The sequence below is a fragment of the Natrix helvetica genome (assembly GCF_964273705.1).
Source record: "Natrix helvetica genome assembly, chromosome: 1".
Classification (NCBI taxonomy): Eukaryota; Metazoa; Chordata; class Lepidosauria; order Squamata; family Natricidae; genus Natrix; species Natrix helvetica.
The window spans coordinates 349,250,853-349,539,210 of NC_138548.1; the positions used below are offsets into that span (position 1 = coordinate 349,250,853).

Consider the following 288,358-nt stretch of genomic DNA (forward strand, 5'->3'; position numbering starts at 1 on the left):
ATATTTTTATAAGAATTATGAAATATTTGTGAAATCTGTTGATGAGCGTTACTGACATCTACCTTGTTTCAAAATAACCGTGGGTGAGCGAAGTCCCCTAGGTTTTAGTGGAAGATGAAATAAGCATTGTGATTTTTGATAATTATACAGGGATTTGGGAATCACAATTGATTTTCTGTATGACTTCATTTACTGGTCTGCAGAAAGGGGGAAACGTTTGCCTGACTTAAGGATGTAGTTCCAGTGTAATCATCAAAACCATTCAGGATACTTTTTAATCCTGTTATTCAAGAAACCTATTGTGCAATGAATATATTTGGGTTTCATGATGAATCATAGCTCAGACAAAGCACTGATTGTGCTAGTGAATTAACTCTGATGGACTCATATCAGCTCCAGCGAGCCCAGAGGCCTGGAGCTGCCATTTGGCGGGGGGGGGGGGGTGGAGGCACTGGATCAACTGCCAAGACTCATGCTTACCAGATGGAGATTTCCCTCCTCCACAAGCAGTCCAGCTGAGAATTCTACAAACCTCTTCATGATTGACTGCTGGGAGGTTTCCACTGAGAACATTCCAGAACTGATAACTGACTGAGAACAATCCATGATTGATTGATGGGTGGTTTTCACACTGGGTCACTAGGTGATGGGTGTGTGCATGCAGGGGGTGGGGGTTTAGCCTAATTACCAAGTAACTATAAAAGGTGGTGGGGAGCACCGGGTGTCAGCTCTGTCAATTTATTCATTGCTTTAGTGCTTTGTTTGTCAGTTCATGCCGTGGGAAGAAGATAAACTGCATTTTCAAACTGTCTCCGTGTTTGGCTGTTTTCATTAATCCTTCAGAACCTGATACTCTGGATCTCTTATGGGATATTCATCTTGCCTCTGCTTGATCTCTCAGCCGCTTTCCATGTTCAGTCACGATATACCTCTAGGTCAGAGGTGTCAAACTCAATTTCTTTAAGGGCCGCATTAGGCTTGTGTTTGACCTCGGGGTGTGTGTGTGTGACCATCTCAACATCATTTGTGTTGGGGGCACCTGTGCTGGCTCGAATCCTCTGCCAGTGAAAACTTTATTCAATTTCTATTCAATTTCTAGATTGACTCCTGAGCTCCATTTTCAGCTGCCACAGCCTCCTGTAACCCTCATCCAGCAGAAATGGAGTGCGGGGGGGGGGGGATGTGAGGTCTTCCCGAAGTCCATTTTCATTGGCAGAGGCACCATGGGCCAGTCCTTCACTGTTTCCAGGGCAGTTCCTCTGTCCAGACCTAAGCACCCCACAAGCAGGATCTGGCACCCCACAAGCAGGATCTGGCCCCCGGGCCTTGAGTTTGACACCCCTGTTCTAGGCCAATTGAGAGAGTGGGAATGAATTTTCCCCACCCTCAAACTCTATCAGGTTCCTCTACTGAGTCAACTTTCTTGTGATTTGCGAGTACAGACCACCCTGTGTGAAGTCCCATATAACTCATTCAAGGAAACTGAGAACATAAAATAATAGAGTTGGAAGAGACCTTGGAGGTCTTCTCATCCACCCCCCTGCTGAAACAGAGACCCAACACCATTTAAGATAAATGTCCAGTCTCTTTTTGAATATCTAAAGTGATAGATCACCTATAACTTCTTTTTTTAAAAAAATAATTTTTATTGAATGTTTTAATCTTTAAAAACAGTAAAGAAGACACAACAAGAAAAAAAAACACAGAACATACATAACAATGTACAGTAATTTTACAGCTTTCTATATTGGCTTTCCTGCTTAGCTTTTATAATTCTCCCTTCTGCATTGCCTTCCTATTGCTTTAATCTTGTCCTATAATGTAGCAAACGTAGTATTAACACGTATAATAATATTCATTATTTGTAGCACCATATATTTATATTCTCTATTTTCTGTTTTGGCTTCTGATTTCTAGTCACTTATATATTTTATTCCATACTTTATAGAAGTCTGATTCTTCTCTTTCTTTTACCTCTATTGTCATTTTGTCCATTTCTGTGCATTTGAGTATTTTCCTGATTGTAGTTTTATCTGAGGATGTATTCATTTTTTTCCAGTTTTGTGTGAAAGCAAGCCTGGCTGCAGTGAATATGTGTATGATTATGTATTGAGATTGTTTATCCATTTTTTGGTCTAATAGTCCTAATAACAATGCTTCTGGTTTCAGTTCTATTTTTCGCTCAGTAATTTCTTCCAACCATTTCCGAATTTTGCACCAGCACTTCCTTGTGATGGGGCACGTCCACCACATGTGATAGAATGTTCCAGGCTTGTGGCTGCATCTCCAACATTTGGCGGATAAATTTGGGTACATTTTGGCCAATCTCGCTGGAGGCAAATGCCATCTATAAAACATTTTACAGAGATTTTCTTTGTAAGGTACTACCGTCGTAAATTTATAATTTCTTTCCCACAGTTCATCCCATTTTTCTAACTCTACATTATGCCCAAAATTTCTTCCCCAGTTAATCATTGTCTCCTTTACCGTCTCTTCCGCCATTTTATAGTTTAAAAGAAAATTATATAATCTAGTGATCATTTTTCCTCCCATTCCTAGTAATATTTTATCTAATGCCATTTCTTTCTCGTGTATTCCGTATTGCTCCCGGGTTTTTTTAAATCTTGTTTTAATTTGTAGATAGGGCCACCATTCCCTATTTATTCCTTGTGTTTTCAGATCTTGTACTGATTTTAGTTCTCCTTTTTCATCTAAGAGGTCTGCATATCTTACCATTTTACTGAGATCTATAGTATTTTGATATGTCATTGCCTCCATCATTGATAACCAGATTAGGATTTTCAGGTAGTGGATTTTTTTATTTTTTCCCAGACCCTAAACAGGGCATCCCTTACTATATGTCTCTGGAAGTAGGAATGAGATTTATTCTTTCCCTCCCAGAGGAAGCTGTGCCAGCCTAGATGGAGATTGTGGCATTCTAGCATAAGGATTATTTTTATTTTTTAGTTGAATCCAGTCCTTTAGCCATATTAGGGCTGCCACCTGATAATAAAGCTCCCAATCTGGAAGGCCAAAGCCCCCTTTGTTTCTACTATTTTGTAGACATTTGCATTTAATATGCAGTTTTTTCCCTGACCAGATAAATTTGAATACCATTTTATTTAGTTGTTCGAAAAAAAATTTCTCTAATTTAATCGGTATTGTTTGAAAAAGATAAAGTAGTTTGGGTAGTACATTCATTTTAATTGTTGAGATTCTGCCAATTAGTGATATCTGTAGTTTAGTCCAGTTATCCAAATATTTTTGTATCTGTCATAGCAATTTATTGTAGTTATCTTCTTTTATTGTAATACATTTTGCCGATAGACATATTTCCAAATATTTAATTTTCTTGGCCCTCGAAATTCCCAGTTTCTCCTCCAGTTCTTTGTTTTGTCTTTTGGTTAAATTCTTAGTTAATGTTTTAGTTTTCTCTTTATTTATTTTAAGCCCTGCCACTTTACCGAATTGGTTTATATCTTGTAATAGTTTTAGTCCCGTTTAAGAATGGTTCCTCTATGATAAATGCTAGATTGCAAAGACCTGCACTTTGTATTCCTGTGTTCTAATTTTCAATCCCTTTATGTCCTTGTTTTGCCTAATTTGTAACATCAATGTCTCTATGGAGCGGATAAATAACAGTGGGGATAGAGGGCATCCCTGTCTTACCCCTTTGGTTTTGCTGACATCTTCTGTTGCTTCCCCGTTTAGTATTATTTTTGCCCTCTGACTCAAATATATTGCTCTAATCATCCCAATAAATTTCTCTCTGAAGTTCATTACTGCTAATTGATTTATAAGAAAATCCCAATTCAGGTTATCGAATGCTTTTTGTGCATCAATAAATATCAATGCTGCTTGTTTTCCTGAGTGTATCTCGTAGTATTCTAATATGTCCATTATCGTTCATATATTGTTTTTTATGTGTCTGTTGGGTAAAAATCCATTTTGGTCTGGGTGTATGATTCCATTTAATATATTTTTTATTCTTTCTGCCATTATTGTCATAAATATTTTATAATCAGCATTTAGCAGCGAGATTGGCCTATAATTTTGGATCTTTTATTTTTCAGTGATGTCTTTGGGAATTAGTGTTAATAGTGCTGTTAAATCCAGGATTTTGGTGTCTTAGCTCGTTCTAGTACTTCATTATACATTTCTAATAATATGTTCTCTAATGGTTTTTGCAATTCTTATAAAATTCTGCTGGAATTCCATCTGGGCCCGGAGTTTTGTTATTTTTTTTGTTTTTGGATTGCCCTTTTTAATTCTAGCCTCGTTATTCTCTCATTTAATGTTTCTTTTGTTGTTTCCAGTAGGGTTCGAATTTTCCTCCTCTGAAGATATTGTTTAATATCCTCCTTTTCTATTTCCTCTCGGCAATACAGTGCTTGAAAGTATCTTACTGCTATACTTTTTTTTCTTCCTTTTGGTGGTGCATCACCCCTTCTTCATCTTCTAGTTGCTGTATTAATTTCTTTTCTTTCTTTTTTTAGTTTATAGGCTAGCCATCTCTCTGGTTTATTGGCATTCTGAAAGCAAGCTGTTCCATTGGTTGATTGCTTTCATCATTAGGAAATTTATCCTTACTTTTAGGTTGCTTCTCTCCTTGGTTACTTTCCAACCATTGTTTCTTGACTTGTCTTTTGGTGCTTTGAAAAATAATTTGAAACATCCCCTTGTCTGTGTAGGAGCCCCTCAAATATTGGAACACTGGTATCATGTCTCCCCTAATCTTTCTTTTCATTAGACATACCAAATTCCTGAATTAGGAACATGAATTTTTGCTCATGTGTCTTCAGCCCCCTCATCATTCTTGTTGCTCTTCTCTGCACTCTTTCCAGAGTCTCAACATCTGTTTTATATTGTGGTGACCAGAATTGGATGTAGTATTCCAAGTGTGGACTTACTAAGGTTTGTAAAGCAGTACTAGAACTTCACATGGTTTTGATTTCATTCCTCTATTAATGCACCCTAGAATTGCATTGGATTTGTGTTTGCTGCTACACACTATCAGCTCCTATTTAAGTGACTGTCCACTAGGACTTCAATATATCTCTCAGTTACTAGCATTTAGTCAAGTTTCACCTAGCCTGTAGCTATACAGTTGGTTTTTCTTGCCTAAGTGGAAAACCTTACTTTTATCTACATTGAATTTCATTTTGTTAGATAGGGGCAGGAATAATGTTTAGAAAGGCCCCACAATAATGTTGCTTCTCATAGTCTAAACACTAATTAAATTACTTACAATTGATTCTGAAATACCTATCTTTGAGAAAGAAATTTTGAGATGATGACTTAATAAATTGAGTAGAATTTTTCAGACCAAAAAATGTTTTATTGATACAAAAGTGTGCCACAGTTTCCTGATGGAAATGACCTGGTCTCCTTTTTCTCCTAATGCAAAAGGCAATTCTTCCAAAAGCTCTTCTTAATTAAAAACAATGTGTATTTGGAATAGTGCCTTTCATATCAACATTCAGTATTTTCACATTAACAATCAGAAGAGACTAGATCAGGGCTATCAAACTCCCGGCAAGTGGGCTGGATGCATCAGCCACTGGCCACGGCCATACCTGGTTTAGTGAGGGGGCAAAGTCTCAATACATCACATGACGCCACCATAACAACATCAGTTTGAAACTCCTGGTCTAGATTGTTTGCAGAAAAAAGCAAATTGAAAAAAAATTATTTGCATGAGCAAATAATTAAATCAAAGTTTATAACTGTCTAATTAGAAAAGCACAACCAACAATAAGAAATGAAAAATAACAAAATAACACACAACCACTGCTCAGCATTATTGGCAACTGATTTTCATCTCATCTAAAAACTATATTGAGCAAAGCTCCTTGATAACGCCATCTTTAAATTGATTTCAGAAACTAAAGTTGTAGTTGAAACTGTTGAATGGGCTTCAAAGAAACTCTCGTGAACAAAGCATTGAAACAGTCCGTTCAATGGAGAAAAGTGCTTGACTTACTCTGGAAAGTTCCTCTCAATACAGAGAAGGATGAAAAAGATCTGTTATCCAGACCTGAGCAAAGGTAGAAGGAAAGAGAAGTTAGTGGGTGACAAGCAGCAACACAGATGGGCTTAATTCCTGTGTCAAAGTGTATGTCTTTGAGATACATGGAAGTCCAGTTGCAGAGAGGTCATCCTGAAGAAAGTCTAGCTATGATGTCCCATAGATGCTTTTTCAAGAGGCAACTGGACTTTCTGGTTTTTCTTTGAAGATGTTTTCCTTCTCATCCAAGAAGTTTCTTCAGCTCTCATCCAAGAGTCCTCAAGTAAAAGCCAGAAAGTCCACTTGCCTCTTGAAAAAGCACCTTTGGGACAACCATGATCTGGAAGACTGAGAATCTCCATAGACATCTAATCTATAATGGCCTTAGATGTTGATAACCATACATCAACCCATAATAAATAAATCCATTTCTGTTTATTCTCTATACCTGCCCAGGGAGGAAAGTATTCAGAAAAGTTTTCATTAAAAAAAACAGTTGATGTTAGCAGTACAGAGACCGTGGTGGTGCAGTGGTTAGAATGCAGTATTGAAGGTTAACTCTGCTGACTACCAGCAGTTCGATCCTGACCAGCTCAAGGAAGACTAATCCTTCCCAGATTGTGAGAGGCAATATGCTGACTCTGTAAACTGCTTAGAGATGGTTGTGAAGCACTGTGAAGCAGTATATAAGTCTAAATTCTATTGCTATATCATGTTCTGGAATAGCTGACCTTCATTGAAATAAACACCAGACAGAATAAGAATAAATTATAACTGGGATGGCAAACCTATGGCACGCGTGCCACAGGTGGCACACGGAGCCATTTGTCAGGGTACATGAGGCGCTGCCCTGTCAGCTGGCCAGCACGTATGCGTGCGCTGGCCAGCTGAGTTCACCCTTTTTAAAGCCATTTTTCACCCTCCCCAGGCTCCAGAGGTTTTATAGGAGCCTGGGGAGGGTGAAAAGAGCCTCCCCCTCCCCGGAGGCCCTCCGGAGGCTTCATGAGCTTCCCTGGAGCCTCTGGAGCACAAAAACCCAGCCATATGGGCAAACCGGAAGTTCGGGAACAGACTTCTGGTTTGCTCAGAGGGTCGTTTTAAGTGCTCTGAAGCCTTCAGGGAAGCCTCCTGAAAGTCCCTAAAGCCTCCGGAGGGCCTCCGGGGGGATAGGGGAGGCTTTTTTCACCCTCCTCGGGCTCCTATAAAAACTCTGGAGCCTGGGGAAGGCGAAAAAAGCATGCAAAAAATGGAGGGTTGCGCCTGTAGTGCATTATGGATGCGGGACACCTGCCCACGACCCCCCTGCACTCCCCCCACTTATGGCACGTGAGCTAAAAAAGGTTCGGCATCGCTGAATCATAATATCCCCACTAGCTAATTAAAACGTATTCCATTGTTTTATCACAGGACAATCTTTAACATTTTGCAAATATTGCTCTAAAGTAAAAGGCAGTTAAACTTTTCTGAATTTTTCCCCTTCTGATTCTAAAATTAGGTCGATGTCTCTGAGTCAAGTAAAAATTGTTTTCTCCAACTGCACACCTCTGTTGCAACAGTTATTCCCAATTCCCCATCTAATTATTAAAATCATAGTTATTTATTCTTTTTTTTAAAAAAAAAAAAGAGTTCTGAGATTTCCATCACCTTTAATTGTAAAGCAGTTAGGCAGGGACTCGGCCAGACTTGAAATTGCAAGTTTCTCTTCCAGATGTAGGGAAAACTCCAACATCTTCACTGCTGATGAGCTATTTTGTGAGCACTGGGATCAACCATATTTCAGAGGGAAAAATATAGGAAGGGTCTCAATCAATGCATGCAAAATGCTGCTGCTAGGAATCTGGCTCTTTCTGATTCTGATTCTGTCCTACGTTCCCTGTGCCACGATGCACATCAAATGTCCACTAAAGGTGATAACGGAAGAATTGAAAGGGTTTAATTACTACAAGCCAGGAGACTACCTGATTAGTGGAATAACATCTAAAATATTTTCTCGACGTTTCCCCTATGTTTTCTCTGAGGCTCCAACCCACAGATTGAGAAGGTATTTGTGGACAAGTACAGGCTTCTAGTGGTAGATTTTACCCATTTCAATTTGATATGTTACTTATCAACAGACTTTAAAGATAGATGGATGCCTTGGATTCTTATTCTGGGGACATATTACTTGGGAGTTTGATAGTTCTCAATGTCTTCCTTCTTTCTTTCCTTCCTACCTTCCTACCAACATTTATTTTAATCCTTTAATTATTTTGTAAGATGTTGTGGCTTCCTTCCTTCCTTCCTTCCTTCCTTCCTTCCTTCCTTCCTTCCTTCTTTCCCAACATTTATTTTCATCCTTTAACTATTTTGTAAGATGTTGTGGCTTCCTTCTTTCCTTCTTTTCTTCCTTCCTTCCTTCCTTCCTTCCTTCCTTCCTTCCTTCCTTCTTTCCTTCCCAACATTTATTTCCATCCTTTAACTATTTTGTAAGATGTTGTGGCTTCCTTCTTTCCTTCCTTTTTTCTTCCTTCTTTCCTTCCTTCCTTCTTCTTTCCTTCCCAACATTTATTTTCATCCTTTAACTATTTTGTAAGATGTTGTGGCTTCCTTCTTTCTTTCCTTCCTTCCTTCCTTCCTTCCTTCCTTCCTTCCTTCCTTCCTTCCTTCCCAACATTTATTTCCATCCTTTAACTATTTTGTAAGATATTGTGCGTTCCGTCCTTCTTTCCTTCCTTCCTTCCTTCCTTCCTTCCTTCCCAACATTTATTTCCATCCTTTAACCATTTTGTAAGATGTTGTGGCTTCCATTTTACTTTTGCTTCAAATAAAAGGAATACATTGCAAAAACAAACTTAAGGAGGACAGAGAACCTATATGATGAGTTATTGATTTAGCTACAGTGGATCACATTAAAGAATTTTGGATATAGGGCAGTAACTCCAGAGCCATTGATATTCTGCAAAGGGATTTTACAGGAGCAAACCACCTTGAGGCAGATAATGCCACTCGCTCAGTGAATCCAGTACTTGAATCTGGCTCTTAGACACCTCCTGGGTGATCTAGCAGGAAGAAATCATATAATATTATGAGTCAAATATGTACATTTGATAACGCTCCATTTTCAGCAATCCAGAGGGTTGTGAATTCTTGGTTCTTCATCCAAGGATAGAGCTAGGCTGAGGGATTGAGCTGAGATTCTGTTTGATCTGCACCTTGGAGGAGTGATATGTTTTTAATTGGTGTCTTTTATCTATTTATGGATGGATGTGAGCTACCTAATGACATTGTACAAGTAGGCTATTATTTTGCAGTAAGACGATGATGTTCCACCTCATCCTGCTCTTCTTCTTGGCTGTTCATAAAATCAACCAGAGCCCAAGGGTGTTGCCCAACATCACCCTGGGCTACAACATCTATGATAACTTCCTCAATGCAAGGATCACATATGAGGTCATGTTGGACCTGCTGTCTACAGGGCAGGAGAACGTCCCAAACTACAGATGTGGAAGACAAAAGAACTTGCTGGCAGTTCTAGAAGAGATGGATACTGAATTCTTTGATCACATTTCTACTTTCTCGGGCATCTACAAAATTCCACAGGTATGAAGCTAAAATGAACTTAATTCCATGTTGTATGATCTTCAGATTAGCCCACACTGCAGACCTTATATTCTCTCCCAAAAGTAGTTAGATATTAAAATACCTGAAATAATTTTATTTTTTTAAAAATGCACAGATATGACTTCAGTCTCCCTGCCACAACATGGCTTGGAAACAATGTCTTTAGTTTGTGATTTCTCCTTTTCTGCCACTAAAGAGCCTTTCTTCAAAGAAAATTTTAAAAGCATATAAATGAACTCGGGTCCCATAGTGGAATGTCTACTAATGTTGGGGAAAGGATGGAGAAATATTGTGGCACACATATGCTTGGAGAAAGGGAATAGTAAAATGTGGCCTGTTGCAAGATTTTTTGTGTGTGTTTTTTTAAAAACCCACAATAGTTGTTTTGTGAAATGAAAGCATGGGTTTTTCAAAAGTGATAATAAAATGAGTTGGAGACGGTGGTCATTGTGTATTTGAAAAATAGGCATGACAAAGAAAGACAAAGGGGAATCAGGAATGTATAAGTGCTGAATGAGTGAGGTATAAATTGAAAAGTTAATGACCAGTAAGAAATAGATGGGGTTTTTTTCATAAAATCATAGAATGAAAAAGTTAAAAGGGACTATAAAGATCCCCTACCCAACCCTCAGATCTGACCAGCAATCATCTAACCACTGCAGAAAAATACCAACCTATTACTTCTATTAGTTAGGCCAAGCAATATCCTTGATATGAATTCCTTCATCTGTCCAACTCTGTTTTGTACCTCTATACTAGTGGTTATTGGGGATTCCCAAAATGTTCTTTAATCCATCCTTGGAATAATTGCATTCTCTTTCAACTTCCTTTTTGAAACTGTAGCTGCTAGTGTAAAAGAAAAAAACAGTCCTGATACTCTGTAATGAGAGGAAGGAAATATTCAACTGGGTTTTTAAGAAGAAATTTATAAATTGTTACCCTTGGATTCTGCGGATGCTGCCCGTCGTAAGATAGAAGGGGTAGTTCAGAGATAGATAAGAGATTCTCATGATTGAGAAAGGTTGCACTTTATGTATGTACATGACATCATGCTGTGTAACAGAATGTCCTTTGCATGGTCAGTAACTAACCTGACAATGTCTATGTGCTGAAAATGCACATAAACAAGGAGAGTAAACCTGTGCAACTGCATCCCATCAATGGGAGTCCCATGTGCATAGCCCTCTTTTTCGATTAAAAACAAATGAAAGTTCATTCTATATTGCAGAAGTCCCAAAGCCAAGTATTTTATACGATCAGACTTCAATTGCTCAAATGCCTGTTGATGCATAGAGCCCTAAGCAAAAGGATCCATTGTTGTACTTTCATACAGTAGCTGTAGTTTGGCACTAGTGTCGGATTTAACAATCACTCCGAATCTGAACCTGATTATCTCTTTGTGTATCCCTGTTAAATCAGGAGAGTTCTCTATTCTAAAATATTAAGATGCTCTCTTCTGATCTGAACCACTTGCAGAACCTGATATACTATGTAGCTGACCCACAGAGTGTGTAGTGTTCATGTGAGCCTCAATTGTTGACAACAGTAGTGCCTCATGGCATCCATTGCATCACCCAGGCATAGCTGTATGGATGGGGTTTGGCCAGAAGTGTAAAGAAGCAAAGAGAAACAGAGAACATTAAGGGACCCAGCTAATTTCAACTTTTTGGGGTACTGTTTTTCTATACATTTCTTTCAGCATTGGAGAAAGGCCCTTATATTTAAGCACCTGTCTTTTAGAATTAAAAGTGATACTAACTAACAATATCTTCTCTTTCATCTTAGATCAGTTTCGGTATTTTCAGCCACATACCTGAGCCAAAGCATCATTTTCCTTTCTTCTACCAGATGATCCCAAAACAAGAACCTCCAAACTCAGCCATTGTCCAGCTGCTCCTGCATTTCCAATGGACGTGGATCAGCCTCCTTTCTCAGGACAACGAAAGAGGAGAAAACTTTAAGAGAAGCTTGGAAACACTAGCTGTAAAAAATGGGGTTTGCATTGTCCTCTCAGAGGCCATCCCAGCGACAAATGTGGATATTCGTACCGGAAACATGTTTGAGCAAGAAAAGGAGAAAATAGTCAACCTTCTTATCAACAATGAAGTAAAAATTATAGTTTTTCAACTAGATTTTCAGGCCACAGCAATGCTAATGTCAATAATACGTGCTAGCGAAAGGGAGAATACATTCATTGCGGCAAAAGTGTGGATTGCAACAACGTTGTCATATTTAAACCTAAAAATGTTTTCCAACAAACTTGATCTCCAACGTAAGGATGTTTTGTTTTCCTTCCTCAGCCAGACAAACGGGGCTCAATATTATAACTTTAATTCATATTCCTCTACCGAGAAACAGTTTGTAGAGGAAGCGTTCCAGTGTTCCTTTTCAAAGTCTGGGTTGTCTAAGAAAGTTTGGGAAAGATGCACAGAAAAAGAGAGCAGGCTATTACCACTCAGGGATGTCCTTGCAGGAAGGGTAACTGTGGATGGCTCCGGCATTTCCAAAGCAATCCAAGCTGTGGCTTTGGTCCTCAATGCTGCCTCTTCCTCCCAACTGAGTAAGAGGAGAATGCAGGTTGGAGACCATCAGTCACTCCAGGTTATACAGCCATGGCAGGTAAGTCTTCACCTTTGAGGTTTAATTGATTCTCCAATTCGTCAATATTAAATTAGATGTAGAAAGTTGTGAGATATTCCAAAGAGCAGTTGCCCAGTTTGTGGTATTTGAGAGTGTCAACCCTGAAGCTGACCTGACTGAGGCCAGTGTGAAGGTTCAGTGTTGCCACACGGGAGTCGAGGGATAAGGAGGGGGGAATAAAGATAGCCTGGGTTTTGTAGCCAAAACAAAATATTTTCTCCTGGGAACCAAGGACATTCTCGCCGATGGAGGGAGGATGAGTGCAGTTACTCGGCAATCAGATGCCACCTTGATTCTACCATGTAACTGATTATTTGGAAAGGGGATTAAAACTTTACCTTTAATTATGTGAAAACTGCGGGAACATTTATACTCAGTTTTCACCAGCCTGATGCTTTCACTGTATGAAATTGGATGCAGAGAAGAGCGAGATACCCCAAACAGCAATTGTCCTGTTTATCATAATTGAGAGTGGCAGAGGCAATATGGGAATAACTCTTATAAACTTGAAATTACCTCTACTAGTTTAGGATGCTGTAATGACAGCGACACCACAATAGTGACACAGCAATTTTTCTCATTTGCAAACTAAATCAACTTCAGGATATTCTAGCAATCCTCAAATCAGGTTATTTTTTATATATAAAGTTTTTTTTCATTGTCATAACATATAACCACATGTATACTAGTATTGGTATACTAGCCAACATCGTATTGTGTAATTAAATGTTTACATCAATTAATCTTACCATCAACTCCCCAAAACAATTATTGGCTCTTCTGCTCTCCATACATCATATTTGTACCTTATCTATCATTTTCTTCTCCCTTTCTCCTCCCCCTCACTACCTCCTTTCTTCCCTCTGTCACACTTCTCTTCTCTACCTCCCCTTCCTCTCTCTTTCTCCTCTCTCCCCTTTCCACTCCTCCTTTTTCTCCTCCTCTTCCCCCTCCCCACTGTCCTCTCTCCTATCCCTCTTTTCTTCCCTTACCTCTCTCCTCTACTTCCCACTCTTCATCCTCTTTACTTGGTGTATCTCAGCTTCTGAGCGAGCTCCATTTTATGTTGATGGTATTTAGAATTCCTTTTCAATATACATATTTAATTTTGACATATATCTTCCTCCTTTTTTAAAAAAGAGAGAAAAATAAATGTATACATAGATACTCATTGTGCTTTTAACCCACCCCACCCCGCTGTCTAATTTTGGCCGAGATGTAGACCTGGTTATAATTCCCAGCTATTCTCATCATTATATTTATATAATTATGCATCCTTACACGCCCCCACTTTGTGATTCCGTCTTTAAATCTCAATAGTTTCCCAGAGTAAGTATATTTCATGTTCCCTCTTCATTTTTCCATATCTTGGTTTAGGTTACCCTTAATTGTCTATAAATGGCAATCCTTGCTGTTCAATGTTCATTGAAATTCCCTTAATCTACTATATAGAATAACAAGCGGTACACATCTCACTTTGTTCTTCATCTTAGAAGTTCTATATATGTCCATGTTTCTTATTTTTTAACCCATTCTTAATTGTCCTTCTATTGTCATATTCAATCAATTAGCAACTCAGTTTAATTATCATGTATAAAAGTGAATCACAAACCTCTGCTTTACAATCTCCCCATATCACTTTCATAGTTGTCCATATTCCATATATTTTAACCTTTATTTAATTATCTTTCCATTTATCATAAATGGATAAATGATCCCTCAAATCAGGTTCTTATGGGTAACTAAAATGCAAATCTAGACCTGTCACCACTGTCTATATCTTGCCTTCTAAAGCAGATTAACAGAGTTAGAAGAGACCTTGGAGGTCATCTAATCCAACCTCCTGCCCTACATCTGTGTCTACCTAGGATCGAACCCACAACCTCCTAATTGTGAGGCAAGAGCTCCACCTCTAGGCCACAGAGGTCTTGTTCAATCGAATCAGAATAGAGTTGGAAGTGACCTTGGAGGTCTTCTAGTCCAACCCCCTGCTCAAGCAGGAGACCCTATAGCATTTCAGACATGTGGCTGTCCAGTCTCTTCTTAAAAACCTCCAGTGATGGAGCGCCCACAATTTCTGGAGGCAAGCTGTTCCACTGGTTAATTGTCCTCACTGTTAGGAAATTTCTCCTTAATTCCAAGTTGCTTCTCTCCTTGCTTAGTTTCCTTGCATTATTTCTTTTCCTGCACTCTGGTACTTTGGAAAATAAGCTGACCTCCTCATTCAGTTTACTTATTATTGGTTACATGTTAGAAGAATTTTCAGCCCAAACCTGAGCTGGGTCACCAAATGAAGGACGCAGGACAATTGCTCAAAGTAGAAGTGAATTTAATTTCAAAAAACCAGATAGTGAAACAGGCTGTCAGAGTTCCAAATATCATCCAGAATTAAATCAGAGTCCAAGGCAGATCTTTCCTCAAACTTCCAATTTATTAAGAGAGACATGTTGGCACATCTGTGGAAAACCCAAATCTGAAAGCTTCCTGGGGTTTCCACCCAGTTGAAAGTTCATGATCTTGCCCCCACACCCACAAGTCCATCACATGGTCCAATCTTCCACTGTTACGCTGGCATTTCCACCCATCTAGTTCCGGTCAGGTGCAGAGACAAAAGATGACCTTGGGCTTCTAGAGAGGAATGTTTTGTTTTGACAACAACACATTCTACTCCTTACTGTTCCCCCTCCCAATTACCCCACTAATGAAACAGCATAGTAAAATAATAGAGAGTGTGGCAGGCCAAAGATCCTTAAAGGAATATGACTGCAGGCCTGACACAGGCATTCAGTGGTTTGAAAGTGGCTGGCCTTTGATATATAAGGCAGCAATATGATAGGGAAGTACATCCCTTATTTGTTATTTTTGTGGATGTGCCAGATGATGTGTTGCTCCAAGAAACATCTGGAGATTCAAGGAGGAAATATGTATGGTGATCCTGTCATTCGTTTTGTGTTGTCAATTGTTGGAATGTTTGGTTGTTGGGGAAACTGTGAAGGATTTCCATATCTAAAGGGGATTTCTTTAGTTATGATTATGTTGTTGGTGTTTGGCAATTTCATAGTGGGAGAAGCACTAAGCTGGTTTCAGATGATGTGCCAATCATGTAATTTTTCTATGTCTTTGCAGCTTCATTGGTTTCTGAGACACTTTCAGCTTCACAACACTTCCAGAGATGGTGTTTATTTGGATGAAAACGGAATTCCTACTGCTGACTTTGACATAATGAACTGGAAAACATCTTCCAAAAATTCTGTTCCTTGGGTGAAAGTTGGGAGTGTAGAAAGAGTAGCCTCCTCTGAAATCAAGGTCTCCATCAATCAGAGTGCCATCCTTTGGCCTATATCATTTGGTCAGGTAGGTGGAGCTACTTGGTTTGAGATCTCCTATTTATCTCCCCACATTTTCTGCTCCAAAATAATTTTTGTTGAAGATAGTCCACATGCCCTCCAAATAAGGAAACATAAAACCCCTATAATTCATAAGATATGTATCTTTAGAGGTTTTTCACTAGTTTCCTACAAATTGAAAACTGCTACATCACCAGTTCTGTTGAGGCCTTTACAATATACATTACTAAGTCAAAATATGATTTCATAATGAATAAACTATGAAACAATCTTACTTTCAATAAGACAATAACCAAAGGTTCAAGAGAATATTCCACTGAATTGCACAAGAGAAACATACCAAATTAAAAATGTGGTGGAAATGAAGTCAGTTGAAAAAAAACAATTTATACAATTTATACATAATGAAACTGTCAGCTATGAAGCCATTTTGGGAGCATCTTCAGGGCTGACACAGCAAGGCTGCTTGGAGCTGTGGAAGCGTGAGTCAAGGTCTCCATCAATCAAAGTGCCATCCTATGGCCAATATCATTTGGGCGGATAGGTGAAGCTGCTTGGTTCAAGATCTCCTATTTATCTCCCCACATTTTCTGCTCCAAAATAATTTTTGTTGCCGATAGTCCACATTCCCTCCAAATAAAAAACCAAAAGCCAATCCAGGCCGAACTGGGACCAACCCCGCTCTGCACCAATTGTGTTGGGGGCTTTACAGTCTACATCAGGGGTGTCAAACTCAAGGCCTATGGGCCGGATTCGGCCCGCAATGTGGTCAAATGTAGTCAAATTGGCCTGAAAAATGTAAGGAGCCAGCCCACATCACTTCAGACCAGCCTACCCAATGCGAAGAGGAAAGATCAGGCCTGCATCGCCTGTTTCATGGCTGAGTTTGCTCCAGATGTTTCTTGGCGTCATTAAATAAATCCATATAATTCATATGTTGCTTTGACTGATCTTTATTTTTATGTTTAGGCACTGCCTTCTTCTAGATGTACAGAAAGTTGTTACCCTGCCAAGGTTATGATTGAGGGAACACTAGTTTGTTGCTATGACTGTTCTCTGTGTATGGAAGGAACATTCTCCGTGCAAGAAGGTAGGTGGGATTTGGCAAAAAGAGACAAATTCAGGATGCAATCAAAATTCACTCTTTTTGGTAAAGGTGGTTCCCCCCCACCCCTGCTATTTGTACACGTAATTACTAACATAGTATATTTTTAATTCCACAAAGATTAAAAAATTGAATTTCTGAAGGTTCCACGAACTTTTTAAGTATTGGTTACTGTCACCCAATTTTGCATGATGATTTGGCTACTAAATAAATAATGGAAATGGCTGAAATCTCTCAGATTATTACCTTCTTATTTGGTGTCAGGAAAGAAGGAAAGTCTGCTTGTATTTCTTGGACATGTACTCCTGATTGTGGTGTGGGCCTCCCTGGAGAGGTACTGAGCTCCAACATGAGTTGTTTTCTAGTCCCAGGTCAGACTTGGTGTCCTATGAGCCACATTACATAATGAACATGAAGTGGAGATAATAATTGTTTCTATTAATACCATTTCAATCAATATACAATAACTTCTATTTAATGGAACAAGCAAATGAGCAAACATAATATAGGATTCCAGAGGGCATCCTTTGCCATTATGAAATATATTTCAGAGGGCATCATAACAAGACAACAATTGCATTCCAACAATAATTTAGTTAATTAAAGCCAAAATTCTAAATTTTGTATCCATATGATGTAACTCATAGGAGTAGGTTATAGTCAGCTCCATTTTCATAGATCATTTAGAATAGAATAGAATAGAATAGAATAGAATAGAATAGAATAGAATAGAATAGAATAGAATAGAATAGAATAGAATAGAATATTTGGCCAGATATGATTGTACAAGAAATTTGTTTCTGGTGCAGAAGCTCTCAATGTATATGCAAAGCAACACAATAATAATAATATAATATCAATAAAAGTGAGTGTAGAGAAGATGAAAAGGATTAATATATTATAATACATTAATATATTTTCTCATACTTTCTACTTAGATTTGACTATGATGGATAAGTATTTTCTAATACGTTCTCCACTCATGTCAATATGTTCTCTCATCCCCATCATTTTTACAAACATGTTTGATGTATTGCGGCATTAATTGATTTCATTTGTATTTGTTGTAATCCTATAGTTGCAGAAACAGACATGTTTTTCTGTTTTTCAGATGCAGCCCACTGTGAAAAGTGTCCAGGTGATCAGTATTCCAATAAGAAGAGAGATCAATGTATCCCCAAGGTTATAACTTTCCTGTCCTATAAAGAAAATGTGGGTCTCATCCTGGCTCTCTTTGCCATTGCCTTATCCATAACTACCGCCTTTGTTCTGGGAATCTTCATTAAGTACCGAGAAACTCCCATAGTCAAAGCCAATAATCGGGACCTCACCTACATTCTCCTGATCTCCCTCCTGCTTTCCTTCTTGACCTCCCTTTTATTTATGGGTCGACCTAAGAAAGTTACCTGCCTTCTTCGACAAACCACCTTCAGTATTATTTTTTCACTAGCCGTCTCTTCATTGATGGCCAAGACTATCATGGTGGTGGTGGCGTTTCTGGCCACAAAGCCAGGCAGCAGGATGAGGAAATGGCTGGGAAAGAGTTTGGCTATTTCTATTGTCTTGTCCCGTTCTGGGGTTCAGGTGGGCATCTGTCTTGTATGGCTGGGAAATTCCCCCCCATTTGCTGACTCTGACCTGCATTCCCAACCAGGACAGATCGTCCTGCAGTGTAATGAAGGTTCGGTTCCCATGTTCTGTTCTGCCCTTGGCTACATGGGCTTTCTGGCTACCATCTGCTTCATAGTGGCTTTCTTAGCCAGAAAACTCCCAGGGCCATTCAACGAAGCCAAGTGGATCACCTTCAGCATGCTGGTTTTCTGCAGTGTTTGGATCTCCTTTGTCCCCACTTACCTGAGCACCAAAGGGAAATACATGGTGGCTGTGCAGATCTTCTCCATTCTGGCCTCCAGCCTGGGTTTACTGGGCTGTATTTTTGTCCCAAAGTGTTACATCATTGTTCTGAGATCTGATATGAACACCAAGGAGCATCTAATGATGAAAAGCTATACAGGCTCCTGATTTTAATAGCTATTTTTGTACAGCTTACATTTCAGGGCGTTTGCAGCATGACTACTATTAGGAGACAACCCAGGAGCACAACACAACACACAGAGACTTAGACCTTTAATAGTGGCTTATATGCAACATATACAGAAATACCGTATTTTTCAGAATATAAGATGCACCAGAGTATAAGATGCACTAAGATTTTGAAGAGGCAAATTAAAAAAAAGTTTTTGCACTCTGCAGACTTTTTTCATGAAAACGGGCCCATTTTTTCTCCAAAAAAGTACACGAATAGCCTTTAGGAGGCTTGTAGAGTACTGCTGGGTTCTAGGGGGGCAAAAATGAGCAGAAAATGGCCCGTTTTTCACCATAACGGGCCTGTTTTTGTCAAAAAAAAAGGCATGCATAGGAGTGATACATGAATACAAAAGAGCATTATCTTGAGACATGAATACAAAAGAGCAACTAATGATAAAATTTAATCCAAACTCCTAGTTGTGATCCTAGTTTTTCTATTAGTTTATTTTAAATATAAGATAAGATAGCATACAAGTAAAATCTATGTGTGTAATCTATGGAATTGTTAGGTCTGTCATCTTTGTCTTGGTGCCTCGTTGGCATCCTGACATCAAAGTCTAAGGAGGGAGGAAGCATTGGCAGGATAAATACGTATGCGATGGGAAATAGGACAGGGGAAAGTGACAGGTTGACGAAGAACAAAGAACCTCAGAACCAGTTTATGTCAGCACTCAAGGCCATGTGCCCTGAGAAGGAATGTGGGTTAACTCAAACACCTCAGCATTCTCAAAACACCAAGGTGAATCTTCATTGGCTGAAGACAAACTGGTCATGGGGTGAGGGCTGAGATGAGGGAAAACCTTCTATATCTTTTTAGTGTGGGAAATTCAGTTCTAGCCTGAACTTCAAGCAGCATCTTTTAATAAAAGAAACTAGCACTTCAACCAAATGGAGATGAGGGTCTTTCTTTCCACGGGATTGGACTGGGGCACATCTGACAGGAATCTTTCTTCCTTTTTTCTGAACTTTGAACTATGTTCCTCAATAAGGGGTAAATGCCAACCTAGGCCAGTCCTTGCCTTCTTTGGAAATCTGACTGAATCTTTGCCTAGCTGATTTTACAGAACAGGACTCAGGACTCTAGCTGGGGACCAGGAAATGAAACCATGAAGCTCAGTAAGGAGATGGGTCCTTGAAGTCTGACTCTGACAGTGTGTCTGGTAACGTTTGATAAGGCAACATGAACTCTCTTTAACTAAGTAGTGTTTATATGGGACATCATTATCTGCCTAAGCTTTGACATCACTATAAAAAATTGCATCCCTTGCTAAATAAGAAATATTTTGTATCCCAATTAGTGCAAGAAGTTTTGCACAGGGGCAAAGATTATGTTCTACTTTATAGGCATTTAAACCTTTGTTTGAACCAAATTTACAGAGGCAGCCTATTGCCCCCAACAATCTGAGTCCTCATTTTACCAACCTCAGAAGTATGGAAAGCTGAGTCAACCTTGAACCAGTTAGAATAGAGCTGCTGGCAGTCAGCAGAGTTCGCCTGCAATACTGCATTCTGACCAAGGTTCCTCATAATATAAAAATAATTATAAACATAAAAACAGATTGAAATTCTAAAAGATATAATAATAGGGCTTCACCCACAGTTTGGATTTTACCCTCTTTCAAACCAGCAGTTCTCTCTGTCCAGAATGGACTTCTGGACAGAGAGGACTATTGGTTCGAAAGAGGGACTCAAAGCACTCGTCGACATTAAGATTGAACAGCCCTCTCTCAAGAGAGGGGGAGGGATACAATACCGCCTGTCTCCTGTTCACCACACAGTCCTTTCAGCAGTTCAAAGAAAGTTCCACACCCATTAGCACTATTCAGGTGACCCTGAGGACACAGGGCCTCCATGACTCTCAGAATGAGTCCTAATGACCAGACTTCAAGAAATATAAATCCTTCCATCTGCCACCATTCAGTCAGAACTGAAGAAGCTTCTTGGATGAGACGCAAAAAGTCTTCAAAGAAAAGCAAAGTCCAGTTACCTTTTTAAGAAGCACCTTTGGGACAACCATGATCTGGATGACTGAAAATCTCCACAGACTGATGGGAGGAGCCGAAGACGCGACGCGACGAAGTGCGATCTCAATGCTCTGAGATCGCAGTCGATACTTTTGCCACTGGGTGGTCCAAACGGACCTAAACCGTCCCACAGAGACAGTGAACAGGAAGAATATGTCTTGCTGATCTGAGTGACATTGCAGAGTCTCTGATTGATCCAAGAGAAATTCTTCAAGCCAGTGACAAAAAATCCAGCCATTTGGCTGATGAAGTCGGGGCGGCTCCAAAACAGAAGGATATGGAAAGAGAAAGTGTTTCCAGCTGTTGAGGAATTTTTACTGTTTTAAAAGTGACTGCCTATAAAAAAAACTTAAAATTAATTTAAATTGGAGAACAGAAGAAATAAGTGGCAGAATTAAATTTGGAATGGTTTTGGACAGTGGTTATCTTATTTTTTAAATGCTATCTTCATGGATGGAATTTATGCAAGCCTTTTAAAACGAATGGATTAAGTTTTCTTCTTCTATTTTTTTCCCTATTCTCTGTAAGCTATGGACTAAAATTCTCCTCTTTCACTACTGTGGGTGTTTTTCTAACTCATTTAAGAATTGGACTTTTTTTAACTTGAAATACAAAAAAGATACAAAAGGAAACAAAGAAAATTGCAACATTGCAACAATAACACTACTACTCGGAGGCTAGAGGTTTGTGTATTGGAAATGAAACACTTTTTTTCACTCATTATCCTGGCTTGGCACTTCAAGGTTTCACTGCTTGTTTATAGAGAGTGATAAGAAGAAAAACACAGAGATGTTCCTTTGAAGTATATTTCTAATCAGAGAAAGGTGAAAATGAAATGCTATTGTGAATTTATGCTTAATCCTGTTAAAACCTTCTAAGCTAGAGCAGCAGTGTTTGTTAGCTGGAGATAATGGCACAATTTCAACTGCAGAAAGAAGTTTTAAGTCTGCAAAAGATATTCTCAGAAATACAGAAATTATCAGATACAGTACACATGAGAGGATAGAGAAGAAGTTGGAAGACTTAGAGTATCTAACAGCAAAATATGATGAAGAAGTTGAAAATGCTTATCAAATGGAAAAAGTGGTGGTTAAAATCCTAAAAATCAAAGAGAAAAATGAATATAAAGAAATTAAAATTGCTGATATTTATGGTGATTGGTTTGTCTCTGAAAATGGAAAGGGTGGAATACTGAAAGTGGAATTAAATGGAGGGGAAATTTACCCCAGATGGTAAGATACAGAAGAATTGAAAACAAAGGAATTTATGGATTTAAAGAGAGAAATTTTATTAGCAATATCATTGATAACACTACCGACAATCAAAGATAAGCTGATTAAGGAAACAGAAGAAGGGCATTGAAATCACATGAGAGATTTTATAAGCAAAGAGTTGCTAAGAGGAGTCCATACAAAGTTGTTAAGGAGATGATTAGAGGACTAATACCACAAATGGCAGAAGACATGAGACTGTTTTGCTACTGGAAAGATACAGGCCGATAGATGGAAGAGTATAATTTAAAACTAGTTAAACTTAGTGAAATTTAGTGACAATAAATATAGTTAAATAAATAATTGATAATGATAATAATGTATACAATGTGTAGTGCTATGATAAGTAATAATTGGATATGAATATTGAATGGTACCCATGAACGGAAGATTAGAAATTCTTTTGGATTATATAAAAAGGTTAATAAAAAAAGAATTAAGTTACAGTATGTAGATTCAGTTAAGTCTTGATTATTAGGGGGGGGGGGAAATGATATGATACAGGATATAGTCAAATAAAGAAGGGATAATGATAACAACGTATATATCAGGGGCGTGCAGTCAGGGGAGGCAGGGGAGGCAGAGCCTCACCGCTCTCATCATGAAAAGAAAAAAAAGGGAAAAGGGAAAAGGCACATGTGGCCTCATTCCCCGCCTTCCTGAGTCAACATGAAGGGGACCGCGGAGCGCGCTCTGCCAGCTCGCGCTCCACGGTCCCCTTCATGTTGACTCAGGAAGGCGGGAAATGGGACCACGTGTGCAGGAGGCTGAGGCTGCCTCAGCCTCCTGCACACGTCCCATTCCCCGCCTTCCTGATGACGTCACCAGCCTCACCAGCCATAAACCTCACCGCACATCACTGGTATATATATGTATGGGTACAACATAAGGAAATGGGATGTAAATTGTAAAGAGTGATTTGGAAAGAAGGATTAGAAAACTTTGTTATTAAATATTATGGAGGTTTAGCTAGAATAGGACATAAGGATCCAATGTTATTGGGGGATTTTAGAAATAGTAAATGAAATGCCAATATGTGGTTATCTTGGTATATTTTATGATGAAGGACGTTTAAACAATTATAGTCAAATGAAAATGGAGGTATGATGATGGTAATATGTATAAATATCTGAGTTAAAATACTTGAGTTAATATGAATTATGTTTGTTGACTGTGGAAGAGATGCACGTAGGCCTTTTTGTAACCAACTGATACACTTTCTACAGTATGTAAAGAAGGATGTGTTGTATTTGTTTTGAAAAATAAAAATAAAAATAAACTTTTATTTAAAAAAATCTCCACAGACAGCTGGTGAAAAGTATTTAATTGTTTTAATACATGACAATGTTTAGAATCTCAACAACATGTTCCAAGAGTAAAAAGGCAATCAAACATCCATAAATTGTTCCCTTCCAGACTCTTGAACTAAAACCATGCCCTTGAGTGATGCAAAACCTGCCTCCAGAAGTTGTGAATGCTCCAACACTGGAAGTTTTTAAGAAGAGATTGGACAACCATTGTCTGAAGTGATGTAGGGTTTCCTGCCTAAGCAGGGGGTTAGACTAGTACACCTCCAAAGTCCCTTCCCACACTGTTAATCTATTCTAAAACTGTTGTTTTTCAATAATGCACCTCTGTTGCAACAGTTATTCCCAATTCCCCTTCTAATCATTAAAATCATGGTTATTTATTCTATTTGTGGGGGGGGGGAATCTTATATGAGATTTCTGCTACCACCATGACTTTTAAAGTAATGTGACAAAAACAGGATATCCTAGATATCCTATAGAAATCCTAGACATATGATCTGAAACTACTACTGCTCTTTCTGAGAGCAGAGGGCATAGTTAGTAGAATTAGGCTGGAGTTGTGCAAGTGTAAGATTCCAGGTTCCTCTTCCACATCTGGAGCCAAACTGGACCATCTTCATTACAGTTGTGCTCTTTTGAGAGAGGAACTAAGAAGGATCTCCATCTGTACATGTCAAATGTTGCTGCTGGAAAAGCAGCTATTTTTGCTTCTTCTCCTGTCCCAATTTCCTTGTTTCACGATGCTGATGAAATGTCCTTTGAAGCTGACAAAAGAAGAAAATAAGGGCTTTCACTACTACAAGCCCGGAGACTACCTGATCTCTGGAATAACATCTAAAATATTTTCTCTATATTACCCTTATGATTTCTCCAAGTCGCCAACCCACAGATTGAAAAGGTCAATATGCATTTACACAAAATTCATTACTAAATAGTAATATATAGTCAGCATATGAGTTCAATTAATAATTTCGATCAATTTATGTCAAGCAGATTTTCTTATTCATTTTTGTGATCTGAGTTTTCTCGGTATTGCCCCATCTCCCCCCGCCAGCAGAGCTCCGGCCCCTCCCGTGTCCTGTGTGTCTGTTGTAAGATCATCTGGTTTATCTGGTTTTTTGTGTAAATGTATATTATGAGTATGGAGGGAGGGGGCACCTACCACACATTGCAACTGCCAAAATGTGTAACCTTTCCACTACCTTTTTCCTTGTTATTTTTTTAAAAAAACCAATAAAACTTTGTTTTTTTAAAAAAAAAGTCAATATGTACAGGATTTGAGGGGGGGGAGTGATTTTACCCACTGCAATCTTTTTTTGCAGTGAAAAATGAAAAAAATGAATTTCATTCTAAAATGAAAAAAAAAATCATTTTAGAAATGATTCCCTTTTCCAAGCTCCTTACGTTGAGAAAGGCAGGTCATTACAGATACTCCTCGACTTACAAGTGTTTGTTTAATGACCGCTGGAAGTTACAACGGCACTGAAAAAAGTGACATAGCACCATTTTTCACAGTTATGACCTTTGCAGCATCCCCATGACCTTGTGATCAAAATTCAGATGCTTGGCAGCTGTTTCGTATTGATGGCCATTGCAGTGTCCTGGGGTTGTGTGATTCCCTTTTGCAAACTTCTGACAAGTAAAGTCAAGGAGGAAGCCAGGTTGACATAACAATGGTGTTACTAACAGATTAATAAAGCTGGAAAGGACCTTGTAGGTCATCTAGTCCAACCCCCCCCCCCCTTTCACCCAAGCAGGAGACCCTCCACCATTTCTGATAGATGGCAGTCCAATCTCTTCTTGAAATCTTCCAGTGATGAAGCCCCCACAACTTCTGAAGGCAAAGCTGTTCCATTGGTTGATTGTTCTCACTGTCAGAAAATTTCTCCTTATTTCTAGGTTGAATCTCTCCTTGATCAGTTCCCATCCTTTATTCCTTCACTGTCCTTCAGGTGCCTTGGAAAATAGCTTGACCCCCTCCTCTCTGTGGCAGTCCCTCAAATACTGGAACACTGCTATCATGTCTCCCCTTGTCCTTCTCTTTACTAGACTAGCTATGCCCAGTTCCTGTAACTGTTCTTCATATGTTTTAGTCTCCAGTCCCCTCATCATCCTGGTTGCTCTTTTTTTAATTTATCCTTTAAAACCAATAAAAGGATCAATTAAAAAAATTAGCTATGTGTCTGATAATATTTCCTACATTACGATATAGAAATATAAAGCTACATTAAGACAGATTTCCATAAACTGAAGAAGCAAGTCCAGGTGGAAGTTGATGAACTTTTTGATTTCTATTGTGTTGCAGTATGAAGACGAGCTTCTTCCAGATCCTGTCCTTCTTCTTTGCTGTTCATGAGATCAACCGGAATCCTTGGCTCTTACCCAACATCACCCTGGGCTACAGCATCTATCAGACTTTTTTCAATGCAAGGATAACCTATGAGGCCATGATGGATCTGCTGTCTACAGGGCAGGAGAACGTCCCAAACTACAGTTGTGGAAGACAAAAGAACCTGCTGGCAGTTCTTGAAGAGACGGATTCCGAACTCTTTGATCATGTTTCTATTTTCTTGGGACTCTACAAAATTCCACAGGTATGAAGCTAAATTGAATTTAAATTCCATGCTGTAAATTTTTCAGGCTAGCTAGACTGTGCTTATATTGAAGCATTTGACTTTAATAATTCAAAGTAGAACAAACTACCAATATCTTCTCTTTCATCTTAGATCAACTATGGTGTTATCAGCCACATGCCTGAGCAAAATCACCATTTTCCTTTTTTCTACCGGATGACCCCAAAACAAGAACCTCCTAACTCAGCCATTGTCCAGCTGCTCCTGCATTTCCGATGGACGTGGATCGGCCTCCTTTCTCAGGGCAATGAAAGAGGGGAAAAGTTTAAAAGAAGCTTGGAGACTCTAGCTGTAAAAAATGGGGTTTGCGTCGTCCTCTCAGAAACTATCCCAACAATGAATGCTGATTTACTTTTCGGGAAAATATTTGTGCAAGAAAGAAGAAAAATGCTCTTTCTTCTTATAAACAGTCACGTCAAAATTATTCTTTGCCAATTGGATTTTCAGGCCACAGCACTGATCTCAGGACTAATAGAACATACTGAAAGAACTAATAACTTTGTTGGGGGGAAAGTGTGGTTTGCAACAGCTTTGTCAGATACAAGTGTAGGAATGTTTTACTACGGGGTTGATCTCCAACACAAACATGCTTTGTTTTCCTTCCTCACCCAGACAAAGAGAAGGACACAATATTACAACTACAATTCATATGCCCGCACTGTTGAACAGTTTGGAAAGAAAGTGTTCCAATGTTCCTATGCAAAGCCTGTGTTTTCTAAGAAAGTTTGGGAAAGATGCACAGAAAAAGTAAGCCAGAAACTTCCACCCCATGATGTGGTTGCAAGAGTCCTGTCTGAGGATGGCTCCGGTATTTCCAAAGCAACACAAGCTGTGGCCTGGGTCCTCAATGCTGTCTCTTCTTCCCAAATGAGCAAGAGGAGTATGCATGTTGGAAACAATCAGTCACCCCAGATTGTACAGCCATGGCAGGTAAGACTTCTCTTTCAAAGTTCCATGAAATTGGATGTAAGGAGGGTTGAGATATTCCAAACATCAGTTGCTGACTTTGAAAGAGAGAGAAAGGGACAGAGATAAACAGAGATAGAGACAGCAGACACAGACAGCAACACAGACAGACAGATAGATAGACAGACAAAGACAGACACAGATGGACAGAGACAGAGATAGACAGAGATAGACAGACACAGCAGACACAGCAGAGACAGAGACAGACAGACAGACAGACACAGACACTGACGGACAGAGGCAGAGATAGACAGACATAGCAGACACAGCAGAGACAGAGACAGATAGATAGAGACAGAGATATCTCCAAATTTGGTCCCCAAACAGGTACCCTATTAAAAAGTATGATTTCACAGCAAAATTTTGGGTGATTAAATAAATTCTTTAATTTTCCAGGTTATGTCATTTTGGATTTTGTTAAAATGAAGATGATAAATTATGGCTGGGTTGGAGAACGTAGTGGTCCCTTTAAGAAACTGTAAGACACTTTGTATCTGAAAAAGATCTGTGTTCCCTGGAAATAAAGGGAGAGTAACTTCCCATGAAATCCTAAATCGACCTCTTTCAACCCAAGTTATGAGCTGAGGATTTTAAATTATTCAGAGCGCTTGAAATCCAGAATAATAGCCATAAAACATTGAATAAAGGCTGAAATAAAAATCTGCAAGCTGCATGTGTGATTTTCTTTGATTTGCAGCTTCATCAATTCATGAGAAACTTCCAACTTCACAATGTTTCCAGAGATGGGGTTTATTTGGATGAAAATGGAGTTCCTGCTGCTGACTTTGATATCATGCACTGGACAGTTTTTCCCAACAAGTCGACTGCTGGGGTGAAAGTTGGGAGTGTAGAAAGAGAAGCCTCCTCAGAAGTCAAGGTCTCCATCAATCAGGGTGCCATCCAATGGCCAACATCATTTAACTAGGTAGCTGATGTTTCTTCATTTTTGCTCACCTGTTTAACTCCACATAATGCAGTCTTTTCTATTCAGAAATCATTCCCGTCCAAACCAATGAAGATAAAGGAATCTAAAGCCCTATTAATTCATTAGTTAAGATAAAGGTCAAGGTTCCCCTTGCACAGATGTGCTAGTCATTCCTGACTCTAGGGGGCGGTGCTCATCTCAGTTTCAAAGCCGAAGAGCCAGCACTGTCCGAAGATGACTCCATGATCATGTGGCCGGCATGACTAAATGCCGAAGGCGCATGGAACACTGTTACTTTCCCACCAAAGGTGGTCCCTATTTTTCTACTTGCATTTTTATATGCTTTCGAACTGCTGGGTTGGCAGAAGCTGGGACAAGTAACGGGAGCTCACTCCATTACATGTCACTAGGGATTCGAACCGCCGAACTGCTGACCTTTCTGATTGACAAGCTCAGCATCTTAGCCACTGAGCCACCATGTCCCTTCAATTCATTAGTTATCACATATCTTTTAGGATTTTTCAGAAGTTTATCACAAGCTGAAACCTGTTGCACCATCGATAGTGTCACGTCCTCTACATTCTGCATTATTAAATTGGAAGATAATATCATAATTCATAGCCCATGAGATAATTTGAATTTTTAAAAAAGCCCAAGGTTTCAAAGGCGTAATCCACTGGATTGCGTGAGAGAAAATGTCAAGTGGAGAATCTGTTTGGGAAAATGTGAGCAGTTGAAAAAAAGTAATTTGCATGCAGTCTCTGACAGAAAGCACTTGAAGAGACTAGAAGCATTTGAAATATGGATTTAGTGGTGGCTGTTACATATAAACTGGGTTGAAAAAAATCAGAAATGTGGGGGTGAATAAGCCGCCTGGGAAAGCCAAGGGTTATCATCAAAACCATTAAAAAGTGAAAGAATATTTCGGACATGTGATGTGACACAGAAAAATATGGCATACTTCACTTAATCCTCCAGGGAAAGTAAACAAGGTCCAAGCAGAACATCATGACTTCAAAATGTATGGGACGGGTTTGGACAAAACTCAGCAGCCCTTTTTCATGCTGCTGTTGATAAAAAATATGATCTCCAACATGATCGCCAATGTCCGATGACAGATATGACTAGCAGCCCTGAAGATCCAAAGTTAAAGATGGCCCTGGCTTGTTGGGGTTGTTACTTGGGGGTGTTACTTGGAACCTTGACAATGGCAGAAGAAGAAGAAGAAGAAGAAGAAGAAGAAGAAGAAGAAGAAGAAGAAGAAGAAGAAGAAGAAGAAGAAGAAGAAGAAGAAGAAGAAGAAGAAGAAGAGGAGGAGGAGGAGGAGGAGGAGGAGGAGGAGGAGGAGGAGGAGGAGGAGGAGGAGGAGGAGGAGGAGGAGGAGGAGGGGGGGGGAGGAGGAGGAGGAGGAGGAGGAGGAAGAAGAAGAAGAAGAAGAAGAAGAAGAAGAAGAAGAAGAAGAGGAGGAGGAGGAGGAGGAGGAGGAGGAGGAGGGGGGGAGGAGGAGGAGGAAGAAGAAGAAGAGGAGGAGGAAGAAGAAGAAGAAGAAGAAGAAGAGGAGGAGGAGGAGGAGGAGGAGGAGGAGGGGAGGAGGAGGAGGAGGGGGGAGGAGGAGGAGGAGGAAGAAGAAGAAGAAGAAGAAGAAGAAGAAGAAGAAGAAGAAGAAGAAGAAGAAGAAGAAGAAGAAGAGGAGGAGGAGGGGGAGGAGGGGGAGGAGGAGGAGGAAGAAGAAGAAGAGGAGGAGGAGGAGGGGGAGGAGGAGGGAGAGGAGGAGGAAGAAGAAGAAGAAGAAGAAGAAGAAGAAGAAGAAGAAGAAGAAGAAGAAGAAGAAGAAGAAGAAGAAGAGGAGGAGAAGGAGGGGAGGAGGGGGGAGGAGGAGGAGGAAGAAGAGGAGGAGGAGGAGGAAGAAGAAGAAGAAGAAGAAGAAGAAGAAGAAGAAGAAGAAGAAGAAGAAGAAGAAGAAGAAGAAGAATTTGTATGTAATGATACAATGTTCAGCTTTAGAAGAGAAACCCAGAGACATTGGCAGCCAGATTCAGCGGGGTGGGGGAGAGTCATGCCAAAGAAAGGAGGGGGAGCCTCCCCTAAGGAGAAACATCTTTTGCAATGCAGCCACTTTCCTTTGGAATGAAGAATAAAGCAAAGTATCTCTGAAGATTCTCAGTCATCCCAGTCATGGTTGTCCCAAAGGTGCTTTTTCAAGAGGCAACTGGAAGTTCTGGTTTTTCTTTTGAAGATGTTTTGCTTCTCATCCGAGAAGCTTCTCCAGCGTTCCCCGCCATCTCATCCAAGAATTTCCTTGGATGAGAAGCAAAACATGTTTAAAGAAAAATCAGAAAGTCCAGTTGTCTCTTTTGGACAATAAAAGCAAAGTGTATGCTTCAGGAAAGGCTCAGCCCCGGTTTGAGCAATGGCCAAAATTGTGGAAACCTTTTAGGAAAAGTGAGGTTTAATAACACCACTTTTGGGGGAGTTTCAAGCTAATCATATTCCACTGCTGGAATGGCTTGGGAATAGCCCAGACCTTAACCCAATTGAAAATCTATGGAGCCCACTAAAGAAACTTGTTAGTCAGAAGCGACCCAGCAATAAAACCCAGTTAATAGAAGCAATCATTCAATTTTGGTTTCACGTTATAACAGCTGCAGAACTAAAAGTCTTGGTTCACCCCGTGGGAAGACGTTGTAAGGCCGTAATTCATGTTAAAGGTTCCCCAACTAAGTATCAACTGGCATGGGGATATTTTTTTGTATATCTTGTTTTTTCTATGGTGACAATTTCTGTATATCTCGTTTCACTTTTCTTCTTTATAACTGCTATTTGAATAGCAAATCCTTCATAAAAGTTATTGCTTTACATTTTTGATTAAATTATCTTTCCGTTGATATATATATTTTATGGTACTACTTCCCCAAAAAGTGGTGTTATTAGCTAGTTTTAGAAAATACACTTTTCTCAAAAGGTTTCCACAATTTTGGCCACTACTGTACAGTTACTGGCCTCAACTCCTGCACACTTAGCTGTTTGAAAGCATGCAAATATGAGTAGATAAATAGGTACCAGTGGGAATGTAACACCGTTCTGTGCACCCTCTGTGTATAGTCATGCTGGCTACTTGATCACAGAAATGTCTTTGGACAATGTTTGCTCTCTGGGCTAAGAAACAGAGATAAGCCCTGTCCCCTAGAGTCTAACACAAATGGACAGGGGAAACCTATAGATGAACTATATGTTTTAGGATTGCAAATATAAATTGATAAAGAGAATTCCTTTCCTTTCATTCATTCATGTTCAGAGTTCTTTTCCATAAAGGCCCATGTCAGATGGTACCTCCAACTATTAGAAAGAAAGGAGGATTGAGGTCTCCATCAGTAACTGCCATGCCACTATACCATGGCTGAGTTTGTTCCATATACCTCTTGGCTTCCAGAAACCAGTTCATTGAAATAAACTCTTCTAACTCAGGGGTTGCCACAAAGAAGAGGGAGTCAAGCTATTCTCCAAAGCACCTGAGGGTAGAACAAGAAGCAATGGGTGGAAACTAATCAAGGAGAGAAGCAACTTAGAACTGAGGAGAGATTTCCTGACAGTTAGAACCATTAATCAGTGGAACAGCTTGCCTCCAGAAGTTGTGAATGCCCCAACACTGAAAGTCTTTAAGAAGATGTTGGATAGCCATTTGTCTGAAACGGTATAGGGTTTCCTGCCTAGGCAGGGGGTTGGACTAGAAGACCTCCAAGGTCCCTTCCAACTCTGTTACTCTATTCTATTCTATTCTATTCAATAACTGGGTGTTTTTTAATGCTTAGATGATGCCTTCTTCTAGATGTTCAGAAAGTTGTTACCCAGGATACACCAAGCTCTTAAGAGAGGGAGCACCAATTTGTTGCCATGACTGTTCTCTGTGTATGGAAGGAACATTTTCTATGCAAGAAGGTAGGTAGCTGGGGGGGTTGAAATTGAGGGTGCAATCAACATTCAATCTTGTTTTTCTGGCCAAAATTTTCTAAAACTTTTTTCTTTCCTTCTAATTTTAGTCCCAATTTCTAGCAAAATTCCATAAAACAATAACATTTGCATTTCTTAAAGGAGTCCCCAAACTTTTCAATACTTGGGTATCATCGCCCAAGGTTGCATGATGATGTGCCCATTAAAATAAATAATGAAAAATGGGGAAACCCTGGAAACGTTCAAAATCAGGTTAATGTCAGGGTTCCAAGTAACACCCTCAATGAAAGAAGACTCCGAGGTTTGAAGTTCCTCAAAGTTCCATTTTATTAGAGATGTCATATTGGCACATCTGGGAAAACAAAAATCTGAAAGCTTCCAAGTTTTCCCCACCCAAAAGAAAGTCCAAGCAACTACCCAGCACCCACATGTCCATCACATGGCCCAATCAGGCCCCGTCACAACTGGAGATGCCTCCCAGTCCCACCTCCCTCCAGGTGCAGGGCAAGATGTCCTTGACTCTCTGAGAAAGGAGTGTTATTTTGACTATATATCTCCCATACTCCATACAATTCCCCCTCTCATTTCCCCACAGCATTAAATGTGGCAGGCTGGAAGGCCCAATGCAGGCCTGATAGATAGCTTAAATCTCTTATTATCTTCTTGTCTGGCTTCAGGAAAGAAGTCAAGCATTGGGCAGTGACGTGCAGTCAGGGGAGGCAGGGGAGGCAGAGCCTCACCGCTCTCATGAAAAGAAAAAAAATGTAAAAGGGAAAAGGCGAGTGCTGAGGTGAGGCTTAAAAAAGCCTCTAAAAAAGGGAGGACTGTGACAACTTTGATCTTTGCAAGCATGCAAGCAAAATATCCCAGGATCACGGTGGCGGGGACAGCAACTCCTTCTGCTGCGCTGTGCAGAAGAGCCACGCTGTGCAGGAGGCTCCTCAGCGCTAGCCTCAGTTCAGCGCGAGCCACAGTCCCCTTCATGTTGGCTCAGGAAGGAGGGGAATGGGACCGCTTGTGCAGGAGGCTCCTCAGCGCTAGCCTCAGATCAGCGTGAGCCGCGGTCCCATTCCCCTCCTTCCAGAGCCAACATGAAGGGGACCGCGGCTCGCGCTGATCTGAGGTTTGCGCTGAGGAGCCTCCTGCACAGCGTGGCTCTTTTCCGCAGTGCAGCGGAAGGAGTTGCTGTCCCCGCCACTGTGATCCTGGGGTATTTTGCTTGCACGCTTGCAAAGATCAAAGTTGTCACAGTCCTCCCTTCATGATGATCATTTGATGACGTCAGTGCCTCACCAGCCATAAACCTCACCGCACGTCACTGATTGTGAGAGTTGATCAAGGTTCCAACTGACGAGCCCAACCAAAGCAAGCACAATCAAGACGGTCCAATCTCTTCTTGCAAAACTTTATTGAGTACATCATTTCAGCACATTGGAGGGCAAAACCAGATCTAGATCTTTTCCACACTAACCCTTATAGTTAAAGTACAAATTCTTCCTCCACCACCACCCCAATTAGCTCAGGTCACATTGTCCAATACAGTCTCTGGATATTGTTATGGGAAAGTCTTTTGGGCTTTTGTAAACAACTACTAAAATGTCCTTGGTTCTCATGCCAACGTCTTGGTGTCTGGCTTGTGTTCTATCTCCCTCCCCCTCCCATAGTTCATTGGCAAGCTGAGATGCGATAATAGTTGCAACAGCAAGACGTCTTTTGAAGCTTGGCACTCAAATGCTTAGCAGCTTTAAAAGAAGTAATGATTATTTCTAATTAATATTGGGTCTCTCTGGGAAGAACTATTGAATTACTCCTTGGACATGTGTGCATCATCATGTTATGGCTTACCTTAGTGGGAAAACTGAGTTCTTTTACAGCCAGAGGTATGGGAAAAATCAGTTATCAGAGGAATGGGATTGATAAATAGATAAATAGAAACATAAGGAATTTGTCCTTGTAGCTCACAGAGACCTCACAGAGTTTTATTGGAACACTAGCTGATAACTCGGTATTGCCCGGGTATATTTTTATCCCAATCCTGTATTAGACAAGAAAAGACCTGATTTCGGCAACAATTAAATTAGTTACAAATGTTTTCCCTGTGCCCCCAAAAGCCATACATTTGTCCTCAAAAATAATCAAAGCCTTGTTGAAAACATCCAGACCAAATGTAATTTCTAATGTTGGATTTTCTCCCTTACCAGAGGGAGTCCCCTTGTGGAGTACTGTGAAGCCATTACCATGGCAACTCCACCGCACTGTACAGTAGAAGCCATTTTATGGCAGTACGGTAGAAGTCACTTTAAGGCACAACAGGCTGTATCTTAACAGAACACACACCCTGAGGGGTGTTAGGGGTGTCTTACCCCCACAGTATTTGTTTCCAGGGAGTAAGTCATCTATGTGCCAGGTTTGGTTGAGTAAAGAAAACAAATAGGTTTGACTTAAATTAAACACGAATGATTGAAATTAATAAACTTTCAATCCACACACCCCATACATTCAACAACTTCTTTCCACTTGCAAGCAATTGTGTCCCAACAGCAATTAAGTTAATTAAAGGCAAAGTACTAGATTTGTGCCCACCTGATGTTTTTGGTAGGATTCCAAAGACAATGGAATCATGCTTCAGCTCATTTTCAGCTGCATGATCCCAAACACTTCTTCACTGTTACTCTGTGTCCATTTATCCTTCATGAATATGTTTTCTCAGATTCCAGCTTACATCTTAAGCAAATACAGAGGGGAAGAATTTGCTAATACCGTGATGTTGCGGAGGGGCAGGGGGTGATGCGTGCATGCATGGGGGGGGTCATATGCACATGTATGGGGCAGGGGGAGCGCAGGAGGCAGTGCTCCTCTCCGTCCCCCTTTTTGGTTCCAGGAGGCTTCAGGGAGGCCTGCTAGGCCCAAAGCGGAACACAGGAGTTTGTGTGCATGCAAGGGGGGTGGGCCGTGTGGGGAGGGTTGTCATGTGTGCATTGCATTATGGGTATTGGCACACGCATGCGTGCTGTTGCGCTTTCAGCACACAAGGACAAAACGGTTAGCCATCACCGTTCTAACGTGTTCCCCATTTCTCCCAATCCCTCTCTCAGCCCATCACATTTAAAAATATGTTTTATGTATTGTAGTAGCAATTGACTTCGGTTGCATTTGTCATAATCCTACAGCTGCAGAAAAAAAATTACATGCTAGATAATGTTTTTCAGATGCAGCCCATTGTGAAAAGTGTCCAGATGATCAGTATTCCAATAAGAAGAGAGATCAATGTATCCCCAAGGTTATAACTTTCCTGTCCTATAAAGAAAATTTGGGTCTCATCCTGGCTCTCTTTGCCATTGCCTTATCCATAACTACCGCCTTTGTTCTGGGAATCTTCATTAAGTACCGAGAAACTCCCATAGTCAAAGCCAATAATCGGGACCTCACCTACATTCTCCTGATCTCCCTCCTGCTTTCCTTCTTGACCTCCCTTTTATTTATGGGTCGACCTAAGAAAGTTACCTGCCTTCTTCGACAAACCGCCTTTAGCATTGTTTTCTCAGTTGCCGTGTCTTCCTTACTGGCCAAGACTGTCATGGTGGTGGTAGCATTTCTGGCCACAAAACCAGGCAGCATGATGAGAAAATGGCTGGGGAAAAGTCTGTCCAATTCCATTGTCTTGTCCTGTTCTGGGGTTCAGGTGGGCATCTGCCTTATATGGCTGGGAAATGCCCCCCCATTTGCTGACTCTGACTTGCATTCCCAACCAGGACAGATCATCCTACAGTGTAATGAAGGCTCAGTTGCCATGTTCTACAATGCCCTTGGCTACATGGGTTTTCTGGCTACCATCTGCTTCATAGTGGCTTTTTTAGCCAGAAAACTCCCAGGGACATTCAACGAAGCCAAGTGGATCACTTTCAGCATGTTGGTTTTCTGCAGTGTTTGGATCTCCTTTGTCCCCACCTACCTGAGCACCAAAGGGAAATACATGGTGGCTGTGCAGATCTTCTCCATCCTGGCCTCCAGCCTGGGTTTAATGGGCTGCATTTTTATCCCCAAATGCTACGTTATTATCCTGAGACCTGACATGAATACAAAGAGGCATCTAATAATGAAAAACTAGGAGGTGCTACAATTGGATGACTCTGTTTACTCTCTTCTCCAATTCTTTAGGGATGGTTTCTTTAACAATCCCCATTTATTCCCCCCCCCCTCACTCTTCCAACACCACATTCCCAATGGGGCAAAAGAGCAGCATTAATGCTATCATTGATACACTGACTTTGGGACATAAGTCACAGAAAGGGGCTACAAATGCTCTTGATGGGTACCAGATATGCCTTGTCCTGTTACTCTGCTTCGTAACAGTATGCACTCTCATGGATGACCCCACAAATAGTGGGGGACCCATACCTGACCCAACACAAGATCCTGACCTGATGTGACCCTGATCTGACATGACCTCACCATCACAAGGCTTATTGACTATATGATGCCCTTATAAACAGAAGAACAATGGCAATGACATCCCCATCCCCTAAATTCCACTAAAGATGTTGCCCAGCCTGGTAGTGAAATGTTCGGAAACCAGCCCACAAGCTCGGAGGATGCTCATCTTACACCTGAACTACAGATATTCAACACTATCACAAATGCACAATCCATTCTTGTCTTCCATTCCCATTAGACCTCCCCTTAGACTTTTTTGCCACTTCCATTGTGTAATTTAATCTCTCATCTCCCTAGAGAACCTTCAAAGTTTCTTCTCAATCCAAAGTGCTATTTGGTACTTTCGGACACTAATTGATACACAAATGTAGAAGACCAAGGTGTGGAAGGACATCTAGTCTTGTGAGATTTTATTACTTTTTTTTCTTTTAACAACTTTGTAATCCTTGCATCGGGGTGGAGTCAGAGTGACTGAATGGATCTGAGCATTTACTGGCTGGATGCCCTTCCTGATGCCTACATAGAGCTCAGAGCAGATATTTTCCCTGTGCACCCAGGGAAGAAATATCTGCCACTATCTAGGATCGAACTCACAGCCTCCTGGTTGTGGGGCAAGAGTTCTACCTCTAGGCCACCATGCTACTCTTGTGAGATTCTATTACTGCAATAAGTCTAATAAAAGGAGTTGTTGGTTTCTGCAAAATCTACCGTCAACATTCCGACTGACCGACCCAACCAAAGCAAGCACGAGACATTCCAATCTCTGAATGCAAAACTTTATTGAGTACATCATTTTGGCACTGATGGAGACAAAACCAGATCTACCTAATTCCGGCACACACCCACATTATTATAGTATAGATTTCTCCCTTCCCCTATTAGTGCAAGTCACATTGTCAAATTGAGTGTCATTGTATTGTTATGAGAAAAAGTCTCTGGTCTTGGCAAGCACCTGCCGAAGTGTCCTTGGCTCTCACAGCCTATCTTCTTGATATCTGGAATCTACATTCCATAACACCCTTCCCTCCCCCAGCCCCTGCCCCCCCCCCCCGTTCTTTGGAAAGCTGAGATGTTATAAAGGTTGAAACAACATAAGCACGCTTCAAACTTGACATCTACTTCTTAATCTGGTTTACCTTGTAGGGTTAACCTATAGGCTCTTAACATGAAGTGAAAGAAACTTCCTCTCCAACTTTGTCTCTGCCCCTTAGGAGGATGGGAGTGGAAATAAAACCATCATGGGACTTGGATTCCATCCCCTCATCTAGTACAATAATCTCTCTCTGAGCACCATTTGGAGGCCATTGAGGTGCCTCCTCCAATGGAAAACAGTCCTTTCATTCATGTGATTTCATCCTTGAATTCAGAAAGTTTCTCATTGAGCACTTGTTATCATTCCCTATATCCAGATCTCATTGACAAATTAATCACCCATCAGTGATCTGTATCCACTTCCAAATTGAATGGGATGGAGGGAAGGGGAAGGGGAAGGGGAAGGGGAAGGGGAAGGGGAAGGGAAGGGAAGGGAAGAGAAGAGAAGAGAGAAGAGAAGAGAAGAGAAGAGAAGAGAAGAGAAGAGAAGAGAAGAGAAGAGAAGAATTTTATTGTCACTTTGAATGTACACTAATTGGCATATATTAAAATGAAATTTTGTTGCATACAGCTCTCAAAGAGTCACCACCTCCAATATAAATTACATAACCATTACAAAATACATACATACATACATACATACATACATACATACATACATACATACATACATACATAACTTAATTATGCATATACCCACATATATTATCTGACCCAGAGAAACAGCACAATCTAGCTCTGATGTTTCTTTTGTAACACTTAAAGTAGGACTATGCCCTTGGGGCATGCAAAACTGCTTTTTTTTTCAACTGCACTTCTCTATAGCAACAGTCATTCCCAATTCCCCTTCTAATTATTAAAGCGATGGTTATTTATTCTATTTGGGGTTTCCAATCGCATCTTTAGTTTTACAGCAATGCCACAATAAAGGGACTTTCAACCATTCAACATCTCACCTCTGACACTGCTGAGGCTTGAGGTAGAATTGGGCAGGCACCGTGCTGGTCTGAAATTACAGATTTCTCTTCCAGATCTGCGATGAAACTGGAAAATGTTCACTGAAGTGATCCTCTTTTGTGAGCGATGAGATCCAACACTGCACCAAAGAACACTATAGGAAAGATCTCCATCATTGTATGTCCGTTGCTGCTGCAGCAAATGAAGCTCTTTAGCATTCTGCTTCTCTTCCAAATTTCCTGTGCCACGATGCAGATGAAATGTCCATTGCAAGTGACAACAGAAGAATTTGAGGCATTTAAGGAGTTTGATTACTACAAGCCAGGAGACTACCTGATTACTGGAATAACATCTAAAATAGTTTCTGCATTTTACCAGCATATTTTCACCCAGGCTCCAATCCACAGACTGAGACGGTAATTTTCTGGCATGTAAAGGATTCTTGTGATTGAGCTCACCCCCTCCAATGTTTTCCCATTTTCCCAATTTCTCACCTTGAGAAGCTCATGTCATTTGTGCTTCTCCCAGATGGATCTTGACAGATTCAAACACTGGGCCATATCTAACAAAATGAAATTCAATGTAGAGAAAAGTAAAGTCCTACACTTAGGTAAGAAAAACCCAAAGTACACATACTGTATAAACTGGATGAAACCAGGCTTAATAGCAATGACAGTGAGAGGGATCTTGAAGTCTTAGTGGGCAACCAGCTAAATATGAGCCAACAGTGTGCAGCAGCAGCCAAAAAAGCCAATGCAATCCTAAATTGCATTAACAGAGGGATACAATCAAGATCAACTGAAGTACTAATACCACTCTATAAAGCCCTAGGAAGACCATACCTAGAGTACTGCATCCAGTTTTGTTCACCACACTATTAAAAAATTGTTGAGACTTTAGAAAGAGAAGAGCAACCAAGGTGATTAGGGAACTGAAGGCTAAAACATACAATGAATGGTTGCAGGAACTGGGCCGGAAATGGGTTGCAGGAAGAGAAGAACCAGGGGAGACATGATAGCAGTGTTCCAATATTTGAGGGGCTGCCACAGAGAGGAAGGGGTCAAGCTATTTTCCAAAGCACCTGAAGGCCAAATAAGGAACAATGGGTGGAAATTGAACAAGGAGAGATTCAACCTGGAAATTTTCTGACAGCGAAAACAATCAACCAATGTAATAGCTTGCCTTCAGAAGTTGTGGGAGCTTCATCACTGGAAGCTTTCAAGAAGAGTGCCATCTATCAGAAATGGTGTAGGGTCTCCTGCTTGGTCAGCTGGTTGGACTAGGTGACCTACAAGGTGGGAGTTCCGGATTCAGATGGACAGGTAGGCATTAGATAATCAGTCAGACACTCTAGTAGTAGACAAATTAATAGACAAAGACCAGAAGAACTTGGGAGGCCAGGTGAATGGGTGGGTGTGAGGTGAGGCACCCCTCAATGTGAATGACATCGAGTTGGCCATGTCCACTCAGTCACATGACCACCCAGCCACGTCCACCCAGCCAGTCATTAGGATAGAGAACCGGTTGTTAAATTATTTGAATCCCAACACTGTTAAAACTCCCCTTTAAGGATTCTAGAGGGCTACAAAGACCCCACTTCTTCAAGGATTGGACTAGGATGGGTTGAACTGTGAGAATATCTGACCTGGCTTCAAAGGGAAGACTATATTTCTAACCCATGTTATATGGATGGTTTTGAGCTGCCTAGAACTGTTGTATAGATAAGATCTTATTTTGCAGTTCATCAGCAATATTCAACCACGTCCTGCTCTTCTTCTCGGCTGTTCGTAAGATCAACCAGAATCCTAGGCTCTTACCCAACATCACCCTGGGCTACAACATCTATGATAACTTTCTCAATGCAAGAGTAACATATGAGATCATGATGGAGTTGCTCTCTACAGGGCAGGAGAATGTCCCAAATTACAGATGTGGAAGACAAAGGAATATCCTGGCAGTTCTTGAAAACACAGATTCTGAACTCTTTGATCATATTTCTACTATCTTGGGCATCTACAAAATCCCACAGGTACGAAGCTAGAATGACCTTAACGGAGGAAGAGATTAAATAATACAAGATTTAAAAGAATTTTATTTTCATAAAGGACATATATAATTCTTTTATCTCCCTGTCACAAAAATGGATTGGAGATAGGTTTGTTCACAGATACATAGAATGAGAAACTTAAAAGAGGCTGTAGAGATCTCCTAGCCTAATTTCCTACCTGGAGCAGAAATCCTCAGACCACTGCAAAGGGTTTTCTGAATTTTCCTTCAAAACCTGCAGTGATGGGAAATCCAGGAGGCCAGCCAGGTCTAGCAATAACTCTCATAATTGTGAAATTCCTCATTTTTAAAAAACAAAATTGGGCCTGGGGTTCAAATTGCAAAAGAAAGATATGAAGGAAAAGTGAATGATCCTTACCCAGAGCAGAAATCCTCAGACCACTGCAAAGGGTTTTCTAAATTTTCCTTCAAAACCTATATTGCTATTGTGTCACCCTTTCACTAGACTAGACATACCCAATTCCTGCAACCATTCTTCACATGTTTTAGCCTCCAGTCCCCTAATCATCTTACGAGAAGGGTTTGCTGCATGAGATCACACATGAGGATTACTTCAGAGCTTGATAGGTTAAAAAGAGCAAATGGGACAAGAGTAGAGAACAGCAAGGGAACCAGCATATTTTATGCTTTGTTTTCTGGAAACTTCTCTCAACGGTGGAGAAAGCACCTTACATTTAAACATTTGACATTTAACATTAAAAGTGACACAGACTACCAAGATCTTCTTTCCTCTTAGATCAACTACGGTGAGATTAGCTACATTCTTCAGCAAAGTCATCTTTTTCCTTTTTATTACCGCATGACCCCAAAACCAGAGCCTCCTTACTCAGCCATTGTCCAGCTGCTCCTGCATTTCCGATGGACGTGGATCGGCCTCCTTTCTCAGGACAACGAAAGAGGAGAAAACTTTAAAAGAAGCTTGGAAACTGTAGCTGTAAAAAATCGGATTTGCATCGTCCTCTCACAAACCATCCCAACAACGAATGTGGATCAACATACTAGAGACTTGTTTGGGAAAGAACAAAGAAAAATGTTCCTTCTCCTTATAAATATTCACATCAAAGTTATAATTTGTCAACTTGATTTTCAGGCCACAGGAACACTATTAGGAGTAATAATTGTTAAGGAAAGGGAGGAAAAATTCATTGAGGGAAAAGTGTGGATTGCAACAACTTTGTCAAAATTAAGCATTAGAATGCTTTCCAACTATCTTGATCTCCAACGCAAACATGTTTTGTTTTCCTTCCAAACCCAGACAAAGAGGAGACGATATGATACCTTTGAAACATATTCCCTTCCTGGGAAACGGTTTGTAGAAGAAGCATTCCAGTGTTCCTATTCAAGACCTGTGTTGTCTAAGAAGGTTTGGAAAAGATGCACAGAAACAGAAGACTGGGAATTCCCACCCCTTGATGTGCTTGATAGAATGATAGTTGAGGATGGCTCCGGTATTTCCAGAGCAATCCATGCTGTGGCCTCAGTCCTCGATGCTGCCTCTTCGTCCCAACTGAGTAAGAGGAGGATGCTGGCTGGAGACCATCAGTCACCCAAGATTGTACAGCCGTGGCAGGTAAGATTTCTCCTTTGAGGTTCCACTGATTCTACCCTCTCACTTCCGACACATGAAATTGGCTATAAGGAGAGATGTGATATTCCAAACAGCAGTTGTCCAGTTTATAATAATTGCATGTGAGTGAGGGAGACTATAAGGATGAGCCACGATGGCACAGTGGTTAAGAGTGCAGTACTGAGGCTACTTCTGCTGCCTGCCGGCTGCCTGCAATTTAACAGTTCAAATCTCACCAGGCTCAAAGGTGACTCAGCCTTCCTTCCTTCTGGGTTGGGTAAAATGAGGACCCAAATTGTTGGGGGAAAATATGCTGACTCTGTAAACTGCTTAGAGAGGGATCTAAAGCATTGTAAAGTGATATATACCGTATTTTTTGGAGTATTAGTTGCACCGGAGTATAAGACGCACCACAATTTTGAAGAGGCAATTTTTTTAAAAAAAGTTTTTGCACTCTGCAAAGCTCCCCAAAATGGCCCATTTTTCACGAAAACGGACCCTTTTTTTCAAAAAAAAGGGGGGCATGGATAGCCTTTAGGAGGCTTGTAGAGTGCTCCTGGGGGTTGGGAGGCCCCAAAACAAGCAGGAAAAGTCCTGTTTTTTGCTCATTTCTGCCCTCCCCAGCCCCCAGGAACACTCTAAAAGCCTCCTACAGGCTATTCACAGCCATTTTGGGGAAGGGGGCAGGGTTTCGGGAAGCAAAAAATGCTGTATTCAGTTTAAAGATGCACCCAGATTTTCAGCCTCTTTTTTGAGGGAAAAAGGTGAGTCTTATGCTCCAAAAAATACAATATGTCTAAGTGCTATTGCTATTGCTTTCCCCTGCTGGCTGGAACAATAGACAGTTAGATGAAAGAGGGTGGTGATAGAGAGGGAAAGAGAGAAAGAGGGAGACAGAGAGAGACAGAGAGAGAGACAGAGAGAGAGAGAGACGAGAGGCAGAGAGAGAGATAGTGATAGAGGGATAGAGAGAGAGAGACAGCATGAAAAAACTAACAATATCACATGTAGTATCACAGAGAAATTCTAATGAGATTTAGTAAACTTTTAAATTCATTATTTTATTCTTAAATTTATTATGTTGAGCTATGGTGTAACAGGACAGTTTAGTGATTCCTTCAATGAAATGAAAGGTATTTATGTAAAAGGAAATCTAGTGTTCCACAGAGAAGGAGAAAGAGAAGCTTACAAGAAAATACAGAATCATTTTCTTTCAGACCAAAGTGCTGAGCTGCAGAAGGTTGAATTGTTTGGTGCATTTCTAATCTAGAATAATACCCAGAAAAACATTGAATAAAGATTCAACCGGGGGGGTATATGCTACAATTCTGATTTTCTATCTCTTTGCAGCTTCATCACTTTGTGAGAAACTTCCAGCTTCACAACATTTCCAATGATGGTATTTATTTGGATGAAAATGGAGTTCCTGTTGCTGACTTTGATATCATGCATTGGAGAATGTTTCCCAAACAGTCTTATCCTATGGCAAAAGTTGGGAGTGTAGAAAGGGAACCTTCTTCTGAATTGAAGGTCTCCATCAATCAGAGTGCCATCCAATGGCCAATATCATTTAACAAGGTACTTGATTTTCTTTGGTTTAACTTTAACCCTTCCAACCCTTCTTGTAGGGATATGGTATATTTTCCATTCACCAGTAGATGGTGGCCTCAGCTTGGGTTTCAGTGTTGTTTCAAGTCTGATAAATTGATTAATCCAATTTTAGTTCAATTTATAAAAGCAAAGTCAGCTATTCAAGTAGATAGTTCCAGCATTTTATAATGGCTTTACAATGCCTACCAACCTGCCTCCAGAAGTTGTGAATGCCCCAACACTGGAAGTCTTTAAGAAGATGTTGGATAGCCATTTGCCTGAAATGGTATAGGGTTTCCTGCCTAGGCAGGGGGTTGGACTAGAAGACCTCCAAGGTACCTTCCAACTCTACTATTGTATTGTATTGTATTTTAAAATAAAATTTTCTGTGTTTTAAAGGATTTTTAGCTTTTCTCCCCTTAGTTGCTTTCTTTCGGGTCTAGGTTTTTTTTTCCATTTTCCTAAATTTTCCTTTCTCTTTTTTAAAGGTTAGGATCTAAATAAAAAAGGAATCTTCTCACCAAGCTCCAGTCTCTGTTGATCTACACTGCTCCTGCATATTTCTTTGTTGCCTGGGCTGTCCCAGCTTTATGGCAGGCATGATGGCTGCCTCTCCTCCTCATCGTGAATGAGAGGAAAGAAGCCCTGGGTCAGGAAGGAGAGTTGCTGCTCTCCGGGAGCCCCTCTTTTTTTCACTTACACCCCTACAGGATGGCTTTAGCTCCTTTACAATGGGAAGAACATGGCATGGGAATGCGGAGAATCACTCCTCACATCCGATTTCGCCATGACATCAGCCAAAAGTCCATATTGGGGGTGGGGTGGGATTATGAAAGCAAAATTAGAGAGAAATATAAAATATATAGCATTCCCACACATACTATAACTTCTTTTCTAACTTATCCCAGGATCCTTTTCTCTAAAGGTTTATTTTTATTTAATTGCTGAGCGCTTATAGACCGCCCCCTCTCCCGAAAGGGACTCGGGGCGGTGTACAGTCCATACAAGAAATACATCATATAAATAACTAAATAATTGAACAGTTAAAATTGTTAAATAGGAAGATAGAAATGGAGGAGGTTAAAAAGAAGGTTAAAAAGAACTGTACAGCTGAGTAAATATAAATATAGTTTTAAAACCCATAAATATATCCCATAAAATTAAATTTAAAAATAATTCCCCTAAAATACCAGTTAAGAAATATGTCTGCCAGGAGGTAACAGTTATGATTATGCCAGGCCAGCCAATCGGAACAGGTGAGTCTTCAATTTTTGTCGGAAGGAGCGGAAGTCGGTGGTGGTTCTAATGTCGGGGGGGAGGTCGTTCCAGAGGGTTGGGCCCATCACAGAGAAGGCCCTACTCCTTGGCGCCGCCCGTTGGCATTGCCTAGTGGATGGCACCAGGAGAAGTCCCTCCCTGTGAGAGCGAATTGGCCGCAGGGATGTGTGTGGCAGGATGCAATCCCGCAAGTAACTAGGTCCTGTGCCATGGAGCGCTTTAAAGATGGTAATCAAGACCTTGAAACGCACCCGAAAGACCACAGGCAGCCAGTGCAGCTCGCACAGGAGAGGTGTTACGTGGGAGTACCTAGTACTCCCCATGACAGCCCGCGCGGCTGCGTTCTGGACTAACTGCAGTCTTCGGGCGCGTCCCAAGGGGAGCCCCATGTAGAGAGCATTGCAGTAGTCCAGGCGAGACGTCACCAGTGCATGAGTGACCGTGCGTAGGGCATCCCGGTCCAGTAGGGGGCGCAATTGGCGCACCAGGCGAACCTGGTGGAATGCCCCCCTTGCCACGGCTGCCACATGGTCATCCATTGACAGCCGGGCATCTAGGAGGACGCCCAAATTGCACACCCGTTCCACAGGGGGCAATTGTTCGCCCCCTATGGCCAGCGATGGAGTCAGCTGGCTGAACCGAGGTGCTGGTAGCCACAGCCACTCAGTCTTGGAGGGGTTGAGTTTGAGTCTGCTGTCCCCCATCCAGACCCCGACGGCTTCCAAACATCGGGACATCACTTCGACAGCCTCGTTGGGGTGGTTTGGGGTTGAAATGTACAGCTGGGTGTCATCAGCGTACAGATGGTATTCAACCCCAAAACCACGGATGATCTCCCCCAGTGGCTTCACATATGCGTTGAACAGGAGAGGCGAGAGGACCGACCCCTGTGGCACCCCACAAGTGAGTGGCCTCAGGGTCGACCTCTGCCCCCCTGTCAACACACATTGCGTCCGGTCGGAGAGGTAGGAGCCGAACCACCGCAAAACGGTGCCTCCGACTCCCATCCCCTCCAGCCGGCGCAATAGGATACCATGGTCGATGGTATCAAAAGCCGCTGAGAGGTCTAATAGGACCAGGATAGAGGAACAACCTCTATCTCTGGCCCTCCAGAGATCATCAACCAACGCGACCAAGGCTGTCTCTGTGCTGTGCCTGGGTCGGAAGCCGGACTGGCATGGGTCTAGATATTCGGATTCGTCAAGGTGTCGCGGAAATTGCTGTGCCACCACATTCTCAACAACCTTCGCTACAAAGGGAAGGTTGGAGACTGGACGATAATTAGCTAGCTCCGTTGGGTCAAGTGAAGGCCTCTTGAGTAAGGGCCTCACCACCGCCTCTTTCAAGGCAGTTGGTAAGGACCCCTCGCCCAACAAGGCGTTCACCAGGCCCAGTAGCGAGCCTCGTGTCACCTCCCAGGTTTCCAGTACCAGCCAGGAGGGGCACGGGTCCATTAAACATGTGGTGGGTCGCAGCCATCCACGCAACCTGTCCAAATCCTCGGGGGCAACAGAGTCAAACTCCTCCCAGAATGGTCTCACAAGACTCACTGTTGACGGCTCGTCTGGTCCACTGGAGGGGGCCCATCCACTCCGGATCTGAGCGACTTTGTCCTGCAGATATTCCCCAAACTCCTCTGCTCTGCCCTGCAAGGGTGCCCCCCGCGTCCTCTGCGATAAGAGGGAGCGGGTCACCCTAAACAGGGCAGCAGGGCGGTTATCAGCGGACGCAATAAGAGCGGCACAGTGTCTACGTTTGGCCGCTCTCAATGCCACAAGGTAGGTCTGTAAATAGGCTCTTACCTGTGTTCGATCAGATTCGGAGCGTGAGGACCTCCACCTGCTCTCTAGACGTCTCCTATGGCGCTTCATCACCCTCAACTCCTCGGTATACCAAGGAGCTCGGGTGGGTCGCTGCCGTAGGAGAGGTCGCAAAGGCGCAACCAGGTCCAAGGCCCCAGCCGTCGCCCTATTCCAGGCGGCCACTAGGTCCTCCGACCGAGCGCGGGTCAGGGCTACAGGTAGTGGCCCAAGCTCCATCTGGAACCTATCCGGTTCCATCAGGTGCTTGGGGCGGTACCAGCTTGGACAGTCTGGCTCCGCCTCCTCGCGGTGGGGGGTAGCGCCAGGGAAGTCCAGCCAGAGACATGAGTGATCTGACCATGACAGGGGAGTAACAACTAAATCCCCTATTCCCAGATCACTCGTCACTGCTCAGATACAAAAACAAGGTCCAGTGTGTGGCCATCTTCTTTTGTGGGGCCCTGAATTAATTGGGTCAGGTCCATGACTGTCATGGAAGCCATGAACTCCCGAGCCACCTCAGATGCTGCTCCCGTCGACGGCAGGTTGAAATCCCCCATGACCAAAAGCTTGGGGATCTCAACCGCCGTCTCTGAGATCAGCTCGAGGAGCTCGGGCAGGGCCACTGATGTATAGCGAGGAGCCAAGTATACAATCAGCAGACCCCACTGCTGTCATTTCTAATTCTTACAGTTAGAAAGGAAAGGAGATGGAGGAATTGATCAGTAAATGCTATATCAGTACTCCTTGGTTTTTTTATTTTTCCTGAGCTCCTTGGTTCCTGAAACAGGTTCTTTGAAATAAATCCTTCTACTGTCACTCATGTGGTGCCTTAATTTCTGCCATTATTTTTATTCTTAGGAAGTGCCTTCTTCTAGATGTTCAGAAAGTTGTTACCCAGGATATGCCAAGCTCGTGAGAGAAGGAGCACCTGTTTGCTGCCATGACTGTTCTCTGTGTATGGAAGGAACATTCTCAGTGGAAGAAGGTAGGTGACTCTGGAGGGGAATAAAAGGAAATCAAGAACCTGTAGTAGGATTCAAAAGACTACACTAAACTTTCATCTTTCAGATCATATTTAGTTCCTCACTGTTACACATTGTTATTCATCATTCATGAATTTCTTTTTTCACTATCCGATTTAGGCTTTCATGAAGTATAATAGGAAAGTATTTTTAATAAGTTCTCCAGCTTTCCCAAAATCCTTTACCACCCCATCACTTTTAAAAACATGTTTTATGCTTTGTAGATATAATTTATTTGAATTGCATTTTTTGTGATCCTACAGTTGCAGATTCATGTTAACCAATGTTTTTCAGATGCAGCCCATTGCAGCAAGTGTCCTGATGACCAGTATTCCAATGAGAAGAGGAATCAGTGTATCCCCAAAAGTATAAATTTCTTGTCCTATGAAGAAACGTTGGGACTCATCCTAGCTTCCTTTACTCTTGCTTTGTCCCTAATCACTGCCTTTGTTCTGGGAATCTTCACTAAATACAGAGAAACTCCCATAGTCAAAGCCAACAACCGGGACCTCACCTACATTCTTCTGGTCTCCCTTCTCCTTTCCTTCTTGACCTCCCTTCTATTCATTGGTCAGCCCAAGAAAGTGACCTGCCTTCTTAGACAAAGCATCTTCAGTGTTGTTTTCTCAGTTGCTGTGTCCTCACTGCTGGCAAAGACTGTTATGGTGGTGGTGGCATTTCTGGCCACAAAGCCAGGCAGCAGGATGAGGAAATGGCTGGGAAAGACTCTGGCCAACTCTATTGTTGTATCCTGTTCGGGGATTCAGGTGGGCATCTGCATGATATGGCTTGGAATCTCTCCCCCATTCCCAGACTCTGACATGCGTTCTCAACCAGAGCACATCCTGCTGCAATGTAACGAAGGGTCAATTGTCATGTTCTATACTGCCCTGGGTTACATGGGCCTTCTGGCCGCCATCTGCTTCTTGGTGGCTTTCCTAGCACGCAAGCTTCCAGGGACCTTCAATGAAGCCAAGTTGATCACCTTCAGCATGTTGGTTTTCTGCAGTGTTTGGATCTCCTTTGTCCCCACCTACCTAAGCACCAAAGGAAAATACATGGTGGCTGTGCAGATCTTTTCCATCCTGGCCTCCAGCCTGGGCTTAATGGGCTGCATCTTTATCCCCAAATGCTACATCATTATCCTAAGACCTGACATGAACACCAAGGAGCACCTAATAGTGAATTCTAAAAAGGGAGCATAACATTTTACACAAACAGATAATGTCTATAAACATGATTTATAGACTGAAGTGACAGGATGCTAGTCCTAATTCAGGTAAACTCCATGATGGCCTGCTGCATTATGGCAATCTGATTATTATAAAAAATATCTGGCAGTATTCAGGATATTGTGAATTCTGTCCCACTGCACTTCCTTGAATGTTATCTATAACAGTCCACAATTCACACACACAAACACACACACACACACACACACACACACAGAGCATAAAATTGCTTTTTAAGCCTCCAGTACAGTAGCTTCTTTCTCTGATCATCCTCGCTTCACCCATTCGCCTGTTTCAATTTCTCTGAATTCTTTTTCACCTATGAGATTCAGCAGTAGAGATCATATTCAAGTCAAGCTCTCATTAACACAGAATAAACTGGAACTATTTCTTCCTGTGTTTTGGAAACTATATTTATTGATGCAGTTTAATGTTAAAACAAATTCAGGGTCCCACTTTTCCACATTTGGTTTATTTATATTTCACATTTTGAGGGACATTTTCATCTCCCTGAAAGAGGGATTCTGGGTGGTGTAAAATAAAACAACATCGTATAAAACTACATAAAAATTAAAATGTTGAAGAGTTTAAATTTTGTGTGTGTTCATGTGTTTATATTGTTTTGTTATAATCAATGAATCAATACAATACAATACAATACAATACAATACAATACAATACAATAGCAGAATTGGAAGGGACCTTGGAGGTCTTCTAGTCCAACCCCCTGCCTAGGCAAGAAACCCTATACCGTTTCAGACAAATGGCTATCCAGCATCTTCTTAAAGACTTCCAGTGTTGGGGCATTCACAACTTCTGGAGGCAAGCTGTTCCACTGATTAATTGTTCTAACTGTCAGGAAGTTTCTAAGTTCTAAGTTTCTAAGTTCTAAGTTGCTTCTCTCCTTGATTAGTTTCCACCCATTGCTTCTTCTTCTACCCTCAGGTTCCTTGGAAAATAGTTTGACTTCCTCTTCTTTGTGGCAACCCCTGAGATATTGGAACACTGCTATCATGTCTCCCCTAGTCCTTCTTTCTATTAAACTAGACATACCCAGTTCCTGCAACTGTTCCTCATATGTTTTGGTCTCCAGTCCCCTAATCATCTTTGTTGCTGTTCTCTGCACTCTTCCTAGAGTCTCCACAACTTTTCTACATCGTGGTGACCAAAACTGAATGCAGTAGTCCAAGTGTGGCCTTACCAAAGCATTATAAAGTGGTATTAATAACACTTCACGTGATCTTGATTCTATCCCTCTGTTGATGCAGACTACAACTGTGTTGGCTTTTTTGGCAGCTGCTGCACACTGCTGGCTCATATTTAAATTGTTGTCCACTAGGACTCCAAGATCAATGAATCAATAAATCCTAGCCTTGGTTTATATCTCCACCAATGCAACAGTTTGGGCTTACAGTATATTCAAAGCACAACCAAAGCCCAATTTTATCTTAAATATGCTGATATTATTTTATAGAAACTCTGAGAATCTGCCTTGTATATCAGTGTCCCATTGCATCCCAGCAAGTGAGAGGTACCATTTACAAAACGCATCATTTTATCAAGCCCAGTGGTCCAACTTGGCGAGATCCAGCAGCTGAGCCTGTTTGCTGTTCTCATGCAGAGTGTCCCCTCTGAGTTAATAACAATCTTCAATGATCCATAGATTTGGGGACACACAAAGGCCACTTTGGAATAACAGAGATGATGGATAACTGCAGCTCAATTTTTGATTTTTAAAATTTTTCTTACCTCCACAATAATAGAAAATAATAGCGATGAAACTTGAAAATGGAGCACCAGTGGAGCACCAGATATGTACCTGACACTTTCAGTAGAACAGCTGTTTCAGGGTAGGTTATTTTGCAAGCAGACCTGAAGGCTACGAGACCATCCATTTATAGATCATTCCAATATGAGATGGAAGGAAAGTGAGACTGAGATTGAGAATTATGAATGTGATGGTGCTGGAAAAAGTATGGCTTACAAGCAAGGTGGGGCCATTTTAATGAGAATGAGCTGAGCTTTACCCTAAAGCCAAAAGAAAGGTTGAAGAGATTCTGCAGAAAATGAAGCCCCCAAGAAGGCCAATAATAGAATCCCTCTATCTGCATCAAAAAAGGACAGCCGACCTCCAATATAATTCAGAGATATTCAGATCCTCTGGAGACCCCAACTCTTAGACAAGATGAGGATATGAAGAGGGAGTAGAACTGTACAGTGTACACTTTGCCATTGCCCAAATTTCTTCTGAAAGGTCTAGGGAGACAATGCCTTTGCACCTCACAGAGGCCCCGGCACCCTGTTTTCCAAAGCACCAGAAGGCAGGACAAGAAACAATGAATGGAAACCAGGGGTGGGTTTCAAAAAAATTTACTACCGGTTCGGTGGGTGTGGCTAGGCGGAAGGGCATGTCACTGAGTGGGCATAGCCAACTTGACATCACCCACGCACATGACCCCACACACACACACACACCACTGAAATGGTGGTGAAAATTTTTGAAGAGTGGGGGGGTGCAGACCGGGGGTCTTTGCTGTCTCCCGGATGGCGCTGGGGGTGAGCCAAGCAGCCTGCTCTTGAAGTGGCAGCTGTAGTCGATGGGCTTGGTCCTGGGCTCTCACACTCTCTGCCTGGGACACTCTGTTTGCTCCGTCTGCCCAGGAGATGAAGCCCAGGGAGGAAGGAAGCGGCCGTTCAGGCAGTCTCGGGGCTTCCGGAGCTCATGGTTGCGTCTCACCCCGAAGAGCGATGGGGTCTGTTTTTCCTCCACAGTTGTGACGGCCAGGCTGAACAAACAGCCCAAGAGAACACAAAAGGGGTGCTGCGCCTGTCTGCCGACCTCCCTCAGCAGCTCCTCTGGGGAAAGGGAAAGAGAAGGGAGAAGTACAGGAGAGAGAGGAGAGGACCAAAGGATGCCTGTGGGGCTCGTTTGTGAATATTAACGTGGGTGCTCCAAGTGGAAACAGCCCAGAGGAGCTGAAGTGACTGCCCCTCTTTCCTCCAGGCAAACTAGGTATTCACATGCTATAACTTTCAACTACTGCGACCTGGCAGCTACGCAGAAGGCTGGTGTCAGAAAAGCTCTCCCACCTCTACAGACCAGGAATCTCCCACCGGCTCTACTGAAGCATAAGGTGGAGGGCTTACCTCGCCTTGGCTGGGCAAGGCTTGAGTCTGCCTACAGCGGCTCCCTCATCCCCACGGCCAGCACAAGGGAGAAAGGGAGGAGGAGGAGCCTAGCATTCGTACTTAATTTCTTTGTCTTATCAGCCACCCCTGCATGAAGGTGAGCAAAGGTGGGTGAGCGCCTCTCACCTTTGCAAACCGAAGGCTGGCATTTCACCTCTGTGACGTGAATTGGCCCCCAAGCCATGGCCCACCTGCCTCCCCTCATGCCTCTTGCAGCCATTAGCTGGCGCGCCTAGCCAAAAATGTGCATTTTCGGTCACCAGCAGGGCTTCTGGAAGCAGCTTCTGCCTCCTCCTTCCAGCAGAAGAAAAAGGCCCAGGGAGATGGGCTCCGTGTGCTGCTCTGGTGGCATCGAGTCGACTTCTGCTCTTGACCTCTCCCATTCCTCCCCAGCTCTGTCTGGCTAAGTTTATGGCTGACTCTCACCAGTGGAAATGTTTTGTTTGGGGGAAAGAAAAGGGGCGAGTGGAAGAGCTGGAAGCGGTTGTGCATAGGAGGAGCTTGGATGTGATGTCAAGAGCTCCCGTGGCTCCGCTTCAGGGCCCACTTGGTGCCGGAGAAGCAGGGTCGACTTCTGCCAGCTGGGGAGGAATGGGAGAGGTTGAGGGCAGAAGTTGATTCAACACCGCCAGAGCAGCGTGCAGAGCCCATCTCCCCAGGGCTTTTCCTTCAGTTGGCAGGAGGAGGCAGAAGCCACTTCAGCCTCTCTCTTCCAGACTCAAGCATTTGGAACTGGGCCACAGAAGTGGCGATCAAGCACAGGTAGTTGGGCATTACCAATTGCTTGAGCAGCAGGCAAGTGCTTTTGTGCAAGTTCCATTTACGTAAGTGGCAGCAGAGATGGGATTGAACTGGTTCCCACTGTTATACTCCGGAGTCTGGGGAGGGTGAAAAATGGGCCTGTTTCTAGCCTCCAGAGGCCTCCGGAGCCCAGGGGAGGCCATTTTCACCCTTCTGGAGGTTCAAGGAAAGCATCCATAGCCTGGGGAGGGCAAAAATGCCCCCCACCATGGTGCAGGAGGCCAAATAGGCCAAATCCACCATGGCCACACCCACCCAGCAACCGGGCAGAGAACCGGTTGCTAACAATTTTCAATCCCACACCTGAGTGGCAAATATATGTGCCTACCCACCGCTCATACAAATGGAACTCTCACAGAGATCTGACCGGAAGCATTGCGGCGAGAACAGCTGTGGAAATAGCAAGCTCTTTGTAACTATACAAAAACCCAGCTGGCAAACCATTGTCAAGAGATCCTTTGTGGATTGGAAGCATCCTGAAGGGATGGGGCACAAGGAGAGGCATTTTGGATGCCTGCAAGGGTGCAAGGCAAGCTCCCCAGCAGGTCCGATTCAAAGCTATCTGGAGATCGGTGGTGGGGGTGGCAGCCGTCTTCGTATGACTGCTCTGGATATGGGGCATCTGGAACAAGATTTCTGCAAGTACAGAGAAGCAGACAGAGTGTTTGATCTGAAGGAAGATTGGTTGATGTAAGAGTAAGAGAAACAAATTTTGGAGCTTAAAATTTTTCTGGAGCTCAGCTAGCAGCTAAACGTCACTCGGAATATGGAGGAGGGGAAAAAAGGAGGGGAAAGCTATCGATGAGACCAAAAACAACTTTGTTAATAAATTTAGAATTGGAAAAACTTAAAGCTAAAAAGGTGGGCGGGAGTCAGAAAAATTTGAATATGGACTTTGAACTTTTGGTTTGACTACTGACAAGATTTGATAGATTAGTGATCTGATTACATAAAGGAACAATAAAAGCCACCTACTGGAGAGTGGAGACATAATACCATCTTGGAACAAAGAGATAGAAAAAGGGTATGGTTCGTCTTTTTACTTGACTTTATTTTGTTTACACTGGAAGAAAATATAGAACTTTTGGACTTTGGAAAAGGAATGGAGATCTAATATCAAAAAGAAGAACTAAGAAGAAGGACTAAATTAATTGTGGTAAAATATAAAAATATTAAAAGTGTGTTAAATTTGATCATGAATTGTTGGAAATATTAAAAAATGCATGAGCAACATAACATAACATAACAGGTAGAAAAGGAACCAGAAAAATTGTTGAAAGTGGAGACAGGAGGGGAACAGACAATCAATGTAAATGAACAAGGAATTAACAAGGTAGAAATGGAAAATAAAACTCAATGGGGTAAAGGCACAAAGAGAGCAGAGAAGAAAAAAGGGCATGCAAAAAAGAAATTAGCCAAAAATAAAGAGAGAAATAAAAGGAGATGGGAAAGAGAAACTTGGGGGAGAGATACTCAAAAAATCTATCGAAAAGTGAGAGGGAAAATACAGAAGAAAAGATATAAGACACATAAAAAGAAGAAAAAGAGAAGAGAAAATTTAGAAATAGGAGAATAGTAGAATGATATGATCCAGTAGAAAGAGAGATTTTTAACAAGGTAAAAATACGTTTTAATTAGAATGTGTGGGGATTATATTAAGAACCTTAAAGCTGATAAATAATTATGTTATGTTGATTATATAAAACTTGAAATTGAAACTCGAAGTTTCATATTGTGAATGGAAAAATAGATGGAAAAGAAATGATAAATGGTTTATTTTTAAAGAGAAAGAAAAACTATATTGTTCGCACATGTTAAAAACTAGACATTGGAAAATAGGAGAAGAAAAGTAATACTAAAATTGGAAATAATGGAAATATAATGTAAAATGAATTATGTCTTTCGGTAGGAATGTTAAAGGGGAAATTCGGACAACACTCTCTTCACAAAAGAATTTTTATTATTGTTGGAAGAAATGTCCTTCTGGGTTCGGCTCCAAGTGGGAGAAAAGACACTGGAGACATGGAGGCTGCTTGGAAAGATGGTTTTAATGGTGGACAGGACCACATGGCCTGAGTCCTGAACAGAAAAGGTGATCACATGCTTCAATGTTGGTGGAGAAGAAGAGAAGGAAAGGGAAGAGAAGAGGGGCTTGCAGGGCTTTTTATAATCTGTTCTGCCCCACCTATCTGTTTCCTGTTCCTGTGTAAGAAATGTATTCTGATTGGTTGCCAGGCTCCCATGGGCCCGTGCAAGGGCAACCCTCTAGGCTGAGTTTTGAATCCAGGTTTGGTTGAGTTCTCAGATGCCATGTGGTCAGTTGAGTAAAAGGCAATATTATCCTGCCTTAATCCCATCACTCTGGAGCTGAAGATGAGAACTCTTTATGATGTAAAGGGACTGGCTTGGCCTTTAATGGCTCATTGACAAAGTGGGGATGTGCAGGAAGCTGCAGGAATTTACTTTGTGTTTAAAATGTGTTTCTCCCTTTTTCACATCCAGGAAAATATAATATTCTGCCTTTTCAATATTTCCTAGGATATTTCATTTTTCTGGGAGAGGACTGGGTGATAACTTCCTACATTATGTAACAAAAATAGATAAAAAATGTAAGAAAACAAATAAAAAACCTTGTTTGGTAAAACAAATGGAGCTCGCACCCATGCATGCTCCATTTGTTTTACCAAACAACGTTTTGTTTGGTCCCCTCTCTCCCCTTCCCCCTCCCACAAAGCTGGAAAGTTTGGGAAATTTTATCCTAGACTCTCACTAGCTGGTGAAAAAATGTTCAATTGTTTTACTACATCACATTATTTGGAATCTCAGGGGCATGTTTCTTAGAGTAACAGGCAGTCAAACTATCATGAGTTGTTTCTTTTGTAACACTTAAACTAGGACTATTCCCTTGGGGCATGCAAAACTGCTTTTTTTTGTTTTCAACTGCACTTCTCTATAGCAACAGTCATTCCCAATTCCCCTTCTAATTATTAAAGCGATGGTTATTTATTCTATTTGGGGTTTCCAACCGCATCTTTAGTTTTACAGCAATGCCACAATAAAGGGACTTTCAACCATTCAACATCTCAACTCTGACACTGCTGAGGCTTGAGGTAGAATTGGGCAGGCACCGTGCTGGTCTGAAATTACAGATTTCTCTTCCAGATCTGCGATGAAACTGGAAAATGTTCACTGCAATGATCCTCTTTTGTGAGCGATGAGATCCAACACTGCGCCAAAGAAGAACCTATAGGAAAGATCTCCATCATTGTATGTCCATTGCTGCTGCAGCAAATGAGGCTCTTTTTCATTCTGCTTCTCTCCCAAATTTCCTGTGCCACGATGCAGATGAAATGTCCATTGCAGGTGGCAACAGAAGAATTTGAGGAGTTTGTGGAATTTAATTACTACAAGCCAGGAGACTACCTGATTACTGGAATAACCTCTAAAATAATTGCTGCATTTTTCCCGCATGTTTTCTCCCAGAATCCAATCCACAGAGTGAGAAGGTAATTTTTTTGGCATTTACAGGATTCTTGTGATTGAGGTCACCCCCTTCCAATGTTTTCCCTTTTCCCCATTTTCTCACCTTGAGAAATTCAGGTCATTAGTGCTTCTCACAGTTTGCTTTAGGAAATAAAAGGCTCCTGGAACGCATGAAGACTCTTGAAAAGCTGAGCATGCAAAGTTCCTTTTTAGGTCTTCTGCAATTTTGGTAGCACTCTTCTAACATGACTCTTGCCTGGGTGGGCTTCTTCATGTCATCAATATGATACTGTGCAAATATTTATATTCTTTGTTTATCTATTTCTGTACCATAGTTGTATAGCTGCCCACAATCTCGGGGTTGATACCTTTTGAGCTGAAGGCAAACTCTTGAGCTTCCCACAATCTCCTCTCCTTTCCAAAGAGAGGAAAGGTAAGAGGAGAGGAGAGGAGAAGAGAGGAGAGGAGAAGAGAGGAAAGGAGAGGAAGATAGGGAGAGGTAGGAAGAGTAGGAGAGAGGGCATGAAGGGGAAGAAGAGGAAAGGAGTAGGGGAGAGGAAGGGGGAGAAGAAAAGGGAAAGAAGAGGAGGAAAGAAGAAAGTGGAGAAGAAGGGAGGAAGGGAGAAAAGGGGGGGGAGTAGGGTTGTGGTGAATTAAAATAGGTGTATGGGATGGTAAGCAAAGCAATCCCGATTACAATATTTTAATTTTTATATGGCAAAATGTTCAAAAGTGTTAATACACAATGTGAATAATAACTGTGAGAATGTACACCTGTAAATGTATGCATGTATGAGATTAAAAATAAAAAAAAACTTTTTATAAAGAATCTCCTTTCCTTTCCCACCTTGATCTCTGTCCTTCCTTTCTCCTTTTTCAACATTTCTTTCCAACTGATGCCTTTTACTGTTTTATAATTTTTATGGTTTCTGTTTTTACTTTTCCATTAAATAAGTATAACTTTTAAAGACAAAATGCACTGAGAATAGACACCTTGCATAATAAGCTCATGTTTTACCTATGGAGGATCACGTTAAAGATTTTTGAATATAGGGCAGTAATTCCAAAGACATCATGATTCTGCAGCAAAACAATCTCTGGCTCTCAAGATGTCTTATTGAATAGTGGACAGATAATATCACTTGCTCAATCTTAAATCCAGCACTTGAATCCATCCAAACGTCACTTTCTAGGTGATATAATAGGAAGAAATAATATTATGAGAACGTTTATGCACATGTGGTAACACTGTCCTTTAAGAATTCTAGAGGGCTACAAAGACTGCACTTCTTCAAGGATTGGACTAGGATAGGTTGAACTTTGAGAATGTCTGGCCCGGCTTTGAAGGGAAGACTATGTTTCTAACCATGTTTTATAAATGGTTTTCAGCTGCCTAGTATTGTTGTATAGATAAGATCTTTTTTTGCAGTTCATCAGCAATATTCAACCACGTCCTGCTCTTCTTCTCGGCTGCTCATAAGGTCAACCGGAATCCTAGGCTCTTACCCAACATCACCCTGGGCTACAACATCTATGATAACTTCTTCAGTGCAAGAGTAACAATTGAGGTCATGATGGAGTTGCTCTCTGCAGGGCAGGAGAATGTCCCAAATTACAGATGTGGAAGACAAAGGAATATCCTGGCAGTTCTTGAAAACACAGATTCTGAACTCTTTGATCATATTTCTACCATCTTGGGCATCTACAAAATCCCACAGGTAGGAAGCTAGAATGAGTTTAAGGGAGGCAGAGATTAAATAATACAAGATTTAAAAGAATTTTATTTTCATAAAGTACATACATAATTCTTTTCTCTCCCTGTCATAAAAATGGATTGGAAACAATGCTTAGACTTTGTGACTTCTCCTTTTCTGCCACTGAAGAGTCTTTTTTCAAAGAAGCAAAGCAGAATGAAGATGATCTTGGGTCCCATGGTAGACTGTCTAGTAAAATTGTACAAAGGATGGAGAAATCCTTTGGTGTGCAAATCCTTAGAGCAAGGGAATAGTAGAATGTGGCCTGTTGCAAAAATGTGTGTTTGTTCAAAAACCTAAAACTCTCCTTGATTAGTTTCCACCCATTGCTTCTTGTCCTGCCTTCTGGTGCCTTGGAGAATAGTTTGACTCCCTCTTCTTTGTGGCAGCCCCTGAGATATTGGAACACTGCTACCATGTCTCCCCTAGTCCTTCTTTTCATCAAACTAGACATACCTAGTTCCAGCAACTGTTTTTCATGTATTTCAGCCTCCAGTCCCCTAATAATCTTTGTTGCTTTTCTCTGCACTCTTTCTAGAGTCTCAATATCTTCAGTTAACAGTGGGCATCTGCTCACTTTGGAGAAAGTATGAGTTGACTATGTTTCAAGTAATGTTAAAATGAAGCAGATTAATGGCAATCAGAAAAAAGAGAGCCAGGAATATAGGAGTGCTGGATAGTTGGTTTCAAATGGAAAAGTCAGTGAGGTGGGTTTGTTCACAGATACATAGACTGAGAAACTTAAAAGAGGATGTACAGATCTCCTAGCCCAGTGATGGCGAACCTATGCATGTATGCCACAGATGGCACGCGGAGCCATTTGTCAGGGCACGCGAGGCGCTGCCCTGTCAGCTGGCCAGCGCGCATGTGCGCGCTAGCCAGCTGGGTTCACCCTTTTTTAAAGCCATTTTTTGCCCTCCCCAGATTCCAGAGCATTTATAGGAGCTTGGGGATGGAGAAAAGAGCCTCCCCTGCACCTCCCAGAAGCCCTCTGGAGGCTTCATGAGCTTCCCTCAAGCCTCCAGAGTGCAAAAACTGGCCCTACGGGCAAAACGAAAGTTCGGGAATGGACTTCCAGTTTGCTCGGAGGTTCATTTTGACTGCTCCGGAGGCTTCAGGGAAGCATCCTGAAGGTCCCTCAAGCCTCCGGTGGGCTTTCGGGGGGATGGGGGAGGCTGTTTTCACCCTCCCCAGGCTCCTATAAAGCCTCTAGAGCCTGGGGAGGGCAAAAAAAGGATGCAAAAAATGGGGGGTCATGGCTGTAGTGCGCGCATGCGCACTGGGGGTCGCACATTGCATTATGGGTGTGGCACGCCCACAAACTACCCCCCTGCGCTCCCCCCACTTATGGCACGAGAGCCAAAAAAGGTTCGCCATCGCTGTCCTAGCCTAATTTCCTACCCGGAGCAGAAATCCTCAGACCACTGCAAAGGGTTTTCTGAATTTTCCTTCAAAACCTGCAGTGATGGGAGATCCAGGAGGCCAGCCAGGTCTAGCAATAACTCTCATAATTGTGAAATTCCTCATTTAAAAAGCAAAAACAAAATTGGGTCTGGGGTTCAAATTGCAAAAGAAAGATATGAAGGAAAAGTGAATGATTCACGGAAGACCATAGAAGAGCTTGGAGACCATGAGGGTCCATTGAGGCAACAGCTTCAATACAGTTTTGCTATTCTGTCAAATGGTGCAAAGTATGTCACCCTAAATTTATTATCTTCTTTATGAACAGGAGCTGGTCACAGTGACACTTACCTTGAGTTCTTTGGAGTGAGATTATTAAACTGGCTTCTGCATCTCAGATGTCTGTAATTAACAGATGAGTCTGTAATTAACTGCTCCTGCTTCAGGAGACTATAGCATTTGACTGTTTGCTTACACTTTTTTGTGGGACACTGTGGCTCAGTGGCTAAGATTCTGAGCTTGTCAATCAGAAAGCTCAGCAGTTTGGCGGTTCGAATCCCTAGCGCCAGATAACGGAGTGAGCTCCTGTCACTGGTCCCTGCTTCTGCCAACCTAGCAGTTCGAATGTACGTAAAAAAATGCAAGAAGAAAAAATAGGGACCACCTTTGGTGGCAAGGTATCAGCACTACGTGCGCCTTTAGTGTTTAGTCATGCCGGCCACATGAGCACGGAGACATCTTTGGACAACACTGGCTGTTTGGCTTTGAAAAGGAGATGATCACTATCTCCTAGAGTCAGGAACAAGTAGCACATATGTGCAAGGGGAATCTTTACTTTTACCTTTTATACTTTGTATAACAAAACAAGCCATTTTTGTAATATGAATGTAAGCATGTGTTGCTACAGCTGGCTAGAGACTGCTTGACATCTGCCTTCAATTGTTCAAATCCCTATTGATGTGCAGAGCCCTAGTAAAAAACATAGAACAACAGAATTGGAAGGGACCTTAGAGGTCACCTAGTCCAACTCCCTGCACAAGCAGAAGATCCTATACTATTTCAGACAAATGGCTCTCCAAGATCTCTTCTTGAAAACCTCCAGTGTTGGGGCACCCAGAACTTTTGAAGACAAGCTGTTCTACTAGTCAGTTGTTCTCACAGATCTTAGAAACGACCTCCTTAATTCCAGGTTGCTTCTCTCCTTGACTAAGTTCTATACATTGTTTCTTGTCTTGCCTTCTGGTGGTTTGGAAAATTGTTTGTCATCTTTGTGACAGCCCCTCAAATATTGGAACATTGCTATTGTGTCACCACTAGTCCTTCTTTTCACTGGACTAGACATACCCAATTCCTGCAACTGTTCTTCATATGTCTAATCATCTTTGTTGCTCTTTTCTGCATTCTTTCCAGAGTCTCAATTATATATATATATATATATGTGTGTGTGTGTGTGTGTGTGTGTGTGTGTTGTATTTGTACTGATAAATAAATAAAGGGAGACTAGTATAGATTTATTTCGAGCTAATTAGCTCTCATCAGCTAGCCATACCCTTACTGGGATTTGAACCCAGGCTGTATATATATCTTAGGCAGGAGTCTTAGCCACTAAGCCACGGGCTCTCTTCCTTATCAGTTGAGCCAGGGAAATAGGTATGTATTTGTGTTACAACCCCTGGTATGACTAAATATGGGAGGAAGGTCACTACTCCCTCTTTCTGTCCTTCGGCTTATCACAGAAGACCATGCAGGCAGAAAACCATATTTTTATTTTTACTGTTGCCTTTTTTTATATTTGTGTTATATTTGTACTGATAAATAAATAAAGGGAGACTAGTATAGATCTATTTCGAGCTAATTAGCTCTCATCAGCTAGCCATAACCTTACTGGGATTTGAACCCGGGCTGTATATATATCTTAGGCAGGAGTCTTAGCCACTAAGCCACGGGCTCTCTTCCTTATCAGTTGAGCCAGGGAAATAGGTATGTATTTGTGTTACAACCCCTGGTTATATATATATATGTATATATATTGTGGTGACCAAAAATAGATGCAGTAGTCCAACTGTGATCGTACTCAGGCTTCGTAAAGTAAAATCATTGCTTTACTTTGTAAAGTAAATAGCAAATGTTTTGATTCATAGAGTGGCTACAGATTCACATTACAGTGTTGGATTTAGTCATCACTCACCATCAGAAATATCTTTCTGTGTATGTATGATCCTACTAAATCAGGACAGTTCTCTGCTCCGATTTATTGAGATGTGCCTTCCTGACCTGGATTACCTTGTAGAGTCTGATCTACTAGATGGGGTGGGGCACAGAGTGTGTATTGGCCATGTGAGCCTTGGTTGTTGGCAACAAAAGTGCCCTATTGCATCCACTCCATCAACCAGGCTGATCTGCATGGGAGAATGGAATAGAATAACAGAGTTGGAAGGGACCTTGGAGGTCTTCTAGTCCAACCCCCTGCTTAGATAGGAAACTCTATACCATTTCAGACAAATGGTTTTCCAAACTCCTTTAAAAAGTCTGGTGTGGGAGCATTTACAACTTCTGGAGACAAGTTGTTCCACTGATTAATTGTTAAATGTCAGGGAATTTCTTCTTAGTTCTAAGTTGCTTCTATCCTTGATTAGTTTCCACCCATTGCTTCTTGTCCTACCCTCAGGTGCTTTGGAGAATAGCTTTACTCCCTCTTGTTTGTGGCAACCCCTTAGGTATCAGAACACTGATACCATGTCACCCCTAGCCCTTCTTTTCACTAGACTAGACATACCCAATTCCTGCAACCATTCTTCATATGTTTTAGCCTCCAGTCCCCTAATGGTCTTACGAGAAGGGTTTGCTGCATGAGATCACACATGAGGATTACTAGGTTAAAAGGGGAAATGGGACAAGATAGACAACAGCAAGGGAGCCAGCCTATTTTATGCAGGCTTTGTTTTCTGGAAACTTCTCTCAACAGTGGGGAAAGCACCTTACATTTAAACTTTTGACATTTAACATTAAAAAATGACACAGACTACCAAGATCTTCTTTCCTCTTAGATCAACTACGGTGAGATTAGCTACATTCTTCAGCAAAGTCACCTTTTTCCTTTTTATTACCGCATGACCCCAAAACCAGAGCCTCCTTACTCAGCCATTATCCAGCTGCTCCTGCATTTCCAATGGACGTGGATCGGCCTCCTTTCTCAGGACAACGAAAGAGGAGAAACCTTTATAAAAAACTTGGAAACTCTAGCTGTAAAAAATCGGATTTGCATCGTCCTCTCACAAACCATCCCAACAACGAATGTGGATCAACATACCAGAGACGCGTTTGGGAAAGAACAAAAGAAAATGTTGCGTCTCCTTAACGATATTTACATCAAAGTTATAGTTTGTCAACTTGATTTTCAGGCCACAGGAACGCTATTAGGAGTAATAATTGTTAATGAAAGGAACAATGCATTCATTGAGGGGAAAGTGTGGATTGCAACAACTTTGTCAAAATTAAGCCTAAGAATGCTTTCCAACCGTCTTGATCTCCAACACAAACAAGTTTTGTTTTCCTTCCAAACCCAGACAAAGAGGAGACAATATGATACCTTTGAAACATATTCCCTTCCTGGAAAACATTTCGTAGAAGAAGCATTCCAGTGTTCCTATTCAAGACCTGTGTTGTCTAAGAAGGTTTGGAAAAGATGCACAGAAACAGAAGACTGGGAATTCCCACCCCTTGATGTGCTTGATAGAATGATAGTTGAGGATGGCTCCGGTATTTCCAGAGCAATCCATGCTATGATCTCAGTCCTGAATGCTGCCTCTTCCTCCCAACTGAGGAAGAGGAGGAAGCTGGCTGGAGACCATCAGTCACCCCAGATTGTACATCCGTGGCAGGTAAGACTTCTCCTTTGAGGTTCCACTGATGCTCCCCTTCCACTTCCTATATATGGAATTGGACATAAGGAGAGGTATGATATTACAAACTGCAATTGTAGAGTTTATAATAATTGCATGTGAGTGAGGGAGATTGTAAGGATAACTCTTTCAAACTGAAACTACCTGGTTTGGGATGGTGTAATTACAGAGATACCTCTATACTGCCAAAGCACTTTTCCCCATTTGCAAATTAAATAAGCTTCAGGATGCTCCAGCCATCCTCATATCAGGTTCTGTCCGGTAGCTAAAACATGGATCTAGTCCTCTGCAGGATTCAGTTTATTTACATTTTGAGAATTTAGAATAGAGAATAGAGAATAGAATAGAATAGAATAGAATAGATGATAGATAGATAGATAGATAGATAGATAGATAGATAGATGATAGATAGATAGATAGATAGATAGATAGATAGATAGATAGATAGATAGATGATAGATAGATAGATAGATAGATAAAAAAGCTGGTGTTTCACAGAGAAGGAGAAAGAGAAGCTTACCAGAAAATACAGAATCATTTTCTTTCAGACCAAAGTGCTGAGCTGAAGAAGGTTGAATTGCTTGACGCATTTCCAATCTAGAATAATACCCAGAAAAACATTGGATAAAGGTTCAACTGAGGATGTGTATGCTATATATTTGATTTTCTATCTCTTTGCAGCTTCATCACTTTGTGAGAAACTTCCAGCTTCACAACATTTCCAGTGACGGTATTTATTTGGATGAAAATGGAGTTCCTGCTGCCGACTTTGATATCATGCATTGGAGAATGTTTCCCGGAGAGTCTTATCCTATGGCAAAAGTTGGGAGTGTAGAAAGGGAACCTTCTTCTGAATTGAAGGTCTCCATCAATCAGAGTGCCATCCAATGGCCAATATCATTTAACAAGGTAGTTGATCTTCTTTGGTTTAACTGTAACCCTTCCAACTACTTCCAAATATGCAAGCTGTTCTGCTCAATAATAATTCTCATTCAGGACAAATGAGATAACCTCCAAGTAAGGGAAACTAAAAAAAATCCATTAATTCATTAGATGTTCTATAACTTTAAGGTGTTTTTCTGTAGTTTATTGCCAATTGGAACCTGTTAAACCACAATTTGCATTGAAGCCTTTTTACCATCTACATTATTATACTGAAATACAATATCACAATTAATAAGCTATCAAACAATCTTTTGAAGAACAGTAAAGGCATGAATGAAAGATGTCTTTTGGGAGAAATGTCATTTATATATGACTAGCTTGTATTATCCGTGCTTCGCGATAAAACTATGTGATTGGGCAATGCAGGAGAAATCCAGTTCACTTTGGTTCAATCTGTTGGCTTGGTGGTGGTCGGTGATTGAAACACATAAAGGAATATCAGTCCCACTACCTTGAGTCTGGAAGCAGTTCCATAGGTGGAAGGCATAGACATTTTGGTGACGTAACAATGTTTTAGTACTATAAGGAGACCCAGACCATTCCTGAGTGAATGGGTGGAACATCTCCCAGTTTGAACTGAGGTAGTGGAATGTGAGGCAACTGGCAGTTGAACAGAGTTCTTTTCAGGTGGGGAGGGTGAGTGGAATGCCTAACTCCTTAGCATCAGAGTGTGTTAATATAATGCAACTGTAATTGGAAAAGAGTTCGTTTCAGGTGGGGAGGGGGAGTAGAACTCCTTAGCATCAGAGCATATAAATTACTGTGTAAGAATTAATAATGATCTTATGGTCATTTCGGAAAATCCTTTCTTAGCAAGCACCTAGAAGCCAAGAGGAACATATGTGCTAAATGTCAAGTTTGTAGGCTTTACGGTTCTGGAGATTTCCTGAGGAGTGAGTGGTATTTGACTTTTGTATATATGGATGATACAATGATCAGCTCCAGGAGAGAAATGCAAGGATATGTGTTGTGACAGATTTTGGTTTTTTTTTTAAATGAAATCAAAATTAGAGAGAAAAATATAATACATAGCATTCCCACACATACCATAACTTCTTTTCTAATTTATCCCAGGATCCTTTTCCCTAAAGGTCAACGTCACATGGTACCTCTCCCAGTTATAAAAAGGAAGGGAAATGGAGGAACTGATCATAACTGATCAATGATAGTACTCCTTGTTTTCTCCAATTTTTCCTGAGCTCCTTGGTTCCTGAAACAGGTTCTTTGAAATAAACCCCTTTACTGTCACTCATGTGGTGCCTTAATTTCTGCCATTATTTTTATTCTTAGGAAGTGCCTTCTTCTAGATGTTCAGAAAGTTGTTACCCAGGATATGCCAAGCTCGTGAGAGAAGGAGCACCTGTTTGCTGCCATGACTGTTCTCTGTGTATGGAAGGAACATTCTCAGTGGAAGAAGGTAGGTGACTCTGGAGGGGAATAAAAGGAAATCAAGAACCTGTAGTAGGATTCGAAAGACTACACTACACTTTCATCTTTCAGATCATATTCAGTTCCATATGTCATAGAACTTCCTCCCTGTTACACATTGTTCATTCACCATTCATGAATTTCTTTTCTCAGTATCCGATTTACGCTGTCATGAAGTACAGTGGGAATATACATATATTTAATAAGTTTTCCAGCTTTTCCAAAATCCTATACCACTCCATCGCTTTCAAAAACATGTTTTATGCATTGTACATATAAATGATTTGAATTGCATTTTTGTGATCCTACAGTTGCAGAAACCACTTACATATAGCCAATATTTTTCAGATGCAGCCCATTGCAGCAAGTGTCCAGATGACCAGTATTCCAATGAGAAGCGGAATCAGTGTATCCCCAAAAGTATAAATTTCTTGTCCTATGAAGAAACGTTGGGAGTCATCCTAGCTTCCTTTACTCTTGCTTTGTCCCTAATCACTGCTTTTGTTCTGGGAATCTTCACTAAATACAGAGAAACTCCCATAGTCAAAGCCAACAACCGGGACCTCACCTACATTCTTCTGGTCTCCCTTCTCCTTTCCTTCTTGACCTCCCTTCTATTCATTGGACGCCCCAAGAAAGTGATCTGCCTTCTTCGACAAAGCATCTTCAGTGTTGTTTTCTCAGTTGCTGTGTCCTCACTGCTGGCAAAGACTGTTATGGTGGTGGTGGCATTTCTGGCCACAAAGCCAGGCAGTAGAATGAGGAAATGGCTGGGAAAGACTCTGGCCAACTCTATTGTCATTTCCTGTTCTGGGATTCAGGTGGGCATCTGCATGATATGGCTTGGAATCTCTCCCCCATTCCCAGACTCTGACATGCGTTCTCAACCAGAGCACATCCTGCTGCAGTGTAACGAAGGGTCAATTGTCATGTTTTACACTGCCCTGGTTACATGGGCTTTCTGGCCACCATCTGCTTCTTGGTGGCTTTCCTAGCACGCAAGCTTCCAGGGACCTTCAATGAAGCCAAGTTGATCACCTTCAGCATGTTGGTTTTCTGTAGTGTTTGGATCTCCTTTGTCCCCACCTACCTGAGCACCAAAGGAAAACACATGGTGGCTGTGCAGATCTTCTCCATCCTGGCCTCCAGCCTGGGCTTAATGGGTTGCATCTTTGTCCCCAAATGTTACATCATTATCCTAAGACCTGACATGAACACCAAGGAGTACCTAATAGTGAATTCTAAAAAGGGAGCATAACATTTTACACAAACAGATAATTTCTGTAAACATGATTTATAGACTGAAATGACAGGATTCCCATAAATGCTAGTCCTAAATCAAGTAAACTCCATGATGGCCTGCTGCATTATGGCAATCTGATTATTATAAAAAAATATCTGGCAGTGGTATTCAGGATATTGTGAATTCTGTCCCACTGCACTTCCTTGAATGTTATCTATAACAGTCCACAACTCACTCACACACACACACACACACACACACACACACAGCATAAAATTGCTTTTTAAGCCTCCAGTACAATAGCTTCTTTCTCTGATCATCCTCGCTTCACCCATTCACCTGTTTCAGTTTCTCTGAATTTTTTTTCACCTGTGAGATTCAGCGACAGAGATCATATTCAAGGCAACCTTTGATTAACATGAATAAATTGGAATGATTTCTTCTTGTGTTTTGGAAACTATATTTATTGGTGCAGTTTAAAGTCCAAAGGTCTAACAAATTCAGGGTCCCACTTTTCCACATTTTGTTTATTTATATTTCACATTTTGAGGGCCTTGAGTTTGACCCTCCTGTTATATGGCATATGACCTAAATAGAAGGATTTTTTTTTACTTTCACCCCTTCTAGCAATAAGTAAATGACCTTTGTAGCAGCCCTGAAAGAAGTTTTAAGATGAAGAGGTCTACCTCCAGGAAATCAAGTGCCAGGAAAGGAGGAGTTGTTAGAGATCAGATAGGCCCCTAAATATTGGCTTCTGCAAGACATTATACCTTAAGTCAAGATAGAGGTGGAGATGAACATTTTTAAAAAAAAAAGTTTTGCTCATAACTGTGTTCAAGTGTTTATAATGTTTGTTATAAATAGATGATAGATAGATAGATAGATAGATAGATAGATAGATAGATAGATAGATAGATAGATGGATGGATGGATGGATGGATGGATGGATGGATGGATGGATGGATGGATGGATGGATGGATGGATGGATAGATGATAGATGGATAGATAGATAGATAGATAGATAGATAGATAGATAGATAGATAGATAGATAGATAGATAGATATGTCAGGGTTCCAAGTAACACCCCCCCCCCAACAGAATCAAAACTCCAAGGTTGGCATGTGTTGTGGCCCGCTGACAGCCAGCAGAGCTGGCAGCAGAGTCGGACAGTGAGGAGGTTGGGGAGGAACATGGGCCAGCCCTGGGAGTTGAGGAAAGCTCAGCTGAGGGCTCTGCATCAGGGGCAGAGAGGGAGTTAGACAGTAGTGAGGTAGAAGAACAGCTGGAGCCTGTTCCCAGTGTGCACATATGCAGAGCTGTCAAAAGACAAGAACAACTAAGAAAGCAGGGTCGACTTAGGAGTAAAGACACACTTTGGAGGTGATTGCCCCCCTCCCATAGGAATCAAAAGAGGAACTAATGGGGAGCGGGCTTTTGCAGGAAACAATTTGTTCCTTCGGTGGGTTCGAGAGTGAAAAGTTATGTGTGTGACTTTAAGAGACTCTATGCCAAGTCTGCCTTACCCTGCATTTGGAAACTAGTTATCTGGCAGCACTCCCAAATGAGATAAGGTGCGTGGGGATAAACATTCCTCTGAAAGACTGTTTACTAAGCCTTGCTGACTGTGAATGAAAGGAATTCACGTGTAAACAAAAGAGGTTTTGCTGGGACCAAGACTTTGCTTCTTGCTTTCTAAGGAAGCGTGGGTCAGAACAGCATGTTCCTCAAAGCTTAGATTTATTAGGTAGATCATATCGGCACATCTGGGGAAACCCAACTCTGAAGTCTCTTCAGGTTTCCCTTTAATTAAAAGCACTTTTTCCTCCCAGTGCCCAAGCCGTCCATCACATGGTCCAATCAGGTCACAATCCAAAGTTCATCTGGCCTCACACCCTGTCTTCTTGCACCTGGTGGGAACGCCCTTGGTTCTCAGAGGAAAGAATTTTATTTCGGTTACAATCCCCTTGCTATCTCTACCTCCCCACTCCCATCCGAATCCTCCTCTGCTATGGCAGCCCTGAAGAGGCCAGGAGAAAACGGCTCCAGGGCTGACAAAATATATAAATGCCTTAGTTTATACCTCCACCATTGCAACAGTTTGGGCTTACAGTATATTCAAAGCACAACCAAAGCCCAATTTTATCTTAAATATACTGATATTATTTTATAGAAACTCTGAGAATCTGCCTTGTATATCAGTGTCCCATTGCACCCCAGCAAGTCAGAGGTACCATTTACAAAACACATCCTTTTATCAAACCCAGTGGCCCAACTTGCCGAGGTCCAGCAGCTGAGCCTGTTTGTTGCCATCATCCTGATGTCCCCTCTGAGTAAATAACGATTATCAATGATCCATAGATTTGGGGCCACACAAATGCCACTTTGGAATAACAGAGATGATGGATAACTGCAGCTCAGTTCTTTTAAATTTTTCTTACCTCCACACACAAAAAAATAGGATGAAATATGTAATGAAGGACCAGTGGAGCACCAGATATATACCTGCCACTTTCAGTGGAACAGTTATTTCAGCTTAGGCTATTTTAGATTAGGTTAACAGAGTTTGAAGGGATCTTATTGGTCATCTAGTCCACACACACATACACACACACACACACACACACACACACACACACACACACATACATACAAGCAGGAGACCTCACACCATTTCTGACAAATGTCAGTCCAAGCTCTTCTTGAAAGCCTCCAGTGATGAAGCTCCCACAACTTCCCAAGACAAAGCTGTTCCATTGGTTGATTGTTCTCACTGTCAGAAAATTCCTCCTTATTTCCAGGTTGAATCTCTCCTTGATCAGTTTCCATCCATTATTCCTTGGTGCTTTGGAAAATAGCTTGACCCCTTCCTCTCTATGGCAACCCCTCAAATATTGGAACACTGCTATCATGTCTCCCCTGGTCCTTCTCTTCAGTCTTCTAGACTAGCCATGCTCAGTTACTGCAACCGTTCTTCATATGTTTTCGTTTCCTGTCCCCTAATCATCCTGGTTGCTCTTCTCTGCTTTTTTTCTAGAGTTTCAACATCTTTTTTATAGTGTGGTGACCAAAACTGGATACAATACTCTAGGTGTGGCCTTACTAAGTCAAAGGTCCATGAATTGTTCCCCTCCTGACTCTTAAATTCGAACTCTACCCCTAAGCGGTGTAAAATTATTTTCTCCAACTACACACTGCTGTTGCATCAGTCATTCCCATCTCCCCTTCTAATTACTAAAATCATTGTGTTGTATTCTATTTTTTAAAAAGCTCATGGGATTTCCACCACCACGTTTAGTTTTAATGCAATGCAAAGGGAATATACAACAACTGAGAATCTCGCCTGTATCTACCTCAAACACTGCTGAGTGAAAAGGCAGAATTAGGCAAGCACTATGCTAGTTTGAAACGGTAGGTTCCTCTTTCAGATCTGGGGCAAGCTGGAAAAATCTTCACTGCGCAGAAGTTATTTTGTAAGCTCTGAAACCCCACCCTGTGAAAGAGAGAGCAATGTAGGACCTCCATCAACATACATCAAATGCTACTGCTAAAAATAATGCAGCTTTTTCTGCTTCTGCTTCTGTCTCAATTTCCCTGTGCAACAATGCAGACGAGATGTTCATTGAAGATGGCAGTCGAAGGCTTGAAGGAGTTTAATTTCTACAAGCCAGGAGTCTATCTGATTACTGGAATGACTTCTAAAATAATATCTCAGTTTTACCCCTATGTTTTCTCCAAGCCTCCAACCCACAGATTGAAGAGGTACGTTGCTGGCATATACAGGATTCTGGTGATTGAGCTCACCCTCCCCAATGTTTTCCCTTTTCCCAACTCCTCGCCCTGAGAAGAACAAGTGTTTAGTGCTTCTCCCAATTTGCTTTAGGGGAAAGGACTCTGGAACACATGAATGGATCTTTAAAACCTGGCTATTGTCTTTTCAGTTCTCCTGCAAAGGTCTGTTATAATTGATCAGTTTTGGCAAAATTCTTCTAAGATGACTCTTGCCTGGGTGGGGTTCTTCCTTTTCTCAAAATGATTTCCTTGATAACTGTAGAGATTCAAAAAATATTTACTTTTGTTTATATTTCATAGTTATAAACAGTAGTGGCCAAAATTGGGGAAACCTTTTGGGAATAGTGTATTTTTGAGGTTTGGTGACTAATAGCACCACCTTTTTTGAAGTAGTACCATAAAATCATATATCAATGGAAATATAATTTAATCTAGAATGTAAGGCAACAGTTTTTCCAATTATCTGTATTTTACGAGAAGTTATAGGTCAGAAGCAACCCAGCAATAAAACCCAGTTAAAAGAAGCAATCATTCAATCTTGGTTTCACTTTATAATAGCTGCAGAACTAAAAGACTTGGTTCACTCCACAGGAAGCCGCTGTAATTCATACTAAAGATTACCCAACTAAGTATTAACTGATGGTGATAATTTTTGCAAATCACTTTTTTTCTACGGGTTTCACTTTTCTTCTTTATAACTGCTATTCTAATTGCAAATCCTTCATAAAAGTTATTGCACTACACTCTTGATTATATTTCCATTGATATATAATTTTATGGTACTACACCCCAAAAAAGTGGTGTTATTAGCCATCAAAAACACACTTTTTTCCCAAAAGGTTTCTACAATTTTGGCCACTACTGTAGCTTCCCAGAATCTCAACAGTCAAAAGGCTCAAGGTGACCTCCTCAGCTTGCTTCCCACAATCTCGTCTCTTTTCCTATCTTGCATTCCATCCTTCCTGCCTCCGTTTCCAACATTTCTTTCCAACCAATGCCTTTCACAAGCTTTTGTGACTTCCATTTTACTTCTGCTTTAAATAGCAATAGCATTATGACTTATACACCACTTTGCAGTCCTTTTACAGCCCTCTCTAAGCAGTTTACTGAGTAAACCATTTGGGTCCACATTTTACCCACCTCGGAAGGATGGAAAGCTGAGTCAACTTTGAGCCTGGTGAGATTTGAATTGCTAAACTGCAGGCAGCCAGCAGGCAGCAGAAATATCCTGCAATACTGCACTCTAATCACTGCACCACCGTGCTTCATAAGAAGCAGAAGAAGAATTTTAAAGAAAAATGATAGAGACCGTACATAACAAGCTGATGTTATAGCTACAGAGGATCGCATTAAATTTTTTTGACTAAAGGGCACTAATTCCAAAGATATCAATATTCTGCAGCAAAAGAGACCTTGGGTCTAAAGACGGTTTGTTGAGTTAGTGGACAGTGAGTAATACTACTTACTGAATGAATCCAGCACTTGAATCCACCCACACGTCACTTTCTAGGTCTTATAAAAGGAAGAAATACTGTAATATTATGAGAACCTATATGCACATGTGGTGAAATTCTCCTTTGAGAATTCTGGACCAGTACAAAGACCTCCCTCCTTCCTCAAGGGTTGGGCTATGATGGGTGGAACTGTGAGAATGTCTGCCCTGGCTCCCAGAATAGGAATAAGTTTTAAACATGTTTTATCTATGTTTCTAAGCTGCCCAGAGTCATTCTATACAGTAGATGTTATTTTGCAGTGAGTCAACAATATTCCATGACCTCCTGCTCTTCTTCTTGGCTGTTCACAAGATCAACCAGAATTCTAGGCTCTTACCAAACATCACCCTTGGCTACAACATCTATGATAACTTTCTCAATGCAAGAGTATCGTATGAGGTCATGATGGACTTGCTGTCTACAGGGCAGGAGAATGTCCCAAATTACAGATGTGGAAGACAAAGAAATCTCCTGGCAGTTTTTGAAGAGACAGATTCTGAACTCTTTGATCATATTTCTACTGTCTTGGGCATCTACAAAATTCCGCAGGTAGGAAGCTAAAATGATCTTTTGAGCCTTATGGCTACTTCTGCTGATTGCCGGCTGCCTGCAATTTGGCAGTTCAAATCTCACCAGGCTCAGGGTTGACTCAGCCTTCCATCCTTCCCAGGTGGGTAAAATGAGGACCCAGATTGTTGGGGTCAATATGCTGACTCTGTAAACTTCATAGAGAGGGCTGTAAAGCACTCTAAAGCAGTATAAGTCTAAGTGCTATTTCTATCACTATCTTAATCCCATGTTCTGAATTCTTCAAATTACCCTAGAAGGCAGACCCAGATAAACCTGGGGACAGAAATTAGATATTAAAAGATCTAAAATATTTTTTTCTTTCCATAAAGTACATATTTCTATCATCTCCCTGTGACGATAAGGCTCAGAAACAATGCTTAGGCTTTGTGACTTCTCTTTTTCTGCCACTGAAGAGTCTTTTTTTTCAAAGAAGCAAAACAGAATAAAGATGATCATGGGCCCCACGGTAGACTGTCTAGTAAAATTAGAGAAAGGATGGAGAAACGTTAAGGCACACAAATCCTTAAAGTAAGGGAATAGTAGAATGCGGCCTATTGCAAAAAATTTGTGTTTATTGAAAACCCCACAATAGCTGGATGTAACAGTGGGTATTTGCCCACTTTGGGAAATGAAAGTGTGAATTGAATTTGTTTCAATTAACGTTAAAATGAATTGGATTAATGTCAATCAGAAAAAAAGAGAGCCAGGAATCTATGAGTTAGTTTTAAATTGAAAAGTCAGTGACCAGTACTAAAGAGGTGGGTTTATTCATAGAAACATAGAGTAAAAAACTTAAAAGACCCTGTAAAGATCTCCTAACCTATTTCCCTGCCCAGAGCAGAAATCCTCAGACCACTGCAAATGGCTTTCTGAATTTTCCTTCAAAACCTCCAGTGATGGAGATCCAGGAGGCAGACTAGGTTTAGCAATAATTCTCATAACCATGAACTGGTTGTCAGGATTCGAAATAGCATCCAAAAGTAAATCAGAGTCCAAGGCAAAGTATTGCTCAAAGTTTAAATCTATTAAGAGAGCCATGTTGGCACATCTGGGGAAACCCAAATCTGAAATCTTCCCGGTTTTCTTCACCCAGTTGAAAGTTCAAGATCTTGCCCCCACACCCACAAGTCCATCACATGATCCAATCTCCCACTGTCATGCTGGCAGTTCCACCCATCCAGTTCGGGTCAGGTGCAGAGGTGCAGAAACAAAGGATGACCTTGGCTTTTTAGAAAGAATTTTGTTTTGTTTTGCAATTTGGCAGATCGAATCTCACTGGCTCAAGGTTGACTCAGCTTTCTATCCTTCCGAGGTGGGTGAAAGGAGGAGCCAGATTGTTGGGGGCAATAGGTCTGACTCTGTAAACCGCTTAAGAGGGGGCTGTTAAATCACTGTGAAGTGGTATGTTACTCTAAGTGCTCTTGCTATGGCTAAAGTACCATTACCATCTTTCCTCACAGATCAACTGTGGTGCTATCAACCACATTATTCAGCAAAGTCATCATTTTCCTTTTTTCTACCGAATGATCCCAAAACAAGAACCCCCTTACTCAGCCATTGTCCAGCTGCTCCTGTATTTCCAATGGACGTGGATCGGCCTCTTTTCTCAGGACAATGAAAGAGGAGAAAATTTTAAAAGAAGGTTGGAGACTCTAGCTGTAAAAAATCGGATTTGCATTGTCCTCTCACAAACCATCCCAGCAGCAAATCTGAATATCCATACTGGAGATTTTTTGGAGCAAGAACAAAAGAAAATGTTCCTCCTCCTTATTAATATCCAGATAAAAATCATAGTCTGTCAACTAGATTTTCATGCCACAGCAATGCTACTAACAGTCATCATTGTTAATGAAATGAAGAAAATATTCATTGAGGGAAAAGTGTGGATTGCAACAACTTTGTCAAATGTAAGCATAAGAATGTTTTCCAACCGTCTTGATCTCCAATGCAAGCATGTTTTGTTTTCCTTCTTCACCCAAACAAACAGGAGACAATATTATAATTTTAATTCGTATACCTCTACTGAGAAAGAATTTGTAAAGGAAGCATTCCAGTGTTCCACTTCAAAGCCTTTATTGTCTAAAAAAGTTTGGGAAAGATGCATAGAGAAAGAGAGCAGGCTATTACCACCCCATGATGTGCTTGATAGAACGATAACTGAGGATGGCTCAGGTATTCCAAGAGCAATCCATGCTGTGGCCTCAGTCCTCAATTCTGCCTCTTCCTCCCAACTGAGTAAGAGGAGGATGCTGGTTGGAGACCATCAATCACCCCAGATTGTACAGCCATGGCAGGTAAGACTTCTCATTTGAGGTTCCACTGGCGCTCCACTTCCACTTCCTACATATTAAATAGGACGTAGGGTGGGATGTGCTATTCCAAACAGCAGTTCCCCAGTTTGTAGTATTTGCAAGTGAGAGAGATGCCTTTAGGTACTTTTGGTACTGTCCATCATCAAACCTGCTAGTCCTAGAGGAGATCAACCCTGACTGCTCTTTAGAAGGCGAGAGCCTGAAGATGAAACTCAAATACTTTGGCCACCTAATGAGAAGGAAGGACAAACTGGAGAAGAGCCTAATGCTGGGAAAGATGGAGGGCAAAAGAAGGGGATGACAGAAAATGAGGTGGCTGGATGGAGTCATCGAAGCAGTAGGCATGAGGTTAAATGGACTCCAGAAGACAGGAAGGCCTGGAGCAGTGGTGGGTTCCTGCCGGATCGCACCGGATCGCGCGCTCCCTTTCGGCGCTAAACCCGGAAGTACGGTCTTGCCCCGCCCCTGGCGACGCGACGACGCTTGCCTGCGCTCCACCAGCTCGGCTGGGAACGGAGACGTTTCCTCAGCGGAGCGGAGCGCTTGAAAGGGACGCAGGCTCAGCCTGCCAGGCTGCCACCACTCCACTGAAGACATTGCTGAGCAGAGAAACGTCTCCGTTCCCAGCCGAGCTGGTGGAGCGCAGGCAAGCGTCGTCGCGTCGCCAGGGGCGGGGCCAGAACGTACTTCCGGGTTTAGCGCCAAAAGGGAGCGCGGGATCCGGTGCGATCCGGCAGGAACCCACCACTGGCCTGGAGGAACGTTGTCCATGGGATCACGGTGGGTCAGGCACGACTTTGCAAGTAACAATAATGGCGACAGATATATCTTTGGTGACAAAATACTTTTTTCCCCATTTGCAAATTAAATAAGCTTTAGGATGCTCCAGCAATCCTCAAAACAGGTTTTGATACCAGTAGATAGCTAAAATACAGATCTAACCCACTACAGGATTAAGTTTGTTACACACATACAGTATATCTATAAAAATAAGAATTTCCAACCAAAGCATGTCAAGTATTTTTATTCTGAATCAGAATAAGTTCAGTAAAGATTTAAACTTTCAGCATTATTTAATTTTAATTTTCCTTAAAATTATTATGCTGAGCTATGGTTTAGCAAGTCAGTTTAGAGATTCCTTCAATAAAATGAAAGGCATATCTGAAGGACCAAAATGCTGAGCTGAAAACTGCAAATTATTCATTGCATTTCCAGAATAATAGCCAAAAGAACCTTGAATAAAGGTTCAGTTGGGATTGTGTATGCTCCTTATGTGATTTTCCATGTCTTTGCAGCTTCATCAGTTCATGAGAAACTTCCAGCTTCACAACATTTCAAATGACGGCATTTATTTGGATGAAAATGGAGTTCCTGCTGCTGACTTTGATATCATGCACTTGAGAATGTTTCCCCAAAAGTCTTATCCTGCAGTAAAAGTTGGGAGTGTAGAAAGAGAAACCTTCTCTGAAGTCAAGGTCTCCATCAATCAGAGCGCCATCCAATGGCCAACGTCATTTAACAAGGTAGCTGAAATAACCTCCAAATAAGGGAAACTAAAAACTCACTAATTAGATATTAAGTAATTTTTAAAATATTTTTCAATAGCTTGTCACAAACTGGAACCAGCTACACTACCAATTGCACTGAAGCCCTTCCTGTCTACATTATTAAATATGATATTGTAATAAATAATTTTTTTCTTTTCAAGAGTCGTAAAGACAAAGGTTCAAGGGAGTAGCCCACTGAATTACATGAGAGAAAGGTGTCAGCTAAATATGATATTGTAATAAATAAAAATTTTCTTTTCAAGAGTCATAAAGACAAAGGTTCAAGGGAGTAGCCCACTGAATTACATGAGAGAAAGGTGTCAGGTAAAGAATCTGTTGGGACAAATGTTGGCAGCTGTGAAAAGTCATCTCTATATGATGATACAATGGGAGGAATTGTATCATCATACTAGAGGAAAGGAATGCTGGGACATTTGCAGTGACAAAGAAAGCCAAAGCAAAAATAGAGAGGAAAATACAATGTATAGCATTCCCACACATGCTGTTGTTGCTTTTAGTTGCAAAGTCATGCCCGACCCATCGTGACCCCATGGACAATGTTCCTCCAGGCCTTCCTGTCCTCTACCATCCTCTAGAGTCCATTCAAGCTCACACCTACTGCTTCGGTGACTCCATCCAGCCTCCTCCTTCTTTGTCGTCCCCTTCTTCTTTTGCCCTCAGTCTTTCCCAGCATTAGGCTCTTCTCCAGTGAGTCCTTCCTTCTCATTAGGTGGCCAAAGTATTTTGAGTTTCGTCTTCAGGATCTGTCTTTCTAAAGAGCAGTCAGGATTGATCTCCTCTAGGACTGACTGGTTTGATCACCTTGCAGTCCAAGGGACTCGCAGGAGTCTTCTCCAGCACCAGAATTTAAAGGCCTCAGTTCTTTGGCGCTCAGCCTTTCTTATGGTCCAACTTTCACAGCCATACATTTCAACTGGGAAAACCATAGCCTTGACTATATGAACCTTTCGTTGCCATAACTACTTTTCCCATTTATCCTAGGATCCTTTTCTGAAAAATCAATGGTAGATGGCACCTTTTAGAATTAGAAAGGAAAGGAGATGTGGAAACAAATCAGTAACCTTTACGTCAGTACTCCTTGTTTTCTCCAATTTTTTCCTGAGCTCCTTGGTTCCTGAAACAATTTCCTGGAAATAAACTCTTGCACTGTCACTCATGTGGTGCCTTAATTTCTGCCATTATTTTTATTCTTAGGAAGTGCCTTCTTCTAGATGTTCAGAAAGTTGTTACCCAGGATATGCCAAGCTCGTGAGAGAAGGAGCACCTGTTTGCTGCCATGACTGTTCTCTCTGTATGGAAGGAACATTCTCAGTGGAAGAAGGTAGGTGGCTCTGGAGAGAAAAAAAGGAAACGAAGAACCTCTAATACAGGGGTGTCCAAATTCTGGGAGTTGAAGTCCACAAGTCTTAAAGTTGCCAAGTTTGGACACCCCTGCTCTAATAGGATTCAAGATAATGGTGCACTACGTTTTCATCTTTCAAGTCATATTCAGCTCTCTGTTCTATAGAACGTCTTCCCTATTACACATTTTTTTTCTCACGATCCTAGATAGGCTTTCACAAAGTATAGTGGGAAAGTATTTTCTAATAGGTTTTCCGGTTCTCCCAATATCCTCTCTGCAATATTGGTTCCAGTTGCATTTATTTGTTACAGTTGCAGAAACACTTACATATAGCCAATGTTTTTCAGATGCAGCCCATTGCGGCAAGTGTCCAGATGACCAGTATTCCAATGAGAAGCGGAATCAGTGTATCCCCAAAAGTATAAACTTCTTGTCCTATGAAGAAACATTGGGACTCATCCTGGCTTCCTTTACTCTTGCTTTGTCCCTAATCGCTGCCTTTGTTCTGGGAATCTTCACTAAATACAGAGAAACTCCCATAGTTAAAGCTAACAATCGGGATCTCACCTACATTCTTCTGGTCTCCCTTCTCCTTTCCTTCTTGACCTCCCTTCTATTCATTGGTCAGCCCAACAAAGTGACCTGCCTTCTTCGACAAAGCATCTTCAGTGTTGTTTTCTCAGTTGCTGTGTCCTCACTGCTGGCAAAGACTGTTATGGTGGTGGTGGCATTTCTGGCCACAAAGCCAGGCAGCAGGATGAGGAAATGGCTGGGAAAGACTCTGGCCAACTCTATTGTCGTATCCTGTTCGGGGATTCAGGTGGGCATCTGCATGATATGGCTTGGAATCTCTCCCCCATTCACAGACTCTGACATGCGTTCTCAACCAGAGTACATCCTGCTGCAATGTAACGAAGGGTCAATTGTCATGTTCTACACTGCCCTGGGTTACATGGGCCTTCTGGCTGCCATCTGCTTCTTGGTGGCTTTCCTAGCACGCAAGCTGCCAGGATCCTTCAATGAAGCCAAGTTGATCACCTTCAGCATGTTAATTTTCTGCAGTGTTTGGGTTTCCTTTGTCCCCACCTACCTGAGCACTAAGGGGAAATACATGGTGGCTGTGCAGATCTTCTCCATCCTGGCTTCCAGCCTAGGCTTAATGGGCTGCATCTTTTTCCCCAAATGCTACATCATTATCTTAAGACCTGATATGAACACCAAGGAGCACCTGATAGTGAATTCTAAAAGGGAACCTAATTGTTTAGATAGATGAAAGGCTAGTGAGTTGGGTAGATAAGGTAAGGTAGGAAGATAGGCACATAAAGAAAGTTCAATATATATGATGCATGACGGTCTGGCACATTATGACAACCCTGGTATCATAAAAAAAATCTGACCATGATATTGAGGGTATTTTGAATTTTGTCACCTCTGCACTTCCTTAAATATACAATAGCTTTAATAGCCCATAATATACAGAAACACACTATTAGCCTGAAACTGCTTTTTAACCCTCCAATACAGTATCCTGTTTCCAGTGGTGAAATTCAATTTTTTTTTTTACTACCGCTTCTGTGGGCATGGCTTTAGGGGCATGGCAGGTGAAGGATACTGCAAAATCCCCATTCCCACCCCACTCCAGGGGAAGCTTACTGCAAAATCTCCATTCCCACCCCACTCCAGGGGAATGATACTGCAAAATCTCCATTCCCTCCCCATTCCAGGGGAAGGATACTGCAAAATCTCCATTCCCACCCCACTCTTGGGGGAAGGAAACTGCAAAATCTTTATTCCCACCCTACTCCTGGGGGAAGGATACGGCAAAATCTCCATTCCCTCCCTGTTACAGGAGTAGGTTACTGCAAAATTCCCATTCCAACCCCATTCTGCGGCTAGCCAGAGGTGATATTTGCCAGTTCTCCAAACTACTCAAATTTCTTGCCAATTGGAAACTATATTTGTTGATGCCATTTAAATTTCCTTCATCGATTTTAAATCATTTTGAATTTGTTAGTTTCCCCCTGTGTTAGTTATTCCAGTCATTTTGGGGTTATCTGCAAATTTGATAAAAGAACATCCAAGTCATGAATAAAATACAAGAGATCAGTTTCAGTAGTAAACCAGAAACAACCTTGTGACACTACTGGTTCCTTACCACAAGAACTTAATTATGAACTGGAATTCTGTGACACAGAAAATCCTTGTTCAAGGAAGCCAGAAAGTGGAATAAAAGTTAACCTGATTTCTAACCACTGTGTCACCACTGCTCTTTCTGGTATGAAGCTGATACGCTTAGTACTACTGCATGCGTATCAGCCTCTTTGTGTGGAATACCTGTTTCAGCTTAGGCTATTTTGCAGGCAATGTAAGGACATGAGACAAACTACTTATAGATTATCCAATATGCCTTGATGGAGCAATCATCAAGAACAAAAAGGGTTCTAGATGCAGAGAGCTCTGCATTTTGGAAAGCACAGGAAGCCTACAATAAAAGAAACCTTTAATTTATTGCACAACATTCAACATTCATACATCCATTAAAAAAACACAGTAGAAAAAAGAGCATAGAACATGTCATCTAAGAACTATTTCGTTCTCTTCTACAATGAACTAACTAGCTTTGTTACTAAGCAACAGAGGGAATCATAATACTTTTCCAAATGTCAGTTCTATTCTTTAGGTCAGGAGTCCCCAACTGGCCCACGGTCTGTGGGCCACCAGGAATTGGGCTATGCAAGCGAGAGAAGCACCATCTGTGCCAGCATGGGATCCAAGCAATGTGTGAAACAATGCCCGTCCGCCGATTCACAAAAAAATCACCTTTCACAGAACTGATTCCTACCGCCCAAAAGGTAGTGGGACGCTGCTTTAGGTAACCATAGGCCTTTGGTTTACAGGAAAGAGAGTGAGAAAAATTGGGAAGGCAGCTCACAATCCTCAGACAGTGGTCCAACATGCTCAAATTATACCGCCCTGTCCGAAATGGCTGGATTTTCCTGGGAGTTTTCTTACCTTTTAGGGTTTGGATAGTTGCAAATAGGAATGAAAAGGATTTGCCTCTAGAGATCTCCTATTCCTTTCCCAAGTTTTAAACAGCAGCAAATATTGGTGATATCCATTGTTCATAGAACCCGTAGCTAATGTTCGGAGAACCTCCAAATCCCACCCTCTGGCTGGTCCCGCCCACCTCACCCCTCCCAGGAGTCTCCACGTGGCCTGTTTTGGATGAGAGGTAAATGCAGGCCTGTTTTGGATGAGAGGTAAATGCAGGGTCCATGTGGAGGCTTGGGGAGGGGGATAACAGACCTCCTGGAACTCCAGAGGGCCTTCGGAGTCTGGGGAAGGCAAAAATGCCCCACCACCACCATGGTGCAGGAGGCCGACTAGGTCACGCCCACCATGGCTCCGCCCGCCCAGCAACCGGGCAGAGAACCCATTGCTGAAATTTTTGAAGCCCAACTCTAGTTAAGGATCACCCTCTCTTCTCAAGAGATTTTGAAAAGAAGCTTCTTGCTTAATGGGAAGCACCATTAAGTCATCCATCCCCAACTAGGTATCTTCTAGGTGGATTGGATTTTGACTTTGAGCATTTCAGATGTTCTCCTCCAAGATACCAGACCAAAGATGGCTGCTTTACTAATCAGGTCTTCGTAAACATAGAAATTGGGCCTCTTCAATCCTCAGCGGCTGGAAGATTAGGATGATATGGAAATGAGGTAGAAGGAAACCGAGATCAGGATTGAGGATTATGGAGGGGATGGTGTTGAGACGTGTATGGCCTACAAGCAAGGTCGAACCGCTTTAATAACAAAGACTGAGTTGACCTTTTCTCTGAAGCCAAAAGAAAGGGTGAAGGGGTTCTCCAGAAAATGAAGCCTCTGAGAAGACAACTAACAGAATCCCTCTAACTGCATCAAAAAAGGACAGCCGACCTCCTATATAATTCAGAGATACTCGGATCCTCTGGAGATCCCCCTTTATAGGCAGGGCAGGGAAATTAGGAGGGAGAATAATTGTACATTCGTCTCCCCACTTCGCCATTGACCAGATTCCTTCTGCGGGATCTAGGGAGACAATGCCTTTGTGCTTCACAGAGGCCTTGGCAACTCCCAGGCCCCAGCCATCCTCACTGTCTACAGTGACTTCCCAGCAGCACCTGCCTGTGTTGAATTCCTCACATCCCAGCACGAAAAGACATTGATCAAATCTTTTAGAGCAATCAGAATGAAGTTTAGGCCAGTTTTCCAGGATCACGCTTTTCCGATTCTCAGATATAAGCAGTTTGGGGTGAGCTGTGCATGGATCCAAAGTCACTTGAGCTACAATGGGGGGAGAAAGAGAAAAACAAGCATGAGCAGAACACCGGAGGTGAGCAAAACTCATCTCTTGAGCGTAGACATATTAATAAACAGAATATGACTCTGGGATACAGATAGTCCTTGACCAGGGGTGTCAAACTCAAGGCCCGCAGACCGGATCCGGATCACGGGGTGCTTAAATGTGGCCCAAGGGGCCAGCCTGGGAATAGCAAAGGACTGGTCCGCGGTGCCACTGGCAGCCAAAATAGGGCAAACCCCCCCGCCGCCCATGCACAGCCCGTTTTCAGCCTAGACCAGCGATGGCGAACTTTTTTTGGCTCTCGTGCCATAAGTGGGGGGAGTGCAGGGGGGTCATGTGCGGGTGTACCGCACCCATAATGCAATGTGCGACCCACAGTGCGTATGCGCGCACTACAGGCGCGATCTCTCCAATTTTTACATGCTTTTTTCACCCTCTGCAGGCTCCAAAGGCTTTATAGGAGCCTGGGGAGGGCGAAAACAACCTCTCCCGACCCCCGGAGGCGTCAGGGAAGTCACTTCTGGTTTGCTCGGAGGGTCATTTTGAGCGCTCAAAGGCATCAGGGAAGCTCATGAAGCCTCCGGAGGGAGGGGAAGCTCTTTTCGCCCTCCCCAGGCTCCTATAAAGCCTCTGGAGCCTGGGAAGCGCGAAAAATGGCTTTAAAAAAGGGTGAACTCAGCTGGCCAGTGCGCACATGCGCGCTGGCCAGCTGACAGGGCAGCACCTCGCGTGCCCTGACAAATGGCTCCACGTGCCACCTGTGGCACGCGTGCCATAGGTTCGCCATCACTGGCCTAGACGGTTTCCTGAAGCACTTTGCCAACCAAAACGCACGCCCCCCAAAAAACAAACGGGCTGTAAAAACACACCCCACTGGCCCGCAAGAACTACACTGCTGATCTGGCCTCAAAGAAATCCAGTTTGACACCCGTCCTTGACCTATAACCATAATTGAGCCCAAACTTTATGTTGCTATGCGAGACTTTTCTTAAATGAGGTTTGCCCTATTTTATTACCTTTCTTGCCACCGTTGTTAAGTGAATCATTCTAGTTCTTAAGCTAGTAACATGGTTGTTAAGAGAATCTGTCTACCCCATTGACTTTTGCGACCTTGTCAGATGGTAGCAAAAGGTTATCACATGACTACAACCATCATAAATATGAGCCAGTTGCCCAACATCTGGGTGCTGATCATGTGACCACGGAGATGCTGCAAAGGTCGTCACTGTGAACCAAAGTCACTTTTTTCAGTGCCACTGTAACTTCGAACCGTCATAAAATGGGTTAGTTGTAAGTCGAGGACTATCTGTGATCCTTTATGAGTTTTGCGCTCTTCAATATCATTCAGAAACATTCCTTCTAAATTTCAAAAGTTCCATGAGTAAAGTTCCACAGGGACCCTTAAAAACTACGAGACATTGTTGAAAAGGCAAAGATGGTTCCCTATCCTTTTTACCTGCCTTTTATATCCCCCTAACATACCGTACTTTTCGCAGTATAAGACGCACCAAGATTTTGAAGAGGTAATATTTTTTTTTAAAGTTAGCGGTAATTTTTTAAAAAAGTTTTTGTACACTGCGGACCTCCCAAACCCTCTGCATGCTACTTCTACTCTTGTAAATCTCAACTAGCAAGTCAAAGTCCCCAAGGAACTTTGTGAAAAACGGGGCATGCAGAGAGTTTGAGAGGCCTGCAAAGTGCTCCTGGGGGCTGGGGAGCTGGGCAAAGCTGGGGAGCTGGGCAAAGTGTTCCTGGGGGTTTTGCCCTCCCCAGCCCCCAGGAGTACTTTGCAGGCCTCCCAAACCCTCTGGGGTTTCAGGAGACCAGAAACGCTGTACTCAGTATATAAGACGCACCTAGATTTTCACCCTCTTATTGGGGGGGGGGGGGGAAGGTGCATCTTATACTCCGAAAAATACGGTAAGCAGATGTGGCACTCTTTACAGTTCTTTCCAAAGTCTCATAAAAGACCCATGTTTGCATCGTAGGATTATAGAGTTAGAAGGGACCACCAGGATGCCTACTTCTACAAACAAAACTAACAGCAGTTCGTATTTTTTAAAAAAAAGTGGATTGTTTGATCACACAATTGTGGCTAACATCATCACTTGACTAACAACACACCCTGTGGAGCCCCAGTGCCAAAACCTAATCAGGCTTATGAATGTGACCCTTTTTGGCCCCAGAAAGTTACCTCTGTGCAGCGGAAATCCAAGGTTTATTGCATCTGGCGGAGGAAAAAGTAATAAGAAACATTACTACAGAAGATGTGGAGACTCTAGAAAGAGTGCCAAGAAGAGCAACAAGGAGAATTAGGGAACTGGAGCAGGGGTGAAATCCAGCAGGTTCTGACCGGTTCTGGAGAACCAATAGCGGAAATTTTGAGTAGTTCAGAGAAGCAGTAAATACCACCTCTGGCTGGCCCTGCCCCCATCTATTCTCTGCCTCCCGAGTCACAGCTGATCGGGAGAGAATGGGGATTTTACAGTATCCTTCCCCTGCCACGCCCACCAAGCCACACCCACAGAACTGGTAGTAAAAAAAATTTGAATTTCACCAGTGGACTGGAGGCGAAAATATATAGCAGTAGCAATAGGACTTAGACTTATATACCGCTTTACAATGCTTTACAGCCCTCTCTAAGTGGTTTACAAAGTTGGCATCAAGACTTTCCATCTTGGCGGACCTGCAGGGGGTGGGGGAGAGTGGATGGTTCCACATGATCACAAGTGCCCGCCACTCATGCAAGTGGGGCTTCACGCACAAATGCCCCCACTTGCACAAGTGGAGCTGCACACATGCACAATTGCCTGCCATTTGCACCACCCGGTTCAGAATGGGATGCATTCCAGTATTGGGCCAAAGCCCCGGGGGTTGGGGACTCTTGGATTACAGTATCTCCTGAGGCTGATTTTAGATCTCTGTTCTGTGAAATTTTTAGGGCAATTAATACTGTATTTTTCGGAGTACGACGCACCTTTTTCCTTCAAAAAAGAGGCTGAAAATCTGGGTGCATCTTACACACTGAATACAGCATTTTCTGCCACCCGAAACCCCACCCCCTTCACCAAAATGGCCGTGCAGAGCCTGTAGGAGGCTTTCAAAATGCTCCTGGGAGCTAGGGAGGGCAGAAATCCCCCCCCCCATGAGAACTCTATAAGCTTCCTAAAAGCTATCCATGACCTCTTTTGGGGGGCATAAAATGGGCTCATTTTTGCGAAAAACGGTCTGTGTTTTGCTCGTTTCCCCCCTCCCCACCCGCCAGGAGCACTCTACAAGCTTCCTAGGGGCTATTCATGCCCTTTTTTTGGAAAAAAAATAAAGGGTCGTTTTGGGGAGGTTTGCAGAGTGCTAAACCTATTTGTTTTTTAATTTGCCTCTTCAAAACCTTGGTGCGTCTTATACTCCGGTGCATCTTATACTCCGAAAAATACGGTATTAAGAAAAGAAAGAATTGGGGTACTACCCTCCGAGTCACATCTCCCACCTTTAAATTGCTTTGTGGCATCCTTCAAAACGGCCCTTAAATCGCACAGGTCCCAGATTTCCCACTTTAGCCCCAGTGGAAAAATCACTGAGTTATCAAATACTTCTTTTGTCGAGAACCTGGGGAAACATAAAAGCTAGTTACCAGACCATTAAATTCAGAATGCATGGGGACAATCACATAAGAAAAACGAGGAACAAAAAAGCATTTTAGAGAGTGTGACTAATTCATATGGCACACGATCCCAGGGTTTGCTTACGCATAACTCACCAACGTAGCAATAATCACCTAGGATCGCATCATTTTCGAAGCCAAAAAACAAACAAACCATGTTAGAGCTAGCATAGTGTGAACTAAAGCAGTGGATGCTGTGAGTCAAACTTGAGTCACGTCATTAATAGAGAGTAACAAAGGAAACTGATTAAATTCTTTAGTCAATCTCACTCAGTTTAACTACTGTATACAGCTTGGATTCACATAGGACAAGCCATAGTTTCATCAGTTTATTGATTAAGTCATAATTGGTTACTTGGTTCATATCTGAGAATGATTTTGAGAAGCAGGTGGGAGAGCTGCAGACTTGGCAATGGTCAGACAGGCAGAGGTGAGTTTCACATAATTTTATCACCGGTTCGTCATGCACCGAAACTGTGAGCATGCACACTTGCTTCATGAGCGCATGCGCCTTCCACACATGCACTTTGCTAGTGCGGCAGCTTGCACACTTACACGCTGTTAGATTGGATAAAGGAAAGGCACACTCAGGCTTAGGCAGCAACAGCTCTTTATTGTAACAGAACAACTATGTACAATCCAGCGAAGGTTCAGTCTGACAGCAGCCCTTTTTTAGGGAGCTGTCAGACCCTTCGACCAATGAGACTGAATCTCTATTCCCGCCAGAACAGAGGACCTTTGTGGAAACCATTATGACAGTTGCTTATATCTAACACACGCAGCTTAGAAAACATGGCTAAATAGGATGGCATAGAACTGGGGCGGCTGGGAGGGCACACCTGCAGGTCATCACTACCGGTTCGCTTGAACCAATCCGAACCGGCTGAATACCACCACTGCAAGAGACTCTCCCCAGTTTGTTGTGCTGTAAAGGTGAGGAGGAAGAGATGCTCTTTCAGACTTGCAAGACTGTATTCATGTCACTGTAGATAAAGTTAGTGCTAGTACTTCTGGGTGTGTTTCTTGTCTGTTGTGTTTCTATCTCACACTCTGATAATCTATAGTTAGCTATAAATTACATTTATCCAAACCACAATGGCTGGATTCACTTAATAAACATAGTCATATCAACAATTTAGTGTAAGATGTCACACCAGTAACTGCTATGATTGCATAAGAGCTGCAGTGGCGCAGTGGTTAGAATGCAGTACTGCAGGCTACCTCTGCAGATCACTGGCTGCCAACAGTTGGGTCTCACCAGCACAAGGCTGACTGAGCCTTCCATCCTTCCGAGGTCGGTAAAATGAAGACCCAGATTATTGGGGGCAATATATAAACTGCTCAGAGAAAGCTGTAAAAGTACTGTAAAGCGGCATATAAGTCTAAGTGCTGTTGCTATTGCTATTCTTTGGGTGAAAGGAACCATCTCCACCCAAGGAGGTGAGTAGTCCTTTCCAGAAGGAAATTTCCTTTCCAGAAGGAAATACCGTTCTTGAAAGATGGCAAGATATATATGCAACTTCAACAGTACATTAACTAAGATTGTTTTAATATTGAAGATTGCTAGCATTCTCCAAGTTTCAAGGCAGAGACTTCCAAAATCTATCCGGAAACCAGATCTGTGTCCTTCTGCACCCTAGTCAGATATTCTGCCACTTTGCTAACAATCTAAATCTTTAGGCATTCACCATGGATGTCTTCTAAGCATCCATTCAATCTGGGATATGTAATCAGTACCAAAATCAAGCTATTGAATCCTTTCACATAAAAGGATGATATATATATATATTTTTAGCTGATGTTAACGTTGAACCATTAAGAGGTAAGGGTATGCTTTACTATGATCCATTAGTACATCCCAATCTTATTTTCTATTCTACAGAATTTAGGATCAAGTTGAAGAATTATCTCAACAGACTTTCAGCATAAACCCTCAATGAATAGAGAATTTTACAATCCTTCTGATTCGCTTTTGCATGGATCCACCTGGCCACAAAAATGACAAATGAAAAAAAGTCATTTTCCCCCCTCCAAAGAAGATCAATTTCCAGTGTAAGGTCACTTACTTCTTCAAGGTGCTTCCAGCATCCTAGAATGGATGGAAAGAAAAAGAAGAGGGATCTCAATGCCATTCATTGTATACTTCTCACATCCTGGATATTCACAGTATGTCTTCGATCTTCAGAAACATTAAATGAGAAGAATTGGACCAAATGGAGGCAGAGAGAGTGAACTGGAGACACCAATTCATCTTTCTCACACTCCCTATATTTTGTGTTTATGCCTATTCTTTCTCCAGGAAACACCGCCTAAGGATAGATGCAAGAATGCTTGCCCATTTCTACCCTATTGCCTTACTTGTATGAGTTCATTTATCGGTTGCTGGCATTTCTCCTGCAATTCCCAGATGGAAGCCTCCAGGGAGCAGAGGTCTTTGGAGACCCGGGCAATATATTCCTCTCTCTTCCACACAACGTTCTCTTCCATCTCCTCCATCCTGGACAGCAGAATATCCTCTTGTTCTTTAAGAAACTGGTGCAGGTCCTCAAAATCAGCTTTCATGTCTTCTCTGTTTCTTCCTATTTGGTTCTATAATAAACCAAAGAAGAGACAATCTGTCCCAAAGGGGAAAACACATTTACAAACAAACATTTACAATCACCTTTAACTTACCGTATTTTTTGGACTATAAGAACGCACCTTTTTCCCTCAAAAAAGAGGCTGAAAATCTGGGTGCGTCTTATACACTGGATACAGCATTTTTTGCCTCCCAAAACTCCACACCCTTCACCAAAATGGCTGTGCATAGCTTTTAGAAGGCATTCAGAAAGTTCCTGTGGGCTGGAGAGGGCAAAAATGAGCGAAAAACAGCCTGTTCCCGCTCGCCCCCCCGGCCCCCAGCAGCACTCTATAAGCTTCCTAAAGGCTATTCATGCCCTTTTTTGACAAAAAAAAAAAACAGGCCCGTTTTCATGAAAAACAGGCCGTTTTGGGAAGGTTTGCAGAGTGCAAAAACTTTTTTTTCTTATTTGCCTCTTCAAAACCTTGCTGCGTCTTATACTCCGGTGTGTCTTATACTCTGAAAAATACTTTCGGAAAAATACTTTAAAGAAACAATATTTGAAGTCAAAAACACTTCATGTTAAAATTTCTTTGTAATAGAAATAGAGAATTGTTACATACAGAAGAGATAACGTGACTAAAATGTTGTCAAGCTAAGGTATTTTTCTGTTTCAGATATGGCTATAAAAAAAGAGTCCAGGTATTTACCGTATTTTTCGCTCCATGACACACTTTTTTGTCTCCCAAAAGTGGGTGGAAATGTCTGTGTGTCTTATGGAGCAAATATTGCCAAAGTCCCACCCACCCACCAGCCCCCAACCTTCGGCCATTTTTGGCCTCATTTCATGGAGGCCAAAAGCAGGGCATGCAGAGGCTGAAAATGGGACACATGGAGGCAGAAAATGGGATGTAGAGAGGCCGTAAATGGGACACACAGAGTCTGAAAATGGGACATGCAGAGGCCAAAAAGCGATGCGCAGAGGCCAAAAATGGGGCGTGCAAAGGTCAAAAATGGGAGTGTGTCGTATAGTCAGTGCATCTCATAGAGCAAAAAATACAGTACCTTGATAAGCTTTTTATGTGTTTGCCATGTTTACCCAAAAATAAGACAGGGTCTTATTTTCTTTTGGCCCCTGAAATAAGCACTTGGCCTTATTTTGGGGGAGGTCTTATTATTTTTGAGGTGCAGGAGACAGTGAGCATGGTCACCTCATGGGTGCTGTTGTGTTGCAATATCTTTGGGGAGGGCTTATTTTCAGGGGAGGGCTTATTTTAGTGCATGTGCTCTAATGTCCTCCAAGGACATTGGGTGTCATCTCAGGGATTTAAGGTCTTTCCTGAAGAACTTTCCATGACCTTGAAGGCCTGCAGTCAATGGTGACATTGGCACATATGCTCCATCAAGACTTTCAATAGAAACATTAAATTCCTGGTCAACAAAGGTTTGACAGTGGCGAACGCCTTTCCTGCATTCTTAAATCAATGCCCTCTCTCTATGGCTGAAAGCAGTGGTGGGTTGCAGACGGTATACCCTGGTATGGGCGTACTGGAGCCTGCCAGGAGCACCAGATACCGTTCTGCACATGTGCCTCCGCTGAGCAGCTGGAGCATCGCGGAGGCTCGCGGAGGTGGTAAGATGCAGATGCACGCAGCACACGTCCATGTGGATGCCGCCGGGCGCGTTCCAACCATACCGGTTGGAACGGGATCCGGAATCCACCACTGGCTGAACGTTACAACTGGATTGCACATCATGCTAATATTAATCCATATTAATAATTGTTTTTTAAGTTGAGGGCTATGCAAAGTCAGCTACCTGTGGTTTATTTAATAACCAAGATTAAGCGAAATTGATGGCAAGATATGACTCCAGACATGCTATCCTGGTTCACATATTACCCTAAACCAATGTTTTTCAAGTTTGACAACTTCCACCTTTCCTAGCATTAGAGTCTTCCCCAAAGAGTCATGTCTTTGCATAAGACGTCCAAAGAAGAATAATTTGACTCGGGTCCTTTGTGCCTTGAGTAAGAACTCTAGGTCAATTTGTTCAATGAGCCATTGGTTTGTTTTCTCAGCTGCCAGCAGTATTCCCAGGAGTCTCCTCCAACAGAAAAGTTCAAAGTGTCAGTCAATACATTTGCAGAATATAGAATAACAGAGTTGGAAGCAGTGGTGAAATCTAAATGTTTTGGCCACTGGTTCTGTGGGCACGAGGAAGTTTCCGACAATTGCATGGATCAACTGTGAGCCGCATGATTGCCGGAAGGCTCCTCCGGGTGCCGTCCACCAAACAATGCCAGCGGGCGACACCCAGGAGTAGGGCCTTCTCTGTGATGGGCCCGACCCTCTGGAACGACCTCCCCCCTGACATTAGAATCATTACTGATCTCCGCTCCTTCCGTAAGGAACTCAAGACCCACCTGTTCCAATTAGCTGGCCTGACCCAATCGCAATCATGATCTAATCCCTTGACTCTCCTGACTGGTTATTTTAAATTTTGGGGTATTTTAATTTGGTTTTAATCATTAATTAATCTATGCACTATTGTACAGACTTGTGTTTAATTTGTTTTTATGGGGTTTTGTAATTGCTGTATATAATGTTTTTATAATGTTTTATTCTGTCTGTACACCGCCCCGAGTCCCCTAGGGGAGAGGGAGCGGTTGACAAATCCAATAAATAATAATAATAATAATAATAATAATAAGGCTCCCCCCCCCCCCCCCCGCTTTTTAAAGCATTTGTTTCCTGCCTATTTGCCCGAATCAGCAGGGGAAATAATGCTTTAAAAAATAGAAAAAAAGCTTCTTCTTTTTTACTACCGGTTTGCAGAACCAAGGATAATCGTCCCTACTGGTTCGGTCAAATTGGGCCGAATCGGGAGGATTTCACCCCTGGTTGGAAGGGACCTTAGAGGTCATCTACTCCAAACTCTTGCTTAAGAAGGAGACCCTATACAATTTATACAACTTTGGGCCAGTCCTTCTCTCTCTCGGCCTTAGGAAAACATGACAAGCACCACTTCCCAAAAGCTTGCCAAGGAAACTGTACAGGCCATGGACTTGAGCTTGTAATTCACCAGACGTAAAGATGGACTCAAAGGCACTATTATCATTCCCAGTTAAAACCGTCACCTACCATTAGAATTTGGCATTCGTAGTCCATGTATGTCCGACATTGCAAAATCTCGTCTCTTTCCTTCTTCAAAACATTCAGGCAAGTACAAAATAAATCCTGAAACGAAAAGAAAAAAAAAACACACCAGGAAGTTAGTAAATGTAGAGTCTCAGTTATCCTGATCATCATCATCTTTTAACGATCCCATAATCCCTTGCGGGGTAGAGTCTGGGCAAGTGAATGGAGCTAGCAGAGTGTTTTAATGGCCGGATGCCCTTCCTGTCGCCAATGCAGAGTTTTGTTCAGCAGATATATTCTCAGTGTACCCAGAGAGAGAAATATCTGCCTCTACCTAGGATCGAACCCAGAGCTTCCTGATTCCGAGGCAAGAGTTCCACCTCTAGGCCACCGCAGCACTCCCTCAGTTATCCTGGTCATGGTTGTCCCAAAGTGCTTTTTTCCCCCTAAAAGGCAATTGGACTTTCTTTTTAAAAACAAAGAAAGTCGAGTTACCTTTTTTTGTCGGGGTGGGGTGGGGGGAAGCACCTTTGGGACAGGAATTTAGTACTCATTTTCTGCGTCCATAAAACTATCTAATCAGTTTAAGTCAGGCTGGAAAAATCCTTTACAGATAGCCTTGATTTACAAGTCATTTTAACAACTCTTCAGAGTTACGATGGCCTTGGAAAGGGTGATTTACAACCCATCAAACACTTCTAAAGGGTGACACACACTCCGTGGTCACATGATTGCATTTTGGGCACTTAGCAACCGGCTCACATTTACAACCACTAGCAGCATCCTGTGGTCCCTGGATGGTGATTTGCAACATTTTTTGCTGGTTTCCCACACAAATGCACGATTCACTGAACAACCACGTAATTCAAACTTAAGACTGCATAATTTGCTTACGTTTGGGCATTTGGATGCCCCAACTTACAACCGTCACAACCTACAACTGAAATTCCTGTCCCAATCACCGAGACAAGAGTCTTTTATAATATCTGCTACCCCTTTCCTGACCCTAAAATTGGGTCAATCTTGTGGATGACCCGCTTTATGACCATCGTGAATAATGACCATAATGGGCTGACTCCATTAGAGTCCCAAGTCAAGGACTGCCTGTAATTATTTTCTGTAAATTTCCATGTGAACTGAACATAACATTGAGGATTCAGTTTCAAAATCAAAGGGAAGAATCAGTGAGGTCTGATCCACACAAAGGGCTTCGGTGGGATATCAAGATATGTGTCAGGCCTGCAGCCATCTTTTTTTTTGGGGTCTTTGGCCTGCCACGCTTTCTATTATTCTTCTATGCATTTTCTATTGTGGGAAAATGGGAGCGAGGATTGTATGGAGTTAGAGGATATGTAGCCATAACAAAATTCTTTCTCGAAAGCCAAGGTCATCCTTTGTCTCTGCACCTCTGCACCTGACTGGAACGGATGGGTGGAACTGCCAGCATGGCAGTTGGAGATTGGACCATGTGATGGACTTGTGGATATGGGGGCAAGATCTTGAACTTTCAACTGGGTGGGGAAAACTGGGAAGCTTTCAGATTTGGGTTTTCCCAGATGTGCCAACACGGCTCTCTTAATAAATTGGTACTTTGAGCAATACTTTGCCTCGGACTCTGATTTACTTTTGGATGCTATTTGGAACCCTGACAATATGGCTGGGTAATGCTAGAAAAGCACATACATCCTAGTGTGGGAAGCTACCCCCCCTCCTAGAAAAATGAAATATTTTGAGACATAATAAAAAAAAGGCAGGATAAAATATTTCCCCTAAAAGAGAAATGAAAATTTTAAGGGAGACAGAGACTCAAGAGTCTCAGCTCCTTGCCAGCAAGCAGATACTGAGCTGGGGCAGCTTTAGAAATGCAGATTTGGTCATCCATTACTCCCTGCAGCAAGGTTTTAACAAAGGTAGGATTAGCCCTCAGCCACAATGGGAATTGCCCTACACCCTTTCAGAATACAAGCCTCTTCATTGCATCATCTCAGAGTTCAAACATCAACCAAATCTGGGAGGTCAGACCCCTACATAACCTGCACATGCAGGGGTGGGTTCCTGCCGGCATTACTACTGGTTCAGTGGGCAATAGAAATAGTGCACACACGCATTTGTACCTTAAAAGGTCTGCGCATGCGCACATTAGAAAAGGAAAAAAAATACATTTTCCCAATGAAGATTGTTCTGCACATGTGCAAAACAGAAAATCAAGGTGGCGGCTCTGAGCATAGAACCAGTTCGGGCACGTGTCCAGCTGAGTTACTACCTGCTTGGTCGAACCGATAGGAACCCACCTCTGCTCACACGGCCCCATGAGAGTCTTGAGAACAGCCAATAAAATACATGTTCTTGCACAGGAACAGGAAGCTCAAGTGCAAAGCCCAAGAGAAGGTATAAAAAGTCCTCACTCTCAACTCCATGTGGTCTGCTGCCCAGAACTACTCATGTGCTTCTGCTTCAACAATAAATGGACCCTCTTTCAAAACAGCCTCCAGCCTCCATTTTGTCTCCAGTGCCTTTCTCCCGGCTTGGACCTAATGTCAGGGCAGCCTCCATCAGTAACCAAGAAAGAAACCACTCAACTCCACCAGGCTGACACCTGGACCTAGATATTTATTCCAAGACTAGTATAAATGGGAAGTCCCCACCTTGAACTCCAGACCAGCTGTTTCAATTGGGATGACAGTGTGATCCTGGTGCTCCTCAGATTCACGACACACTGAACAGACAAAGACCTGGTCATTCTTGCAGAACAGCTCCAAACGCTCCTGATGTTTCTGACAACATTTGGTGTCTCCTTCTGCCTGATCTCTTAGTTGCTTGAGTAATCCGATCACATTTTCCAGTGGCTTGTTTTGGCTGAAATCCTCTCGGGGAATGATATGCTTGCACTGAGGACAGGCAAGTTCTGATGAAGATTCTTTCCAGCATTTCATAATACAATCTTGGCAGAAAATGTGTCCGCAGTCAAGTATTATGGGGTCCTTCAAACGTTGCCCACAAATGGAGCAGTTTGCTTCCAAGACACGTTTTCCCATGGAGTTGTCATCTTCCATTGGACCAGATTTATTTTTATAATGTGGGCTTTCGCTTTTGATTTCCGCACACACATAGAAGGAACTTTTCTTTCACTGCGCTGCAATTTGAGAGGAAGGAAAATTTAATATATATGTGTGTGTATTTTAATAGCTACTATATTTGAATACCAGCCTTTTTGTTGGCTACAGCTTCCTATTTGAATCATATAAGAAGTGTTTCTGGAGAGAGGAAAAACTCCTTGCACAAGACATTGAATGTTAAATATGGTTTGTTTGGTTTAATATAAGGGGTGATCCCAGGTAGTAACTTATCCAGTTAACCTAGCAGATTAAAATGTTTGAATCCAGCCAATATGTACAAGAGTTTATGCAGAAAATCGCTCAAAGGAGGTTGCATTCATGCACAACCATCACAACCTGCACTTTTGAAATAAAAAAAAAGCCTTGTGCAAATGTAGAAAAAGTACTGATAAAATGTTCAAAAATGTTTAATTGAAAACTCATATTAAAATAGTAATAAGCTTCATACATTATGCTAAGCCATAATTTAATTTGGCTTAATTTAATGTATTATAGTGATGGGTTCCCACCAGTGGTGGGATTCAAGAAATTTTTTTTTACTACTGGTTCTGTGGGTGTAGCATGGCTTGGTGGCCCTGGCAGGGGAAGGATACTGTAAAATCTCCATTCCATCCCCACTCCAAGGGAAGGTTACTGCAAAATCCCCATTCCCTCCTGATCAGCTGGGACTCGGGAGGCAGAGAATAGATGGGGGCGGGGCCAGTCCGGCTCTCCGAACTACTCAAAATGTCCATTACCAGTTCTCCAGAACTGGTCAGAACCTGCTGAATATCTCTGGGTCCACACAAAATTTAAACCAGAAAGCAGCAACACATATTTTGGCTTAAACCTAGTTATTTGCGGGATCGTATCCTGCCCCATACATCCCTTCGGCCGATTCGCTCACAGAGAGGGACTCCTCCGGGTGCTGTCCACTAGGCTGTGCCAGCGGGCGACGCCTAGGGGAAGGACCTTCCCCCCGACATTAGAATGGCTACGGATCTCCGCTCCTTCCGTCAGAAACTTAAAACCCACCTGTTCCAGCTAGCCGGCTTGGCCTAATTCCACCTTTCCCACCTCAGTTTTATTTCTAAATTTTCATGATTGGTTTTATGGTGTTTTTAATTTTTATAAATTTGTACAGGGGTTGTTTAATTTGATTTTTAGCTATGTATACGATTGTTTGTATGGTTTTTAAATTTATTCCTGTACACCGCCCCGAGTCCCTCCGGGGAGAGCGGGCGGTCTAGAAATCTAATTTTATTATTATTATTATTATTATTATTATTATTATTATTATTATTATTATTATTATTATTATTATTATTATTATTATTATTATTATTATTATTAACAAGATGAGTGAACTCAATCCATACAAAGCATATGTTTAGGACTAGTGTCCCAAAGGTGTTTTCTCCAAAAGGCAATTGGACTTTCTTGGGGTGGGGGTTTGCTTTTGTTTTTTTTGCAAACTTTTGAGAAGCAAAAAAAAAACCCCAAGAAAGTCCAGTTGCTTTTGGGAAAAAGCACCTTTGGGACAACCATGACCTGCATAATTGAGAATCTCCATAAACATTTAAGGACTAGTGTGTTTCCCAGGCTGAGGTTTCACGTGGTTTGTTTGGACTAGGCTAAACCAATTTGAGAAACTCCAGCACTATGATGTTTAAGCCATGATTACATCCTGACACAAACCAATTCCACTATACAGGAAAATATTTGTACTCAGGGTTGAAATGAGGGGGTCGTTGGTGCTCTCTGAGCTTGGTTGTTTTCTTGCAGACATTTCATTTGCATAATAAGGTAACTAGATAACATCATCAGTGCTTTTATTTAATAGATTAGACACACCACAATCTAGCATCCAACTTACTTTTAGAAAGGGGAAAGCTTAAATCTAAAAAAGAAGTACAAAAGAAAGTGAGCTTGATACAATATTATCCAGAAGGAAGACAATTCTCACAGAGAAGAAGGGCAAGCATATTAAGATAAAAAATAGCTTCAAGTCCTTTGCATTTTAGCAGTCCAGATGCAACGAAATTGCTTGCAGGAAGGTTTAATTTTTTAAAATACATAGTTAATGCAATGCCATTAATAGCAAAATTCTGTGGGGACCTTCCAGACTTTAATTTCCATCATTTGTTCAGATATTTCCCCTGTAGCGGGATATTGGAATATCCAATTGGATATTGGTCAAAGATTTTTTTCAGTGACTGTATATTGTTTTACACACTGTTAAATCAGGTCAAGCAACTTTTGTGGCTGGTGTATTTAAGTTAAACTATCCGCCTATTTAGAGTTATCATTTTCCCAAAGTAAAATAAGGGAGGGAAAGGGAAAGACTGCTGAATCCTTCCCTAGCTTACCCCGCAAAGCCCGGAGCAAGTCCAGTGAAAGGCAAAGAGGCAAACTTAACAACGTGGGTCTGCAATCGATAGGAACTAAATCCCACCCAGAAAATCCGAAAGTCCCGCGAAACACCTTCAACCTGCCTTTCATAGACGAGGCGCCCAATTCCTCCCCTGTTGAATTAAAACTCCCGAGAGCCTTTGCGCCTCGACTATGTATTTAATGTCACCCGCCCCGTGAGAGGGGGGAGGGGGGAGTGCTGCTCAATCCTGATTGGGCCAGATGGGGGACAGCACTGTCCAATGGCGCCTCGTCTTTCTTTTCGTAAGGTGCATTGTTTTTAATCTGTAACCCGCCCTGTGTGAGAGGGGAGGGGAGTGTTACTCAATCCTGATTGGGTAAACTGGATGACAGCACTGTCCAATGGCGCCTCGCCTTTCTTTTCGTAAGGGGCATTGTTTTTAATCTGTCACCCGCCCTTTGAGGGGGACAATGTTGATCAATTCTGATTGGGTAAAATGGATTAACAGCGCTGTCCAATGGCGTCTCGCCTTTCTTTTCGTCAGGAGTATCTGTCACCCTCTGTGTGTGTGTGTGTGTGTGAGAGAGAGAGAGAGAGAGAGAGATGCTCTATCCTGATTGTGTAAAATCGGTGACAGCACTGTCCAATGGCGTCTCGCCTTTCTTTTCGTCAGGAATATGTCACCCGCCCTGTGAGGGGGGGGAAGAGAGAGAGAGAGAGAGAGAGAGTTGCTCTATCCTGATTGTGTAAAATGGGTGACAGCACTGTCCAATACACTGTCTTTTCGTCAGGAGTATCTGTCACCCGCCCTGTGAGGGGCGGGGGAAGAGAGAGAGAGAGATGCTCTATCCTGATTGTGTAAAATGGGTGACAGCACTGTCCAATGGCTTCTCGCCTTTCTTTTCGTCAGGAGTATGGTTTTAAACTGTAACCCGCTTTAATCTGTCACTCGGCCTGTGAGAGGGGAGGGGAAAGTGTTGTTCAATCCTGATTGGGTAAAATGGGTGACAGCACTGTCCAATGGGCGCTCTTACTTTGAAAACCTCGGCCCAGGAAAGCGGGCGAGGCTTCTTGCGCAGGTGCGAATGCGAAATTTAACTTTTCTTTAATGGGGTAACCGAGCAAAAATTGGAGGGAAAATGCCCCTTTTGGGTTTCCCGCCCCCACCCTTCCCCTCAAGAAACTAAATTATCTTCAAGACGGTTTCCGTTAGCACCTCTGCGTGTACTCTCGGCATAAAGCTCCAGTGAACGTCACAAAAGGATTCTTTTCCTAGCATTGATAGATCACGGTGAAGATGAGCCCATTAAATGATGAGGGGCAGGGGGAGACTTTCCATAAAGGTTTCTTCTCTGTGTCTACCAGGTATCCATTCACCCAGCAAACAAACAAATGAGGGTCTTTTAGGTCTCCCTTCCTAAATTTTAAGCTTTGAACAAAAACAAAATACCAAATGCAGCAACATCTACCATCATCTATTTCCATTAGTGTCCTTGGACCCAGAGGTTGCACTGAGAAAATGAAAATGGATGTACAGTCCATTTTAAAATGTGCTCATCAGCCCTGGAAAAGAAGTATACCAAGATAAGCTGAGATGATAATAAATATTGGGGTCTAGTTTAATGGCGCAGGGAGACAACAAGTGATATGATAGCAGTGTTTCCATATTTGAGGGAGCTGCCATACGAAGAGGGGGGGGTCAACCTATTTTCCAAAGCACCTGAAGGCAGAACAAGAAATGGTATAGGGTTTCCTGCCTAGGCAGGGGGTTGGACTAGAAGACCTCCAAGGTCCCTTCCAACTCTGCTATTGTATTTATTGTATTGTAAGAAGCAACGGATGGAAACTAATCAAGGAGAGAACCAACCTAGAACCATCAAGGAATTTCCTGATGTAACAATCAGTGGAACAACTTGCCTACAGCAGCTTTGCATGCTCCAACACTGGAGGTTTTTAAGAGATTGGACAACCATTTGTCTGAAGTGGTAGAGGGCAGTGACGACTAAACGTTTTGCTGCCGTGCCCAAAGCACAGGCACGAACCCCCAAAATGCAATGTGAGCGCTTCTACACGTGCACCCCACCCCCACGCTATCCACCCTCTGCTCATTTTTGGCTTCCAGGTTGGTGCAGGCGGCTTTCCAGGCCCGAAATGGGGTGGGTGTGCCCCTGAGCCATTTTGGCTTCCAGGTTGGTGCAGGCGGCCTTCTAGGCCCAAACAGGAGGCGCCCACACGCACACAAACCACCAAAGTGAAATGTGAGCATCCCCCGCACATGTGCTCCACCCCCCCACACACACACACATGCGCGGCAGAGGCCTGAAAACCAGCTGGCTGGCAGGTGGTGTATGTGCATGCATGCACGGTAGAGCTGAGCTAGGGCAACGGCTGATGTTCCTGCAGATGGGGGGTCTGCGTGCCATAGGTTCGCCATCACGGGTATAGGGTTTCCCACTTGAGTAAAGGGGGGGGACTAGAAAACCTCCAAGCTCCCATCCAACTCTGTTATTCTGTCACCATAGATTCTCAAAGGCTGAACAGCTGTTTTTGGGTATGAAAAGTTCTACCGTAGGAAAATGGTTGGACTAGAAAACCTTCAAGGTCCATTCCAACCCGGTATCTTCATATCTCCAAATAATTAATACTCTTATTTTACGATGCCATTGAAATATCTGGTTCATTACAACAGTGACTCCCAAACAGTGGATCTAGAAGATATCAATAATTATACCTTATGAGCAATCCACAATAATTATGTGCTAAGTAATATATAATGAATGCTTTATTTTCCATTAAAATATATATTAAAGCCATACTAAGGACAACACTGTAAAACAAGAATCAAAGCAGTATTTTTGTAAAGGAACAATCAGAATGAATTAGCACTAAAGAATTAGTGTGTCCCATTATTCACTTGAGTTGACTGAAAATGGAATTATCTGCTTTCTCCATATTAGGAATCTTTTGAGACTCTTCATTGATGAAGGGTCCCATTAAGGAACATGTAGAAGATGCCCAACGTATAATGTTATTCAGGTCACATTTAGCTGCAACATCTCCATGAATAATTCTATTTAGGGAGGGAAGCTGAAATGAAAGCAGGGGCATCTGTAAGGGGTGTCAAAAAGTAAAGATGGCGGCCACAACCATGGAATAGGAGTCCCATCCCTTTTTATATGGGTCACATTGAGCACACACATAACAAGGAGTGGGCCGTCAATTGTACAATCAAGCTGTCATCGTGACCTTTTTTACCTCTTACATACAAATATGTTCTGAAGGGAGATCAGAGGCGGCATGGCCTTGAAGAAGAAAAGGGAAAGAGAAGTGGAAATCAGGAGAAGGGATAAAAGGCCTCTAGAAAATGAAGATCTGGAGAAGGTGAGCAGATTTACAAGATTTCTCTAAGAATTAAACACATAGTTGGATTTCCTTGATTTTCTCAGCTGGAAATTGCACCAGCCTTTCATGCCAAACAAGGCCTTTTCCCTTCGTTGAAGTTGTTGAAAATCTACATTGCAGACATCCCACTGTAACTTCTCAGGAGTCATCTGCCTTCAAAATCTTTCATGGATCTTGACAGGTCTCCCCTAGCTTGAGGCGTTTCTCCTGAGTTGGATCTGGCTCCAAAGTGGTATTTTCTGCAAGAGTTAAGGAAGAAAAAAAAAGTAAGCCCAACAGCAGGCATGAAAGGACCTAGATTTGGAAGATCTTGTCAGAGTGTTGGCAGCGTGACTAGCATTATGAGATAGTGTAAGCCCAGGAGCGAAACAGAACACACAGCACAGCCTTTACACTATTAATAGTCATTTATATATACATATATACAGACATACACATGGTAAATAAATCCCTTATCACTCAGCTATGGACACAAGGAGAGAAATGAGATACATGATGAGAGAGAGAAAATGCCCTCTAATGACCACCTATATATAGACACCTCTTAAAACGGTAAATGACTTGTGTGGAACCGATCAGAGTCTTAAACTAGCTATGCTGAATCATCCTTATTGCATCAGCTTACAGTTTACAGCTTACAACCTTACATCAGCTGGCAGCTATTAAATCCTCAGTCCCTGACAGGTTTAGATGTTGCTTCTCAAAAAAAGAAACTAGTGGCAAAATTCGGTAAAGGTTCCCCTCACACACATGTGCTAGTTGTTTCCGACTCTTGGGAGCAGTGCTCATCTCCATTTCAAAGCCGAAGAGCCAGCGCTGTCCAAAGACGTCATGTGGCCGACATGACTAAACACCAAAGGCGCACGGAACACTGTTACCTTCCACCAAAGATGGCTCCTATTTTTCTGTGTTGCGTTTTTTATGTGCTTTTGAACTGCTAGGTTGGCAGAAGCTGGGACAAGTAACGGGAGCTCACTCTGTTATGCGGCACTAGGGATTCGAACCGCCAAACTGACCACCTTTCTAATCGACAAGCGCAGTGTCTTAGCCACTGAGCCACCCTCTGGCAAAATTAAGCAGGGTCAAACCTGCTAGTGCTAGGAGAACACCAGGAAATCTCAGGGCTAAACTGCGAAGTCAACAACACATCCAGGAGGAAAGCAATGGCAAACCATTTCTGCAGTGTTGGCAAGAAAACAATTTGGATGCGCCTTATCGTAACGGGCTGAACCTAGCTTAAGGCACATGTATTTTATTCCAGTCTTTACTTTTGTCTAGCTCATACTCCCTTGTCTCCTCTCTAAGCTTTCTGGCACACCTGCTCTTTTCCCAAGCAAGTGAATCCACAAATGTTCAAGGTGGTTTTTTTAGAAGATTGATTGGCTTGTATTTTAATGTGATAGGTCTTCCTTCACTAGAGAAAACTTCAGTATTTTGTGAGATTTGTTACCCCTTGTGGACAAACCAGTTTGTAATCCTTGGGGGCCTTCTCTATAAATAACCCTCAATGAGCCATATAGTGAAATCCAATAAGATCTTACTAGGACACCAGCTGAATAAACCTGGGCCATACATAACCCCTACATACAGTATAACTGCCATGCTGACCTAATTCAGCAGTTATGCACTGGCCCCCGTTGTTTTCCTGTTGCTCCTGGGAATCCTTCGTTAAAAACTTTTACTACCCCAAAATTGGATTCAGGTTTTTCCCTCCCTCTCCACTGAGAGCTAATATTCTTTCTGCCAACTCCCTTTTCAATAAATCCTTCCCCTTATCCTCTTCTTGAAGGGAAAAAAAAGAACATTTTAAACCTTTAGTAGTAGTCAGCCCCTTCATTCAGTGCTTCGTCACTGGAGGCTTTCAAGAAGCCCTTCGGCCTATCCGCTCACACAGAGAGGGACTCCTCCGGGTGCCGTCCACTAGGCTGTGCCAGCAGGCGACGCCCAGGGGAAGGGCCTTCTCTGTGATGGGCCCGACCCTCTGGAATGACCTTCCCCCTGATATTAGAACAACCACGGACCTCCACTCCTTCCGCAAGAAGCCGAAAACCCACCTGTTTAATCTAGCCGGCTTGGCCTAATTCCAGCTCTCCCACCCCAGTCTGTATTTTTAAATTTTGGTCTTAGGCTTTTTATAAATTTGTACAGGGGTTTAAAGTTTAATTCGTTTTTAACTATATTTATGATTATTTGTAAGGTTTTTTAATTTGGTACCTGTACTCCGCCCCGAGTCCCTTCGGGGAGGGGGCGGTCTAGAAATCAAATCAAATAAAATAAATAAATAAATAAGAAGAGACTGGACAGCTACTTGTCAAAAATGGTATAGGGTCTCCTGCTTGAGCAGAGGGTTGGACTAGAACAGGGGTCACCAATCTTTCAGACCTCAGGGACCACTAAATTCATAATTTTAAATCCCGCGGACAACTAATATGTGCTTAATGGCTGACTGGGTGGCCGGGCGGGCTAGGTGGTCATGTGACTGGATAGACATGGCCAACTCATGTCACTCACATCAAGGGGCACCTTACCAGCCTCTACTCGCCCCTCCCCTCACAACCACTCCTTGCCTGCCCGCCCAGGCTCCTTAAGGCCCCAACAGGAAGCAGTTGTTGGAGCTAAGCAGCCACCACAAGAAAGAGTTGGCAAAACAGCTGGCTCAGTTCAAATTGGATCTGACTTGAGAAGGAGGCTCAGCAGAAGCACCTCACAGAAGACTACGAGCATAGGCTTTCCGAGCAGAGGGAAGACCTGTGGGAGTGCAAGACCAGATGCCAACACCTGGAGGCTCAGTGGGCTGAGATGGTCAGCCAGTTCCAAGCCATGACGCAGTCCCACTGGAACAACGCCCTCCGGCTCTTCACCACCAACGGCACTTACCTCCAGCCTTTACCCAAAGCCCCACACCAGGAGGCTGAAGCAGACCCCAAGTCGGGATTTCTCCCCACACAAAAAGATCTCAAAGGGGGAGACTCTCTGCAGCAACACTAACATTCATTGCACATATCCAGCCCAGGGGGCGTAGTTTGAGGATCCCTGATTTAGTGCAATATAAAAAGTGCAAATAATTTTCCTGCGGGCCACCAAAATTTTCTCACGCACCACCTGTGGTCCAGGAACCACCAGTTGGTGACCGCTGGACTACAAGACCTCCAGGGTCCCTTCCAACTCAAGTTATATTGGTATTATTTTAAAAACCCATAATACCACTTTCTAAAAGTTGTGTTAAAATAGCCTCAACTACCTACAAGAAATATGGGCACTACCACCTTAATGTCCAACTCATGTCTACAAACCCCAGATATGTACCGTTTTGTTTCTTCAGCTGATATCCAGAATCCAGTGTTTCTTGGAAAGAAGAAAAAAATGTATTAGATTTGTAATCTAGGGCAGCACAGTCTATACTTCCTATGCTGGTTTTTGTTTGTTTGTTTTTGGCCATAAAATTACCTCTCACAATAGGTTGGGGAGATAGTAAAAAGCAACTGTCAGGCCTGCAGTTATATTCCTTTTAGGACCTTTGGCCTGCCACACACTCTATTATTTTACTATGCTGTTTCATTAGTGGGGTAATTGGGAGGGGGAATAGTAAGGAGCAGAATGTGTTGTTGTCAAAATAAAACATTCCTTTCTAGAAGGTCATTCTTTGTTTCTGCACCTCTGCACCTGACCGGAACTAGATGGGTGGAAATGCCAGCGTGGTAGTAGAAGATTGGACCGTGTGATGGACTTGTGGGTGTGGGGACAGGATCATGAACTTTCAACTGGGTGGAAACCCCTTGGAAGTTTTCAAATTTGGATTTTCCACAGATGTGCCAACATGTCTCTCAATAAATTGGAACGTAGAGCAATGCTTTGCCTTGGACTCTGATTTAAGTTTGGATGACATTTGGAACGCTGACATCAACATTGACCCAAAATCACTCTGGGATCTTCTATGTACCCGTTTTGAGTCCAGCGTCTTCATTACTATCTAACACTGGCCACACCAGTGTGGCACTAAAAGTTGCTGCCCCGTTCCATACATATGAGCTACATTCACTACCAATCCTAGCAGATGGCCCCTTCCAATAGTTTAAAGTGTCCCTGTAACAAAACATTCACAAAAAACTGAATTAATCTTGAGTGGCAACATAGTGAAGAATCAGAAAGGGCCCAGTGGCCCAGTAAACCACATTGTTTATATTCATGATCATATCTCAAAGATAACAGAGCTGCCAAGCTGACCTAATAGGACAGGATAAGTAATGAGAAAGTCACCCATCAAACCAGTGGTGCAATTCAGCCGGTTCTATCCGGTTGGGGCGAACCGGTAGTGGTGGCGGCGGGAGGTTCCGCCCACCCGCCCGGATGTCACCCGTTTTTGACGTTCTGAGCATGCATGGAAAGTCCTGTGCATATGCGGAGATGTCCCGTGCGCTCACATTTGCAAACCGGTAGCGAAAGTAAGTTGATTTCACCTCTCTATCACATCTATTGAATGAAAAACATTTGCTGCCATGCTGTAATTTGCAAACATAAAGGGGTAGACATTGTGTAATGTTGTGAGCCAAAGGTGCATAAGGCACATTCTGCTTTTTTGATCAGCGGCTAATATATACTGGAAGCTCAGTATATACTATAGTTGTTTACATGCTTAATGAATGTATGTCACATCATCATAGCACATTTGGTTTCTTTAAGCAAGGCATGTTTTAGTCAATAAGCAGACTCCTTTTTTTTTCAGTAAAGGAGAATATTTGTAACTCAGAGTTGAAATGAGAGGTCCTTGGTGCTCTCTAAGCTCTGTTGTTTTCTTGCAGATGTTTCATGTCCTAGCTAGATAACTGTCAGGCCTGGAAGCCATCTTGAGTATTAAATCTTCAGGCCTGCCGCATTTAGTGCTGTGGGAAACTGGGAGGGGGGGGAAACTGGTAGGGAGCTGGGGAGATGTATAGTCAAAATAACATTCTCTGAGAGTCAGGGCCACACTGCCCTGCACCTGGAGAGGTGTGACTGGGAAGTATCTCCAGTTAGGACGGTGCATCGATTGGACCATGTGAATGGTTGCTAGGCAGGACTGGGACTTTCTTTTGGGTAGGGAAAACCTGGAAGCTTTCAGATTTGGGTTTTCCTAGATATGCCCATATGACATCTCTAATAAAATGGAACTTTGAGTAATGCTTAGCCTCAGTCTTCTTTTTTTGGGGGTGTTACTTGGAACCCTGACATAAAGGAGAGTATTTGTAACTCAGGGTTGAAATGAGATGCTTTCTGGGCTTGGTTGCTTTCTTGCAGGCATTTCACATCCTAACTAGGTAACATTATCAGTGCCATCAGAAGGGCTTACTTTCTCCTTCCCCAACCAGCACAAGTTTCCCTCCAACTAAGGGCCAAAAAAGTAAATGAATTATTCAGAATGGGACCAGTGGCTCTATGCCTTTTCCACTCTGCTTCAATCAAAACAGGCTCCTCCCCTTCCAACAAAAGGTCTCATCCCCGAACAAGAGGAAATGGATTGTTTGGAGATTATTCTTAATGAGGAAAGATGTGAACTGGACAATAACATAGGGAGTATGAACAGCCCATTTGGTAAACTATGATTGACTTTCCAATTGTGGCACCAAGTTAGAGTATGACAAAGCCCTTCCATTACCCTCAAATTGCTTCACAGCACCAGGCAGAAAAGCATTGAAGTCCTGCAATTCCCAGATTTCATGTTTAATCTCTGGTGGAAAGCTCACTGGATTCTCAAATTTCTTCTTCTTCTTATACCTGCAGAGAAATAAGACAGGAGTCAATGGTCCTTCCAGCCTGTAATCCTCAGAAGCTTTCTTAAAAAGGGAGGGACAAACTGGAGTTAGACTTACCATGTTTCCCTGAAAATAAGACCCAGTCTTATTTTCTTTGGGCCCCCAAAATAAGCACCAGGTCTTAATTTTGCAGGATGTCTTAACTGCTTACCTTAGGACCACTGCAGTCAGGCCTCCCACGACCTCACACCTGTTGTGCCACTGCCTGACTTCCGTGGCCGCTCGGAGCCAGATGCTGCAGGGCTCATTGCACCGAAGCCGCTGCTTGCAGCAGGCCGCGTGGCACAATGTGGGTGTGAGTGGCAGCATCTTTGTGATGCACCATATGGCGTCCAGCTGCAAGAGGCCGCAGAGTAAATCAGGCAGTAGCTCAACAGGTGTTGGGGTGTAGGAGGCCTGGCTGTGACAGTCCTAAGGTAAGCAGGTGCAGTGCATGTGGGGAAGCTACACACACACTTGCCCTAGCTTGATTTTTATGCCTGCACATCACCCCACCTCGTACAACCAGATGGTGGGCAGGGCTTAACTAGGGGCTTATTTGGAGGTAGGGCTTATATTAGGCGCAGGTGTGAAAATCGGGCTAGGGCTTGTTTTCAAGTTAGGTTGTATTTTGGGGAAAATACAGTAGAAGACAGACCTTGTTTTAGTATGTCTGATCCAGAAATTTCTCCAGAGAGATAGAAGAGAAATGTGTCTCTCTGTATACATTTCCTTGATGTATAGAAGATATGAAGCAGGAAAAGAAGCCACAACTAGGAAAACAATACTGCATTAAATGTTTCCAAATCCAGATCTTGTAATCCTAAATTCTGGTGGATTGTCATGGGTGTACATGTGGGCCTTCATGAAACCTTACAAAACCTGATCGACGAGGGTCAGTCAACCTGACTTTTTCCCTACCTGTGATAAAAATGACCAATACTGTAAGAATCAGTTGGGAATCTGTTGTGGCCCAGCAGGAGCCATTGGAGTTGCCACCAGACTCCGACAGCGAGGGTCCCTCTGAGTCGGCTCAAGAGGAGGTGGGGGACCCTGGACAGGGTTCCGATGCTGAGCAGGGCGCAGAGAGGTTGGTTGGCCACCAGGGGGCGCCTGAGGCATGGAGCAGTGGTGAAAGCCAAAGGAAGGGGGCTCCTGATGTCATGCCTTGGAGCAGTGGGGAGGAGTCACAGGACAGTGAGTCAGACACCAGCAGTGAGCTATTAGATGCTCATTACCGACGTGCTACCGTAAGGAGCAATTGAGCAATTACAGGAGGTAATGGCTCTCAGCTGCTGATAATTAGACTCCTCTCCAGACTATAAAGGGACTGCTTGTGGACACACCCTTTGCAGGAATCAACTGATCATTGGAGATGGAGAAGCTCAGATCTGTGTCGTACTTTGGCAGGCTGGATTGCTGCCAAAGGGTTTACCTGGATTGCTGCCCAGAGTGCTATCTTGACCTTGGCAGGCTGGATTGCTGCCAAGGTGGAACCTGTATGTCAATAAACATCTGGAAGAGACTTTGTGTCGGAGTGTCTTGGTATACAAGAGGAGGGGGTCAGAACAGAATCAAAATTCAATAATACGGTGCAGAAGCCAGAAAAAATGGGGGCTATAAGTTTTAGGAAACCAAATGCCACTCCAACTTTCAATGTTCATCACAGCCATACGCAAAAATGGACCCAAATAAGACAGAAAATGCAACTGTCTGTTCCACTTGTAACTACGGTAGGCATTGCTACCTTTGCAAATGTTAATTTGAGCACAATTATTCGTGTAATCATGAAGATTTAATGCACTAATATTCATTCTATAGGTTTAATTAATCCTTTTTATTCCTGTAAAGTATGTCCTGTGCCAAGCTATAAAGTGGTATGTATCAAGGCTTCTATCCAACTCTGATTCATAGTTTTCTTTGAAAATATCTTCTGTTTCAGCCAAACCATTTAACTCCATATCATATTCACCTCAATTGCCAGGACTTATTGCAACCAAATTGGTTGCAATTGCTTACAATTCCATTTAGGTGAATTGGTATATTAAAATGAAGTACCGGTATGTCATTTTTTTTATATACATCAGAAGACCAGGCAGCTTTCAATACGTATCTATCTGTCTATCCTTTCATCCATATACAAAATAAATGTGTGCTAGTTTATTACTTATTTGGGTTTAGGGATTTCTTCTTGATTTATTGATTTATTGAGTTGTATTCTGTGTTCTTGAATGGGCTGCACCAAGGGAGGCAATATATTCAATTTCATTGTACATATGTTGTGTATTGACAATAAAAGTTTGAACTTGAAAAATATTCTGATTCTGAAAAATCAGACCTGGCCATTTCAAGAAGAGATCAACTTACCGTTCCAAGATGCTTCCGACATTCTAAAATTAAAAAAGAATAAACACTCAGTACTGGCTTGTCCAAAATCCTTCTAAAAGCAGGGCTAATAACTAAAAAGCCTTCTAAATGTTGCTGTGGCTAGAGCAACTAGTATCTCTCACCATTAAGCATACAAAGACTGCTAGGAACTGTAATTCAGCAATATATTGTATTTAGCAACGCCCAGGGTTCCATATCGAAGATTCTAAAGGCATCTTTTACAGTTTGGACAGTAATACACTGAAACCCTTCACCCATAAAGACTAGGAAAACTCAGTGGCCATCTTAGAGAAACCAGATTTTGAAAGGCAATATTCAAACTTTAAAAAGTAAAATAAAAAGTTCTTGGGGGGAAAAATAGGTGAAACATGTTCTGCAAATGGGGTTACATTTACTGGGAACTAGAGAAAGAACTCACTGATTCTGTCCCGTACCCGCAGACTAACATTGTAAATCAATATAAAGCCTGAATATTGAAGTGAGTAAGAAAGTAATATAGGTAGTCCTTGACTTATAACCATTCATTTAGTGACCGTTAAAGTGACCATTTTTCACACATGACTTTAGCAACATCCTTGTGGTCATCTGATCAAAATTCGGTCACTTGACAACTGGTATGGACGTATTTATGACGGTTGCAGTGTTCTGGGGTCATGTGATCACCTTTTGCAACATTCTGACCAGCGAAGTCAATGGGGAAGCCAGATTCATTTAATAACTGCGTTTACTAACAGTTGCAGTGATTCACTTAACAGCTTAACAAGAAAGGCCACGAAACGGGGCAAAATTCACTTAACCGTCTTGCTTAGCAACAGAAATTTTGGACTCAGTTGCGGTCGTAAGTCAAGGACTATGTATATGAAGGTGAATCCATTTATTAAAATATACCCAAACAATTTAATGTTAGGTATGTTTTTAGACTTTTTCTGTGGACTAAATGTAGAACTAAGAGTCATTCCTAGGTGTAGAAAAAAACATCTGGTTACAATATTCTTTCCTGTTTTGTAGCCCATTCCCTGAACATGTGAATTGATTGTATGGGTCTTCGTAGTCTTCTCTTTTAGATACACTTATCAATACTTCTTGCAAGAATGAATCAAGCCATTGGCCTATCTAGTTTATTACCAATTTAACACTGGAAGTAAAGGCCCAGATGTTTAATCTTACCTGCAGATGCCAAAGACTGGATTCAGGTTCTTCGGCAACCTTAAACACTCAAAGAGCCACAAAGGTCCTAAACAGAAGTTCAGTTCTGGAGCTGACTGGAAGTCCATTTCCCACACCATAGAGTCTCATCCTAGTGCGGCACCTTTTCCTCTTCCTACCAAAAGTCCATTTCCCCCACCATAGTCTCCTCTTAGGACAGCATCCTTTTTCCTCTATATGTCCTAACTGAAAGCCCTATCAATTGTGGAGCCCACCGGCAACAGGGAGCCACAGCAGAGGGATGAAAGAGCCACATGCGGCTCCAGAGCCAGGGGTTGCTGACTCATGGTTTAGAGAGTAAGACTCTACCTAAAGTGAAGACTCTAGCTGCAAAGCAAGGGAGGGGTGCTAAGCATGGTGCCTGAAGGTAGCAAGTGTCTATAGATCCCTTTGTTGGTATCTACCAAGCTTCCTGCTTCATATCCTGCCTTTCCTATGCACTCATCTCACTTGGGCTAACATTCTGTAAAAGTACATACAACAAATACTCAAAATACAAGGTGTGCTTACCAAGATGGATAAATGAATGAGCCCCCATGCCCCAAATTCCTCTTATTTTTAAGTGGGGTCCTTCATTTGTCTACATGAAGATTCTCAGTCATCCATGTCATGGTTGTCCCAAAGGTGCTTTTTCAAGAGGTGACTGGACTTTCTGGTTTCTCTTTGAAGTCAGAGCTGAAGAAGCTTCGTGGATGAGAAGCAAAACATCTTCAAAGAAAAACCAGAAAGTCCAGTTGCCTCTTGAAAAAGCACCTTTGGGACAGGGTCCTTCGTTGTTGACCTATTCTATCACGAAAGCCAACCCAGAATCAACGGCAACAACATTTAACTTGCATCTCTTTCACTCCATAATCATGGAACAAACCAGCATGAAAAATGAGTCCGAGAGCTCCTTCTACTACTGTCCTAAATTTCTTACCTCTAGGAATTCCAACACTGGCTGATCACATTTCTCAACCATGTCCTGGATGATGTAATCAAGAACAAACAGTTCCCTGGAGATGATAGCCATCTGATCATTTGTTTTCAAGGTGATCTCTGTCTTCACCTCTTCAACCTTAGTGAGCCAAAAGGTGCTTTGTTCTAATACAAGTTGACGCAGAAGACCAAATCCATCCATCACTTTCTTTTTCTCTGCTTCTACCAGTTGCTGCGGTAAAAAAAAAAAAAGATTTGAAGGGGGAGGAGAGCATATCTCTTCATTCTTAAGAATCCTGGGTGTCACTTCCAGCAGAGCAATCATTGGCTAAGTTCACACAACACTCTAACCACGCAGTCCAGTTTGGTAACGATCAGCTCCTGTGTCCTTCTAACCTGCTGACTTGATGGTTTTGTTCACACAGGATACTGAGGAATCAAAACCTGCTTACCTTTATTTTAGCTTCTTTACCTATATTAAAGGTGACAGTACGGGGACCAAGCACAGTACAACAGTACAAGCTTGGGAATACTCTGCCTTTAGCGCTAAGGAATTATTGAGTCTGTCATCTGCACCTCTATAACTGTCTGGTTTGGTTCTGCAACCCAACAAGACAGACACAGACTTCAGAGGATAATTAGAACTTCAGAAAAAACAATTGCTGCCAACCTGCCTTCCATTGAGGACCTGTACACTGCACGAGTCAAAAAAAGGGCTGGGAAAATATTTACAGACCCCTCGCATCATGGACATAAATTGTTTCAACTCCTACCCTCAAAACAACGCTATAGGGCACTGCACACCAGAACAACTAGGACAGTTTTTCCCCAAATGCCATCACTCTGCTAAACAAATAATTCCCTCAACACTGTCAAACTATTTACTAAGTTTGCATTACTATTACTATTAGTCTTCTCATCGTTCCTATCCCCCATCTCCTCCCACTTATGACTGTAACTTCGTTGCTTGTATCCTTACAATTTATATTGTTTCCTAATATAATTTGATTGCTTATTTGTATCCTGACTATGATTAAGTATTGTACCTTATGATTCGTGACGAATGTATCTTTTATGTACACTGAGAGCATATGCGCCAAAGACAAATTCGATGTGTGTCCAATCACACTTGGCCAATAAAGAATTCTATTCTATTCTATTCTAGACAGAAGCAGAAAATTCTCCATTCTTATATTGAATCATTAGGCCTGGGCTAAGTCACTTGAAGTTCTCTCATTAATTCCAGCCAATAGACAGCCAATATTTTTGCTTTGCTAAAAACAGTTATGAAAAGGATATTGTGCAGTCCTTGATGCTCTCTGAGGTTGGTTGTTTGCTTGCAGATATTTCATTACCCAACTAAGTACCACTAACATCATTATCCGACACTGCTGATGTAACCTAGTAGGAGATGAGTTGTCTGGCAAGCAAACAACCTCAGAGGGCATCAAGGACTTGCACAATATCCTTTTTATAACTGCTTTTAGGAAAGCAAAAATATCTCAGGACATTAATCAACCAACCTCAGAGAGTATCAAGGGCCCCACAGTTCAACCCTGAGCCACCTATGTATCTTTTGAAAGTATTGGAAACAGGATATCATTATTATTCACTTCTCAGTAGTAGCAACACCTACAATCAGGTCTTGACTTTGTTTATCTGTATCTGAGAGATGCTCCATAACCACTTCTTTCTCCTTCCGCAGACTCTCAATACAGCTTAAAAACTGACCCTGAAAGAGAAACAAACAAATGGAAACCAATACAAGAAATAGCATGGAAGCGGACAGTTGGCTGATGAGTTTTAAAAGAGTGTGGACGCTTTTCCTAAATGCTGCCTTTGTCTCTTATTCCCTATCCAAATTCTCCACTCAAGCTCCTGAAGTTTCCCAGAACAGGTTTCTCCCATCATCTCAGTTAATGGCATTATTGTGAAACCAACCAATGGTGGGTTTCAAAAATTTTTACTAATAGGTTCTGTGGGTGTGGCTTGATGGGTGTGGCAGGGGAAGGATACTGAAAAATCCACATTCCCTCCCCACTCCAGGGGAAGGATACTGTAAATTCTCCGTTCCCTCCCCACTCCAGGGGAAGGATACTGCAAAATCTCCATTCCCTCCCCACTCACTCCAGGGGAAGGATACTGCAAAATCTCCATTCTCACCCCACTCCAGGGGAAGGATACTGCAAAATCTCCATTCTCACCCCACTCCAGGGGAAGGATACTGTAAAATCTCCATTTCCTACCCCACTGCAGGGGAAGAGTACTGTAAAATCTCCATTCCCTCCCCACTCCCGGAGGAAGGATACTGCAAAATCCCCATTCCCTCCCCACTCCTGGGGGAAGGATACTGTAAAATCTCCATTCCCTCCCCACTCACTCCAGGGGAAGGATACTGCAAAATCTCCATTCTCACCCCACTCCAGGGAAATGATACTGTAAAATCCCCATTTCCACCCCATTCACTCCAGGGGAAGGATACTGCAAAATCTCCATTCCCACCCCACTCCAGGGGAAGGATACTGTAAAATCTCCATTTCCTACCCCACTGCAGGGGAAGAGTACTGTAAAATCTCCATTCCCTCCCCACTCCCAGAGGAAGGATACTGCAAAATCCCCATTCCCTCCCCACTCCTGGGGGAAGGATACTGTAAAATCTCCATTCCCTCCCCACTCACTCCAGGGGAAGGATACTGCAAAATCTCCATTCTCACCCCACTCCAGGGAAATGATACTGTAAAATCCCCATTTCCACCCCATTCACTCCAGGGGAAGGATACTGCAAAATCTCCATTCCCACCCCACTCCAGGGGAAGGATACTGTAAAATCTCCATTTCCTACCCCACTGCAGGGGAAGAGTACTGTAAAATCTCCATTCCCTCCCCACTCCCGGAGGAAGGATACTGCAAAATCCCCATTCCCTCCCCACTCCTGGGGGAAGGATACTGTAAAATCTCCATTCCCTCCCCACTCCCGTGGGAAGGATACTGTAAAATTCCCATTCCCTCCCCACTCCCGGAGGAAGGATACTGTAAAATCTCAATTCCCTCCCAATCAGCTGGGATTCAGGAGGTAGAGAATAGATGGTGGCATGGCCAGTCAGAGGCAGTATTTATCAGTTCTCCAAACTACTCAAAATTTCCGCTACCAGTTCTCCAGAACTGGTCAGAACCTGCTGAATGCCACCTCTGAAACCAATGTATATTTTTCGAACTCACACACACTCCCCACCTTGTACTCTTCAGCAGCTTGTGCCACAGAGATAACATCATGAGTCCGGTGCTCCTGAGATCCATCACAATGTAAGCAAATGGGGACAAGATGATCTCTGCAGAAAGACAACACTGCTGGTTCATGTCCCTGACAGGTTTTGCTCGTCCTTGCCATCTGCTTTACCTGATCACTCAGCTGCCTGATCAACTGAACAACATTAGCCAGCTGCCCATTTGGCTTAAATTTCCACCGAGGCACTGCTACTCTGCACTGAGGGCAAGCCATCTGGTCGGGAATCTGCCCCCAGTACTTCACAATGCAGGCATGGCAGAAGTTGTGCCCGCAGTCAAGAGTCACCGGTTGTACGAGGTACTCCAAGCACACAAGGCAAGTTATTTCTGACTGCAGCTTCTTCCCAATGTTGCCTGTAGCCATGCTGTCCGAAATTCACAATGAGCAAAGTTGAGTGTGTGTTTACGCAAGAGCCCGGGCAGTTGTTTTAGCAAGCACAGCTGCAGCAGGTCCACCAGAAAGTAAGCTGGATGAGGAAAAAGAAGAGAGAAAATAGCAATGGGGTGGGAGGGAGAGAGTTCCATCTTCAGACTTCCATCCCTCCAAAATGTCCTAAGTTATCAATCACAGTCCTAGGCTGCATCAACAGAGGGATGGAATCAAGATCACGTGAAGTGTTAATACCGCTTTATAATGCCTTGGTAAGGCCACACTTGGAATACTGCATTTAGTTTTGGTCACCACGATGTAGAAAAGATGTGGAGACTCTAGAAAGAGTGCAGAGAAGAGCAACAAAGAGGATTAGGGGACTGGAGGCTAAAACATATGAGGAACGGTTGCAGGAACTGGGTATGTCTAGCTTAAGAGAAAGAAGGACTAGGGGAGACATGATAGCAGTCTTCCAATATCTCAGGGGTTGCCACAAAGAAGAGGGAGTCAAACTATTCTCCAAGGCACCTGAGGGCAGAACAAGAAGCCATGGGTGGAAACTAACCAAGGAGAGAAACAACTTAGAACTGAGGAGAATTTTCCTGACAGTGAGAACAATTAATCAGTGGAACAGCTTGCCTCCAGAAGTTGTGAATGCCCCAACCCTGGAAGTCTTTAAGAAGATGTTGGATAACCATTTGTCTGAAACCAACCAACCAAACCAAATAGTATAGGGTTTCCTGCCTAAGCAGGGGGTTGGACTAGAAGACCTCCAAGGTACCTTCCAACTCTGTTATTCTATTCTAGAAATCAGCTGGGAGGGACCTTGGAGGTCTTCTAATCCAACCGCATGCTCAAGCAGGAGACCCTATACTATTTGGTTTGATTGGATGGATGGTTTGCACGGTGTGCTGCGACTTCTCCAAAAATCAAAAAAAATGATGGCAGTGGTGAGTAGAAAAGCAGTGTGTGTGTGTGTGTGTGTGTGTGTGTGTGTAATACACATATATTATTATTATTTTCTGGGATATAGAACTGTTGTTGTGCAGCCAGGAAAGGAAGAGATGAGAGTAACATGACTATAGTGTTTATAGGACGGTTTTATTGAGGCTCAGCAACTTGAAAACGGGCAGACCCCAACTCCTAGCATCTCCTAGCAAGCATGGGACTTGGAACCCACCCATTTGCGAAGTTGGGGAAAAAAACATTGGTTTAGAAGTTTGGTGTAAAGCAAATTTAGGCATTTTGTCAGAAGTGCAAAAGTTACACTGGAGCTCATATTACAATACACTAAAGGGAACATTTATTGGATGTTGATCCAATCTTGGACAGATTTCAATCAGAATAGAGCTGGAAGGGACCTTGGAGGTGGTCTAGTCCAACCCCCTGCTCAAACAGGAGACCCTACACCATTTCAGATAGGTGGCTGTCCAGTCTCTTCTTAAAAACCTCCAGTGATGAAGCACCTACAACCTCTGGGGGCACACTGTTCCACTGGTTAATTGTCCTCACTGTTAGGAAGTTTCTTCTTAATTCCAGAAAGAAATGTGGGGAGGGGGAGGAAAAGAATATGTCTTAGCTTCCTACGTTGCTAGTGTCAGAACCAAGCAAGAAAAAAAATGCTATCTAGAGCAGTGTTTCCCAATCTCAGGAACTTTAAAACTGTGCGGACTTCAACTCCCAGAATCCCCCAGCCAGCATGATTAGCTAGGGAATTCTGGGAGTTGAAGTCCATGCCTCTTAAATTTGTCCAGGTTGGGAAACACTGATCTAGAGTATAAATATATGCCTTCAAAATTCAGTATAGTGATTAAATTGTCAGACTGTTAGTAAGGAAACCAATGTTCACCTAACTGGGGGATTTGAGACTAATTGGTCTCAGCCCAACCTACCTCACAAGTTTGTTATTGTGGAGAATAAAGAGAGAGGATAGTATTCTGTAAGCTGCATTGAACTCCTGAATGAAAATAGGAGAGACACATATTGACTTAAACCTGAAAGATCTTTGGTTGGGATTTTACCAGAAAACTATAGTAAAGAAAATGTATATTTGATTATCCATATTATAACAGCAGCTAGGTTTGTATTTGCACAAAATTGGAAAAGTGAAGAGTTTCCCACAGAGGAGAATTTAATTAGAAAAATATTAGAATGTGCAGAAATGAAGAGACTGACACTGGCTATTAAAAAGAGAAAGAGCAAACTGATTACTATACAATTTGGGAATCATTTTACCAATGGTTAGAGAATAAACATAAGGATTGATAGTAAAAGAAGTGTAAATATAGGAAATGTATTAATAGTTAATATTAAATTATGATGTTATTATAGTATCAGACATATAAGGTATTGGAAATTAAGCTAAAATAGATTAAATAATAGAATAGAATAACAGAGTTGGAAGGGACCTTGGAGGTCTTCTAGTCCAACCCCCTGCTTAGGCAGAAACCCTACACCACTTCAACAAATGGTTATCCAACATCTTCTTTAAAACTTCCAGTGTTGGAGCATTCACAACTTCTGGAGGCAAGTTGTTCCATTGATTAATTGTTCTGTCAGGAAGTTTCTCCTCAGTTCTAAGTTGCTTCTCTCCTTGATTAGTTTCCACCCATTGCTTCTTGTTCTGCCCTCAGGTGCCTTGGAGAAGTTTGACTCCCTCTTCTTTGTGGCAACCCCTGAGATATTGGAACACTGCTATCATGTCTCCCCTAGTCCTTCTTTTCATTAAACTAGACATACCCAGTTCCTGCAACCATTCTTCATATGTTTTTTGCCTCCAGTTCCCTAATCATCTTTGTTGCTCTTCTCTGCACTCTTTTTAGCAGCTGCTGCACACTGCTGGCTCATATTCATGTTGACCTCTCACAGTCAACACTATTGAGCAAGATACCACCTGTACTGTACCTGTACATTTTGTTTTTCTTGCCTAAATGTAGACCCTTACTTTTTTCACCATTGAATTTCATTTTGTTATGAATATTATAATAATGAATATGATTGTAACTTTTAATTGTCAGCACCAAATAGTTGTACCCAGACTTCACACTGTTTAATGGAAAATGGACTGCTTATGTTAAAATAAAATTTAAAAAGAAAAAGAAAATAGGAGAGACAGACAGAGTGATTTATCCCACCAACGCTGGCAGGGGATAATGGGGACTCTAGTAAAGCACAGCCGGTGAAAACCTAGTTGTGGAAGATGGTTGGCGCATAATCCAGTTTTTACATATAAAAGGCCACACAAATTACTACTTCTTGTTACGCATAGATGCCATCCTACTAGGAAACTCTCTTAAAAAAAAAAACGCGAGTGCCTCCGCGTTTAGCAACTCCAAAGTTATAGAGGAGCCTCCAGACTACGGAACTACAATTCCCAAACGGTCACACTCACCAGCTTTCAACCTCCTCTCTCTCTCTCTCTCGTAGATTCTGCAAGAGAGCCAGCTGCCTAGTATTTTAATCCTCTTTTCTTCCAATGGGAAAAGAGCTCCGCCTCCTTTCCACCCCTTTCTATCCCCCCCCCCTCTCTCTCGTTAGTTCTTTCGGTAATCGGTAATTGGTCAAGATGGGCGGCGCTGCATCTAATGGAATCTTTAGTTTCCTTTCATTCGACCATTGTGATTGGCCGGGAACCTTTTAGACCGGCGTTTCGTGGGATCCTTGCTTTTCTCCCGCTTTCGCTTTGTAAAACCCCCGCCTGTTTGGAAGGCGCCCCGGATTCTGCAGTGAAGGAAAGGCGTCGGCGGGAAGACACACACCCACACACACCCCATACACACAAACACACTTGGGTGACAGAAAAAAATTAAGGGGATGTGATCGCTACGGGTTTGAAAGCGGCTGAGTAATTTTTGAGCATGCTTGCAAGCCGCTACGGATCCGAAGATGCGTCTCAAACGCGCCCTTTTCCTAAAGACGTCCGTCCAAGGGAGACGGGTCGACGTCGCCGCCTAAGCTTCGCCCAATTCTTTGTACGTTACACAAGCCCTAATGCAGACGTTACTTTTGTCTCGTCCCACCCGCGTGCTCTGAAGTGGATCGTTTCTGCGGAAGTCTTTTGTATGATTCTCCCGCCCGAATGTAGCATATAACTATATTTAGCGTTTGTATGGGTTCTCCCAGAAGCAGTGTAAAGAATTAAGAAGTGAAGCGGAAGGGTAATATTTCCATCAAATCAAATTCAACTGTTCGACAGTCATCAAAAAATACAAAACTGTTTCGCAATAGTCTTCTTTCAGAATTTTTTTTTAAATTTGCCAGTCTAGCCTCAGGTGGTCTTTGTAATCTCCCATTCGTATATTAACATATATTAACCCTAACCCTAATTAGCTATTGACGTCCAGCCCAGCTCAATTTGCTGCAGGATCTGATATCTTGCCCAAAAGATGCTATAGAGAGCATGAGAAACACTATGAATGAGGATGAAGGTTTGTTCTCCTAGCTTGTGGGTTGGTTTCTGAACGTTTCCTTACCAGGCTAGGTAACATCTTCAGTGGAGTTTAGGGGATGCCCTAAACACTGAATGCGTTACCTAGCCTGATAACGAAACGTTTGGAAACCAACCCACTAACTCAGAGAATAGCAATACCGCTTCACAGTGCTTTACCGTCTTCTCTAAGTTGTTTACAGAGTCAGCCTATTGCCCCCAACAATCTGGGTCCTCATTTTATCCACCCCGGAAGGATGGAAGGCTGAGCCAACCTTGAGCCTGGTGAGATTTGATGGGGGCCATTAGTTTACTCTACATAACAAAGATAGGATTAGCCTTCTACAGAAACTCACCACGTGGCATCTGGGAACTCAACCGAACTTGGTCTCAAAACACACCCTAGAGAGTTGCCCCTGCATGGCCCCATGGGAGTCTGACAACCAATCAGAATACATTTCTTACACAGGAACAGGAAACAGAGAGGTGGGGCCGAACAGAGAGTATAAAGCCAGGGACTTTCAGCATCTCTGTCTCTTTTTCTTCTTCACCCAACATCTGGAAGCATGTGATCCCCCTTTTCTGTTCAGGAACTCAAGCCATGTGATCCTGTCCACCATTAAACCATTTTTCCAAGCAGCCTCCATGTTTCCAATGTTTTTTTTTCCCCACTTGGGACTGAACCCAGGATATTTCTTCCAACAATAGGCTGAAATCACAGGACTACATAGCATTGCTATGAATGTTTTCTTCCAATTTAAAAGCATTGAAATTATCTCTCATTTTTTTTCTAATAGTAAAGGCTTATTCTTGTTTTGGGCAAGGGACCCGGGATGGATAGATGGTGAACCCCCAAGTAAAATATAAACAAAGAATGAACCTTCACCCGAGCTACAGATATTTGCCACTATTCCAAACACTATGAATGGCTAACCCTGCCCACTCCAACATCTGCCTTCCAACGTTCCTTCTGAGGAAGGCTGAACGAGCATGGGGAAAGTGAATCACCAGTAGCCAGGAAAGAAGTCGCAAACTACTTCAGCCTCACATGTAGCAAGGTGGAAAAGGCAAAAAGCTGATGCTTAAACAGGAACTTTTTTAAGAGGCTGAAATGTTTGAAAACTAAAAGAACCACAAAAACAATGGGAGATAATAATAATCCTTTATTAAAAACCACATATTAAATTCTAAAAAAAACAACCCAACTAGTTTTCACTTTTATTACGCAAAAGAACGGTGTTTTTAAACGTGAGTATCCCGATCGGTTTACGCTTAACTACAATTCAACTTGCCGTGATTAACAAGTGTGTGTGTGTGTGTTCAAAATAACATCCCCTGAAACGATTGTGTTCAGCTCTATTTCTCCGTATTGAGAGCTGTTCCCCGCACTAAAACTTTAATTGGAAGCCTCTGTTAAAAGATTAAAATGATAAAATAGCCGAGACGGTCTTCCTCAACACAGCTTGGGAATTTTGATCCCTCCAAGTCTGGTGGATTTCACAACAAGCATGGTTTCATTAAAAAAAAAAAGTAGCAACTTTGTAAGATTCATTCTACATTTTAGTTTGCGCCTGAAATTCATCCCAAGTGTCTGGTGCTGAGGATGAGATGAAGAGGAAAAACAGAGACAAAAGGAAACTGATGCTGAGAAAGAGGCCCCAGAGATCTAGAGACAGGAGGATCTGGTGGTTTGATTTTTCTGCCTTAGGGACAAATCGAGAGACGGGTTTTCTTCCGGATCCAAAAGAAAGGGCAAATGGGTTCTCCAGCAAAAGAAGTTACCGAGAAGGTATGGAGCAGGTCTCCTCTCTCGCCATCACAAAAAGTCACTCGGCCCCCATGGTAGTTCAGGGAGACTCTAATCTTCTTGATCTCCCAATGCATTGGCTCAGAAGTTAACACTGGGGGGTTTATGTACACCCACAAGCTGCCATAACGCTTTGCCATTGCCCAGACCCCTTCCATGTTATAAAGGGCCATAACACCCTTTCTCTTCACTGAACTTCGGGCAACTCCAACACCCCAGTCACCCTCATTTTCCACAGCAACGTCCCAATAATGCCTGCCGGTGACGAACGTCTCACGCCCCAACACACACATCATGTGGTCAAATCTCCTGTTGTCCTTGACGAGTTTTTGACTTTTCCTTCCCAACCAGAAGCTTCTAAGATCTTCTGAGAGAATGAGCCTGGGATGAGCTGTGTCCGGATCCAGAGTCACATTTGCTAGGAAGAAACACAATTACAGAAAGTCATCCCTAAGAGGGAAGCTGCTCATCGGAAGCTCAAACATGAATAATAAAAAAAATACTATCTGATATGCTTTTTGCTATGACATAAGACTTATTCTTACCGATGAAGATGCAGAATTTTTTTTTAAAAAAAAAATTTGTGTCTCCTGAAAATTGTAGGTAAAAATTAAGAGGATCCCAGTTAGAAAAGACTTTGCTAAATTGGGGGAGAGAGGTTGCAATCACAAAACTATTGGATTTGTCACTCTCAAGAGAAATTTTGGCTTTCAGCAACATCCTCCAGTTCACCATCCAATGATGCTGTATTCTGACATGCTTGAAAAATGTGGATTATAGTTTGACGATCAAAAGGAGGGCATTTTGATCGTCAAATCAGAAATCATAGAGCAGGGGTGTCCAAACTTGGGAACTTTAAGACTTGTGGACTTCAATTCCCAGAATTCCCTAGCCAGCTGGCTGGGGAATTCTGGGAGTTGAAGTCCACAAGTCTTAAAGTTCCCAAGTTTGGACACCCCTGTCATAGAGAATGGTGCGGAGACCTAGAGGCAGAGCTCTTGCCTCACAATCAGGAGGCTGTGAGTTCGATCCTAAGTAGATACAGATATTTCTCTCTCTGGGTACAATGAGAATATATCTGCTGAACAAAACTCTGCATTGGCGACAGGAAGGGCATCCGGTTAGTAAACACCCAGCTCCATTCAGGTGCCCTAACTCCACCCCGCAAGGGATTACCAGGTCATTAAACGACAAACATAGGCAGAAACCACAGGACTGGGTAGCATTGCTATAAATGTTTTCTTCCAATTTAATGGCATTGAAATGATACCTCATTTTTTTTTCTAATAGAAAAGGCTCTTTCTTGTTTTGGGCAAGGGATCCAGGATGGACAGATGGTGAACCCCCATGTAAAATATAAGCAAAGAACTTTGTAATGATTTAGCCACCCCTCAGCCCCAGAGATATACCTTTCTGAGTCGGATATCCAGATACCAGGACATCTAAGGGAATAGAGAAACAGATTAAGTAACCCAACACAACACTTCTTCGAACAAAATATAATTTGCTGTTAAAGTATTATAGACACTTCATTTCAAGATCACCTAACTAAACAATAGTTGAGCAGATTTTGAATATTAAATAATGTTTCCAAGCCTTCCAAATAATTTATAAAAATTAGAAGAGTCATGTATCCTGCAAGTTGCTGACAGATAGGCATAGCAATATTAGATTTTTAGATTACAGACTAATTAGTCACAATTTATAATGTTGGTTCTGGCTAAGTGAATTGTGTGAACTCAATTAACCAACAACCACAGTTAAACAACATGGTGTAACATGATACCTGAATCCAAAGTTTGCTTTCTCTAAATATGAAATGTTTTCCTATTTCCTATTCCTAGTTATGGGTATGCAAACAAAGTTCTGATGTCCAGTTACATACATAAAAAAGGTCAAGGTTCCCCTTGCACAGATGTGCTAGTCATTCCTGACTCTAGGAGGTGGTGCTCATCTCAGTTTCAGAGCCAGATGTGCTAGTCATTCCTGACTCTAGGAGGTGGTGCTCATCTCAGTTTCAGAGCCAGCACTGTCCGAAGATGTCTCCATGATCATGTGGCCGGCATGACTAAATGCCGAAGGTGCATGGAACGCTGTAACCTTCCCACCAAAGGTAGTTCCTATTTTTCTACTTGCATTTTTATATGCTTTCGAACTGCTAGGTTGGCAGAAGCTGGGACAAGTAACAGGAGTTCACTCTGTTATGCGGTGCTAGGGATTCGAACCACCACACTGCCGACCTTTCTGATCGACAAATTCAGCATCTTAGCCACTGAGCCACCGCGTCCCTTAATTACATGCATACTGCCTTGCAATTCTTCAGCAGAATTTGAAATTAACAGTAGACTTAGTTTCAAATGCAAAATTGTATAATTCAAATATTATGCAACTCCCTAAAATGCCTTCCTCTTGAAAACTTCAGGAAAAGAAGTCCTTTCCAATAATTCCTGGAGATGCCAAGAATTGAATCCAGGGTTTTGTTTTGTTTTGTTTTTCATAGAAAGCAAACACTATTTTTAATTGGGTTTTTTTAAACAACAGTGAGTCTCTTAAAGGCACTGTGTGAATCTCATTCAGAAAGAAATCCTTGCTACCTCTCCAGCCTTCCTCCATTCCTTCCTCATGCCAATCTTATTTCCACTTAACAACTTTGATAGCAGAGTTCTGAAACAAAAGCCGACTAAGCCATTGTGATTGCTTCAAATGCCTCAAAAAAAGTAAAACTTTTGTAGGAAGTTACCACCACCCCTCCTAGAAAAATGAAATATCCTGGGAAATATTGAAAAGGCAGAATATTATATTTCCCAGGATCAGAAATGGGAGATGGGAGAAACATGTTTTTAGGCAGGAAGCAGACTCACTCTTAATAACCCCCCACACCTTTGTCAATGGGCCATTTAAAAAGTCTGGGTCAGTCTATTCTACATAACAAAGATCTCCCCCATTCAGCTCCAGGGTGATGGGATTAAGGCATGCTAGTATTAGCCCTTTACCCATCTCATCACAGGGCACCTAGGAAGAAGCAATGCTCAACCAAATTTAGACTCAAAACACAGCCCAGAGTTGCCCCTACATGGCCCCATGGGGAGCCTGACAACCAATCAGAATACAAGATCATGATCAAAGGCCAGAGAGGGCATAAAACCAGGGAATATCAGCATCTGTCTCTTTTTCTTCTCCACCCAACACCTGGAAGCATGTGGCCTTTTCTGTTCAGGGGCTCAAGCCATGTGATCCTGCTCACCATTAAACCATCTTTCCAGACAGCCTCCGTGTCTCCAGTGTAATTTCCCCCACTTAGAACTGAATCCAGAAGGATATTTCTTCCAACACTTTCTTCTCAAGTGGCCCTTAAATTCCCTACTGATCAGGCCCTTCTAGTTTTTCAATGGCCCCAGCATTTACCTGCACTAACTTCTGGCTCGGCATCTCTCCATCACCAATGATTACGTTTAGTTTCAGTCCTTTCCTTACCTTTGAATTGTTTCATGAGAGTCCCTAGAAAGGCATTGAAGTCAAATAAATCCCAGACTACCAATTTCATCCATGGAAGGAACGTTACTGGATTCGTAAATGTTTGCTTGCACCTAAGGATAAACAAACCGATGGGGGCCATCTTTTTGGAGAAATAGAAAAACCCGGGACAAGATTTGTTTTTATAGTGTTAGGACATCCTCAGATCCAAAACTGCCCAGTAGCATGAAAAGTGAACCTTGTTCTCTGCTCTATAGATGAAAGGAAGTGAAGTGAATACATTGCGACTGAAATTATAGGCCTGTGATGGAGAAGCTTTTCGGCACCAAGCCCAAAAAGGAAGCATGCACACACACACACACCCTCATCTAACCTGCAACTCGGAAGAGGAGCTGCCCAGGGGGTATGCACACATTGGAAAACGTGAGTCGTGCAGCTAGTCTTTTGGTTGCTGGCCGCATGTGCGCACGACAATCAGCTGGCCGACATGCATGCTCACGGAAAATGGAAGACCAGCCTCTTCCAGTTTCTGGCACTGCCGCATGCACAAAGGCCAGCTGATCGTCACATGCGCATGTGCGCCAGAAACCTGGAAGAGAAACGGGCAATGCCGCACGTGCTAGTCGGCATGGCTCCGCATGCCACTTTGGGCTTGCGTGCCATAGGTTCGCCATCACGGTCACAGGCAATCAATATTTCTTAAAAGAGCCAGCCTCCAAACTTTGGTTTCCAGAGCCTTTCCTGACGCATGGGGGAACCTACAATTATCAGTGAGTTGTTGAGAATGTTAGGGCCTTTTAAAACTACCCAACCTTAACCAGATAGGAGCCAAACAAAGGGTATTTAAGCTGTAAAGGCTCCAGGCATCCATATTAATTCTTCAACTCTCTCTCTTGCAAGGTACAGGCTTCATTCGTGCCAGTGAAGCAGTGGTGGGTTTCAAAATCTTTTAGAACCTCTTCTGTAGGGGTGGCCTGCTTTGTGGGAGTGGCTTGCTGGCCATGTGACTGGGTGGGAGTGGCTTGCCAGCCAAGTGACTGAGTGGGAGTGGCTTGCCAGCCGTGTGACTGAGTGGGCATGGCCAACCTATAAAATGTGGTGAAACTCACTCAACAACGCTCTTGCTTAGCAACCAAAATGTTGGCTCAGAAACTCTGGCATTTGAAGCACGCAAGCCTTAAAGCTGTCAACTTACAAGACTCTTGCACCCCTAATCCTTTATTTAAAAAAAAACCCAGGGATGTTCAAAGTTGACAGCTTTAAAACATGTGGACTTCAACTCCCAGAATTCCTCCTCTCGCTCTTCATCTTGATGATGTTTGGACAGGCGGTGGGAGGGAGCTAGAACCGGTTCTAAACGGCATTGTAGATTTGTGGAACCTCTTCTATTGAAGAGGTTAGAACTGGCAGGAACCCACCCCTGCAGTGAAGTCATATCAACCACGTAAGACAAAATGTGATCCCAGACTCAAAAGGTCTGCCCAACTCCTTGGCCCCAAACTCTGATCCCCATTCCCACATTTGTGCGGATAGTTCCAGCTGGCTAGTCTTTTTCCTTTGAGAAGTCGTGGGAGACTTGATCATCTACAACGTAATAAGCCTATTTTATTTATGGAATTTGCATCCCACCATCTGCCTAAGAATGGTAATTGAGGATGAAGCAGGTAAGAAGATCAGGATAACGTCTAGTAGTCCTAGGCAGAAACAAACTAGTAGGAAAGCTACTCAGGAATTCAAAAGCCCCCCAAGAATTGATATTTAACCAGAACCACATGCAAAGTGGACTCCAAGACATGTCTCTTAGCTATCTATCATGATAAATAATTCTTTGTTGACTTCTCTTAAGATCATCACTGCTGATTTATCCTCAACGATCTTCTGTTAAGAACACTGGATCATCATTTTTAGATCGTAGTTGTGAGCCGTGATGTTTAAGTCAAATTCTGCTCATGTAACTTGGCTTGAATACGTGCAAATATAATTTATATTAGATTGTCTAAACAAATTATGCAAACATTTTATAGTGATAATCAAATACACGTGTTTTCATTTTTGATATGTCAAAATTTCTTTTTTAAAGGTCTCAAATTGGAGCATCAACAAAAAAAATTGGGTTTCTATTATTCCACTAATTTGCACTAGTAGCACACATAAAAACAAAAACTGACTGTCCCCTGGGCCTAGCCATTCTCCTTGCGTCCACAATTCCAATTTAGGGAGAAGTCAGCTTACCTCTTCAAAGTGCTTCCCACATCCTAGAAGAGAGAAAGAGTTAAAAGTGGAAAGGAATTAGGTAGTTGTTCATATCAAAAGTGCCTCTCAAATCCCAGACTGGAATAATACTTGGAAATGTTACCATTGTGTCATTTTATATCAACTTTCCCAAGCCTTTATCTTCTCCAGATATGTGGAATTTCACATCCCAGAATTCTCATCCTCAGCAATGCTGCTTGGGGGATTTTGACTATCTACACCAGTGGTGGATCACTACCGATTCGCATCGGTTCAGCCAAACCGGTAGTGGTTTGGCAGCCTGGGTTGCTGGAACCGGTAGCAACTCAGACCTGCCACACCGCAGAATCAGCCATAGGTGCTGCCGCCATCTTGTTTTTCGCTTCTGCACATACGCAGAACAATTTTTATTGCACTGTGCGTGCGTGCAGCAAGCGTGGGCATGCAGCGTGCCCACAAACGAACAGGCAGTAGTGCCTGACGGAATCCGCCCCCGATCCACACATCTTGAAGCAGCCAACTCAAAGAAGACAGTTCAGTATGCAAAACTGGCACTTGTCAGCAATTTATAGGTCCTCCCAATTATACAGACTCTGCTTGGAGGGACGTGGTGTGTCAACTTCTCCATTCATGTCTCAGTTGCAGAAAGAACTATTGCTCGACTTTAGCACCTGCCTTCCTCATTTCACTCTACTCTTCTCCTGCCCAGCTGTGAAAATCAAAGCTAGACTCTATCCTAATCTACATATTGGAGAGATGACACATTGGGATGCTCAATGGGCATCCTGTGCAAGCCAAGATAGTTCCGTTCTAGATTCTGAAGTCTTCTACAATATTTCTCCAAGAAATACTATTTCAGCCACTTCCATGGGCCTTTTCCCATGGAAAAAGTTGGAAGGGCCTTCCATTCATCCTTCAGCAGAGAGCTATACCCATGAAGTGGACTGCCCTTCTTTGCTGATGGCTATCCTCTCTCAATTCTGGGTCATTTGCTTCTCCCTTTCCAGATTTATTTATTTATTTATTTTATTTTTCAGGATTTATAGACCGCCCCCTCTCCCCGAAGGGACTCGGGGCGGTGTACAGGTGTCTCATTAAAACGAATACAAAAGATAAATATCCTATACCCTTAAAAACGAATTAAACCTAATACAGCTGTACAGAAAAGTAAAAATTAAAAGCAACTAAAAAGCATACCCCTAAAAAACTTAAAAATGCAGGATTGAGGGACTAAAATTGGGAATTAGGCGAGGCCGGCTAAATTGAACAGGTGGGTTTTTAGCTTCTTACAAAAGGAGCGGAGGTCGGTGGTAGTCCTGATATCCGGGGGGAGGTCATTCCAGAGGGTCGGGCCCATCACAGAGTAGGCCCTACTCCTGGGCGTCGCCCGCTGGCATTGCCTAGTGGATGGCACCCGGAGGAGTCCCTCTCTGTGAGAGCGAATCGGCCGAAGGGATGTATGGGGCAGGATACGATCCCGCAGATAACTAGATCATTGATGGGGGAAAAAAAGGCAGATTCTACACACCTTGAGGTTTGTCTTGGATAATGTCAGAATAAGGAGGGACGTGCTATTTTAACACCAGTACAGCTAAGGATTCCCTGGATCTCCATTCTCCATTGAGAATGAGATGAAGGCAACCTCACGAGGGCAAAGCAGAAAAATAGAAGCTACATGCCACAATTAGATCCAAGTAGGAAAAAGTCCTCAGTAGCTTTTTGGAATGTCCTCCATGTGTACTGGGTTGCAGTAAAGTTGGTTAAGGTTTAAGGGATGTGCCCCAAGGACCACCTACCATACTCCCATAATCCATCTATACTTCTTGGACCATAGGTTGGGAATCATGGGTTTAAAGTCTGCTATAAGCCTTGGTCTTAATATCAAGGAAAGCCATCAAAAGACAATATAGAAAGAAATAATAACAGCAGGATAACTGCAGTAACTACATTTCACAGAGCAAAAGGAGATAACAAACCCAGATTGTTTTGTTTTGAAAACAAAACAAAAATGTCTCAGCGAATTGCAAATGAATATTGGAAGGCAATGCAGAATCAGGAAGGCCTCCAAGGAGAATTACAGCAGTCAGACAGATATATTCGCTCTCACAGGGAGGGACTTCTCCTGGTGCCGTCCACTAGGCAATGCCAACGGGCGGCGCCAAGGAGTAGGGCCTTCTCTGTGATGGGCCCAACCCTCTGGAATGACCTCCCCCCGACATTAGAACCACCACCGACTTCCGCTCCTTCCGACAAAAATTGAAGACTCACCTGTTCCGATTGGCTGGCCTGGCACAATCATAACTGTTACATCCTGGCAGACATATCTCTTAACTGGTATTTTAGGGGAATTGTTTTTTAAATTTAATTTTATGGGATATTTTTAGGGGTTTTTAAAACTATATTTATATACCTTACTCAGCCATACAGTTCTTTTTAACCTTCTTTTTAACCTCCTCCATATCTATCTACCTATTTAACAATTTTAACTGTTCAATTATTTAGTTATTTATATGATGTATTTCTTGTTTGGACTGTACACCGCCCCGAGTCCCTTTCGGGAGAGGGGGCGGTCTATAAGCGCTAAATAAATAAATAAATAAATAAATAAATAAATAAATAAATAAATAAATAAATAAATAAATAAATAAATAAATAAATAAATAAATAAATAAATAAATAAATAAATAAATAAATAAATAAATAAATAAATAAATAAATAAATAAATAAATAAATAAAATATCTAGGGGAAACTGTTCTTCCAGATGTCTTTGTCCCAATTTTGGAATCTCTTACCTGCAGAAGCTCAACTGCTGATTGTTGGCACTTCTCCTTGACTGTCTGGATAAGTTCATCAAAGGCTGAGACTTCCCGGAATAAGATGGCTGCATGTTTAGCCTTTTCCCACAGTATCCCCTTCTCTAAGTTTTCCATAACTCTAAGCAGCAGAAAGTTCTCTTGTTCTTCCAAAAACCGGCGTATTGCATTAAATTCAGCTATGACAAATTGCCTCTCTTGTTCTATTTGATGCTGCAAGCAGCAGATGGAAAGAAGACAAATCAGCTTGGAAATGGCATTCAGCATTAGACACAGACCCCAGTTAGATGCCACAATGACAATTATGCAAGCGATTCAAAGTGACATACTTTTGTGACATTTGTGTGATGCTGTCTCGAAGGGCATGTCACCATGAGAATAACTGTTCATACGATAACAGCATAAATTAAACAAGAGGCGCAAATTCACAAAATATACCTCCCTCTTTGAAGTGAGACTGAGAAAGCAGATCCAAGGGCACTGAAAAAAGTGACTTATGACCGTTTTTTCACATTTATGCCCATTGAAGCATCCACATGGTCACATGATCAAAATTTGGATGCTTGTCAACTGGTTCATATTTATGACGGTTACTATGTCCTAGAGTCCCGTGATCACCTTTTGCAACCTTCTAACAAGCAAAATCAAAGGGGAAGTCAATTTCACTTAACACTCTGTGTTACCAGCTTAACAACTGTAGTGATTGACTTTACAAATCTGGCAGTTGGACTCAGTTTATTTTTCCTTGAAGTTGTTTCACTTCTCCTCCAAGATTCTTCAGTTCAGTTCTTCAGAACTGAAGAAGCTTCTTGGATGAGAAGCAAAGCATCTTCAAAGAAAAACAAAGTAAGTCCAACTGCCTCTTGAAAAAGCACCTTTGGGAAAACTTGGACGGAAGAACACTAAATAATCCAATGGTTGTATATTGGAAAATAAACATTTTTTAAAAATCCCATCCTGGCAAACCACCATGGTAAATTACTACCGTATGGTTGAAAACAATATGGAATTGCCTATTTAGTCTCCAGGAATCAAACTGAAGGGAAACCGCAAGATTTCCAAAATGCTGGTCCTTAGAATATTTGTGGAGAAAACTGAACTATTTTAGGCAAGCATTTCAAAGAGCATTAAAAAAAGAAAAGCCATTTCTTAGTAACGCATACAATTAGGGAGACAACTTCGGTTCCTTCGTCCGAGTGATGTTTTGAAATCCTTTCTTTTTCATTCTGTAAAGTCCCCATGACGTTTAACAAATGGCCCTAGAAGAAGAAGAAAAGATATTGAGATAAACGTTGAATACTAAGTAGATATCATCACAAGATAATCACCAAATGGTAGGAAGATAGCCAGGGGCAGGGGTGGGCTTCAAAACTTTTAGCAAGGGGTTCTCCGCCCTGTTGCTGGGTGGGAGTGGCCATGGTGGGTGTGGCCTAGTCAGCTTCCTGCACCACGGCAGGAGGAGGGCTTTTTTCCTCTCCCCCGGCTCCGGAGGCTTTCCTTGAGTCTCCCGGAGGGTGAAAACGGCCTCCCCAGGCTCCGGAGGGCCTCTGGTTTTTCACCCTCCCCAAATCTGTGCGCTCCCTGCACTAACCTGCATCCAAAACGGGCTGTGTGGGGACTCCTGGGAGGGGCGGGGTGGGTGGGGCCAGCCAGGAGTGGAATTCGGGGGTTCTCCAAACTGCACAGAATCTTAGAGGTTCTCCCGAACCCTTGCAAATCTCCAGCAGCCAACCCCTGATATCATCAAAGACTGTAACAGTCCCAGTTCTCTGACTCTTTTTCACCCATCCCAATTAATAATAATTTTAAAAAGCCTAATCCATTTTAAGCAGCAGAGCTCACCATATTTTTCAGTGTATAAAATGCACTCCCTTCCCTAACCCCCCCCCAAAAAAAAAGTGGGTGGAAATGTCTGTGCGTCTTATAGAACTAATGTTCCCGAAGCCCTACCCATCGGCTGGCCCCTTCAGCCTCTGCCTCCCAGCAATTTGCCTTCTTGCAGCAAACAGCCAACAGCCTGGTCAGCTTCAGCAAAGCCTGACTTAGCACCAGCAGCTAATTGGTGGTTGGAGCTGCCTCCCGGAATACCGCCTATCAGTTGTTCCAGGCTGCAGGGACTGCCGCCGTCCATCACCGCTATCACACCTGTCACCTATCGCCGTCTCGGTGCACCCCATTTTCGGCCTCCGCATGTCCTATTTTCAACCAGTTCCAGGTGGTGGCGAGGCAAATTGCTGGGAGGCAGAAAGAGATTTTTTTCCTTGTTTTGCTTTCCAAAGCTAGGTGTGTCTTATAGTCCAAAAGATGTGGGCAAACATCCCAGTGGGAGCAACTGGAGAAAGAGCGACCTCTTCAATACATTATAGTAGAGTTCCCCAACACTTTTGGCTTTATGCACTGGCTGGGGAGGGTGGAGGATGGGATGCGTGCACCTGCGCAAATTCGCTTGCCCCTTCCGTCGACCGGTTTCTAATGGCTCAAGGCCTAGTAGTGGGCTGCGGCCCAAGGGTTGGGGACCCCTGATCTAGAAAACCTCAAACGGCTGACATGAGCAGCTTCTATCAAAGATTCCCACTGTCAGGATTCCAAGTAACGCCCCCAATGAAAGAAGACTCCGAGGCTTGAGTTTCCTCAAAGTTCCATTTTATTAGAGATGTCATATTGGCACATCTGGGGAAACCAGAATCTGAAAACTTCCAGGTTTTCCCCACCCAAAGGAAAGTTCAAGTCCCTGCCCAGTACCCACATGTCCATCACATGGTCCAATCAGGCACCGTCCCAACTGGAGATGCCTCTCTAGTCACGCCACTCCAGGTGCAGGGCAAGATGTCCTTGACCCTCGGAGAAAGGAATGTTATTTTGACTATGTATCTCCCCTGCTCCATATAACCACCACCACCACCACTTTCCCACACCATTATATGTGGTAGGGCTGAAGGCCCAATGCAAAAGATGGCTTCCAGGTCTGACACCCACCTTGTACTCTCGGGCAGCTTCAGCCACAGGGACAGTATCGTGAGTCAGATGCTCCTGAGGTGAATCACACATCGAACAGAAGAGGACGAGCTCATTCCTGCAGAAAGCCTTGAGAGCTGGAGGGTGCTTCTTGCACACAAGGCCCTCTGCTGTGATTTGCTTTATATCAACGCTCAACTCTTCGACCAATTTTGTAATATTCGCCAGCTGGACGTTTGTTATGAAGTTCAGCTGAGGGACTTTCTCCGCACACTGAGGACAAACAGTCTCGATGGGAAATTGGCCCCAGTAACTGACAAGGCAGGCATGGCAGAAATTGTGCCCGCAGGCAAGCGTTGTCGGGTTTAAGAAACTCTTGAGACAAATGTAACACTTTAGTTCCAATTGCAGCTTCCGTACAATCTCCTGCAAATCCATGGCTCTTCTTCTACCTGAATTGGGAAAGCTAATGCAGTTTCTTTACTTGGGTGGCAAAAGGCAACAGGTGAAGGAGTTAACAGCAATATCCTGTGCTCTGGAGCTGCAGAAAAAGAACAGATTCTGGTATTGGAAAAGAAAGGAACTTAGATCAGCATAATTACAATCCCCACAATAGGTGATCTTTCATTGTAGGAAGTTTACAAAAAAAAAACTCTCCTTGAAAAATAAAATATCCTGGGAAATATTGAAAAGGCAGAACATATTTCCCAGGATCAGAAATGGAGAAACATGTTTTTAGGCAGGAAGCAGACTCACTCTTAATAGCCCCCACCTTGGTCAATGGGCCATTAAAATGCCTGAGCCAGTCTATTCTACATAACAAAGACATCCCCCTTCAGCTCCTGAGTGAAGGGATTAAGTCATGACAGTATTAGCCCTTTACCCATCTTCCCAGGGAACCTGGGAAGAAACAATGCTCAACCAAACTTAGACACAAAGCGCAGCCTAGAGTGTTGCCCCTGCATGGCCCCATGGGAGTCTGACAACCAATCAGAATACAAGATCAAGATCAAAGACCAGAGAGGGCATAAAACTAGGGACTTTCAGCATCTCTGCCTCTTTTCTTCTTCACCCAACATTTGGAAGCATGTGATCCCCCTTTTCTATTCAGGAACTCAAACCATGTGACCTGTCCACCATTAAACCGTCTTTCCAAGCAGCCTCCATGTTTCCAGTGTCTTTTTCCCCACTTGAAACTGAACCCAGAAGGACATTTCTTCCAACACCATTCAAAATATATGAATAACATTTTCAGTGTTTGGGTGGAATGCCAACCTGCCTTCAAAAAGAGCCACACATTAGGCCTATCCCACTGCTAGAATAACCCAACAACCCAAAGCACCTGAAGCCACAAGAAGAAGCAATGGATGGAAACTTAGGAAAGAGAGAAGCAACCTGGAATGAAGGAGAAACTTCCTAACAGTGAGAACAATCAACCAGTGGAACAGCTTTGCCTTCAGGCGTGTTGTGGGTGCTCTATCACTAGAGGTTTTAAAGAAGAGTTTGGACAACCTGTCAGGGCTGCCTCCACTCCATCCCTAGGAAAAACCCTTGACTCCATAAATTTAGAGAAACTATGCTTTTACTAGGAATGAACTGAATGCAGCAATGGTCGGACACGATCTGAAGAAAATTCACGTGAAGAAAGAAGCTGAGGCAAACTCCAGAGCCCATCGCCCAGTAGCCAGGCAACCAAAGTTCAATCATCAGTCAGAAATATGTTTTGGGAAAGTCTCTGGTCCAGGTGCACTGTCCTCCTTCATACATTCCGAAGCCTGGACAGTTGGCCTTGAAAAATATTGAACAACTCAAGTTGGCCTCCCTGAGACCAGGTCTCCTCTCCGCTTCTCAGAAATTTCATTTCCATCTCCTGCAACACTTCCTCCACCACAGGGGTGGGTTCCTGCCAGTTCTAACCTCTTCTATAGAAGAGGTTCCACAAATCTACAGTGCCGTTTAGAACCGGTTCCAGCTCCCTCCCCCTGCCCATCCGTACATCATCAAGATGAAGAGTGAGAGGAGGAATTCTGGGAGTTGAAGTCCACAAGTCTTAAAGCTGTCAAGTTTGAACACCCCTGGGGGTTTTTTTCCAAAAGGGTCATGGGTGCAAGGGTCTTGTAACTTGACAGCTTTAAGACTTGCACCCTTCAATGCCAGAGTTCCTGAGCCAACATGACTGGAGGAGGAATTCTGGGAGCTAAAGTCCACAAGTCTTAAAGCTGTCAAGTTTGAACACCCCTGGAGGTTTTTTGTTCTAAAGGGTTAGGGGTGCAATGGTCTTGTAATTTGACAGCTTTAAGACTTGCGTGCTTCAAATGCCAGAGTTCCTGAGCCAACATTTTGGTTGCTAAGCAAGAGCGTTGTTAAGTGAGTTTCACCACATTTGACAAGTTGGCCATGCCCACCCAGTCACATGGCTGGCAAGACACTCCCACCTGGTCACATGACTGGCAAGACACTCCCACAAAGTAGGCCACACCTACAGAAGAGGTTCTAAAAAATTTTGAAACCCACCACTGCTCCACCACCAACATTTCCTGGCAGCTGGCAGCAAGCTTGAAAGTGAAGCTGAAGGCTGACAGAATCACTTGTCTGAAATTGTATATTATCGCCTGCTTGAGGGGAATTGGCCTAGAAGTCTTCCAAGGTCCCTTCCCACTCTGTTATTTTGTTTTGTGCTAAAAAGGTACAATCAGCAGTATTCTCAGAATCCTTCTGATGTTTTACTAGACTATTTTGCTTCTCCTTCTACAATGTTATCTACACAACTACGTAAATTGGGGGAGAAACAGCTACACTTTTCCAAAATGCTGTTTCCTTTCTTTTTTTTCCATACCTCCCTGTCAATAAGCAACTATCATTTGCTCTATGACTTTTCAATAGATGTGGAAAATTCCCATTTTGAAAGTTGACCCTGGTTTACTGCTCCTCCCAAACTTGAAGGATCCACTTGAAGTTTATGTATGTAAGATTCACTCACATGCATTGAAGGCTTCCGTTTATCAACATGTCTGCCACAAGCCCAGATAAGCTAGTTTATTACTAGTTTGAGTAACAATATCATATAATTTCAGAAAACAATAACATTCAGAAAGTTATCTTTGTGTTCGTTATAGCAAAAATAAGGTTTTGTAGTGTCTTAAAGGCCAATATTAGTGCAAATTATGTGGTAGTGTTACTTTTGGAAACTGTCCATTTCATCAAATCCATGAAGTATTATTGTGGGCGTATTGCCTTTAAAGCAAAATGTTTAGTTAGAAAAGATGCTAAAGGTGTTAAATAAATTTAGCACACACACACACCCTGCCTTCCTTTTGGGAGATGAAATTAGTAATCTGTAAAAACAAGGTAGATTAAATATAGGCACTGCAGACAGTTTGCCTTATCTGTAAATAACCATTCACACAACACCAAAATGCATCATGCTTATTATTTGAATAAAGCAGTTAACACTTGGTTTTTTCTTCATGTGATCCATGAGTAACACAAATTAAAATCTACTAAATCACCTGAGTTCTATTAGGCATCTTTCAGTTTGTATTCCTAAGTATTTAGACTTTTGGCCATTCAAGCAGCCACCACCAATATAAGTAAAGAATATATTCTCCTTTCTAGCTCAACATTAATAGGATTGCATCTAGGACTGAGGATTTTCCAAAAAAAATAAAAAAATAAAGGCAGGATAACAAATAAAATTAAAATACAGTAACAAAAAAAGAGCAAAAACCAAACCTAAATCAAATTCAATTTAATTCAATCAATTTGGGTCTAGTGGTTAAGTCACCAGACTGGAAAGCAGAAAACTGAGTTCTAATCCTACCGTAGCCATGAAAACCAGCTGGGTGACTTTGGGCCAATCATTCCCTTTCAACCCAACCCACTTCACAGGGTTGTTGTTATTGTGGGGAAAATAGGAGGAGGAAGGTGTTTTGGATAGATTTACTGCCTTGAGTTATTTGCAAAAATAACAAAAGCAGGATGCAAATAACTAAATAAACTGTCTCAAATTTTAGGTTTCCCTAAAAATAGCTAGAAATAGCAGAAGCAAAGTGCGGAATTTCTTGGAACACGGATCTTGGAACATCTTTTCAGCAATAGCAACAGGAATAATTTTTGCAAGCATCTTGGGAGGACATTGATTTAAAGCATTAATTTCTTAGAGCAAGAGATACTAAAGGAAACAGGACCAAAGCAGAAAGAATCCACTTCTCAGGTTTGTTTTTAAAATGGCCTTTTATGAAGCCACTCAGCTTTATAAATCAGGTTTTCATCATCACCAACGGGGAGACGCGCGTACAGACAAACATCACAAACCTACAAGGCGTCGCTCTTTCCCTCTACATAACAAAAATCCCCTTTCCTACCCCTGCCTTTATGGGAAAATATTAAACTACCATTCCCGAAATGCTGTGCTGCGTCTGGCCTCGCCCACGCCGAGCAGCCGCTTCGGGATTGGAGCTTTAAACAAGAGAATTGAGCAAAAAGGCAATTATGATTGGCTGAAATCGGTAGCACGTGCTGAGGGGGATCTTGGCCTTTCTTTTTGACAGACGCCCCGTTTCTTTCGGTTTTGCAAAAGTTTGGTTGATTGGAGGATATAAGCAGGATGGAAGTTTTTGCATGCCACTTTTGCATACAGTAGATTTTTTTTTAAGTTGCAAATAATTTGGGATGATTCATAAGATAATTGGAGCTGCTTTTATTTTGCATCACCTAAGTAGCGATTCTGATGTGAAACATAAGAATTAGTATATCCGGAATTAATGCAAGGGAAGTAACTGCTTGCTAGGAAAACTTTACTTGCAACTTTGTTCTGAGGAGCAGTGGACAAAAATGTAAAATGAGCAATTAAGAAAACGGTAATCGTGACACTTCCCCGAAGCACCCTTTACTCAGTTGAGGATACATTATCCTGAGAACAGAACATAAAAATATGTGTGATAATTTAGGATGTTTTTTAATGTTAATATGTGTTAGATTGGGTAATGGATAGTTACACACGGCCTTAACGGTAACAACAGCTCTTTATTAAGTACAACAAGTGAGAACAACCCAGCGAAGGTTGAGTCTGACAGAAGCCCTTTTATAGGGAGCTGTGAGACCCTTCGACCAATAGGATTAAACCTGTGTTTCCACCGGAACAGAGGACCTTAGTGGAAACCACTGTAGTTAGAGCAAGTATCTAACAATATGTGTTAACGTAAATCTTGAAACTTTCATATTTTATTTCTGATTTAGCTTAGCGATCATTATTAGTGGTATTTAATGTTTTTAGCTTAGCGATCATTATTAGTGGTATTTAATGGTTTTAATTGTAAAGCTTTCATCTGGGATTTGCAAGGCAGTGTGAGGAAACTTTACTTTGAAGGGTGGAGCGTGTAAAGATTTAAAATCCTTCAGTCACTTTGTATCTATAACAGTTGAATTGGCCTGAATCAATCCAATATTGAATGAAGGGCTGTTCATTGAAAATATGGACCATAATCCAGCTCATTGATAGGACACATTGAGTGGGGGGTTGGGGGGTGGCCCAATTATTCAATCTAGAGAAAACAACTGGCCCAAAGTCTCCAACCAGTTTCTGTATTTAAACCAGGATCTCCCCACTCCTACAGCACCAAATTAATACTACCCTACAGTGCCTCAACGAAAGGGGTCAACCTCTTCTCCAAAGCAGCTGAAGGCAAGATCAGCAATGGATGGAAACTAATTGAAGAGAGTACAAACTAAGAACTAAGGAGAAATTTCGGGGCAAACTAATCAGTCGAACAATTTAGCTCCAGAGGTTTTGGGTTCTTCAACACTCGAAATTGTTAAAAAGAGTTTGGACAACTATTTGTCTGAAATGGTTTCCTGCTTCAGCTGGAGGTTGGACTGGACTAGATGATCCCTAAGGTCCCTTCCAACTCTGTTATTGCACCTGGACCTCACATGGTGGGAAGAAGATTCAAATTTGAGTCTCCCCACTCCCAAGTTCAATACTTTCACTGCTACACCAAGATCTTAGATAGATAGATACCAACAAAACCACAGGTTGATTCCTTAAATACCCCAATAGTAGTTTGTATTTCTCTCACAATCTGGATCAGTTTCCCAAATGCACTCACATGTGGGACAACTTCCCTTACTGACAGACAGCAAAACCATTTTAATTGGCATTGGTCACTAAATTGGGGAGCACAAAATTGAGTTTTTTCTGTATTTCCTGCTATATGAGGAGCTGGGTGTATGAATTTTATTATGGTGTTGGAAGAAATGTCCTTCTGGGTTCAGTTCCAAGTGGGGAAAAAGACACTGGAAACATGGAGGCTGCTTGGAAAGATGGTTTAATGGAGGACAGGATCACATGGCTTGAGCTCCTGAACAGAAAAGGGGGATCACATGCTTCCAGATGTTGGGTGAAGAAGAAGAAAAGATAGTGAGATGCTGAAAGTCCCTGGTTTTATGCTCTCTCTGGGCTTTCAACCTGCACTTGTATTTTGATTGTCAGGCTCCCATTGGACCATGCAGGGGCAACTCTGTAGGTTGTGAGTCCAAGTTTGGTTGAGCATTGCTTCTTCCCAGGTGCCCTGTGGTGAGATGGGTAAAGGGCTAATACTATCATGCCTTAATCCCATCACCCTGGAGTTGAAGGGGGAGATCTTTGTTATGTAGAATAGACTGACTCAGGCTTTTTAAATGGCCCATTGACAAAGGTGGGGGCTATTAAGAGTGAGTCTGCTTCCCACCTAAAACACGTTTCTCCATTTCTGATCCAGGGAAATATAATATTCTTCCTTTTCAATATTTCCCAGGATATTTCATTTTTCTAGGAGGGGGGGGATTAACTCCCTACAATGGAAACAATGGACAATTGCAACATCAATCTTTATTATAGTCACAGACTAGCAAATGCAGCTGTAACATACGTTTTCTTAAAAAAACGTAAGTGTTAAGAACAGTTACAATGATGAAATGCCAATACATTTTTTTTTAATTAAAGCTGTTATTTCTAAACCCCTTTTATTAGTTGTTTTATTTCACCAGATCCCGAAATAAATAGCATACTGTTGAATCTTATCCTCCAAGAACTGAGTACTTTATCTGTACTTCCCCTGTATGAGATGATACGATGCAAAGTAAAAGAAATATATGACAAGGAATGAACTCTGTGTGCAGGCAAGACACAGAGAATTATGATGGAAATAATAATAGTAATCATGTTAACAAGTCCCTTGGGCTTTCGTTAAACAAATGGAATGTGCTGGAGTGGGTCTTACAAATGAAGAGTACGAGTTGATTTTTACCGTAAGGAATTAAAGTCCAGGCTCTCTAATTTAGTTGCTCCTACCCTTCAGGCAGCTGCTCTATTCATCTGCTGCCCTCATCAAAAAAAAAAAACCTCTTGGGAAATTGTCTTAAAAAGTGACAGAGAGTTGGTATCCAAGCAATGTTTATTGGCTTCATAAACTGCAGTTTCAAAGCTGAATACTTAACAGCAATAAAGGAAAGGGTGTGTGTGTGTCTTTTGATGTAATCATTCAGTCTTACCATATTAAATTCTGGATCTAAATATGAGCAAGTGATATGTCTATGGAGATTCTCAGTCATCCAGCTCATGATTGCCTCAAAGGTGCTTTTTCAAGAGGCAACTGGACAAACACCTTGAAAAAAGCACTTTGGGACATGAGCAAGTTTATCCAAAAGGAAAATCCTGATCTGAACATTGAATCCTGTGGAAAGAATGACCAAACTCAGAGGAAGAGTGGGAGTAGGAGAAAGATAAGGGAAGAAGGAAGGGGAAGAAGGAAGGGGAAGGAAGGAAGTAGAGAAGGGAGGGAGGGAGAAAAGAAAGGGAAAATAAGGTGGTGCTACAACAGGAGGAAGGGATGGTAAATAAAGCAGGCCAAACTGCATATTATAACCTATTAAATGAAATAATAAATGTATAAGAATGATAAATGTAAAGAAGAATAACAATTATGTGAATGTATACTTAAAATAGTATGTAAGAGAACAAAAAATAAAAAATTTTCTGGGGGGAAAAATGACCAAACTCAGAAACAACTTCCAACCATTGCCTGAAGGATAGAGAGTTTCAAAACAAAGCCAACATTGCTGTTGTGTCAGGCCTGCCTCCGTTCAAAATCCCAAGAAAGAACACCATCGACTCCATTGAAGTAAAGGTACTTTTACTGAGTTTGAAATGATAGCGGCGAAAGAAAAGCAAGATCTGAGCCAAAAGCCATGAAAGTTACCTATTGAAAGTTTCCCCAAATGCCTCCCCCAACCCCCGTGGGACCCAGACTGAATGTCCAATCCACATCCCACCTAGTGTCATGTGGGGCACATCTTCAGGTGTTCTTGTCCATCTGGAGTTCTAGGACGGTTGGCCTTGCCCAGCGGTGGGATTCAATTTTTTTTACTACTGGTTCTGTGGGCATGGTTTGGTTGGCGTGGCTTGGTGGGTATGGCAGGGGAAGGATACTGAAAAATCCCCACTCCCTCCCCACTCCTGGAGGAAGGATTCTGCAAAATTCCCATTCCCTCCCTACTCCCTGGGGAAGGATATTGCAAAATCCCCATTCCCTCCCTACTCCCGGGGGAAGGATACTGCAAAATCCCCATTCCCTCCCTACTCCCGGGGGAAGGATACTGCAAAATCCCCATTCCCTCCACACTCCAGGGGAAGGATACTATAAAATCTCAATTCCCTTCCTACTGCAGGGGAAGGTTACTGCAAAATCCCCATTCCCTCCTCACTCCGGGGGGGGGGGGAAGGATACTGCAAAATCCCCATTCCCTCCCTACTCCCTGGGGAAGGATATTGCAAAATCCCCATTCCCTCCCTACTCCCTGGGGAAGGATATTGCAAAATCCCCATTCCCTCCCTACTCCCGGGGGAAGGATATTGCAAAATCCCCATTCCCTCCCTACTCCCGGGGGAAGGATACTGCAAAATCCCCATTCCCTCCCCACTCCAGGGGAAGGATACTATAAAATCTCAATTCCCTTCCTACTGCAGGGGAAGGTTACTGCAAAATCCCCATTCCCTCCTCACTCCAGGGGAAGGATACTGCAAAATCCCCATTCCCTCCCTACTCCAGGGGAAGGATACTATAACATCTCAATTCCCTTCCTACTGCAGGGGAAGGTTACTGCAAAATCCCCATTCCCTCCTCACTCCGGGGGGAAGGATACTGCAAAATCCCCATTCCCTCCCTACTCCCTGGGGAAGGATATTGCAAAATCCCCATTCCCTCCCTACTCCCTGGGGAAGGATATTGCAAAATCCCCATTCCCTCCCTACTCCCGGGGGAAGGATACTGCAAAATCCCCATTCCCTCCCCACTCCAGGGGAAGGATACTATAAAATCTCAATTCCCTTCCTACTGCAGGGGAAGGTTACTGCAAAATCCCCATTCCCTCCTCACTCCAGGGGAAGGATACTGCAAAATCCCCATTCCCTCCCTACTCCAGGGGAAGGATACTATAAAATCTCAATTCCCTTCCTACTGCAGGGGAAGGATACTGCAAAATCCCCATTCCCTCCCTACTCCAGGGGAAGGATACTATAACATCTCAATTCCCTTCCTACTGCAGGGGAAGGTTACTCAGCTATACATTTCCACCCCGAACCACCCCAATGAGGCCGTCGAAATGATGTCCCGGTGTCTGGAGGCCGTACGGGTCTGGATGGATGGCAACCGACTAAAACTCAACCCTTCCAAGACGGAGTGGCTGTGGCTTCCGGCCTCCCGGTTCAACCAGGTGTTTCCATCTCTGGCCATCGGGGGCGTCCAACTAGCCCCCATGGAACAGGTGCGCAATTTGGGCGTCCTCCTGGATGCCCGGCTGTCCATGGATAACCATGTAACAGCCGTGGCAAGGGGGGCGTTCCATCAGGTCCGCCTGATGCGCCAATTGCGCCCCTTATTGGACCGGGATGCCCTACGCACAGTCACCCATGCGCTAGTGACGTCTCGCCTGGATTACTGCAATGCTCTCTACATGGGGCTTCCCTTGAGATGCACTCGGAGACTACAGTTGGTCCAGAACGCGGCCGCGCGGGTGATTATGGGGAGGACTAGGTACTCCCCTGTAACACCTCTCCTGCGCGAGCTGCACTGGCTTCCTGTGGTCTACCGAGTGCGTTTCAAGGTTTTGATTATGATCTTTAAAGCGCTTCATGGCACAGGGCCTAGTTATATGCAGGATCGCATCCTGCCCCACACATCCCTACGACCAATTCGCTCACACAGAGAGGGACTTCTCCGGGTGCCGTCCGCCAAACAGTGCCGGGGGGCGACACCCAGGAGCAGAGCCTTCTCTGTGGTGGGCCCAGCCCTGTGGAATGACCTCCCCCGTGACATCAGGATTACTTCCGATCTCCGCTCCTTCCGTGTACAGCTGAAGACCCACCTCTTTCAATTATCTGGCCTGGCTCAATCGTAATTATTCTTATTCCTCCTAACTGTTTTTAAATTGTATTTTAAACGTTAAATCTTAATTTTATATCGGGTTTTTACAATTGGGGTATTTTAATGCGGGTCTTTTAACTGTCTATATGATGTAAATTGTTTACCTCCTCCGAGTCCGTGTTTGTGTATCTGTATGTATGTTCTGTATGTACGCCTATGTGTTTTATATATTTTCTGTGTTTTATATGCCCCATTGTACGCCGCCCCGAGTCCTACTTGGAAAGGGAGCGGCTAATAAATTCAAACTTATTATTATTATTATTATTACTGCAAAATCCACATTCCCTCCCCACCCCACTAAACTCTTTCCAGCTCCATTCTCCTGTTCAGGGCCACAAAAGAACACCCAGTCGATCAGCTGGGACTCAGGAGGCAACAAACAGATGGGGGCAGGGCCACTCAAAATGTTTGCTACCGGTTTCCCAGAACCGGTCAGAACCAGCTGAATACCACCGGCTGACTCCACTGTAAACAATTTTCAGCAGCACAGTAATTCTTGAAAGCAAACCTCCCTTTTAGTTCACATGCACCTTCATCGCACCAGTATACTTCTCAAACTCCAATGCCATGCCACCCACTCCCCGTTACTATGGCAGCCGGTAGCAAGCAAGCATCAAAGGGAAAACTTAGGCTGGAGATCCGGCTGACAAACAGTGCTGTCGTAACTTTGAACGGTCACGAAATGAGCTGTTGCAAGTCGAGGACTATAGGTAGTCCTCGACTTACAACAGCTCATTTAATGACCGTTCAAAGTGACTGCCGAGACCGAAAAAAGTGACTTATGACCCTTAACAACCATTGCAGTATTGTAGATCAAAATGCCGATGCTTGGCATGTGACTCATATTTATGACGTTTGCAGTGTCCCGGGGTCACGAGATTATCTTTTGAGAGCTTCTGACCAGCAAAGTCAATGGGGAAGCCAGATTCACTGAACAAACACTTAATAACTGGAATGATTCACTTAACTGTGACAAGAAAAGTCGTAAAGTCGGGCAAAACACATTTGACAAATGTCTCACTAAGCAACATAAAATTTTTCGGGTCAATTGTGGTCGTAAGTCGAGGACTAATTGTAAGAAAGAACTGTAAAGAAGGACTAGGGGAGACATGATAGCAGTGTTCCAATATCTCAGGGGTTGCCACAAAGAAGAGGGAGTCAAGCTATTCTCCAAGGCACCTGAGGGTAGAACAAGCAGCAATGGGTGGAAACTAATCAAGGAGAGAAGCAACTTAGAACTGAGGAGAAACTTCCTGACAGTTAGAACAATTAATCTGTGGAACAGCTTGCCTCCAGTTGTGAATGCTCCAACGTTGGAAGTCTTTAAGAAGATGTTGGGTAGCCATTTGTCTGAAGTGGTGTAGGGTTTCCTGCCTAGGCAGGGGGTTGGACTAGAAGACCTCCAAGGTCCCTTCCAACTCTACTATTGTATTATATTGTATTGTATTGTATTGTACCTGCACAATATTTTTCTAAAGCTGGGGGTGGGGGGTGGAAAGGAAGCAGACATAAACTCAACCAGTTTTAATACATCTCAGCATTGGAAACCACAACCATCCCATCACCTCGAGTTTCAGATACACAAACTTAAAACATTAACCCGTGCTCTATGTGAAGTGTACATTTAGAGTTTGCTTTAAAAGCTTCCCCTGTTTAAAAAAAAAAAGTCCTTTGGAAAGATCCTTGGTTAGAAGGAAGAAGCTGGTGTTTTGAATGAATTAGATTCGGATAAGAATCCGAAACAACAACAAAAAAAGGCAAACTAAGGGTGTGGTTGATGTGTTGCTTGTCTCCTTTGTAAGGATGCGTCATGGGAATTGGAGTGCGGGGCTTTTAAAAGCCCCCAACATCCTTCCTTCCAGTCAACTTAGGGAGTCAGGGTGAGAACAGCCTTGTGAGAGAGGTGAAAAAAAGGAACAATGGCCTCTTTGGAGACTGTGTTTGTGTAGGTATGATAAAGTATGCTTGCTTCATCGGCGTCGAAGAAAGACACGTGCTTCCCGGTGTAATTTAAAAAGACCCGAATCTTTCTCAGCTCCCGATTGGGTTGCAGCTGAGAACAATTGGGAGTCTCAAAAGCAAAATAGTCATTGCCACGCTTCCCGATGGCCCAGATGCCACTTTTGGGCTCCATGGAGATGGCGTTCTTCCTCTTCACAGATTTTCGAGCCACACCCACTGTCCAGTCCCCCTCGTCGCCCATGGAAATGTCCCAATAGTTCCGGCCGTCCTTGAACTCCTCGCAGCCCAGGACGCTGTAGCTCGTGTCAAATCGCTTGTGACTCTTTGGAAAGCATTGCGCCTCGTTTCCCAGCGTCACGCTTTTGCAGTCTTTCGATAGGATGAGTAGAGGGTGAGCCGTCTCCTTGTCTAAAGTTATCACCGCTGGAAGAGGGGAGAAGTAAAAGACGCAGATAAGCAAGCATGACGGTTGGGGGAGCAATCTTGGAGGCAAACACTGTGTTTCCCCGAAAATAAGACCTACCCCCGAAAATAAGACCTACCCCCGAAAATAAGACCTGCCCCGAAAATAAGACCCACCCATAAAATAAGACCAGCCCCGATTTTTAAGTCTGTGTCTAATATAAACCCTACCCTACACCCATGCGCTAGTGACGTCTCGCCTGGATTACTGCAATGCTCTCTACATGGGGCTTCCCTTGAGATGCACTCGGAGACTACAGTTGGTCCAGAACGCGGCCGCGCGGGTGATTATGGGGAGGACTAGGTACTCCCCTGTAACACCTCTCCTGCGCGAGCTGCACTGGCTTCCTGTGGTCTACCGAGTGCGTTTCAAGGTTTTGATTATGATCTTTAAAGCGCTTCATGGCACAGGGCCTAGTTATATGCAGGATCGCATCCTGCCCCACACATCCCTACGACCAATTCGCTCACACAGAGAGGGACTTCTCCGGGTGCCGTCCGCCAAACAGTGCCGGGGGGCGACACCCAGGAGCAGAGCCTTCTCTGTGGTGGGCCCAGCCCTGTGGAATGACCTCCCCCGTGACATCAGGATTACTTCCGATCTCCGCTCCTTCCGTGTACAGCTGAAGACCCACCTCTTTCAATTATCTGGCCTGGCTCAATCGTAATTATTCTTATTCCTCCTAACTGTTTTTAAATTGTATTTTAAACGTTAAATCTTAATTTTATATCGGGTTTTTACAATTGGGGTATTTTAATGCGGGTCTTTTAACTGTCTATATGATGTAAATTGTTTACCTCCTCCGAGTCCGTGTTTGTGTATCTGTATGTATGTTCTGTATGTATGTCTATGTGTTTTATATATTTTCTGTGTTTTATATGCCCCATTGTACGCCGCCCCGAGTCCTACTTGGAAAGGGAGCGGCTAATAAATTCAAATTCAAATTCAATTCAAAATAAGCCCTGGTGAAGGGGATGGGCATGGCCAGCACAGGAGGCAGCAAGCACGCACGGGCCAACGGTGTCCAGAAGCAGCCCACCTAGCACAGGTGTTGCTTACCTGTCCAAGCAGCAAGAGGAGGCAGAAGCAAGAGGGAGGCACACAATCCGGATGTGCCCCGCAAAACATGGGATAACAGGGTTGGTGGGCTGACATGACAGGTGGCCGCGGGATGGTCGTCTTCCCGAGGTGGCACCAAAAGCAAATGGAGGCACAGGCATGGTGGGAAGACAGGGAATCCGGATGTCAGGCCTGCAATTATATTCCTTTTAGGATCTTTGGCCTGCCACACTTTCTATTATTTTCCTATGCTGTTTCATTAGTGTACTAATTGGGAGGGGGGGAATAGAAAGGAGTAGAATTGTGGAATGTGTTGTTGTCATTCTTTTCTACAAGCCAAGGTCATCTTTCATCTCCGCACCTTGACACCTGACTGGAAGCAGAGGGGTGTAGATGCCAGCGTGGAAGAAGATTGGACCATGTGATGGATTTATGGGTGTGGGGATAGATCATGAACTTTCAACTGGGTGGAATTCCAGGAAGCAAATCAGAGTTGGAATTCCACAGATGTGCTAAGATGTCTGACTTATTAAATTGGAACTGTAAGGAAAGCTTTGCCTTGGACTCTGATTTAATTCTGCATGATACTTGGAACGCTGACACCGGACACACTTCACAGGCCATGGGAAAGTTGAGAGTCGGCAGGCTGGAGCGACCCCGTGGCCATAGGAGGCTCATTTTCGTGTCTCTCGGCTTGCTTGCAGGCCAAGCGACACGTCGGGATTGCCTGCCTTCCACCCCGCACCACTGCCTCCCTCTGCTGCCGGTGTTGCCTTTCGAAGACGAGCCTCCTATGGCTACGCGCCTGCTCAGGCCCCCGGACTCTCAGCTTTACAGCTTAGCACATCCGGTTTGCCTGCCTCCCCTCCCCATGGTTCCGCCTCTGTCTGCTGCTTGGACAGTTAATCAACTCACCTGCCCTGAAGTGTGCCAACCAAGGGCCAACGCGCTTCAGCTGCTGCCAAATACCGCCGGTCCCTGCACGCTTGCCACACCTTGTGCATGTGCAAGGGAGCCGGCCAACCCCGCCAGATTGATCACCCTGAAATTGTGTTTCCCTGAAAATAAGCCCAAGTGCTTATTTAGGAGCCTCCCAAAAATATAAGACCGGGTCTCATTTTCAGGGAAACACAGCTATGTAGGGCTGCCGCTTAGGGGCTGCAAAAGTGGAAGGACCACTACCATGTTTCCCCAAAAATACGACATGTCCTGATAATAAGGCCATACCACAGTTTTCTGGTGGGCAAAATATAAGCCCTCCCCCGCAAATAAGCCTCCTGGACAATCCCCCACCTCCGGCCAGGCAGAGCACCGATCACCAATCTAGTGGTATCCCGAAGGTGCCAAGCCACGGGAACCAGGGGGGAGGGCAAAGGTGATCGCATTGCTTGGCGCCTTCAGGATACCGCTAGGTTGATGAGCAGCACTGTACCCAGCTGAAGAGGGGGGTTGCCAGGCAGCTGCTCTCTTGCGAGTGGGCTTCCAAACCAAGTCTTCTGGCAGTGGCCGCTCTGGGCGTACGCTCTATGGGTGTGAGCCAGCTGCCGGCAGAGTGTACAACCATAGAGCGTACGCCCAGAGCGGCCACTGCCAGAAGACTCGGTTTAGAAGCCGCAGAAAAAGCCATGCAGCGGCAGCAGCAGAGGTGCTCTTCCTCTGCAGAGAGCTGGGCAAGGACATCGTGAGGCTGGGAGGCGCGCGGGCGAGAGTGGAACAGCTGCTCGAGCAACCCCCCTCTCCAGCTGTGCAGAGCGCCATTCACTGGCATTTGAAAGCTGCCAAGCCGCGGGAGCCGGGCGGCAGCAAACAGGCACTCACGTGGCTTGGCGATTCCAGTGAATGGCGCTGTGCCCGGCTGGAAAGGGGAGTTGCCGGGTGGCTGCTCGTGAGCGTGGTCACTTCATGGCTGCTGTATTGCGCTGCTGCGACAGCCATTCGCCCATGAGGCTGTGCCCGGCTCTTTGGGAGCCTGCTCCCAAGAGAGCAACCGCCCGGCAACCCCAAAACAATAAACCCCCTCATAATAAGGCCCAAGCCATATTTTGTTGGTAAAAAGAAAATAAGACCCTGTCTTATTTTCGGGAAAACACAGTAGACAGCAGTAGACAGTGTTCTGGTCTCTTTGCTGACCGCTACAGGACATCTGGAACCATGCAGCTCAGAAATTATATCCCAGCTGAATTGTAACAGCTCGACCAAAATTAGGTTGGGTGTGTGTGTGTGTTAAAAGCACAATGACTATATATGTATACTTTTCTGTTATATCGGCGGTTTTTTTAACTAAAAAGGAGAGAAATTAAATATGTATATTGAAAAGGAACTATAAATACCATCAACATAAAATGGAGCATTCCCACGGTCACATGATCAAAATGAAGAGGCTTGGCAACTGGCATGTATTTATGACGGTTGCAATCTCCCCGGGTCATGTGATCCCCTTTTGTGACATTTTGACAAGCAAAGTCAACGGGGAAGCCGCTTTCACTCAACAACGGTGTTACTAGCTTAACAACTATGGCAAGAAAGGTTGCAAAAAAGGGCAAAACTCACTTAATTGTCTCACTTAGCAAAGGAAAATTTGGGCTCAATCATGGTCACATAGAGCTTCCAAAAGAAACTCTAGCCAGTGAATAAAAAAAATAAATCCATAACAAATAAAACCAATAGTTAAACAATATAATCATAGCCCCCACCTCCCTCTTTAAAAACCATCTTTAAAGTCACAGAAAGCTGGTGTGATCAAATGTGGATTCTCTCATATCCTCTGCCTCTGAAAAGGCACATATGGAGGCAAATAGCTTCTTTTTTAATTAAATGCCATTCGGATGGCAAGAAAGAGGATTTATGCGGTGGCCCAGAGGTAGAGCTCTCGACTCACAATCAGGAGGCTGTGAGTTTGATCCTAGGTAGAGGGAGATATTTCTCTCTCTGGGCACAGTGAGGATATATACCTGTTGAACAAAACTCTGCATTGGCAACAGGAACGGCATCCGGCCAGTAAACACTCAGCTCCACTCGGTTGCCACCCCGCAAGGGATTATGGGTTCGTTAAAAGATGATGATGAAGACGGCAAGAAAGAGGTCTGAACAGCCTCCCACTCTCCTAATTTTGTCCAGGCTAGTCCAGAAACTTACCTTGCTGCAGGGACAACCCCAATTTCAGACTTTCTGGAGAAGAAAACGAAAGTTTGATCAGGCAGATTGTCTTCATTTGTTCTTTTTAATACCCTCTCTTACTCCCCCTGCTCCCTTGCAGATATGCAGATGGGCCTTCTTAAGTCAACAGTTCCCTTCCTAATGTTTGTGAATCGTTTTATTTCAAAGAATTTTTTATTTTTTTTTCTCTTACATACCAGTTTAAGAATACATTCACATGATTGTTATTATTCTTTACATTTATCATTCTTATACATTTATTATTTCATTTAATAAGTTATAATGTACATTTTGGGTTGCTTTATTTACCATCCCTTCCTCCTTTTGTAACACCTCCTTGTTTTCCCTTTCTATTCTCCCTCCCTTCTCTCCTTCTTTCCTTCTCTCCTACCCCTTCCTTCTTCCCATACCTTTTTCTTACACCTGCTCTTCCTCTTCCCCTTCCTATCCTCTCTCCTTCTCTTTCTCTCCCTTCCATCCTCCTCTCCTTACCTTTTTCTTCTTTCCCCCGTCTTCCTTTCATTCTCTCCTCCTCTCTCCCTTTCTTTTTCTATTGTTGTAGGTGTATATTTCAAAACTCAGTTTATGTTTCCTTGGGATGGTATTTCCGCAAACCCAAATATAATTTAGTACCATTTCTTATTCCCTTACCTTCACTAGTCTACCCTAGTTATGTTTCCCCCACCCTTTATATCTCACTCTTGAATATATACATATATATTTAATATTTTCTTTTCTGTTTTCCCCTTCTCCCCACCCTTTTCCATTTAATAGTTAATCATTTTATTTTAATGCAGCACTGAATAAGAAAATAACTGAGCTGACTTTATAAAGCACACAGGTGTGCAAAATAGCAAATAAATAAATCCTAAACTACAATACAAAGGCATTTGTTTAATGGGGTTTGGGGTGGCTGGTGTGTAGAAGCGTGACAACCGAGAGAGTCTGGTACAGCTAGTCCTCGACTTACAACCGTTCGTTTAAATGCCTGTTCAAAGTTAACAACAGTAGTCCTGAAAAAAAGTGACTTATGACCGTTTTTCACGCTTACAACCACTGTAGCATCAGCATGGTCACAAGAGCAGAATTTGGATGCTTGGCAACTGGTACTTACGACGGTTGCAGTGTCCCGTGGTCATGTTTGCGACCTTCTGACAAGCAAAGTCAGATTCACTTAACAACCATGGCAAGAAAGGTTGTAAACTGGGATAAAACTCACTTAACAACTATCTCACTTGGCAACAGAAATGTTGGGCTCAATTGTGGTCATAAGTTGAAGACTGCCGGTATATATTGGCCAGTGTCCTCTTTTACCTTGGAATTGCTTGAAGGCATTCTTCATAAAGATGTTAGCATCCCATAAGTTCCATACTTCCCACTGATTCTTAGGAGGGAAAAGCTTGAGATGTTGCAGAATCTCCTTCTTTTTACACCTGATAGGAAACGGGGTATTAATTCATTTTCTTTCTTTCTTTTTTTCATTTATTTATTTCCACTTATCGAAAATATCCATAGAGTAAAAGACAAGAAACGAAAAACAAAAAGGTAAGAAATATATACATAATCTCCAAATGTCAAGCCGGCCTCCCTCAGCAACCAAGAAAGAAACCACTTAACTCCCTTTTGCAGAATTAAGAGTACTTTTACTGGTTATGAAAAGATAGCAGCTAAGCAAAGCAAGATCTGAGGCAAAAGCGCGCGAAATCATATCAATATGTGACCAACCCCCTCCCCCTGGTAACCCTCATCCCACTGTCCAATCTGCAAATCCCTTAGGTGTTATGTGAGTTCCATCTTCAAGGAGCATCATCAGGTTGGTATGCAGGACGGTTGGCCTTGACCGACACCAAGCACTAATCTTCAGCTTGCGCAGTAGACGGTGAGACCAAAACTCCCTTTTTACAATCTCTCCTGTACTTAAACTTCCCCTCCCAAATACCAGCCCCCTCCTCCCCGTTTCCATGGCAGCCAAAAGCAAATAGCGAAACAGAGGCTGACACCAATCTTCCCTCCATAAATATTTTGCAAATCCCTTCAATGCCCCCCCTCATTTAATCCACATTTGTAATCATTTTCAAATCCATGAATCATCCATTCACTTTTGTCTTCTTTCAGTAAAAGTCCTTATAAGGTTTCCTATCTTCCCAAAAAGTTTTCGTTCCTTGTACTGTAGGAAGTTAGCACCCACTCACCCCTCCTAGAAAAATGAAATATTTTAGGAAATATTAAAAGGGCAAAATATTTCCCCTAAAAGGGAGGCAGAAACTCAGCCCCCGCCCTCCTGGGCCCCACTTTTGTCAATGGGCCATTAAGGCCTGAGCCAGTCTATTCTACATAACAGGCAGAGCCATAATAGGAATCTCCTTCAGGCAGAGCCATAATAGGAATTGCCCAAAGCCCTTTCATTACATCATCACCCAGCAAGAGTCAACCAAGCTTGGGACTCAGGACAGCCTGCAGAGTTGGCCCTGCATGGCCCCATGGGAGTCTGACAACCAATCAGAATACAAGCTCAAATCCAAAAGCCCAATAGAGGGTATAAAACCAGGGCACTCTCAGCATCTCTTCCCTTTTTGCCCAGCATATCAAGCCATGTGATCCTGTTCATCAATAAACCTTCTTTCCAAGCAACTTCATGAATCCAGTGTCTTTTTCCCCACTTGGAAACTGAACCCAGATGGACATTTCTTCCAACAGTACTTTAACCAAACAAATCAATTTTGCCTTTTCAGCAAACTCTCTACACTTTTACCATCCATTCCTCTATTGTGGGAATCTTATAATCCTTCCGCTGTTGTGCATACAATCAATTTGCGGCAGTTACCATATAGAATATCAATCTATCATGAGTATTTTTCAATTCAGTGTCCAGAACTCCCAATTAAAACGAGTCCTGATTTCCTTGAATATTAATTAGTATTACTTTATTGTCATTGTACGTATATACACAGTATAACCCTTACTACGAAATTCACATAAGACTAAGAGACCAGGCCCAACATACATGACCAGTAGCTTTAACATCTGTCATGAAATGTTTTGAAAGACTGGTGTTGAACCATATTCAGGCAAGTCCTCTCATCTACTTTGGACCAGGGATGAAATCCAGCAGGTTCTGACAGGTTCTGGAGAACCGGTAGCAGAAATTTTGAGTAGTTCGGAGAACCAGCAAATGCCACCTCTGTCTGGCCTCAGAGTGGGGTGGGAATGGAGATTTTGCAGTATCCTTCCCCTGGAGTGGGGAGGGAATGGAGATTTTGCAGTATCCTTCCTCTGGAGTGGGGAGAGAATGGAGATTTTGCAGTATCCTTCCCCTGGAGTGGGGAGGGAATGGAGATTTTGCAGTATCCTTCCCCTGGAATGGGGTGGGAATGGAGATTTTGCAGTATCCTTCCGCTGGAATGGGGTGGGAATGGAGATTTTGCAGTATCCTTCCGCTGGAATGGGGTGGGAATGGAGATTTTGCAGTATCCTTCCGCTGGAATGGGGTGGGAATGGAGATTTTGCAGTATCCTTCCCCTGGAATGGGGTGGGAATGGAGATTTTGCAGTATCCTTCCCCTGCCAGGCCTGCTAAGCCATGCCTACCAAGCCACACCATGCCCACCAAGCCGTGCCCACAGAATGGGTAGTAAAAAAAAATGAATTTCCCCACTGCTTTGGACCCATACCAATTTGTATATAGGAGTAATAGATCAACTGATGATGCTATGTCTATTGTTGTCCATACTGTATTGAATCATTCGTAAAAATAGGGAACATACGTAAGGTTGTTATTTGTGGATTATATCTTTGCCTTCTATACCATTCTACCCAACAGGTTCTTTCTTAAAATGTCCAATTTGGGTATAAATCAGAGGATTTGTTTGTTGATAGATCACAATCAGTAAGGATGGGATCTCACCATTCTTCTACTCTGACACAGGAGCCCCCCCCCCCCCCGGGTTGTGTGCTAAGCTCCTTCCTTTATTCTCTGTTCACACATGACTGCACCCCATTGTATAACACCAACGCAATTATTAAACTTGCGGATGACACGACAGGAGTGGGGCTCATTAATAAGAACAATGAGTCTGCTTATAGAAAGGAAGTACAAGGGCTGACATTGTGGTGTAAAGAAAATAATCTTACACTTAATACCCCAAAAAATTAAAGAATTTATAATTGACTTCAGGAGGGAGAAAGATGTACATTTACCATTGTACATAAATGGCGAGGAGGTGGAGAAGGCCATTTTCGCCCTCCCCAGGCTTCAGGAAAGCCTCCGGAGCCTGGGGAGAATAAAAACTCCCCCCCCCCTCCAGACATGTGGGGGGGAGGTGTCACTCACGCATGCACAGGTGGGTGGGGCACGCGTGCACACAATTTTGGCACGCCTCTAGAAAAAGATTAGCCATCACTGACCTACATGATGGAAGTGAGCTGCATTTTGGAAGCTGACATGGTCCTCCAGCAGTTATATGTACAGTCCAGTTTTATGATATCAGGTAGCTTAAGTATATAGTTCCAATGCATTTCAAGAACAACGGGACAAGGAGGTGTATATTCATCATTGCTGCACATATTATCTCTTGTTTTTTTTTGGATCAACATACCTCTCTAGAGTGCTGCTTATATCCTAGAAGAGAAAGAGAACAGTTTCAGTACCGGTCGCAGACCATTCTGAAAGTTAAAATGTTGATAGCAACTCATATTTGGGGTTAATCAAAGAACCATCCACTTAGCACAGGAAGGAGAACAGTTAAACATCAGAACAATCACTGATAAGATGCTCAAGACCCACCTGTTTAGTTTAGCGGGCCTGGCCTAATCCCGATCTAGTCCCTCAATTCTGTACTTTTAAATTTTTGGGGTTGTTTTAAGCTAATTTTTAACTTTTATTACCCTGTACAGCCTTATAGTTTAATTGGTTTTTAAGTGTATCTATTTTATATTAGGTTTTAATGTGGTGTCTGTACACCGCCCCGAGTCCCTTCGGGGAGAGGGGGCGGTCTATAAATTTAATAAAATAAAATAAATAAATAAATAATAAACCTGGAATGACGATCATAATTTCTTGCACTCATAAGTTGAGGCATCACGTGACCAAATTCAAAGTTACAACTGTTTGTTTGTTTTTATTACGACTGTCATTACATGAACATCGTGGTCCTTAAGTGAATTCATTTTTCCTCGTTGTTTTGAGGGTCTTTTTGCTGGAAATTGGAAGAAAACACTAGCCCAAAAATAATAATCATCACAAATTGCAATCACATGACCACAGCCGTAAAGGTGAGCAGGTTGCCAAGTGCCCAAAATGTGATATCACAGTCCAACAGGTGTGCATGTGTGCAGCCATCATAACTCCAAAAACAGGTTGTTAGTAGGTCTAAGGCAGGGGTCAGCAAGCTTAAACACCAAAGAGCCATTTGGACCCGTTTCCCACAGAAAAGAAAACACCGGGAGCCACAAACGAACATATGCAAGTTGAATTAAACATTCTGTTTTCTTCTGAAACTTTTCTTTTCTTGGATTTATCCATAGCTGGCCTACTGGGGGGTGTCAAAAAGCTCAATAAATTGTATGGCAGCCGGTATCACACATTGACGATTGTGACGCAAGTTTTGAGCGATGAGGAGCCGCTACAGAAGGATGAAAGAACCACACGGGGCTCAAGAGCCGTGGATTGCTGACCCCTGGTCTAGGGAAGCCCACTGTAACTTCAAACAGCCATTAAGCAACCTGTCTAGGATTACCTGTATTGAGACACCTGAATTAAAGACACCTTTGTGGAACGGTTCAAGTTGCCTTTCAGCACAGAAAAGGTAGGGCTTTTGTGGCCATCCAATTACAATTGAGCTATACTTTCTAGCCAATAGCCAGGTGATAGATGGTAGGATGTGAAGATCAGAAATATCTAGAACAGAATAAGAGAGTTGGAAGGGACTTTAGAGATCTTCTAGTCCAACCCCCAGCTTAGGCAGAAAACCCTGCACCACTTCAGACAAATGGTTATACAATCTCTTCTTAAAAACTTCCAGCGTCCCACAACTTCTGGAGGCAAGATGTTCCACTGATTAATTGTTCTAATTGTCAGGAAATTTCTCTTCAGTTCTAGGTTGCTTCTCTCCTTGATTAGTTTCCACCCATTGCTTTTTGTTCTACCCTCAGGTGCCTTGGAAAATACAATACAATAGTAGAGTTGGAAGGGACCTTAGAGGTCTTCTAGTCCAACCCCCTGCCTAGGTAGGAAACCCTATACCGTTTCAGACAAATGGCTATCCAACATCTTCTTAAAGACTTCCAGTCTTGGGGCATTCACAACTTCTGGAGGCAAGCTGTTCCACTGATTCATTGTTCTAACTGTCAGGAAATTTCTCCTCAATTCTAAGTTGCTTCTCTCCTTGATTAGTTTCCACCCATTGATTCTTGTTCTACCTTCAGGTGCCTTGGAGAATAGTTTGACTCCCTCTTCTTTGTGGCAACCCCTGAGATATTGGAAGACTGCTATCATGTCTCCCCTAGTCCTTCTTTCTCTTAAGCTAAACATACCCAGTTCCTGCCAACTATTGTTTTAGCCTCCAGTCCCCTAATCATCTTTGTTGCTCTTCTCTGCACTCTTTCTAGAGTCTCCACGTCTTTTTTTATATTGTGGCAAACGAAAATGGCCTCAGGTTCCCACTCCTGCTAGGAGGAGGGTTCACTAACTACAATGTGGAACATACTTCTGAGTAACCCACCTAATATTGTGCCAATGGGAACACGTAGGCCAGAGGTGTCAAACTCAAGGCCCGGGGGCTGGATCCAGCCTGTGGGGTGCTTGGATCTGTTCCGCGGAGCCGCCCTGGAAACAGTGAAGGATTGACCCGTGGTGCCTCTGCCAGCAAAAAATGGAGGTCGGAAGGGCCACAGCTCTGTTTTCGCTGGCACAGTATTGCAGGCACCGCTAACACAAGTGATATTGAGCTGGCCATGCCCACTCTGGCCACACCCATCCACCTGCCCCCCCTTCATGGTCAAACAAAACCCTGATGCGACCCTTAATGAAACCAAGTTTGACACCCCTGACATAGACCCTGGCAGTCTAGATGTAAATAAACTATAATTCCCAGCATTCATCACTTTTTGAACATGCTCATTTAGGCTGTTGGGAATTGAAGTTCATGGTCTGCAGAGCCCCAGGTTTCCAACTGATAAATAATGAATAGAGGAGTAAGAATTTGGTGTATGGTCTCCTGCTTGGGTGGGGGGTTGGACTAGATGACCTACAAGGTCCCTTCCAACTCTATGTATCTATATTTAGTTATTGTGGTAATAAACCTCTCCTGGGAAATATCTCCCAGCTTACCTGCAGGAGGTCATTTGCTTGCTGGCCACATTTCTTTTGCAATTCTCGCATCATCTTATCGCAAGAAGAGAATTGCCAAAAGAACTCATCCATTCGTTCCTCTCGTTTCTGGGCGGCATTCTTCTCCACCTCGCTGATTTTGCTGATCTGAGTGTATTCTTCGCTGTTCAGAAAGCGGCGTAGCTCCTTAAACGTATCCTCCATCTCTTTCTTCAAGGTCTCTGTCGCTTTCTTTGGGAAGTCCACAAAAAGAAAAAGGTGTCAACCCTGAAGCTGGGCTGACCGAGGCCATTTTGAGACTTCAGTGCTGACACATTGGAGAAGGATAGGAAGGGGGCAATAGAGATAGTTGGGGTGTTGTAGTCAAAGCAAAATAATTTCTCTTGGGAATCAAGGACATTCCTGCAGGTGCTTGGAAGGAGGGAACTGGAGTCACCTAGCAACTGGACATTATCCTGATTGAACCATGTGATTGATTGTTTTGAGAAAGTGACAAAACTTTTACTTTGAGTTAGGTGAAAACCATGTGAATATTCAGAGTCAGTTTTCACCAGCCTGTGCCAATATGACACAATTTAAGGAAACTCAAGCCTCGGACTCTTCTTTCTTCCAAGCCTCCAGCCCTCTAATCCACTTTATTGCTCTGCACTCTTTCTAAAGTCTCAACATCTTTTTTGCATCGTGGCAACCAAAACTGAATGTAGTATTTAGATTTGTTCCATATTAGAGACCAAATTTCGAATACATCATGGATCAGATTCCTCCAAATGAAAGATGCCATTCTACACATTTACGAATTAAAGGGAATTTACTTTAAAAAAAAAAAAACCTTACATAGTGACTTGCCAGCAACATCAACACTTACGATTACAGCTAGGCATTCTTTCTCTATACACGATTTATGCTGCAGAATTGCACTTTTCTGAGTCTCTATATAAACAAGGAACTCACGGAAATAAACCTGAAAAGAAAAAAAAAAACTATAAGTTTGTTGAGAGGATCATCTGTCATTAATAACAGGTTCCTTCATTAAAATCAGTAGTCAAATTGTTTTAGTTCCATCTCTTTTGCTTTAGAAAGCTACCATTTTCATCACCGCAAACAAACATTTCTTGATAGGGTTGCCAGGTCTGCTTCCAAAAAATAGCGGACAAGCGGGGGGGGGGGGTTAAGTAGTAAAAAAATAAAAAAACTCTTCTCGTTTCTTTGCAGAATTCGAAAATTTGGCAAAAACCTTCAGCACTACATTTTCAATATCAAAAGATAACTGCTTTACTGCATTTTTTGCGCTGTTGTATAAAATGTGATTATTGCAATGAGCAGCTACAATATTGTCATTTTCCAGCAATAATTTTTGGTAAACAGATTTGTTCACTCCATAGTTGACCGATGCATCATCTGCTGAGTAAGCTGAAACATTATTTATTTCCAATTCATTATCACTAAGAACTCGACACAGCTGATTTTTTATTGATGTAGAATCTTCGAAAGAATCCTCATAAAAGTCTAAAATTTTCACACACAGTCCTTCTTCACAAGTAAAATATTGTGCAACAACGGGATACATTTTGCAATTTCCCTTGTTTGATGCGTCAGTGGAGAGAGAAAATGGAATTCCAGTTTTAAGATCATTGAGAACCAACTCAATAGAAAAAGGATACGAAACCTCATTGACAATAGCTGATGATTTGGTTCTCCCACAAGACATCTTTTTCACAATTTCTGAATCATCAAAAATTTGCTACATTAATGGATATTCGATCTTTGTCTCATTCTAACTTATGAAAAAAAAGACAAAACGCGATTCTCCTATCCTTATTCTCTTAGACTGTACAGCTTTAGATTACGTACCATTTCATCATAAAGCTTTTGAATAAAAAAAAAGTCTACTATTTTGTGAAAAAAAATAGTGAACATAATGTGAAAAAAGCGGACTGTCCGCTCAAATAGTGGACATCTGGCAACCCTATTTCTCGAACAATGGCCTATTTTTCACTTTTTTGTTCCCCAGACTTCTCAGCTTCCCCCATTCACTTGGGGCCAACTGAAGGTCAAAGAATCACACAAGATTACAATAAAAATGAGGAACCGATGGCTTTCTTGGTGTTAGGGACTACAACATTCAAGAGCCCAAAATAGCTAGGCCAAGATTTAAGAGGGAGACACTGTAAGAGCAAAGTCAGGTTAGGTACGGTTTTTGATTAACATGCAGGTAGTCCTCCACTTACAACAGTTTGTTTAGTGACCATTCAAAGTTACAACGGCACTGGAAAAATAATGACTTGTGACCATTTTTCACTCTTACGAATGTTGCAGCATCTTCATGGGGTCATGGAATCAAAATTTGAGTGCTTGGCAACTGACTCGTATTTATGACAGTTGCAATATCCCAGACTCGTGTGATCCCCTTTTGTGACCTTCTAATAAGCAGAGTCAATGGGGGAAGCCAGATTCACTTAACAACCGTGTTGCTAACTTAACAACTGCAGTGATTCACTTAAACTAATGTGGCAAGAAAGGTCGCAAAATGGGCCAAAACTCACTTAATGACTATCTCACTTATCAACACAAATTTGGGGCTCACCCGTGATCGTAAGTCGAGGACTACCTGTATTTTATTAAAAGGCAGAAGATTTTGAGAGCTGTAATTCACTTAAAATGGGACCAGTAATTTGGTGACATAGCGGGACCACGTGTTGGCCAAACCTGCCTTAACCCAACCATAAGGTAAATGTAAAGGTTCCCCTTGCAGTTATGTGCTAGTCATTCCTGACTCTAGGGGGCGGTCGTCATCTCCGTTTCAAAGCCAAAGAGCCAGCACTGTCTGAAGATGTCTCCGTGGTCAAGTGGCTGGCATGACTAAATGCCGAAGGTGTACGGAACTCTGTTACCTTCCCACCAAAGGTGGTTCCAATTTTTCTACTTGCATTTTTTTACGTGCTTTTGAACTGTTAGGTTGGCAGAAACTGGGACAAGCAACGGGAGCTCACTCCGTTACACAGCGCTAGGGATTTGAACTGCCGACCTTTCTGATCGACAAGCTCAGCCTCTTAGCCACGTCCCTCAACCCAACCATAGTTTAGGGCAAATAATGGGAGGAAGTGGCACTGCATACGGAAATTACCATGTGTGTCTGAAAGAAAAGCTTTTTAGAAATTAAACAAGCAAATACATTAAAATCTGAGCTTTTCAATTGTGCAGTACTTGTAACTATCCCATCAGCTTATCAAATCATTACACCATGTAATAAACTCCTTTGGAAGGAAAAATATATGCAACAGATGTATTTGTCTTTCATGCTTTGCAATTCAAGGAGTCAAAATTCTCCAACTAGGCATCTTGTTTTTTTACTCAACAAATGGGAAAGAGTTCAGTTTTTAAAGTTTTCTTCATTTTTTTTAAAGAAATCCATTTCTGGCACATTTAAGTCACTGTTTCCCCTCTTGGTAACTTTAAGATGTGTGGGGTCCTTGGTGCTCTCTGAGCTTGCTTGTTTTTGTGCACGCGTTTCACTACCCAACTAGGTAATATCATCAGTGCTAGTTACCTAGTTTGGATAATGAAAGAGGTCTGCAAGAAAACAAGCAAATTCAGAGGGCACCGAGAACCCCTCATGTCAACCCTGAGCTACAAATATTCACCTTTAAGATGTGTGGATTTCAATTTCCATAATCCCACAACCAGCTTCTGACCCATGTTTTTGTCCACTTTTTAATTTTTTTTAAAAAAAGCAGACCATTATTATTCCAGCATTTTAGAAACAAGGATTTCCATCCACCCACCTTAAAGTCTTGCGCTGCTTGCTCCAAGCATATCTTTTCTGGCACATTTACTCTGTTTCCCTGAAAATAAGACCTCCCCGGATAATAAGCCCAATCGGGCTTTTGAGTGCATGTGCTAAAATAAGCCCTCCCCCCCAAAATAAGCCCTCCCTGAAAATACTGCAACACAGCAGCAGCCATGAAGTGACCACGCTCGCCACCTCCTGCACCTCAAAAATAATAAGACCTCCCTGAAAATAAGGCCATGCGCTTATTTTGGGGGGGGAGAAAATAAGACCCTGTCTTATTTTCAGGGAAACAGGGTAAGTCATTGTTTTTCCCCCACACACAATAATTTTAAGATGTGTGGGGTCCTCGGTGCTCTCTGAGCTTGCTTGTTTTCTTGCAGACATTTCATTACCCAACTAGGTAACATCATCAGTGCTAGTTACCAAGTTTGGATAACGAAAGAGATCTGCAGGAAAAGAAGCAAGCTCAGAGAACACCAAGGACCCCTCATGTCAACCCTGAGCTACAAATATTCGCTTTTAAAATGTGTGGATTTCAATTCCCAGAATCCCACAGCCAGCTCCTGTCCCAGCTTTTTGTCCACATTTTAAAGAAACACAAACCCAGATCATTATTATTCCAGCATTTTAGAAACAGAGGATTTCCATCTACCCACCTTAAATTCTTGGGTTGCTTGCTCCAAGGAGATCTTGACGTGACCTTCGTGATCTTTGGATCCAGCACACCACTTGCAGAAGGGGGCTTGGTGATCTTTGCAGAAATATTTCCAAGGCGCCTGATGTTTCTCGCAGGCCTCTTTGCCTCCTGCCTCCTGCTTCAGCTGTTCGAGCAACCTTGCAAATTTTTCCAGGGATTTGTTTGGGAGAACCCCCTCTGTCTCGCTGGCCATTTTGCACTCAGGGCAAGTGTACTTCAAGACAAACTCTCTCCAGTATTTCATAACGCACTCGTGGCAGAAATTGTGCCCGCATTGAAGCAGCACGGGGTCTCTGAAATACTCCAAGCAGATGGAACAGGTCACTTCGGAGCAGAATGCCTTCAGGGTGATCTCCTGACTCATGGTGCCGATGACGAGAAGCTGGAGGCCCGTTTTGTTCTTCTCAGAGGATGTAATAATGCTTGAGCATCAAAGTTTAGGGAGAGCTCCCTTTTTTGTTTACTTATTCATTTATTTTTGCCACTCCTGCAAAGATCAACCTATACAGACGGAAAAGGAAACCAGAGCGAGGTGGGATTGTCACCCATCTTGTTTGGTGGGATTGTCTTCCAATCCCACCAAAAAGTTTAGTTGTTAACAAAATAACTGAGTTGGAAGCAGGGCTGGGTTCCTGCCAGTCTATAGAAGAGGTTCCACAAATCTACAGTGCCGTTTAGAACTGGTTCCAGCTCCCTCTCCCCACCCGTCCGCACATCATCAAGATGAAGAGCGAGAGGAGGAATTCTGGGAGATGAAGTCCACAAGTCTTAAAGCTGTCAAGTTTGAACACCCCTGGGGTTTTTTTTCTAAAGGGTTAGGGGTGCAAGGGTCTTGTAACGTGACAGCTTTAAGACTTGCGTGCTTCAAATGCCAGAGTTTCTGAGCCAACATTTTGGTTGCTAAGCAAGAGCGTTGTTAAGTGAGTTCCATCACATTTTACAAGTTGCCCACTCCCACCTGGTCATATGGCTGGTAAGCCACTCCCACAAAGCAGGCCACATCTACAGAAGAGGTTCTAAAAAAATTTGAAACCCACCACTGGTCGGAAGGGACCTTGGAGGTCCTCTAGTCCAAGGGTGTAAAATTGGATTTCTTCAATATCTGTTAAGTGAGTTTTGCCCCATTTTACAATGTTTCTTGCCACAGTCATTAAGTGAATCACAGCAGTTGCTAAATTAGTAACCCGGTGGTTAAATGAATCTGGTTTCCCCATTGACTTTGCTTTTCAGAAGGTTGCAAAAGGGGATCACATGATCCCGGGACACTGCAACCGTCATAAATGCGACTAAGTTGTCAACCATCCGAATTTAGATCATGTGATCATAGGGATGATGCAAAGGTCATAAGCATGAAAAATGGTCCTAAGTCCCTTTTTTCAGTGCCATTGTAAATTTGAACGGTCACTAAGAGAACTTACGTTGTAAGTTGAGGACTACCTGTATTTGGTTATAAATATATTTAAAATCAAATAAGCACTTAGCTATTATACACTACTAAAATACTTAAATAATATTTACTATTAATTAACACCATATCATATCTCCAAGGCCTCCAAGTCAATAAATAACACTGCAATTAATTTGTTATTTATGCTGCATTGCACATCATTACACCATGGTACAGAGGCAACTCAGTTTGATTCCAAAACCTAGATGAGGAAATAGGAGGGGGACTTATCAAATTTGCAGATGACACTAAACTGGCAGGAATAGCAAATACTCCTGAAGATAAGCTCAGGATCCAAAAAGATCTCCACAAACTTGAACAATGGGCCCTATCCAACAAAATGAATTTCGATGTGGAGAAAAGCAAAGTTTTACTTTTAGGCAGGAAAAATCAAAGTATAGATTAGGCAAGACCTGGCTCAAAAATAGCAAATGTGACCAGGATCTTAAGAGTCCACGTGGATGATCACTTGAATATGAGCCAGCAGTGTGCAACAGCAGTGAAAAATACTAATACAATCCTGGGTTGTATAAACAGAGGCATAGAATCAAGATCACGTGAAGAATTAGTACCACTTTATAAAATCCTAGTAAGACCACACCTGCAACCAATTTTGGTCACCATACCATAAAAAAGATGTTGAGACCTTGGAAAAAGTTCAGAGAAGAGCAACTAAGATGATCAAAGGCCTGGAGACTAAAACATATGAAGAACGGATGCAGGATTTGGCTAGTCTAATGAAAAGAAGGACTAGGGGTGATATGATAGCAATTCCAGTATTTGAGGGGCAGCCACAAAGAAGAAGGAGTTAAAGTCCACCCATTTTAAACTTGCCAAAATTGAGAAATGTTGTACTATAGACTCTCCCCACCAGGGCTGTGGAAGAGGGAGGAGGCTACCTTAAGTGTACCTTTCTCCAACTTGTAAAACAGAAAGGGTCTCTCACCCAAAATTGTTTCCAGCTTGGATAAAGTCTTAGTAAAGCACATCTGGAGAACCGCATCCAGCTTTGGTCACGTTACTCAAAAGTTGTTGCAACTTTGGAAAAAGTGCAAAGAACTAAGATGATTAAGGGCCTGGAGACTAAAACATGTGAAGAAAGGTTGCAGGATTTGGCTAGTCTAGAGAAAAGAAGGACTAGAGGTGACATGATAGCAATATTCCAGTATTTGAGAGGCAGTCACAAAGAAGAGGGAGTTAAATTATTCTACAAAAAACCAGAAGGGGCAGGACAAGAAACAATGGTTGGAAACTAACCTAAGAGAGAAGCAACCTGCAATTAAGGAGAAATTTCCTAACGGTGAGGACAATTAACCAGTGGAACAGTTTTGCCTTCAGAAGTTGTGGGTGCTTCATCACTGAAAGGTTTTAAGAAGAAAGTAGACAGCCACTTATCTGAAATAGTATAGGTTCTCCTGCTTGAGCCGGGGGCTGGACTAGAAGACCTCCAAGGTCCCTTCCGGATTCTATTCTATTCTAAGAAAACCCGGATCCATTCAACAAACCAGATTTAAGACGAGAGAGCAACCCATTTACTATAAATACCCAAAGCCAGAAGCAAAACGTCCGGACCCGGCTGTTGGAAAGAGAAGGGCAGAGCGCATTCAGACACACGGGCGCCAGGGAGGGGGACCGGCGAACTGCACAGGGGGGGAAATCGAAATCGCCGCGAAAACGACCCCTCCCTTTCATTAGGAACCAAGCCTGCCCCGCCCAACCAGCCGCTGGCCACGCCCACCTAGAATCCTCATACTAGAATTCTCGGGGGTTTCCCCCGCCCCTTGCCTTTGATCTTCCCGCTCGCCCGCTCCCACCCACGCGGAGTCGCTAACCGCGGATAAGAGTGCCTTGACTGCTTCCACCTTCCACCGGTGCATCTGAGCCAGGTGGCTTTGGAGTCGCGATTGGCCCACGTTGGCAACCCCGGTCACAGACAGAGCTCTTCTTTCCCGCGTTTTAAGCTTTTGGGGTGTTTTTTTTCCCCTCTATGGAGGAAATTGGAAATAGATAAGTCCTCGACTTACCATCTCAATGGAGCCCAACGTTTCTGTTGTTCAGCGAGAGGTTTGTTGAGTTTTGCCCCCTTTTACGACCTTTCTTGCCACCGTTGTTAAGTGAATCGCTGCAGTTGACAAGTTACTAACCTGGTTGTTAAGTGAATCTGGCTTCCCCGTTGACTTTGCTTGTCAGGAGGTCGCAAAGGGGGATTCGCATGACCCTGGCACCCTGCAACCGTCATAAACATGAACCAGTTGCCAAGCGTCCAGATTTTGATCATTTGACCACATGGATGCTGCAAAGGTCGTAACTCTGGAAAAACGGTCCCAAGTGCCTTTTTTCAGTGTCGTCGTAACTTTGGTCACTAAATGAACTGTTGTAAGTGAAGGACTACCTGTTTTGAAGGAACGTCTCACCCACCCACCCACCCACCCAAGAAACACAATACGTAGGCTTGGAAAGACTGTGTTCTGTTTTCTAAGGGTCTTTGAACTTTGCTGTTGGAGAAGACTTCTGTGGACAGGTGGACAACCAAGAAAACAATGGACACCTTGGGCAGCTTTAAGATGTGCGGACTCCCAAGTCCCAGAATTCCCCAGACAGCATAAGAGTTGAAATCCACACATCTAAAAATTGCCCATGGAAGGTTGAGAAAAAAATCAACTCAAGAGTTCTTGCTGGAGGTATAAACGATAGGTTTGAATTCTATTCCAATTCTATTCTAATTCTATTCTAATTCTATTCTAATTCTATTCTGGCACACATTTCTTCACATTTAAACAGGAAGTAAAATTGGAATTACTCCATGCAAAAAAGCAATTTGTACAGACGAGCAAAAGCTGAACGACAGAATCAGGCAAAGGTAGTCTCACTTTATTCATGCAAGTTTTATTTTGGGCTTCATAACAAGGGATGGGCTCAATCAAATCTGACAGCTTTAATTTTCAGATCGCCAGCAATGGAGAGGTATTCCACTGTATCGATGTCCAGTCTATTTGGGAACATGAGTTCTTCCCCCTTGTGCATTTTCACAAGGATTTGTTTGGCATCAAAGCAGATAAAGAGCTGGAAGATATGAAAAAGAAAGTCTCTTGAGATACAGTTTATTACATTGTTCAGACGCTATAAAGTTTGTGAGAAAGAGTGTGTCCGTTTGGTGTCATTCTTGAGGCACTAGGCTAGAAATTGGCAGACTCTTGAGTTCTAGTGCCATCTTGGGCCCAAAGCCAGCTGGGTGACTTCGGGCCGGTCTCCCCCTCTCAAGCCCTGGGAAACAAACCCTTGCAAAGAAAACTGCCAGCACTTCTTCTGGGAGTCAAGAACCAGGAGTCAAAAGCTGACTTGAAAGCATACATAAAGACCATGCACACACGCAAATAAAGATTGGAGCTTTAAAACCAAAACATTTCATTAGCTCCCTTGAATGTTCATCATCTGGGGTACAAATCAAGTAAGTAAATCCAGCAAACCTTGGTTAAAAGCTACCATTTCAAAGAAAGCAAATGTCTAGCTTTAGACAACAATTGCAAATTAGCTTGCCAGGTCAATTACATTCTTGTAATGGAAAACTACTAGTGCAATGGGTTGTAAAAAAAACTTATTTAATCCAGAAGACATGAATTGGTTTTCAAGCAAATCCTTCCAATATAGCCTCCCCCCCCCCCTTTCCATCTTGTCCAGAGATCTCAACCTTTCTGCTTTATCTTGATAAGCTACTTTGCTTTTATTGTCATTAGTTGTATGTAGACTTCAGTTTTCCTCAACCTGGTGCCCTCCAGGTCTGATAGGGTGTGTGTGTGTGTGTGGCATCTGGAAGATACCAAGTGGAGGGGGAGACCAACAGTTTTTCTTACCTTGAATTCTTCTCCCTGTTGGAAAGGGAATGCTGCCTGCCTGATTTCCACCCCCCATTCTCCACACGTTTTGGAATTGCAAATAATGGTCCTCACATCGCCCTTACTGTCAAAGCGAGGGTTGAAGTGAAGGGCCAGTTCAGATTCATTCTGGCCCAGGTTGATGGCAAAACTGGAAAGAACAAGTTTTGATCATTAGTAGATAGTCCAAGAAATCTATTCTTACATTCAGACCTCTATATCCAGAGTACATGTGCAAATATAGAAAGGAAACCATAAAGAAGAGACGTCCAGAGCAGTCCAACTTACAAAGGCTACTCTGGACTTTCATCTTTACTTCCCAAGTGCAAGGGAAGGATTAACCCTTTCTCTTCCGGCTAGAAAATACAGTCTGACTACATTATAATAAATGTAAAGGTTCCCCTTGCACATAGGTGCTAGTTGTTCCCAACTCTAGGGGGCAGTGCTCATCTCAGTTTCAAAGCCGAAGAGCCAGCACTGTCTGAAGACGTCTCGTGGTCAAATGGCCGGCATGACTGAATGCCAAAGGTGCACAGAATGCTGTTACCTTCCCACCAAAGGTGGTTCCTATTTTTCTACTTGCATTTTTACTTGCTTTCGAACTGCTAAGTTGGCAGAAGCTGGGACAAGTAATGGGAGCTCACTTCCATTACATGGAAACTTGGCAACTTTGAAAAACACTGTTATTGCACTCCACATGCACATGCAAAAATATCTGAATTGCAGAACAATTTCAAGCTGAAGCTTTTTTCAAGTCAAAGACCAATAGGCTTCATTTTCTATCTGTTTTACAAATGGTGCTTGAAGGATTTTATATTATTTGGCATTCATTAAGTCATTATATAACCATGCAAAGACCAAGAAAACAATGGACACCTTGGGCAGCTTTAAGATCTGTGGACTCCAACTCCCAGAATTCCCCAGCTAGCATAAGAGTTGAAATCCACACATCTAAAAATTGCCCATGGAAGGTTGAGAAAAAAAATCAACTCAAGAGTTCTTGTTGGAGATATAAACGATCAGGTTTGAATTACCCTGTTTTGGACACATTGCGAAAACCCAACTGTCTACACAAGGCTCTGATAGTGGGAAAAGTGAGGGAAAATAGGACCAGGAGCAAGGGGGATGAACGCAGTGATGATGGGAGAACCCTTTGCAAAATCTGAGGGGCCAAGTTAAGGATAGATCAGTGATGGCTAACTGTTTGTCATCGTGTTGTGCACGCCCGCCCACAACCATAATGCAATGCAAGCGCAACCCCCCTGTGCATGCACATACAATCCCCTGTGCTCTGTCCACCCCTCACACAAGCGTGCATGACCCCACCTCCACTTCATTTTGGGCCAGGTAGGCCTCCCTGCAGCCTCCTGGGACCAAAACCTGGTCACAGCCCCCCCCGCACATGAATACGCATATCTCCCGCATGCGCCATCCCTGTGTATGCGCAGCAGAGACCTGAAAATCAGCTAGCCAGCAGGAGGTGTGCATGCATGCGCAGTAGAGCTGGGCTGGGGCGACAGCTTGCGTGCTCGCAGAGAGGGCTCTGCTTGCCACCTATGGCACATGTGCCATAGGTTCGCTATCGAAGAATAGATCGTGGAGAAAACCTATGTGGTTACTAAGAATAAGCAGCAACTTAATAGCCCATAATCGTTTTTATTATCTTCCATAAACGTTGGCGATTCCTTCAGGCATCCATCCATGGGAGAAATGTGGCTTATTCTGCTTTAAATGCCTCCAGAAGTTGTGAATGCTCCAACACTGGATGTTTTTAAGATGATGTTGGATTTCCATTTGTCTGAAGTGGTGTAGGGTTTCCTGCCTAAGCTGAGGGTTGGACTAGAAGACCTCCAAGGTCCCTTCCAACTCTGTTATTCTATTCTAAATGGGGTTCAAACAACAGAAGAACTAGGGTTTCATCTGCAGAATGAATCACCAGTAGCCAGTGTTGGCGTAAGGGACAAGCCAGAATTAGTTCAGCTTCATACCTGTTAAGCATTAATTATAGGCTACATAAGCCATAATCAGCTGGCCTTCAGTATATACCAAACTGTGGAGTCCTTGATGCCAAGAGTGGTTTTCTCACATGATTCATTCATCAAATGAGTGCCAGATGTCATTACTTAGGTGGGTAATGAAATATCTGCAGCCAAAAAGGCTAGCCTGTATGTATCCGAACCTACAATCTAAACGTTGGAGATGTGACTGTGTTGGTGCCACGTACTACCATATTTGGTGGACTTGTAAAAAAGTTAAAGCATTTTGGATAAAAATATGGTGGGTTATTCAAAATATTTTGAAAAAGAGGATAAAGTTCACACCCCAGTTGTTTTTGTTAGGCATAGTTTCAGATTGTACTGTTATAGAGACTAATCTGATCTTGAACCTAACGACGGCAGCAAGATTGTTGGTGGCGCAATATTGGAAGAAGGAAGAGTTGCCCACTATCCAAGAATGGACGTTAAAAGTAGTAAACTTAGCAGAGATGGCCAAAATCTCAGCGTATCTGAAGGACCACTCAGATGAGAAGTACAAGCTGGACTGGAGAAGATGGATTGACTATATTCAAAACAAATACCGGACTAAAATTTTTTAGTTAGCTTATGAAAGGAAGGCATAAGGAATGCTACAATTTATTTAAAGTTAGTTTAATAAAGAGGGAGTTAAAGCACAAGAATAGTAACATGTTAAAATTAGTTAGCTTATGTTAGCGTATGGTTGTTAAATGTTTATACCCTGTATTTTGCTCTGGGAAGTCGGGGGGAGGGAGGGTGGGAAGAGGGAAGAGTAAGGGGGATGATAATTGTAAAATTTATTTTAAAAATTTAATATAAAAAAAAAGAAATATCTGCAGGCAAACCACTAAGCTCAGAAAGCACCAAACACCCCTCCCCCATTGTTTACCCCAGCTGCAAGTATCCTCTTATATTGATGTACCAAACCATAAGCCACAATTTACAACAAAGATTGGAGTGACCCAATCTTCTAGGCCAAATTCAACCTCTGTAGAAATTCAGCACTGTCAGAGTTCAGTAGCTTGTGAGTGATAGGGAATAGACTTAACATCAAGTGCACAGTTCATATTTCCACTCTATGGAGATTGCTGAACCCCAGGCTAATCTTTTTCACAAGATTTTTTTGGGGGGGGTTAGAATGGCAAGAAGACAACAGGAGAAAACACAAGATGTATAAGCTATAAGGAAGCTGTAAGAAACCTCACTGAATTTACCTCTAGTAATTCCCATTAGAGGCAAACTACTCTATAGGTAGCTGACTCTTCTTGCATCGTGTCACTCAAAATATGCACTGTGCCCAGTGTATGGGACTTGTAATTCAGCAGCCTGTACAACACTACAATTCCCAGCAGCCCCAGCCATGAGGTGTAACACAGCAACATTGGACTCCTTGCTCTCTTTTAGGGAAATACTGTTGGCTAAGTAAAAATTGTCCACTTGGTTTGAATTTGTCCAAACTCGAGTTATCCCAACAAGTTTCATAGCTGGACTGTGTAAGAAGAGATTTGCTTCTTATCCTGCTCTCCTAGGCGGCCAAAATTTAGGAAGAGTCCAGTGGCATCTTTGAAAACTAACCCTTTTATTTAAAGCATAGATTTTCATGAACTGCATTCTGATGCTTTGTTTCACAGAATTAGTTTCACCTTAGAACTGAGGAGAAATTTCCTGACAGTTAGAACAATTAATCAGTGGAACAACGTGCCTCCAGAAGTTGTGAATGCTCCAACACTGGAAGGTTTTAAGAGGATGTTGGATAACCATTTGTCTGAAGTAGTGTAGGGTTTCCTGCCTAGGCAGGGGGTTGGACTAGAAGACCTCCAAGGTTCTTTCCTACTCTGTTTTTCTATTCTAATTCTATTCTAATTCTATTCTAATTCTATTCTAATTCTATTCTAATTCTATTCTAATTCTATTCTAATTCTATTCTGGCACACATTTCTTAACATTTAAACAGGAAGCAAAATTTGAATTACTCCATGCAAAAAAGCAATTTGTACAGACGAGCAAAAGCTGAACGAACAGAATCAGGCAAAGGTAGTCTCACTTTATTCATGCAAGTTTTATTTTGGGCTTCATAACAAGGGATGGGCTCAATCAAATCTGACAGCTTTAATTTTCAGATCGCCAGCAATGGAGAGGTATTCCACTGTATCGATTTCCAGTCTATTTGGGAACATGAGTTCTTCCCCTTTGTGCATTTTCACAAGGATTTGTTTGGCATCAAAGCAGATAAAGAGCTGGAAGATATGAAGAAGAAAGTCTCTTGAGATACAGTTTATTATATTGTTCAGACGCTATAAAGTTTGTGAGAAAGAGTGTGTCCGTTTGGTGTCATTCTTGAGGCACTAGGCTAGAAATTGGCAGACTCTTGAGTTCTAGTGCCATCTTGGGCCCAAAGCCAGCTGGGTAACTTCGGGCCGGTCTCCCCCTCTTAAGCCCTGGGAAACAAACCCTTGCAAAGAAAACTGCCAGCACTTCTTCTGGGAGTCAAGAACCAGGAGTCAAAAGCTGACTTGAAAGCATACATAAAGACCATGCACACACGCAAATAAAGATTGGAGCTTTAAAAGCAAAACATTTCATTAGCTCCCTTGAATGTTCATTAGCTGGGGTACAAATCAAGTAAGTAAATCCAGCAAACCTTGGTTAAAAGCTACCATTTCAAAGAAAGCAAATGTCTAGCTTTAGACAACAATTGCAAATTAGCTTGCCAGGTCAATTACATTCATGTAATGGAAAACTACTAGTGTAATGGGTTCTAAAAAAACCTTATTTAATCCAGAAGACATGAATTGGTTTTCAAGCAAATCCTTCCAATATAGCCCCCCTCCCCCCCTTTCCATCTTGTCCAGAGATCTCAACCTTTCTGCTTTATCTTGATAAGCTACTTTGCTTTTATTGTCATTAGTTGTATGTAGACTTCAGTTTTCCTCAACCTGGTGCCCTCCAGGTCTGATAGGGTGTGTGTGTGTGTGTGGCATCTGGAAGATACCAAGTGGAGGGGGAGACCAACAGTTTTTCTTACCTTGAATTCTTCTCCCTGTTGGAAAGGGAATGCTGCCTGCCTGATTTCCACCCCCCATTCTCCACACGTTTTGGAATTGCAAATAATGGTCCTCACATCGCCCTTACTGTCAAAGCGAGGGTTGAAGTGAAGGGCCAGTTCAGATTCATTCTGGCCCAGGTTGATGGCAAAACTGGAAAGAACAAGTTTTGATCATTAGTAGATAGTCCAAGAAATCTATTCTTACATTCAGACCTCTATATCCAGAGTACATGTGCAAATATAGAAAGGAAACCATAAAGAAGAGACGTCCAGAGCAGTCCAACTTACAAAGGCTACTCTGGACTTTCATCTTTACTTCCCAAGTGCAAGGGAAGGATTAACCCTTTCTCTTCCAGTTAGAAAATACAGTCTGACTACATTAGAATAAATGTAAAGGTTCCCCTTGCACATAGGTGCTAGTTGTTCCCAACTCTAGGGGGCAGTGCTCATCTCCGTTTCAAAGCCGAAGAGCCAGCACTGTCTGAAGACGTCTCATGGTCATATGGCCGGCAGGACTAAATGCCAAAGGTGCACAGAATGCTGTTACCTTCCCACCAAAGGTGGTTCCTATTTTTCTACTTGCATTTTTACGTGCTTTCGAACTGCTAAGTTGGCAGAAGCTGGGACAAGTAATGGGAGCTCACTTCCATTACATGGAAACTTGGCAACTTTGAAAAACACTGTTCTTGCACTCCACATGCACGTGCAAAAATATCTGAATTGCAGAACAATTTCAAGCTGAAGCTTTTTTCAAGTCAAAGACCAATAGGCTTCATTTTCTATCTGTTTTACAAATGGTGCTAGAAGGATTTTATATTATTTGGCATTCATTAAGTCATTATATAACCATGCAAAGACCAAGAAAACAATGGACACCTTGGGCAGCTTTAAGATGTGTGGACTCCAACTCCCAGAATTCCCCAGCTAGCATAAGAGTTGAAATCCACACATCTAAAAATTGCCCATGGAGGGTTGAGAAAACTCAAGAGTTCTTGCTGGAGATATAAACGATCAGGTTTGAATCAGATATATCAGAGATATAAACGATCAGGTTTCCTGCCTCGGCAGGGGGTTGGACTAGAAGACCTCCAAGATTCTTTCCTACTCTGTTGTTCTTTTCTAATTCTATTCTAATTCTATTCTAATTCTATTCTAATTCTATTCTAATTCTATTCTAATTCTATTCTAATTCTATTCTAATTCTATTCTAATTCTATTCTGGCACACATTTCTTCACATTTAAACAGGAAGCAAAATTGGAATTACTCCATGCAAAAAAGCAATTTGTACAGATGAGCAAAAGCTGAACGACATAATCAGGCAAAGGTAGTCTACATATGTGCTAGTCGTTCCCAACTCTAGGAGGCAGTGCTCATCTCCGTTTCAAAGCTGAAGAGCCAGTGCTGACCGAATATGTCTCTGTGGTCATATGGCCAGCAGGACTAAATGCCGAAGGCGCACAGAATGCTGTTACCTTCCCACCAAAGGTGGTTCCTATTTTTCTACTTGCATTTTTACGTTCTTTCCAACTGCTAAGTTGGCAGAAGCTGGGACAAGTAATGGGAGCTCACTTCCATTACATGGAAACTTGGCAACTTTGAAAAACACTGTTCTTGCACTCCACATGCAGGTGCAAAAATATCTGAATTGCAGAACAATTTCAAGCCGAAGCTTTTTTCAAGTCAAAGACCAATAGGCTTCATTTTCTATGGGTTTTACAAATGGTGCTTGAAGGATTTTATATTATTTGGCATTCATGACTAAGTCATTATATAACCATGCAAAGACAATTCATTGTTACATTTAAAAAAAAAACTAACCAGGTTCTCCAAAAAAATTCAACAAACGATAATTTAAAGGACATGTACGGGTCCAACTATCCACTGAACAAAAATGATTTCAGTGTCCTTTTATCGCAGAATGAATTCAACCCAATATCCTTTCAACCCAATATTCTTTGTGATGTAATTTTATTTATTTATTTATTTATTTATTGGACTTCTAGACCGCCCCCTCTCCCCGAAGGGACTCGGGGCGGTGTACAGGTACAAATTAAAATCATACAGTCAAAATACATATAACTAAAATCGAATTAAATACACCCCTGTACAAATTTATAAAATTAAAACTTAACCTTAAAACCAAATCACAAAATTTAAAATACAAACTGAGGTGGGAAAGCTGGAATTAGGCCAGGCCAGCTAGATGAAACAAGTGGGTTTTGAGTTTCTGGCGGAAGGAGCGGAGGTCCGTGGTCGTTCTAATGTCAGGGGGAAGGTCATTCCAGAGGCTCGGGCCCACCACAGAGAAGGCCCTTCCCCTGGGCGCTGCCCGCTGACACAGCCCAGTGGACGGCACCCGGAGAAGTCCCTCTCTGTGTGAGCGAATCGGTCTAAGGGATGTGAGGGGCAGGATACGATCCCGCAAATAACTAGGTCCTGTGCCATGGAGCGCTTTGAAGATGATAATCAGCACCTTGAAACGCACCCGAAAAGCCACAGGCAGCCAGTGCAGCCCGCACAGGAGAGGTGTTACGTGGGAGTATCTAGAGACTCCCAGAACTAATTACAATTCTATTATCGACAAACCTTTCGGCATTTACGTCTATCCTGCCTTTCACTTTGATGCAACCGCCAGGCTTGATTTTCGTTTGAGCAACCAGATGCTAAAAAAAAGAAGAGCAGGGGGTGAGAATTGCCAAACTTCTAGCCCAAAACAGAAAAGAACATTAATCAATATTCTGTAATTATCTCATGACTGATAACAATTGAAAGCACAGGGGGGGGGGAATTAGGAAAGAAAACTTCCAAATAAGTTTTAAACTAAAACTTCTATGTAAAGCAACATACAGGATTTCTCAGACAGATGTTGTACTACCGTAAGTCCTTTTCCAGTTCATTTTTTTTGGAACAGTTCTTCTCATGCAAAAAAAAAAAGGCACTTTTTCCTCCTTTGTGCTTATATGTGCTTCCCCTGTTATTTTTATAGATTAAAAGACACAAGACAGATCTATCTAAAAAACAATTACACCTATTCCAAATTCTGGAAGTGTTTTCACAGAAATCTAAAAATGATTTTCCACCCACTTCAGAGTTTCCACAAATTTTCCATCTCAACTGCATATAGACCCTAGCAAATTCTTACATCACTCTGCTTTTCACAGGGTTTCATGAATAAACCACAATTGACTAGATTTGTGCATCCTTATAACCTATTTGTGTTAGCTTTCTCAGGCACAACAGAGAGGAGACGTGACTAGATAGCTAATTCTATTTTGTTGTAAAGCTACATTAACAGAATCTTGCAAGTCTGAAAATAGGATTTTTTTTCATCTTTACAGCCTGAGAAATTAAGGATGGTCCCTCCATCCCAGCCTCTTTCTCTGCCCATTACAGACCTACATCATGGTATGCCCTCTGTTATCTGACTGTTCCCAAGGCAGCATTACTTCATTCTGCGTTTCAAGGTCTTTCTCACATTCCATTATAATTTGTATTTTGCAACCTAAAAATGTTTGGGTTGCACATGTTAAGGCAAAGGTATGCAAACCCAATTAAATATTAGCATGAATCCATGTAGCTTGTTTTGTTTAGGCTAAGTTCCTGTAAACGTAATTGCTTATGAATAAAGTCACCCTTAGCTAGGTAGAAAGCAACTGCTATACATGAAGCTCAGTACATACAGCTTTCAATAAAAAAAATATGTCAGGAAAAGAAGAAAAACAAGCTTGAAATTCAGTATGAGACTTCAGCTGTGTTGAAACCCAGGAGATCAAATAATTGGGGCAGTTTGATAGTTTAGCTTAGAAAGTACAACACATTTATGCAAAGGTATGTAGTACAAAGTTTGTGCACACTGCAGAGAAAAGAGACAATGTTTTCTCACAGTGAGAAGTCAAGTTTTGCTAAGGATTAGTGAGATATCCAAAGAAGTGGAAAATAAATATGTCTTTGTTCATTACACAATCCTATTATACACATAAGGATAAGGAGCGTTCGATTCCCAATGCTCTAAAAATGATTGGATCAAAATGTGGAAAAGCAACTCGGCAGGCTGGGTTAATTACCCACAGCGTCCCATATACTATAGCCGTGTTTCTCAACAGTGGTTAGTTTAAGATGGGAGGACTTCAATTCTCAGAATTCTGAGAGTCAAAGTCCACCCATTTTAAACTTGCCAAAATTGAGAAATATTGTACTGTAGACTCTCCCCACCAGGGCTGTGGAAGAGGGAGGAGGCTACCTTAAGTGTACCTTTCTCCAACTTGTAAAACACAAAGGCTCTCCCACCCAAAATTGTTTCCAGCTTGGATAAAGTCTTAGTAAGGCATACTTGGAGCACTGCATCCAGTTTTTGTCACTTTACCCAAAAGTTGTTGCAACTTTGGAAAAAGTGCAAAGAAGAGCAACTAAGATGATTAAGGGCCTGGAGTCTAAAACATATGAAGAACAGTTGCAGGGTTTGGCTAGTCTAAAGAAAAGAAGGACTAGTGGTGATAGGATAGCCATCTTCCAGTATTTGAGGGGCTGCCACAAAGAAGAGGGGGAGGGTCAACTTATTTTCCAAAGCACCAGAAGCCAGGACAATAAGCAATGGATGGAAACTAACCAAAGAGAGGAGCAACCTGGAATCAAGGAGAAACTTCCTAACAGTGAGGACAATTAACCAGTGGAACAGCTTGCCACCAGAGGTTACAGGTGCTTCATCACTGGAAGTTTTTAAGAAGAGACTGGGCGGCCACCTATGTGAAATGGTGTAGGGTCTCCTGTTTGAGCAGGGGGTTGGACTAGACCGCCTCTAAGGTCCCTTCCAGCTCTATTCTGATTGAAATCTGACCAAGATTGGACCAGCACCCAATAAATGTTCCCTTTAGTGTATTTTAATATGAGCTCCAGTATAACTTTTGCACTTCTGACAAAATGCTTAAACTTGTTTTACACCAAACTTCTAAACCAATGTGTTGTTGTTGTTGTTTTTCAACTTCGCAAATGGGTGGATTCCAATTTCCACGCTGGCTAGGAGTTGAAGTCCGCCCGTTTTCAAGTTGCCAAACCTCAATAAAACCGTCCTAAACATTACAATCATGTTACTCTCATCTCTTCCTTTCCCGGCTGAGCAACATCAACAGTTCTGTATCCCAGGAAAAATAATAATAATAATACATATATGTGTATACACACACATTGCCTTTTCTACTCACCACTGCCATCGTTTTTTTTCCCGATTTCTCGGAGAAGTCGCAGCACACCCTGCACACCAAAGCAAACACCCTTAATTGTCCCAGGCTCTTTCCCCGCAACCTTGAAATAGCTTTCAGCTGCAGGTGCTTTTTTTTACTCCCAGCCAATCAGGAGTGAAACGCCGAGCACCAATTAACGAGATGGGAAAACGGACCTACGGCTTTTTCCAGGTGAGCGTTCATCAACCGAGCCACGAGAGGGCGGATGCGTAAGAGTGCTTTAAAATAGACATTAAAAAAAATAGAAATAATAATAAAAAAATGTTTGCAATCTCCACGATCTATTCGCGGCTTGGACAGAAATCTATCTGTTTGAAGGTATGCAGAGAAAAGTATTTAGACTACAGCTCCCAGAATTCCCCTTGATCATTCCCAGGAATTTTTTTTTTATGGGGGCAAAAGGAGAGCCGTGTGACTACAGTTCCCAGCAGCCTTTCGGAGCACGGCTAAAACATGGTCTTTCGCCAGGCCGACATTCTGATTTGTGGATAATGAGTGGCGCGTTGCGGATTGGCTGCATTGGGGGTGGGACTAGATTTGCACAAGGAGACCCTCTTAACAGGGAGCGGGGTGTATGTGTACATTTTTGAAAACCAGGTTTTACGCGGATCTCAGGTGGAAATGTTAATTATTCCTATTTAATGAAAGAATCGCAAGGGAAACCCGTGAAGAGATTGCAGCCAGAATTGCAAGCATAGGTATTGCAGGAGAGTCCATGGTAGCCAAAAATATTGACACTTCAGCTGAAAACTTCAACTAAGTGTTTTTACGGATAGGAAAAGAAAGGCAAAAAGGAAACCAGACAATATTTCTTTCGAAATTATTGTATTAGTGCCATTATTAACATATCCCACAAGGCAAGTTAACAGCTTTACATCCAGAATGGCAGATTTAAACTATAATCTATGTATCTGCTGAATCACTGAGACAGGCTTAGAGTAAATGGGATTTATGAACAATTTTGGAAGCGATTCCCTAACAGATTCCTTTTTGCCCAAGTGTATAAAAAATGGAAGGCATGTTGCTGGCGATAGAAAAAGATGCTAGTCCATATGCATCCTTGTTTATTTGAAGCATTTTGGAACGGGCACGCAATTTGGGCGTCCTCCTTGATGCCCGGCTGGCTATGGAAGATCATGTGGCAGCCGTGGCGAGGGGGACATTCCACCAGGTTCGCCTGGTGCGCCAATTGCGACCCCTTTTGGACCGGGAGGCCCTGCACACAGTCACTCACGCGCTGGTGACGTCTCGCCTGGACTACTGTAATGCTCTCTACATGGGGCTCCCCTTGAGGTGCACCCGGAGACTGCAGTTGGTCCAGAATGCAGCCGCGCGGGTAATTATGGGGAGATCGAGGTTCTCCCATATAACACCGCTCCTGCGCGAGCTGCACTGGCTTCCTGTGGCCTACCGGGTGCGCTTCAAGGTGTTAGTTACCATCTTCAAAGCGCTCCATGGCATAGGGCCTAGTTACCTGCGGGATCGTGTCCTGCCCCATACATCCCTGCGACCCATTCGCTCACACAGAGAGGGTCTCCTCCGGGTGCCGTCCTCTAGAGATTGTCAGAGGGCGGTGCCCAGGAGTAGGTCCTTCTCTGTGGCGGGCCCTACCCTTTGGAACGACCTCCCCCCAGACATTAGAACAACAACCGATCTCCGCTCCTTCCGCAGTAAACTGAAGACCCACCTGTTTCGGCTAGCCGGCCTGGCATAATTCGACAACTTTTCCACCCCTAGGTCATTTTTAATTGTCAATTTTAGTTTTTAAACTATTAATGTTATTTATTGTAATTATTTATTTATTTTTTACCTCCTCTGTATGACACTGTGCTAACTGTTGCTTGTGTACGTCGCCCCGAGTCCCTGTGGGGAGAGGGGGCGACTAATAAGTTTAAATAAATAAATAAATAAATAAATAAATCTGCCCCAAAAAAAGTCTTCAAAAAAACTTTCAAGCAATGTGTACATTTGAGTAGGGAGTCAGCTCTTCCCTAAAGGGGACTGCAGCACAGTAGATTTTTCATGATTTAAAGCAACTAGGGAGAGAGAATTTGGTCTAATCGTGGCTAAGGAATCAGGCTAGAGACTGGGAGTTCCACCATAGGCATAAAGCTAATTGGGTGATCTTTGGGCCAGCCAGTCATCCTCAGCCCTAAGAAACAGGTAATGGCAAACCATTTCAGGTAGTTTCCATAAATTAAAAAAAAATTGACTGAAAAGCACACTCTCACACAAAACATCCAGCAGCTGTGATAAGAATTCATGCATTGGAGCCCAACATCAATGAAGGACTGATTTAGATTAACAGTATAGAATAGTAAAATAATAGAATAAAACAGTCTGAGACCCCAACATACTCTAAAGTGGATATTTTCAAGATAAAATATCATGTTGGGAGCCCGTCTTTGGTGTTGGGAGGGAAGGCATTGAACAAAACAGCACCCGCCAATTAAAATAGCACAAATGATGACTAAGTAATGTAGGATATTTCCCAACAGACCTGTGGGTCAAAAGCTTTCCCACCAAGATCCTAGGGTATCAATTTTCAAATCAGAGGCCAATTTATGTAAAATATCGAGCTGATGCTGAATAATTCTGAATTCATCGGAAAGATTAAAACAATACATCCCATCAAAACTTTCACAACCCATATGCTGGCGAAGAAGCAAATAATCAATAGCAGCACAATTTTGCAAAATAGCTTTATGCAAAGCTTGTAGCTCATAATTAATTGCTGAAATAGCTAAAAAAATAACATTAATTATTTTTACCAAATTACATGCAACAGCGTTAATATTAAGATGAGCATGAGCAGCAAGCGCTGGCACACCCACTATAAATATAGCCAATGCTACATATTCTACTTTATTAAGCAAAGCTGTCTCAGAGTCACAAGTGTTGTCCAGCGTGACTCCTCGTCTAGAACGTCTGGAATAAAATTGCTGATTAGAAAGCAAAACAGGAATTAGCTAGCTAAAGCAACATTGCGCTTCACTAATATTAGCAGGAATATAATTAAAAGTTTCGTGACCACATGTAAAAAACCATCCTTGCGGAAGCCAAACATTAGCAAAATGAAAGGAAACCTCCTCAAAAGCTGTACAATTTAAAGTAGGTGAACTAATATGAAGACAGTAAGGCTTTTTACTTAAAGATATAGTTAACTACTTTAGCACATGTTATATTTTCAGGAACTGCTACTATGGGAGTATACAAAGCAATTGCATCAGGGGTCGGTTCATAAGCAATCAATCCCTAACTAGATATAGTCTTATAGTTAAAGTTTTCATCAAACCAGTGAAGTGTTGAATTACTGCAGACAGGAGTCAAACAGGATCCAAACATGTAGAAAGTAAATGTTCCATGTACTACAATTCGGATAAGCAGAAGACATCCATGTGTGTGATGTTAGCTAGCTGCACCCATAGATTTTTACTTCAGTCATTGTTCAAGTGAGTTTTTGGGTGAGATGACAGCAGCTATCGCTAAAGAGAAGCAATGAACAAGTAAACATAAACAAATGATGACTAAGGACTTGGCAAAAATAGGCAGCGCATTAGTTCTCGGGGATTTGTTCCACGTGTCATTGTTTCAGCACTGCTTGCGCTTTGGTGATCAAGGTTTTCATATCTCCCCATGTCACTGGACAGCTGTTTTGGCAAGATCGTATTGGCCACTGTGCTGTCTGTAAAGTCACCTTGGTCATCTCTAGAACTGGATTTGGGAACTGGTACCACGATATCCTTAGCTAGACAAACACCACGTGCTAGAATCCACAAAGACCTGTAGAAGCAAGCACAACATATCCAAACAAACTTTTTAAATCTATTATGTTACCTATGCCAAATTAGCCAAATTGGGGTACGCCAAATTGTTAGTACCCGAGATCCCTCCTTTTTTATTTGTTTGAGAAGACAGTCCTTAAAGGACCAATTAACACATTCCACAATGGCTTGACCTGTGGAATAGTAAAAAAGAAAACCCAAAAATTAAAACAATGTTCCAATTTGTACAAAATTGCAAAAAGGCCAATGAAAAATAGGCCAGGCCATTATCAGTCTTTAAAAAGAAAGTTTGCTCAAAGCAATAATGGCTGAAAAAAAATGAAATATAACATGATTAGTTGTTTTTCCTCGTTGAAACATGCCCAAAAATTAAAAATAAATAAATGAATTTATTTCTAGGGAGCCAGAGAGGGAACATAAGTGACATCCATTTGCCATAATTTATTAGAGGCTAAACCACGGGGATTAACACCCATGCCCCCACAGGGGGATGCCCCAAAACACTGGGGGCAAGATGAAACAATTTGCTTGGCCTGGTCAATTGGAATATGGCAAGATTGTGCCAGCCCTCTGGCATTCTGATGAAAAAAAGTAATCAAAAAATGAATCTGGAAAAAAAAAACATAGTTAAAACATGAACAGCTACATCTGAGTTGCATACCTGTTGCTTTAAGAAAAAAGTCCCAGAAAAAACAAATGACTGCGTATGTAAGCATAATAATTGCTGCAAAGTTATAAACAAAGCCATAAGGTTAAGATTCAATCCTGGGTGTGATATAAATACCTAAAAAATTAAAAATGATTTAACACACATAACGAAAGTCAGAAATGTAGTTTAAAAGCTTGTTGAGAAAAGATGTAAAAAGCTAAAATAGCAACAAACAATTTTAAGAAAATGTTGCAGGAACAACTGCATTACAGGGTAGGAAACTTTCATGAGAGTCCTTATAAGCAATTACTCTTCTCGTTCACCCTCCACTTGAAAAACAGTGTTGCAAAAACAGAGAAATGAAAGCAAGACAAGTAGGAAATGAAAAGTCATTAAACATGCAAGCCGAAGATCTTTAGGCAAATGATATGAAATACAGACCACATAGTCAGTTAAAGCACACTGAAAAGAGAAGTTTTTTCGGAAAATAAAATTGAAAATCAAATTTTGGAAAAGGAAAAATAATATTAAGTCAGTTCAGTTTCTACAACAAACCCAAGGTTATTAATTCAACAACTGCCTAAAAAAATGGCAAAACATTTTAAAATGGAGTCTTTATGTCTTAAAAATATCAAGTTAGCTGACAATTTCTATGAGGAATGCAATCCTCAAAAGATCATTAATCTCAACTGCGGCAAATGCAGCTGAGGAAATCACGATAACATCTCCAGGTTGTTTTCCTTTGGTCAGTAATTCAAACAAAAATTGTGTCAGCAAAGAAAAATATGGCCTTACCCAATTAAGAGTACCCAATAACTGTTGTAAGTTAACTAGTGACATAACGGTAGGCAATTTCAAACAATGAAATGCTGGGGCAGAATAGGAATGGAACATCTTATGACCCAAATATAGATAAAGAGCATATAGTTGTACTTTTTTCTGGGGAAATTTGCAACCCATAAACAGTCAAATCATTTTGTATTTCTGAAAGCCAATTAGGTGGTATCTTTGGGGCTCCAATTAAAATATCATCCATATAGTGATTTACCAAAGCCAATGAATAAATTTGAAGCAAAAAGAACTAAGTAAATCTATAAATCAACCAACGAAATAATTTTGGACATTTTGCTTTTAGCTTCAGCCCTTTGTGGAAAGGGCTGGGGGAAGTTGCAGGCATTTCCCCCCTTAACTTTCAACAATCCCTTTTATAACATTTTCCTTGAGGTTTGCTGCCTTGTGAGAAAGCGGCTGCCAATAAATTAGCCTGATGAGAGACTGTTCCTATATCTTGACATGCTTTAATCATTTCTGCCAACTCAGGATTGTTCCCCAAAGCAATAATTGCCCTTCGGCATTTGGAAGTAGCTTTCTCCTTTGCTAATTTCACCAAAAACTTCATCTGAGCTTTGGAATTAGCTATTTGTTGTTTTAAACCATCCTGCAATCTGTTCACAGACTCTTCCTAAAGAGGGGGAGGTGGGGGGAGGGAAGCAGACACACAGAAAACAGACTTTTCCTGACCGGCAGTAAAGTCAAACTTTTCTTGCAAAGCAGGGCAAAGAAAGATAGAACAACAATAATCCTTTAAGCCAATTACTTCATGATTTTGTGGAATCAATTTAGGTGGACAGACAGAAAACATATCTTCTTTCTTCCCCTCCTTTTTTTTCTAATTGTTCCTCTTACTGTGGAGAAGCAGAAGAATTAGCCTCTCTGTGAGGAGCTGGAAGTCCAATTGAAGATGATTTTAGGGGAATAATTTTTACTTGATCATAATCAGATGAAGGCTCGGTGGTCAATTGATGTCCTGCCAAAACTTTAGAGCCAAATTTTTCTACTACTTGATGGCACTGAGACCACGGATGTCCTATCTTCCAAGGACATTGTTTCCCTATCCCTCCAGCCAGCTTCCTTATGAATGCCTCAGGTGTTGTAACACCTGACTCCTGTATCAAGAATCTAAATTCTTGTACAATTTGCTGCTGGTGAGACAGATTGCAACCCATACTTACCTCTGAGGGGTCCCGTAGGACGATTGGCATGCCGTGAGGTCTGTTCCAGACGGGAGGTAAGTATGTTGGCTGTTGCTCCCCCGAAGGGTGTTCCCGGGTTTCGGCACCAGATGTAGGTTTCAGAAATCCATCAGGCAGTTTGTGTCCAAAATATCTGTCTGCCTTTCGCAGAATTTATTTGGCTTTTATATAGTTTTTACAAGCAAAGCAACGAGCAACAACACATTGCAATAACAGGTTCACTCCCCCAAATCTTCCCTAGAGAATCAAGAATACTATTCAGGCCAAGGTTAACTCATGCCTTTGCTCTGGTGAATTAATGAGCTAATAGATAACGGCTGTGCATCACCTTTCCTTTATTCCTGCATTTGGTTCTGCTAATTAGGTGAGTTTGTAGGTTTTCAAGATAGCCAGCTACTGAGATCATGGTAATTTCTACGCATGTCTTTACGTAAGCCTTACCTCTCATTCCCACACCTAACAAGAATGTAAAAAGATTTTCTTACAGAAACCAGAACCTTGCCAAAGTGCTTGATACATTGTACATAAAACAATTTCCTTTTCAGTTGTTCCCAAGCTTGTTTCTTTTGATTTTATTCAGAATACCATGCTTTTTTTCAATTCTTACGCTTACATATTATGGGATGTCTAATTTTTCATGATACAACTGGACAGATGACTTTTCCTAAACCAATCAACATTTTCTTGATTGGTTTAGGTTTTGGTTATTTTGCAAATGTAAGCCTTTATTCCAGGTTCCTTCCTCAGTCTAAAGAGAAGACCTTTTAAATTGAAACATTTCAACTAAATCGTGAATTAAATTATTCTCTCGTTTGCTTAATTGGGGTGTAGCATACTGAAGCACGTACCTAGGAGCCATATTTGACTATCATTGGACAAAGGAAATGTCACCGAAATACACAGTGGGCAAGGGAGAGTGGAGGGTTTTGTCCACTCCACACACATGCACACAAACGAGGTTTTGCATAATACCTTTATGGACAAAAGACAAAGTCCATGGAAACCAAAACTTGGTTCAGAACGATTAGGAGGGTTTGGGGTCAGCGGACATGTGTTGGTTTAAGTCAGGAATCCTGGGCACATCCTTTGGGAATGTCTCCTCAGCGTTTCAAGTGCTGTTCAAGTGCCTCTAGAAACACCTGCCTCCTGCTAGTATAATTTATTAAGAGATTGATCATTTAATCCTCATATCGTTTCCTGTGAAAAAGGCCCCACGAAGAATGCATCCAATCCCACTTAGGGAAACTCTTCCCCCCCTCTCCCTTCGCATAACGCTGCTCTTCCATCACAGCCCCCTTTCTTCCTACTCAACTCCCCCCCCAGGCTGTCTTAACACATGGGCCTGATGGGCATTTGCCTTTAAGCCCCACCACAAGCATAGGGACTCCATACTAATCTGTGTATGTTAACCCTTCAATGCACCAGATATCCTATAAATACAGTAACTGGATGGCTTACTGAGTATTATTGTGTTTTTCAAGCCTTGTGTACTGTTCAAATGTTTATCATGTGGATTAGTTGTTGCTGCACAGTATGTTTTTAATGTTTCGACACCGATTTTGTTGGAAGTGTTTAATTAAATGCATGTTTAATTTTACCGACCATTTACATTTTTATTCCTGAGAGTAGTTGTCGTAGGGGCTTCAGTACACTGCTTTGCCCGGGCCCCATAATGCTGTTAAGATGGCCCTGCCCCCCCCCTCCGCCTCACCACATTGCTTCGCTCTGCTAGAACTGCCTCCACTTGAACAGAAGGCGCAATCCGATATTTAGTGCTGACCTCACAACTTTCAAGGCCAACAGCTTAAATTGAGAGGTGACTTAAATAAAAGCCTCAAGAAACATATTTTCTTCAGCGCTCCATCCACCATTGCCCAAAAGCTGAATAGAAGAGCTGGAAGGAACCTTAGAGGTCTTCTATTCCACCCCACTGCTCAAGCAGGAGGGGTGGCTCAGTGGCTAAGACACTGAGCTTGCCGATCAGAAAGGTCGGCAGTTCGGTGGTTCGAATCTCTAGTACAGGTCTCCTGTGTGAGCAGGGGGTTGGAATAGATGACCTCCAAGGTCCCTTCCAACTGTGTTACTGTTACATACGCCAGTCTGAAAGGCTTTTAAGCTTCAGTCAGATCCAAATGCCGCGGAGGGCGCTTTTCTGCTGCCAACGGGGAAATCCTGGGTCCACGTTGCCCCCATTCTCTTTACGGGTTTTCCCCATCTACGTGGTTCCTCCACCTCTGAGCGTCCGAGCAACTGAAACACAATATCGTAAAATCCGCCATGAACCCTAAGAGAAATGGACCAGATTGCTGATATTCGTACTCCCTCTCCCATTAGCTGTGTTGAAAGCGACAAGGCTCTTAAATCTAATCCTGGGGAATGTTGGGAGTTGTAGTCACTCCAGGCATCTTCCTTTTCACACTGTTTCAGTTCATTGAAATTGGACACAAAGATGCTGTCGCTGACACTTCGTTGCTGAAAATTATCTGTCTGGCTGTCTATCCACCCATCATATCTATCTTCCCTCCATACCTTTATCCATCTATCTAATCTCCCACATGCCTTCTATTTGAAATCTAAGGGGTAATCATTCAATTATGTGACCAGAAAGAATTGACACCAGTGGCTAAAAGCACCCTCACAACCATTCTTACACTGGATCTGTCATGCCCCAGCATACAATGTGTGTGTGTGCGTGCGTGTGTATGTGCGTGTGTGTGTGTTGTATTTGTGCTGATAAATAAATAAAGGGAGACTAGTATATCTATCTATCATCTATCTATCTATCTATCTATCTATCTATCTATCTATCTATCTATCTATCTATCTAACATACATACATACATACATCATACATACATACATACATACATACATACATACATACATACATACATATGAATTTGTGTTACGACCCCTGGTGTGCCCAAATATGGGAGGGAACTCACTACTCCCCCTGTCTATCGGCTCACAGCAGGAGACCATCCAGGCAGAAAACCATATTTTTAATGTTGCCTTTTTATATTTGTGTTGTATTTGTGCTGTCCTTTATTTATCAGCACAAATACAACACACACACACACACATATATTGTTGTTGCTCTTTAGCCCCATCTAGTGGCCCGAGAGGCAAATACCAATCTATATTGTTTTGAAACTGAACCAACAACCTCTTTTACCCATTAGCCCACTCTCTCAAAACACGTGCACACTGGGAAGGCAGACTCTGTTTTCTGTTAGCATTTTGAGGAGGCACAAGCACCAGGAAGAATCCAGCCTACTCTGTGGCACATGTTCATCCAAGGACAAACTCACATCCCCCCAATACACACAAACACACATAAACACACACAGCATTGCTGTTAAGATTTAGATTACCTGTATTTGCTAATTGTTATGTTCAGCAGCAACTCAATACTGCCTATCTTGTATTTGGGTTTTATTATATGTATTCCTATTCTCCCCTAGTTTAATCATCCTGTTCCTTTAACAAAGCATCCAGAACAACAGACACGGCCCATTTTATTGGAGGTATAGGTAGGTTTAGCTGCATGTCAAGCTGCACGCAGAGTAACATGTAATGAGGATAGAATAGTGAAACAGTGGCTACCTAGCAAGTGGGATCTAGGATAATGACTATACTGAGACCTGCTACTCTGCCAACGCAGCTACCTGCATAGGGCCATACAGCAGCCTCTAGACCAGTGATAGCGAACCTTTTCAGCACCAAATGCCAAAAAGGACACATGGAAGCATCATGTGTGAATGCTTGTTGGGGCTGTGCTCCGGAAAAGCCAAACGTCCGGGTTCTGGCGCACATGCGCACCCAACAATCAGCTGACTGGCATGCATGCATGCACTGGTTTATGGCACTGCCACGGGTGCAAAGAACAGCTGATCGTCATGCGTGCCAGAAACCCAGAAAACAAACAGGCAAGGCCGCGCATGCCCGGGTGACATGCTTCGTGTGCCACTTTGGGCACGCGTGCCATAGGTTCACAATCACAGCTCTATACAAGTCAAGCACCTCCAGTAGATACTATGTCACAGAGCCGGGCGGCTTCACACAAGACTAATCTCTAGTTCTTCTAAAGAATCATCAGCAAGGAATGCACTTGCCATTGCCGGAGCAAAGACTGAAGCAGCAAAAGCATGAGCAGCCTTTGTTGAACGAGAAATGGAAATAAAAAAAAGAGAGAGAGATTAGAGGAAACCCTGGAAATGCAGAAAGCTCTGTTAGAAGCAGACTGGGAGAGGCTTGCCATAGAGAAAGAAGTAACAGCTGCCACAGGCAAAGTCAACATATTAGAAAGAGGGGCGTATTCTGACCACGAATGCAGTGAAGGCAACAACGTGCTTGGGCCAGAAGCCGAACCTCAAGATCTCCTGCAATGCACTTCAGAGTACGTCTATCAGCAGCTCCAGGCCAAGTAGCAATGCTCACTTCGATGGAAAAGACAGCCTTCAAGAAGCAAGCCAAAGATGCTACTCAGCACCACTACAGGCCAACAACAAATCTCAAGCCTGCAAATGAAAAAGCTCCAAGCAAAGCTGCACCTCCGATAGCAGACCCACCCTCCTCCATGTACTTGAGCCTGCAGTGTACTTTGAATAAACTTTGCATGGCAATATCCTTCACTTTGGGAAAACATGAGAGAAGCCAAGGAAGAGAAAAAAGGGGAAGAAATTACCAAAAGTTCTATGGATTTGGAGGGGAGAAGAAAAGATCTAACGGCTTAGCACCTGGTGGAAGTCACCTGGCTAAAACACTTACCTTCTGCAAAAGGCTGTCACTGGAGAGATGGGAGTTTGTTGGTTTTTGAGTTTTTTTACTTCTCTAAGCCACCCAAAGTCACGGTGAGTGAATTGGGCAAAGTGACTGGAAAGCAGAGTCAGCAACAAAAGGAGATGTGATAGCAACAGTACCACTCCCGAACATGAATAAAGCAAAAGCATTGTAGGCCATTGAATTTCCTATTGTGCAAAGTATGAAGAGCTAGTCTAAAGCTAGGCTAAGTTAGTGAGGAATAAATAGTACCTTAAACTGTTAGTAATTTGACAGGAAATCCAACTTCTCTTCAATATATCAACAGCTCATAAATCAAAGAAATTGGGCTTATAAATGATGATGCTGTGTGCTAGAAACACACTCTCACTAAATATTTCTAATTCACCCTTCCCTCATGGCATCCAGGACGCAGAATTTCTTGTTGCTTTGATCTTTTTCCTTCCAAGTTGAATCTTATAGAATTCTTTCTCCTCGTCCTTCTATCAGAGGCACTCTTCAAGGTGCGCTTCCGGGTTGAAAGGATTAGCCGAGAGGGGTGGGGTGTTCCTTTCATGTCCCTGTCAAGAAACTGGAGCGAATGACAGGACTCATCCTGCCACACAGCCGTGCTTGGGTCTGAAACGCAGGCTTGCCAACCTCCAACCCAGCGTACGAACAGCATGAGTCACCGCGTTCCTTTCTGCTGATTAATGACTACAATGAAGTTATTTGAATATCATTCTAACTCAATCAAAATTATTTAATTATTCATTTAAAACTCTACTTACACAAATAGTTCATCTTCCTTCACTCTTTCTAAACATACTCAAGTGGACAATTATTGTGAAATAAAAATGCATGAATGGTACCTTATATTACATTTACAATTAAGAATCAGGGATTCTACCAAAATAATTCAGTGCTTTCAGGTTTATTTTTCTGGTATAATCGTATGGGTTTTTTTTCCTTTTTAATTCTTCACTTTATTCTATAGCATTCCTTGCCAAAATGTAGTCCTTTCTCTTGGACAAAAAAGGACCTTAATTCTCACCTTTTACAATTTTTTTATTTTTAAAAAAGAAAAAAAAAGCCCCCACAAAATTATAACATTCAAGTTGGCTACCGAATGTATCTGTCACAGTCTGTGTTTCTGGGAATTAACAGAAATTGTTTTATTATTCATTTTAACCACGCACCAGAAATGAGACTAAAAATCAGGCCGAAAGTGACAAACAGTCCATAGGGGACTTCACCAAAAATCAAAGTATGAGCAGCCTTGAATGGAGTTAAAGGAAGTTTTCAGGGAAGGATCCTGGGCACCTGGATACAGAAGATCAACGGATAGTTTTGACTGGGCTCTTGAAATTGCTGGCGGCCTGAAGCTGCAGCTGATAAGCCATAGGATGGATCTTGAATCCATAAAGTCTGAAAGAAATAAAGGAGTTAAAATAAAGTGGGGTGGGGAAGGAAGGAAGGAAGGAAGATGTAAAAGTCTGGCCCAAATAACCAACATATATTTTCAGTTAAATTATAGACTTTGTCAGATTTCAGTATGAATACTTGGTTCAAATAAGGAATCATAGATTTTTTTTAATGGGAAATTTGATACAAGTGGGAATTGGCCCAATGTTATACCTACAAGCCTCAGGAAAGTAACTTTGGCTTAAGTTTACTTAACTTCCCAAGAATACAAAAAGCACAGTAAAATCAGTGTTTCCACAGTGTGGTTTAGAAGAAAATATTTTCTCTGAATAAAGTCGTATTATACATCTCAGCTCAGATGTACCGATTTTCCTGGTTTATTTTGAGGAAAAAATATATACTTTAAAATCTTGCCCCATAATGATAAGATTCTTCTCTTTTTCTGGCAGCATAGTATCTCAAACTGGATTTGGAATAGGAAGATAATTATTATGTTATCATGCCTCGTTTATTCAGAGGATCAGATGTTTATAAACAATTAAAATTTGATCTAACAAAAGCATACTCTTCTGTATATTACGTAATATATTTCCATTGTTATTTACAGAATAGTTGTTTTAAATTGTCATATGAACTACCAATATCTGCCTTTGTTTTATATGTACTGCTTCTTTCCATTTCCTTCCTCTCTTTTAACTAGATCACATTGTCAACTACATCTCTTACACTATGTTTGTCTATTCTCTTAGCTTCTGGCCTACCTGTCGCCTTTATAGGAAAGTGTCCTATTAACACTTTACTTCTATTCTATTATTTCATCACATTTAACAATGATTTGAACTGTACCACTTCTTGAGCAAAATATTGGGAAGCAGCACAGCCAGCACTTATAACAGTATTGCTTAACATTGCTATGTTTCAACATTCACTGAGTCTCTGAAAACAACCATAACAATAACATCCCAGGCTCTGGCTAGTGTTGAAATGAGAATTTATGAGCTCCGAGATCAGTTGCAAGTAAGCACTGACAACACAAAAACCAGACCTGTGTTCAACTCTTCTTTTTCAGCAGCATAGAGGTGTCCACTTTGTCTGATAAGTCTCTAGTGTGACTCCTTTCGTTCGTTTTCTTTCTGTCTCTCCCCCTCTTTCTTTTTCTTTCCTTCCTTTTTTCTTTCTTGGGGGAGGGGGGCAGCAATAACATTAGAGACGTAGCAGAATATATTCAGTATATTCTGCTACCCATTTGATGAGGCCTTACCTGGGCACAAACTGATTGGCTGGTCGCTTCGGCCGATATTCAGGATGCACCATGAATAACATGTGAGGAAAACCAGTTCCAAAATAGGCACCATCTGTGTGATGATGGCGGGAAGACTTGGGAGTATAGACATCCATACATTTGGGGCAGTACAGCTTGACCATAGCTTCCCCTGGGATATCAGATAAACCTAGCAGTGAAGACAAAGCACAGTAAGTTCGAATTTTGAAATTAAATTAGTTTAAAGAAGTTACTTGATTGGCTTCTGGAACAGACTTACCACAACCTGACATCCATCCACACTCCCCAGATCTTACAGTTTGCAGGTTTCCAAAATGGACGGTTCAAGAATTTAGTTCTAAAAGAGCCTGAACTGAAAGCATTCTATGATTGCATCTGCCCACTATTTCACCCTGATTCTGTAGCCCAGGTTTTTTTTCCCCTTCATCTCCTCCTATAAAATAGACCCCCTTACATTAGCTCCGATTCACTTCTTCCATAACATAACATACTCACCAATGGGCAGCATAGGCTGATTCTCACAATAAACTCGTGGGCAGTATCCAAAGTCTCCCTGCTGGTATTTCTCAAGCTAGAAATAGAGGAGGAGAAAAAGTATAGAAAATACAATCATTCCATAAATTGAAAAGGAACTGATTTGCTGGCTCAGGGCAGAGAAATCTTTAAGGCAAATCTTTAAGGAAGCTGCACTTGGCAATTAACTCAATCATCTAGATCAGGGGTCCCCAACCCCCAGAGGTAGCAGATGAACCTGTGTGTATGTTCAAATCTCCATTAGTGCGAGCGGTGGGCGCGTGTGCCAGTCGCTTGTGCAAATGAAGCTGCATAAATGCGCATTCACCCACCACTCAGGCAGAACCATCTCCTCTCTACAAAGCCGGAAACTGCTGATCAAGATGAGTCTGCAGTATACATTAAAATTTTACTCTTTTAAGTTTTATAACCTCTGATTGGGAATCTCTGTCTAAGAACATAAAGAAAGATTTTATAGAGTACCCGCTTGCCAAATAGCATGGATAATTACCATCTGGGCAATACCACGGTTTGTGAGGATATAGCGGGCATGAATAAGTCCATAGAGCATTTCAGCTGCCTGTTCGATCAAGTCACTCTGGTTAGGATTATCCTCCAGTTCTTCATCTGCAAGAGAAAGGGAAGGAAGTGCTCTGCTGCAATGCACTGTGACATTGACAAAGAGGGAAAAAGTTGTACTTTCCTATTGAAGCATTATCATAAACTGATTCTACATTGTTAGCTCACTTCTACTGTTATGCATTTACTTAGTATTTTCTTAACCTTTGTTGTCTTCCACTCTATTCCTGCCACACTAAATTGTAATTGTAACTCACACTGTAATACAATTGGCAAAATATTTTGATTGGTTTACTTTAACAAATTACGGTCAGATAAATCACTGTTTTATCTATTTCTCAAACATGGTACATTCCTATGTCATTTCTCAGATGTTTCTAATCAACAAACTTTTAAGTATGTATTTTTCCTACTCCTTTTACATTCTTGCTGTTATTCTTAGCATTTATTGCTGGACCTAGTTATTTGTGGGATCGCATCCTACCCCATACATCCCTGCGACCAATTCGCTCCCACAGAGAGGGACTCCTCCGGGTACCATCCGCTAAGCAATGCGGGTGGGCAGTGCCCAGGAGTAGGGCCTTCTCTGTGATGGGCCCAACCCTCTGGAATGACCCCCCCCCCCGATATTAGAATTACTGCTGATCTCCGCTCCTTCCGTAAGAAACTCAAGACCCACCTGTTCCAATTAGCGGGCGTGGCCCAATCACAATCATAAGTATAACCTAATCCTGACCTTCCTGGCTGGCATTTTAAATTTTTAAATTCTAGGGTATTTTAATTGGTTTTAATTATCAGTTAGTTCATGACTATTGTACAGACTGTGTGTTTAATTTGTTTTGTCTCGGGTTTTGTATTTTTGTTGTCTATTGTATATTTTATTTTTGTCTGTACACCGCCCCGAGTCCCTTCCGGGAGAGGGGGCGGTTTATAAATTTAATAAACTAACTACTAAACTACTATTTTTATACACATTAAGATTAGCGAGAGTGTGAGCTGTTGCACTAGTTAAAGGCACCAGGTAGAAACTGAGTTCGATGGTTTGATGACTTAGAGTCAGGCCCTTTCTCTTAGCCCTAGAAAGAAGGCAATGGCAAACCAATACCAGAAACATTGCCAAGAAAACTGCAAGAAATTGTCCATATAGTTGCCAGGAATCAAGACTTACTTGAAGGCACAAAACAAAACAGAAAGGAAAACAAGTGACAATATTTTATACGTTGAGTGCCTTGCAGAATTTTAATAGAAAACTGGAAAATAATTTAAAAATCCTGCTTTTGTGGACTGAATCAGGCTTCGTTTTAGATTACCGGGCCCTCAGAGAATTAATATTTATTAAGACAGCTGAACAATGGTGGTTAGTAATAACATATTGTATAACCTGTGGCTTCTATTCTTATGACATGAAACAGAAAAAAGAACGCAAAGTGTGGTTCCTGGAATTCTTTCCAAAGCCTTTGCCAGCTGTTGCCATAGTTTTCTGTTTTCTCCGCATAGTGCATCTGTACATGTCCGCTGTGACATGGGGCCCAGGCTACAAAAGCTCTGCTGTCAGTCATATGACTGGGAGGAAGAAAAGATGGGAAGCCTAGAAGGAAGCAGTCAACAGCATTCCATGCTGCTGACCAACTGCATCTTCCAAAATTGGAGGAATATTTTCCTCTAAAACCTTAAATTGAATCCAACTCATTTTCAAGTTTAATCTCCTTTTATTGGCTTTTTGCCCCGGACCCTTATACATCAAATTTGGACCCATTCTGTTTTGTTTTCAGAGAGTGATTCTGGTGACAGATAGTGAAACAAGATTGAATTCCAAATGTTGTACAGGTAATACTCAACCTACAACTATTCATTTAGTGATGTTCAAAATTATAACGGCACTGGAAAAAGTGACTTATGACCAGGTCTCACACACAGACCATTGTAGCATTCCCATGGTCATGCGATCAAAATTTGGGTGACTGGCAACTGGCATATATTTAGGACAGTTACAATGTTCTGGGGTCAGGTAATTACTATTTGTAACCTTCCCAGCCAGCTTCAAACTAGAAAAGTCAATGGGGGAAGCCAGATTTGCTTAATGACTGCATTGATTCACTTAACAACTTAAGCACAATGATTTGTTTAACATCTATGGCAAAAAGATTGTAAAACGGGCACAACTCATTTAAATGCCTCCCTTATCAATGGAACTTTTGGGCTCAATTGTGGTTGTAAATCAAGTACCACCTATTTTGAAAAATTGGAAAGAAAAAGGATGTCTGAAGACTATGAATCCCAATATTTTCTACCTTGGTTAGCAAAAGCTTCCCATATTGTCAACTTGTAACAATTCATCATATCATAAAGGATAAATGGCTCCGCATGCCACCTTTGGCACATGTGCCATAGGTTCGCCATCACGGGACTAGTAGATTTTGCTAAAGGATAGGATCTTTATGTCATAAACACAAATTATCCTGGCTACATAGGTATGAAGAGTTTCCAGTGGCATATCCAATGAGCCCTGATTAGGTTCACCAAAATGTCTTCTGAGTAATGGCTATTGCATCTTCTGAGTAATGGCTATTGCATGTATATGTCAAGTGCATGTTGCTAAGCATGTGCATCAACATCAAGGAGGGAGGCATAGCAGGGTCAAGAGGTTGCAACCCGCTAATCAAAAGTCCCTGTCATAACAAATATAAACTGACAACAAACAGCACCCCTTACTAGCACTGATGATGTCACTTTGTTAAAGGTAATGAACATTCTACCAGAAAACAAGCAAGCTCAGCAAGCACCAAGGGCCCCTCAGTCCCTGTAATGTCAAGTAATCCATGATACAAACAGATTTAGATCGTTTCCCACCTGGTTCCAAATCGAGGATCATATCCAAAGCCTGGCGATAGTGGGGAACTTGTTCATTGAGGCCGGTTAAATTAAACTTGTCTTGGATGTAGTCTTCATCCACCTGAAAATGAATAGAAACCAGGATCAATTGATCTTGACTTCTCAAGTGTCTGAACGTTACTTCCTCAAGGTACATTGAGACCCAACACACATCTGAAATTGGCTGCAGCTCCTATTTATTTAAAACCCTCTATCATCTCTCTCAATATGTTGTTCAAATCTTTTTTTTAAAAACTGGACAATGCTAATTTGCAGCATTGTCCACATACACATTTAGTGGACAATACTTCCCAACTCACCTCACAGAAGAACTCATTGCCACGCAAGCCACAAAACCAGGAAATCCAAGATACCTCCTCAGAGCTACTCATCTTCCCGTCCTCTAAGAGAAAGAGAGGAACAGAAGCATCCTCAGCGTTAACGGCGATCACTCACAAACACATTCTTTGGGGGGAAAACTCCCTACACAAAACAATCTAACAGGTATAGGATTTTTCAGCTCATGTTCCCCAACCCTTGCTTTACGCTGGCCGATAAACTACCGTCTTGCATCTGTGCATGGGAACCAATGCTACATAAGAATCCCATAAGTTGTTTCTTCTTGCAAATAGAAACCCACTTCCGACTTACCACTGGAAAAAAATGCTCTTTTTCAGAGTGGTAATATCCCCGTTACCGCACCATTTTGCAAGAAACATGCAATCGACTCTCTTCCTTCCTTTTTTCGGGGTTTTTTTTTTTTTAGAGCCCGGCACACATCTTCGCTGCCGCCCTCGCCTCCACCTCCGCTCTTCCCTCAATATTAACTGGAGAACTCCATTACCTGGCCATGCCTCCCCCACTATGTTTTTCCCTAAATCTACAGCCCAATAACTCACCCCAAAAGGCACGACTGCCTCAAGGAGAGGGACCCGGGGTGCAAGCAAGCTTTGGACCAGTAAGGCCTCTTCTCAGCTTCAACAGCGCACGCGCTACATTCGCCGATGAAACGGCATCACGGGATTGCAGTACTTCAGCATAAGGAGAGACTGGACAAACAGGAAACGGGGAACTACTAGTCCCAGAGTGCAACGGAGAAGGAAATGAACCCTGGTGGTAGTGGGGAGTTAGTCCTAACTTCCTTTCAATCGCAGCTGTTTTGCCCAGAACCCATTGGTAAGCGAAGGGCTCTTCCCGATAAACCTCTCGGTGATTGTAGGGGGGGGGGGGGGGAGTGAGTGAGTTTGCATGGTAACATGCTGTGCGCAACGAACTAAATGCAGCACAGATAATGCTGTGCTTTTAATGAGCACCCGGACTTGCAGAAAAACCACACGAACGTTTGATCCAAACTCGCTTGGGGAGGTGAGTGTGTCATGACCTTTTTGGGAATCGTAATCGGATTAACACGGGGAAGGAAGGAAGGGGTGGTTTAGATCATAAACTGGGTTATCACTCGTGAGCAAGGAAGCGATTCGGATTGGACATCGGTTCGAAAGTATAATTTATTCTATTGTACTTTTTCAACCTTTTTACAAATAGGAGGGTGGGAGAAGTATAGGGGCTTTACTACCGTTTCCCTTCTGTGCCAGCTATTCTCTCCCCAGTCCATTTTCGCACTGATGCACACGGATGTGAACTGAATGAAGAGCTAGCGATGTATCATTTCAGTGTCTTCATTCTCATTGCTGGCAGTTGTCCTTGTTTTGCGTTCCTTTCCCTAATTCTTGATCTTTGCCAGTCTCTCTTTTCACATTCCTCCTCAACCTCCTTGATTTCATTCCGCGGTTCCTCTAGCTCCCTGTCATCGAGATTCAGGACCTCAGCGTGATTCCTGATGTTCTTCTTGGAAATGATCACGGAAACTGGTTGGCTTTCTTCTGCTGCTGCTTTAGCTTACCTTGGTACTTGGCATATGAGCAATTTATGGCTTGTTTCACGGTCATCCCTTAGCCGTCTTTGTTGTTATAACTGAATCCTGACATTGTCTTGTTTTACAACCTTTCCTGACACCCTTAAGGGAATCGCTGCAGTTGCTAAGCTAGTCACACGGTTGTTCGGTGAATCTGGCTTCCCCATTGACTTTGCTTGTCAGAAAGTCCCAAAAGGGGATCACATGACATGACCCAGGGACACTGCAGCTGTCATAGATACAACCCAGTTGCCAAGAGTCTGAATTTTGATCATGTGACCATGGGGATCATGTAATGGTCACAAGTGTGAAAAACTGTAATTAAGTCACTTTTGCCAGTGTTGTTGTAACTTCGGGTCACTAAAAGAACGGTGGTAGGTCGAGGCCTGCCTGTACTCCATGTGGTGATGTCCAGATATTGGTTGTTGGTCAGTTTAGTTGTCAGTAAATTGCCTCCAGGATCTTCTTATATCTCTTCTCTTGAATGTAAGTGCCTGGCAGCTTTAACTGGTCAGCAGGGATAATACAATACAATACAATAGCAGAGTTGGAAGGGACCTTGGAGGTCTTCTAGTCCAACCCCCTGCCTAGGCAGGAAACCCTATACCGTTTCAGACAAATAGGATCACCTTGACATTTCTGGTAATCCTGCTGGGATCTTATATTCTGGCTTAGGCTCTTTAGGCATCCTTCGCTCAGCTCTCCCAGCCTCACCTCACTATGATACAGTATAGCAGGATTTGTGGGGTGATGGGTGCCCACTGGTAGCCAAATACAATTGGACACTGCTCCCACTAGCCCACCATATTACATATAGGACCAAAAAAGAAAGTACATGGTCATACTTCGGTGCTATATCGAGAGAAAGCAGTAAATAGCAGTGAATATGGGCTACAGGGAGTCCTTGACTTACAACCACAATTGAGTCCAACGTTTCTGTTGCTGAGTGAGACAGTTAAGTGAGATCTGCATCATTGTATGCCCTTTCCTGTCACAGTTGTTAAATGAATCACTGCAGTTGTTAAGTTAGTGGTGGTTGCTTAAGTGAATCGGGCTTCCCCATTGACTTTGTCAGAAGGTCACAAAAGGGGATCATACAACCCCGGGACACGGCAACAGTTGTAAGTGTGAGAAATGGTCCTAAGTCACATTTTTAGTGGCATTGTAACTTTGAACCGTTAATAAACAAACTGTTGTAAGTCGAGAACTACTTGTATTGCCTAATTCCAAAAATGTGGCAGGAAAAGTGCAATGAGATAGAGATGCAAGCCAGGGCATGCTGTTTTCAAAATAGTTAGCTTTTGAAAGATTAACACTATTTTAGCTGGCTCCCCTTGTGGCTGATTTCCATTTCTTTGCACATTCCTTTTTAACCATGATTCTATCATCAACATTGTATCTATCTGGACCAAAACAGAAGTGATCCATACAAAGAATGAACAGTCTTTTAATTACGGGAGCTTGAATTAAATCCAGAACTCCCTCTCTACAGTGCAAATTAAGCAAATCACAAACCTGAGCTTGCTTGGGTTTTTTGTTTTTGTTTTGGCTGATATTTCATTACCCAAACTGGGAAACATCATCAGTGCTAGTAAGGAGTGCAGTTTGCTATGAGGTTTATATTCTACAATATAATATAAACTGACAGCAAACTGCTCTCCTTATTAACACTGATGATGTTACCTAGTTTGGGTAATGAAATGTCTGCAAGAAAACAAACTCAGCACCAAGGACCCCTCATTTCAACCCTGAGCTACAAATATTCTCCTTTATTGAATTCACAAACCGTTATTACAAAAGAATATAGTAGCTAGGAGGGATAGCAAAAATCAGAGTTAACCCAGTTTTAATTCAAAGACTACATAAGAAGGAAGTCCAAAAGGTGCTTTTTTTTCGAGAGGCAACTGGAAAACCAGAAAGGTTTTTCTTTGAAGATGTTTCGCTTCTCATTCAAGAAGCTTCTTCAGCTTTCCCACCATCCAGTCAGAGCTGAAGAAGCTTCTTGGATGAGAAGCGAAACATCTTCAAAGAAAAACTAGAAAGTCCAGTTGCCTTTTGAAAAAGCACCTTTGGGACAAGCACGATCTGAGAAACCTCCATAGACATATAAAGAAGGAAGCAAACCCAACTTCCCTGAATTCAATGCTGACCTCCCTTCCCCAATAAGTTACCATCCCGGATGCTGGTGCTGCTTCGCCGGCTCATCCTGTCTGCAGTAGTACTTCTCAAAATGGCTGTCATGTTTTCTGTATTAATTAGCCATGCCTGTTTAATGGAAAAATGAGGAAAACATCCATCATCCAACATGTTCAGTAAAGTATAATCATCACATATAAGTAATGTTTGGATTACTTGGGGTATTTTTTGTTTAACCAACTGCCCTCTGAGATGGATTCTAGATACGCAAGGTACCTATAGCGTATTATTAGATTGCTTACATTGAAAGTTGTTTGGATTCCTCATCCTGAAAAATCAGGAAATTAAAAATTGTAACACACTGTTCTGGATTTTAGCTTTTGACAGGACTTTTTTTAAAAAAAAAGATTCAAAATGTTAGTAACCAATTGTGGCTTGTGGTTACAGTGGTCATATGCATTATTATTATTATTATTATTATTATTATTATTATTATTATTATTATTATTATTATTATTATTATTATTATTATTATTATATAGAACAGTGCTTTATTTCAGAAAGATGTCACTTTATTTATATTTTGGGCTTTTGCTCTTGAGTTTTCCTTTGTAAACCAAAGCTATAAACATAATTTTTTTAAATCCACATGAATCTTTATCAGATTTATCCCCTTTTTCTGGTTTTTCCTTTTTTTTCCTTCCATAGAATCTGTTAACTGAGGAAATGCAGCTGGTAAACAAGCTTTAAAACTTTTGGAAATCTTATTTTCTTACAAGTGAAAGGTGGCACAGTGTCGACTTTTTAGAGCAATTGCTCTCTTAAAATATCCATTTAAAAAGGCTATGCTTGAAAAATGACATAGTATTGGAGAATTGGGCCTAACGGTGCGAATTAGGAAAAACCTTCAAAGAGGTCTGGCAGGAAAAGGCGGGAAAAAGCAGGACCCTTTGCGGGCCAAAGTGAGCATGCGCATGGAGAGCACGCGTGACGACTGCGCATGCCTCACGTCAACGGCGCCCAAGGATCCCTTACCTCCGCTATTTCAAACCCTTTCCTCAGTAATGTGGAAGGCTCCCTTTTTTACATCCGTACACTTTGTAGTACTCTGTGCTTTTAATTCACCCACCCCGTTTCAAAAAAGTGCTGGAGGATAAGTCGAGCTTGCGTGTAAAGTTAGAGCATCCGCCGCGCCTACGTAGCGTTTTCGCGCGTTGCTAGGCAACCGAACGGGCACTTCCGTTTGGGGGAAAACAATCCTCTCCAGGAGTCGCGTGTTGCTCTGATGTCTTAAGAGGAACCTTAGAGATACACAGTTAAAGTGACACGCGACGGTAAACTTCAGGGTTAAAGAGACAGGTTTTTTTTCCCCTCCAATAAACTTTGTTAGATTCACCTGCGGAATCTGTTTCCACTTTTCGTAACTATGGCTAACACTTAGTTCCTGCTGTGCAAGAAAACCAATTTCGTTGTATTTAAGTACAATGACAATAAAGATTATACCATACTATACTAAAAGGGCTGATATTTTATGGTGTAGAAAATATTATCCATCGTTCTTTTACTATTGAAGGGGGTTTGCATTTTTTCCCTCTAGGCCTGGGTTTCTTGTTCACAACTTTTAAGATATGTCTGAGGAATTCTGAGAGTTGGTCCCCGTGTGTTAAAGTTAATAAGGTTGAGAAACATTGCTCTAGGGCGGGGAGGTCAAATCTTGGCAATTTTAAGACCTATGGACTTCAATTCCCAGAATTCCCCAATCAGCCATGCTGGCTGGGGAATTCTGGGAATTAAACTACACAAATCTTAAAAATTGCCAAGATCTGGCCTCCATACCTTAGGGTATCTTTCAACAAAATGGTGCAGTTCGGACAGATTATGATGATGATTAGTATTATTGACTCCATCTTGATATTATTAATGTTAATAATATTGACACACTTTAAAAGTGGGAAAAAATGTCAATAAAAACAAAAACAATGTTAGGGATGGCAAAATAACAGACTAGGTTATTTTGTTTTCTGAGTTTCTTTACTTCCGTCCTGTAGAGTAGTGTGTGGACCCTTTTCTGGATAGCATCTATTTCTTGCATAATTGTTGAAATTGATCAGTATAGACTAGTGGTGTCAAACTCAAGGCCGGGGGCCGGGAGTTGCTTAGATCTGGTACGCGGGGCCGCCCTGGAAATAGTAAAGGACTGGCCCATGGTGCCTCTGCCAGCGAAAACAGAGCTCGTGAGGGCTGCGCACAGCTGTCCCGAGCTCAGTTTTCGCTGAGAGAGGATTGCAGGAGGCCATCGCAGCTGAAAACGGAGTTCTGGAGCCTGTTTTCGCTGGTAGAGCCCTTGGGCCACCACAGGCATCTCTGACACAAGTGATGTCATGCTGGTCACGCCCATCTTGGCCACACCCACCACAGTCATCCCCCCCCCCTCTCCCCGGACCCTGATTTGGCCCTTAATGAAATCAAGTTTGACACGCCTGGTATAGCTATGCCTATGAGGTACCCTGTAGAAATGTTCGGTTTGAATTCTCACTAAATCCAGCTAACCACAATAGCTAGATTTATTACTTTTAATGAGAGGAAGAAAACACCAATCTTCAGGAGGTTTGTGGGCTTGATGCAGCATTGTGCACTGCTACAAAACGTAAAGACAGTACAAGTTTTTCTGTGATAAATAATTGTCCTCTAGTGTGTGGACCCTTGGTGTCCACACACTAGAGGACCCATAATTGCTGTTTTTTTTCTGTAAGTATCTTGTTTTTCTCTTCCAACCGTTTGTAGGGTTGCAGCTTTGCAGCCAGAACCATTCTGCTTCAACATGAACCACGGTGAACAATTGATCGCCTTCACTCGTGCCCGGGAAGAATCGGATCTTTGGCGAGATGGACACATTCAGAAAAAAAAGAGAGGTTCTTGCACCACCAACCAGGAAGGAGAGACTTCATCTGGTGAAGCAGTGCGTAACTTTTACGAGAGCCTGGCACTTACAAGTAGCTCTAAAAGAGTGTTACAGAGGAAACCAAGGGTAGCTCGCGTCCTCCGTCGTCCAGCGCGGGTGTCTCCTTGCACCCCGAGCTGCCCAGAACAAACCGATACCCGCAAAGGGAATCAGCTCTTAAAAGCCGCTCAAGATGGCAACCTGAGGTCTCTCCAAAAGCTTGTGGAGAAGGAAGGGTGTGATGTGAATTATAAAGATGGATTTGATTGGACAGCCATCATGTGCGCAGCCTATGCTGGACGAGAGGAAGCGGTACGTTATCTTTTGAGACATGAGGCTGCTTGGGAGGGAGTTTGTGAGTCACAAGGCCGGGATGCTATGGATCTGGCTGAAGAAGCTGGACACGAAGAGGTGATCACCATCCTTCGGGAGAGCAAAAGGCCTCAAGTGAAGAATGAATCCCCCAGGTGAGTTCTCCTGTTTCCATGTTCTTCCAATTTTCCTGAAGGAGGAAATGCCCTTGAGTGCATTTGCTTCTGAAGGTTGCTATGCAACATTTTGACCGCTGAGGTAGGCCAAATGCTAATCAAAAATTGACAAAAGTTTACCTCAGGGTTATCAAACTCAAGGCCTGGGAGCCGAATCCAGCTAACAGGGTACTTAGATCTGGCCCACGGGGCTGCCTTGGAAACAGTGAAGGACTGGCCGGCAGGGCCTCTGCCAGCGAAAATGGAGCGCGGGAGGGCTCTGTGCGGCCCTTCCGCGCTCCATTTTCGCTGGCAGACGGTTGCAGGAGCCTTTGCAGACAAAATGGAGTGCAGGAGCCTGTTTTCACTGGAAGAGCGCTAAAGCTTCCACAGGTGCCCCTGACATGAGTGACATCGAGCTGGCCATGCCCACCCCAGCCGCCCAAAATCAAACACAACCCTGATGCGGCCCTCAATGAAATCAAGTTTTACATCCGTGGTTTACCCTAATGTTGATTTATAGTTATTGCACTAATGGGTGCAGGTATGGCAAAGCAAAGATCATTAAATCCATTTTATGCCATGAACAGTTTTTCTTCTCGTCAGGCCTTAATATGCTGTGATAGCAATAGCACTTAGATATAGGCATGTCCTGCTTCATAATGCTTGTTGATTTAATGTTTCTTGCTTTTTTACTTTTTTATTTCGATTTTGTATGCTGCGCAGAGTCCTCTGGAGCTCGGTGGCCAATAAGTTTAAATAAATGCTATTTTAAACTAATTCAGGCTACTAGGCCATGAAGACCCATCACGGAACATTCCAAATTATAAGTAGTTCTTCCAGGGCGCCAGCTGCATCTTCCAAATCACTGAAGATTAATTCCATTTTTTAAAATAATTTTTTATTTTTGGATAAACACAGACAAAACACAACAAACACCATGAAAATATCTTCCATTGCAAATTATAAAGAGTGTGTCAATTGGTTACAAAGAGCTTTCGTGCATCCCTTCCACAGTCATCACCTACAGTTCATATCAAGTTATATGTTTTAAATCAAATATATTTATATATATTGCTATCATCACACCTCAATCTTCTTATGACTATGATTGTTTTTAACGTCCCTTTATATAAAATATTCCAAAATTTAAAGCAAAACCACATGATGGCATTCCGTTATCTATTCTCAATATCATCCAGCAACGTTACATCTTTATGACATTTTCTAAATGGGCCCCAGGCCCCACCCGGGCCTCCACAGGCGCCCCCGACATGAGTGACGTCGAGCTGGCCATGCCCACCACAGCCACGCTCCCCTGTCCCTCCAAGGTCAACCCTAACCCTGGTGAGGCTCTCAATGAAATCGTTTGTTTGACTCCCTTGGTCTAATGCTATTCTTAGATAGAATTTCAGAAAAGAGAGGAACTTTTCTCTGTTGGTAACGTAGAAAAGCAGGAGTAAGGTTGTGATGGGAAGGCACCCACCGGGAAGGCACTCTGATGGGAAGCACCCACCCAGAACATTGTTCGGGGCTCCCTTTTATTGTTAAACTTCTCAGAATAGTAAAAGCTCATTGGACAGAAAATCCACTTGGCAACTATTGATTGGTTTACAGATGCATGCTTTCCTCATGGACACCTCATGGACACTTCATGATGAAGATATGTGACTCTCTACTAGTTAATATTCTGCTGCATGGAATGTGATGTCTACGCGTTAAACCAATTAACCCCACATTTCTCAAGAATAAAAAACTGCAGCCCTGCTCCGATCTCCCATGACCATCTTTTGGCTTGACTCAAGTTACAGTATGTGCAAACGTGGCTTGCCTTGTTTCAAATCCTTTCCCTTCTTTCTGCAGTTTACCAGCTGAGAGAAAATACTGCGAAGTGTGTCGGGCACACTATAGCGAGGACACCGTGGCTCTCCACGAGCGTTCCACCGCCCACCTTTTCAACCGACGTGACCCGCTGCCTTCCACCCGCTACTGCATCCCTGAGAGTAACGTGGGCTTCCAATTGATGGTCAAAGGTGGCTGGGATAGAGAGACAGGATTGGGGCCAAGCGGGGCTGGTCGCAAGTTCCCTATTAAGACTGTCCTCAAGAGGGATCAGAAGGGCCTCGGCTTCTGCAGTAACCTTAAGCCCAAGGTTACCCACTTCAGACCTCACGACCCTTGTGCTATAGAGGAACCTGTGAAGCGGCAATCCAGAAAGGAACGAGCAGCAACGGTGGGGAAACGGGAGGCCCGCCGCAGGGAGGCCAAGGCCGCAGCTTGGGAACGCGACCTCCGGACTTACATGAACTTTGACCTTTGAACCGTTTGGGGACAGTTGGTGATCCTGAGAAGGGCATATCCAGCTATGAGTTGTGCATCATAATAAAGCCTATCTTAATCATGGTTTACTGCAGTGATGGCTAAACTTTTTGTCGTCGCCTGCTTTAAGCGTGCATGTGTGCGCCTCCACCAATAATGCAATGCTCCCTGCAGCCTCCTGGGAGCAGAAATGGGCTGGGGGGGCTACAAACACACCCCGTGCCCCATTTTGATCCTAGCAGACCTCACTGCAGCCTCCAGGGAGCAAAAATGGGCCGGGGGGGGGGGGGGGGGCTACACACACACATCGTGCCCCATTTTGGGCCTAGCAGACCTCACTGCAGCCTCCAGGGAGCAAAAATGGGCCGGGGGGGGGGGGCTCCACACACACCCCGTGCCCCATTTTGGGCCTAGCAGACCTCACTGCAGCCTCCAGGGAGCAAAAATGGGCCGGGGGGGGGGGGGGGGCTACACATACACCCTGCGTCCCATTTTGGGCCTAGCAGACCTCCCTGCAGCCTCCAGGGAGCAAAAATGGGCCGGGGGAGGGGCTACACATACACCCTGCATCCCATTTTGGGCCTAGCAGACCTCCCTGCAGCCTCCAGGGAGAAAAAATGGGCCGGGGGGGGGGCTCCACACACACCCCGTGCCCCATTTTGGGCCTAGCAGACCTCACTGCAGCCTCCAGGGAGCAAAAATGGGCCGGGGGGGGGGGCTACACATACACCCTGCGTCCCATTTTGGGCCTAGCAGACCTCCCTGCAGCCTCCAGGGAGCAAAAATGGGCCGGGGGGGGGGGCTACACATACACCCTGCGTCCCATTTTGGGCCTAGCAGACCTCCCTGCAGCCTCCAGGGAGAAAAAATGGGCCGGGGGGGGGGCTCCACACACACCCCGTGCCCCATTTTGGGCCTAGCAGACCTCACTGCAGCCTCCAGGGAGCAAAAATGGGCCGGGGGGGGGGCTACACATACACCCTGCGTCCCATTTTGGGCCTAGCAGACCTCCCTGCAGCCTCCAGGGAGCAAAAATGGGCCCGGGGGGGGGGGGGGCTACACATACACCCTGCGTCCCATTTTGGGCCTAGCAGACCTCCCTGCAGCCTCCAGGGAGAAAAAATGGGCCGGGGGGGGGGGCTCCACACACACCCCGTGCCCCATTTTGGGCCTAGCAGACCTCACTGCAGCCTCCAGGGAGCAAAAATGGGCCGGAGGGGGGGGGGGGCTACACATACACCCTGCGTCCCATTTTGGGCCTAGCAGACCTCCCTGCAGCCTCCAGGGAGCAAAAATGGGCCGGGGGGGGGGGGGGCTACACATACACCCTGCGTCCCATTTTGGGCCTAGCAGACCTCCCTGCAGCCTCCAGGGAGAAAAAATGGGCCGGGGGGGGGGCTCCACACACACCCCGTGCCCCATTTTGGGCCTAGCAGACCTCACTGCAGCCTCCAGGGAGCAAAAATGGGCCGGGGGGGGGCTCCACACACACCCCGTGCCCCATTTTGGGCCTAGCAGACCTCACTGCAGCCTCCAGGGAGCAAAAATGGGCCGGGGGGGGGGGGGGGCTACACATACACCCTGCGTCCCATTTTGGGCCTAGCAGACCTCCCTGCAGCCTCCAGGGAGCAAAAATGGGCCGGGGGGGGGGGGGGGCTACACATACACCCTGCGTCCCATTTTGGGCCTAGCAGACCTCCCTGCAGCCTCCAGGGAGAAAAAATGGGCCGGGGGGGGGGCTCCACACACACCCCGTGCCCCATTTTGGGCCTAGCAGGCCTCCCTGCAGCCTCCTGGGAGCAGAAATGGGCCGAAGGAGTGGGGGGGCTCCACACACACCCTGCGTCCTATTTTGGGCCTAGCAGTCTTCTCTGCAGCCTCCTGGGAGCAAAAATGGGCCGGAGGGGGGGGGGGGGGGCTACACATACACCCTGCGTCCCATTTTGGGCCTAGCAGACCTCCCTGCAGCCTCCAGGGAGCAAAAATGGGCCGGGGGGGGGGGGGCTACACATACACCCTGCGTCCCATTTTGGGCCTAGCAGACCTCCCTGCAGCCTCCAGGGAGAAAAAATGGGCCGGGGGGGGGGGCTCCACACACACCCCGTGCCCCATTTTGGGCCTAGCAGACCTCACTGCAGCCTCCAGGGAGCAAAAATGGGCCGGGGGGGGGCTCCACACACACCCCGTGCCCCATTTTGGGCCTAGCAGACCTCACTGCAGCCTCCAGGGAGCAAAAATGGGCCGGGGGGGGGGGGCTACACATACACCCTGCGTCCCATTTTGGGCCTAGCAGACCTCCCTGCAGCCTCCAGGGAGCAAAAATGGGCCGGGGGGGGGGGGCTACACATACACCCTGCGTCCCATTTTGGGCCTAGCAGACCTCCCTGCAGCCTCCAGGGAGAAAAAATGGGCCGGGGGGGGGGCTCCACACACACCCCGTGCCCCATTTTGGGCCTAGCAGGCCTCCCTGCAGCCTCCTGGGAGCAGAAATGGGCCGAAGGAGTGGGGGGGCTCCACACACACCCTGCGTCCTATTTTGGGCCTAGCAGTCTTCTCTGCAGCCTCCTGGGAGCAGAAATGGGCCGGGGGGGGGGGCTCCACACACACCCTGTGCCCCATTTTGGGCCTAGCAGACCTCACTGCAGCCTCCACGGAGCAAAAATGGGCCGGGGGGGATACACACACACCCTGCGTCCCATTTTGGGCCTAGCAGGCCTCCCTGCAGCCTCCTGGCACCAAAATGTGCCAGAGGGATGGGGCGCATTCGACCCCCCCCCCCTGCTCCCCCGCACATGTGCCCAACGCATGCGTGGCAGAGATCCAAAAATCAGCTGGCGGGTGAGAGACACACGTCCGTGCACAGTGGAGCTGAGCTGGGGCGACAGCTCTCGTGCCTGCAGTGAGGGCTCTGCGTGCTACTTGTGGCACGCGTGCCATAGGTTCACCATCATGGATTTATTGAATAAATTGACATTGGCTCTGGGTCAGTGGTGGGTTCCTGCTGGATCGCACCGGATCGCGCGCGCTCCCTTTCAGCGCTCCACCTGGCTTGCGCGCTCCCTTTCAGCGCTTTTCAGGCGCTCCGCTCCGCTGAGGAAACATCTCCGTTCCCAGCCGAGCTGGTGGAGCGCAGACAGGCGTCGTTGCTTCGCCAGGGCCGGGCAAAACTGTACTTCCGGTTTCAGCGCCGGAAGGGAGCGTGAGAGCCAGGTGGAGCGCTGAAAGGGAGCGCGCAAGCCAGGTGGAGCGCTGAAAGGGAGCGCGCGCGATCCGGTGCGATCCGGGAGGAACCCACCACTGCTCTGGGTACTGTAGCAGTCTTGGCCACTTTGTTATTGAACATGTGGCGTGACCAGCCACTGAGTCCTTGTTCTCTTTTCAGTCTAATTCAAGCCTTTCTCAAATGTGGCAACTTTGAAGTGTGTGGACTTCAACTCCCAGCGTTTTCATGCTGGCTGGGGAATTCTGGGAGTTGAAGTCCATACATCTTAAAAGTTGCCAAGGTTGAAAAGCACTGGACTAATATGTGGCAGAGAAGAAAACGAAACAGGGAAGAAATCCATAGGAGGAAAGCAGAAATTACTGGTTCTTTGACTTTATAGAGTTTAATGTATGCTTATGTTAGATCGGGTAATGGATAGGCACACACAGGCTTAACGGTAACAACAGCTCTTTATTAAGTACAACAAGTAGGAACAATCCAGCGAAGGTTGAGTCTGACAGCAGCCCTTTTATAGGGAGCTGTCAGACCCTTCGACCAATAGGATTAAACCTCTGTTCCCGCCGGAATAGAGGACCTTGGTTGAAACCACTGTAGTTAGAGCAAGTATCTAACACTTTACATGCCTTAAAAATGAATAAACAATAAACTTTACAATCTGAACTATTTTGTGGAATTGAGGAAGAAAATAATGTACAGTGGGAAGAAGTGGATTGCATGTTACTTCAGCTGCTTGGAAATATATTAATTACCCTGGAACTCATAGATTATAAACCACTTAGAACTGGAAGAGTAGGTAATATATACGGTATCTTTTGATAAAGGCATCCTATAGATCTGGGGTCCCCTCTCTTTTGGACCTCAGGGATCACTAAATTCATAATTTTAAATCCCACAGACCACTAATATGATCTGCCTAATGACTGGCTGTGTGGGCGTGGCTAGGTGGACATATGACTGTGTGGGCGTGGCCAACTTGATGTCACTCACATCCAGGGGCGCCTCACTGGCCTCTACTCGCCACTCCCCTCCCAGCCACTCCTCGCCTGCCTTAGGACCCCAATAGGAAGCAGTTGTTGGAGCTAAGCAGCCACCACGAGAAAGCGTTGGCAAAACAGCTGGCTCAGTTCAAATTGGTTCTGACAGAGAAGAAGGCTCAGCAGAAGCACTCACTGAGGACTAGGAGCATAGGCTTTCCAAGCAGAGGGAAGACCTGCGGGAGTGCAAGGCCAGGTACCGGCACCTGGAGGCTCAGCAGGCTGAGATGGTCAGCCAGTTCCAGGCCACGATGCAATCCCACTGGAACAAGGCCCTCCGGCTCTTTGCCACCAGTGGCGCTTTCCTCCAGCCTTTTGCCCAAAGCCCCACACCAGGAGGTTGAAGCAGACCCCAAGTCGGAATTTCTGCCCCCCTCCGATCCTCACAAAAAGACCCCAAAAGGAGAGACACTGCAGCAACACAAATGTTCGTTGCACGGTTCCATCACAGGGGGTGTAGTTTGAGGACTTCTGATTTAGTGCAATATAAAAAATGCAAATAATTTATCTGCGGACCACCAAAATTTTCTCACGGACCACCGGTGGTTCACGGACCACCAGTTGGTGACCACTGCTATAGACATCCAAATGTTTTTACACTGTTTGATAATAACTTTTAAGTTCTGTATATCTCAGATTGTATACAAATAAAGCATGAATCTGAAAATTATTTCAAATAGCAAGATAAATTGAGATGATAGGGACAATGGAATATATCTCTGCTAATTAATATACATGTAAAAAAAGAGTAAATAGAAGAATGAGAAAGTTCAAGACATGTAAATGTAGAAAATAGTCAACATGTTCTTGGTTGCCAGGAAGGAAATAACATCCCATCCTAAAGCTATTTGAAAGGATAGAAAAATAATGTAGAACACTTTTAATTATATTTTCTATTCTCTTTCTCCTCCCTTTCTTCTTTCAGGCATGTAGTTTTTTGGGTTTACTGTTTCTTAGTCCTTTCCTGTGTTCTACACAATCCTGCCTATTCAAAAGGAAATAGTACATTGATTTGTGTTTTTTGTCTGCTTGAACCATACACACACACACACACAAAGAATCTGCTATTTCAAACAACAATGGCTTGGAAGGCGTCTTCAGCATGAATTCCCATTTTATACTGTTGGATGAAAGGTCCTTCTGGGTTCAGTTCCAAGTGGGGGAAAAGACACTGGAAACACGGAGGCTGCTTGGAAAGATGGTTTAATGGTGGACAGGACCACATGGCTTCAGCTCCTGAACAGAAAAGGATCACATGCTTCCAGATGTTGGGTGAAGAAGAAAAAGAGACAGATATGCTGAAAGTTCCTGATTTTATGTCCTCTCTGGTTTTGATCTTTAGCTTGTATTCTGATTGGTTGTCAGGCTCCCATGGGGCCGTGCAGGGGCAACTCTGTAGGCTGTGTTTTGAATCCAAGTTTGGTTGAGCACTGCTTCTTCCCAGGTGCCCTGTGGTGAGATGGGTAGAGGGCTAATACTATCATGCCTTAATCCCATCACCCTGCAGTTGAAGGGGGTGGATCTTTGTTATGTAGAATAGACTGACTAAGGCTTTTTAATGGCCCATTGACAAAGGTGTTTTTTAACCTCTATTAAGATGAGTCTGCTTCCAGCCTAAAAACATGTTTCTCCATTTCTGATCCAGGGAAATATAATATTCTGCCTTTTCAATATTTCCCAGGATATTTCATTTTTCTAGAAGAGGAGTGGGTTTTAACTTCCTACAATACTACTCCTAATTTTCACATTTCCTTTTGGCAGATATTTATAAACAGATATATTGAGGTAATCCCAAACCCATCTCTTTAGGACTACTATATTTGGGTTAAAAAAAAAACCTGGGTAACCAATAGATGGCAGCAGTGTGAAGATTTTTTTCCCCCTTACCAATTTGCTCCTGTTTGCTACTCATCTCCTTTTGCAGCCCGGCAATAATAGTCTCTATATAACATTAAGAAAGTGATTCAGACACACAGGAAATTTCTAATTCCGATTCCTTTCATCTCACAATATGTTCGCTTGCTGGGAAGGGTGGAGACTGCCCTTCAATACATCTGGAGGACATACGATTCGAGGAAGTGTAGAGTTACAAGATTACCTCGCTGCTGCTTTTCTTCCTTCCCCAATCTGCCTGCTTTGTGCTTCCAGCTCTGGTTTCCTAGTCGGATTCTTAAACGCCGGACACCAAGTATGGGCATGAACAAACCGTCGCTGATGTTTTAGAGACCTGCTTGAAGGCACTTCCGCCCTTACTTACCTCTTATTTATTCCATTTCCTGTATGAACGCCGGGCGCTTTTGTGTATCAATTAGAAATTTGGTAAGGTAATGTCGATTTATGGAAGAAGGGAGGGTGTATTAAGGGAGAGGGGTGTTCTGGGGTGGGGTAGGAGGGAAAGGAAGGGGAAGGAGAAGAAATTAACTGCCCAGGAATACAGTGTGAGAATAAAGAAAAGGTGCATTTGAACGAGCTAAATGCAGCCATTTGTCTGGAACGGTATAGGGTTTCCTGCCTAGGCAGGGGGGTTGGACTAGAAGACCTCCAAGGTCCCTTCTAACTCTATTATTGTATTGTATTGTATTCGGATTAACACAAGAAAGGAAGGAAGGGGTGGTTTAGATCTTCAGGCTGGATTGTCACTCGTGAGCAAGGAAGCGATTCGAATTGGACATGGATTCGAAAGCAGGGGTGAAATTCAGCAGGTTCTGGAGAACCAGTAGGGGAAATTTTGAGTACTCCAAAGAACCAGCAAATACCACCTATGGCTGGCCCCAGAGTGGGGTGAGAATGGAGATTTTGCAGTATCCTTCCCCTGCCACGCCCACCAAGCCACGCCCACAGAACCGGTAGTAAAAAGAAATTGAATTTCACCACTGTTCGAAAGTATAATTTAGGATTTGATTCTATTATTTATTGGCCAAGTGTGATTGGAGACACAAGGAATTTGTCTTTGGTGCATAAGCTCTCAGTGTACATAAAAAGACAAGATATATTTGTCAAGAATCATAAGGTACAGCACTTAGTGATAGTCACAGGGCACAAATAAGCAATCAGGAAACTATCAATTGAAATTGTAAGGATGCAAGCAACAACGTTACAGTCCTGCTGTCATAAGTGGGAGGAGATGGGTGATAGGAACGATGAGAAGACTAATAGTAATAGTAATGCAGCCTTAGTGAATAGTTTGACAGTGTTGAGGGAATTGTTTGTTTAGAAGAGTGATGGCGTTCGGGGGGAAAAACTGTTCTTGTGTCTATCTGTTCTGGTGTGCAGTGCTATATAGCGTCATTTTGAGGGTAGGAGTTGAAACAATTATTTTCACAGCCCTCTTTTTGACTTGTGCAGTATACAGGTCCTCGATGGAAGGCAGGTTGATAGTAATTGTTTTTACTGCAGTTCTGATTTTTTATTGTACTTTTTCAACCCTTTTACAAATAGGAGGGTGGGAGGGCAACCAGAAACATAGGGGCTTTACTACCATTTCCCTTCTGTGCCAGCTATTCTCTCCCCAGTCCCTGTTCGCACTGATGCACATGGATATGAACTGAATGAAGAGATAGCGATGTATCATTTCAGTGTCTTCATTGTCATTGCTGGCAGTTGTCCCTGTTTTGGGTTCCTTTCCCTAATTCTTGATCTTTGGCAGTCTCTCTTTTCACATTCCTCCTTAACCTCCTTGATTTCATTTCGCAGGTTCCTCTAGGTCCCTGTCATTGAGGTTCAGGACCTCAGCGTGATTCCTGATGTTTTTGAAAATGGTAGTTGTGTGCTCAAGATCATGGAAACTGGTTGGTGTTTTTCTGCTGTTTTAGTTTAACTTGGTACTTAGTATATGACCAGTTCATGGCCTGTTCCACACTGGCCAGCTCTTTGGTGTTATAACTGAATCCTTGTACCAATAATAGAGTCTCTCTCAATGCGGTTCATTTCTCTGTCGTTGAGGTTAAGGACCTCAAAGTGATTCCTGGTGTTCTTCTTGAAAATGGTAGTTGTGTCCTCTAGATCATGGAAACTGGTTAGCTTTCTTCTGCGGCTGCTTTAGCTTAACTTGGTACTTGGTATATGAGCAGTTCATAACCTGTTTTACAATCAGACCCTGACCAAGTCTTTGGTGTTATAACTGAGCCCTTGTACCAATAATAGAGTCAATTCCCTCTCAGTGAGGTTCAGGGTCTCATTTTATACTAAGAATGGTAGAATGATAAGAGTTGAAGATTCTGCTTCAGAGGTAGAAGAAGGGTGAGTAAAATGGAGGCACGCGCGTAAAAGTGCCTGAAGAATTAAAGGCAACTCCCAAAGCAGCAGGATTTAGGATATGTGAATGGAATGGAATTCAATTCTTTATTGGCCAGGTGTAATTGGACACATGAGGAATTTGTCTTTGGTGCATATGCTCTCAGTGTACATACAGAAAAAATAGAATAGAATACATTCATCAAGAATCATAAGATACAACACTTAGTGATAGTCATAGGTTACTAATAAACAATCAAATTATACTAGGAAACAAATAAAACAATATAAAATTTAAAGATACAAGCAACATGGTTATAGTCATAAGCGGGAAGAGATAGGTACTAGGAAAGAGATAGAATAATAGTAATACAGTGTCAGCGTTCCAAATATCATGCAGAATTAAATCAGAGTCCAAGGCAGAGCTATCATTAAAGTTACAATTTAATAAGAGAGACATGTTGGCACATCTGTGGAATCCCAAATCTGAAAACTTCCTGGGATTCCACCCAGTTTAAAGTTCATGATCTTATCCCCACACCCATTAATCCATCACATGGCCCAATCTTCTTCGGCCACGCTGGCATCTCCACCCAGCTGGTTCCGGTCAGGTGCAGAGGTGCGGAGACAAAAGATGACCTTGGGCTTCTAGAAAAGAATGACAACAACACATTCCACAATTCTACTCCTTTCTATTCCCCTTCCCAATTACTACACTAATGAAACAGCATAATGAAATAATAGAGAGTGTGGAAGGCCAAAGATCCTAAAAGGTATATAACTGCAGGCCTGACATACAGTCTTAGTAGATAATTTGACAGTGTTGTGGGGATCTTTAGCAGAATGATGGCATTCGGGGGAAAACTGTCCTTGTGTCTAGTTGTTCTGGTGTGCAGTGCCCTATTGCGTCGTTTTGAGGGTAGAAGTTGAAACCATTTATGGTTACCAGGATGTGAGGGATCTGTAGATATTTTCACAGCCCTCTTTTTGACTCGTGCAGTGTACAGGTCCTCAATGGAAGGCAGGTTGGCAGTAATTGTTTTTTCTGCAGTTCCAATAATCGGTTGAAGTCAAAGAACAATGTTTGTTGTTTCTTATTTTTTTAAAGATAGGCCTGGTTCTCAATCGGATATGCCTATTTTTAAGAAATGAGTTCTGACAAATGTATCTTTTTCCACTGGCAGCATTCAGCTATAACACCAAACACCTCTTTCTATATTCTCTCCCTTATGCTTGCAGCCCGCTGTCCCACTTTAGTTTACCTTGAAAAGATCTGTATTGCTTAATAGCAAATTATCATGATGAATGACAGACATCCACAGACCAAAGTCTCTTGCTTAATCCAAAGATTCTCTGTCTGCCTTCTCTGATGTTGTGTCTACGCTATGGAATATTATTCTCCAAAGGTTTGGAAGATCCTTACCCTTCTGTCTTCTGTCTGTCTTGTTGGGTTGAGAGCAGACAGTTACAGAGGTGCAGCAGACAGTTACAGAGGTGCAGATGACAGACTCAATAATTCCTCTGTAGAACTGAATCAGCAACTCTTTGGGCAGTTTGAGCTTTCTGAGTTGGCGCAGAAAGAACATTCTTTGTTGTGCTTTTTTGATGACGTTTTTGAAGTTAGGTATCCACTTTAAGTCTTAAGGTAAAGGGCAAGTGTCTTCCTGCAGCTCGTCCAGGAAGATCAAGGATGTTTTGATTAATTTGGGGGTTCATCAGTTCTACGTGGCCTCCCCCCCCAATCTCTCACTCTCCTTTCTCCCATTACTGAGCCTAGAGAAGGAATTTTGGCATTCTGCATGGAGAGGTAATGGTGCTGGAGGTCTCTGCTAACCCAGTGGGTGAGAACTGCTGCTTTTCATGACTCGCAGAACTATTTATTGTTATTTTGTATTTTTATAAAGTACATATTCCCTTCTGACTAGAATATCTGTGAACATTTCAGCAGAAAATATATTTTATTTTATATTTTTATTACACACACACACTGTACCCCAAATGGGACCTAGCCTGGTGCCAAAGCCAATAAAAATTAAAACCACCAGGCACGAAGAATGGCATTTCCAGCTTCTTTTATTGGAGGACTCCAGCAAAGGGGTTTCAGCAGCTAAAGGAGCCAAGACCTCGAACAATGCACAAGCGCAAATGTTATACAGTTATGAGCAAGGAAGTTAATGCCCTAAGGATCACTCATTGGTCCCTGGATACACGTTTCTTTTGATTGGGTTCTTCTACTTTACTCTCCTTCTTCCTACACCGCATGTCTTATGTTAATAAGCTGTCTTATCAAAAGTGCTTTATTATTATAATAAGCTAGAGGATATCAAAGTTTATGTATCTACATGGCTTAGCTCACGGGTGTCCAAACTTGGGAACTTTAAGACTTGCGGACTTCAACTCCCAGAATTCCCCAGCCAGCCATGCTGGCTGGGGAATTCTGGGAGTTGAAGTCCACAAGTCTTAAAGTTCCCAAGTTTGGACACCCCTGGCTTAGCTAGAGCAGCCTTCTAGCGTGTCCTTCTAACTTGTCACTTTCTTGTTGCTAGGCAATAGTATCCCACCATTTGTTATACACATTGCAGCTGCAACTTTCTGCCTCAGCAATTCCTTTAATAAACTTTACTAATTCCAATCTTCTCTCTCTCTCTCTCTCTCTCTCTCTCTCTCTCTCTCTCTCTCTCTGCCCCTTCCTCCCTCCCTCTCTCACACACACACTTAAGACAGCAGACATATCTAATATTATTGCCGCCACTTGTTTCATGATTTGAGCTGAGACTGAGGGATTGATATTGTATTTTCCCCAGGCTTATTGGTGAGCATCTCCTTCCTGCGCCCGCCTGGTTCCATGGCACTGAGGTACCAGCGCCGCTTATGGCGCTACGTGGAACGGGGCCGCCGTCACAAGTTGCGCAGGCTCCTGCGGCATCACAGAGACGCCTTGGACCTGGGCGAAACGAAGGGACGCAAAAACCACACACCCTTGCACCGATGCTGTGCCCTCCTGGACCACAAAGCTGCCATCCTTTTGCTGAAGTACGGGGCAGACCCCTCTCTCCCAGACCACCGGGGAGATACTGCTCTGCATTTGGCTGCCCGGCAAGTAGCACGTGGAGGAGATCGTGGTGAGACGAAGCTTTAAAACTTTGTTTTGTGGCTTACTTAAAATGCAAGGACCTCTGCTTCAAAATAATAATAATAATGGAGATCTCTCATCTACTATACCAGTGATGGCGAACCTTTTTTGGCTCGCGTGCCACAAGTGGGGGAAGCGCAGGGGGGTCGAGTGCGGGCGTGCCGCACCCATAATGCAACGCGTGACCCCCCCCAGTGCGCATGCACGCACAACGCGCGACCCCCCCCATTTTTACATTTTTTTTGCCCTCCACAGGCTCCAGGGGCTTTATAGGAGCCTGGGGAGGGCGAAAAGAGCCTCCCCTGACCCCACGGAGGCCCTCGGGAGGCTTCAGGGACTGTCCGGAGGCTTCCCTGAAGCCTTCGGAGCGCTTAAAACCACCCTCAGAGCCAGTGGTGGGTTCCTGCCGGATCGCACCGGATCGCGCGCTCCCTTTCAGCGCTAAACCCGGAAGTACGGTCTTGCCCCGCCCCTGGCGACGCGACGACACTTGCCTGCGCTCCACCAGCTCGGCTGGGAACGGAGACGTTTCCTCAGCGGAGCGGAGCGCCTGAAAGGGACGCAGGCTCAGCCTGCCAGGCTGCCACCGCTCCACTGAAGACATTGCTGAGCAGAGAAATGTCTCCGTTCCCAGCCGAGCTGGTGGAGCGCAGGCAAGCGTCGTCGCGTCGCCAGGGGCGGGGCAAGACCGTACTTCCGGGTTTAGCGCCAAAAGGGAGCGCGCGCGATCCGGTGCGATCCGGCAGGAACCCACCACTGCTCAGAGCAAACCGGAAGTGACTTCCAGGTTGCTCAGAGGGTCGTTTTAAGCGCTCTGAAGGCATCAGGGAAGCCTAGGACGGTCCCCGAAGCCTTCAGAACGCTTAAAACGACCCTCCGAGCAAACCAGAAGTCACTTCCGGTTTGCTCGGAGGGTGGTTTTAAGCGTTCCGAAGGCTTCAGGGACGGTCCCTGAAGCCTCCGGGGGGGGCGGGGGAGGCTCTTTTCGCCCTCCCCAGGTTCCTATAAAGCCTCTGGAGCCTGGGGAAGGGGAAAAATAGCTTTTAAAAAGGTGAATTCAGCTGGCCAGCGTGCGCATGCGCGCTGGCCAGCTGACAGGGCAGCGCCTCGCGTGCCCTGACAAATGGCTCAGCGTGCCACTTGTGGCACGCGTGCCATAGGTTCGCCATCACGGTACTATACTATATGGAGTTAGTAAATAGGACAGATTGTCGCATAAAGTAATATATTGTTGCGAGATAGAACCATGATGGCGAATCTATGGCAAAGGCAATGATGGCGAACCTATGGCAAAGGTGGCACACAGAGCTCTCTCTGCTGGCACACCCGCCATCGCCCTAGGTCTGACCTCCGTGGCGTTTCTTTCGTGAGTTTCTGTTTCCCTGCAAACGACGAGAGAGAAGCTCACGAAAGAAAAAGATCTCAACTCTTGCCACGCTGCCGGTGTTGGGATGCCCCGCCTTGCGCCAGCCAGCTGGTCTTTGGGTCTCTGCTGTGCATACGTGAATGTTTGCACACATGCACATTCACACATGTCTGCACATGCACGCATGTCCATGTAGGCACGCATTCATGCATGTTCGCAGTTCGGGCACTCGGTGTCTAAAAGTTTCGCCATCAGTGGAATAGAACAAGGGACCTTGGAGATGCCCCTTGGGGGCAAAGGATTGACGTGGGAACCATTCCTATAGTTTGCTCACCTGGGTGAATAACATGAGGCCCTCAAACGAATCAATGGTAGCGGCTTCATTTGGAGCAATATTGATCCATTTGGTTATTTGTTAAAGGTACATACAGGATTACATTTCACTTAGGAACTCAAACTCAAGGCACCCAGTGCCTGTTCACATTTCCCCCCCCCCCGAACAACAATGTTTGATTGCGCCTCCACATGATCCAGATTCCAGTCCCTCTTCAACTGTATAGATCCGGGATGGCGAACCTATAGCAAGCATGCCACAGGTGGCACGCGGAGCCATTTGTCAGGGCACCCGAGGCGTTACCCTGTCAGCTGGCCGGCATGCATGTGCGCGCTGGCAAGCTGAGTTCAGCCTTTTTTAAAGCCATTTTTTGCCCTCCCCAGGCTCCAGAGGCTTTATAGGAGCCGGGGGGTGGTGGTGGTGGTGGCGAAAACAGCCTCCCCCTCCCTCCGGAGACTTCATGAGCTTCCCTGAAGCTTCTGGAGGGCAAAAAACCACCCCTACAGGGAAACTGGAAGTTCGGGAACGGACTTCCAGTTTGCTCGGTTTAACAGTTTAAGCATTCAGGAGTGTTCAGGAGGCTTCCCTGAAGCCTCCGGAGCGCAAAAAAACGATCCTACGAGCAAACTGGAGGTCACTTCCAGTTTGCTCATAGGGCTGTTTTTAGTTCTACGGAGCCTTCAGGGAAGCCTCCTGAAGGCCCCTGAAAGCCTCCTGAAGGCTCCAGAGGATTAAAAACGGCCCTACAAGCAAACAGGATGTGACTTCTGGTTTGCTTATAGGGTCGTTTTTGCCCTCCAGAGGCTTCAGGGAAGCCTCCGGAGGCTCCTGAATGCTCCGGAGGGCTTAAACTGTTAAGCCAGCCCTACGAGCAAACCGGAAGTCCATTCCAAGATGGTGCCGCCCCCCAGGGAACAGCCTCGGGGGCGTGGCAGGCCTGGGTCGCTGCCAGTTCCAGTGATCCATGCCGCCAAACCACTACCGGTTCAGCCGAACCGGTAGGAACCCACCATTGCCCCACCCGTCCCCAGTGAAGTATCTGGAAGCACTACTACTAGTCCGTAACTTACGATTTAGCGACTGTTTGAAGTTACCACAGCAGTGGGAAAAGTGACATGGCCAGTCCTCGCACTTACGACTGTTACAGTGTCCATACAGTCACCTGACTGGGATTTAAGCACCTGGCAACCAGCATGTATTTAAGACATTTGTAGCATGAGCCACGGTGGCGCAGGGGTTAGAGTGCAGTACTGCAGACTACTTCTGCTGGCTGCCTGCAGTTTGGCAGTTCAAATCTCACCAGGCTCAAGGTTGACTCCATCCTTCCGAGGTTGGTAAAAGGAGGACCCAGATTGTTTGGGGACAATATGCTGACTCTGTAAACTGCTTATAGAGGGCTGTAAAGCAGTGTGAAGCGGTATATAAGTCTAAGGGCTATTGTTATCCCTGGGTCATCACTTCCCTGGTCAACCTTCCCAGGATCCTTCCAGCAAGCAAAGTTGATGGGGGAGCTGGATTTGCTTAACAACTGTTGTCAAAAATAAAATTAGGCACAACTCATTTAATGATGGAATCGGTTAGCAAAGCAAATTCTGGTCCCAACTCTGGTTTGCTTGTTTGTTTGTTTTTATTGGATTTATATGCCGCCCTTCTCCCAAAGGACTCAGGGTAGCGTACAACATTAAAAAAACACACATCCCAAAAATTAAAAAGAAATTAAATACATATCCAAAAAAACAAACCGAATTTATAGGACAATACATTTAAAAAATGAGATAAAATTAACAGGACAGGCCGGCTTGCTGGAAAAGCCAACTTTTTAGGGCGCGTCAGAAGGACCGGAGGTCAGGGATTATGCGAAGCTCCGGGGGCAGCTCATTCCAGAGGGAAGGCACTCCCACAGAGAAGGCTCTCCCCCTGGGGGTCACCAGCCGACACTGTCTGGCCAATGGCACCCTGGTTATAAGTCGAGGACTATCTTTATAAGTCTAGCAAATCGAATTCAGTAGGAAAACAATCATAGAAATCTTTAGAAGATTAGGAGCAAAACTTAGCTCTAGCTATTCTGTCAGTTCTCAAGGCTATTTTTCCCTTGTTCCCGTTATCTAGCCTTTCTCTTCTTGCAGAAAAAGTTGGGGTGTAGGAAAAGATTCGGAGGGGAACATGAATTATGGTAATATTTTCATCCTTATTTATTTCAGATTTTTGTTCCTGTGTCTTAGAGGAGAAAGTAGTAAAAGCTGGTGAACATGAATTGCTGAGCGAGTGTTTTTGAGCCTTTCAAAATAAACTGCTGTACTATGGCATAAGCCCGTGATGGCGAACCCACCTCACTCATGCCACAGGTGGCACGCAGAGGCCTCGGCGGGCATACGAGCTGTCAGCCAGCTCAGCTCCACCGTCCATGTCTGTGTGCCTCCCGCTGGCCAGATGATTTTTGGGTCCCTGCTGCACAGGCACACGGGGGGGGGGGGGGAGGGTGCATGCAGGAGATGCACACGTATGCATGGGGGTCATGCGTGCATGCGGGGGAAGGGGAACGCGGGGGGTGTGTGGCACAACCCCACACCCCATTTTTGGGCCTAGGAGGCTTCAGGGAGGCCTGCTAAGCCCAAAATGGGCCTTTGGGAATCATGCCCGCATGCGCAGGAGTGGGGGTCACGGGGGGGGGGCATGTACATGCACATGGGTGGGGCATGCAGGGTTGGTGTCTGACGCACATTGCATTTTGAGTATGTGCACTTTGGGCAGGTGATGACAAAACGGTTAGCCATCACTGGCATAAGCTTTCATAGACCGCAATCCAATTCATTAGACTCATTGAGGGAGTAACCAAAAATTATATATCGGTAATGCTTTGTGCATCTAAAGAAGGAGTTTGTGGTTTATTAGAGTTATGCTAGTTATATTATTAGTCTTTAAAGGTTTGCGAGGCACTGTGCTCAATATTCTTAATATGCTGGTTTTTGTAAGAGAAACCTGTGTTTATAGTCCGTGTAGCAACTATGAATATTCAAAACACAACGTGCTGCAATTTTCTCAGATGCCACTAAGGGGCGCTACTCATTAACGTTGATCTTGCTTCTCAGCCTATGAAGATCTGTTCGTACCTTTGCGAATCCACTGTCCATCTGCCATGAGCATCAAGAACAGAGCTGGGAAGACCCCGGGGCACCTCCTGAACACAGCAGCGGAAGAGAAATGGGTATCAGTAACCCCACCAGTAAGGGTGTCAGTAGGAAGAGATGGTAGAAACTTGAAAGGAATTGAAAACTTAATGGAGAAGAAGGTGGTGGGGAGAAAAGAAAGAGAAAAAGTTCCATATCATTTATTTTAATCATTATTACGTTCATGTTTCTTAATAGTGTTTTAATCATTATTACGTTCATGTTTCTTAATAGTGTTACCATCGCTGTTGCGTAACCTTCTTACATGTTTCTTATTGATGAAGAGGGAGGGAAGGGAAAGGGAAGGGAAAGAGGGGAGAGGAAAGGAAAGGAGAGGAGAGGAGACAGGGGGAGAGGAGATGAAAGAGGAAAGGAAAGAGGGGAGAGGAAACGAAAGGAGAGGAGAGGAGACGGGGAGAGGAGAGGAAAGAGGAAAGGAAAAAGGGGAGTGGAGAGGAAAGGAGAGGGGGAGAGGATAAGAAAGAGGAAAGGGGAGAGGAGAGGAAAGAGGAAAGGAAAAAGGGGAGAGGGGAGAGGAAAGGAGAGGGGGAGAGGATAAGAAAGAGGAGACGGGGAGAGGAGAGGAAAGAGGTCAAGAGGAAAGGAGAGGAAAGAGGAAAGGAAAGGGGAGATGAAAGGAAAGGAGATGAGAAGAGCGGGGGATAAGAAAGAGGAAAGGAAAAAGGGGAGGAGAGGGGAGAGGAAAGGAGAGGAGAGAGGGAGAGGAAAGAGGAAAGGAAAGAAGGGAGAAGAAAGAAAAGGAGGGGAGAGGAAAGGAAAGGAGAGGAGAGGGGGGAGAGGAGAGGAAAGGGGGAAGGAAAGGAGAGGAGAGGGGGGGAGAGAAAAGAGGAATGGAAAGAGGGGAGAAGAAAAAAAAGGAGGGGAGAGGAAAGGAGAGGAGAGGGGGGAGAGGAAAGGAAGAAGGAAGGATCGTCAACTGTTTCCGTTTTGTTGTTTTCTCTCAGACAAAGGGTGATATATTTTAATCCCCCACAGTGCCCTGAGGCAACACTTGAGGAAAATGAGGCAGAATCTGAGGCTGAGAGAGAGTGGCGATGCAAACTTCTCAATGAATGTGAGGACGAATTTCAAGAGACCCCATGGCAGCATGAAGGTAAAGCTAGACTTTCCTTAGATCTCACAGTCCCATAAGGTGGTCTACCCTGCGGAGGCCTGAGCCATGATCGCGACAGATGAATTCGTGGAGTTGCCACTAAAGAAGGGTTAGCGCGGTGGTTAGAATGCTGCATTGTAGGCTAACTCTGCCCAAAACCAGGAATTCGATCCTGACCGGCTCAAGTTCGGCTCATCCTTCCGAGGTTGGTAAAATGAGGACCCAGATTGTTGGGGGTGATATGCTGACTCTGTAAACGGCTTAGAAGGGGCTGTAAAGCGATATGTAAGTGCTATTGCTACTGCTACTTAGACCAAGTTGCCCTAGACTTTTTTTAAAAAAAATTAAATAATTCCCTCGATCAGTTTGGCCAGAGATTCTGCCTGCTTTTCATTTTCTGAAGCACCCATTTTGCTGTTATTTAAACGATTTGCAGCATGAGCCGCAGTGGCTCAGTGGTTAGAGTGCAGTACTGCAGGCTACTTCTGCTGACTGCTGGCTGACTGCAATTTGGCAGTTCAAATCTCACCAGGCTCAAGGTTAACTCAGCCTTCCATCCTTCTCAGGTGGGTAAAATGAGGACCCAGATTGTTGGGGGCAATAAGCTGACTCTGTATACCACTTAGAGAGGGCTGTAAAGCACTGTGAAGCGGTATATAAGTCTTAAGTGCTATTGCTATTTTGGGCTTTGGAAGCTCCCTTGCTCTACCGTCTTAAAAAGTAAGAGAGCTGTGGGGTCAACTAGATTTGAAAAGGACCTTCACGGAGCATGATGCCATCCCCTGGCTTATTTCCTCGTTCTTTTTCAGAAGATTTCTTTACTGGTCCCAACTCAGAAACGTTCGAGGAATGGACTGATCGCATACACCGAGAATACGGGCAAAAACGTAGGCAAGAAGAGGAACAGCGTTACCGGAGGCCCAAAAAAGAAACTACGAAGCCTTCCGTTCAACTCCAGCGCCTGGAGCAAGAACATCTGGAATACCTAAAACGTGCCCAAGTCAAGGAGGAAGAGGTTCAGGCAGGCAAGAGAAGGCGTTACGAGGAAGGCTGCAGCCGTGTCTTCTCCTCAGACAGTTCACATCCATTGTGTTACAAAGACATTCCCTGGCCTAGCTCAACTGGGACTCCTGAGGAAATGGCCGCGGCAGCCCTTCGGGGTGTAGATCCTTCAGACAGAGGCGCTTATCGGCGCTTCCTTCGGCGTCAGCAGGCTCTGTGGCATCCGGATAAGTTTGCACAACGTTGCGGCACACGCTTGGCCGAACAGGATCGCCGTTGGATCTTGGACACTGTCACAGCGTTGTCCCAAGCTTTCAATCGCTTGGCTGAAGCAGCCAAATAAACCTGGCTGCTTGTTGACATCAGTATTTCTCGGCCTCAGGTACTTCAAGAGGCATGGACTTCGACTCCCAGAATTCCCCAGCCGGCATGCCGGCTGGGGAATTCTGGGAGTCGAAGTCCATGCCTCTTGAAGTACCTGAGGCCGGGAAACACTGGTCTACGTGACTAAAATATATTAGGATACTTGAAGAGAGAGAAGATGTCCTGTTTTCTTTGCCCTGTTTATTAAAAAAAACTATAAACTGTTGCTTTTGAAAGTCTGTGATTGGCCTAGGCCAGGGGTGGGGAACTGTGGCTCTTTTGCGACTTGTGGACTTCAACTCCCAGAATTCCTGAGGCAGCTATGTTGGTTCTGGAATTCTGGGAGTTGAAGTCCACAAGTCGCAAAAGAGCCACAGTTCCCCACCCCTGGCCTAGGCCGACTGAGTAATTTCACTAGATTTTTTTTTTTTTTTTTGGAAAAAGAGATTCTTTGTTGAGGGCAGTTATGTATGAACACACACACACCCCATGGTTGAGTTTCATATGTAAGCCAGATCAATATGGCTTTGTTGAAAATCATGTTTAAAATATGGCTTAGTACTGGGATGGCGAACCTATGGCACGCTTGCCACAGGTGGCACGCGGAGCCATTTATCAGGGCATGTGAGGCATTGGCCTGAACAGCTGGCCAGTGCGCATGCGCGTGCTGGCCAGCTGACTTCGGCCTTCTTTTGAAGCCGTTTTTCGCCCTCCGGAGGCTTCCTTGAAGCCTCGAGCACGAAAAACCGGTCCTACGGGCAAACCGGAAATTCAGGAACGGATTTCCGGTTTGGCTGTAGGGCCGTTTTTCGCCCTCTGGAGTCTTCAGGGGCCTTCGGGAGGCTTCCCTGGAGGCTCTGGAGGGCACAAACTAGCCCTACAGACAAACCAGAAATCCAGTTTGCTTTTAGGGCTGATTTTTGCCCTCCAGAGCCTTCAGGAAAGCCTCCTAAAGGCCCCTGAAGGCTCCGGAGGGCGAAAAAGGACCCTATGGACAAACCAGAAGTCACAATTCCCCAACATCTGGGTTCCCCATAGGTCAGATTTTAGCCCTCCCGAGCCTTCAGGATGCTTCCCTGAATGCTCCAGAGGGCAAAAACCGGCACTATGAGCAAGCCGGAAATGACTTCCAGTTTGTCCGTAGATCCGTTTTTCGCCCTCCAGAGCCTTCAAGGAAGCCTCCTGAAGGCTCCGGAGGTTAAAAATCGGCCCTATGGACAAACCAGAAGTCACCATTTCCAAACTTCCGGGTTCCCGGTAGGTCCATTTTTTGCCGTTCGGAGGCTTCAGGGAAGCTCCTGAGGCCTTCGGAGGGTGTCCAAAGGGGAGGGAAGCGGTTTTCGCCCTCCCCAGGCTCCTAGAAAGCCTCTGGAGCCTGGGGAGGGTGAAAAAACCATGCCAAAAGCAGGGGGCACACTGTTGCGTGCACATGCGTGGGTGGGTGCGCGTGTGCATAGCATTATGAGTGTGTCACACCCACGCACAACACCCTCCCCTGCGCTCTCCCTGCTTTTGGCATGGGAGCCAAAAAAGGTTCGCCATCACTGGCTTAGTACATTCAGCCAGCCCCAATCTTCTCCACATGGAATATCTTGGTTGGAATCTCAGCCAATGAAAACGTGATGCCCACTAGCTGTGTTGTCATTTGATCTTACAAGGAGAGATCTGAGTTAGAGATCAGCATTTGAAGCCCAGTAGTTTAGTTTCCTCACTCGATGAGAGTCCCAATAGATAGCCCAGATCAGGAAATCACTACCACAGAAAGGCTAAAACTTCATTTGTTCCAAATGGCTATCCAGATAGTCCTTGAGTTATGACTGTAATGGAGCCTGCCTATCACAGTTGTAACTTTCGATGGTTGTAAAACTGATTGGTGGCCCATTTTACGACCTTTTTTTTTTTTTGCGGCACTGGTTAAGCAAATCAGTACGGTCTTTAAGCGCATCTACAGATGTCAATTGAACCATTGGTTTGCTATGGACGTGATTTTGCAGCGTAAGTTAAATGCTGTTTTTTTTAGCAAAACCATCGTAAAACACAATCACGTGATAATGGGATACTGCAAATGGCCATAACCATGGCTCAAATTGCCAAGTGCCCATAGTGTGTTCATGTGACCACTTAGACTTAAAATAACTTTATTGTCCTGTGAATTTACACTAATCGGTATACGTATATTAAAATGAAATTTTGTTGCATACAGTTCTCCATAGTGAGGGGAGGAGTATCCAGGATGGGTTGACCTTGTCCTCTCTTGATTGGACTGAGTCAGATAAGCTCTTTTAGCCACGCCTTGGTCACCAGGCTCCACCCAGTTATCAACTCAGTCCTTCAACAGACGGCTATGTTCATCCTGAGATCCTGAAGAAACTTAAAGGAAAAATTTTAAACTGCTGACAAAGCTATTGAAATTGCCTCCACGCTGCCTGATCAATCACTAGAGGGTGAAGAAACCCCCAGCGGGGGTAGAAAGCCTGCGCAGCAACCGCTAAGGCGGCGCGCAGCCCAGGTCACAGAGCGAGACCCAATCCTGCGAGTTTACCAGACGGATGGCATAGGGAACAAAGCTGTTACAGAATCTGGGAGTCCTGTTAGAAATACTTCGAAACCCCCTCCCAGAGGGGAGCAACAGAAACAGACTGAAAAGTGGGTATATGGGGTCTCTAACAATGCTTCGAGCTCTAATCACATAGTGCTTATAAGCAGCATCCTGAATGACAGGAAGTGAGCTTCCTACACTCTTCTCGGCTGTCGTTACCACTCCCTGTATGGACTTTCTCTCTGAGGCACTGGGCAGGGAGGGGCGCTTGACCATCAGAACTTTGAATCCGTGTCATAAATGTTCTCCAGGTGGGTCTGTTGGAATGTTGACTGGTTGATAAGTGACTCACCATAAGTTGAGGACTATTTATTTATTTATTTATTTATTTATTTAATTGAATTTATAGATCGCCCCCTCTCCCCGAAGGGACTCAGGGCGGTGTACAGACAACAACTAAAAAACCATATACATAGTACAAAATATTAAATACCCCTTAAAAATAGATTAAATACAAAGCCTGTACAATACTATTAAAAATTAAAAAACAGCCTAAAAAGTCTACCCCGAAAATTTAAAATACCAGCCAGAAGGATTGAAGATTAAAACTACGGTTAGGCCAGGCCAGCTAAGTGGAACAGGTGGGTCTTAAGTTTCTTGCGGAAGGAGCGGAGATCGGTGGTTGTTCTGATGTCAGGGGGGAGGTCATTCCAGAGGGTCGGGCCCATCACAGAGAAGGCCCTACTCCTGGGCGTCGCCCGCTGGCATTGCCTAGTGGACGGCACCCGGCTACCTATATAATAGCAGAATCTTTACAAGTCTGATTGCTTTGTCAGAGAATTATAAGGCATTAATAAGGTCCAGTATCTGGACAATTCCAGACTTTAAAAAAAATCCTTCAGCCCGATTAATTAGGCAACAGACTCTGCATTTTCATTAGAATTAATAGAAGTATGGACGACACAGGTAGTCCTCGATTTAATGACTACATTTGGGCCCCAAAATTTCTGTGGCTGTGAAACATTTGGTAAGCGAGTTTTGCCCCATTTTACGACCTTTCTTGCCACAGTTGTTAAGGGAATCTGGTTTCTCCAATGACTTAGCTTGTCAGAAAGTTGCGAAAGGCGATCACATATCCCCAGGACGCTGCAACCGTCATAAACATGAGTCAGTGGCTAAGTGTCTGAATTTTGATCACGTGACCATGGGGATGCTGGAACGGTCGTAAGTCGCTTTTTTCAGTGCTGTTGTAACTTTGAACACTCACTAAATGAATTATTGTAAGCCGAGGACTATCTGTAATGGAAATGGCATTGATGGAGAGATCCAGGATGTGCCTACCATTAAAGGAGCATTTCTCCCATCTTCAGAGCAGGAATACCTCCTTGTCTTTGATACTCAAACTTTCCATGGTGCCTGTTGTTATTCACACAACCCATCTGGCCACACGCTCAGATATCACAAATGTGAGGCAAACGTCTAATTTGTGCGCCAGCTCTTGTTCTGGATGTGGCTGAATTGCCACATTTTCTCCTGGATCTGAATTCATGGTGCCCTTTCTAGATTTCAAGAGTTATACAAGTAGTTAAGGTTCCTGATGCTGTGAATCTTTTTATGTTTTAACATTACATCTGTAGAGATTCTCAGTCATCCAAAGGTGCTTTTTCAGGAGGCAACTGGATTTTCTTGGGTTTTTTTTTTTGGGGGGGGGGGAAGTTGTTTCACTTCTCATCCAAGAAGCTCCTTCAGTTCTGATAGGAGAGTTTATCTGATAAACTTCCAAGTACTTCCAAAGACCCCTCTAAAAGGATGCAGATTACCAGCTGTCTGCAAGGAATATAAATCCTTCCAATTTCTTTGTGAAATTGTTAATGGCATTTAACCCTCCTTCATGAGTCAGCGAAGAATATTTCCAGATGATGCAAAAGGAAACTGCTTTGAACTGTACAGTGAAGAGGTCAAACCGTGCCTTCCTCAGAAAAAAATATGCCCATTCTGGAGAACTCTCTGCTTACATCACACTTTGGACATTTTGGGTATACAGACACAGTATGAACCAATACAGTAGCTGAAGCTTATACCAGTACAGGCATAAAATCTCACCATAAAACTCAAAGGTTCTAGGTAGATAGAAGGGCGAATAATTCTCAGTGTCGTAGAAGTATTTCAAAATTCAGCCTAATGGTAACAGTCCATAAATATCATTTACTGAGGAATCCTTAGAAGAAGGGGAAGTTTGGGAACAATTGGTTGACGAGGGGTCAGACGCACTTTGAAGAATTTCCCCGAGAAAATCCAAAAGGGGGAAACATGATTAAAAGCATGTTCTCAGAAGTAGCTTTTGGAAAACTGGAATTCAGGAACAGTTTCCGCCTGTTACTAGTTTGGAGTCATTGTTATTTCTGTTGGCTTTAATGAGGGATAGGAAATAGCAATGAAGGAAGCAGGAAATGGATGCGTGCTGTGGGCCGACTTCTGAATAGAATCTGAAAATAGCAGAATTTTGTCCAGGAATCCAGTGACAGAAAAGAGAGTGACAGAATATAGTGACAGAAAAGAGAATGAAGATGGGGAAAGTGGGGGAGGAGAGAGGGTGGGAGAGAAAGAGGGAGAGGGAGGGAGAGAGGGAGGGTGGGAGAGAGGGAGAGGGAGGGAGAGAGAGGGAGAGGGAGAGAGAGAGAGAGAGAGAGAGAGAGAAAGAAAGAAAGAAAGAAAGAAAGAAAGAAAGAAAGAAAGAAAGAAAGAAAGAAAGAGGAAAGAAAGGAAAGGAAAGGAAAGGAAAGGAAAGAAAGAAAGAAAGAAAGAAAGAAAGAAAGAAAGAAAGAAAGAAAGAAAGAAAGAAAGAAAGAAAGAAAAGGAAAACATTTTCTGGAAAAACCTCCAGATAGCCAACAATGGAAGGAGCTGGAGATGTCAGTGATAAAGCCCAGATATCTTTTTCAAGTTTATACACAAATACTTTTTTTTTTGTTTCATTCATCAGAATCTACAAGTACAAGACAGCCCTCAACTTATGACCACAATTTAGCTCCAAATTTCTGTGGCTAAGGCAGACAAGGGTTAAGTGGGTTTTGCCCTGTTTCACAACCTTTCTTGCCACCGTTGTTAAGTGAATCACAGCAGTTGTTAAGGTAGGAACGTGGTCATTAAGTGAGTCTGGCTTCCCCCTTGACTTTGCTTGTCAGAGGTTTGCAAAAGGGGATCACATGACCCCTGGACACTGCAAGGTAATAAATGTGAGCCAATTGCCATGATCCCATGACCATGGGGATGCGGCGACAGCTGTTAAGTGTGAAAAACGGTCATAAATCACTTTTTTCAATGCCATTGTTGACTTTGAACGGTCACTAAGCAAACTGTTGTAAGTCGAGGACTACCTGCACTTTAGAAAAAAAGCCCTTGGAATGCAGCACTATGTTGTCATATTAACGGAGGATTTGGAAAAGTGTACAGATATAGAGTAGATTCACAGGAAAACACGTTGGTCTTGATGAAACCAGAATTCACTTTGGATTAATTGCAGAAAAAGAGCCGAGGTGGCGTAGTGGTTAGTATGTTAGTTGCAGTTCGGCAGTTCAAATCTCACCAGCTCAAGGTTGACTCCATCCTTCAGAGGTGAGTAAAATGAGGACCCTGATTGTTGGGGTCAATACGCTGACTCTGTAAACCCCTTAGACCAGGGGTGTCCAAACTTTTTGTGAGGAGGGCCAGATTTGGTGAGGTGAAAATGTGTGGGGCCGATCATTCAGCCTGACATTCTTTGAACCCTTAACATTAAATGCGAATTAACTACCGTATTTTTCAGAGTATAAGATGCACCAAGATTTTGAAGAGGCAAATTAAAAAAAAAGTTTTTGCACTCTCCCACGAAAATGGGCCTTTTTAAAAAAAGGGCATGAATAGCCTTTAAGAGGCATCTAGAGTGCTCCTGGGGGCTGGGGGGGGGGGCAAAGTTGAGCAAAAAATGGCCCGTTTTTTGCTCATTTATGCCCTCCACAGCCCCCAGGAGCACTCTGAAAACCTCCTAAAGGCTATGCACAGCCATTTTGGTGAAGGGGGCAGAGTTTTGGGAGGCAAAAAATGCTGTATTCAGTGTATAAGATGCACCCAGATTTTTAGCCTCTTTTTTTGAGGGGAAAAAGATGCATCTTTATACTTCGAAAAATACGGTATTTTATGAAAGACTAAACAAATAACTCCAGTGGGGAGAAGAGGCTGCGGGCCGCTTGAAATTTGAAAAAGGGCCACATTTGGCCCCCGGGCCGCACTTTGGACATGCCTGCCTTAGAGAGAGCTGTATAAGCACTGTGAAGCGTTATATAAGTCTAAGTGCTATTGCTAATAATAAGCAGTAGGAACTTCCAGGCTTTGGGGGTGGAAATCCATGCCTTTGTGATTTTTGGTCAGATGAGGGTCTGTTTGGAACATTTTTCATCTCAGAGGTGGCAGATGAAAAAAGAAGGTCAATTGTCACCGCTACAAACTTCCTTCGGTTGTAGGAATAGTAGAACAATCCCTTTTCATCTAGCTTTGCATGAAAATGTCAAGCCGCGTCCACATGTGTCAGGGCAGCACAAGTAACACACAGAGTGACACTTCTGCTGCAGGTCCAAGGAAGGAAACTTTTGAGAGGAGGTCACGCTAAAAAAAAAAAAGCAATGGAAATCACCTCCCCACTTCTTAAGAGTCTTCTTGCAATCGGGAGATTCCAAGTGACAAAGTTCCAGTCATAAAATCCAAACAGACTTGGTTGTTTGCTTTTGAGGTGGGGAGAAATATAAAACAGATATCCCAAGCAACAGAAAAGGAATCAGTGTTTTATACATAATAAAAGCTTTCTTCTTGAAGGCTTCCAGTGATGAAGCACCCACAAATTCTGAAGGCAAGCTCTACCACTGGTTGATTATTCTCACTATCAGAAAGTTTCTCCTTATTTCTAGGTTGAATCTCTCCTTGGTCAGTTTCCATCCGTTGTGCTTGTCTGGCTTTCAGGTGCTTTAGAAAACAGGTTGACCCCCTCCTCTCTGTGGCAGCCCCTCAAATATTGGAACAGTGCTATCGTGTCTCCCCTGGTTCTTCTCTGCACTAGACTAGCCAGGCCCAGTTCTTGTTCTTCATATGTTTTTGCCTCCCTAATCATCTTTGTTGCTCTTCTCTGCACTCTTTCTAGAGTCTCAACGTCTTTTTTATAGTGTGGTGACCAAAACTGGATGCAGTGTGGTCTTACTAGGGCTTTATAGAGTATTAGCTTCAACCTTCCAGAGCATGTAAAGCAAAATCCTTGTTCTGAGCCTCTTGTACAACAACTCTGGCTCGGTTTGAAATCCATAAGGATAAACCACCCAGCCATCCCCACAACCACTTGGCAGCTGGTTGGGAAATTATATGTCTGACCATTGGAGAGTTACTGCTCCCAATGGAAAGAAACCATCAGTTGCCTACAATTGTTACGTGTGTTTGGAGATGTTCAGATGTTGATCCACTGGCTGAGACTGCTGGACATTAACCAACAGGTTTTTCAGGCTGCTGGGGTTATCCCCTAAAGCAATATTTTCCTGCATGTGGACTTTAATATCCACCGTGCTTCTTCGAGAATCCATAGGTAGTCCTCAATTTACGGCCAATCACTTAATTGACCGGTTGAAATTATAATGGACCTCTCTGGAAGTGTTTATGACCCATTTCTGCTGCCTTCCCCCTGCCATAGTCCCATGACCGCATACTTTACCAGGTTTTTGCCAAAACCCGACATTTACGACCAGTTTTTGGCAAAACTGGCCCGTAACAAACCATTGGTTTCCTTGACCGCAGCAATCACTTAAAAATCACAGCTTTTGCTCAACAGCTGCCGCACAAAAGTTGGGTGACATGTTTTACAACCATTCACTACTTACAGCTGTCATGTGCAGGCTCCATTATGGTCATAAGACCAGGACCGTATGTAGATGTAGGTGAAATGTTTCTTTCAGGTTCAATGGGTCTCATTTTCCTGGAATCGATCTACAATGTTATTCTGCATTGGACGGAAATTTGCTCTGGATTTCTCGTTGGGAATAGACTTGGAGTCAGGATCACTTTGTTCTGACCTCGGCTTTCCCAAACAACGAAGCAACTCCTTGTCCCAGCAAAAAAACCCTTTTATTAATTCACTGTGAATTCTGCTCATTCACATCCAGCAAAGTCTTTCAAGGGAGGATTTACAGTCACAGACCTTATCTGGCTTGGAGAGCTGACAGGCCGATATCTGCAAAACTTGACAAGGAGTCTCTGAGAGTCACGAACCAATTAAGTGAACTAATTGTCTCCTGCAAACTCCACTCCCCTTTCGCTCTACTTTTATTTCCTCTGGTAGGGGACATTCATTGACCACCTGTGGCCTTACTCCCAAGTCGATCCCTGTTCTTTAGCTGTACCCTTCGTCTGGCAACTCTGCACATCAGAGGTGGGTTGCTAATCTTTTTACTATCAGTTGGGAAGGAAGGGAGGGAGGGAGGGAGGGAGGGAAGGAAGGAAGGAAAGGGTAGGGAAGGAAGGAAGGAAAGAAGGAAGGAAGGAAAGGGAGGAAGGAAAGGGAGGGAGGAGGGTGGGAGGGGAGGGAAGGGATAGGAAGGAAGGGAAGGAGGGAGGGAGGGAGAAAGGAAGGAAGGACAAGCAAAAGACTCAAAATATTTCTCTCTGGACTTCTCTACAATGAGCTGAATTTTAGCTTGTTCAAGAAGGAAACTAAGCTGACTCTACTTATCTTACTTGGAATTCTCCCTGTATGCTTCTTCCCTTGCTTCGTTTTCTTCATATTATTCTTTTTCCAAGAAACTTCTTTTTCTATCTGGAAATATCACTTCATTGGTTGTCAAAGAAAATTGCTCACTATAACCTACCCATGGCACTATTACACAGCTGATTAATTCTTGTGCTTTGGAACTGGCTGCCCATATGTTGACTTCTGGATTTTGGCCTTTGGATAGGATGATTAAGGCCATCCTCCTTCAGGATGTGAGCTAAAGGGAACCATCCTGGATAGGCTGAAAGTCCAAGAATTCTCCTGCCGGAGAGATCAACAGGTTCAATTTAATTAGTGATAGCTTATCATGATGATCTTTTATTGGGGTTGGCCAAGAAAGTTGTCCTCCTACACTCACTCACGCATACTTAGTGAGCAGATTGACAGCAGACTGGTCCAGAATAATGTTTCTCAACCTTGGGAACTTGAAGGTGTGTGTGTGGACCTCAACCTCCAGAATTCTGGGAATTGAAGTTCCTGCCTCATCAAGTTGCCAAGATGGAAGAAACACTGGTTCAGATCATCTGGAGAAAAACATTGGATTCAGGTGGTGCTGAGGGCACAGGTAAACGACCAACTGACCTCAACAATGTCACGATGTTAAAAAGTTTGCTAGGCCTGAACTGCCTGAATTGACACTCAAGAGTTAAACTAAGAAAGCTTTATTGCGCAGGTCATAAAACAAAAAAAGGGTTCTTATCTGAAAGTGATTTATTGCGCACGCGTAACACATTCCAAAATTCCTCTCTTCTTTGTTCGGCAGCCAACTTTGGCAAACGTAGCTTTCATTATCAAAATGTAACCAATTAGTTATTTTCTGTTTTATTTTATTATTAAAGTTTGTTTATTAATTAGAATACTTTTAAAGACTTATTTTTCTAAATATCTCAAAAGATATGCAGAAGGGAATCAGCCACGGTCCATCGGTCTCTAACAGGGTGTTTTTTCCCCTGACAACTTGGTAGCAGAGGATGGTTGACAACTTGGTAGCAGAGTTTTTGGCTTTTGATGATACCAGCTGAGATGGTTACAATTTATGGCTGTATTTTCCCTTCATGCTATCTAAAGATAACCGACTAAGCCTAATTAGCAATGTCGGAGAAAAAGAAAAAAAAGAAAAAGAAAGATGGGGCGAGCACAGATGGATCAGCTTCCTCTGACAAGGAGGCTCCCTCGGACACAGAGAAGCAAGATCAAAACGTGCTTCAGGAACAACAAATTCCTTCAGGTGCCGAGCCAAATATGGGAGAAGGAGCTACAGGACGCGACATCCACGAAACGAGGTCAGTGGTTCCTCCTTCTAAAATATCTCCAGGAGATTATGAATTTTTGGGGGCCAAGCCAAAACTTCCCACTCTGCCAGAGCCACTCCATTCCCAGACCCTCGCAGATTATCAAACGATTGATGAATGGCAACTGCCGGCACAGAAAATATCCTCCCACGCAGAAAGCAGATTTTATAACATCTCCCCAGATGGTGAGCAAGAAATGCAAAGCTATCTAGATCAAATAGAACTGTTTGAAAAATATGCTAGGGAGGCGAGAGTGTGTTTTGAAGAGATAAGGCGAAGTAGAAGAAGCTCCCCCACTCCCAAAATGTCTGAGGACGCCATCTTGTCTTCTTCAAAACAACAGCCTAAGACACACCCCACAGAGTTCATTGGTCAATTAGAACAAAGAGACATGTACACGTCACCGAGGTCACGTGGTCCCTTTGAGTCGACTGAACTTCCGCATACGTATAGAAAGGAGAGGCAGCCAAAAAGTGAAGCTGCACTGCCATCTGCTGGCGGAGAAAAATTATTACAGCAAAAGATTAAGCAATTGGACCAGATTTTCAGAGATATGTCTATGAGTCCTTTAGAAGCCAAAACTTTGTCTCCAAAGGTTAAGTCTTCAATACCCCCTGGCGGTGTGGAATTCTCCCTAGATGGAAAAAGGCAAAGCCAGAGGCAAATTCGAGGAAGCCAATTTGATGTTGCCACGCAAAGGCCAATGATGCAACCCCAGCATCCCCTGGTTCAACAACCAGCTTTGCAACCAGAGCAACAAATTGTTCCTCAGCAGGTATTCACAGTCACCCCCTTGACTGGTGAGTCCAAATTAAAGGAGTCAGGAGAGAATTATAAAGCCTGGGTCAGTGAAATTGCGCTCTTGCTTCGAAGAGAAGGCACATATTCCATGGTTTTTGATCCTCCCCGTCAACCCTGGACACCTGCAATAAGAAACCTCGAAAACAGAGCTATCACGACTTTACTCATGTCAATGGAAATTGAGATCCAAGGTATCTTTCCACCTGATGCAACTGCCCAAGAAATATGGGCTATTTTGGAAGATTGCTACAGGCCCGTTTCAATTGAATCCTCATGTTTGCTCATGTCTGAGTTCCATGGTTCGAAGTTGAAACCTGGTGAACGAATTGGTGGACATTTGACCAAACTGAAAAGAATGAGAAGTGAATTGAGACAAAATGGCCATGTAATCGATGATATCCAAATGATTAGCATCATCATTAACTCATTGAATTATGAATGGAAAGATGCTGTTGCAAAGATTAACTACGTGCCTATTGCTCAACGCACAGTTAACCACGTTTGCAGACTTTTAGTGGAAGACGAAGCTATCAGGTTAGCTACCCCACATCTGCAACGGCCTCCAGCACCAAAGGCTCCAGCCAGACGTCCCTTCCGAGGAAGAGGCTACGCTCCAAGGATGCCAAAATGCTACACCTGCAACCGTGTGGGACATGACACCCGGGATTGTCCCCAACGAGTTCCAGCTCCCGCCACGTACCAGCCCAGAGGAACAGATTCCAGAGGCAGAGGTAGAGGCGGAAGACAAGGTCGTCGTGGTCCAAGGCGTGATCCACAAGCTCCGCTTGCAACACTGGCCATAACCAACGTTCCACAACCTGATCCAAAGTTCGACAGACGTCTTTTGTGGACTTTAGATAGTGGAGCAGCTGTGCACGTTACCCACAGAAGGGAACTTTTCACAGAGATGGGCGAACCAGAGCCCGAGTATCGAGAACTGTATTCCTTCACTAACCACACTTGCAAGGTTATGGGAAAAGGAACTGTTTACATTGAAGAGCTCGATACACACATCCCTGATGTTTATTACATACCTTCAGCAACCAGTAATTTGCTTAGTCAAAGTCACTTGTCTAGAGATTTAAAGTTCCAGGTTCACCACCTCGAAAAAGCAAGTTACTTAGTTAAAGATGGTGATATTGTTGCTGAAACCATGCTGATTGGTGGTGTTTATTACTTAAAGCCAAAGCCTAAAGGGCAAGCACAGGCAAGTATGCAAACTCCAAAAAGGCACAACGCAAACCCAGAGAGAGTTGTCCCAGAGAGAGAAAGCGTTACTGTGCCAAAGGCTCCTAAAGCCAACAAACAAAGAAAACAGAAACAGATTGCTCAAAGCAAGCCTGAGGGTCCTCATGAAACTGTTAATGTTGAGAATTCACTAACTGGTAAACCTTTGCATTCCAGGTGTATTCACAAGTGGCACAGAAGATTGGGGCATGCCAGTTTCCGTGTTCTTAGAAAGATGCCGGAGTTCGCAAAAGGTTTGGATCTAAAGGGGTGTAAGGTGTTTTTGGATTGTGCCGTTTGCAAAAAGGCTAAATCCAAGGCGGCTGCAATTCCCAAACACGCTACACGCCGGTCAACACGCATTTTTGATTTGGTACACACTGACATAGTGGGTCCTTTCCCACCAACACTTGGTGGCAGAAAGTATTTTTTAACAATTGTAGATAATCATTCTAGATATGGATTTGTATATCCTATGAGAGAGAAATCTGAGACCTTTCAGATCTTTAAAGACTTTGCAGCGTTTGTTTCTACACAATACCAAGTTCGCATCGCCAGAATCCAGAGTGACCGTGGTGCAGAATTCATGTCTCAGCGTTTCCAGGACTGGATGCGTAAGAATGGAATTCTTCATCAGACATCTGCTCCATATACACCGGCTCATAACGGAGTCGTAGAAAGAAGACAAGGGGTTCTACAAACCATGATGCGTTGTCTTCTAGAAGATGCCAATCTCAGTAACGCATACTGGGGTGAAGCAATCAAATATGCAAATTACATTGTCAACCGTACTTGGAGCAGTGTAATCAATCAAACTCCTTTCTACATGCTGTATGGCTACAAGCCTGATCTCAAGAACCTCCATATTTTTGGTTCATATGCTATGGTAAACACTCCTATAACTCAAGGACCAAAGAGACTAAGATTTATGGGTATTGATGATAATTCAAAATGGTACAAATTCATTGATACTAAACATGTGATTGTCATTTCACAATCTGCTAATTTTGAGGAAGACATTGACTGGTCCAGGATTCATTCCAATGATCCTGAAGTTTATTTTCCTAGAGATGGTGTTCCAGATGCCACGCAGCCTGATGACAATTCGCAGGCAGATATTCCTTCTACCAGTTCTTCACAACCTGATGTTCCGTCTTCTCAAGCCGCGGATGCTGATGCTAGCGACGAATGTGAGGACGAGGATGATGATGAAGAAGAAGAAGAAGACTGGTCTGTTGTTCCTAGACGCTCCAAGAGGGCCACAAAAGGAATCCCTCCACAACGTTATTCATGGCAACTGACAAAAACACCAGTACCTTTGATTTGCAACGTTACTCTTCCTCCTGAGACATTCACACAAATCAAACAGCTTCCTGATTCAGAACAAGACAAGTGGTATGATGCAATGCAGGATGAAATGGACAGTTTAAAGAAACTTAATGTATTCACACCTGCAAAACCTCCAGCAAACAAGAAAGTCATTGGCACCCGATGGGTCTACAGAATCAAGAAGAAACCGAATGGTGAGTCCTTATACAAAGCCAGACTGGTAGCTCAGGGTTTCGCTCAACGTTATCCTGAGGACTACACAAACACTTACTCACCAACAGTCAGAACTGAAAGTGTAAAAATTGCTTTAACCACTGCAACTATTCTTGGTTTAGAAGTTTTCCAATTTGATGTGGACACAGCTTATCTACATGCAGACCTAGATGAAGAGATCTACGTGAGAAGCCCTCCAGGATTCCGAAAGCAAGAAGGGGATACCTGGTTCCTGAACAAAAGTCTTTATGGTCTGAAACAGTCAGGTTTAATGTGGTATTTATGTCTTACTGACAAACTAAATTCAATGGGCTTTATTAAGTCCGAAACTGATGAATGCGTGTTCACAAAAAGATCTAACAATGCATATGAGATAATTCTTGTTTATGTTGATGATATTGTTTATATTGGTCCAAATAAGAAAATGAGTGAGATTTTTGCTAAAAGTTTGCAGAGATACTTCACACTAAAATCTTTAGGACACATTAGCACTTATTTAGGTGTTCAAATTGAAAAGACACAGAAGGGGTTTAGTCTTTCACAAGAGGAGAAAATTGACCACATTCTACATCATTGCAACATGAAAGATGCTAGCACAACAAAGACACCCATGCAAACAGATTTTCACAACTTAACACATGAACCAAGTCCTGAGTTCGAGGATCAAACACTTTATCGTTCAGTCATTGGTTCACTATTATACATTAGTAGTTGGACCAGACCTGACATCGCACTTAGTGTTAATCTTTTATCACGACACGTAGGTAAGGCAACACAATTTCATTGGTCATGCATTAAGAAGTTGTTGAAATACCTAAAACACACTAAGCACATGAAGTTATTGCTAGAACCAACACACACTGATCAACCAAAGTTGATTTGTTTTGCCGACGCCGACTGGGCGAGCGACAAGAAGTCACGCAAAAGCACTTCTGGTTACATGATGTTCCTAAATGGTTGTCCTGTTTACTGGCAAGTGAGAAAACAGAGTTTTGTTTCATGTTCATCTACTGAAGCTGAATATGCTTGTGTTTCAGATGCTTGTAATTCTCTAACGTGGTTTGATGCTTTGATCACAGATATCTGGACACGTCCGATTCGACCAATCACCGTGATGGAAGATAATGTATCTGTTGTTTATATTTCTGAGTCACATTTTACAGGTTCTAGGTCCAGACACATTGACATTCGTTATCAAAACACAAAGCAATTAGTTAAGCAAGGTTTTGTTAAATTGCAATATGTTTCTACACATGATCAGATCGCAGACATGCTTAACAAACCACTCGCCGCAAATCAACACGAATATCTGCGAAAGAAGATGTGCCTTAATTGATGATTTGATGATGTCAGCCCAGACTAGCAAAAGAAGGGGTGTCACGATGTTAAAAAGTTTGCTAGGCCTGAACTGCCTGAATTGACACTCAAGAGTTAAACTAAGAAAGCTTTATTGCGCAGGTCATAAAACAAAAAAAGGGTTCTTATCTGAAAGTGATTTATTGCGCACGCGTAACACATTCCAAAATTCCTCTCTTCTTTGTTCGGCAGCCAACTTTGGCAAACGTAGCTTTCATTATCAAAATGTAACCAATTAGTTATTTTCTGTTTTATTTTATTATTAAAGTTTGTTTATTAATTAGAATACTTTTAAAGACTTATTTTTCTAAATATCTCAAAAGATATGCAGAAGGGAATCAGCCACGGTCCATCGGTCTCTAACAGGGTGTTTTTTCCCCTGACAAACAACTCTCGGAAAGAGGGCTAGCGACCACATGACTGCAAGGAATATAAATCCTTCCGTTCCCCACCATTCTGTCAAAACCGAAGAAGCTTCTTGGATGAGAAGCGAAACGTCTTCAAAGAGGAAAAACAAGAATGTCCAGTTGCCTCCTTAAAAAAAGCAGATTTGGGATGGCCAGGATTGTGAAACACTGTTCTAGGCAGATCGAAAGGAGCTTCCCTCCTTCTCACAGAATGAGACAAATGACCTGCTTCAGACATTGCACTCCTGAAAAGGCACCTTTGGGACAACATGTCCTGGATGACTGAGAATCTCTACAGACTTTTAGCTACACAATGTGAGATGGACACCCCTTGGAATGGTGTGGGAGTAGGAGTGGATTTCCAGAGGAAAAGAAATTGCAGGCTACAGGAACTATTTGCATTTCTCAGGTGACCTTGAGGACACAGATAACATCTGTACAAGGATGCAAATGACCACCTGTCTGCAAGGAATATAAATCCTTCCATTCACCATCATTCTGTCAGAACCAAAGAAGCTTCTTGAGTGAGAAGTGAAACGTCTTCTAGAAAAACAAGAAAGTCCAGTTGCCTTTTGAAAAGGCACTTTTGGGGACAACCATGACTGAGAAACTTCATTGACACCTGGAGAAAACCACAGAGGATATGATTGGATGCGAAAGATTGATTGTCCACTCTGAATCTGGTCAAAGGGGGAGGTGAGGAGGGATTACTAGGGATGGTGGCGGAAACCATCAAATAGCTGACATTCTCTAGGACTGTGGTAGGTTATAGTATCTCTGGAATCTACAAAAACAAAAATTCTCTGATTGCAAGCCAGAAGCAATTCCTCCATTTCACAACCCTCCGAGAAATGATATTGATCTCTCATGGGGCCTCCTGGAAGGAAGGAAACCACTGTCTGGACTCATCCTTTCAAGAATGAGAAAACACGATGGAAGTGCGTCTCTCTTTAATGTCGCTTCTAACCAAGAGCTCAATTTCCCCGGAAAGCTTTTAGCAAAGCCATCTCGCCTTCTGGATTCATGTACACAATCATGGCCAAGCACTTATTAAGGCTCTCAGGAGGCGGGATTGAGTGGGAGATGTCAGAAATATTTTTTCTCTCTCCGTTGAGAGAGTGGGGGGGATTCTGACATTTCCCTCACAATCTCTTCACACAAACTGTTATGCAACTGGATACTCGATTTCCTTATTGACAGGCCCCAGTTTGGGGCGAGTTGGAAGAAAAGTTTCCAACGCCATCTCCTTGAGTACGGGTTCCCCACATTTCCTGCGTCGGATGAGGAGAGCCCATATTTCTCCTTCTGTCCTGGCTACAGAGGCACGATTGAGAGTGTTTTAACAAACAGCATTACTGTCTGGGTTGTTGGCAGCAGTGCCAGATAGAAAGTCCATACAGAGAGTGGTAAGGACAGCTGAGAAGATCATAGGAAGCTCGCTTCTTGTAATTCAGGATGCTCCTTATTAAGCGCTATGTGCTTAGAGCTTGAAGCATTGTTAGAGACCCCGCACACACACTTCACGGTCTGTTTCTGTTGCTCCCTTCTGGGAGGAGGTTTCAAAGTATTTCTAGTAGGACTGCCAGATTCTATAACAGCTTTGTTTCATTTGGTAAACTCGCAAGATTCGTTTTTCTTGCCATGCACAGGAATACATCCGAACAAACTGTGTCGTTTCTCCATGTCATATAATATATGTGGGTATATGCATAATTCTGTATTTATCTATTTATATTTTTGTCATGTTTATGTAGCGTGTATTGGAGGTGGTGACCATTTGTGAGCTGGATGCAACGAAATTTCATTTTACTGTATGCCGATTAGTGTATATTTAAAGTGACAATAAAAGTTACTCTAAAGTCTGAAGCAGTGGTTCTCAACCTTCCCAATGCTGCGACCCTTTAATACAGTTCCTCATGTTGTGGTGACCCCGAACCATAAAATTGGTGTCTCGGTTCCTAAGACCATCGAAAATATGTGTTTTCCGATGGTCTTAGGAGACCCCTGTGAAAGGGTCGTGTTTTCCGATGGTCTTAGGAGACCCCTGTGAAAGGGTCGTTCGACCCCCCAAAGGGGTCCCAACCCACAGGTTGAGAACCACTGAAGTCTTCTAAGGTCTAAATTGGCTCAATAAAGCAGTTTGTGTGAAGGGAAATCCCAATTACATTGACCTTTGGGATTGCTGATTAATTTAAGTATCATGAAGGTGAAGTGTGAAGCCTTGAAGATCGTTTCAAACCCTGAGCTATAATTTGATGGGGCCCCTACACAAGAGGCCTACTACAAGGAAATACAGGTGGTTCTCAACTTACAACTGTTATGTCCTGGCAGCCAGCAACAGCCAAGCTGCGCCTGATTGGCTAAGACGCGGCTTGCCTGAGCGCGGGCTGACAGGAGCTTCTGATTGGTTGTCCTGCCTGACAGCTCCGTATAAATAGCTGTCAGGCAGGAAAGTGCGGAATTCTTGGCTGTACATAGTTGATGCCTTGCTGTTAATAAAGTTGGCTGTTAGTTGCCTCAGACTGAGTCCTGCCTCATCCTTCGGCCAATTTGTTACACTGGCGGCGAAGGTGGGATCCTGAGGCCACGAAGACACCACTTTAACAAGCGGCTACCTTGTAGAGGGAAAAGGATTTTTTTCCCCACTCCCACAAAGCAGGTCACACCTACAGAAGAGGTTCTAAAAATTTTGAAACCCACCACTGCTCCCAGGGTTTAGTCTGGTCATCTCCTACATTGCTCTTCTGTAAGAAAATTATTTTATTGGGTGAAGTGAAAGTGTTGTTTTGCAGTTGGGTGAATACCTGTTTGGCTCATCTCAGCTTGGTATCTATTAAGACACCCCAAACCATTATAAATGTCATGTTGCCCACTACGATTTCCAATCCTCACCCCATCCTAATACCTATGCTTTTGATTTCTTCCATTCAACTGTAGGAGTTAAATTCAGCTTTGCTCATTTACCATGTTGGTTTCCGCTCATTGTTTCAACTTTTACCAAGACTCTTTTGAAACTGGCTGCTCTCCTCTAGATTATTTGCAATTCCTTCGGGTTTTTTGTCATTCACAAATTCTGATACAGGTAATCCCTAACTTACGACCACAATTAAGCCCCAAATATCCATTGCTAAGCAAGACAGTTGTTTAAGTGAACTGGGTCGCATTTTATGACCTTTTTTCAGTGGCAGGATTCAGCCAGTTTGGGCCGGTTCGGGCGAACCAGATGTTAATTTTACATCTGGTTCGCTAAACCAATTTTTGCAAGGACTGGCTGGCCCCACCATCCCTTCCCCTCCCCTCCCAGGAGTCTCCATGCAGCCCGTTCATCATGCCAGGTAAGTGCAGGGCCCGCTTGGAGGCTCTGGGAGAGTGAAAAATGGGCCTCCTCTGGAAGTTCTGGCCTCCGGAGGGCCTCTGGACCCTGGGGGAGGCTGTTTTCACCCTCCTGGAGGCTCGGGGAAAGTCTCCAGAGCCTGGGGAGGGCAAAAATGCCCCCCCCCCGTGGTGCAGGAGGCTGAATAGGCCACACCCACCATGCCCACGCCCACCCAGTAACCACCAGAGAACCGGCTGCTAATATTTTTCAATCCCACCCCTGCTTTTTTTTGCCACCATTGCTAAGCGAATCTCTGCAGTTGTTAAGTGAATCATGCAGTTATTAAACGAATCTGGCTCCCCCCCCATTGACTTTGCTTGTCAGAAACCAGCTGGGAAGGTTAGAAATAGCAATAGCACTTAGATTTATATGCCGCTTCACAGTGCTTTGCAGACCCATCTAAGCGGTTTACAGAGTCAGCCTATTGGTCCTCAACAATCTGGGTCCTTATTTTACCTACCTCGGAAGGATGGAAGGCTGAGTCAACCTTGAGTCAGTCAGGATCGAACTGTTGAACTGCTGGCAATCGGCAGTTGGGAGAATTATCCTGCAATACTACATTCTAACCACTGCACCACTACGGCTCACGGGGATGACGCTGGTCACATGATCCTGGAACACTGCAATCATCAGACGCCCCACGCCCAGATTTTGATCACATGACCACGGCAATTCTCGTAAGTGTGAAGACCAGTCATAAGTCACTTCCTTCAGTGCCATTATACCATTGAATAGTCGTCGAACGAAAGATTGTAAATCAAGGACTACCTATAATCATATTTTCTAACCCAATAAATAATTTATGAATACACTGAACACCAGAGAAATTAGCCAGAGCTAATTGATATAGTGAACTTCCTTCCAGATTTAGGCTGAACCACCGAGCAGAGGATGTTTCATGCTTGATTCATCTACGATCTCATAACCCAACTCACATTTTGCCATCTTCCCTATTAGTCCTCATGGATGACTTTGCTGAATGCTTTGGTAGAATTAAGGGGATTTCTAACCAGGAGACTACCAGTTTATTAAGGTTCATATTTACTATCCATAACTGTTGCATCTTGCAAAACCTTGGAGCCAATTCAGTGGGTTGCAACCGCCTCATACGTTTGTTGACGTTGTCAGATCTACTGTAGGTCCAGTTCTTCCTGGGGGAGCTCAAGACTTAACTTTTCCCTCCTCTTTGTAAATGCTAAGAATGAAAGGAAATGTATGAAAAGAGAAAAGGCTTTAGGCAGACTTGATCTCTCTATATATGTAGAATAGAATAGAGTAGAATAGAATAGAATAGAATAGAACAGAGGAGAATAACGGAGTTGGAAGGGACCTTGGAGGTCTTCTAGTCCAACCCTCTGCTTAGGCAGGAAACCCTACACCATTTCAGACAAATCGTTGTCCAATCTCTTCTTTAAAACTCCCAGTGTTTAAATCTCCAGCATTTACATCTTCTGGAGGCATGTTGTTTCACTGACTAATTGTTTAATTGTTTAATTAATTTGAAAGGCTGTCACAAGGAAGAAGGTATCGAATTATTTTCCATAATTCCCGAAGGTAGGAGCAAAATCAGTTTAAGAGTTTAGATCTTTCACTGAAGATCACAGTTTAGATCTTCACAGAAAGATCTAGGGATGTTACGAAGATTTTTGCCTTGTGCATGGGGCTGAATTAGAAGACCACTAAGATTTCTTCCAATTTTATGATTATTTCCCCCCACATACACATAAAAAAACCTGTGAAAATGGTTAGAGTGAAAGAGATTGAAGTCACTAAATCTCTATGGCCGAGGGTAGAATTAACAGAGTCTACTGCAACAACTACACCAATGTTTCTCATCTTTAACAATTTTAAAATGTCTAGATTTCAACTTCCAGAATTCCCCAGTCCGGCATGCTGGCTGGGGAATTCTGGGAGTTGATTCCAGACATCTCAAATTCACCATAGTTGAATATCAGTGGACTAACACCAGAGGTGGCATTCAGCAGGTTCTGACCAGTTCTGGAGAACCGGTAGTGGAAATTTTGAGTAGTTCGGAGAACTGGTAAATACCACCTCTGATTGACCCTGCCCCCATCTATTCTCTGCCTCCCAAGTCCCAGCTGATCGGGAGGGAATGGGGATTTTACCATATCCTTCCCCTGGAGTGGGGAGGGAATGGAGATTTTACAGTATCCTTCCCCTGGAGTGGGGAGGGAATGGAGATTTTACAGTATCCTTCCCCTGGAGTGGGGAGGGAATGGAGATTTTACAGTAACCTTCCCCTGGAGTGGGGAGGGAATGGAGATTTTACAGTATCCTTCCCCTGGAGTGGGGTGGGAATGGGGATTTTACAGTATCCTTCCCCTGGAGTGGGGAGGGAATGGAGATTTTACAGTATCCTTCCCCTGGAGTGGGGAGGGAATGGAGATTTTACAGTAACCTTCCCCTGGAGTGGGGAGGGAATGGGAATTTTGCAGTATCCTTCCCCTGGAGTAGGTAGGGAATGGGGATTTTGCAGTAATCTTCTCCTGGAGTGGGGAGGGAATGGAGATTTTTCAGTAACCTTCCCCTGGAGTGGGGAGGGAATGGGTATTTTGCAGTAACCTTCCCCTGGAGTGGGGAGGGAATGGAGATTTTTCAGTAACCTTCCCCTGGAGTGGGGAGGGAATGGAGATTTTTCAGTAACCTTCCCCTGGAGTGGGGAGGGAATGGAGATTTTACAGTATCCTTCCCCTGGAGTGGGGAGGAAATAGAGATTTTACAGTATCCTTCCCCTGGAGTGGGGAGGGAATGGAGATTTTGCAGTATCCTTCTCCTGGAGTGGGGAGGGAATGTTGATTTTACAGTATCCTTCAGCTGCCACGGCCACCAAGCCACAGCCATAGACATTTTTGAATCCCACCACTGACTAACACCACATAGTCTCTTTGCATAACAGTGAATAGGGCATTGTGAAATGGGAGAATATTGTGCCCTTGAATTAAGAAGTAATTCTACCAGACAAGAATGACATAACAAACCACAAAGACAGAAGTGTAACACGATTAAAGAAATATGATTCAGGTTTTATAAATTTTCCCAGACGTGTCATCAATATTCTGGAAATACGAAGGAAGGATTTCCTTGGCTCTTGAGTGCCCCAGTACTATACCTTTCTGACAACAGCACTTGCTTCACTAGTAAACTATATGCAAACAAGACGTGCAACAATCCTGATGAAAAACAGGACATGGTGAGAAAGTCCTCTCTAGTTCGGAGATAGCTATTCCTATTTCAGCCAGAAAAGATCTATATATTTGACCTTGTCATTATTGGAGTCATATAGCAAACTGCTGTTGGAAGAAAGGTTCTTCTGGGTTCAGTTCCAAGTGGGGAAAAAGACACTGGAAACATGGAAGCTGCTTGGAAAGAAGGTTTAATGGTGGACAGGATCACAAGGCTTGAGTTCCTGAACAGAAAAGGGGGATCACATCAGAGATGGGTTGCTGCCGGAATCATTGCTGGTTCAGTGCACCAACACTTTTGCCACACGCAGCCTCCCCAAGCTCTGTTTTTGCTGGCAGAAGGCTGCAGGAGGCCATTGCAGCCTAAAACGGAGCCTCGATGAGTGATGTTGAGGTGGCCATGGCCACCCTGGTAATGCATCCCCAGGCTCCCGAGTCCAAACACAACCCTGATGTGGCCCTCAATGAAATCTAGTTTGACACCCCTGTTTTAAGTGAAAGATGTTCTAGAGCAGTGGTGAAATGCAATTTTTTTTACTACCAGTTCGGTGGGCGTGGCTTGGTGGGTGTGGTGTGGCTTGGTGGGCGTGGCAGGGGAAGGATTCTGCAAAATCTCCATTCCCTCCCCACTCTGAGGCCAGCCAGAGGTGGCCTTTGCTGGTTCTCTGAACTACTCACAATTCCCGCTACCGGTTCTCCAGAACCTGTCAGAACCTGCCAGATTTTATCCCTGTTCTAGAGCCAATAATGATAGTAAGCCGAGAAGTACCTACACGGGAGGACTTGAAATAACAAGGCAAAGCATTTGTGGTGCACATGAGAAGGAGAACAAGAGTCTTATGAAAGGATGAGAGAGAGGAGCCATACTGTAGCAACATTTGTGGTTGCCCAAAATCCCCTCTCAATGTTCATGGTGGGATTCCATTGAAATAATGATCTGTTAAGACAGTGGGTCTCAACCTTCCTAATGCCACAACCCTTTAATACAGTTCCTCATGTTGTGGTGACCCCAACCATAAAATAATTTTATGTTTTCAATATTTTTTTTAGAAAATATGTGTTTTCCGATGGTCTTAGGTGAAAGGGTTGTTCGACCCCCCAAAGGGGTCCCGACCCACAGTTAAGAACCACTGGGTTAAGACCTGATAACCAAGGAATTGGTTGACAGCTTTATATTATTCAAGCGATATCTCTCAGTGGGAGAGACAATGACCCAAGATGGTTCACCGGGTGCTTTGAGATGACTCATCAACACCCTCTCTCTCTTCCAGTCAGACATGAGGAAGAGGAAGAGGAGGAGGAGGAGGAGGAGGAGGATGAAGAAGGAAGAAGAAGAAGGAAGAAGAAGAAGAAGAAGAAGAAGAAGAAGAAGAAGAAGGAAGAGGAAGAAGAAGAAGAAGAAGAAGAAGAAGAAGAAGAAGAAGAAGAAGAAGAAGAAGAAGAAGAAGAAGAAGAAGAAGAAGAAGAAGAAGAAGAAGAAGAAGAAGAAGAAGAAGGAAGAAGAAGAAGAAGAAGAAGAAGAAGAAGAAGAAGGAAGAAGAAGAAGAAGAAGAAGAAGAAGAAGAAGAAGAAGAAGGAAGAAGAAGAAGAAGAAGAAGAAGAAGAAGAAGGAAGAAGAAGAAGAAGAAGAAGAAGAAGAAGAAGAAGAAGAAGAAGAAGAAGAAGGAAGAGGAAGAAGAAGAAGAAGAAGAAGAAGAAGAAGAAGAAGAAGAAGAAGGAAGAAGAAGAAGAAGAAGAAGAAGAAGAAGGAAGAGGAAGAGGAAGAAGAAGAAGAAGAAGAAGAAGAAGAAGGAAGGAAGAAGAAGAAGAAGAAGAAGAAGAAGAAGAAGAAGAAGGAAGAAGAAGAAGAAGAAGAAGAAGAAGAAGAAGGAAGAAGAAGAAGAAGAAGAAGAAGAAGAAGAAGAAGAAGAAGAAGAAGAAGAAGAAGAAGAAGAAGAAGAAGAAGAAGAAGAAGAAGAAGAAGAAGAAGATGATCAGGTTGTTTTGATAAGCAAATAAGCTAACAAGCCTACAGTTGCACTGTGGGAGTGAGAGAGCTAAGTCTACCAGAACTCTATAGGAACATGGATGATCATTCCTCAAAACCTACTGGGGGAAAATACAAGCAGTCCTCACTTACGACCACAATTAAGCCCAACATTTCTGTTGTTAAGTGAGACCTTTGCCAAGTGAGTTTTGCCCCATTTTACAATCTTTCCCACCAACGTTGTTAACCGAATCACTGCGGTTGATAAGTTAGTCACCCGGGTTGTTAAGGGAATCTGATTTCCCCAATGACTTTGCTGGTCAGAAGGTTGCAAAGGGGCTCTGGGACCCAGCGACGGTCATAACTACAAACCAGTTACTATGCGTCTGAATTTTGATCCCTTGATCATGGGGATGCTGCAAAGGTGATAACCACGAGAAACGATCATAAGTCACTTCTTTCGGTGTCATTGTAACTTTGAATGGTCACTAAATGAACTATTGTCAGTCGACAATATCTCTTGCTGAAGGAGGGGAGGAGGGAGAAATCATACCAATAGTCCTTGAGATACAACTGTAATGGAGCCTGGCAATTGCCATCATATGTTGTAACCGTTGTAAAACAGGTCAGCCCCATGATTTTGCAACCCTTTCTGCAAAAGCGGCAGTTGTAATGCCCTGGTCATTAACAAATCAATGGTTTTCTAGGGGTACCATTATAAAATGCAGTCATGTGACTGTTGGGATGCTGCAAACAGCTGTAATTGCAGCTGTACTGCCAAGTGCCCAAAGTCAAAACTTCGAATCTGAGTCATAAACAACGTCCTACCCGTCAACGACATCTTCAACTTCAACCTCAATAATACACGGGCAAACAATCGATACAAACTCAAGGTAAACTGCTCCAAACTCGATTGCAGAAAATGCGACTTCAGCAACAGAGTGGTCAACGCCTGGAATGCTCTACCTGACTCCGTTGTTATATCCTCAAACCTCCACAGCTTCAACCTCAAACTGTCTACTGTGGACCTCATCCCATTCCTAAGAGATCCGTAAAAGGGGGCGTGCATAAGCGCACCAGCGTGCCTACTGTCCCTGTCCTACTGTCCCCATTTACCTGTACTCATGTCCTTCATTCATGTCCATGTTCATACTTATACTACCTTGTACATGCTTAACAAACAAACAAACAAACAGACAATTAAATAAAATCCTCTTTTTTCAGGGCTGCTGTAAATTCAACAGGTTCCTAAGTGAATGATGGTAAGTCAAGGTCCTCCTGTATGTGATAATCACATTCCCCAGAGATTAGAGAAAACCCCACCCTACTAGAATTCTGGGAAACTCTTAGGACCTGGCTGTCTGGAGAACCTTTGGGGCTTTTGATCAAGGAGAGATTCAACCTGGAAGTAAGGATAAGTTTTCTGACACTGAGAACAATCAACCAATGGAACAGCTTTTGCCTTCGGAAGTTGTGGGAGCTTCACCCCTGGAGGCTTTCAAGAAGAGATTGGACTGCCATCTGTCAGAAATGGTGTAGGGCTATGATGGCAAACCTATTGCACACATGCCAGAGGTGGCATGCAGAGCCCTCTCTGTAGGCATGCAAACTGTCGCCAGCTGCTCTTCTGGGTTTCGTTGCATGTATGCACAGCTGCTCTCTCCTGGGTTCTGCTCGTCTTCACTATACCAGCGATGGTTAATCTTTTTGGCACCAAGTGCTGAAACTGGAGCGCCGGAGCACCGGAACCCAGAAGAGAGCAGCTGGTTGGTGAGCATGCATGCCTGACCAGCTCTCTGGCTTGCATGTGCATGACAGAACCTGAAAGAGCATGCGCTCCGGTCAGCTGCTCTCTTCTGGGTCCCAGTGCTCTGGTACTCCAGTTTTGGCACTTGGTGCCAAAAAGGTTAACCATCACTGGGGTAGAGTCTCCTGCTTGGGCGAGGAGTTGGACTAGATGACCTACAAGGTCCCTTCCAGCTCTGTTAATCTGTAAATCGGGCTGAGATGGATTTTGATTTGCTCCTGAGATGATGTCCCCCATGGAACAGGGTTGTTTTCTGCCTTTTGATGACTACTTCCAGGATTGTTTGAGGCTTTAATTTTGAGTACTGCTTACGGAGAGTGAGCCATTCAGAGTTCCTAGTGACTGGCGTGACCTTTAAGTCTAAAGTGAGCAATAAAAAGAGCTGAAATATTCCCAAGAAAGAAAAGCTGAGAGATCATTTGCATCCCAGTAGTTCTCACCATGCAGAGTGTAGCAACACGGGCCAAGAAGGGAAGTGATAAATTACTTAAGAATCCAAATTTACATGGGGGCAAATTCTGCATTTGGAGTATTATTAAGGCAACACATTCATTTTTATTAAGGCAACGCAAGCAGTATTCCAGTTGCCACATAGAAGAGGAGATCAATGTCTATGGAGATTCTCAGTCATCCAGGTCACGGTTGTCCCAAAGATGCTTTTTCAAAAGGCAACTAGAATTTCTTTTTCTTTCCTTTCCTTTTCTTTTTGTTAGAAAAAATTAAAAAACAGTCTAGTTGCCTTTTGAAAAGCACCTTTGGGACAAGAGGGCATCAATTTATTTTTCAAAACACCAGAAGGCCAGATAAGAAACAATGTGTTAGGAATGTAAACTAACAGTTGGGTTAGCAATATATAAACCAGGATGGTAGTACCGTTTCTTTAAGTTCTGCTGTAATGTGATTGGTTGCTGTTACCTCAAGCAGCCATAAGAGGGAGCCAGAATAAACTGTTAGCTCTCTGTTTGTTAGATGCTGATCGGTGGATGTATCGTGAGTTACTGTGTTTTTGCTACTGTTTGCTGCTTTGTGTGCTAAACTGATTATATGAGACTGGACTGTGTTTGAAGGATCATTCCTTAACTGAGAACATTGGTAACTGACTGACTGAACCGTGTATGACTTGGACTTTAAATTGAACTCTGAATACCTCTATATTTCCACATAGTAAACTACTATACTTTATACTATTCGGTGTCCCTGTATGCTGGTTTGGGCGTGTTCTTCCATACCACTCTCATTACGCTTCTCTGCACACTCGCTCTCCTAACGGGGAGCTTACTTACTTAACACAATGGATGAAAACTACCATATTTTTTGGAGTATAAGATGCACCTCCCCCCCCCCCCCCGCTAAAAGAGTGTGGAAATTTGGGGAATATCTGCAGGACAAAATCGCTCAGATCCGGAGTGAATGGGTCTCCCTTAGTGATCCAGGGGAGACGTCGGAGGCGAGTCTTGAGGGACCATTCTGGGAGGAGTTTGACTCTGTTGCCGCCGAGGATATGGACAGGTTACGTGGGCGACTGCGGGCCACCACATGTTTATTGGACCCGTGTCCCTCCTGGCTTATACTGGCAGCCTGGGAGGTCACACGAGGCTGGCTCCAGGGACTAGTGAATGCTTCATTGAGCGAGGGGTCCTTGCCAGCCGTCTTGAAAGAGGCGGTGGTGAGGCCCCTGCTTAAGAAGCCTTCTCTGGACCCAATACAGTTAGCCAATTATCATCCCGTCTCCAACCTTCCCTTTTTAGCGAAGGTTGTTGAGAGTGTGGTGGTGCAACAGTTCCCTCGACACCTGGAGGAAATTGACTATCTAAACCCGCGCCAGTCCGGCTTCCGGCCCGGTCACAGCACGGAGACGGCTTTGGTCGCGTTGGTGGATGATCTCTGGAGGGCGAAGGATGGGGGTTGCTCCTCCATACTAGTCCTATTAGATCTCTCAGCAGCTTTCGATACCATCGACCATGGTATCCTATTGCATCGGCTGGAGGGGATGGGGGTGAAGGGTACCGTACTTCGGTGGTTTTCCTCCTACCTCTCCGGTCGGACGCAATGTGTGTTGGCAGGGGAGCAGAGGTCGACCTTGAGGCCACTCACGTGCGGGGTGCCGCAGGGGTCGGTCCTCTCACCTCTCCTGTTCAACACATACATGAAACCGCTGGGCGAGATCATTCGAGGATTCGGGGTTGAGTATCATCTGTATGCCGATGATACTCAGTTATACATCTCTACCCCGAATCACCCCAACGAAGCCATCGAGGTGATGTCCCGGTGTCTGCAAGCCGTCTGGGTCTGGATGGGAGACAACAGACTCAAGCTCAACCCTTCCAAGACGGAGTGGCTGTGGTTACTGGCGCCCCGCTTCAGCCAGTGGATTCCATCTCTGGCCATTGGGGGTGAACAACTGCCCCCCCATGGATAGGGCGCGCAATTTGGGTGTCCTCCTAGATACCCGGCTGTCGCTGGATGACCATCTGACGGCCGTGGCTAGGGGGGGCGTTCCACCAGGTTCGCCTGGTGCGCCAATTGCGCCCCCTACTTGAGCGGAATGCCCTTCGCACAGTCACTCATGCCCTCGTGATGTCCCGCCTTGATTACTGCAATGCTCTCTACATGGGGCTCCCCTTGAGATGCACCCGAAGGCTGCAGCTGGTGCAGAATGCAGCCGCGTGGACAATTATGGGGAGTACTAGGTACTCCCATATAACACCGCTCCTGCGCGAGCTGCACTGGCTACCTGTGGCTTTTTGGGTGCGTTTCAAGGTGTTGATTATCACCTTTAAAGCGCTCCATGGCTCAGGACCTAGTTATTTGCGGGATCGCATCCTACTCCACACATCCCTGCGACCAATTCGCTCTCACAGAGAGGGACTCCTCCGGGTACCATCCGCTAAGCAATGCCGGCGGGCGGTGCCCAGGAGTAGGGCCTTCTCTGTGATGGGCCCAACCCTCTGGAACGACCTCCCCCCCGATATTAGAATTACTGCTGATCTCTGCTCCTTCCGTAAGAAACTCAAGACTCACCTGTTCCAATTAGCTGGCCTGGCCCAATCGCAATTACAATCATGATCTAATTCCGACCTTCCTGGCCGGTATTTTAAATTTTTAAATTCTGGGGTATTTTAATTGGTTTTAATTGGTTTTAATCATTAGTTAATTTATGACTATTATACAGACTTGTGCTTAATTTGTTTGTCTGGGGTTTTATATTTTTGTTGTTTATTGTATATTTTATTTCTGTCTGTACACCGCCCCGAGTCCCCTCGGGGAGAGGGGGTGGTTTATAAATTTAATAAACTGAAAGTGAAACTGAAATGTTGCTGCGTCTTATACACCGAATACATCCATTTTTGGCCTCCCAAAGCCCCACCCCCGCATCCCATTTTTGTGAAAAGCAGGTGAAAAAAGGGCCGCTTTTCACAAAAACAGAGGCATTTTTGCTTCTGCTGAAGCCTGCAGAGTGCTCCTGGGGACCGGGGAGAACAAAAACATTTTTTTTCTTACTTATCTCTTCGAAATCTTGGTGCATCTTATACACCAGTGCATCTTATAGTCCAAAAAATACAGTAATCAAGGAGATGGGCAACCTGGAATTAAGGAGAAACTTCCTAACACTGAGGACAATTAGCCAGCTTTGCCTTCAGAAGTTGTGGGAGCTTCATCACGGCGTGTTTTTAAGAAGAGACAGGACAGTCACCTGTCTGAAATGGTATAGGGCCGTGATGGTGAGCCTATGGCATGCCCTCTCTGCACACGAGCCATCGCCCCACCACACACGTGTGTGCCTCCCGCTGGCTAGCTGGTTTGCAGGTCCCTGCTTCACGTTCAGGCGGTGGGGAGCATGGGAGGTGACACACACATGGGGGGGGGGTTGCGTGTGCATGCACGTGGGCAAGGCACATGCGGGGGTCACACGTGCATGAGCAGTTGTGTGTGCATGCATGGGGCACACGGTGGGTGGGGTCACGCATGCATTGCATTATGGGTGCGCTTTCATCACGCAGCAACGAAATGCTTAGCCATCACTGGTATAGGATCTCCTGCTTGAGGAGGGGGTTGGACTAGAAGACCTCCAAGGTCTTTTCCAGCTCTATTCTGATTGATTGATTAATCGATTGATTGCTGTCCTGAAGTGCCCCAATAAAAATTTTCACCCTCGTATGGAATGTTGATTTCAAAACAACATCAAAGCAGACCCATCCCCCCCCCAAAAAAACCAATAAGGCGAACTAACTCTGAATCAAACCTAAACAGAACAGTACTTCTTCTGATCTTGCCAGGCGTTGTGAAAATGGGCATGTTCCTGATTCTGAAGGAAGGTGTGCTTTCACAGACAGACTCCTGAGAAAGTGGGAAAGCACGAGTTTCTTCCTTTCCCAACTTCACTTGTGGGGAAATCTGGCATTGCGCATTTGTTTAGAACTGAGTTTGGCTGATTTCCAAGGTACAATTTCAACTTCCTCTGTGTGATGTCAAGTCCAATGGATTGGCTAAGGGTGAGCTCTGGAGTGAAATCAAGTACAGCTGTGGTCCCACCCGCCTTCTAAAGCCCCCCCAAGCTTCTTGGTTTCTTGCTTAACACTCTTTCAGCTAGGACAGCCAAAGAAGGACACTGCTTAAAGGGACAGACAAAATATCTAGCTAGGCGGGTGCACAGAAAAAGTTCTGGCAAGGGGTTTCAGCTAAAACAGCAGCAGCAGCAGCAGCAATAATAACAACAATAATAATATAATCTTAAGAAGGTACTTGGTAAATACCCATGATGCTGGCAGCAACCCGTATCAACCATTAGCACCAGTCAACGATATTTGTGATACATTTTTAAATGTTCAGTTGACTTGAGTTTCATGTTTAATGAATAAAAGTTTATAACAACAACAACAATAAGACCTTAATCATCACACTGCAAAAACTCAAATTCCCCTTGAGTTTTTAAGCGAATTCACACGCTTTGCAAAGGCAATATGCAAATCTGGTGGTGAATTTCTCAGCCAAAAACATTGTGCAAAGCGTGTACAATTAGCGCAGATTGCTGTTTAGAAGGAAGCGTGCTGTGTGTTGAGAAATGGTTATTTGGAGAAGTTGCATGAAAACAAATTGTCTGTCTCCTGATTAGCGTTCTTAGCTCGGGTAAAATAGCAGGAGTTTGGTTAGGGAAAGTATCTAGATTGTAATTGTACTTATGAATCACTAGCCAAAATTGACTGTATTAGCCTTTACCATTAGCAAGGAATGCTGCTTGGGGCATAATTGTAATTGAGGATAATAAGTTATATCAGTGATGGCTAATCTTTTGATTGTCGGGGGTGCTGAAAGCATGCACGTGCCCCGCCGTGCTCCCCCCAGGCATTCATGTGCGTTTCCTGCATGTCCCCTGCCCCCGTGCATGCGTGGCAGAGACCCCAAAACAAGCTGGCCATGCAGTGGAGCTGAGCTGGCGTAACGGCTTGCATGCCTGCAGAGAGAGCTCTGCATGCCACCTGTGGCACATATGCCATCGGGTCGCCATCATGGACCTATGCCATCACCGAATTGTGACCGTGGGGCGAAAAATAATCTATCCCACAGTCCAATTGCCTCCTGAAAAAGCAGCTTCAGGAACAACCATGACTTGGATGACTGAAAATCTCTACAGACTTTCAGCTATACGATTTGGGATGAATGCCGTTTAAATGGTGTGGGAATAGGCAGGGATTTCCGGGGGGGGGGGGGGGGAAAGTTGCAGACAAAAAGGAACCATTTCCACCACTCAGGTGACCCCCGAGGACACAAATAAACCTCCAACTGCTTCAACGATCCTCTAAAATAGCAGTCACCAACTGGTGGTGCGTGAGAAAATTTTGCTGGTCCGCAGAAAAATTATTTGCATTTTTTATTTTGCACTACATCAGGGGTCCTCAAACTACGCCCCCTGGGGTGGAACCGTGCAATGATCACTTGTGTTGCTGCAGAGTGTCTCTCCTTTTGGGGTCTTTTTGTGAGGATCGGAGGGGGGCAGAAATTCCGACTTGGGGTCTGCTTCAACCTCCTGGTGTGGGGCTTTGGGCAAAAGGCTGGAGGGACGCACCGCTGGTGGCAAAGAGCCGGAGGGACTTGTTCCAGTGGGATTGCATCATGGCCTGGAACTGGCTGACCATCTCAGCCCACTGAGCCTCCAGGTGCCGGTACCTGGCCTTGCACTCCCGCCGGTCTTCCCTCTGCTTGGAAAGCCTCTGCTTGTAATCCTCAGTGAGGTGCTTCTGCTGAGCCTCCTTCTCGGTCAGATCCAATTTGAACTGAGCCAGCTGTTTTGCCAACTCTTTCTCATGGTGGCTGCTTAGCTCCAACAACTGCTTCCTAGTGGGGCCCTAGGGAGCTTGGGCGAGCAGGCAAGGAGTGGAAACACAAATAAAAGCAGTAAATCTGAACTGAGAGTACAACCTACTAAGAGGCGGATTTTAGAGATTTGGATGGGAATGAAGGAGGGATGGAATTTAGAAAAGGCCTTTAGAGATGTGACAAAGAGATGCTGCCTAGGGAATGGACAGATAAGAAGGGTCATAGTCCTTAGCTGGATAATAGGCAGAACAAGAGGTTCAGAATATCAGAGTTGGAAGGGACCTTGGAGGCCCTCTAGTCCAACCCCCTGCTTAGGCAGGAAACCCTATACCGTTTCAGACAAATAGCTATCCAACATCTTCTTAAAGACTTCCAGTGTTGGAGCATTCGCAACTTCTGGAGGCAGGCTGTTCCACTGATTAATTGTTCTAACTGTCAGGAAGTTTCTCCTCAGTTCTAGGTTGCTTCTCTCCTTGATTAGTTTCCACCCATTGCTTCTTGTTCTACCCTCAGGTGCCTTGGAAAATAGTTTGACTCCCTCTTCTTTGTGGCAACCCATGTTATGTTAGCATCCAGGGAAAAATGGTGGCGTGATCACTACTGTGAGAATGATGAAAAGTTGTAATGCCACAGATAATGATGATGTAATTAGAGAAGCGTTAAAACACAGATGCGGTTTCCTGAGGAAGTGGTTTTAAGCTGGGAAGAACACAGACCGAGGCCAGATATTTCTTTTACAACCGGTCACTGAGCAATGCATGAGTGTGAGAGAAAACCTCCTGTACATGTTCTTAATTGAGAAAAAAATATATAGCAATAGCACTTAGACTTACCGTGTGTTTTGGAGTATAAGATACACCAAAATATAAGACGCATCAAGATTTTGAAGAGGCAAATTTTAAAAAAAGTTTTTGCATTCGACAAACCTCCCCAAAATGGCCTGTTTTTTGCAAAAACGGGCCCGTTTTTTAAAAAAATAGCCTTTAGGAGGCTTATAGAGTGCTCCCGGCGGTTGGTGGGGCATAATTGAGCAAAGAAGACCCATTTTTTGCTCATTTCTGCCCTCCCCAGTCCCCCAAGAGCACCCTATAACTCTCCTAAAAGCTATGCACAGCCATTTTACAATACAATACAATACAATACAATAGTAGAGTTGGAAGGGACCTTGGAGGCCTTCTAGTCCAACCCCCTGCCTAGGCAGGAAACCCTATACCGTTTCAGAGAGATGACTATCCAACATCTTCTTAAAGACTTCCAGTGTTGGGGCATTCACAACTTCTGGAGGCATTTTCTGTTCCACTGATTAATTGTTCTAACTGTCAGGAAATTTCTCCTCAGTTCTAAGTTGCTTCTCTCCTTGATTAGTTTCCACCCATTGCTTCTTGTTCTACCCTCAGGTACCTTGGAAAATAGTTTAACTCCCTCTTCTTTGTGGCAAACCCTGAGATATTGGAACACTGCTATCATGTCTCCCCTAGTCCTTCTTTCTCTTAAGCTAAACAGACCCAGTTCCTGCAACCGTTCTTCATGTTTTAGTCTCCAGTCCCCTAATCATCTTTGTTGCTCTTCTCTGCACTCTTTTGCAAAGGGGATGGGATTTAGGGAGGTAAAAAATGCTGTATTCAGTGTATAAGACGCACCCAAATTTTCAGCCTCTTTTTTGAGAGAAAAGAGTCTTATACTCTGAAAAATACGGTAGGTATCACTTCACAGTGCTTTTACAGCCCTCTCTAGGTTGTTTGCAGCCTTCTCTTGTTGTCAGCATTTTGCCCCCAACAATCTATAGTACAGGTAGTCCTCAGCTTATGACCGCAACTGAGCCCAAAATTTCCACTACTAGGCAGGACAGTTGTTCAGTGAGTTTTGTCCCACTTTATGACTTTTCTTGTTACAGTTGTTAAGCGAATCACTGCAGATGTTCAGTTGGTAACATGGGTGTTCAGTGAATATGTCTTCTCCAGTGACTTTGCTTGTCAGAAGGTCACAAAAGGTGATCCCATGACCCTGGGACACCACAACTGTCACAAATACAGGCTAATTGACCAGAGGAATGCTGCAACAGTCATTAGTGTGGAAAGCAGCCACGGGGTTGATTCAGTACCGTTGTAACTTTGAATGGTTACTAAACAAATGGCTAGAAAGATGAGGGCCACCTGTACAGTGAATAAATGGGGATTAAGGGATGCGTGGCCTGAATATTGAGTTCCAAGCCGCTTGCTTAAACATGAAGAGCACAACAAATGATGAAATCGAAGCACGCATGAGGATATATGGGAAGATTAGCAAATGGCTCAACAGTGAGCAGGAAGTATGACATGAGTATGCAATGGTCTCTTGCTTGTTTGATGCATGCATGGATAACCGTGGTGCTTTATTTGAGAGACACATGTGGTTGACTGATCGACATATGACATGCAACATTAGATGCTTATTGGCTGGGGAAGCTCATGACACATTTACTAATTATGCCATATGATTGGCTAAGGACATCTGCTTAGAAAAAAGCCTATTATCTATCTATCTATCTATCTATCTATCTATCTATCTATCTATCTATCTATCTATCTATCCATCCATCCATCCGTCCATAAATCCATCCATCCATCCATCCATCCATCCATCCATCCATCTATAATCCATCCATCCATTCATCATCCATTATCCATCACCAATCATCCATCCATCCATCATCCATCCATCCATCCATCTATCTATAATCCATCCATCATCCATCATCCATCCATCCATCCATCCATCCATCCATCCATCATCCATCCATCCATCCATCCATCCATCCATCATCCATCCATCATCCATCCATCATCCATCATCCATCATCCATCATCCATCATCCATCCATCATCTATCTATCTATCTATCTATCTATCTATCTATCTATCTATCTATCTATCTATAATCCATCCATCATCCATCCATCATCCATCATCCATCCATCATCCATCCATCCATCCATCATCTATCTATCTATCATCTATCTATCTATCTATCTATCTATCTATCTATCTATCTATCTATCTATCTATCTATCTATAATCCATCCATCATCCATCCATCAATCCATCCATCATCTATCTATCTATCTATCATCTATCTATCTATCTATCTATCTATCTATCTATCTATCTATCTATCTATAATCCATCCATCATCCATCCATCATCCATCATCCATCCATCATCCATCATCCATCCATCATCCATCCATCCATCCATCCATCCACCCAACCTATCTATCTATCTATCTATCTATCTATCTATCTATCTATCTATCTATCTATCTATCATCTATCTATCTATCTATCTATCTATCTATCTATCTATCTATCATCTATCTATCTATCTATCTATCTATCATCTATCTATCTATCTATCTATCTATCTATCTATCTATCTATCTATAATCCATCCATCATCCATCCATCATCCATCATCCATCCATCATCCATCATCCATCCATCATCCATCCATCCATCCATCCACCCAACCTATCTATCTATCTATCTATCTATCTATCTATCTATCTATCTATCTATCTATCTATCTATCTATCTATCTATCATCTATCTATCATCTATCTATCATCTCTCTTATGTATATGTATGTATATCTATGTGTATATGTATGTGTATATGTACAGGTAATCGTTGACAGTTCATTTAGTGACTGTTCAAAATTATAACAGCACTGAAAAAGGGTCTTATTACCATTTTTCACACTTATGACCATCGTAGCATCCCCATGGTCATATGGTTTACATTAGAATTCTTGACAATAGATTCATATTTATGACAGCTGCAGTGTCCCGGGATCATGAGACCATCTTTTGCAACCTTCTGACAGGCAAAGTCAATGGTGAAGCCAGATTCACTTAACAATCAGGTTATTAACTTAACAACTGGCAAGATTCCCTTAACAAATATGGCAAGATAAGTCATAAAATGGAACAAAACTCACTTGACCCATTTCTTGCTTAGCAACATAAATTCTGGGCTCAATTGTGGTCGTAAGTCAAGGACTACTTGTATATGTATACGTGAGCCAGCAGTGTGCAGCAGCTGCCAAAAAAGCCAACACAGTTCTAGGCTGCATCAACAGAGGGATAGAATCAAGATCACGTGAAGTTTTAATACCACTTTATAATGCCTTGGTAAGGCCACACTTGGAATACTGCATTCAGTTCTGGTCGCCACGATGTAAAAAAGATGTGGAGACTCTAGAAAGAGTGCAGAGAAGAGCAACAAAGATGATTAGGGGACTGGAGACTAAAACATATGAAGAACAGTTGCAGGAACTGGGTATGTTTAGCTTAAGAGAAAGAAGGACTAGAGGAGACACTATAGCAGTGTTCCAATATCTCAGAGGTTGCCACAAAGAAGAGGGAGTCAAACTATTCTCCAAAGCACCTGAGGGTAGAACAAGAAGCAATGGGTGGAAACTAATCAAGGAGAGAAGCAACTTAGAACTGAGGAGAAATTTCCTGACAGTGAGAACAATTAATCAGTGGAACAGCTTGCCTCCAGAAGTTGTGAATGCCCCAACACTGGAAGTCTTTAAGAAGATGTTGGATAGCTATTTGTCTGAAACGGTATAGGGTTTCCTGCCTAGGCAGGGGGTTGGACTAGAAGACCTCCAAGGTCCCTTCCAACTCTACTATTGTATTGTATTGTATTGTATTGTATTGTATTGTATTGTATTGTGTGTATGTATATGCATATACATATAGTTTGTTGGTGTGTATAGAATAATTTGCAGTCAATTTTAGTTACCATGTATACTGCAGTGAGGAGGATGGATCTAAAAATTAGTATATCAAAGGCCAATGGACTGTCAGGGAAACATTGGGTAAACAATGTCTGTCAGAGTTTGTTGCAGCGATCACATCCAGAAAGCACACACAGGTAACTGATTCAGCAGGATTAAATAACTTCTCTTTATATATAATATAACACATGGAGTAAATATACAATACCAAAAGCAGGTTTTCCAACATGGTAGCAAATACAAGCAAACACAGGCAGAGGAGAGAACAGTTCCTCTTTCAGTTTAGAGCAGCAGACTAATTTTGAGCTCAGCACAGACTCAGAGCTGCAGAGCTAAGCCACATCCAGGCTCCACACTGTTTCAGTTCTCATTGGCTGACCTTGTTACTAAGCCCTATTCCAGTTCATGAATATAATCTACACTGGCAATGTCAAGTTAAATTATTGATTTGCATCTATGTTTGTTTGTATCCTGCTTTTATTATTTTTTCAAATAATTCAAAGCAACGAACGTACTCAGCATATCTTCCTCCTCCTATTTTCCCCACTACAACAACCCTGTGAGTTGAGTTGGGCTGAGAGGGAGTGACTGGTTCAAGGTCACCCAGGAATTTTTGTCCCTGGAGAGAATGGATTGGTTTATTTTCCTTCAGGAAGAAGAACAAAATGGTTCTTTTATAGGAACTGGGCATAGCTGGTCTAGTGAAGAGAAGGACCAGGGGGTGACATGATAGCAGTGTTCCAATAACTGAAGGGCTACCACAGAGAAGAAGGGGTCAAAGTATTTTCCAAAGCACCTGAAGGCCAGACAAGGAACAATGGACAGAAACTGACCAAGGAGAGATTCAATCTAGAAATAAGGAGGAACTTTCTGATAGTGAGAACAATCGACCAATGGAACAGCTTTGGCTTCAGAAGATGTGGGAGCTTCATCCCTGGACTGCCACCTGTCAGAAATGGCGTAGGGCCGTGATGGCGAACCTATGATACGTGTGCCACATGTGGCATGCGGAGCCATTTCTGAGGGCTCACGAGGCATTGCGCTGTCAGTTGCAGCACACATTCATACGCTGGCCAGCTGGTTTTCTGCTAGAAAGCCTCTGGAGCCTGTGGAGGGTGAAAAACAGACCTACTGGGCCCACCAGAAGTTGGAAAACAGGCCATTTCTGGCCTCCAGAGGGCCTCCGGGGGGGGGAGCCCTTTTCGCCTTCTCCAGGCTCCAAGAAATCCGTGCATGGGGAGGGGGGGTTGTCACGCACGCATACGCAGGGGTAACGACGTGGGGAGGCATTAAATTATAGGGGTGGGCACGATAGCGCGTGCGTGCTTTTGGCACCGGAGGCGAAAAAGGTTAGCTATCACTGGCATAGCGTCTCCTCCCTGGGGGGGGGGGTTGGACTAGATGACCTTCAAGCTCCCTTCCAACTCTGTTATTCTGTTATAACTTCATCAGTTGTGATGGTGGAGGGATGGGGGTGGATTGGAGATGGAAGGATAGGACAGCTGAGACTGGGAGGTGGGAGGATGGACGGATAGGTTCTGACTGAAAGTGTGTGTGTGTGTGTGTGTGTGTGTGATGGAAGGATTGTATTTCTTGGAAGTCATCCGGTCAATTAACACTCTCTGTGAGAGCACCATCACCTCACCATCACATCTGATGAAGTTTCTTAGATGAGAAACAGAACATTTTGTCTTTCTCCCTCAAGGGGAAAACAGCCCAGTTGTCTTTTAAAGAGGTGGTGGGGTGGTGGTAAAAAGCAATTTTGAGATAACCGTGACCTGGTGACTGAGACTCTACATAGACAAGTGTTTTGGTACAGGTAGTTCTCAACTTACAATCACAACGAGGGCTCCAAATTTCTGTTGCTAATGTAAGGTTTTTGAATTCAGCTAAGAATCTGATAATTCCATAAACTCTGAACACGAGGCTACTGCAGAAAGCAAAAAGACTTGGCGGCATTTTTGTCTCCCACTTTTTGTCAAATTTAAGATTAACTTTGTTAATCTTGCACAGCCTGCACAGACTGTCATAGTGTTAGAAATATTATTTCATGTTACGCAAACCTCATGATTTTTCTCAGCGCTCCAAAAACAATAGACCTTAGAAGGGGAAAGAAATACTTTTTCTGGCATATAAGGCAGAGCTTTGTTAGGGAACGCTGAACACACATTTCAAGTTACAAGAAAGGTTACTTGGCAGAATCTACTTTTTACTTTACTAGGCTAAGCTTGGCAATTCACCTAGAAGTTTTATCTATGAAGTTGGTACTTTAGGTTACAATGGAGCTTCTCTCAACAGCAATTAACAAAAGCTGAATTAGGTTATCCTCTGTGCATGCGCTAATCCTTCAGGGATCCTTTCACTAATAAGTGAGGCATTTGTTAAGTGAATTTGACCCCATTTTACGAACTATCTTGACACAGTTGTTAAGTGAATCATGGCGGGTGTTAAGTTAACAACATGGTTGTTAAGTGAAGCTGGCTTCCCCACTGACTTTGGTTGTCAGAATATCACAAAATGTGATCACATGACACCGGGACACTGCAACTGTCATAAATATGAGTCAGTTGCCAAGCATCCAAATTTTGATCACCTGATCGTGGGGATGCTGCAATGGTCATAATAGTGAAAAATGCTGATAAGTCGCTTTTTTTTCAGTGCCGTTGTAACTTTGAACTAAATGAACTTTTGTAAGTCGAGGCCTACCTGTAATTTGAACAAAGGTTGACTCCAGTGACGTGCGGTGAGGTTTATGGCTGGTGAGGCACTGATGTCATCAAATGATCATCATGAAGGGAGGAGGACGGTGACAACTTTGATCTTTGCAAGCGTGCAAGCAAAATACCCCAGGATCACAGTGGCGGGGACAGCAACTCCTTCTGCTGCGCTGCAGAGAAGAGCCACGCTGTGCAGGAGGCTTCTCAGCGCTAGCCTCAGATCAGCCGCGGTCCCATTCCCCTCCTTCCTGAGCCAGCATGAAGGGGACCGCGGCTCGCGCTAATCTGAGGCTACCGCTGAGGAGCCTCCTGCACAGTGTGGCTCTTCTCCGCAGTGCAGCGGAAGGAGTTGCTGTCCCCGCCACCGTGATCCTGGGGTATTTTGCTTGCACGCTTGCAAAGATCAAAGTTGTCACAGTCCTACCTTTTTCAGAGGCTTTTTAAAGCCTCACCTCAGCCCTTGCCTTTTCCCTTTTATATATTTTTTCTTTTCATGAGAGCGGTGAGGCTCTGCCTCCCCTGCCTCCCCTGATTGCGCGTCACTGGTTGACTCTCTATGGCTGCAATAAGTGAGCTCTGCAGTTCCAAGGGAAAACTTTGAAGAGAACATTTCAGCTGCATATCCTTTTCCGGGTAAAAGGTTAGAAGTTTCTTTGGGACAAGAAAAGTTGGGTGGGATGCTGGTGATGAGGGGAAAAAGCAGGGGGGGGGGATTCAGCTGGTTCGGACCGGTTTGGGCAAACCAGATGTTAATTTTAATCTGAAATTAATTTGCCAAACTGGTAGTTGCAAGGACCAGCTGACCCCTCCTACTTTGCCCCTCTCCTCCCAGGAGTCTCCACGCGGCCAATTCCTCATGCCACATAAGTGCAGGTCCCACACAGAGGCTTTGGGAGGGTGAAAAACAGGCCTACCAGAAGTACCAGCAGTCCAGAAATTGACCCATTTCTAGCCTCCAGAGAGCCTCCAGAGCCCGGGTAAGGCCATTTTCACCCTCCTGCAAAGCCTCCAAAGCCTGGGAAGGACACACACACACACACACACACACACACACACACACACACACACACGTGCGCGGCATGGTGCAGGAGTCCAAGTAGGCCACACCCCCATGGCCACGCCCACCCAGCAACCGGGCAGAGAACCAGTTGCTAAAAAATTTCAATCCCAGCCCTGGGAATGAAGCTTGCCTTCAGAAGCTGTCGGTGCTCCATCACTGGAGGTTTTTAGATAGATACTGGACAGCCACGTATCTGGAATGGTATAGGCCAGGGTTTCCTACCCAAGCAGAGGGTTGGACTAGAAGACCTCCAAGGTCCCTTCCAACTCTGTTATTCTCTTCTCTTCCTTCAAACGGGGGTTGGACTAGAAGACCTCCAAGATCCCTTCCAGCTCTATTCTCACAATAGATTTCACCAGCAACCAGCAACTTCATCTTCTGTTCTTCATAATGAAAATAAACAAGCAAACTCTACTTGTCCGGCTTGATTTTTAAGCTCACCTAAAAGCAGCATTTAAAAACAGAATGCATTTTAATACTAGTCAATTGTGCAATTTTTTTAAAAAAAGGAATGACTTCAGGGTTTCCCCCCCCCTTCTTTTAATCTATTTAAGCAAGCATTTGCAGTCAAGCTATAACCTTTTAAATCCGTTTCTAATTAGTTTCACTAAACAAAGAACAAATGTGGACAAATAGAGAGAGAAAAATGCAATGCAATGTTGTGCAAGACCAGTGGTGTGTTTGTAAGCTGGTGTGATTTCACAATCGACGCTCCTTTCTGTTGTGCACATGTATGATGCTGCCCATGCTCACAACAATAAATAAAGTGCTACCTTGCAGATTAATTTCCTCCCTTTTTATTGTTATACATAACAATAAGATATATACGTCTTGATATAGTTAATCCTAGACTTACAGTTGTTCATTTAGTGACCAGTCGAAGTTACAACAGCACTGAAAAAAATGATTTGTGATTGTTTGTTCACACTTTCAACCATTGCAACGTTCCCATGGTCACGGGATCCAAATTCGGCCGCTTGACAGCTGACTCATATTTATGACAGTTGCAGCTTCCCGTGTTCATGTGATCCCCTTTTGCAACCTTCCGAGGAGCAAAGTCAATGAGGGAAGCCAGATTCACTTAACAACCGCGTTACTAACTTAACAATTGCAGTGATTCACTTAACTGTGGCAAGAAAGGTCGTAAAATGAGGCAAAACCCATTTAACAAATGTCTCGCTTAGCCACAGAAATGTCGACTTTCGATTGCGGTTGTAAGCCTGACCATTCCATGGTTTCCAAATGGTAATATGATTAGAGAGGATGAACACTTATGATTTAGATAGCTCAGAGCACTGAAAAAGAAAACAAATTCCATTCATAGGAATAACCACTTAGGACGTCAATATTACAAGCATAAAATCATTTGTGGTTTTTTTTTAACCCGAAACCAAATCCACATCAGAACTTTGATGATACGATCATGGTTTCAGTTTTAAGCTAATTACTTAATATTAAAATCCCCATTGTACCCCACACACGCACACAGTGATGGAATTTTAAAAAAGGAAGACAGATGAAGTTAATTTAACAAAAGTAAAAGTAGATAGAATATTTTTTTTGAAAAAATGGGCCCCTTTAAAAGCCAATCTGTCAGTGGTTTTAGTTATTTTATTTTATTTCACTTTTTAAATTTTATTTTACTTTTTTATTTTATTTTACTTTTTTATTTTATTTTACTTTTTTATTTTATTTTACTTTTTTATTTTATTTGTTTTATTTTGCTTTGTTTTACTGTACTGTACTTTATTTTATTTATTACTTAACTTTACTTTACTTTCCATGGTATGTCATTTCCCATACAAGCAAATGGATTGTGATTTTTGCTGTTCTGCTGATGGGTGTTTTCCCTTTCCAAGTTTGAGCACAAGACCTTGCATGAAGGATGGTAAACCACAAGAATCTTTCTGGTGGGTGTTTTGGATTGCTTTTGGTTTTTGTTTTTGTGTGAAATATATTGCTGACATTTGAGATTCTTTTGCTTAAGGGCTTTGACGAAGATTTCCAGGAACAGAAGATGCTTACAATTAGTTCCAGAGAAATTGCAAGCATCACATTTCCTGTCTTCTTTTGGTCTTTCAAGACTTTCTGAATCTTCACCAGGTTTTCAAAACGCTGCTGTTTGCTGGTCTTCCACTTTCAGTGGCGATATATCCATCCTTATCATCATCATTCGCTTGTTCCTATCTTGGCATGGTCCTGTTTATACAGCTAGTCCTCAATGTAGGACCACAACTGAGCCCAACATTTCTGTTGCTAAGTGAGACAACTGTTAAATGACCCAAAGGAGCTTTTTCAGGAGGCAACTGGACGTTCTGGTTTTTTTTTTTTTTTTTTTTTTGAAGATGTTCCACTTCTCATCCAAGAAGCTTCTTCAGCTCTGACAAGACGGTGGGAGAATGGAAGGATTTATATTCCTTGCAGAGAGCTGGTCATTTGCATCCTTTTAGAGAGTCATTAAGGCCCCTTGGAGGTTTATCTGTGTCCTCAGGGTCACCTGAGTGGTGCAAACGGTTCCTGTAGCCTGCAATTTTTCCCCCTGGAAATCCACTCCTACTCCCACACCATTCAAAGGGGTGTCCATCCCACATTGTTAGCTTTATCACGTTTGTATTTTATTTTATTTTATTTATAATAATTTTTTATTGTTTTTGTCTTTTCATCACATATTACAATCTTTATATCAACAGTTTGTACAATGTTACATCGTCGTATTTGTATGTGTTTTCCTCTCTTTACCATTTATTACATCATTATGTCATCTTATCTATACATTTTTATGATCGTTTACATATTTACCTACTTTTATATACAGTTCTATGTTTATTTATGTATATTGTTTTTGGCTTAATTATTTTTCTTATTTTCCAACCATTCATACCATTTATTCCAAATTTCGTAGTATTCTGATTCTTCTTTGTCCTTTAATTTTAGGGTTAGTTTGTCCATCTCTGCACAATCCAAGGTTTTTTTTATCACCAATTCGTCCGGCGGTATATTATTTTGCTTCCAGCATTGGGCAAAAGCTATTCTAGCTGTGGTTAATATATGTGTTAGTAGATATTTAATTTTTTTTGTGTAGTTCCCTTTAATTATTCCTAGTGAGAAGGTTTCGGGTTTATACTTTATTTGTTCCCCCGTAATTTCTTGTGCCCACTTCCAGATTCTTTTCCAATATTTTTGCGATTCCGGGCAGATCCACCACATATGGTAGTAGGTCCCTTGTTCTTTTTTACATTTCCAACAGGTCGGTTTCAGTGTTGGGTACATTTTTGCCAATCTTGTTGGTGGTAGGTGCCAACGATAAAACATTTTGTATATATTTTCTTTCAGTGTTGCTGATCTCGTTAATTTATAATTTAGGTTTAGGTTTAGGTTTATTTGGATTTATATGCCACCCTTCTCCAAAGGACTCATTCCAAATTTTTTCCCAATCCGCTAGATCTATATTATAACCAAAATTTTTGGCCCATGCTATCATACAGCCTTTAACTATTTCTTCTTCTGTTATTCTGTTATTAACGCTCTCCAAATCTCTTAGTCTCTCCTCATAGGCAACTAAGATGTGAAAACTTCCATTCCCAGAATTCCCCAACCAGCGTGGCTTGCTAAGAAATTCTGGGTGTTGATATCCACACATCTTTTTTTATTTATTACTTTATAATATAAAATACAAAAATACAATAGAAAACAGTAGGAAAATGGGGGAAGAGGAAGGGAAGGGAAAAGTGTAGGGAAAGGAGGGGAAAAAAAGAAAAGACATTGACTTCCAACTCCCGTTGGTGCAGTAAAATAAGATAGCATCAAAGCACAGCTTTTCACATAACAGTATAAACTAGCCTTTTCTATAACAACAAACCAATCCAATCGGTAAATGTCTATGGAGATTCTCAGTCATCCCGATCACGGTTGTCCCAAGGCGCCTTTTTCAAGAGGCAACTTGGTTTTTCTTTTGAAGATGTTTCACTTCAGCTCTGAGCCGACGGAGCTTCTTGGATGAGAAGCGAAACATCTTCAAAGAAAAACCAGAAAGTCCAGTTGCCTCTTGAAAAAAGCACCTTTGGAACTGCCTTCTAATCGGTAAAACCCTAAATCAAAGTTTCATTTTTTGTCCACCTCAAGCACAAAGTCCAGAAGTGGTTTCCAAGTAGAAATAAACGTCACTATGGGTTTTTTTCTTTAATCAAAGCCATCTCTGCTAGATGTCCACACACCTTAAAGTTGCTAAGATTAAGAAACACTGGTCTAGTGGTTAGAGCACTAGCCTAGAAACCAGCAGACACTCTGAGGTCTAGCCCTGCCTGAGGCATGAAAGCCAGCTGGGCAGTGGTGTATTTAGCTGGTTCGGACTGGTTCAAGTGAATCGGTAGTGGCGACCTATGGGTGGGTGGGTCGACCCCACCCATCTCCCCCGGCGCTATGCCATCCTCTTTAGCCAAGTTTTCTAAGTCACGTGCAGGTGTGCAAGCCATGCATACAAGCAAAGCACATGGATAGAAGGCCAGGGAAGCGCGTTTGCACTCACATTTTCAGTGCTCGGCAAACCGGTGGTTCAATTATGTGAAACCCACCTCTGCAGCTTGGTGACATTGGGCCAATTCCTCTCTCTTAGCCCATGACATAAGGCTCAGGCAACAAGCCAGTCGATCAATTCCTATCACAACAAATGGTTAAATACGAGGTTGATTTAAAAAAATAACCCAGTCCTTGTACTTGCAGGAAAAGACTAGGAAGAGAAAAAAAAAATTGGGGCAGCCTAACATTTCATTTGACTGTTTAGCTTATAGACATTTCTGAGTCACGTTCAAAGCCATAATGAGTTATGGTTTCAAAATCCTTTTTCACACCGGCTGTTCTTAACTCTGGCATCCCCCATTCTAAATTGGTGCATTCGATTTCAATTTCCACTGAGCTTTGCCTTTCACTGGGTTAAATTTCATTCAGCCAAAAGACTCAGGGGAAAGCAGCTATGGGAAACAGAATGGTTTTACCAGAAGACAGTCAGCCCATCTGTCCCCCCCCATCCCCCTCTCTGAAAGGATGAAGCTATTTATATATAATCATCTACATGTGTTGGAAGAAATGTCCTTTTGGGTTCAGTTCCAAGTGGGAAAAAAAGACACTGGATTCAGAGAAGTTGCTTGGAAAGAAGGTTTATGGATGGTGGACAGGAACACATGGTTTGAAGCAGTGGTGGGTTCCTCTCCCCGTCGCTACTGGTACGCTGTGCACGGGGCCCAGCGTCCTGATCGTGCACATGCGACCGCCCCTGCGATACCCAGTGCTTGTCGGAGGTTGCGCAGGTGCTACACACTGTGTGCGCATGCGCAATTGGCCCGGTTGATTTAAAAATATGTATGGAACACGGGCAGGCGGGCCACTGTACCGATATGGTGGGTGCTGCTCCCAGCTACTATTGGTATGCCTGTACCTGGCCATACCGGCTGAAACCCGCCAATGGTTTGAAGTCCTGGGGGGGTGGGGGAGAGAAGAGATGCTGAGAGTCCCTAGGTTTTATGCCCTCTCTGGGCTTTTGAATTTGAACTTGTGTTCTGATTGGTTGTCAGACTCCCATGGGGCTATGCAGGGGCAACTCTGTAGGCTGTCCCGAGTCCCAAGCTTGGTTGAGCCTTGCTGGGTGATGTTGTAATGAAAGGGCTTTGGGATTCCTATTACGGCTCTGTCTGAAGGAGGTAGAGCTTTGTTATGTAGAATAGACTGGCCCAGGCCTTAATGGCCCATTGACAAAGGTGAGGGAGGGTGGGACTGAGTTGCTGCCTCCCTTTTAGGGGAAATATTCTGCCCTTTCAATATTTTCTAAAATATTTCATTTCCTAGGAGAGGAGCGGATGCTAATTTCCTACGCCAGGAAAAAGGTATTGAGGGCAGCTAACTTGCAGCCCAATGAAGGAATCCAAATTGTTAATATCGTACCACCCCCAAATTATGAATCTGAAACACCCTAGGAGCTATTGCAAAAGATCTTATTGTCAGAGGTGTCTAAAGCAAACCACCACATTGGAGAGAGAGAAAAAGAGTCAAAATGTGCATCACAATATTATAATGTGGTTGTCGTTTACGTTGTTCATTCCTTGTATACTTGCCTGCAGAATCAATGATGCAAGCACAAAAGAGAGAAGATTTGCATCACAACATCACAATGGGGTTTTTGGCCCCCTTTTCATCTCCACGGGATGCTCCTCTTCGTTGCTTGCTTCTTACTTACCCAAAAGTCACAGATTCTTGTAAAGAGCTGTGTTGGTGGAGTGGTTAGAATGCAGCATTGCAGGCGAATTCTGCTGACTTCTAGGAGTCTGATCCTCACCAGCTCAAGGTTGACTCAGCCTTTCCATCCTTCCGAGGTCGGTAAAATGAGGACCCAGATGGTGAGGGCAATATGCTGACTCTGTAAACCACTTAGAGAGGGCCTGTGAAGCAGTATATAAGTCTAAGTGCTATTGCTTTGCTGCAGTTGACTTGAAAGGCTCTGTAAAATGCATCATCTATTTTAAGCGACACGCTGATTCGAATCTGGTATCAGTGCATATGGCAGGAGAACTCGTATTCTGGATCCAGCTTATCTCGTGAAAATGTACCAGAGATTGCTATGAATCAAGCATCTGAAAGCAGAACAAGCAGCAGTGGATAGAAACTAATCAAGGAGAGGACCAACTATAGAATAACAGAGTTGGAAGGGACCTTGGAGGTCTTCTATTCCAACCCCCTGCTTAGGCAGGAAAGCCTACACCACGTCAGACAAATGGCTATCCAACATCTTCTTAGAAACGTCCAGTGTTGGGGCATTCACAACCTCTGGAGGCAGGTTGTTCCACTGATTAATTGTTCTATCAGGAAATTTCTCCTTAGTTCTAGGTTGCTTCTCTCCTTGATCAGTTTCCATCATTAGTTTCCATCTGGGCAGGCCATGTTGCCAGGATGCCAGGATGCCAGACATCCCTAATCAGCTCCTCTATGGTGAGCTGTCTCAAGGAAAGCAATCACACAGGGGACAAAGGAAGCAATACAAAGCGATGCTGCAAAAATTCTAACTGTGAAAAACGGTCATAAGTCACTCTTTTTTCAGTGCTATTGTAACTTTGAACAGTCACTTAACGAACTGTTGCAAGTTGAGGACTACCTGTAGTATAGGTTGCCTCCTTGAGCAGGAGGTTGGACTAGAAGATCTCCCAGGCCTCTTCCAACACTGATATTCTGTTATAGTTCCTGAATTAAGGACAGAGAAAGGGATGCACCAAGCTGAGCCTTTTGTTGCTTCCCAGGTGTTATCCAGATGTTCATGAGGAGCCACAATTAGTTCAGTCCTGCATTCTTGCCAAGTATTGCGGAGGCGTCGGAATGATATCGGCCTGGCCACTCTCCAAGCCTGATAAAGGTCGGTAATTGTGAACCATCTTGAAAGACTGTGGGAGAAGAAAGACTTTGCTGGAGAGGAATTCACTGTCAATTAAATGAAAGGGGTTTATCAGGACGAGGCAGGAGTGGATTCCTGCCAGTTCTAACCTCTTCTATAGAAGAGGTTCCACAAATCTACAGTGCCGTTTAGGACCGGTTCCAGCTCCCTCACCCCATCCGTCCGGACATCATCAAGATGAAGAGTGAGAGGAGGAATTCTGGGAGTTGAAGTCCACAAGTCTTAAAGCTGTCAAGTTTGAACACCCCTGGGTTTTTTCCCCAAAAGGGTTAGGGGGGCAAGGGTCTTTTAACTTGACAGCTTTAAGACTTGCACACGTCAATGCCAGAGTTCCTGAGCCAACATGACTGGAGGAGGAATTCTGGGAGTTGAAGTCCACAAGTCTTAAAGCTGACAAGTTTGAACACCCCTAGGGGTTTTTTTCTAAAGGGTTAGGGGTGCAAGAGTCTTGTAACTTGACAGCTTTAAGATTTGCGTGCTTCAAATGCCAGAGTTTCTGAGCCAACATTTTGGTTGCTAAGCAAGAGCGTTGTTAAGCGAGTTTTACCATATTTTACAAGTTGGCCACACCCATCCAGTCACATGGCTGGCAAGCCACTCCCACCCAGTCACATGGCTGGAAAGCCACTCCCACAAAGGAGGCCACACCTACAGAAGAGGTTCTAAACAATTTTGAAACCCACCACTGGGACGAGGTTTCGGTTTCGCGCTGCTGGGGAAGCCTAGGTGAGAACATAAGGTTGCCAAGGTTCATAAATATTGACTCAAGGCAGGGGTGTCCAAACTTGGGAACTTTAAAGCTTGCGGACTTCAACTCCCAGAATTCCATAGCCAGCATGGCTGGGGAATTCTGGGAGTTGAAGTCCACAAGTCTTAAAGTTCCCAAGTTTGGACACCCCTGAACTAAAGGCACAGGCTTGCTTGTTGTGTGCAAACCGTCCGCCCTCAAACCTTTAAATGTTTGATAATGGCTTCTGATGCATGCATTGCCTACTCTCCACCGAATACTTTGTCCGTGTGTGTGTGTGTGTGTGTGTGTGTGTGTGAGTGCGTGTTGAAAGCAGTGGCCGATTTAGCCCCAAGAGCCCTTACGTCATCAACCTCGGTAGTTTTCCCTCTGTGAATTGGTTGGTTGGAATTTCATGTGTGCGTCTGAGTTGTTGTCCTACCCCAGCAAGTTGAAACTGTAGGAGAAGCCTTTCGCATTGTGCCGGGTTCCACGTTGTGACGCCCTCATTGTGTCACCAATGGTCTTTTGTGACTCAGCAGCAGTGTTTAGCAAACCTTCACTTGGTTGCCTGGGCGATATGTCAAAAGTTCATTGCACGCTGAAGCCACACCACTCCTTAATCTATTGCGATAGAGTAGAGAGGATCAGAAAAGGTTTTTCTGAAGAAAGTGTCTGACTCAAACTCTTTATTTGGGGGAAAGATGCCTGCTTGGGTGCACACATGCAAAGAACATGAACCCCCCCTCTCCTCCATTTAATTTTTCCTAAAGGGGAAAAATGATGGGGTGCAGGAATACTTTTGTAGCAACTAAAACCCGATGAAAGTGCAAAAGTTGGCTTGAAACTCAACATTAAGAAAACTAAGATCATTTATTTATTTATTTATTTATTTATTTATTTATTTATTTATTTATTTATTTATTTATTTATTTATTTATTTATTTATTTATTTCGATTTTTATACCGCCCCCTCTCCCCAAAGGGACTCGGCATCCAGCCCTCTCAATTCCTGGCAAATAGATGGGGAAGAAATGGAGGTAGTGACAGATTTTATTTTCCTGGGCTCTAAGATCACCGCAGATGGGACTGCAGCCAAGAAATTAAAAGATGCTTGCTCCTGGGGAGGAAAGCTATGGCAAATCAAGACAGCATACTAAAAAGCAGAGACATCACCCTGCCAACAAAAGTGCGTATAGTCAAGGCTATGGTTTTCCCAGTTGCAATGTATGGCTGTGAAGGTTGGACCATAAGGAAGGCTGAGTGCCAAAGAATGGAGGCCTTTGAACTATGGTGCTGTAGAAGTCTCCTGTGAGTCCCTTGGACTGCAAGGCGATCAAACAGGTCGGTCCTAGAGGAGATCAACCCTGACTGCTCTTTAGAAGGCCAGATCCTGAAGAGGAAACTCAAATACTTTGGCCACCTAATGAGAAGGAAGGAGAAGAGCCTAAAGCTGGGAAAGATGGAGGGCAAAAGATGGAGGGGACGACAGAGAATGTGGTAGGCCATGTTGCCAGGATGCCAGACTGTCACATCTCCAAACAACTCCTCTATGGTGAGCTGTCTCAAGGAAAGTGATCACACAGGGGACAAAGGAAGCGATACAAAGACACGTTGAAAGCCTCCTTCAAGTCCGTGGATATCGGCACCGCCTCCTTGGAAACCTTGGCACAAGACTGATAGACATGGCGCACGCTGATCCAACAAGGCTGCCAGACATCTGAGGATAGAAGAAAAACCATAGCGCAAGAGAAGCGAGCACTCCGCAAAGCCAGAGCTGCAAATGCTGCAACAATGGTGCCCACACACATCTGCCTGACATGTGGCAGAATATTTCGTGCCCATATAGGTCTTACCAGCCACCTGCAGACACATCCTGGGCAGCCCACAACTTGTTAGAACATCATCAGTTTCCACCCATTTTCTTACAATACAATACAGTACAGTACAATACAATACAATACAATACAATACAATACAATACAATAGCAGAGTTGGAAGGGACCTTGGAGGTCTTCTAGTCCAACCCCCTGCCTAGGCAGGAAACCTTATACCGTTTCAGACAAATGGCTATCCAACATCTTCTTAAAGACTTCCAGTGTTGGGGCATTCACAACTTCTGGGGGCATTTTTGTTCCACTGATTAATTGTTCTAACTGTCAGGAAGTTTCTCCTCGGTTCTAAGTTGCTTCTCTCCTTGATTAGTTTCCACCCATTGCTTCTTGTTCTACCCTCAGGTGCCTTGGAGAATAGTTTGACTCCCTCTTCTTTGTGGCAAACCCTGAGATATTGGAACACTGCTATCATGTCTCCCCTGGTCCTTCTTTTCATTAGCCAGCCACCAGTTTCTTTGTTCAGCACTTTGAATAATCACGGATGGGGATTACTAATAAAATTACTTGCCCTCCTCGTGAACGGGGCACATCATGAGTTCCCTACCCTTTGCACTCTGACCTCACTGCAATAATGCTCCAACATTTATGGATGGTGAAGTCTCCCTCAAGTTGAGGTCTCCTCTTCATGACAAGCTGACATTATTTTCATTCAATGTGATGGCAAAACCCCTATTCCAAAAACGAGCAGCTTACAGTAAGTCCCTGATTTCCTGCCTCCAGAGAAGCCAAGGACCAAAGTCAGGGGTGGGATGCTACGGGTTTGAGAGAACCCATAGCTAACGTTATAGCCAGTTAGGGGAACCTCCAAATCCCACCCTGGCTGGCCCCGTCCACCCCACCCTGCCCCTCCCACCCCACCCTGCCCCTCCCAGGAGTCTCCTGTAGACCACTGCCCACTAATGGGCTGTGAGCAGGGGTGAGCTGCTACGGGTTTGGGAGAACTGTAGCTAACGTTATGGCTGGTTTGGAGAACCTCCAAATCCCTACCCCCGGCTGGCCCTGCCCACCATGCCCCTCCCCTCCCAGGAGCTCCATGTAGACTGTTTTGGATGAGAGGTAAGTGCAGGGCCTGCATGGAGGCTTGGGGAGGAGGGGGGGAAATGGGCCTCTTAGAAGGCCTCTGGAGCCAGGGGAAGACAGTTTTCGCCCTCCCAGAGGCTCAAGGAAACCCTCCGGAGCCTGGGGAAGGCGAAAACGGTCCCTCCGGCATAGTGCAGGAGGCCGACTAGGCCATGCCCACGATAGCCACGCCCACTCAGCAACCAGGCAGAGAACCCATTGCTGAAATTTTTGAAGCCCACCCTTGACCAAAGTCCCAAAGTTACATAGATGATCTAGAGAACATGGTTCAAAGATACAGTAGCTCGAGCATGTTTGTCTACGTTAGCAGAGAGACCCAATACACAGGAGCCTTATAGCTGATAAGGAAACAAGATAAGCACAAGGGAGAGAGAGAGAGACAGGAGTCTCATGATAGTGGAAAATCATTGCAGCAATATTCCCAAAAAGGAAGCATAGCTTGATCAATAAGTCAAACCAAGGTCCTGATCGCTATACTGTTGTACAGCTACTGTGTAATTGACGCTTTCAAGGTGTGAGCTGCACAGTTTCTTAGTCATAATTTGGCACAATAATAAAAATTCCATTCCTAAGAGGTGTGGCTGTGGGTGTTTCTACAGAGGAGAGATACTTGCCTGACGTTCATATCACAAAGCACACAGATTGTAGCGTCGATTCAACACGAGCACCTATTCCATCTCAGCCTTGCAACAATGCCGTGTGGGTAGTCCTCGACGTACGGCCATAACTGAGCCCAACGTTTACTATCACCAAGCAAGACGGTTGTCAAGTGAGTTTTTGCCCCACTGACAACCTTTCTCTGCCACGCCTGTTAAGTGAATCGCTGCGGTTGTTAAGTTAGTAATATGGTTGCTAAGTGAAAGGCTTTGACTTTGTTCGTCAGGCAGTCACAAAAAGTGATCACGTGACCCCAGGTCACTGCCACCGTCATAAGCACAGGCCGGTTGCCAAGCACCCAAATTTTGATTACATATATCATGGGGATGCTGCAACGTTGTAAGTCAATCACTTTTCCTAAGTCCCTTTTTTTCAGTGCTGTGGCAACTTTGAACAATCCCTAAACCAGAGGTGTCAAAACTCGATTTTATTGAGGGCCACACCAGGGTTGTGTTTGACCTCGGGGGGCAGGGTAGGCATGGCCAGGATGGGTGTGGCCAATTTGACGTTACTCGGGTTGGGGGCATCTGTGGTGGCCCGAGTACTCGGCCAGCGAAAACAGGATCCCAAGCTCCATTTTCAGCTGCAATGGCCTCCTGCCACCCTCTGCCAGTGAAAATGGAGCTCTCTCTCTCTCTCTCTCTCTGTGTGTGTGTGTGTGTGTGTGTGTGTGCACGCGCGCCATGCCTGGCTCAGGAATTCTGGGAGTTGAAGTCCGCAAGTCATAAAGAGGATGTATTTCCCCACTTCTGTGCTAATGGATCATCTGTGCCATTTACTTGGCAGCATTATGGAACTGGTTTGCCATCAAGTTCTTCTAGAATGTTCTCTTCCAAATATTAACCAATCCTCACCCGTCTTAATTTTCTTTACACCCAGATATAAGAATGATCAAGCAGCCCAGGGGCGAGTTATCTCCTCACCAAATCCCCACACCAAATCTCACCAAATCTCTTCTTCTCCACCAGCTTTTGGAGCTTGGAAGAGCTTTTTCCATTAACAAAATCAAAATAAAACCCACAGAAATGTTTTACATGTTATTTGCATTTACCACAACTGAGCCCCAAAATTCTGTTGCTAAGTGAGACATGTGTTAAGTGAGTTTTGTGCCATTTTACACCCTTTTGTCAAGGTTCCAGCTAATACATCCCCTTCAAGAAGAACTCCAAGCCAGGCATATTCCTCAAAGAACATTTTATTGGGACATATCAAATTGACACATACTTGGTGGAAAACCGGCTCTAAGATCCCGCCGGTTTTACACCCAATTAAAACTAAAACTTTGTCACTTCCCCCCAGAGCAGAAGTGGGTTCCTGCCAGTTCTAACCTCTTCTATAGAAGAGGTTCCACAAATCTACAGTGCCATTTAGAATTGGTTCCAGCTCCCACCCCCGCCCATCCGCACATCATCAAGATGAAGAGTGAGAGGAGGAATTCTGGGAGTTGAAGTCCACCAGTCTTAACACTGTCAAGTTTGAACACCCCTAGGGGTTTTTTTCTAAAGGGTTAGGGGTGCAAGGGTCTTGTAACTTGACAGCTTTAAGACTTGCGTGCTTCAAATGCCAGAGTTTCTGAGCCAACATTTTGGTTGCTAAGCAAGAGCGTTGTTAAGTGAGTTTCACCACATCTCACCACATCACATGGCTGGCAAGCCACTCCCACCGTCACATGGCCAGCAAGCCACTCCCACAAAGCAGGCCACACCTACAGAAGACGTTCTAAAAAAATTTGAAACCCACCACTGCCCCAGAGTTTCCGGTCACATGGCCCAATCAGCATGTAGTCCAGTTGCTAGGTGACCTCCTCTAGTCTCCGCCTCTTGAACACCTGCACAAATGCCCTGGATTCTCAGGGGAAATTATTTTATTTAGGCTACAACACCCCAGCTATCTCTACACTCCCCCCCCCCCACTCCCTAGCCACTTAGCTCCAGGCTGTGTCAGCCCTGAAGCAATGCTAAGAGAAATTTCCTTAGAGGAAAGCTATAAGGAGAAAATGGCCAACTTGCTACAGTTTTTAAGTGAATCACTGCAGTGGTTCACTTAGTAACACGGTTGTTAAATGAAGTTGGCGTCCCCATTATCTTTGTTTGTCAGAAGGTCGCAAAAGGGGATCACATGACCCCTGGACACTGCAAACCGTCGTAAATTTGAGTCAATGGCCAAGCATCTGAATTTTAATCTCATGCCCAGTGGGATGCTCAAACATTCATAAGTGTGAAAAATGGTCCTACATCACTTTTTTCAGTGCCATTTTAACTTCAAATGGTCACTAAATGAATTGTTGTAAGTTGAGGATTACTTGTATCTATATGCCTGCGTTTTAATGAAAGTCCCCCTTTAGCGATGAGGAATCGACGCATTTAAAAAAACACAAAGGTAATCTTTGAAAAGCACTGACTTTTCTAAAGGCTGAATTTCCATTTTTACATGACAAATACCCTGAATCATAACAAACACACTATGTCCCGATCACAAGATGTACAGTACAGTTAATTAGCCAACATATAATTTTTACTATTTCGTGTTTCTGGTAAACATTTCAGATAGATAAGAATTTGATAAGAACAAGTGCAGGGTTTTTCCCATTTCTATTTCCCACCAATTTAATTGTCCTTACTACATTGCCCCAAATGAGGAAATGCATTGCCCAAAAAAGAAGACAAAAGCATATATTTACAACAGAAGTTTTGTCATATTCAAGCAATACATCACACAGCAAGACAAGTGTAAATATTTACAGTACAGCTTTTAAGAGTATCCAAATACTGATAAACACTGTAAATCAGTCGGAGTACAGAGTAATAAAAACCTATCAACTTTTTCTACGCAGCTTTTTCCTTTTATCTCTTTCTTTAATATTCACAAATAACAATAAATAATAATACAGTGGAATGTTTTGTTCTACGTATTTAGCATTAAGATCTAAGATCTAAACGTTTTTCATATTATAAAATAATTTAATGTCATTTGCAACTTTTTATTAGTGACCTATTTAACATTAATTACACTACCTAGGCAACTTCATGTTCATTTACATCTTGGAAATCAAGTTTAACATTGATACTATGGATCTTTTTTCCCTCTCTTCTTTAATGTCCCCGGAGCTTCGCATAATCCCCGATCTCCTGTCCTTTTGACGCGCCCTAAAAAGTTGGCTTTTCCAGCAAGCTGGCCTGGCCTGTTAATTTTAATCTAATTTTTAAAATGTTATTGTTATATTAATTGGGTTTGTTTTTTGGATACTTATCTAATTTCCTTTTAACTTTTGTGATATGTGTTTTTTAATGTTGTACGCCGCCCTGAGTCCTTTGGGAGAAGGGGGGCATATAAATCCAATAAATGCAATCCAATCCAATGATATGAATTATGCAATGATCAGGGTGCTAAAATTTCCAGTTTCTAAATATTGCTGTACCTAATTATTATCTGCATTTTATAATGCGATAAAACAATTCACTTGGGGATTAAAGTGGGTCACCATTTCCTTATATTAGCACAGGCTCATTTAAAACAAGAGAGTCAGTTTGGTGTAGTGGTTAAGGGACCAAGCTAAAAACTGGGAGACAATGAGTTATAGTCCTTTTTTGGGCACAAAGCCAACTAGGTACCTTTAGGACAATCCCTGTCTTTAACATGAGATTTGTTGTAGCTGGCAAAGTCACCAGGAAGGACCACTTGAAACCACTAATCTACAGTAGAATAGGGTATGCCGTGGAATTTAGGAAAGGCCTTTAGAGATGGGACAAAGAGATGCTGCCTAGGGAATGGTCAGATAAGAAGGGTCATAGTCCTTAGCTGGATAATAGGCAGAACAAGAGGTTCAGAATATCAGAGTTGGAAGGGACCTTGGAGGTCTTCTAGTCCAACCCCTTGCTTAGGCAGGAAACCCTACACCACTTCAGACAAATGATTATCCAACATCTTCTTAAAAACTTCCAGTGTTGGAGCATTCACAACTTCTGGAGGCAACTTCTGTTCCACTGATCAATCATTCTAACTGCCTGAGGAAATTTCTCCTCAGTTCTAAGTTGCTTCTCTCCTTGATTAGTTTCCACCCATTGCTTCTTTTCCTACTCTCAGGTGCTTTGGAGAATAGCTTGACTCCCTCTTCTTTGTGGCATCCCCTAAGATATTGGAACACTGCTATCATGTCTCCCCTAGTCCTTCTTTCTATTAAACTAGACATACCCAGTTCCTGCAAGCGTTCTTCATATGTTTTAGCCTCCAGCCCCCTAATCATCTTTGTTGCTCTTCTCTTCTTCTTCTCAGAAGGTAGCCTCCCTACACTTGCAAGTCTGAAAATATAAATCTCCCGCCGTCTCTTTTGCAGTCTGAGAAACTAGGGAGGGTCCTTTCTGAGCCTCTTGTTCCACCCACTATCCAGCTGTGGGCTATGCCTTCTCTTCTCTTATCTGACCATTCCCTAGGCTAGGCCGTATCTCCTCACCCTGACTCCCAAGGCATTCCTCCACATACTGTTACAGATTGTGGCCTGGTAGAAGTCCATACTGAGATCACTTTGAGATCAAGGGACAACAGGAGCTGATGAATAGAATAGAATAACAGAGTTGGAAGCGACCTTGGAGGTCTTCTAGTCCAACCCTTTGCTCAGGCAGGAAATCCTATTCTATTTGTCTGACAAAGACCCTTCCGCTTATTTTTATCCTCAGCATCTCTCATTTTGCTGTGAGAATGAATTGACTTGTAACCCTAACCCCTGAAAGTAAAACTCAGTTTGGAAAGTAAAACTCAGTTTGGAAAGTAAAACTCAGTTTGGCTCTTCTGTTGTCCTTTTATACCTATTGATGTACTTGTGAACAATCACTTTGGACTCCAGGAAGAATAGCTGGCAAAGAAGGTAACAAAGATGGCAAAATTGACTTGTCTGATTAAGGAAGGGACCACCAAAGCTGTATTTATTATTGACTGGAAACCCATAGGGACTATTTGCTGAAGAAAGAAAGAAAAGAACGTACGATTTGTAAATCTGACAATTAGAAAAGGTAGACTATGTAAAGGAAGGAAATTGTGTAAACTTAGAGAGAGAGAGGGTAAAATATAAATCCCATTTTTTAAACCACTGTTAGGAAGATTGGAGACCATTTCTTTATACAACACTAGCCGATACCCTGGCGCGTCCCAAGTCTTTATTTATAGGGGAAAATATCTGGACCAAACGCAATTTCTAATGTTGGATTTTTCCCCTTACCAGAGGAAGCCCCCTTGTGGAGTACTTTGAAGCCGTTACCATGGCTATTGCACTGCACAGTAGAAGCCATTTTATGGCAGTACAGTAGAAGCCATTTTAAGGCACAACAGGCTGTATCTTAACAGAACACACGCCCCGAGGGGTTTTAGGGGTGCCTTATCCCCCACAATATTTTTTCTCCAGAGGGTACATCATCTGTGTACCAAGTTTGATTGAAATTGCTTGAGGTGTTCCAGAGTTATGCTGGAACACACACACACACACACACACACACACACACACACACACACACACACATCTATCTATCATCTATCTATCTATCTATCTATCTATCTATCTATCTATCTATCATCTATCTATCCATCTATCATCTATCTATCTATCTATCTATCTATCTATCTATCTATCTATCTATCTATCATCTATCTATCTATCTATCTATCTATCTATCTATCTATCTATCTATCTATCTATCTAGATTTTTTCTTTTGTTTCTCTTCTATCTTTTTCTCCTTTTCATTCTTCACTACCCAGAGAAAGAAGGGGGTGCTTTAGAAACATGAAACAGAAATCAATCAATATTTCCTTTCTTATCTATTCACTATTTTTCTCCTCTAAAAATCCTTCTTCTTTTCCTCTTGTTCCTTAAGAAAATTTGCAAAAAGTGAACTCAGAGAGGTCAAGGGGAAATTCTTTTTGCCTGGGTGTGTGCCTAATGTAAGCTTGCACGTCTCTGAAATGAAAAGCTGGAGGAAGTTTAGGTCCAAAAGTAGGAAGTACAGCCAATACTAGCGAAAGAAGGAGGTGGCTTTGTTGACCAACAAAGGCTGAGATTATTCTCATACAATGGGGAAGTGAAAGCCTAGCGTGTAATGCCCCGGCTGGCTGTTTACGGGCAAGACCTACTGTTTTGAAGTCACTCCAGAGGTGGTGATGACGATTGGGAAATCAAATTCCGTATTTGAAGCCCCGGCCTTGAACTGCCGGGTATCAAGAGGACTGGTAAAATCAAACCAGGCGCAAGAGAGGAAATCTCCCATGTGATGGGACAGTGCTAAAGCCACCAAAAATCCCCTTTGCAAGCCTAATGAGGAATGCAAGGCTCAAGAGACAGCTCAGGCCATGCACTCTGGGGAAAGAACTACATGGGTGGGCAGCTTATAAGCATCTATAAGAGAAAGAGAGAGAGAGAACATCGGGGTTGTGGGGTGGGGTCGAAAAGGTCAAGAGGGGATGGAAACCATGAGCCTGCGGTTTGAAGCCCTTAACTTTTAAAGGATGCATCACAAGTATCACATCCCTTTAAAAAGAGTCAGGGTTGCAGATAAGGGGTTGTGGTCATCTTGTTTGTTCTCCCTTTGTGTATTAAATAAAAATGAACAGAAAGGGAAAAAAAGATTCATGGATATAAAGGAAGGAAGGAAATAGAGAAAGAAAGAAGGAAGGAAGGAGAGGGAAAGAAGAAAAGAAGGGAGGAATGAAGGGCAGAGAAGGAAGAAAGAAGAAAGGGAGGGAGGGAAAGAGGGAGGAAAGGAAGGAAAGAAGGAAGGAAGAAGAAAAGAAGGGAGGGAGGAAGGGCAGAGAAGGAAGAAGAAAGAAAGAAAGAAAGAAAGAAAGAAAGAAAGAAAGAAAGAAAGAAAGAGGGGAGAAAAGAGGGAGGAAAGAAGGAAGGGAGGAGAGAGAGACAGAAAAAAAGAAGGGAAGGAAGGGAAAGGGGAAGAGGAAGGAAAAATGGAGGAAGGTGGGTAGGAAGGAGGGAAGGAAGGAAGGAAGAAGACAAGAAGGCAGGGAGGGAAGGGGAAGGGAGGGAAGGGGAGTGGAGGGTGGGAAGGAAGGAAGGGGAGAAGGAAGAAAAAGAAAGGGAGGGGGAAGGAGGGAGAGAGAAAGGAAAGAAAGAGGGAGGGATATCATTAAGATATTCATATAAGGGGTTCTCATGCATATATAGATACCTATGAAAACTGTTTACATAACAGTTTCAATTAACAAACCATCATATTTCATTGCGGTCGTCCATATATAATCTATGGATATAAACAACTCATTTATAGAATGCCAGTACCAGATCTTCCAGTATAACTGGTTCATACATTATTGCCATCTTGACTTTTTTACCTAAACACCTCAGACATCTCTGAGAGGCAGCCAATAGAGCTAATCATCAATGGAGAAAAGGCTTCATTTTGACTTCAAGCCATGAGCCTTACATTATTCTTACCTGTACTGCTGTTAAAGCATTTGTCACCCCATTCTGCTTGTCCCCAGCCCAAGGGCAACCCACTAACTGTCTCCCTAGGACAGAAAGACAGTGTCTTGTCCTCAAGCTACCCTCAACTCATCATGAAGATCATCTGCACCATTTTTTCCCACTGAACCTCAACAGTCGCATTTTCAAACATTTGTTGTGGCCCGCCAGTGGAGCTGGTAGCAGATTCGGGCAGTGAGGAGGTTGGGGAGGAACATGGGCCAGTCCTGGAGTCTGGGGAAGGCTCTGATGAGGACTCTGTCGGAGGCAGAGAGGGGGCCAGGGCCGTCTGACAGTTATCAGCTGCCTTCAGAATCAGACATCAGTGAGGCAGAGGAACAGCTGGAGCCTGTTCCTAGTGTGCATGCACAGAGTTGCCAGACGAAGGGAACAGCTAAAGAACAGGGGTTGACTTGGGAGTAAGGCCACAGGTGGACGATTAAAGGCCCCTCCCAGAGGAAATAAAAGAGGAACGGAAGGGGAGTGGAGTTTGCAGGAGACAATTAATTCACTTAATTGGTTCGTAACTCTCCGAGACTCCTTGCCAAGTTCTGCAGATATTGGCCTGTCAGCTCTCCAAGCCAGATAAGGTCTGTGACTATAAATCCTCCCTTGAAAGACTTTGCTGGATGTGAATGAGCAGAATTCACAACGAATTAATAAAAGGGTTTTTTGTCAGGACAAAGGGTTTGCTTCATGCTGATGGGAAGCCTCGGCCAGAACAACTTCCGACCGTGCGCGGGGGTGTTGTGTGATTGACGTAAATGCATTTCATTTCTTTGAAAGAAAATTCCTCTGCTTCCTTGGCTACTGTATGCAATGGTCCCTGTTTGCTCAATAGTTCCTGAGCTTTTCCTTCTGGGCTGCAGGGCCACCTGCTCCTTTCTAAAGGGATCTTTTTAGTAAAATGCTGGATCATGTGGATTATTTTTTAAGCAGGTGAAAACGACAAGAGTTTTGCCTGTTTTGCATTCAACCCCGCATAACAGGAATAAGAATTGTAGGAACATATGATGGGAAATTTGGTTGCTTCTCTTCTGCTACTGATAGACATCCTGGATGGAAAGATAATGAGTAAAAGGAAGTTTGTCTGTGGGGATTCACAGTCATCCAGATCATATTTGTCACAAAAGTGCTTTTGTTTTTCTTCAAAAGGCAACTGGTCTGATTTTTTTCCTTGAGGAAGAAAGAAACAAGGAGAGAAGCAACCTAGAATTTCCTGACAGAACAATTAATCATCCTCCAGAAGTTATGAATGCTCCAACACTGGAGGTTTTTAAGAAGATGTTGGATCACCATTTGTCTGAAATGATTTCCTGCGTGAGCTGGGGGTTGGACTAGAAGACCTCCAAGGTCCCTTCCAACTCTGTTATTCTGTTAAGAAGAATAAAACGTTTCGCTTCTCATCCAAGAAGCTTCATCAGTTCTGATGGCAAGGGGGTGTATGTGAAAGGATAGGTACTGACAGTGGAGACTGGATCATGGGGGGATGGAAGGACAGGTTTTGATAGGATTTTTTTTTTTGGGGGGGGGGGGAGAATGGAAGGATTGTGTTTCTTTGCAGTCATCTAGTTGTTAGTGACAGACCGAGTGCACGGATGAGAAAAGGACTCAGGCTCCAGTGACAAACTACAGCTCTTTATTAGACAACTACTTACAAATCCAGCAATGGCCTGTCTGACATTTTATAGAGAGCTGTCAGACGGCTCAGCCAATTGGCTTTGAGCATTATCCCGCCGGAATGGAGGACCTTGGTGGAGCCTATTTCCCTGCTGTCAATATGCAGGGGTGGGTTCCTGCCAGTTCTAACCTCTTCTATAGAAGAAGGTTCCACAAATCTACAGTGCCGTTTAGAAACGGCTCCAGCTTCCTCCCCCCGCCCGTCTGCACATCATCAAGATGAAGAGCGAGAGGAGGAATTCTGGGAGTTGAAGTCCACAAGTCTTAAAGCTGTCAAGTTTGAACACCCCTGGGGGTTTTTTTCCTAAAGGGTTAGGGGTGCAAGGGTCTTGTAACTTGACAGCTTTAAGACTTGCACGCTTCAAATGCCAGAGTTCCCGAGCCAACATTTTGGTTCCTAAGCAAGAGCGTTGTTAAGTGAGTTTCACCACATTTTACAAGTTGGCCATGCCCACCCAGTCACATGGCTGGCAAGCCACTCCCACTCGATCACATGGCTGGCAAGCCACTCCCACCCAGTCACATGGCCAGCAAGCCACTCCCACAAAGCAGGCCACACCTACAGAAGAGGTTCTAAAAGTTTTTGAAACCCACCACTGTCAATATGTAACAGTTAGCATTCTCTGAGAAAAAGCTCTAAGGAACTCTAAGGAAGCATCAATGACAGGGAGCTTATACAGAAATGTGGGACTCAAACCCAAGTTTCTTTTGCTAAAACAGTTGTTAAGAGATTTTGCCACAGTTTATGACTTTTCTTGCAAACAGTTGTTAAGTGAACCTGCTTTCTCCATTGACTTTGCTTGTCGGATCCCAAAAGATGATCACATGAGCTCGAGACACTGCAACCATCATAAATATGAGTTGGTCGCCAAGCATCTGGATTTTGTCCATGTGACCAGGAGGATGGTACAACCGCTGTTAAGTGTTTAAAAAGGACATAAACAACTCATCGAACAGGCTTTAGCACCCAAACTGGAGAACAGATTGAAATCTGGACAGCAATTTCCTCACCTAATTTCATTTCCACCTAGGGTTCTTCCTAGGAGACGAGCTGATTAAAACCTTCCAAATGCAAGATCTCACTGGTATTTTCCTCTTCATGCTGACCTTTTGCAAGGGAAAACCTGAGGTGTGCAAAAATTGTTAAGCTTTGTCACTGTTACTTGGACAGAAGGTAGGAGCGTGAGCGGCACGGACAAGGAACTGAGAAAGGAGCTTGGTTAATAAAGGGGAAAAAATATATGAAGCAAGCAGGTTACGTGGACAGTAGCAGGAACTAGATGGCCTTGAAGGAATCTCCTGAAGTAAACTCCAGTAACCTTTATGAGTTGGCATAGAGACCTAAGAGATCAGAACTGGTCCTTGTGTGCAAACACGAGGAGAATGTGTGTACAGTATGCAGGTGCTGTAAATCTTCTAAAACAATGTTTCTAGAACAATGCCCACAGGTGGCATTCAGCAGGTTCTGACCAGTTCTGGAAAACCAGTAGCAGAAATTTTGAATAGTTCGGAGAACCGGTAAATACCAGCTATGACTGGCCTCGCCCCATCTATTCACTGCCTAGCTGATCAGGAGGAAATGGGGATTTTGCAAGAACCTTTCCCTGGAGTGGGGAGGGAAGGGAGATTTTACAGTATCCTTCTCCTAGAGTGGGAAGGGAAGGGAGATTTTAAAGTATCCTTCCCCTGCCACGCCCACCAAGCCACGCCCACAGAATTGGTAGTAAAAATTTGTGAATCCCACCACTGCCTCAGGCACTGGAAGATGTATGAATAGGCTGGCTGGGGAATTCTGAGCGTTGAGGTCCACACGTCTCAATGTGGATTAGGTTGAGAAACACTGTTCTAGAAGAACAATGTGCCTTTGACATGATTCCAATTAATTGATTAAATATGATAAATAAATAAAGTGATCTGACATGGAGATACATAACTACCTCCCATGACAGTTAGAACAATTAATCAGTGGAACAGCTTGCCTCCAGAAGTTGTGAATGCTCCAACACTGGAAGTCTTTAAGAAGATGTTGGATAGCCATTTGTCTGAAACGGTATAGGATTTCCTGCCTAGGGAGGGGGTTGGACTAGAAGACCTCCAAGGTCCCTTCCAACTCTTCTATTCTATTCTATTCTATTCTATTCTATCCTATCCTATCCTATCCTATCCTATTCTATTCTAATCTATTCTATTCTCTAACACAATGAAAATCAACATAGATAAAAGTAAGGTTTTACACTTAGGCAAGGCAAACCAGCTTTGTAGGCACAGAAACCTGGCTTAATACCAGTCACTGTGAGAGGGATCTTGGAGTTCTAGTGGAAAATCACTTAAATGTGAGCCAAGAGTGTGTGGCAACAGCCAAAAATGGCAGTGCAATCCTAGGCGGCAATAATAGAGGGGTCACGGAATGTTCTAGTAGCGCTTTACAAAGCCTTAGTAAGACCACACTTAGAATACTGCATCCTGCTCTGGTCACCACAATAACCACTCTGGTCGCCACTCTGGAAAGAATGAAGAGAAGAGCAACAAGAACAATCGGGGGCTGGAGACTAAAACATACAAAGAAGGGTTACAGGAATTGAGTAAGTCTAATCTAATGAAAAGAAGGACTAGGGGAGACATGATAGATGTCTTCCAATATTTGAGGGGCTCCTACAAAGGCGAGGGGGGTCAACCTATTTTCCAAAGCACCAAAATGCTAGACAAAAAAACAAACAAACAATGGATGGAGACTAACCAAGG

General features: G+C 43.3%; 8 protein-coding genes across 17 annotated transcripts; 3 read left to right on the forward strand and 5 right to left on the reverse strand.

Moving 5' to 3' along the window:
- Positions 1-9,304: 9,304 nt before the first annotated feature.
- On the forward strand, positions 9,305-35,972 carry LOC309401873 (vomeronasal type-2 receptor 26-like; the record flags this gene model as incomplete). The annotated part of the gene is made up of 7 exons (XM_081971179.1): positions 9,305-9,586; positions 11,393-11,713; positions 15,374-15,601; positions 17,811-17,881; positions 25,698-25,986; positions 27,689-27,884; positions 35,074-35,972. 7 exons carry the CDS (start codon positions 9,305-9,307, stop codon positions 35,970-35,972), a joined length of 2,286 nt encoding a protein of 761 aa, XP_081827305.1.
- A 45,406-nt stretch (positions 35,973-81,378) lies between these two features.
- LOC309401935 (E3 ubiquitin-protein ligase TRIM11-like) lies at positions 81,379-118,324 on the reverse strand. The gene is made up of 14 exons (XM_081971313.1): positions 118,027-118,324; positions 114,213-114,732; positions 112,617-112,712; positions 110,982-111,212; positions 108,836-108,858; positions 106,333-106,451; positions 103,994-104,045; positions 94,475-94,955; positions 91,833-91,928; positions 88,488-88,718; positions 88,196-88,218; positions 85,956-86,074; positions 84,663-84,695; positions 81,379-82,449 (listed from the first exon to the last, which is right to left on the reverse strand). The coding sequence occupies exons 2-14, from the start codon at positions 114,627-114,629 to the stop codon at positions 81,932-81,934; spliced, it is 2,439 nt and encodes an 812-aa protein (XP_081827439.1). The 5' UTR covers positions 114,630-114,732; positions 118,027-118,324; the 3' UTR covers positions 81,379-81,931.
- A 2,258-nt stretch (positions 118,325-120,582) lies between these two features.
- LOC309381197 (zinc finger protein RFP-like) lies at positions 120,583-136,815 on the reverse strand. 3 transcript variants are annotated; one of them, XM_081931923.1, is made up of 8 exons: positions 136,739-136,815; positions 132,366-132,885; positions 130,553-130,648; positions 129,369-129,602; positions 126,575-126,597; positions 124,343-124,455; positions 122,278-122,310; positions 120,583-121,286 (listed from the first exon to the last, which is right to left on the reverse strand). In XM_081931923.1, exons 2-8 carry the CDS (start codon positions 132,780-132,782, stop codon positions 120,766-120,768), a joined length of 1,437 nt encoding a protein of 478 aa, XP_081788049.1. In that variant the 5' UTR covers positions 132,783-132,885; positions 136,739-136,815; the 3' UTR covers positions 120,583-120,765. The 3 variants fall into 3 exon arrangements, with proteins under 3 accessions (XP_081788049.1, XP_081788048.1, XP_081788050.1); XM_081931922.1 differs by having other exon boundaries at positions 136,659-136,753; XM_081931924.1 differs by lacking the exon at positions 136,739-136,815 and adding an exon at positions 136,663-136,697.
- Positions 136,816-144,313: 7,498 nt separating this feature from the next.
- On the reverse strand, positions 144,314-164,403 carry LOC309381183 (zinc finger protein RFP-like). Of its 4 annotated transcripts, none has more exons than XM_081931894.1 (9): positions 164,250-164,355; positions 161,217-161,744; positions 157,636-157,731; positions 156,771-157,001; positions 154,039-154,061; positions 150,759-150,877; positions 149,424-149,456; positions 146,289-146,480; positions 144,314-145,189 (listed from the first exon to the last, which is right to left on the reverse strand). In XM_081931894.1, exons 2-9 carry the CDS (start codon positions 161,619-161,621, stop codon positions 144,672-144,674), a joined length of 1,617 nt encoding a protein of 538 aa, XP_081788020.1. In that variant the 5' UTR covers positions 161,622-161,744; positions 164,250-164,355; the 3' UTR covers positions 144,314-144,671. The 4 variants fall into 4 exon arrangements, with proteins under 4 accessions (XP_081788020.1, XP_081788021.1, XP_081788023.1 ...); XM_081931895.1 differs by having other exon boundaries at positions 164,277-164,345; XM_081931897.1 differs by lacking the exon at positions 161,217-161,744 and having other exon boundaries at positions 164,250-164,403.
- Positions 164,404-170,631: 6,228 nt separating this feature from the next.
- LOC309383735 (16 kDa beta-galactoside-binding lectin-like) lies at positions 170,632-177,206 on the reverse strand. The gene is made up of 4 exons (XM_081936571.1): positions 176,838-177,206; positions 174,226-174,302; positions 171,617-171,788; positions 170,632-170,828 (listed from the first exon to the last, which is right to left on the reverse strand). The coding sequence occupies exons 1-4, from the start codon at positions 176,844-176,846 to the stop codon at positions 170,682-170,684; spliced, it is 405 nt and encodes a 134-aa protein (XP_081792697.1). The 5' UTR covers positions 176,847-177,206; the 3' UTR covers positions 170,632-170,681.
- An 11,816-nt stretch (positions 177,207-189,022) lies between these two features.
- On the reverse strand, positions 189,023-195,812 carry CSNK2B (casein kinase 2 beta). 2 transcript variants are annotated; one of them, XM_081934182.1, is made up of 7 exons: positions 195,674-195,812; positions 195,095-195,177; positions 194,754-194,856; positions 191,836-191,951; positions 191,307-191,382; positions 190,791-190,980; positions 189,023-189,532 (listed from the first exon to the last, which is right to left on the reverse strand). In XM_081934182.1, exons 2-7 carry the CDS (start codon positions 195,164-195,166, stop codon positions 189,442-189,444), a joined length of 648 nt encoding a protein of 215 aa, XP_081790308.1. In that variant the 5' UTR covers positions 195,167-195,177; positions 195,674-195,812; the 3' UTR covers positions 189,023-189,441. The 2 variants fall into 2 exon arrangements, with proteins under 2 accessions (XP_081790308.1, XP_081790309.1); XM_081934183.1 differs by lacking the exon at positions 195,674-195,812 and adding an exon at positions 195,426-195,454.
- Positions 195,811-204,633, forward strand: GPANK1 (G-patch domain and ankyrin repeats 1). Of its 2 annotated transcripts, none has more exons than XM_081934181.1 (3): positions 195,811-195,950; positions 201,607-202,230; positions 204,094-204,633. In XM_081934181.1, exons 2-3 carry the CDS (start codon positions 201,644-201,646, stop codon positions 204,548-204,550), a joined length of 1,044 nt encoding a protein of 347 aa, XP_081790307.1. In that variant the 5' UTR covers positions 195,811-195,950; positions 201,607-201,643; the 3' UTR covers positions 204,551-204,633. The 2 variants fall into 2 exon arrangements, with proteins under 2 accessions (XP_081790307.1, XP_081790306.1); XM_081934180.1 differs by lacking the exon at positions 195,811-195,950 and adding an exon at positions 195,957-196,139.
- A 6,204-nt stretch (positions 204,634-210,837) lies between these two features.
- Positions 210,838-223,744, forward strand: NFKBIL1 (NFKB inhibitor like 1). Of its 3 annotated transcripts, none has more exons than XM_081938246.1 (5): positions 210,838-211,130; positions 215,844-216,161; positions 220,962-221,077; positions 222,036-222,153; positions 222,963-223,744. In XM_081938246.1, exons 2-5 carry the CDS (start codon positions 215,885-215,887, stop codon positions 223,496-223,498), a joined length of 1,047 nt encoding a protein of 348 aa, XP_081794372.1. In that variant the 5' UTR covers positions 210,838-211,130; positions 215,844-215,884; the 3' UTR covers positions 223,499-223,744. The 3 variants fall into 3 exon arrangements, with proteins under 3 accessions (XP_081794372.1, XP_081794370.1, XP_081794371.1); XM_081938244.1 differs by lacking the exon at positions 210,838-211,130 and adding an exon at positions 212,500-212,594; XM_081938245.1 differs by lacking the exon at positions 210,838-211,130 and adding an exon at positions 212,500-212,594 and having other exon boundaries at positions 222,966-223,744.
- Positions 223,745-288,358: the final 64,614 nt, after the last annotated feature.

Coding starts and splice junctions, on each gene's coding strand:
- LOC309401935 (XM_081971313.1), bottom strand. CDS start 114,629: ATGGCTACAGGCAACATTGGGAAGAAGCTGCAGTCAGAAATAACTTGC. Junction 112,713..114,212: donor AAGCTGCTGAAGAGTACAAG/GTGGGGAGTGTG, acceptor TTTCTCTTTCAG/GGTCAGTTTTTAAGCTGTAT. Junction 84,696..85,955: donor TGCCACAAAGCAATTTAAAG/GTGGGAGATGTG, acceptor TTCCTCCGCCAG/ATGCAATAAACCTTGGATTT.
- LOC309381197 (XM_081931923.1), bottom strand. CDS start 132,782: ATGGATTTGCAGGAGATTGTACGGAAGCTGCAATTGGAACTAAAGTGT. Junction 124,456..126,574: donor GTGGGAAGCACTTTGAAGAG/GTAAGCTGACTT, acceptor GTTTATCCTTAG/GTGCAAGCAAACATTTACGA. Junction 122,311..124,342: donor TCTCATGAAACAATTCAAAG/GTAAGGAAAGGA, acceptor CTATTCCCTTAG/ATGTCCTGGTATCTGGATAT.
- LOC309381183 (XM_081931894.1), bottom strand. CDS start 161,621: ATGAGTCAGGAGATCACCCTGAAGGCATTCTGCTCCGAAGTGACCTGT. Junction 157,732..161,216: donor AAGCAACCCAAGAATTTAAG/GTGGGTAGATGG, acceptor TTTTCTTTTCAG/GTTTATTTCCGTGAGTTCCT. Junction 149,457..150,758: donor TGCCTTCAAGCAATTCCAAG/GTAAAAGAGGAC, acceptor TTTCTTCTCCAG/AAAGTCTGAAATTGGGGTTG.
- LOC309383735 (XM_081936571.1), bottom strand. Junction 171,789..174,225: donor ATAGACGTAAATGCCGAAAG/GTTTGTCGATAA, acceptor TGTTCTTTCCAG/TTTTGCCATCAACCTGGGCC. Junction 170,829..171,616: donor AACAGGGAGAAGAATTCAAG/GTAAGAAAAACT, acceptor CATATCTTCCAG/CTCTTTATCTGCTTTGATGC.
- CSNK2B (XM_081934182.1), bottom strand. CDS start 195,166: ATGAGTAGCTCTGAGGAGGTATCTTGGATTTCCTGGTTTTGTGGCTTG. Junction 191,383..191,835: donor ACCGTGGTATTGCCCAGATG/GTAATTATCCAT, acceptor CTCTATTTCTAG/CTTGAGAAATACCAGCAGGG. Junction 189,533..190,790: donor GCCAATCAGTTTGTGCCCAG/GTAAGGCCTCAT, acceptor TATTTCTTTCAG/ACTTTATGGATTCAAGATCC.
- GPANK1 (XM_081934181.1), top strand. CDS start 201,644: ATGAACCACGGTGAACAATTGATCGCCTTCACTCGTGCCCGGGAAGAA. Junction 202,231..204,093: donor GTGAAGAATGAATCCCCCAG/GTGAGTTCTCCT, acceptor TTCTTTCTGCAG/TTTACCAGCTGAGAGAAAAT.
- NFKBIL1 (XM_081938244.1), top strand. Junction 221,078..222,035: donor CAGCAGCGGAAGAGAAATGG/GTATCAGTAACC, acceptor AATCCCCCACAG/TGCCCTGAGGCAACACTTGA. Junction 222,154..222,962: donor GACCCCATGGCAGCATGAAG/GTAAAGCTAGAC, acceptor GTTCTTTTTCAG/AAGATTTCTTTACTGGTCCC.